Source organism: Lineus longissimus, chromosome 15, assembly GCF_910592395.1.
Source record: "Lineus longissimus chromosome 15, tnLinLong1.2, whole genome shotgun sequence".
NCBI classification, from domain to species: Eukaryota; Metazoa; Nemertea; class Pilidiophora; order Heteronemertea; family Lineidae; genus Lineus; species Lineus longissimus.
Window position 1 is genome coordinate 5544689 of NC_088322.1, and position 263813 is coordinate 5808501.

General features: G+C 41.1%; 3 protein-coding genes and 1 long non-coding RNA gene across 6 annotated transcripts; 2 read left to right on the forward strand and 2 right to left on the reverse strand.

Moving 5' to 3' along the window:
• Positions 1-4064: 4064 nt before the first annotated feature.
• On the forward strand, positions 4065-23545 carry LOC135499493 (uncharacterized). Of its 3 annotated transcripts, none has more exons than XM_064790264.1 (5): positions 4065-5155; positions 10946-11116; positions 11343-11531; positions 15557-15701; positions 17659-23545. In XM_064790264.1, the coding sequence occupies exons 1-5, from the start codon at positions 5004-5006 to the stop codon at positions 17767-17769; spliced, it is 768 nt and encodes a 255-aa protein (XP_064646334.1). In that variant the 5' UTR covers positions 4065-5003; the 3' UTR covers positions 17770-23545. The 3 variants fall into 3 exon arrangements, with proteins under 3 accessions (XP_064646334.1, XP_064646336.1, XP_064646335.1); XM_064790266.1 differs by having other exon boundaries at positions 4065-4645; XM_064790265.1 differs by having other exon boundaries at positions 4065-4502.
• Positions 23546-27661: 4116 nt separating this feature from the next.
• LOC135499494 (uncharacterized) lies at positions 27662-173095 on the reverse strand. The gene is made up of 5 exons (XM_064790267.1): positions 173000-173095; positions 56824-56851; positions 44286-44477; positions 43603-43694; positions 27662-29767 (listed from the first exon to the last, which is right to left on the reverse strand). Exons 3-5 carry the CDS (start codon positions 44468-44470, stop codon positions 29715-29717), a joined length of 330 nt encoding a protein of 109 aa, XP_064646337.1. The 5' UTR covers positions 44471-44477; positions 56824-56851; positions 173000-173095; the 3' UTR covers positions 27662-29714.
• On the reverse strand, positions 32505-33431 carry LOC135499899 (uncharacterized). The gene is made up of 2 exons (XM_064790934.1): positions 33056-33431; positions 32505-32867 (listed from the first exon to the last, which is right to left on the reverse strand). Exons 1-2 carry the CDS (start codon positions 33429-33431, stop codon positions 32530-32532), a joined length of 714 nt encoding a protein of 237 aa, XP_064647004.1. The 3' UTR covers positions 32505-32529.
• Positions 91581-103386, forward strand: LOC135499772 (uncharacterized). The gene is made up of 3 exons (XR_010449337.1): positions 91581-92591; positions 98399-98474; positions 101597-103386. It is a non-coding gene; the product is annotated as an uncharacterized LOC135499772 (long non-coding RNA).
• Positions 173096-263813: the final 90718 nt, after the last annotated feature.

The window sequence follows — 263813 nt, forward strand, 5'->3', positions numbered from 1 at the left end:
CCCAAAATACCGCCGCGAGGATAATCACGCGTACTGCGAAATTCGCCCACATATCGCCAGTCTTACGTGAACTGCATTGGCTGCCCATTGTCAGTCGGGTAAATTTTAAGATACTTCTGCTAGCTTTCAAAGCCATGCGAGGACAGGCCCCCAAGTACCTGTCTGACTTTTTAGAGATCCGTCAGTCACGGCGAGTACTTCGATCAGCAGATACCATCTCGCTAGTGCTCCCGCGCACAAAGACTAGATTTGGCGAGCGTACATTCCAGTGTGCCGCAGCAGCACTCTGGAATGACCTCCCTAGTAATATTCGAAATGCGGACTCCATCACAACTTTTAAGACACTCCTGAAGACCCACCTTTTTCAACAACATTACGAACATTAGAATTGTTTATTGTTGTCAAAGACTATATACTTCTTATAGAGACTCTGTTTTTGTTAAGCGCCTTTGAACGGCCCAATATAGGACTGATAAGGGCGCTATATAAATGTGATACATAGATAGATAGATAGAATTAGTTGTCTGTGAATCGCTGGCAGCATTGGTATGACCTGGTTTGGGTGACACTGACTGACAGAGTTGCACTTGCAGCCTGATGCGGATGGCCGGTGAATTCTGAAGTCAACGTATACGTATAGGCCGGACATCCTAAACAGCGTCCACCAGCGTCCACCAGGTTTCAAAGTTATCAAAATTATATTTTCTTGACATATATCAATAAAATAGGTTATTTAAAACATATTTTGCAAGTTTTATTGCAATATATTGAAAAATAAGTGAATTATCTGTGCTAGAAGGCTGTAGGAAAAACCCGGAGGAAAGGCTGGCGGTATGTTTCTTCTGGATTAGGCCTACCCACAAGTATGTCTGTGAATAATTTAACAATCTGTAATGAAAAAGGTGAATTCACTGATGACGGCTCATCCAAGGCAACCAATTTGGCCCCAGGCTTTGGCCAGGCTTCTTTGCCTTCTCTTCCCAACAGCGATGGATATGAAAACTCCCTGCACTCCTTCGTGTACGAGGTGAAGTCTTTTCAATGTATTTCACTATTTTTAAACACAGATTAGATTGCTTATGTAAACTCATTCTTATCATGTACATGTATTTTGCAATTAACGTAGCGAGAAGTCACCACTATAACAGATAAAACTTACATCAATACGCCTGCATATTTCACTGGTAGAGTAACCTGGCCCACTAGCACTGGCTTCACCATGTCCACTTGCACTGGAACGACTACATCAATCGTTCGTGCCAACCAACAAAAAAATGTCCGAAAACGAAGACCATCTAATCCGCCGACATTTTTCTAACAAGCCGGCAGTTTCATAACCCTGGTATGCAAAAGTTTTATGGCTCTTGAACGAACTCCCCAACGCCTCATTATCCACGTACTTCAAAATTGATGCGGAAAAAATTGCAGTACGCTTCTCATTCTCCGACACTCCCGCCATTTTGGTTTTTTTCTTCCATGACCTCGGCGGACTAATTCCACATCGCCCGCGGAATGCCGAAGACATTAGAAACCTGCACACCAAACGTCGTCGGCTAACTGTACACCTTACGACTTTGCCTCCAGACGTAATATTATAGTAGGAGGAGTACACAGCTTCACACCACAAGTTTGTTGTGGCAATCTACATCATGTCTTTAGTGGCCGCATCAGGGACACCATGCTAAGTCACATAAAGTGTGTCGTGGAGGTGTGTCCGCCAGACTACCGCGTGATTGGTTGACCTAGTTGATATCTGTGTCAATTCGTTGTTTTTGCGACGACCAATAATGACGAATCATCAGCAAGAGTATTGACTTGTCGTAGTGGCCGGTAAGGGCGATGGGACGAGGCCTTATCACTAAGTCCGTAGTGTAACTAGTTGTAACAACCCTTCTTGGTTTATGCACATTTTGCAGTATTTATACCCTTAAAGAAGCAAATGCTTTCAACACATATAATCTGTGCCTCTTAATGATTCAGCGATATCTAGAAATCATCACTTGCGTGTTTCCAGGGAATGTGAAGATTTTTTTCATATTTTTGCATTTTTCTCCAAATATAGGGTTTATATGTGCCTTAGCCTGATTATACTTCTAAGCTCTTCAATTAGTACTCGCATTTTAGTCTGGTGGTCCGCCATCTTGGATTCAGTAAGTGAACCAATTGGTCCAGTCCCTGTACACATTGACAATATTATAGCAATCATTTCTCACAGTGAGCCATTATCGCCGAAGGGCTTGTTGTACATGTATTTTACACGAAAAAATTAAATTAAATTAAATTAAGTACGAGTAAGAGACCGCATTGTAGCCAGATTGATATTAGAGTAGAGGGTGATGTAAGAGACGGCAACATGCCTCATGTCACAATCTAGAGACTGCATTGTAGCCTTATGGGAGAGAATAGGGCAGTGTCACAAGAACTAAACTAAACTCAAGGGAATGAAGGTGAGATTTGTACTGACCTACTTTATGACCTTCCGCCCTACTTTAAGACTGTTATAGCTAAAGTAGTCGGGTTTGGTATCGAACGAAAGATAATGAACAGTCGGTTTGTGCTAACGCATTTTCATTACCAACTGACCTATTGGAGACAGTTAAAGCCAAATGTGTCATCCGTTTTTGATATCCAACAAAAAGTGTTTAAGAGTAGGTTAACCCTGATCTACTTTTATGACTTACTATACATCTTGAACACCGTTAGTGGAAGGCAGTCGCGTTAATGGTATCAAACTAAAGGTATTGAAAGAGCAGTTTTGCGCTGGCGTGCTTAAACACAGTTGGAGCAAAGGCACTGAAGGTATTGAAGAGCAGATGTGACAAAAGAACCCCTCAACTACTTCATTCACTGCAGTTCAAATAAAACCTTCACAACTGTCATCCACCCTAGGGGCCAAATTCATAAAGGGCGTGTAAGGGTTAGACGTGCGTAACTTCTCCCTGATTTGTTATAGGGCCTATTCATATTCTGTGAAGATTTACATGATGGAACTGAATCTGTCTATTCAGTAGTTAAACGCTGTTTTAAGCTGAACGCCCTTCATGAATTTGGCCCCATTTGTCTAAGCTTGATTCCATCTAGTCTATCCACATCTCCCTTTCTACCATAAACATACATTCTGGTACTCGCTTATACTACTTTCTATATTTTCTTGTCATTCATCACATTTTTTGCAATTCAATTCCGCCAGCGTAGCTATTCAGGCCACCAGGCCTCTAGTTAAAATGAAAGCCTCAGCAATACAGTGCGGAGGCCAGAAATTGAATCGAGTTCAGACTTTTTCGTCTAAATATTTTATGCATAGATATCTGGACGCTCTCACACGATGTGCATCCTGCGGTGTCTGCGGAGAATGCCTCGCTTTTGATTCGTGCTCCGGGGGTATTTTATGGGTATATTCAGAAGATGCACCGCCAACATTGCCAAGAGCTCGGCTTCGGCCTTACCCAGGAGTGTATATTTGGCCGTCAGCTTCAAACTCTCTTCTTGCATTGAATTGAACAAAATCTAGTCCTCTTCTGATTTCCCGGGGCGACCACTTATTGCAATTTTTACTGAGTATGAACTGAGATAGAAGATTGAAGTGTCCTTGGAAAGAATGTCCAAGCAAAAAAAGGATTCTACTATGCGCTTTAATCTATATTGACCGTTATGGCCTCTATTGAATCATATACAATAATCCAGAAGAATACAATATGACCAGGCTCTCTTTCAAGGGGGAAATTTTCTACTTTTACAACAGTATGAAATACCTTACCCCTGGAGGTCCAGGATATATAATCACCTTAAAATGTTATGGAGAATAAATCGTTATTTCATATCAATCCCAGTCGCGAGTCCATACTATCATACACAATGCTTTTTTATTACGGAAGGCTTGAACTTAAACTTCAAGTATGAAAAGGCCTACACCGCTACGTTGAAGAGATTAAACTTGGTCACGGAACAAAGGCGAAATAGAAAGCAATGTTGTTAAGCATGTTAAGTCAACGGTCCATTTGAATCACTAAGCGTTAAGTACACAGAAATAAAGGTATTAAGGCCTTAGTTTTGACGACAGAGGTATACGGCTTGTGGTCTGTACGATAAAGTCGAATGTTAGAAATTCTTTTGGTCAGGGTGGTGAGGACTTGACAAAAGCACTGTGGAGTTCCTTGTATACTACTACGACACATAATGCGTTGAGATGTAATGAAATATGTGATAGGATGTCATATTCATTAACGCAAGTCAATCATGCCAATTCTCGATAAGGTCTGCAAGTTTTGATTTGGTGCCTACAAAAGTTTGGTTTCTTCTGCATTCGATATTAACAATATTTGTTGATGTTCATCATTCGATATGGAATAACGACGTGGAACATTTTGAAACGGATAGTTCATCAATTTCGACAATCGCATACACCTGCCTTTGTGGTCGGTCCTGATCTGGAGTTCAATGTTTGGATCAATCACAATGACTGAAAGCGAGTGCTCTACTGAAACCAAGCATTTTGGATATTTGTAAGAAAATTTGACGTAGCCTGTTTGTTGTCCGCTGAAGGTATTTTAAAATGTTCTAAAACACGCCACAGTTAACAACAATTAGCAATGCAATTCTCTCGACGTGACCAGCGTTCTTCTAGAGTAAATAAACCACTTGAAAGGTAAGGAAAGAGGTCTGCCTGTTTAGTTATAATGCCAAGAACTGAAATAAAGATAGCCTTTCCAATGTTATCTCCCGGAAGCACAACGGGAATGCAAATACTCATGGAGCCAGAGATATAGGCGTAACCATATCCAAGACTTGCTCAAGAAATATCACCAGATACACAGCGGCCCCAATGCCAATCTTGGTTCATTATAGATTTCACAACTCCCTATGAAATGTTGTAGATGACTGTGGTTGCAATAGTTCTACAGGAGATTCAGAATTGATAAAGCCTGAGCCAAATGATAATCTATAATTAATTCACTGAGAGAACACTTTTAGTTAACGGTGAATTTAACAGAACTGGGTGAATTATGTGCATGCGACTGACAATGCAGAAGCCAGTGCTTTCCGACAAAGAGGACACGCCGATTGAGACTGTCATAAATGATGTGGTGGAAGACTGTGTTGGCAATAAATTCTTTCGAAAGCTAAATGTAGGATTTGTAGACCACGACTTGGAAAGGTAAGTTACCGCGCGGGGAAGGGGCAATTTGCAAGCAATTGCACATGCACATTCAGTTTGTTGTACAGCACGTACAGCAGTAAGTCACGCAAAAGTGACGCAATATGGGGGGGGGGGCTAGGGTTCTTATAAATATATTTTGCCATATTTGGCTTCAATTACCTCTTTAGTTCCGTGACAATAAATAATTTACAAGTGAAATTATCGACTATCCGGTGACCGCAAAAAAGTACAAAGTTGCAAGCACGACTCGCTCTCCATGCGCAGTAGACTTCTGTGTTCCGTATTTGGAGCTTTGCGCGCTCATACCCTAAATTAGGCGCCTCCAAATCCAATACGTTTACACACCGACCAAAAAAATAACCCTGTGCATTTTAAATAAACCTGAACCACAACTGGAATCTCAGTGCAGTCGTTAAGCATAACACAAAGAAAGGGTTAAAGCCTGAACATAAAGTGAATCTAAGTAAACGCAGCTTTAACACTAGTAGGAACATTTTTCTGACTTATTACCGGTTTCTCTAACTTTTTCCTGATTTATCTGACATTTCTCCGACATTGTTCGACTTTTCTCCGACTTTGTCCAATATGTCGGATTTCCAGAAAACCGGTGAAAATACTGGGGCTTCCCAAAATAGGCCATTAAAGATCAAAGGCCTTCGCTGAATGGGGTCTCTCCTTAGACCCTTTGCATGTCACATATGAATGCATCAGTCTCGAATAAATGTGTTTTCCTTTGCTGGCCTTTTAATCAAATTATCAGATGAATGTATATGAAGGCCAAGTTTACATAAAACCAAAATCTGAAGGTGAGATGATTTACTGGCACACCACCTTGCCCCATGCTCGCAGCAAACACACACTTTGCCTTGTGCGATAGGACAGTTCAATGGCCGGCTCCTCGACTGGAAATATTTGCTCTGGGCCAAGTCTTATACATGTACTATCTCTAAAATCAACACCAGTTTGTGAATTGGTCTATCAAGATACGACACTGATTTTACCGATTTTTTCCGTCTTTCGTGAGCGTCGGATCGGCGAGTGCCAGCTTGGCTGTCCTCACATGACTGTATTGGTCATGTTTGACTTCTACGACACGGCCTAGTCGCCAAAGATAACGTACATCATTGGCGTTTTTGGGTTATTCAACTTTTTGCGGGGTTGAAGGTTTGGCAAATAAGTTCAAGAATTCAGTCGCCAAGAGCTGAACTTTACCTCATGCCAACATTTGCGAAGAAGAGATCCTGGCCTTGTGAAGTTGCATGGCGGTGGTAAAATCACATTTGAATTCATTGTCAGTATGTAATTTGGCGTTATTGGCATCTTTCAAGTTGTCCATGGAATGGACCTTCATCCGTGTTCTGGCGATCAACGAATTGACAAGATGACGATAAGATAACTATGCCAGAGGTTAATTACTTTTTGAAGAGGACTGTATATTTATATGGTACAAGCTATCATAAAATACCTACAATTCACTACAGCTGTAAATGCTTCAGCCTAGAGCCAGCGGCTCCGTACTAGTTTTTTACACACGATTGCGGTGTCTCTTCTCCGGCATCTACAACAGGCTATCCTCCGTCTCGTGTTCGGTTGCAGACTTCGGTCTTCTAGCCCGGAACGTCAGTAGAAGGGCGTAGTAGATTATATATATATATCAAATTATCTTCCCGCCAAGGGGAATATATCAATACAAGTTTTTTCCGCTAAGGGATATATACTAAAATGCTTCTCACAACTCAAAACGTGCTACAACACAAACAGTCTGTAACATTGACTCAGGCTGACTGTAGCAACCTGACCGCTAGCTAGGACTATATAAATGACTTCGACTCTACCGGTTCTGCCCAGATGGCAACAGACTAGTCCTAACTAGCCGGCAGGTCGTAACAATAAACTAGCCAGTAAATTAAGAATACTATACCGCCACGTGTATTCTATAAACGGGGAGGGACGTCAACAGCAAGGCCTCGTCCTTCTCGATCTCAGCAGGGCGGATTCGTCCAACTCATCAACACGGCTTCCGGCGTAAGCGGAGAGACAGTGATGGAATCACACCCACTGGCTTCTAACTATATAGCTATCAAACAGTCACCTGAAGTCAACATACACAGATTAAAACCGTGGGTTAACACAACATCTTTTTAGTCCCAAAATACAACTGGGTTTTTATATAATGGTTTTCCAGAAATCCGTTCGCACGGTCTATAATTATTAAAGTCTATATAACAGGTTCGAGTATGTCCAATAACACCAATGGACTAAAATACTAAACGATAACGATTCATTCTAACCGAGAATCAACAACATTACTATTAGCCCATTCATCGAAAATAGGCCTAAAAGAGTCGAATGGAAAGTTGCTCAGGTCGACCTGATCTACGCGAGCCTATTCAAAGCACCTGGTCCGCAAAGACCAGAATGCACCTTCAAACATTAATACACCCCCCTTTTAGACCCCTTCTCAAACTATAGAAAAACCATGTCACTTCTATTAAATGCACAGATAGCTATACATTAGCGAGAGGAAGACACAAACTGGTGATACGTTACAAACACAGCACGATACACACGGTTAGTGCATCGGCCGTATACAAATGTACGTAAAGCGTGAAAGGCTTCACACCGGTAAAATTATGGCATTTTCCATTCTATCAGTAAAGTACGGCGTGAATCAATCATAAAAACGTTACCACCATTTTCAACTCTGCTTCAAACCATTTTCAACCATCTCGCTACGAACTTCTGGGCGTTTTCATCTATCGAATAGTACAGAACCGGCGGCGATCCTCACTCAATCGCGGACGGAGTCGAAGTGCTGTCTTGAACACACATGCCCATGGGTGTTACCTAAGTCTCGCCAACATCTCGCAAAATCTCGGTAAACAATTTTTTGGCGCGGAAATAATAATACAATAACGGGGTCAAACCGGGTCAAGGGAGAAGTCAGCTGATCGCAATAACAAACGATCACTGATCGTCACAACAATCCGCAGTCCTTCACTTCTGATCAGTCTCCACTGAGATGGTTGACTTTGTTCTCGGATTTGTTTCACCCGGTTAGCAACGAAAACGTTGAAGCGCCTGACGTCGTTTCAACATTTACCTACTACCATAAATTGTTCCTGTTGCTGACAGGATGCCACGTCGTGTTGTCCGGCGGTCATTTGATACGAATTTGAACTGCAGAGTGTCTCTGCACCAATGCTCCACTACAGTCCCAGCTAGGGCTCTCTAAATCACATGTTGACCATGGTTGTTTTGATCGGACACACTGTTCTTTCAATCGCGTCTGCGTCCCCTTCTGAGATGGTATTTAAGACTTCTTCGGAATAGGAAGCAAATTTGTGTAGCCTGAGAATTCCTTTGCTGCGAAGTGACTTTGTTTGCTTGACAAGCTGGATGACTTGTGTTTGGCAGAGAAGACAGCCCATCATTGGCGTAAAAGTTTATCGTTTACAAAGTTTGCCGATGCAGCTCCACATTCTAACTTGTGGTCTGTAGCAATCTGCTCAAACCCGAAGTTAAAGCAAGATGGAGATGATTTTGCTTCAACTTCATGGACTGTCATGTGGTATGCAACCGGTTTTTGATCGCAATCTCCGTTAGGCCACCACCTCAGATAATTTCTATGCTGTGCATTCGCTTTGAAGCCATGGTGCAGTCGTTCAACGTCAAAAGTTACGGCTATAGTTTCTTGTTGAAATCTACACAGTGCAACAAGAAGTGAGTTCATCATGGGCCGTACAAGACGTGATCGTTAAGAGAGCATCCATTGTATCGGGCCGCATAATCGAACACGACACGGGTTTTACTAGATTTTTGGGGATGGTGCACTCCGAAGTGTGGCAGGAACCATGCATGACCTCTCTCATGACTTTCCTCCTCCGCTATTTTAGCTTCCCATTTGGGATTAGACTTGAACTTGGTTTTGAGCGAATTTGAACGTTTCAAGACAAGGGAACTATTGTCTTTCCGGATAGGGTCATCTCCTTTGAACGGCAACGGCATTTCAGAGTGCCCATCATCTAACTGGTGCATCCCTTGCTGCATTTTGCAAAGGAACTCGGCGTATTCAATTGTCAGGTGCACGTTTGACGTATGGTCTTGTGGGTCTGCTTCCATTACTTTCACTTCTTCTTTGATTTGACTTTGGAAGACAGTTATCGCTTTGAAAGTTTTCCTGAAGCTGTGTATGCGACAATATGGTGACTTTACCTGATCTTGTCATCAAGATTATTCCTAGGCTTCACGAGACCAACTATTCCCCAACCGAGCTTTGTTTTCTTCGCACAAGGGTCGTCCTAATCACCACTAACAGTCTACTTTGACGTCAGTGTGCGCAGACAGTAAGCCCACTTCACAATCTTGGATTGGCCTGATGTTCGATGCCTAGTATTGCAAGTGTGGCCACCTGTTGGCCATGGTTCTGGTTGGGATATGATACTTATCAGCGGTGCTCTTCCTATTTACCCCGACTTGAAATACCATGACTTCTTCCACCCAATTGTCACATTGTTTCAAGATCCCTTGCAGTCATAGCCATAGACACGTCGAAAGCTTCTCTTTAGCTGGATTTGCATAGGACTTGGCTGGAGGGAGGGAGTCTTTGGAGTGCAAACGGAGGAGAAAACATCTTTTTAAGAGTTCAGCTCCAAAGGGGCATTTTCACTTGACTGGGCCGGGGGGGGGGGCAATTGTATGTTTCTTATTTTAATGGGGGCGGCTATTTTCGGGGTGGGACAATTGTCGGGCGGCTATTGACCGGGAGGGGGGGGGTTGTCCAGATTAGCCAGATTAGCAAGGATAAACAAAATTGTTATTTGCTTCATCATATAAAATGTATCCATATCCCGGCGAGAGGAATGGCAAGTTGCCATTGAAATAATGCATCTGCCTTCCCTTTATTTACGCAGCAACATTTCATTCGTAAGCATTCAACGGTTGCAATGCACTACCCACTTCTAAGGGCAGCTTTAATTTTGCGTTATTTATGGCGGTCATGAATAGTCCACTAGCTCAATGTTCTGAAGCTTTGACAACACATGTACAATGTAATATGTTTCAAGATTGTTCGCAAACGCCAGGTAACCTCCAGGACTGACATAACTGAGTATCCCGTAACGCGCAGGTCGCTTAATGGTTCGTGTCATCAATATCAATGTTGGAGTAAAATGGACATTACAAAAAAATGGCGAGCAATGCGAGAAACTGCTGTATATCCCTTGGGTAACCCGATCATTCACTAGGAAACCACCTCAGCTCCAATTCGATGGTACAGGGTTTGGCTCCAGATCACTCCAGCAAATTATGTCTGCGTTGGAGAGTGCCTGACACCGTAAATTACCATGTCCACACATGCTCGACATTCGTATTTCCCACGTTTGAGGAACTTATAAACTATAGGTGGGGTCACTTATAATTACTCTAAGAACTTTCTCCGATATCACTCGCTGTGTATGTCGAGGATGTTACAAACGCACAATATGTGTTGTGTGCATGATAAACTCAGTTGGCCAATATTTCCGGGGCGTCGTTTCGTACTTCGCCAAAACATCCACAAAAAGTTCCACGATCACCTGAAGATCGCCGCCACTGTCATTCCGATAATCCCAAGCCATCGGCAATTTTTCATCATATCGTTTAAAAGTGCTCGCAAAAAAACCAAATCGGTGTCAATTATCCGAAAATATCAGCCATCGCCGTGAATTTGTCGATAACGCAACAGTATCTGAACGGGGGACAGAGCTCACATTTACCGCTTCATTTGCTTTGCTGCTTTTACTTCAGCCGCCAAAGACCGAAAGGCCTACCAGAACTTGGTCAGCAACATGCTATGGCAGATGGTCCCCCGCTAGGCCAGCCCGTTCCTTATCGACTGCCAAAAGTTCCAAGTTTACGAAATGTGGGCGATACACCGAGGCAGCTTTATAGTCGTCAGGCGTTTCCTACTGCTAGGAGGTAGGTGTACAGGCATATCGCCCGCACACTACATTATGTGTCTTTTTTGTGTCGCCCAGTATATAAGTCTGTACCATCGTTTCGGTACTACAAGAAAATGTCATCTTGAGCGTCTGTTGTGAACATGTTTTAGTAGCCCCAAAATGAAGAAACTCTTCCAAAATTTTAGTTGTTTGGCGAAGTAACACCCTGGGAATTTTTCCTCATATATTTCCATTCCTTTCAGTTTAAACGAGCTGAGTGTCGACTCAATCAGCCTTCCACCGCCAAAAACATATGTGCAGGAGCGTCGGCGGGCAAACCTGGCGGTACCAAAATTCAAGCGAGCCATGATCGCACCTATCAACGACAGGACATGTGGCGCTCATTTTGCTAATAATCTTCAACGTGACCATGAATCTAGTTGGTATCAAAGGTTAGTAGGTGTCATTGGATTTCGCCTCGATAAAAGAAGGTTTTTACTGAATTCCATGTGCAATTTTGCTGCCATCGCATAGCGCATGAAATATTGCAAAGCAAAAGCGTTGGTACGGTTCGGATGCAGCTAGGCATGCAATGGGTAGGTTTCGCAGCTCCTGCGGACGAAATGATTAGTTCGAAGGTATGACTTGTCATCAAGTCCTGTGCTACGTGACACTCGTAAATAATCTTCTAATATACAGGCCATTGCTGATAAGGAGGAGGCGTCATCGAACTGCTGATAATGTATATTATGAAGGATATTTTCGCTCGGTTGTTGGGGGAAGGTGATTTTATAACTCATGAACAGCGAGAAGTTGATGATCACGTTTACTTTGTTTTCAAGTATCTTCACCTTCGCCTACATTTGATAGCACGCATTATATATTTCTTTTTATATATGCTTTTTGACTTCGCATATAAGGAGTTATCTGTCATCTGATTTTATCATCCGAATCATAGTCACGCTACAAATTATTTCGTAAGAACGATGTAACAACTCTTACGAATTTTTGCTCACAATATTTAGTTTATCTCTATATTGCCACATTATATACTCGAGTTTCGCACTCCTAACGTCCAGCCAGATCTTAACCTAGTGCACATTTCTATTCAAGCTACTCTTGCCATTGACGCTGCTGGTCAAACAAGACAGAAACGTACTCCCGTCGTGGGCCTACTAACATGAACACATACACTGGCTTACTGCAGTGGACCTTAGGCGTGCGATACTCCAGTATATTCAGAGGTGACCTGAAACGCTTTTATCAAAATGTTAACTTGGGGTATAAATGATAGGGCATAAGATAAGAAACGCAAGTGTTAAAACCGCATGAACATCAAATTATTCGACATCTTAAAGTTATAGCAGTATGTACTTCAAACATTCCAGGTGGTGCCGGAAGAACAAATTGATGATGTACATTGTGATGTACTGAAATAAAGTTTTGATAGTTTCATGCTTATAAATGCTTATATAGTTTTATGCTTACAATATACATCATCAGTTTGTCCTTCCTACAACACCTGGAATGTTTGAATCTCATACCTGTCATAACTTGAAGATAGGTAGTTCGATATCTATGCGGTTTTGACCACTTTGTTCGTTATCTTCGTTTCCAAAACCGTCTCCAATGTGTATTGAAGTAAAAACCAAGGGATTCTGTGACGTTGTCCCATCTTCGGTGGAGCAGGACATTACCGCCGCTGGGATTCCATCCGTAGATGCGCCTCTGCCAGAATTGTGTGAGCACTATGATACCCACTCTTAAGAAGGTCCTAGATGCCCATGCTTCATCACAAACTAAGTCTGTAACGCTGAGGCGAACTCACCCGTGGCTTAGCCCTAAACTGTACCAGGTAAAGATAGACAAACGAGCAGTAGAGCGTCGTTGAAGGCGCACAAAACTATCTGTGCATCCAGAAATGTTCCGCGATTCCAAAATTCATTATAACAGTCTGATTCGGGACACCAAAGCAAAATACTTCAATGAGAAGATTAACAATGTTGATTCTGATGCAAAAGCCCTGCAGAGGGACTTTAAAGAAGTTTTACTGAAGGACAATGTGGTAAAACTACCACAGCATGGAAGTGCTGGTGAACTTGCAGAAATATTTGCAGACTTTCTCGAGGATAAAGTGAAAACCATCCGAAATGGACTTCTGCTGCCAAGTGAACCAGTCGAATTGCCGGAAACTCAAAACTGTCCAACAGGTGATATGCATAAATTCACTCCGGTTACTGACGAGGAATTACTCAACGTCATGATGCGCTCACCAACAAAATCGTATGACCTTGACCTTGACCCAATGCCAACATGGCTGTCGAAGCCTGTAATCTCTGCGATTGTTCCCTTAGTCCGAGGAATCATCATTAAGTCACTCGAAACGGGAATCGTACCAGATCTATGAAATGCGCATTAGTCTCTCCACTGATCAAGAAACCATCACTGGATGCGTAGATTCTGAAGAACTACTGGCCTGTCAGCACCCCTATCAGCTGCATGATGTTTTCCAATCCGCCTACAGGGTTTGTCACATCACGGAGACAGCTGTACTTAAGGTCCAGAATGACATCAGGTGTATGGTGGATCAACATAGATGTGCGGTGCTAGTTCATTTAGACTTAAAGAGTAAGTAGATTAAAGCCACACTGCTTTTCATTACTGTAAGCCACAGCGAGCATTTAAAACGACCCAGAAACTTCTGAGCAGATATCAGGTCGTGTAAGACTTCTATGGGCCCATTTACGTTTGGCTAGCCATTCCCGCCAAAACAACCGCACTGGTCCATGGAGGCCGTCATTTACATCGTATAATGTCGCAAAATTGTATGTTACGTCATATCGACCTCTATTGCGCCGATGTGCGTAAATATGAGTTCAAGTGCGGCTTTCGGACCAAACGATTCTTTTAACCGAATGAGAGATTTGCTTCGAATACAGGGCACCGCACTTTCATGGTATAAAAACTCCGGTAGTACACAACAGGTGACAATTAACGGCAGCAGGTCAAGTACCAAGGTGTTGCAATACAGTCTTCCCCAAGGCTCTGCCATTGGACCGCTGTTGTATCTCATTTACTTTCTGCCACTTGGTCAATTGTTGGAGAGCACCAGCATTCACCGACACGGGTGTGCTGATGATAAGCAAGTATACTGAGCTCTAAGTGTCCTACGCAGAGCACAGGACATTGGTAGCCAGCTTAGTGAATTCGGAAGGATGTTAACCATGATTCATCAATGACTATTTGAAAAAAAAACTGAAGGGTAACCCGGAAAACACTTAAGCTACGGTGTTTGGCACAACAGTCCCTGCAATCATTGACCGTGAGTTTAATCAGTGTCACGGGAGTGGAATTTCGATTCTCCATCGTACCAATCAGGGACCGGTTTCATAAAGCCTTGGAACTTAGGAGTCATGTTCGACTCTGCTCTTTCAATGGACAGTCATATCAAAAATACTGTACGTTTAGCGTCTTACCATCTTCGATGCATTGGAATTGACGACTGTGACGACTGATACTACAAAGACACTGATCCAATCTCTAGTGAGTTCTAGTCTTGACTATTGCAATAGCTCACTAGCTGGTGCAAGTGAATCATCTTTAGGAAAGCTACGCCTATGCAAAATAGGGCGGCAAGGACCGTTACTCGGGCTAAATCAAGGGATCACATTACGCCTGTGTGACTGAGGTTGCATTGGTTGCCAGTGCGTGAGCGAATTAAATTCAAGGTTCTGCTGATGGTATGCAAAGCGCTAAATGGGTTGCCCCCAGTATATATCTGATCTAGTAACGCTGTATTCCCCAACTAGATCACTGCGTTCACAATCTGCATACGAGTTGTCAGTTCCAAGGTTCAGGCTGGAGACGTTCGGGGGAAGGGCATTTGTGACATTGGCCTCGAGAATGTGGAATACTCTACCGATAAACATCAGAACTGCCAATACCATCGACAGTTTTAGGACGATGCTCAAGACTTTCCTCTTCAAACGGTACTTTAACATGTGACAATTTTGCAAGTGACATATTTCTGACTTTTTTGAGCGCCTTTGAAAATTGTTTCAGTGAAAAATGGCGCTATATTATGTGGTATTTATTATCATTATTACTATCTTATGCCCTAGTATTTTAAAAAATGTTGCAGGTGACCTTTAACCAACACCTACCGCTTAGGCCGGAGTTATATAGGGTTCACGTTTTCACCTGTCATGATTCAGTTGTCAAGAGCTAAACTGAATTATACTTGATAACACGACTGGAGGGTTAAAAGTGACCTCGTGCGTGGTATGTAGGCCGCTCCTTGGAAATGACTTGTTCGTTCTTCATATCACCATTTGAAGTTTGGATTAAAGACTTTATACTTGATATCTCATGCACGAAAAGTAAACAGTGTCACGATACATGTGAAACCGTAAAATCCATATCCTTAGTAATCGCAGCCTCAGGCGATCTGACTTTAATGTGCTCATTTTGTTATCAGGTATGAACGACTGCGCCTTTCAGTTGAGGGTGACGATGAACCGGAGGTTTACGGGCCTCTGCCAACTCCACACCGATCTCCATCGCCGACAAAATCAGTGAATTGGACATTATCTCCTCACAGAAATGCTAGTTTCGATAGGAAGGTAAGTGCCGCAGAGTCGAACAGTATTTGTAATTTCGAGTGAGATATCTTCAAAAACAACGAACTTCGACGATGTAAGGTCTTGTATAATGAAACACGCCTTTTAATTCCTTCTCAGATCCTTCACTTCAAATACAAGAATAATGCATATATTGACTGGCGACATCAACGGTTGTACATGGTGAATTCAATGGCGGCGATTCAATCTGTAAAATAATCATTGAAATAAGCCTAATGCTAATTCACTACCTAAAGATATTAAAGGACCATTGGGTATTTAGGGCAATATTACCCAGCTATCGGCTGCCCAGTCACCTCCTGTTCTAAATACATGTAAGTAGTTCCCTTCAACAAATTGCACAAAAAAATGAAAAATTCAAAACTGATGACTGAATTATCGCGCTCTAGATCTTCCGATGTCGGCTCCGATTTGACCCGAGTTAGCTATCCACGCATCAACAGTTAATTCCTAAAATTCTCAGCACCATCCGAAGCTGAATAAACAAAATATGGTTTTATGTTTCCCAAATCAATGAGCAGAGCATGCTCCCACTCGTTATCTGACGTCGTCTTTCGTATGCAAATTCCAAGGAAATGCATTGTTGTGAGCCAAAAGACGTCACGTGACCTAAAATGTTCAATACAGCCATGAAAATGTCTTGCTTTTCGTCAATGTTCTCAATAAATGAAGGATTGGTCAACCTTGAATAAGTTTTTAAAACTTAATTTCATATTTTTTTGAATTACTGGATCCCATCTGTCCATTACACTCAAAATATTTTAGAACATTTATGGTATTAGAAGACTTTAGGGGCTCTTTCGTTGGCATCTTAGGAATTCTGTGATTTGTCCGCTATCAACGGGCCATGTCTGTAGTAAAGGCCCCTACACACCAAAAACACGTGTTGGACGCCGCGGAAAACGCTTTGGTTTCCGCCCAGATACATGGGTCATACAGGGGTCACACCAATGCGCGAAACGCTGCGAGAAGCGCGCATTTCACGCGGGAAATTAGTTCATATTGTCAACAAAATGGAGTCACAAGTGGACATCTTTGATATTTTGGCATTTTATGCCTATCTAAAGCATAGAAATAGCAAAGGCCAACGTTCGATTTGGGTGCATGATATATTCCAAAAAAGAAAGAAGCTTGGCGAATATCATCACTTGGTGAAATGTCGGTTCTCCTACGAAGACAAATTCTTTGAGTACATGTACTTCAAAATGACCCCAAGGACATTTCATTCTGCTATCTAAGAGCAGAAACAAAATTGGAAAAGCATCAAACACGTTCAGAAAAATAGCTTACTTGTCTGATGAATCAACAGTGGAACAAACATACTGCAACAATAATCCCAATGGCCCTTTAGCATGAGAAATTGATACAAATCGGGAACCGGAATCATACTTACAAATCCAAATCCAAAGTGACGCAGCATAAAATGGCGACTGAACATGTAGGCCGTTTGGCAGAGTGATTGAAAGGCCTGGCGCAAGATTTATGGGCCAGGTTAGAATCTGAACGGGTTGTTGAAATAGACGACGACACCATTTCATTCCGGCTTGAGAGTATTGTTATGCTGCGTCTCTTACAGCAATAACAAAAATACGGTACGCGAGCGCCATTTGTTGTCTTCGTGTTGTGTTGATGTCTTCGTGTCGTGTTGATGTCCTTATTTTGACATGTTTGAAAGATACGATGTCATGTAGGTCTTAAGCACGGTGTATGGATGTCCTGTCCTTGTTTTTAAAGATACAATGTCTTCGTTTCACTTTTCAACATCTTTGTTTTAGTACATAATGTCTTCGTTTTACTTCATAACGTCTTCGTTATGGTCTGTCCTTGTTTTCGTCTGCTCGTCCTTTTTTGTGGTAATAACCGCACATAAATTTGTTTTTCAAACATTTTACGCATTAAATTTGACGAAGTTCTGTACAAATTGATATTCCATTTTCAGGGTAAAAGCCACGTGCAAGGACCTTTTTCAAGGGAGTTCACCGTCACATGTTCGGCACCGACCAATTGGCTGAGGATGAAACTTGGAAGGTCAAAAACGACACTTGTGTGACGTTATACTGATGATAACGTCACTACTTTGTTTTTCGATGTGCCAAAGAATAATTTGTGATGTTTGATAACTCAAAATACCATTATTTTGTGGTTGTAACTTTCTCGGAACAAAAAGAAACTGAACATTACATGTGGGAGAGTACGACTTCCTAAACGCGGCCATGAACGGCTTCAAAATGCCAGCCAACGACTCGAACAATCCTCCGGAATTTCCCGACTCCGCTAGTGTCACAATGGATCCGCACGATTTAAAGGCTAGTTCATAAATGGCCAATATTCAAAATATGCAGAATAAATGGTCAATATTCGAAAGTGCTTTATGTAACCACCAAGCCAAATAGAAAAAAACACACAGTTGATTCATTTACGCGGAACTGACTATTTTGGTCGCATTGACTGACAGACAAGGACCGCTCTTGGGAGCGTTTAGGGGAGAGCGGGTTGGGGTTTTGAACAATATTTGTCAATAAAAGTCTCTTCAGTGTGGTTTGTTCGATACAAACAATGTTGATATCGATACGGTTCAAGCACAAAATGTCATGCATCTAGTTTTTATTTTTGGCTAACCGTTAGGGGAGTCTATACAATAGCTCGGTGTCCGTCGTCCGTCGTCGTCCGTCGTCGTATCCTATTTCAAAAACAGTGGCACGTTTCTTAACCGCTAGTGCTATGAACTTGAAACTTTGTACACATGACCCCAAGGTCAGAGGTACTCTGACACTGAATTTCGGTCCGGTCTGGTTCATGACTTGGCCACCAGGGGGCCAAACAGAAAACATAACAAGTATGATATGTCTCTTATTAATGATCCGTTTTCAATAAAAAAAATTATGGTAGGTACTCCTAGCAAGGATACATCACATATCATACGGGTTTTTGATTTGACCTACTTTTCAAGGTCACAGAGGTCAAATGGCGTAAATTGGCCGTTAGGATGTAACTATGGCACGTTTCTAAACTGCAATGACATATTATCTCAACGACAAGTTCACACACATGATGTCACTAAAAATCGATTTGATAACAAAGGTATTAGGCCTGGTTGTTAAAAACAAGTTTTGTCACGGACGCAAGAAATAACTTAACCTGGCGTTAGGTTTAACGGACTTAACTGTAGGAGACAACGCCAAGGTTACACCAGCGTTAGAGACAAAACTTGATTGGAATAACCAGGCCCAGATTGTTTCCTGCAAAAATACGCAGTTATGCGCCAGTGACTAGTCCAGTAATTTAATCTATAACGAAATGAATAAATGATATGCCTGTCGAATTCTTTGCAGGTTCGCGTTGAAATCCTGTCGCACTGCCGCCGTACTAACTACATTAGTTGTTGCAACCAGGGTTTTCCATTCCGCCCCCGAATTCCGCCGCACAGATGTGCTCATTTCACCCTGGTGGGGCTTTCAGTTCTCCAGTATCACTCGGGAACGGCAATTCAGATGGAAAAAAAACATTGATATTTTCCGCATTGGCTAAAAATCTTTGGCCATACGTCAGATGTGCATGATTACGGTGGTCAACGTACACGATTTATCCAGTGCGTCGCAATGGTCTATCATTTTTCTCTAGCAGACAGGTGAACATCATTTTTCATTAACTCTGCACAATCAAATCAATTTTGCGCTGTGGAAACTACCGTAATTGTGACAATAATTCCTTTTTCAAGTGTTTCACACACGTAACGTTCTTGCGTAATTTGAAATAGGTGAATTATTAGCTCATTGCCGCAATTCACTTGGTAAATCATGTATTTGCACGCAAGAAATCGTCCCAAAGGTCGATAATATCTGACCATGAACTAAGGTTCAAGCAAGGTATGTCCATTAGGATGATATTAGAATATCAAACTGGCACATCACATCAACACGTACACTGGTCAACCTTTTGCAGTACTATAGTGTCGTTAATCAGCTTAATCGTAGTGATGACCTGAGTGCAGCAGCGAGGCTTTTCTACTGAAGTCAGTTACGTTGTGTTTAGCGTGCTCCCATTTAATCACGGCCTTTTTGGTTGAGTCTTTTTCATCCTGAGATTCAGTGTCAGTTTTCACTCCTACGTAATCTAGAGGCGGAGTATATTGAAAACCACTTGTTATACCAGGATGAGTAATATCAAAATACCATTGGTATTATTAAGGACATTATTACCACGCTGTCTGCTGTCTAGTTACCTTCAATTCCACAGTTGCAGTTATTGAATAACACATAAAATGGAAAAATAAAAAAAAGTGACTCCGACTTGACCCAAGTGAGGCCTCCATGCAGATTTTTTGTTGTTGAGCAGATCGATGCACAGTGACGCGCTGCGCGGAGATGATGTTGCGTCGTAATGGCGGGGTGGCGTGAACTCCGATCGAGACGTCCACTCAAGTGGCGGGAAAGGTTTTTTCGCGCCAGGACTTGAGCTTACTAAAAATAACGAACTCGTTTGTCTACTATCTACGAGCTGAAACAAAATTGGAAAAGCATCAGACACGTTCCGAAAAATAGTTTACTGACGAACAAGACGAAGAATATTATGAATATCAATATGAAATATGAATATAATATGAAACCGAAGTTTAAACCATTTTACTGCAGCGTACCTAAGCTTTCGCCTCTGTAGCCTTCATCAGAGTGACGTCAGTTATCTTTCGGACATGCCTTACGCATGCCCGAAAGTAGATTATCCAGGTTTCCGGAAGTTCGTATCGCCCCACATAACTGTTGAGGGAGGGTTTGAGAGTCCTAATCTGCATAGCTTCTTTCTCGCCACGTTTAAACCAGTCCGGATCCTGATCCAATATTTTCACAGTGTCCAGGTTAATGTTGTGTCCCGTATGATGATTATGAATATGTTGCGAAACCTCGGAAGACGTGCAGCTGGGCCTGCGATGCACCATGAATCTAGCTTTCAAAGTCCGCTCGGTTACCCTCACATAAGATGCCTCACAGGGGTAATTGTCACTGCCCTCACATTTGATCAGATACACCAGTCCACACCGCCCCTTGAGGGGAGTGGGGTCCTCAGGCCGCACCAACAACTGACGCGAACTGTTGGTGGGCTTGAAGTGCACCTGTACACCATACAACCTCGGTTGCTGACCACTTTAACTACAATGGACACAATCATGTCGATTACATGAAAGTCTACCGACTTGAAAAACTCCCCACGGCGCAATGCAACGAAAATCGTCTGCTTGAATGCGAGTCTTACTGGATCTATACACGTCGATCCGCCAGACCCCTTGGTCTAAATATAATGAACCAACTGGTCTCTGTAATTGAACACTGTCGCGTTTTTACGCGGCGTTCGACGTTGCGTTAAAACGCCGCGATTAGCGCCACAAATGGTATCCATTGAATTCCATAGATGTGTTCCCACTTGGGCGAAGCGACAAAATACCTTGTTTTTGACGCGGCGTTCCACGCGCTCGGGCAAAATTACGTTGCAAAATTAACAACCAAAGCGTATAATCGCCGCGAATCGTGGGGTCTCGTGATAAAAATTGTAAGGTTGACAGAGGTTTAAATTGTGGTATTAAGATAGGCATTTGTCACTGCAGTGCCGGTACATGTGTGCAGTTAGGAATTGTCTCCCAAACCCATTGGCACCATGTCTTCAGACCTGATAGAGAGATTGATAATTCAAATCGAAAAACATCCTTCGATTTATGACAAATCCTTGTCAGAATATAAAGATGCTGACAAGAAGGAAGGTATCTGAAGAAAAAAATTGCCTGCGCTTTCTTCGTTTTCTTTTCGCATACAGGTACGATACCATGATTTCGGCAAAATCCGAATCCGAGTCAGACATTGTTGCAACACGTCTGTGCCAGCTGTTTGGTATGGAAAGTCTATACTCTTGTCTGCACCCTTTCACCGCCAGCGATTATAAGCTTCAGTGAGAACAGGTTACGAAATATCTGTCGCATCGTTTTCCCGTCGCGTGAAATCACAGCGTTTTTTTTCAAGGCGTTAAAGCTTGCAGCACACTGGGCGCCAACTCCGGCGGCAAGGCGCGTTTTTTGCCGCAAGAGTCCTGAACGCCTGAAAAATCCGTAGTGTGCTACGGACGGCGTCAGGCAAACGCCACTTGCCGCCACTTGCCGCCACTTGCCGCCAGATATCTAGCATGTTTGATTTTTGACGCCTGTAGCGGCGTCTGAACGCCAGTGAACGCAAGAAGAATCCAGGTGTGCTACGGATCGCCGCCAGAGTTGGCGTCAACCAGCGTCAACGGCGAGGCTTTGGCCAATCAGCTTGCGTCTTGACGTCACATGATATCAAAATGGCAGCCCCGAGGATTCTTGGAAGTGGCGGAAAAGACGCTACTGGACGCCAATTCTGAGTAGGTGTGCTATGAGCGCGATCCACCGCCGCCAACTCTGGCGTCGAGCGGCGTTCAGTCGCGTTCAGTCTGACGCGCCTTGCCGCCGAAGTTGGCGTCCAGTGTGCTGCAAGCTTAAAAGGCGACAGTGAGTTCAGGCCTTCCGTAGTCGTTCTGATGGCGTTGATCGCACTATTTCCCTTAAATTCATGATTTTATCATCGTTTTTATATGCACTTCTGTATCATTTACTTGGTACCTGATCCGCCATTTTGTCAACAACATCACGTGACTTCGGCCTCGGAGATCGACCGGAAACTCCCAAAGCTGAAACTCAACAGTACCTTCCCCTTTGACCCCTGTCCTCCGGCCAATCAATGACTTTTTTATTCTAGATGTCAACAAATGGACACGTGGACAGGGTGTCCCGGTTTTTAATTACGTTCATCACCACCTTACGTCTTCTGTTGTAATTATATATATACTTTAAAATCATTCTGTCTGTACATTGACTTTGAAAAAGGATCCAAACATCCGAAAGTTGTAGTGTTGTTTTTTCTATCAATCTCGGTTTGCTCTTAGTCGCCGCGTCACCAGAGTAAATCTTGGGTCTGGCTTTGGACCTCGGCTTGTTGAGGGTCCAGCCAGGGTTGCCACAGGCCACCAACGCTCGTTTAACATGTGCTACCTCCTTGTTTGTCTCCTCTGGTTCCATCACAGCAATTTCGGTGAAGAAGAGTTCTTACCACACAAAGCCTCTGGTCGAGGGGGTGGTTGGATGAAAAAGCTAGGTATTGGTCCGTGTGAGTGGCCTTACGAGAATAATTTTTTTTCAAGTGTTCAAAAACAATCGGTGGCGTGCGTCGTTTGCTTAGTATGTGTTTCATCCACGTACCTAAACCACCGTGGTTGGGAGGCCGAGGATTGGACCTTTTGTTCAAAGTCTTCCATGTTGCACAGAACAGGCGACACTGGCGAGCCCATGGCGGCGGCATGTATCTGTTGGTAAAACGTCCCTGAACTTACCAACTTCCGGAAACCTGGGACAATCTACTTTCGGGCATATGTAACACTCCTAAACTATTTTATGCATTAAAATTGTTTAAATTTTGGTTTCATAATTATTTACTAGCTGCATACATGAAACTTTTAAAAAAAACAAACATAATGAAGTAAACAACCGCCCATAAATATACTACTTACTTCCAGACAATTTTTCAACTTCCTAAAAAATTTTTTCGGCCGACAGTTAATTGATGAAGAAACTTGACCTAAAATCTATCATTCCAGTAACTCGTCATTGACATCCTGCAGATGAAAATTATAGAACTGCTTTATAACTCGCCACTGACACCCTGTAGAGTGTTATAGAATACATCATTTAATATGATAATTATTTGCATTTTAAACATCATTCTGTAAAACATTGGTAGACAAATCGGACTTTGTATTGAAAGAGGTAGTCGATCCTCATGCACCCATTCACTTTCGAGCTTTATGCATAGATCAGCGTACACTAATGCGGATAGACCTGCGTACACTTTCGTTACTTCAGATGCTGAAGGTGATACCTCATTAACAAGATGCTTGATCACCAATGAGGAACCCGCACAACAAAACCTGCCAATAGGGGGCCCTGCAGGCAAGTTGACCATTTCCCGGGTCAATGGTTATTGAATATTTTATCCCTTAATTACTCTACATGGGGAAAAAGCACCAAAAATGTTGTTTTATTGGTCCTTAAATCTATTTTGATGAGTTTTAAGGAGAAAATCAACAAATACACTGGAAGTGTACCTTTTAGTACTACTACTGGTGCTGCCATCTGGATTTTTAGTTCTGCAGGTTCCTCATAAGTGATACAACGCAGCATGCGCAAATGTTAACGGATATGCACTCTCCAATATACGCAGGAAAATATAATCAAAATGCAGAGAGAACGAGAAATGTACATAAACTTGAGCACTATCGCAATGCTAGCGCACACTAGATCTATCAGGAAGATGAAAGACCGTTGCCACGCAGGGGATAAATCGTGTACGTTGACCACCGTGTTGATAAGGCAAGACTTTGAAAAAGAAAGTAATATAACCGGACGCCAAAAGCAAAGTGAAATTTGTATTGCCTGACAAAAACAACGCCACCAAAATTGAATTATATAAAACGTATATGGGCTTCAATTTTTGCCACATTCGGTAAGGTAATTGTCAGGTATTGACAGGTATCATCAACGAAGAAACACTTTCAAAATCTTAAGTGACTAAGTGCGGAGGCCAAAACTAATTGGACCTTTAGTTGTCCATGGTCGACGTTTGCCTCTCTTATAATAAAATGTAAAGTTGCCTCATCAAAGTAGTTGTCGTGTTTATTACCTGCTCAGCCGAGGCAGGCCCGAATACAACCGATGTAATCGAGTAACACTCCGTCTTCAATAGTACTTTCACGTCATTTTCAGAGCTCACCAACCATCTGACAGTGTACTTTTGGCATCAAATTTTGAAACAACTGATATTTCACAGTTATTTCTGATTTTCACAGTATTTGATTATGGACCTGAGAATGTGGCGAAAATCCATATAATAATGTGTCTGTAAATAATGTGTCTGTCAAGTTGAGCCACCGTACTATTTGTATAATTCCACACTTGGTAGTGAACTCGCTTCGTGTGGTTCGGTAGGTTCTAAACCTTGGAACCACTCGTGAAACTACCCAAAATATACATCACAATCAATCATGTTTGATTTAATGGCATGTCTTTTTGCTGTTTAGCTGTTTCTTAATTGTGAGCGTGGCTCTGGATACACTTTTATCCTTGCTTTTTTATCCCTGCGTATTTACCCCGCCATGTCCACATGTCCACATTTCCTTTCTCCCACGTTGTTATCTGAGAACTTATCTGAGAACCAGTACGCCACTGATCTTCCCTTTTGTTTCTTTTTGGTCACCTCGGCTGCAGTAGATTGATTCCCTCTTGCTAGGTAGGCAAGAGATAAGAGCTGTAAGATAGCGGGATGGGAGCACCAGTGGGAGCCAAGCGGCAAATATCTACTGCATCCACTGTTTTGTAATAATAATGTGAGACTTATATAATATAATAATAATCGTGAGACTTATATAGCACTAAATCGAACTGGTTACAGTCGCTCAAAGCGCTTCATATTATTACCCTTGTATATCAGTGTTCCAAGCTCTACTCTCTGGGAGTATCACAGGTCCCCTCAGGACTAACACTCATAGCTTGCCATCTCTGCCATTTTCTCCTGGGTGAAGAGAAGCAAGTAGGGTAAAATGCCTTGCACAAAGACGAAACGGCGGTGACCCTTCCGAGAATCGAACCCACGACCTCCTGATTATGAGACCGGTGATTCAACCACTACGCCACTGATCTTCCTTTTTGTTGTGTTATAAAAACTGGACGCTAATGTTGGCCACATATCTTAAAGCTTTAGCGAATTTCTGCAAATGCGTGGGCTCGGCGACTGTTTAATGCGTAGAAATAATTTAATTTACATCAAATGTATATAAACTAGCATCAACCTACATTAAAACAAGAATTTTATTAGCTAAGCTGACGAAGTCAGCGAGCTGGTAGAATAGTTATTCAGATTCTGTCCGTCAGTTAGTCAGTCCGGACGTCCGTCCATCTGTCAACATGACACTCGCGTTTTGTAATCGTATAACCTACATATTTCAACTTAATATCTAATTTTAGGGAATATTTTTCTCTGATAAGAAACCAAAAATCAGCGCGATTTGACCAAGATTCAGCGTGCGAGGCAGCTTTGTTTAAAAAAGGCTATCTCGCTTACTGGAGCAGAAAAGTGTTCAATTTGGCTCTAAAAATTAGCTAGATTTATAAAATTTCAGGGAAAAATATGCATAAGTTAAATATTTTTCCGCCAGGGGGTGTTATATACCCCAGAAAATTAAGAAATTAAAAAAAACGCACTTTGACGTCATAGTTGCGTAGTCATATTCTGCTCTCTTGATTCAACCTTAAGCTGCTACATGTAAACGAAACATGTAGAGCACAGCGATTTTGTTGTACTTGAAGTGTAAAATCACCTCAAATCAATGGTATAAGTCGATCATCCGCTCAAAACACCATTAGTTAAGATGTCTAGATTAATTATTATTTTCTTCTCATTGCCGATAGTTACACAAAATTTTGACATTGGTTTGAATATGAAACATTCAAAAGTCTGTCTCACTTCTCGGTCTTACTCCAAAAATAAGTCCAGCCTGTTTCAATTATTCACAACTGTAAATGCAAATGTTTTCTTAGAAAAATAGAATGAACATGTTGATTGCGTCCCGTTTTTGATTGTGTAGCCTAATCGTCAAATATATATCCTGAATTCTATCTGTGAATTATGAGAGGCGTACATTTACATTGTTAGAGCGCATGGGCGGTTAGAATAAACTTAGACTGGAGTACCGTAGCTAAAAAGTGAGTGTTTGATGACCCGAGATCCAATGCCTGAGCGCAGGCTTTATGTCGTTTGAAATATCGAGAGGCGGGGTATATTGCAAACAACTGGTGCCAGGAAGTCAGGGGAGAGGCAAGTCCTTCTCAAAAGCCTATGGGCAGTACGACTTTCAGATAACTCTTGAGACTTGACTGATCTAGTATTTCTGGTTGAGCATAACCATGATCATCATCACGCCAGGAGTTGCTTCCTCATAATCCTGATGAAAAATGGCTCTGCTTGTAAAAATCATCCGATAAACAGATGTGAGAGCAGCATATCATGATCAGGATTGAAAAAAAGGTAGGTGGATTTATATATATCTGCCTGATGAGGGTTCTATTCCCTCTAAAGGCGCTGAATCTACTACGTCAAGAAATCGAAACCGTAATCTCATTTTGTGCGGGAGGCGCTGTCAATTTTTTCCCCGGACAGATCTATTTCGGACAAGCCGGTTCGCAAAGGTATGCGTGTTTGTAAATGAAAAACAAAAACAGAAGGATCACCAAATGAATAAATTGATTGATTTTGAAGGTCGTTTGTTTTATTTCATGAACGAATTGGAGCTGACGACTGGACCACTTGTCCATACCATATTAAAGACCTTCATTGGATTGCCACAAATGGTCGACACAGAAGGCTGATGGACTTAAGGTTCAGTCTGTGAAACTTCTCCCTAATTTGCATTTGGTATCATTCCAAACCAGTCATGTTATAGGCTGATCTGTATTGATACTGTGCTTGGGGAAGTGTCTCAATGGAATCATTGAATGTTCTTCAGATTTGTTTCTGGATTAGTACAGATTGTATCCGGTGGACCTTGCGCTATAGGCTACATCATCATCATTCGTCATCCTTCTGTGTGGCATTACTTTATATCAGAATAACCCTTATATGAACATGTTGAAAATGCCTTCGATGCCTTGTTCTGGCTATCATTAGCCTGTTCAAGCAATGCAAACTGTAGCAGGTGGTTATTGTAAAAACAAAGGCAGGTGATTGTACATGCTGTGGAATTTGGCACTTTCTCATCATCATCTTGGATCCTTTGGGTATGATGATAACCACAACGAGAGGTAAAGTACAAAAATTTCAGAAACAACGACTCACCAGTAATCTAATTAGTCGATTTGAATTTTTTTTTCAGGTGCAACATTCTGTTAACTTTATGAATATTGACAGCAGTGTACGGTCATACACTACTGCTAGTGATCATGACATTCCATCCAATGACCATTGAGCAAATTAGAGTTATCTGCTGTTTGATATCTTGGCTTGTAAGATGAATAGATATATCGCAGGTGATTTAGTAACTTAAAGGGAACTGACACCGCCCAGCGATTTAGCCAACTTTTCGACTTTCACGGCCCGAGAAAGTCAAACTTCCAACTTCCTGTTCGAGTTCAGATTTGTAGCTCCGCTCCAAGTGCCCGAGCATGCGCAGTTCAATTTGTTATTATTGAGAATCATATCGAAAGTTCGCGTAATGGGGCGACCAAAAAAGGTCTCAAAAGCCGATCAGCGGCTATGGATTCCGCGTGAGACGCTGGCGATATGGAAAGTAATACGGAAAGAGTTGAATTTGAAGACAAATGATGAAGTTGCCCAACCTTTGGCCGACTTGTACTCCGAGAAAACAGCCGTGAGTCATGCGATCTTTCATTCATGAGTTTTCGTAGCAAATTCCATAGTAGTGACGTCACTCAATGATTGACAGCTAGGCGCCGTGTTTCATTCATGCCTCGTTCTGATCACCCGATACGCGGGAAATGAAAACGAGGTCATACGAACTGGCTGGTTGGTGTCAGTTCCCTTTAAAAGCAATGTTTCAGCTACATGTGGTGCAATAAACCTTATGATCATGTTACTTTCACATCCAAATGCCTCCGATGGGGTTGTTTTTTGCACGTTGCACTCCTCTAGGCCTATAGTTTGACCACCATCTTGTATTATACTGGTACCATATCTGGTATGGACAAAATATCAACTGAGCGCCAGGCCTTTGGGCCTCTTGCTGTAAAATGTGGTTAGTTTCATGGGTGGTTTCATGGTTTTGGAACGTTCCAAGGTTTAGAACCTCCCATTATGGTTCGGCGCTCAAAGTGATTATGATGGCTGACACCGTTTGAATTATGTTACCGGGTGTTTTCAATTGGTTTTTGTGGAATTCAGCTCAAGATTTAAACACATAATCTGTGAAAAGTATGCAGTGATCACTCGTTTAGATTTATTTGACAATCAAATTGTTTTCAACACGCAGAATGAACCGGTGAATACCTGTGGATGTATTTTGAAGACCATGTAAACAAGTAAAGAAACCCCAGCATTATTGGGAGGGGTTTCGTTATTTGTTTCCACTTAGTCAGCGTCCAGGGCCGTGTAATGGCCTTGGGGGCTGCGTTAAAATTCTGTGACGTTCTGGGGTAAAAACTGTAAAAACAAAATGTCGCATCCTGACCCTCCAAATATTTCTAAGCATCGACTTTGCGTCGATTGCCTGACCAGGTGGTGTCAGGGTTTCACTGACCGCTGCAAACAAGGACAGTGAGAACTTAGAAAGCCGCATGCCCACGTAAAGAAATATATAAACTAGAGAAAAGTCAAAACTAAGGTCTGCAGGCAAAATATGCAAATGTCGGGCAGACATCTTTCGAAATTCTCATGCCGGTCCGACGTCAACTTGACATTAGGTCGACATCAACCAGCTGATAATAGTGAGGTTTCGCTATCCCGTCCCGAGAAACAATTGTCTTTTGGCTGGGTATCGTACTTGTTTGTGGACATGTTTTTGAGTAGACTATAACGAATCTGTTTTTGATAAAGCAATGTGTCATGAAAATTATTCCTTGAAAACGCTCTGATCAACGGGTTTCGTTTTTTGCATGAGCATGGCGCTTTAAACACAAGCATGGCGAGTTCGATTATTACGAAGTAGTATCCCATGATGCGACGCTCCATAAACAAATCCAAATACTTAGAGATGAACGCCAGCACGGAAGTGTTATGAATAATGTACTTGCTTCAAAGAATGGCGTCTATTACATGCAGTTGTCACTGTCAAAAGAGAATGAGTGTTTGTTTGCCGAGTTGTTGCCGTCTCCTTTTCCCAAGATACGATGACCATGAGCCACAGAATGGTGATGATGTCAACATCTTATATATAACATCAGAGGTTGACTCCTTCCGGGAAAAGCTCTTTCTTGCTAACGTATCCATCACCTAAAGAATAAGAAAGACCGCCAATTAGCTTAACAATAGCACATGGATGACTCACTTCAGCGGCTTTGGTAAATAAAGCAATTAGCCAAAGCAGACATGATATTAGTGAGGTTTCGCAACGACGACGTTTATCTATTGTTCGGGTGAACTCACACAATAGATAAACGTCGTCGTAGGGCCTAACCGGGTGGTTGCGAAACCTCACTATTTAAGCATTATTGGCCTTCATTGTGTGTTACGTGCCTGATATACACCAATGTAACCATCACGAATGCTTGAACAAAGTGCCGCAACCGAGGCGATTAACAAAAAACAATATTCGAGTCTTTTGCAATTTAACCCTGTTGAATACTCATCCTGTTTTGAACCGATAAAAACTGCTTAAGGGTCTTAAAATCACATCACGTTTAAAATCGTCTGCATGAAGAAACCCTTATCAAACAGAACTTTCCATACTTACGCTACCAAAATAGCCACCGAAATCACGCCGCCTCATCACAGTATCATCACTGTGCAGGAGTATCTGGTAATGTTTGTTATCGGTGTGGCCACAACCAACACGTTCCTGGGCGATGACAGGTGAAAGGCGTGATGCTGGTACAAACAGTGTGGGATTGGAACAGTGTCAGGAAGGCACTGTCCACTAATGTTACCATAGCGACAGCAGACGACAACACTCGAACACAGGCAAATTAAACAGCGAATATCTTGTGTTCGTCGCCACTCGACGCGAGTTTGCAATTATATATGATAACTTGGTTTATATTTATGTAGCTGTTATGAATAAGCTAGAAAAACCAGTGTTTTTGTAGACCTATGCCTAATTAGGGACCATACCCATTGCAACTATTTCTATCACATCGGCCGAAGTTGTGAAGATTATTAGAAGTGTTGTTTAGCATGTACACAAGGACAGGCCTATGTGGTGACAAGCACTTTGCTGAACAAGCAATGTGCCAACAGGACTGAATGAGATGATTATTGCGAGAGTGTGGTTTTGGCGCAGTCCTGTCATTGCCCGTTGGCTCAAAGTGTTCTTATAAGTGACTTAAAATGCAATAATAGACGAGGCAGACTGTTCGCTATTAATTACCAGCGTGCATTGCCATGACTGTCTGCGAGTAGTGAATGAGATGATTATTGCACGAGTGTGATTTTGGCTTCCAATTATTTCCGACAGTATCAGTGTCTTGTGGAGACCATGGTTACCATAGTGGACAGTGCTATCCTGACACTGTCCGAATCTCCACACTGAGTTAGGTGAGACCGTCGTTGGTGTTGTGTTTGGAATACCCTCTAGACAATGGGTGATATGAATAAAAACTAGTAAATGCTTTTACATCAGTTTTTGAAGTATTTACTGGCGACTATATGAATAAACCAGGAGTATTAACTACAAGTACTTACTTTTACTTTTTACTAATAAGTACTAGTTAATACTAGTGCAGTACATTGTACTTACTCCAAAAAAAGTAAATACTGCCCAGGATATGAATAATCAGCAGTATTTGCTAGGACTTTCCAAGTCTTTACTTGAAATTTTGAAGGTAGCTCCAGACCTACCTTAGACACAAACGCGAACAGACGTTCATGAAAGCATGGCAACCTTCATGAACATACCAAGGAAAACTAAGGTATATGAGCCAAGGAGGACATGCCCGGCACATCTTTACAGAGAACTTTATAGATTTGATGAGGAAAACGTGGATTGGTTGGCTCGGAACTTTCTTGTTGATAGTGGGGAAAATCGAGGAGGAGCATTGAGTGTCAATCAGCAGATGAAGGTATTTCTCAGGCATATCGGTGATCCTGGATTTCAGACAGGTGTCGGGGTGGATTTTGGAATCCATCAAACAACTGTATGTAAAACATTTTTCAATGTTTTAAACCAGATTGTCGAAAAAGCTGATTTGTGGATTAGGTTCCCGACAAGTGCTGCCGATATTCAATCAGCAAAGGATTCTTGGTTCCAAAAGGAGTATACCTTTCCCTCTGCGATAGGGGCAGTGGACTGCACCCACATCAAGGTCCAGAAACCGAAGAACCACGGTGATGAATATACTAATCGGAAGGCAGTTGCATCCATTAATGTCCAAGCCATGTGTGACGCAATGGAGAGGTTTACAAGTGTAAATTGTCAGTGGCCAGGGTCGGTTCATGATTCGCGCATATGGAAGAACTCGGACGTTGGTATCTTCATGAAGAATTCCGGGACTGACGCACTTTTGTTGGGTGATAATGGGTACGGGATAGCCCCGTGGCTGATGACGCCTTTTAAAGATCCGCATGAACCTACCGAAAACTCCTACAATCGTCTCTTCACCAAGGAGAGAGTGATTATCGAGCGGTGTTTCGGTCAGCTGAAAAGGCGGTTCCCTATTCTACAGGAACGTGTCAGGCTCAGGCTCGGGAAGGTTCCAAGCCTTGTTGTGGCTTGTGTTATTTTGCACAACGTAGCTAAGTACATTCAGGATCCTGATGATTTTCCGGAGGTGGTGAACAATAACAATGTTGACCTTGATGATGGAGAGGACTACAATGATATCCGGATTCGGCAACGGGGACAAGGGAGAAGGCGGCAAATAGCGAATATCATCCATGAAATGAACTAGGTCTCTATCACTTGTAATGATTATTACATTGTTTGGAGATGAATGGTGTCTTGAGTAGTGAAGCAATCACCACTGTGCTTTTGAAAGACTAACAATGCATTTTTTAACCATAGACACTAATTCTGTAATTGACTGTACATGTAAATTTGACTACATATAGTTTGGAGCGGAGATTTGGTTTTGCTGCATTCTTGCCAGTTTAAGTTGTTCCAGGAGAACGAGGCGCTGCAGCTCCATCATTGAGAGGTTTTCAGTGTCTTCTGTTTCCGGAAGGACCTTTTTTTTCTTCGGTGGAGGAGGAGGAGGGGGCAGTTTGCCTTCTTTCGCTTGAGTAGTTGAGCTAGTGTTACGACGGTGACCAGAAGTGGCTAGAGTAACGGTACTTGAGCTCTGGCGGTGGCGGTTAGTAGGGACTTCCACGTCTGGGGTAGTCCTGGACAGCATAACCGATGATGAACGCCTCGTTCCAAGCCCAACACTCATGCCACCTGAAATGAGAGAATCAGAGAAGGGTTTAAATTCTATGGCCTTGTGTTGTTTTTGTTTCTGTTTTGCCGCGGAAAGGTGTAAAATAAACCATTTTTGTCTATGATAAAACAATAAAATATGAATTATTGAATGAAATATGAAACAAGCCCTGTTGGCTTGGAAAGTTCGCGGAGCTTGAAATACCCACCTGGGTTACCGCTCAGGGTAGGATTGGACTCTGCATCAATTAGATCAAGAAGATCTGCCTCCCACTTCTTAAGTTCAATTGGCTTATTCCCAGTAGCGGTTCTGTCTGCCTTGGTCCGCAAATCTGTTTTCATGTTGTTCAACTTTTTCTTGACCTGCTTCTCCGTCATCTGGATGCCACTTCGTTGTTGATATTCAGCGATCAACTTTTTCATGGCTGCGGCCTTCTGTTTCTTCACGACATGAGTTTGGGACTTGCTCAGAAGAATCGGATAGTCCTTCACAATTCTGACAAAAGTCGTCTGTTTACATTCGGACGTTTCGGCAATTTCTTCATCATTAAAGTCCGAAAGAGAGAGGCTTTCAGTGTCCGACATGACTGATAGAATGACCAGTTCAAAATGACTGAATCACCTCTGTGGTGCACCTATGCACTACAAAACAAGGCCTATCGTTACTGTCCCCAGGAATAAAAGAACTATTTTAAAAACACCCTTGTTACCTCATCACATTCACGTGGAGGATCAATTTGAGTACGGTAACCCAGGCCTCAGACTAGTAAATACTAGTACATGTAGTTCAGAAGTATTTACTTTTCAGTAAAAGCAAATGTTTATTCATATGGATTTAAGTATTTACTTATACTTTTAGTAACTACTAGCTAGTATTTACTTTTACTTTTACTTTATACTAGCTAGTACTGTTTTTTATTCATATCACCCAAAGACCCGTTTCTGAATATGCACGCCAAGCCCCCTGTAGATGTAATACGCATTGGGCCATATGAATAAAAAGAAGTACTTAGTTTTACTTCACATTTTTAAGTATTTACTATCATCTATGAATAAAAATGTAGTAAACAGTTTTAGTAAATACTAATGCTAATAGCAAAAAGTTTGTACTATTTACTAGTACAGTAGTTACTCCAAAAATAGTAAGTACTACAGTCAGTATGAATAAAGTTGAGTAATAACTAATGTTTTTCAAGTAGATACTACAGAATTTGAAGGTAGCTTCAGACCTACCTTGGAAGTCGGAGTTACAATACGCATTTTCTGTGATGGCAGCATTTTTGCAATTTCCACGCAAGAGAAAGGTGTATGCCCCAAGGCGAACTTGCGAGGAGAAGAAATATAGAATTTTGTTCCGTTTTGATGAGGAAAATGTACTCTGGATGGCTTAACACTTTATGGATGATGCGACAGGAGAAACTAGAGGTGGCGCCCTATCAGCAAAACAACAAATGGATGTATTTCTTCGTTGTGTGGGCGACCCTGGCTTTCAAGAAGGTGTTGGTGAGGATATCGGGATTACTCAGTCAACAGTTTCAAAAACATTTTCTGAAGTTTTGAATGGGATTGTGCAAAAAGTTGATTTATGGCTAAACTTATGGCAAAATCAGGCAAACAATGATGATGGTTACGTTGATGATGATGATGGGGAGGATTATGATGGTCCACGAATTCGCCAGCGTGGACAAGAGAGAAGGCGAATGATTGCGCAAATAATCCATGAAATGGATGACTAGTTTGAATATTAAAGGACAGAAAACCAGAAGCTGGTGTAGCATTAGTGTCATTTGTGGTCGGGGTATAATTCATGGAGGCAAACTTTACATAGAATTTCACTTCCTGTTCATAAACATGAAAGTGTAATCACAATTTAGGGTTCCTGCATATTCGAACTGTTCTTTTAAGTTGCAAATGGCTAACGCATCACGTCTGCTTCATAACGCAAAGAAAACTGAAAACAATCTCTCATGACAAGCCACTTTAATTTTATTCAAAAATTTAGGCCACATAGAATCTGAAATAGAAGCTTTTACTTGTTATTGCTGCAGCCGTATTAACTTCAGTTGTTCAAGAAGAACGAAGTGTTGGAGATCCTGAGTTGACATATTTGTTGTTTCTCCAGTCTCTGGGAAGTCCACCTTCTTACTTTTCCGTTGCGGAGGTGATGGAATTCCGGCTTTCCACCGAGTTCGAGGTGTTGTTGAGACACTTTCCTTTGGTGAACTTGGCGCATCTGCAGTTTCTATAGGTGTTGTAGAAAGAGCCAGAGATGCTGAGCACTTAGTTCCAAAGCCCACACTTAGGCCACCTGAAATCAGAAAAAAAATCATCTAATCAAGCAAATCAACATATATTTAATTTACCTACCACTAAGTATCTGCCCCCCCCCCCCATAACTGACTAAAACCCCAACTACACGACGTATGTTAACAGAGGGTTATTCAAATATAACTGACGAATATTTACCTGGTGTACAACTAAGAGATGGATTGGTCTCTGCCTCAAAAAGTTCCAGAAGATCCTTCTCCCTGTTCTTCAGATTTATTGTCCGATTGCCGGTTCTTGTGACGTCCGCCTTCCCTTTTACATCGTTTTTTATGTTGTTCTGTTTTTTTTATATTTGCTTGTCAGTCATTTTGATCCCAGTTTTCCTCTGGTAGTCGGTGATAAGATTTGCCATCGCTTCTGCCTTTTTTTTTTACACTGTGTATCTGCGACTTGCTCAAGAGAATAGAATTATCTTTAAGAATTTTGGCAAATATCTGTTGTTTGTCAGAAACAGCATTTGCAGGTACGCCAGAATCCAAATAATCATCTGTGTCCGTCATTTCTTTATCACAGTGATCCCAAACCATACACAGATACGGAATATAAAATGAACTGTGTATGCCTGAGACCACAGAGGGACGTATCAATACAAAGCATACCGTTTGTGACTCTAGGCGGAACAAAAGAAAGTTTGAGCAGAAGAACCCGATTACCAAACTTGTGTAATGGATCTGATTACTATGAGTGCGGCGAGCTCAGGATATAAACAAGTTGATACTACTTTAGTACAAGTAGGTGCTTTGAAGTAAAAGTAAAAGTTTATTCATATGAAATGAAGTATTTACTTTTACTTTCAGTATATTCCAACCAGTAGCTACTTTTACTACTTATTTCTACTAGCAAGTAAACACTCTTTTTTCTATTCACATGGCCCATTGTCGTTCGATGCCATTCAGCATTGTTCAATCCAGAAGGACAATGGGTCGGCGACACCTTTGCATCAATTTTATAATAAGAGTTCAGAATGGCAGGTCAATAAGGATTTCACTTTATCATCAATGCGATTTATTTTATTGAATACTCGTTGCCACATATCTATAGGCCAATAGATATTGAAATTGATCAACGACACTCCAACCACTGAAAAAAGTCAAGTGGTTATGGCACTAGTGACCAGTTCATTCCTAATGCCAACCACTGTCAATCAACTTACCACAACTTGAAGACCAATACATTTGAGGTAATCAGGGTGAAGGGACATTGGGTGGTGTGCATAAACAAGAAGTAAATACTACTAGTAAAAGCATTTACTGCCTTAGCTTTTACAGAGTTCTTCATGTTATTTATCTTCTTGATGACTTGGCCTTTGGTCAGTTTTATACCACACTGTCTCTCGTATATACTTATCAAAGTATCAGTTGCCACAGCCTTTTTAACTTTCACATACGGCAGCTGCGATTTTCTGAGCAAAATTGAAACACCACGAGGAATTTTCATCAATCTCTTCTGCATGTTACAGCCAACCGCAAGGTCTTCAGATTCTTCATGATACATGTTTGCTCTTCCACCATCAAACAGAGAGTGTTAATGCATGATGGTGAAGAACTGGGCCACGACAAGATTTTGTTTAATAGCTGAATGATTCCAACGTGCAGTTTCTGTTGGTTCACTCTTGTTTATTTCGAATAAGAGCCCTTTTCACTTCCTGTAGTTTACTGTCATGTACCACAGGGACCTGTGTCACTTGTTGGAATAGGCCCGTTCTGTTGAATAATCCCCTGCAGCGGAATACACATAATAACGCCCCCAAAATCAACAAAGTTAGCTTTTATTTCAGATCAAACTCAGCCCATCATTGGACCATTTGAATAGGGAACCCTCCCCGTACTCCATTGCCAATAATATTTCTAAACGCACTTCTTCCTTTTTCTTGACATGGGGAATTAGTGTGGGCATTCCTAAGAAGCACTGGTTCTATTAGAAAAGCTTAAGTTGTTGAAAATGCAACATAATCAAATAAAAGAGTAGTAGGCTACATGTATTTGCCTCTATCAAACGATTTCGTATTCTGTTATGCCATTTAAAGTCCAACGCAAGAGTTTTATATCAGATTCACACTTTAGGTTCCAACGAACGAAAACGTCCCCGAAAATTACTTTGCTGAATGATAGGAATTCAAGCTCATAGTTTAGCCCTCGCAGTCGCACCTTTAGAAAATTCTAAATTATGGCTGCATGAATAATGTTTGCTATCTGCTGTCGTCTCTGTTGTCCCCTTCACCGAGTCCTATCGTAATTGTCTGCATCACCATTGACACATCCAAGTGTTTCTGTATACACCAGGAAGTCGTCGGGGTCTTGAAGATATTTGGCGACATTGTGCAAAATGAAGCATGCAACAATTACACAGGAAACTTTGTTCAGCTGTAACCTAACACGTCCTTGCAATGCAAGATAGATAATGATAATAGATACTGTTCAAAACACCGTTCAATTATGGCACTTGTTGTATGATCTTTGCTCTGCTAGATTTACCGGGTCCTTGAAAGGGGTCATTAGCCAGGGGGCAATACCGTATCCATCATCCCCTAACAAAAAAGCATCCGTCTCTGATTTGGCCATAAAAAGTCCCAGGTCCGAGTTTTTCTAGATTCTTCTGTCGTGGACAGATCCTGGCCAATTGGCAGCGACACTAGTGAACCGCTCTCCGGCATCACACGTTGCTTGTACTTTCAAAGTGGCCACGCCCTTTCGACAATGTACTCATATCTCCGTTGTTTTGTGGTTTGAGAACCTGCACATGCGTACAATCCAGTGCTCAAATGGCACAAGGAAATTGATATTTCGCTTGCCACTAATCCTTAGCAGTCTGAATATTTGCTGTTTCAGTTGGAAACGGTATCTAAATATCGGCTTTCTCTACAATCAAGTCAACCATGGCAGCAAAGGTCCTTGATACTGTGCACTGATGTATCCCAATGTCTTTGCCAACGCCAAACTGAAAATCTGGATGCTCAACATGTCTCAAGAAAACCTCCATTTGCTGCTTGGATGAAAGAGCGCCACCCCTAGTCTCATTTCGTTCTCCAAGAAAATGTTCGGCATCCAAACGACGTTTTCTTCATTAAAGCTGAACTGCATGCACAAAAACAGAGCACCCCATGCAGCAATAGTAAGAAATTCAAATGACCGAAAGGCCCTTCTGAATACGGCCTGAAACATGATAGACCGCCTCAGCGCCACCACGCGGGGCCTAATGGTATTAGGCTAAGTAACTTCACGCGATATGCACCATTCTGGGAAAACTCAATGAGGAAGTATGCTCATTAGCATAATCTATTCTTAGCTCCAGCTCGAGGTAATCTTGTGCAGTGTTTCTTCGGCCCAGATACATTGTGGTGGAGAACATCTAGCACAAAGAACACCTGGCTTGCGCCAGACTAATAAGTGAAGAAGGACTGGCTGCGCGGGACTACTGTGATAAAAATGGCCATTGCAGAGACTCTGTGACGTGGGCATATACTTTTTACAACTAAAAATTCTTTCAAAAGACGATAAGGAATGGTAATTTATTAACATTTCCTGTACTATATACCTTCTGATTATCACTTTACATAAATAGGTTGGCGTTAGGTCGCGTGCTTTTCTTTCCTCGTGACAATATACAGCAAAATAGTTACAACCCCATGATAGCGCTGTAAGTCCATAATGAGATCAAGGTGACCCGTTATAAATGTTTCGTCAGCTTCGCTATTTTGCCGCCTTGCGTCAAGGTGATTTTTTAATATTCCATAAATGTTTTTTTGAATCGTTGTTATCAATGAATTATCACGAGTTGATCTTAGGCAGTTTTGCGCCACGCATGGGTATAGATCGACCTGTCAAATATTACTCTACAATCTTAGCAAACCATCCAAGTAACAATAACTGAACATGGCTTTTAAGATCTTGCGGCATCACTTTCCATCCCAAACACATCACCTCTGTGCGGGCAAAGGCAATGGCATCGTGCTGGGTATCTGGCTGGCTCCTCACAACAGCGGGTCGTAGCCTTGGTTTTAACGCCCCTCACGAACATGGTCATGCGTTCCTCTGCGTTCACGTGAGCACAAGCAGTATTAAAAGCGTCTAGAAATTGGTCCAATGGTTGGTTAGGACCCTGCCTGAAATCACGAAATCTCATCCTCTGCACATACTGTGCTTGAACGTTGTTTAACCTTTCCAGGAAGACACGTCTGATTTCATCAAAATTTCCGTCGCCTCTCAAGTCTTCGCGTTATTCCCTGTACCACTTAAGTTCAAGTGATGAGGTAGACAAGTATTACAATGATTTTGCAATAAACTTCCAGCAAGTATTCAATGCATTGGTCATTTTGCGCATATGCATAGCTACCAGCAACATGGAAGCAAGCAAAGAGTGGAGTCGGAACGACACGTTCCAACTGATGGCTGCAACTGATAGCTGTGTTTGAGGGCAACCCGTGCCTATGGGATGTGCAATCTAATCTCTACAGAGACAGGGGAAAGAAGGCGTTGGCGTGGAAAGAAATTGGGGCAGTTGTGGAGAGAGATGTTATAGAATCCCAACCAGTATTGCCAACTCTTCGAAATCAGCTGCTGTCATGCGCAGGAAATTTCGAAGATGCTTCGGATCTTCAAGGAGTAACTCCTGCTGAAGAGCATGATAGGCCCCATAGGTTTCTCTTCTCATCAGCCACTTGTGAGCCCAGATCTTGTGTTTCCTCTTCGGTTTCCTCTTCTTTTGTAGAATAATGTACACCGCAGCCGCGGCTGCTACCTCCGCGGCTGCTACGCTCTCTTCGAAGGCAGCATACTAAATGACCTTTCCCAATATGCCTAACTCGCACGTGGAGGGATCAATGACCGTCCGATGGCTGTTTTCTGACAGTTTTACTCTCACGTGGAAGAAGCTACGAAAACATTCTCTCGAGAGAAACTCGCGATAGCTAGAAATCATCTCTCCGATAGGAACTGTCAGTACGATTTTCTCGCACGTGGATGGATCAACTATATTTATGTCGACAGTCACTGAGAGAAAATGTCGACACTTTCTCTCACGTGGAATGTCGCCTTTATAGTTATTGCTCAAACACAATTGAACTGTTGTACATAGCATTATTTTTTCGTGTTTTATTAATGTCCCTGTACTTTTTTTTACTTTCACTGTAAGTGCTAGAATCTTCTATAAGGAGGAATAAACAGATATATATATAAACGCTGGACCACGCAAATATATGCAAAACTGCTGGCACCATTTAGCCGACCTTATTTGGGCGGCAATAATAAAATCCTGGAATTTAGTTGGAAATTCCACCGGGTTTTCAGAGCTATGTCGATAGAAAAACCAGGGGCGTAAACGTTCTACCCCTCCCCGTATGGCAGCGATTAATGCGTCATCCTTTCTGTCTCTCATTTGATCAAGTTGCACTTGTATTTCATCCATTTTAAAAGAAAGCAATGTCAATATTTACCAAGTCCTGTTTAGATTTAGACGCTCATTTCCTCTCACTCCACTATGTCGCGGGTCGCAAAGTGTGTGGCCAGGGCATGTCCCCCTGTCCTCCGTAAGCTGTTGTTTGGGACTGCAGCAAATGATAGGGACACTCGAATGGCTAATCGAGAGGTCGGGAATCAGGTACGCCGAGACGAGAGGAAGTCGTTGGATGCAACACCACAAACAAGGAACAAATTGTTAGATCATGCCGGCCAGTCACTGATGTCCACACAAGAATATTCGGTTTCGTAGATTTTATAACATATGATATCACAATACTGGTGTGAGCTTACTTCCAAGACGAATTGATAAAATCCTTAGCCCTGAAGCTAGAAGATAGCCACTGCTCGGAAGAAGACTGACAGTTACGCTCGGGAGCGGAGTTGAAACTATAGCCCTGAGGCTAGATGATAAGCTCTGCTTGGAAGCTGACTGTTACGCTCAAGCGCGGAGTTAAGACTATTTCTTCTACTTCGTTGAGAGCTGTTCGTTCTAAAAACGTACCCTTATTTAGGTTTCAAAATCAAGAAATACCGAACGAACGGATCTTCCAACCCGTAGAGTGTGCGTCATTGCACTTTTCTGCAATTCTATAATCAGGGTTTCCCAAGGTTATTGTGGTCTGGAAGTTCAAGCTCGAGATGTTATCTACTTTCTACTATCATCTTACATAGGTGTTAACGATATTTTAGAGAAAGCGTGGGCTATGTTAGCTCCGACAAATGCAATACGAACTATCTGACTGTAGCAAGATGACTAGGTTTTGGCATTGGCTTTTGGCTAAAATCAGGAATGGTTTGGAGATAGAATTTGTTGGCTATAACGCTTACAAGTTATACAAGTTTGTCCGATAGGGAGTTATTGTGATTTAGTAGCTATATATTGTATTTTGCTAATTTGATTGTGTACATGAAGTACCTGAGGCTGATGAAGCAGATAACACTTTAATTTGTTATTAAAGGAATTATATTACAGTGGAGTCATAGCGTAGAGAATGCGATTGTTTTACTATTTGGGATGACCCCGTAACAACTATAGATCGACCTTAAATCGAAATTCCGATCGATACGTTAGACCTGATGTTGAACTTCGGACGTTATACTCATTCCTCTTCCTCGGTACACCCAGCCATTTAAAAAAAATACGTCCCTCCCGTTTGACTTGCAAGGTTGGTCTGGAGCTACCTTGGAATTTTGAAGTATTTACTAGAGGATTGGTAGTAATAACTTCGTTTTATACATACCAATGAAGCATCTACTACTTTTTGAGTAAAGACTAGAGAAGTAAATACTTCTTGCTTCTACTAGTAGTGAACGCTTTTAAGTAAAATGTTTTATTTCATCTTTATGCAAACAGATGGCGGAAAATACTAGAAATTTCAAGTTAAAAGTATTTACTAGTTTTTATGCATACCACCCATTGGGCCATGTAAGTAAAAAAAAGAATTTACCTGCTAGTAGAAGTAAGTAGTAAAAGTATCTACTGGTTAGTATCATACTGAAAGTAAAAGTAAGTACTTAATTTCATATGAATAAACTTTTACTCTTACTTCACAGCACCTACTTCTGCTAAACTAGTTTCTGCATGTTTATATCCTGAGCTCGCCGCACTCATAGCGAGCAGATCCATCACACAAGTTTGGTAATCGGGTTCTTCTGCTCAAACTTTCTTTTGTTCCACAGAGTGCTTGGAGAATAGGGAACCGCCGTTTCAGTCGGCCAAAACATCTCTCAATTATCACTGTTCCTTGGTAAACACGCGGTTGAATGATTGTTCAACAGGTTCTTTTGGATCTTTGACAGGTGTCATTAACCAAGGTGCAGTTCCGTTACCTTCATCCCCAAACAGGAGCGCATCAGTCCTGGAACTCATCATGAACTTGCCAACAACGGAGTTCGTCCATGTGCGGCTGTCATGAACAGACCCTGGCCATTCAGTAACCACTCTGGTAAACCTCTCACCAGCATCACATGTAGCTGGAACGTTGATCGATGCTGCACCTCTCCAATTAATGTATTCATCCCCGTGGCGCTTTGGTTTTTGTATCCGGACACGGGTACAATCAAGTGCCCCAATTGTGCAAGGGATCTTGTTTTTATCCTTCCAAGAATCCTTTGCGCGTTGAATGTCACCCTGGTCCTTGGGAAAGTTTAGCCATTAATCAACTTTTTGCACAATTCCATTCAAAACTTTAGAAAATGTTTTTGAAACTGTTGACTGAGTCATACCGATATCCTCACCAACACCTTCTTGAAAGCCAGGGTCGCCCACACAACGAAGAAATACATCCATTTGTTGTTTTGCTGATAGGGCGCCACCTCTAGTTTCTCCTGTCGCATCATCCATAAAGTGTTAAGCCATCCAGAGTACATTTTCCTCATCAAAACGGAACAAAATTCTACATTTCTTCTCTTCGCAAATTCGCCTCGGGGCATACAACTTGTTTGGCGCGGAATTTGTACAAATGCTGCTATCATAGAAAGTTCCAAGGTTGGTCTGAAGCTACCTTCAAAATTTGTAGTATCTACTTGAAAAACTTTAGTCAATAGTCAACTTTATTTATACTGTCTAGTATTTACTATTTTCGGAGTAACTACTGTACTTGTAAATAGTACAAACTTTTACTATTAGCAAGTAGTATCTACTAAAACTGTTTACAACATTTTTATTCATACAGAAGGAAGTAAATACTTAAAATGTGAAGTAAAAGTTAGTACTTCTTTTTCTTCATAAGGCCCATTGGCCTATTCAATGCATAACATACTGGGGGTGGTCATGCATCAAATTTTAATGAAACAGTCTTAGATCGGTGAGTCAAGAGTATATCACTTGTATCGGGATTCGGAAATCTCGTATTCAAGCGTATTGCCTCACAAGGCCTTTTCACGTCACTAATCCAAAAGTAATCAAGATTAAATTACGTTGTGTTTTGTATTGGCCAACCGTACTGCGAATTTTGCGAAAACACACTTACCGTTTATATCCACAAACTTTGCAACCAGCGCTTCCGATAATTCTCGAGATTCTGCTATTACTTTTGCTAACTCTGAATTTGATAACAAAGGCCTGAAAAGTGATATGAATTGACTTGATAATGGAAAACAGTCACGAGGGTACCCTGTTTGTGGTTGGTGATGGTTAAATATTAAGTCAATGAAACTGACTGCTACCGTGCACTTGTACAAGGAGTCCAGGATATTCACTCTATGTTTTAAAGAATGGATTCCAGATTGTTTTATGTGGATGCTTAAAGGGGATTTCGTACAACAAGCAATTCAATCTACTTTTTACCTTTGGTGAAAATGAACCGTCTTATTTCTAGTCTAAAAGTGCGGCGCAGATCCATTAGCCTAGGTTCGGCCTGTTGGACATGTGGACAATGGGACTCGCAAAGGGTTCCATTCAGAAATTAGCGTATGACTTGATGATGCATCAATTGCTTTGATACCGAATGTGCAATGTGAGGGGTAGTTTCGTGTAAAAAAACCAGGAAGGAGGCAAAAGGGTTTCGGGATAGGGGCAAAGTGACACTTATTGAAATATTTCGGCCAAAATCTCGGGCAAAAACACATTTGTTGGTGACTTCTAGGGGGCCACCTGCCCTCCTGCCCTTGCCCCCCCCCCCCCGCGAGCTACGCCGTTGGAAGTGATACCTACCGATCTGATGTGTCTGACAGTGTATGGTGTTTCAATAAGTTTCCTAAATGATCAGTTCGTTTGCCGAAGCCGTGTCCAAAATCGATTTCGTCCTTAAAACTCCTTTTTGATCTCCGCAAGCTCGGCGAGGCCCGTATTGTGACCACCACAAACGCCATACAGAATATATAAAGCGTAATCTTCATTCTCGCCCTGAAATATAAAACACATAGAGATTGGTTGGTAAGTGTGTGCTACTTCAATGAGGCTTCATGTCCGCCCGTCACGTGACTGATTAAAGGGTAGACCAGAGGGGCTCGTGTCCCCCACTGTAGTAGTGTAAGTGCAGTGTCTTTATATGCCACAGACTGAATAACTAGGACGGCAGTGGTATTGCGTCACAAAGAATCGTCATGTAACTTGCGTGATCTTCTTGTCACATCGCCCACCATTGCACTCAAATCAAATTCGCAAACGCCATGAATAAGTCATACAGTTATGTAACATCACCAAGTTCTACCAAGAGTAGAGTAGGAGTGTCACGTGGTGTTCATAATTACGTCATATTTTATATGAACATGTCGTGTGGGATTTACTGCCCTGATTGTCGCACCTGGCGTTTGCGAGCAATGTTGAAACATGTTACATGTGTTGTCAAAGCTCATAACATTGGGCTATTTAGTCAGTATAGTGGACTCCAGTCACTGACTATCGATGTTCGCCTAAAATCTTGTAGTACTCACAAACGCAAAATCAAAGCTGCCCTTAGAAATAGGTAAACACCGGGATATGTATACATTTTATCTGATGAAGCAAATAACAATTTGTTTTATTCTTGATAATCTGGCTCTTCATCTAAAATCTGTATCATCTTCCTTGTCACTCTGTTCAATTTCAGCTAGTAATTGTCCAAGTTCTACTTGTTGACCTTCATTGTAGTCAATAATTGAGCAGACGGCTATATCGCCAACTCCAAAAGCAGTGCGCACAGCATTAGCACTGATCCTCTCCCAAGACAAGCTGATCATTTCACGACCTCTCGAAGTTCGATTTGGGTACTTTCCCCTTCATCCTCGGTGTCACCCAAAACTAGGCTGCTTGAATTATAAGCAGTCAATTGTGACAATTACCCCCAAGGCAGGTTCAGTTTCATGAGATCAAAAGGAAGCGGTTCGTAGGAAAGACATTATGGGTAAATCCCCTAGCTATTGAATGACAATTGGACAACAATTCCATCTAGAAGTCATGTCCTTTTCATATTGGTATAACAGGAGACATTGTGTTTTCCTTGAAATTTTCAGCAGCCTGATACTGGTAATTCCTGAATGACTGTCCCGCTGCTGTTAGGGTAAGAATTGACAACTTCGCTGGATTTTTTTTTCTTCAAATCAGGCCTGGGTCTGTCCCTGAAGTACATGTAGTCATGACGTACCGCAGTGAAGTGTACATAATTCTCGGTATATGGTACACTGTTATTGAATTAGCGCATCAATGTCATCAAACGTATTTAGTCGTCTCCACGAATAAGGTGATGACCGCCGGCTACGTCTCCCCGGTTTTCGACGTCACGAGATTCTGTTACTGCGCAGAAATTATCTGCATGTAGGCCTAAATTTTTACGTACGGAATTTCTTTCTCGGTGGATTTAAACCCTTTCGCATGAATACATGAACATGAAATGTTCACATATTGAGAAATGATGCATGAACTGTTTGACTTAATGACAAAAACATTCTATACGGCTTCATAAATGAGTGGGCTCGTAATACATTGCTTACATTCGAGCATTGTAGTAATCTGAGGTGTCACTAGCCAGTGGTGATTAGGTCGGCCAAAAAACTAGTTCTTCAATCTCGAGTGCTTACCATGGATACAGATGGGCCTACTCTATCCCTATTGCTGCTTGTTCAAATGTCCGAGGTATTTTGTGAAGGGGTAGCTCTGACGATCATTTGAGGAAAATACCAGTTTCTTCTGTGCACTTACGCGGTGAGCAGGCCCCGCATGCTGTTCATAGCTTATCAGGATGTTGACAGCGACTGGTTCCTGTGAGATTGCACATGTTCTCAAGGTAAAATTTCGAGGGCCAAAAACTCGAACAAAAGCCGCAACGAAAGCCAATTTTATATAAAAGTTTGAAATAGTTGTCAGTTGGCTTTCTCAAGGTGATAGGTAGATGTGTATGACATTTTTTCACCATTCTTGTTAATCTTGAAGTTATAAGGCAAAAAGGTGAAATTTTTCAAATTTGCGTTAACATACAGGGTGTCAATTGCATTGTGCTGCATCAGTCTATGCATGACTGTATGCCTAGACGACGTTAAAACTTGGCTAGATGTATTCTAGAAGTGACAAGCTATTCAGAAATGTATAGGTTTGTGTGAGAGTAAGGTACTGCCAAGTCTACAGCCGCTGGAACAGGGGTATGCATGAAATGACGTCGCGTAATTTGTTAAGGCAGGAAGGCCTGGCCTCCGCACTGGCTAATGAGACCTAATAGGGTATACCTGGGAACGGAAAAAAGAGGTCGGTGACGTAATCGACGTTCACCACCTGTTCTCGAATTTGCCATGATAAAAGTCAATGATGTACTCATGATGACGTCATTAAGTCGGTCAAATGCTAAGTATCCTTGTTTCCTGAAAATACTCATCCGAGAATAATCAACCGAAAAGAGAAAAAAGTTACTCTCCAAGCGCTTCGATTGCCTTGCTCACCAGTTGCACAGAATCTCTGAACAGGGTATACACCAAAATATAAAGACAGTCACTAAGGATTTTACTTATCTCTGTGCAATTTAGCAATCTCGCAGACGCTTTTATTTAATCCTGTCATCAATTATTTAAAGGAGAGTCCTTTTTCTCCCCACATGATTTTTGTCCATGGCAAGACAGAAAGTTTTGCTCGGAAAAATATCTCAGTTGGGTTAATTTTTTTTTGCACAAGTCACGAAGGCTGATAAAACAAGCAGTCTTTAAAAAAGACTGAAGGGGTGGTTCGAATTGTGGGCAGGGCAGGGACTGAGGTTTTTGCGCATATGATGGGGGAAATCTGGGCAGGAGTTGTTGAAATGTGATGTGGTATCATCAGAGGAACCTGTCAAAGATGTTTTCATTATAAATCTATATAGGTAGCAGCGTTCAGGAGAAATTACCGACACACATACTGTATGCATTGAATTAGCTGGCCACGACCAGGAGGTCAAAATAAGCCTTTATTCATCATTATACATGTTCTAGGATGACTGGGGAAATAGACGCATGATCAATTTTAAGACAATTTAAGAGAATATACACCAATGAAGTCAATGAATGACGTTATGTATGACATCAATGTATAACAGACTACATTGTGAGGAAAAAAAATTGGAAGCCTTGAAACTTACTAATTTCATATGCCGAGTAAACGGAATTAATGACTGCAGTAGCTCCGAAAGTGTTTCTCTGCTGCAGAGCATAGTAAACGGAGGATCATTGCATCGTGCAAGAAACGCTGCGAGAGATTGGAACCCCTTTCTTTGATGCGAGCCCTTATATACCCTATGCGAGGCTTTTCTGTCTTGATACCGCCCCACTCCGACTGCGAGCACGGGGTGATTCCCTTTTTGCGTTCTACGTCATCAACCACGCGGTTTTTTCTTATGCAGAAGTTCATTCATATTCGCTCGTAAAACACATATAGTACCGCATCTACTTGGCAAAAAATACAATTTGAGCTTACGGGATGTGATTTTATTGACGAACTGCATACATTATACACACAAAAACTTCACCCAAAGCTGCTGTGCCGGTGATTATTATAGTATAGACTGCTCCTTCATGATTATCTGGTCTGGAACGAGTTGCCACGTTGGAACGGGAAATACATCGTCTCCAATGTTGGGTGGAAGGGGCAGGTTGTCCTTCTTTGGCCCGCGGCTTCATAAAACGTGCCTATAACTGCCAACGAGGTATCAGGCCTAATAAATGGACGAGTCCACTTGATGGGGAGAAGGGGCAACAGGTTTGACTGTGACATATCCCCTCCTTAAAGCAAATTTTGGTTCACATCAAATACTTTATTAATATTTGATATTTATTCTCCAACAAAAGAAGCTGTGCACAGTAAAAGTTGTTATATTTTTTCAGCCATAACAGTTAACGTGTCAGGCTCTGGACTGACTGTAGTCGACTCGACCTAACACGAACAAACACGGAGGCAAGCTGACCTTTCAGGTGCCATTTAATACACAACAAAAGAACAACGGTTAGGTATAGAATTAGGAATCACAACCATGACATCTCCCTTTCTTTAAAGTCCATGACCTAAACATAGATCCCCAAGCAAAAGTATAGTTTCAAACAACATTGACAGATGCAATAACCTGATCGAAAACTGTCCAGTCCTGAGTCTTTCATTGTCATTGTCTTTAACTACATCCATTAAAACAAATCAACCTTTGTTTAGCACAACTACACATTAACGCAACTAACGATATTATTGTAGTAGTAACAAACTGGAACACAGTGCCACCTGTATATACGCATTAAAAAAAATAGCACTAACTAATAAACCTGAAACACTAACTGAATTCCTTAGTAAGTCACACCCGGACAACATGCGCGCGGTGGTTGTCCCAACTTGAACTTCACAACACATAGTCACGATAGCGAGCAGGTAGACGAACCTGTCTTCCGCTTACGGTACAACTGGGCAAGCGGTGCGGTGTTACACTAGAGGCTCCCTCTGCGCTCGGACAAATATGCGCTGGCTGATCGCCCGGATCAGAATTGTTATTGTCCACAATCGGCTCTAAGTCATCATCGTCTCCGGATTCCTGAATTACTGGAGCAGGTTCTGCAGTCTTCCTGAGATGTCTCCTATTTCGCCTTTATTGACGACCATCTGCGGTTGCGACGACATAAGACCTAGGGGTCGTATGTTTCTCTAGAACTACCGCCGACCTCCACACTTTGTCGTTTGAGCCACGGACACGTTCCGAATCATTTGGTGAGAGTTCTGGAAGCGGTTTTGCTCGGTTGTCATAGAACACTTTCTGCTTGTCCTGACGTTTCTGCAATTGTTCCCGTGCATCCACTACCACCTTTGGCTTAAGCAGTTCCTATGTAGCTGGTACTTTGGTGCGCAACCGCCTACTCATGAGCAACTATGCAGGGGAGTACCCCATACCTGATACTGGAGTACTCCTATAAGGGCTATGTATGGATCCTCACGACCCTCCTCGATGGCCTTCTTAATCAATGTCTTGACAGTTCCGACAGTCCTCTCCACCATGCCGTTAGATTGAGGGTAACCCGGACTACTTGTCACAATTTCAAACCCCCACTCCTTGGCAAATTGCTTACACTTGAAACTGTTGAAAGGCATATTATCAGCGACTAGTGTTTTAGGAATCCCATGGCGAGCGAAGGCAGACTTCATTGAAGTTATAACCGTCCCGGCTGTTTTGTCCTTGAGAAGACTGATTTCGGGATATTTTGAAAAGTAATCCACGATCACCAAGTAATCCACCGATCCTACTGTAAAGATATCAGACGCTAACGTTTCCCACGGACGCTATGGTATTGCATGGGGTTGCAATAGCTCACGTTGGTTTTTCTTACAAAACTTGGCACAAATTGAGCCTTTGGCTACAAGATCCTCAATGTCCTTCGTCATTCCTGGCCTGTACAGCACAGGCCTAGCTCTTTTTTGCACTTTTCCCCTCCTAGGTGTCCTTCGTGAATGAGGACCAACATGTCCTTTCTAAGCACAGTTGGCACTAAGAGTCTCTCGCTATGAAACAACAACCCATCGGTTTCGTAAATCTCATGACGGACACGCCAATAGCGACGCAGCATGATCGGTACTGACGACTTGTGATCTGGCCAGCCCTTCCGCACCATTTCCGATAGGGACTTGAGCTCCTCGTCTTCCTTGGTCACTTTCTGAAATTGTTCCTTCTTCTCCGCCGATATGGGCAGGTTTCTAACTAAGGCCTCCTAGTGATGCATCTGATTGTATGGTGGCGGGCTTCTTAACGTCAAAGAATGCCAGCACCGGCTTTCTCGTGAGGGCAGCTTTCAAGTCATGAAGCGCCTTGTCCTGTTCCGGTCCCCAAACCCAACACGTCTCCTTTCTGAGGAGTACCCTTAACTGTTCTGTGATTGACGACATTATTTGGAATATACGCGGACAAATAAGTGACCATCCCTAACAGCCTTTGCAGATCCTTGCAGATCCTTGCGATTTTCTGGCTTCGGCCTTTGAACTATAGCCTCTATTTTCTTGTCATCCGGCTTAAGGCCATGTTCTGTGACAATGTTACCAACGTATTTGGCTTCACTTTGTCGTAGCTGAATCTTCTGCACATTGAACCTCACATGACTTTCCACAGCTCGCTCCATCACTTTCCTCAAGACAACATCATGATCATCGTCGTTGTCACCGCCAATAATGAGGTCATCAAAGATAACCTCCACCACATCAATGTCCCAAAACACCTTTTCCAGGATTTTCTGGAAAACTTCCGGCGCTGAGGATATGCCAAATGGCAGTCGTTTGAAACGAAATCTTCCAAACGGGATGTTAAATGTGCACAGTAACGAACTCTCCGCATCCAACTCTATGTGCCAAAATCCATCCTTAAGATCCAAGATGGAAAAAAACTGTTTTTCCAGTGAACTTGTTTGTTATGTCCTGCAGTGTTGGAATCATCTGGTGTTCGCGCTTTACTGCCTTATTGAGCCTTTTTGGATCCAAGCACAGACGTAGGCTCCCATTAGACTTTTCCACGACAACTAAACTATTTACCCACTCCGTTGGCTGGTCCACTCGTTCAATGATATCATCTTTTTCCAGTTGCTCAAGAGTTTCTTTCAGTTTCTCGCGAAGACTAAACGGAACGCGACGTGGTGCATCAATGTGCGGCGGGCACGATTTGTCAATTACAATGTGGTGCTTCCCTGGCAGGTGCCCTCGACCTGAGAAAGCACCCGGGTATTCCTTGACTAAATCCTCCTTCGTTAACAGTTTCGATACCGACGCAACACGTTTCACCAGGCTTAACGATCGACAGGCCGATAATCATAATATGGGTGGCGATTTCGTATCAACCACGTAGAACAGCAGTGTCTGACGCTGGGCTGTCGGTTTGCCCCAACAGGTAAGGAAAAACTTTACCTTCCGGACGAATCTTCGAATCACCATAGGCTGTAAGCACAGTTGACGTGCCGTCCAACTGTGGTCTGTCACGCAATTTATTGTAAAATGACAAGGGGAGGATATTTGCCTGAGCACCTGTGTCCAATTTAAAGTTAATCTTGTTTTTGGTATTTATTACATGTACATCCAAACTACACATCCACGTGTCATCCTTATCGGTCTGCACCATATGTGCACCAAGCTCACCCACGAAGAGTTCTTCGAATTCCTCGACGGCGGAACTGCAACTGCGGCCACCTGTGGTGCCACTGGTTTTGGATTGGGACAACATTTCCCAAAGTGATTATATGAGTGGCATCGGTAGCACTCCTTACCATATGCTGGGCACGACCTTGGAGCATGGTTGCTGCCACATTTGGTACAGACAAATTTACGAGGGGCCCTATTACTGCTAGCTTCTTTTGGTTTCGATTGAAGTGCATGTGCAGACTCGTGCTCAGAAGCTGATTTACCAGCAAATGCCTTCACTTGTTTCTGGCTGGCTTCGGCAGCCCTGCATGTATCTAATGCCGACTGCAAGGTTAAAACTGGGCTGGACTGGCGCAGCAAACGCTCTCTTAAACGGTTGTCCAGTATGCCAAATACCAGTCTGTCCCTTATCATGCTCTCATTTTGATCGCCAAACTCACAACTTCTAGCAAGTGTCCTTAACTCCGTCACAAACTGATCGATGGTGGCGCCATCTGTCTGAACACAGTTCCAAAACTTATACCGTTCAAAAATCGTATTTTTCCTTTGGTTACAGTGTTCGCCAAACTTTTTAACTATTACCTCATATTCCGTCTTATCTTCGTCCGTTCCGTAGACGAAGTTATTGTACATTTCAAGGAGTTCTTCACCGAGACAGTGCAGCAGCGTAGCTATTTTGATCGGGTCCCCTTTTGCATTGATGCCGATCGCCACCAAATACAACTCAAGCCTTTGTTTTCACCGGCGCCAGTTCTCGCCGAGGGTTCCTTCTAGTTGCAGGGGTTCGGGAGCTTTTAGTTGCTCCATTCTGACACCATGTCAGGCTCTGGACTGACTGTGGTCGACTCGACTTCAGTCGTAAAAAAGACGGAGGCAAGCTGACCTTTCAGGTGCCATTTAATACACAACAAAAGAAAAACGGTTAGGTATAGAATTAGGAATCACAACGATGACATAACTCGCCGGAATAAGCTGTTAATGAAAGTCCAAGAAACCGGTCAAATGGTTAACTGAACGCGAACACTTCAGGAGTCTTCTTCTTGTTATCAGAGGTTGCTGAATATTGACCTGCCACTATTGACGTCACAAAGATAGCATCTTCGCCTCGTGGAGCCAATGACACGCGCGCTATCGGTTGAATGATCTCGTCTCGACATCTCAGACCCGTGAGGTTCCCATTCACAATAACACAAACGCTGCGATGTTGAGAAGTAATGCCACCCCTAATCATCACGGATCCCCCGCCATGTCGACCATGTTCAACTAGGCAACAATCTACGTAACGTTCATTTCTGCATCGGTACACCCATATTCGGCCGTCACTGCGAGACAACTGGAACCTTGATTCATCTGTGAACACAACGAATCGCCACAATCGAAACTGTGTTCGCAACTTAATTTTGTCTTTAAATTCAGTTTCCTAAAATCAAAACTGAACCTCAGCGAATTGTCCGACTTCCTAACCAGAACAATGAACGCATTGTAGGCAGGGTTTGAAGATTCAATAACGCCCAAACGTCTCATATCATTCACTTCATTCTATATCATCATCAGGAAAACTGGCTTCAAGAGATATTCAATCCATAGTTGGGTTGTCTTGCTCTCCGTCGACAAAGTTTCTAGTGTAAAACATGAAATCATTCCTGTTATTCTGCTTAGCTTATGCATACCTGCCATCTATAATTTTTGGATTACATCGTAGTGCCACCTACATTTAATTGCCATAACAATGTACAACATGCATCAAAATGATTGCATCATGCTGAGTTTATCTAAAGCCAAGAATACCATGTATACCGGTTGCTTATTTCTCATTGGGTGATTGAGCGACAAAGTAGTAATTGTTGACAAACTTACCTCATCCTTTTCGTTAGTATTTTGTATCATATCTATGAATCATATCTATGGAACACATATTTTAAGACTATAAAGCATCATAAATACAATCATTTCAGAGTATCACGGTAAATGTTTAACCAAAAGTGTAATTTCTACCACAAAAACCAGGTATATACTTACGCCTTTTGGTAAATAGAGACAAAAAAGTAAATTACTTAATTACGTAATGGCGGCACCGAATTCAGTATGTGTGAATCTCATCACCTAATATTTTATGGGCTTATTGTGTTCGTTGACCACGAAAACATAGGTATAGACACCAAATTTGTTATGATATCATGCATATTAATTAAGTTATAGCCAATAAACTGACTTTCGGTAATGGCGGACCTAATTTGCATATGCAGCATTTGGTAGTCACATGACATCATATTTTATGGGCTTATTGTGTTCATTGACCATGAAAACAGAAGTATAGTCACCAAATTAGTTGTGATATCATGCATATTAATTAAGTTATAGCCAATAAAATGAATTACGGTAATGGCGGACTTAATTTGCATATTTTGGAAAAGCCTCAAGGGTGCCCGCGGGGCATCACGATGTTTCTGGTTCTACACATCTCAAAGATATAGAAACTGCAAAAAAAACGGGACGCAACTGCAAGGTTCACATCAAAATCGGCCTTTCACTGCCGGACTATTCCGTTTACCCCCGGATAAGGCTTCACGTGAACGGGCTCATCATCAGTCAGATCAAATATGTGCTCGACAAGATCAGTTGCCCCGGGTACACCAGTGAATATTTCCTAGAATTCTTCCAATATTTCACAAACTTCGCGCCTTTGTTCTGCTGATAACCCATCATACACCCTGAGTTTTTTGTAACTTTCTTTCGCCTTCACCAGCCTAAGATCTACAAATGATTTAATACCACCCTCGTCAATGTCGCTATCAGACTCAATCACAGTTATGCCTGCCGTATGTTTAGGGTCACTATCTACCAACACGAAACCTGCAACACCGTTTGTACAACAATGATATTTCTTATCAGCAGATTAATATGGCCCACGTTATGGTTACGATTCACTTCGACTCGACTTCACTTCTGACCCACCTTGCCTACAACAAGAAATAGTCCCTTCCATTGCATCAGGTGTTTATTCCGGTCAGTCAGGAACAAGACCAGATCCTTATCACCTACATCTAGATTACACGTGGGCGTTAGTAGTGTTTTGCTCTAGCTTGTGAACATTGGATGGTATGGAGAAGTAGAGAGAGATTTGATCGGCAACAACCCGTTTACCTCAGCCATAATATCTGACATGGACTGTGAACCTTGATCAGTCAAAAATTTCTAACGGAAAACCTAAACGTTTAAACATACTATAGACCCTCTGAAACCCTTTCAGTCTCGATGCTGGGGAAGGGGAGCCTCTGGGAACCTCGTTGCATAATCCATCAGAGTTAAAATGCACCGGTTTCAATACTCATTAGGCGGGTGAATCGGTCCGACTAAGTCAGCACCGACCGTACCAAACGCTTCTGAAATCCCTGGCATCGACTGGAGTGGAACTTTTTGAACCCTGCCTTTGGGAAAAGTCTTGACAAACATCACGAGATTGACAAAATCTGGTAACATTACCGGTCATACCAGGCCAAAAGAAACAGTTTCCAATACGGTCAATAGTTCCGCGAATAGCAAAGTGACCGGCTATCATCCTTGAGTCGTATGCAACATGCACCACTTTGACTTTCAGCTTACTTGGAACTACCAACTGAAAACCTTTCCCAATTTCATACCGTTCATGGTAACGCCCCCTAACATTATCTTTCTTCCCCGCCCTGGCTTTCTCAAACAATTTGATCAGCGATGCGTCATCTTTTTGTTCTTTCCGAAACTCATCACACTATCACGAATTCCCAATTGATCAGTAGGCCTATCCCTTGATCTAACTTACCAACAGAATTGCCCCTTTCAAGTTCATACTTACTATCACAAGACGGCACCTCCATCGTGTCAACAACCGGATAAGCGACCGGTGGGTCTACACGTACACTTAATTCTGTAATACCATGGTGTACAAACGAACATGTTATACTAGCGTAGCTATTGCTATACTGCACTTCCGATTAAGCTTCATAATCGGCAGGTAGGTAAAATAGATACTTTCCAACTTTACCGTACGTGATTTCTACGCAGTTCTGAGTTCAGAAATTTGCTAACACGTGATGATTTTGAGGTCCCTTGAACTAAACATGTGGCGGTTCTGTACAATAACAATGCTACTTTGTTAAGTTTGCATAAAATGTGAGGTCAAATGCTATTTATGTATGTGTAAAGTTTCGAGGATTTGGCAACTCCAAGTTGGCTACTATCTTCTCTGAAAAAAGCGTTGTCTATTTTGACATGCGCTATACTACAATCCACGGTAGTTCCGAAGCTGCCAGGCTTAAGATGGCAGCACTGGTTCTCGGTCGGAAATGCGAAAACCATTTCTATCCGATAACAAGAAAGAACAACCATTCCCGCCGGTGAAAATGTTCTCGGAACGGGGAAGAGACTGTTGTTTGCTCGCACGGAAAAACAATCGGATATTCACGATAATTTTCGCATATTTTAAGTTTTTTGCTTTTACTATATTAGGTCAGCTACACTTTGGGTGCAATGGATTTGCCTCGTCCCATCCATTTAGGATAGTGGTGAGATATTGTGTGGTTTGAACTATATCGGCGGCCGACGATCACAACGATTACAATAGTGAGGTAGTTCTGGTGAAGAGAACGCTGCAGTCAGAATCAGATTCAATAAGTTGAGGCTCATGAGCACGCATGAACTGAAAGGTGGTTGTATTCCTAGATAGCTTAATGTAACTTGTGAGCATATCGAAAACAAGGATGTTTGTATATAATCATTCTGCTTGTTATTTATTCACATGTATGTTAACTCATAATAGTACACACCAGCTACGTTTTATTCCAATGAAACAGAATACAATGCATAAATACAAGATGCAATACGGTTCATCATGCCGCAGCGGTATATTTCGAGCCTTCTGAATCGGTGTCGGAAAATATCCTTGGAGTTTCGTTACAATAACGTTCATTGGCTGGTCATTCAGTTCCTACTAACTAGATTCCTGGACAGTCGTGTAACTCCGTTGTTACGTCACTGCCAACACAAACCGCCATTTTGGACCCGCCACTCCAGTATTCGTGGAGTAGATCACAAGTGCGTGTAGATACAATTGAGATGCTGCCGAAGTTTGTTATGTTTTTGACTTGATATTTAAGTCTACACCAATAAAAAACAACAATTTTTTACTCACCGATTTGAAGCGGAATGCTCTGTGTTATCTGTAAAATAAGACAATTTTATCGTTGCGCGGAGTACAGATAGCATGAAAAAATTACGGTTAGAAGTAACCCTGCTCTCGTCATCACTAGATAATGTTACTTTTTCTGCAGTAGATTACGCAGCGACTAGTCTTTATCAATTCTTGGCAGCAGTGATACTTTGATATTATTACCCAAGAAGTTAGGTTTCCGAAGGAATCACCGCATCTGAATCCAATTTCACTACCGGAGTGTATCATGGAAAGGGAGAGAGGTTCACTCTGATGAAACTGAGTGCCTGGGCAGGAAGATGATTTTCAGAAATGCACATCCCGTCGAAAAAAAAGGCGGTTTCGGGTAATGAACAAGCCATTGTGTTGTAGATTGTTATCAGGGAGAGTTTTCTAATTCTGCAATTCGAAATCATTTGGGCGTTATTTTCTCCTGTGCAGTGCTTTTTTTAGATCGATTCAGCTCTTCATGATTACCGCGATTAATATGTTATTGTTATGCACTTGCTGTTGTTTTGAACATGTTACATTCATGAAGGCCGATACGGGTTGGTTTCCTCTGCATGCGATCGTAATAATTCAGGCGTTCCGGTTGTGTTATTTTATGCCCAACTGCACACCTAACCTGACTAAACAGAGGACTCTCTTTTGACCTGGCGATCACGCATACACTGGTAACCGCCAAAATCGAGGAAAGTGGACATACTTCCGAGATTTTTCTGGATTGTCCGTGAAAATCTGAAATACCCGTGATTTACCCGTGATTTTCCTGATTTTACTGCACAGGGCCATCAGAGGAACAAAGGAATTGCTAATGTGGCATAAACATTTAAGTGATTAGGCATTAATATTGCCAAACTCTTGAGTCATGCTAGAATGCTCTCAATTGGATAATGGGAAAAACTGCTATGGTGAACGAAGGGGCTTATTGGCATAGAACTATAGGCCTTTGCCATAGAATACACAGACACTAAAATAAATATAGCATAATTAATTAAATTAAAAATAATTTTCACGGACAATATAATTGTCTGTCGTCAGCAATTCAGTGTATGGCAAGATTTGTGAGAATTCTTTTGGCAGGAATTGCATGAAAAGTAACATCGGTTTGTTCTAAGAGACAATTTGTATTTTGGTTGTCCCAGACTGCAATTAGGAACTGCACAAATAACAATAATCAATAGTTCAATTGGCATTTTTCTTTCATTTGCCCTGATAAATTGGTTTTTTACATGTTCAATTATCCTGATCAATATGCCCAGTAAGGACCAAAAAAATACTGTCCACTTAATAGCTTCCCTTTGATTAGCAGTTCATTGGTGCCTCTGATGGCCCTGTGCAGTGGAGATCATATTATTCTAGATGGTTTCCTTTTTTAGAAAATTCACGGGTAAATCACGGGTATTTCAGATATTTCACGGACAATCCAGAAAAATCACGGAAGAATGTGTCCTTTCCTAGATTTTTGTGGTAATTACCAGTGATAGCCTGTGCAACTCAAACATAATCGCGTTGACTGGAAACGTTCCCTTTCCACGACATTCGGACCATTCGCGATATCGCCATCATATATCGAATATTCTTTTTATCATACCTCATTAGTATGACCAATCTCGAAGCGCCATTCGCAGCCACGTGCCGGGCGATAACATTTACTATTCTATGGCTATTTCGCTATTTCGCTGATGACGTCATCGATATGACGCAATATTGTAAATGGCGGCCACGAGTAAGCAGAAAATCAGCGATGAAAAACGACAGTTCCAAGGCGTTTTGCACATTACGCCCGGTGTAATGTTGTATATAGACATGTATAAAGTACTCTTGGCAACAGCCAATAGGAACACCCTGTGCCATACATGCCAGGCTGTGACAGATAACCAGCCAAGAGGTACCAAAGGATAGATTTGTAGTGAGGGGGATTAGCCTTGGCTCTGGTCGAGTATAGACTACAGCAATTAAAAGAAGCAAGATGAATGAAAGAATATAAAGTAACATACCGTCGTCACTGAGTTTGAACCTGGAGGGCGAAAGCCCGTACATTACAGTAATACGGGCGGTAATAACTAGCGAAGTATAATGCAAGACAGGGACATTGTGTCTTGTCGCTTTGCAATCTTATTATATTATTGTAATTAAAAAAGTTATTCGGTACAATGACATAAATATTGTGCCGGTGAATTTTTTTACAGGGCAAATTATTTTGACTCTACTATGATTTGACGTGAAATATCTAGTTAGTAATCTTCCTAAAACGCGAACAATTATAATCAATCAAAAATGGCGTTTGCTGTTTTGCTTTTAGCTTGACTCTGACCAACTACACTCCATTTAAGAAGTTGAAAAAGTTGGCCCAGATATGACGAAGGTACGGTTTTAGACCATGATAAACTGCTAAACTGTGGAATCGGGAATAATTGCCAACTGGCAAAGTGAGGATGCAATCATTCCCGATTTCACATTTTAGCAGTCTCCCATTGTCTAAAACCGTACCATCGTCATATCCAGGCCAACTTGTTCAACTTCTTATGTGTCGTATTGGCCGACTCTTGGGGCAAAACTATGAATGTGTAGGTTACTAGTACTAGTATCAAAGTCAGACAGTTTCTCTAGTTAGCTCTAGCAAGGTTCGTGCCGTTTCCCAAAATGAGTATGATATTTCTTCGAGGGAAAGCATTATTCCTTCGAGTTGTTCGTGTTGGCAAAGTACATATCGCCACTTTGCCTGTAGTCAATAGCACTAACCCATGCCGAGAACAATATCACTGTCTCATTGCAAACGTGCCTTGAAAAATACGTTGGTAATCATAAAACAAATGTAATGAAGGTAACCCAATATTGACTGTTTCCACATGAGAGGAATTAACTTTAATTAGTACTGCTGCGACTGGTATGAATCAGAAAGCAATACCACCGATCTTCGCTCCGTCCAGTATAAATTTCGGCGGATATGTCCAACTGCTGCGGGGATAGCTTCTTTTAATGTACAGAACAGATGGAATTGAACACGCTTTTGTCGCTGGGTTCTGTGTCGACCAACGTTATTTAATTGTGTTTTATTGATGCATGTTTTACGTCTTTTAAAGAGCACTTAAATTATAGGCTTTAGCCTAGTTGTTGCTCCTACTTTGCCATGTTTGCAGTATCTGTATATGTTTTATGTATTTATGTAGATACATTAGTTCCTCGCATACTTCGTCGTCTGACCCAGGCCTCATTTGAAAAATTGTCTAAACCCAGCGAAGTTGGCAATTTTTACTCTAGAAATAGCGGGTTCAAGAGACGGGGCATAAATCACCCTCCGACTGGGATTATAGCCGAAATTTGATCATAATTGGCCTAACTTTTCCCGCACAATAGTAGCAGGATAATGATGACTCAATAGTACCGATAATTGACTGAGACTTGTGTGAAGCGATTTTGATAACTTGTTTCATGTGAAGTATTGGGGAATGTGAAATTATCGTTCTTGTGTTCAGTAGTTGCTGTTCCTGAGCCATTGTACATGTGCAGACCTTCCAGAAAGTAAATGTCCACAGTTTTAAAAAATATCACAGAGATAAAATAAGATTTGTGAATGCGGTTTTCAGCAGAGTATGGTATATTTAGTTGGTCATACATCTGTTGTATTTGGATGCACCTAATTCCATCCCTTCATTATGTAACAAACATTTCAAAAAAGGTCCGAAACTCACTTATTTATTTCATGTGCCTTTTCCAAAATTCACATGAGCCTATAAACTGTGCTTTGTGACCATCATTTTTTGGCACTTGCAATTCCATAGAGTGTGTTCGATATTCATGACAAATGCACATTTTTGCTTAGTATTTTTATGTTATTTTTTTTTAATCTCTTCAATAACCTTTGATAATGACCCCCAGTCCTTCAAGTATGAGCTGAGTTGGCCATAGAGACCCTGACTGACTGCATTGCTGACTATGAGGGGTATTCTCAAAGGTCACTAGCTGTCTAAAAAAACAGTCACCTGTAGCGAGCTAAAACTAATCTTCAAAATGAAAGAATTTAGCAGGAATTTTCTATTAATGAAAGCAAAAAAACCCTTTGTTTTTCATATTTCACCCATACATTGTGAAAAAGAACGAAAATAAAATAAAATAAAACAGTTACTTTTTGGAGATTTTTAAAATTGCCTTTGACATAAAGAAGAGACAGGATTAGCTGGGTCCAAATACAACAGGTACATGACCAACTAGATATACCATTCTCTGCCGAAAACCGCATTCAATTATCTTATTCTATCTCTGTGATATTTAAAAAGACATGTTGTAATTTACTTTCTGGAATGACTGTACATGTATGGCCACGATGACAGATGATGAAGATGGCGACAGTGGTACTGCTGACATCGATTTGTTCTCCAATCGTCATGAATGGAGGATTACTCATAATGCATTTCCTACGAACCACTTTGCTCCTTTTGATATCATGAAAATGGTCATGCCTGAGGACATCGTTCATGGGACTAATTGTCAAAATAATTGACTGGTTATAATTCAAGCAGCCAATAGTTTTGGGTGAAAATATGAACAATTTTGATATCACAAAACCTCATAGTTGCACTGTTCCTGAAGGAAATGTGTAATTATTTGTTCACCATCTTGAGAATGGTGAACAAATGCAAATTCTCAATAATTCTCCTAAGTTGGGAGGTTTGAATGTCAGTAAGTTGTTTCACTAAGATTTATGACTTGGGCCATAGTGCCATCCATGCAAGTTTCATAAAATTCGCCCTCTGGCCGTTTTCATGAAATAACAATCCAAGGGATGGTTCCTTAAGCACCCTGCCCCTTTTGTTATAGGCTGATTTTCCTTCACTGTCACAAAAAGTTTGTCGAATTAAATTGGCATTTATGGGGACCATCCGTCTGAAGAGGGTCAATATATGAATTACTTCATAGATAAAACACCGTCACCACGTCAAGCTATAATACGGCATGACAATGACCCGCTGACCTTCGACCAGGACTGGCGTCAGGGCCCAGTAACTTCATAACTTTATGCCATACAACAAACAAATTTGATTCACAAAAAAATTCCAATTTCAATAAAACTGCGGACAACAAGTAAAATGTCAATAAATGAAATAATCTAACCTTTAGAAAATAAAATCTAAAAAACGAAAAAAAAACACGCCAGAATCTTCCTGTTCTTGCGTTGCCAGCACAAATTTAATGATAAATGAAAAGAAGTTGACAGAGTATGTACTGGTTTGGCCTATAAGTTGGGCCTCTTGTAACAAATGTGTCCAACGCAGTGAACCGCGAGCGGTGCGTTACGTCAGGTAGTTCCGCGTGGGCAGTAATTCTATGCCTAGGAAAGGGTAGTTGATAAAGTATGGAATTAGTGAAACCTTGGAAACACTGATAAACCTTGGAATATTCAATGTAAACCATGGAATCACTGTGCAAATAGCGCGGGAAATCGGGTGCGTTCCTTCCACGATTTATACCCTCCCAACTGACAGTCTCGTCCCAGCTGACTTTATTGATAGCAATTTGCCAGTTAGTTCAGAAGCCAACATTTTTAATGTGGAGGATGACGTCATCAATTGGCAATGCGCTGTGGTCGTTAAAATATTTTATTTCTCTTCAATGGAAGCAAAAATTAGTTTTTATGATTGTTTTGTATTCCATAGACGATAAAGTATTATGCTCGGTACTAGATGCACGAGATCATAGGACAAACACACACGTGAATAAAAAAAACCGCTTAGAACTGGTGACGTCACAAAGATCTCTGCATCCCTCGATGCGTACTGGAAGATGTAAGAAATCGCTCACGGCGAAGGAAATTTTCATCCGCAAACTTCGGTAATAAACATACATGACTAGGCTTCTTTTATTCATCGTTTGTTATAAAATATCAGTCAATCATAGACAATTAGGCCTAGACATAGTCGTCAACCTTATCCATGCATAATGCATGACAGGCCCCCAATTTTCTCTGTATCACCCTGTATGAACAGACCGATCCGTAGTTCAAATAGGCCCCGCGTGGTGGTGGCGTATTTATAAGAGGAGCGCTATTGGTCCATATTATGGGTGTGTGGTGGGCGTGTCTTCCCATATTTGGGAGATCAGTACTGTACACTGGAGGCGAGGTACAACTGGGTTGTTCTAAAATATAGACTATTGAATCGGATATGCGACAGATTTCTAAATTACCATAAAATTCCAATCTGATCATGTAAGAATAAGCTCCAAATGTTGATTCGTAACCACGTTAGGTTCGAATGGCATTATTTCACGTTTTTATGCATTTTTAGGACTGATTCCAAGGTTTATCACTGGTTCCAAGGTTTCACTGATTCCAAGCTTTATCAACTACCCTAGGAAAGACCCTATTATATATTACGCTGCAGGTTGAATTGACAAGTTAGCTGTTTGATAAGACCTTATGTCAACCCAATAGCTGCAATGTACTGTCACTTTAATTAAATTTGACAAACTTTCTTGGACACACTGTACAGCAATGTATAAGACATTGTTAAGATCGCTAACAGTTGATAATAAAACGAAAATCTTTTCACATGTTACTGGTAACCAGAGAGGATGGGTCAGAGAACGGAGACGCTGATGAATTGGTTTCTAGCAAATACTGCTACCATTCGTAGATGAGGAACCGTTTTTGTTGATCCTCGACCAGTACCCACCGCATAGGAATCGGGAATTTCGAAACATGCCTGAAGAGGTAGGAGGTCATCTCGATTTCATTCCAGGAAAGGGTACAAGCCTGCTCCAACTTTTAGAAATTAGCATCTGGAAAGCCTGGAAAGTGGGTCACATCGGGGATGATGGGGAATGTCCCCAAATCGAACTTCGAAAAGTCGTGCGAATGATCAACATGTCTTCGGAGAGGATCAGCGCTGATAATGTGCGCACTGCTTTTGGAGATAGCCACATCCCCATGCATTATTGACGACAATGTCGGTCAACAAGTAGAACCTGGACAATTAGTTGAAATTGAACAAAGTGACAAGGAAGATGATTTAGAGTTTTTTTATGAAGAGCTATGATATCAAGAATATAAAAAAAATTTTGTTTCTTCTCTCTCGATATAATTGTATGTGTCCATATCCCTGTGAGAAGAATGGCAAGTTGCCTTTAAAATAATGCACCTGCCTTCCTTTCAGTTACGCAGCAACATTTCATCTGTCATCTAATCAAGCATTCAACGGTTGCAACGCACTACCCATTTCTGAGGGCAGCTTTGGTTTTGTGTTAGTGCGTGCTGCAAGATTTTAGGCGAACATGGATAGTCCACTTAATGCTGACTAAATATAGCCAGTGTTCTGAATAAGCTTTGACGACACATGTAACATGTTTGAACGTTGCTTGCAAACCCAGGACTGACATAACTGAACACCCGTAACGCCGGCTGTTATAAAACGCGGATTCCGCGGAAATCCTCGGAAAAATCACAAAGCCGCCAGTAAATACGCGCATGATATTTAATGATAATTATATTATACAAATAACAACATAAATCATAAATCGGAGGCAAGAACTACCAGTTATCTGCACATTTCATCGGTCAGATTTTAATCCTCTGGAGCGCCATTCATGCCATTCCGATCGACTCTTCCCTCTTTTTTTCTTGGTGTTGATAAATTTTGCATGTTATCTTCGACACCACCGTGGTTCCTTCCCTAACGGAACACATTACGAGGCTGCTTTCAAGTGTGATTGATGCCCGGATTGATGTACGTTACGGTATATGCCTCCTTCAAATATAAGTCGATGACGAACTGAATTCTGGTCTACGAAAATGTTTTAGGACAATCTCCTTGCAGCTCGAACCTAACCAACCATATGCGACTGCACATCGGAGTCTATTTTAAGCAATCACAAAAACTTACTTCGCGGCCCGTCTAGAGTATAAGTTTATTTCAAACTATAAGGTGCTTGTGATTTACGGCGCATACAGCGCACCATATAACGGGGATTCCCAAAGACCTTGTCACCAGGAGTACTTCATGCCCACAACAATGCACACTACTAATATGAAAAACTCTCACCTGCGGTTCAGGTAGCCACCCTGTAGCCAAGTTAGATTTTTCCGCGGATTTCCGCGGAATCCGCGTTTTATAACAGCCGCCGTAACGCGCAGGTCGGTTAATAGGTCGGGTTATCAATGTCGATTGTTGGAGTGAAATGGGCATCATCGCTTTTGTTGGGGTAAAAATTGACAACTTCGCTGGATTTGAATATTCAAACCAAGGCCTGGTCGGGAGCATACCTATGATCCCCAGTACCTATGTTCCCCGGTACCTATGTTCCTCGAAGAGGTACCTATAGGTCTGTCTCATGATAGAACGTTAGGGACAGACGGGAACCTAAGAAGTACCTAATTCAACGTACCATGCTTGTTAACTTTGATGCTATTGGTTACACGAGCATTACCACCAGGGCTGTGCTGCTGTGATGAACACATATGTAAGGTCCTTCTTCTGATTGGTGGTCACCAAAGCACATTAGGAACGCCCACCTATACATACAATAGCTTTTTGACAACGTGCGTTGGTTAACGTTCAATGAAGGGAAATCGATGTTACCGATGTTACCGAATAGGCCTTGTTATAGACAAGCGGTCAATTATTGATAAAAGCCTGGTTGGCTCGTATTAACCAAATTGAGTGTCTTTTTATTATCTAAGCAGTTACTATGCAAAATAAACCGGTCCATTGTTGGACAGTGGCTGAGTAACAGTAACAAGTTATGACTATGATATGGGTCTAGTTTTAGCGCGATTTTTAGTACAGTGTTGTCGAAGTGAACGAACAGTCATGTGTGATAGAGTGCTTGTTGGCATGGAGGAGATGGCCCTTCTCCGGGAAGGGTACCAGCGACATAGAAATAATTATGTTCGCATTCTAGGCCACATCCGGCAACATGTCAACCGTTTGCCGGAACGCACAAGGGCATTGTACGCTAGGCAAACCGCAAAACAACTCCGACGAAGGATAAGATAAATTATTGCAAGAGAAATTGCTGAGTTAGTACATGTATCGTATACCCCCCTCCACAAACGCACCTGCACCCCACACAACAGTAGCACAGTAACAAAGGGGCCACTTCCATATACCGATTATTCAAGGGGAGCACAACTTGTCGATAATGACCTGAGTGCTGATACAATATTTGTGGACATGGCCACTGTAGAACAGGTGGGGATCCTCAGTCTCTAGGATCTCGATTGCGTGTACCGTTCCATCTATCGCCCCAACAGCATCTGAAATAGTATCCCAGTTGCCCCGCAGTTGTTCCCACTCTTCATCGGTCGGCCATGTTATACCGTCTTGAAAATAAGTCCACAAAACATCTGTCATAAAATAAAGTTCCCTGCAAACAGATTGCTTGCTGATATCAAACATTGCACTCATCGCAGCAATGTCCGGATATTTCTTGATCCAATAGAAAAAAAGTAGTGAACGGTTCTCCACCGACAGCAAATGATCTCGGTACCGTCCTGGCCTGTTTTCCAGAAGGGGCGTAATGTCCTCTACGAGGTGCTGGAAAGAGGCCACTGTCTCACCTGATAGACACCAAAAGTCCATCTGGTGGTTTCTAATCCTGGTAAAGACGTCGTTACCACCGTATGGACCATTTGGTTGATTGGTGAGAACTTCATCAAGTCTTTGAGGCAACGGAGGCGGACGCACTTATAAATTATGAAATGCTGGTGCAAGCAAAACTGGTGGCGGTGGTATGGGCGGTGGTATGGGCGGCGGAGCAGCGAACAAAAACATCCTAATTCTCTCTATGGTGAAAGTAGCGTGAGGCCAAGCGACTGCTGGCCAACACAAACCATGGCAATTAAATGTTATCAATAATCAATTCAATTTCGGACAAAGGAATGATATTTTATTGACCATTTTCAATGCGTGTCTAATCATGTCACCACAGGGATAAAGCTAGATGCATGATGAAGGAAAATTACATGAACCTTCCCATATGGGCGGTCTATTGCCATTGAATGCAATTATCCAGTGCAAAGATCATTGTTACATGGCCGGCCTCCATTCAGAACTTGGAACGCAAACGTGCATCACGTGACATGTGAAGGCCTATTAGATTAATCCTACTACGCGTCCATGGACGTTGATTTTGGTTCCCGTCCGTCCCTAACGTTCTGTTATGAGACAGACCTAATGTTCCCCGGTACCTATGTTCCCCAGGTACCTATGTTCCCAGTACCTATGTCCGCAAAGAAAAGTGTGTTTTTTGTGATACGGTTTGTTTCCACAAATTCCTGGAAAGACCTCACAGAATGAAGTCACTGAATTCCAGGAAATTGCAATTCCCAAAAATCCCCCAAAAAGCAGAGTTTCAGTATTTTTTGTTTGTATTAAATGACATTTTTACTCAGCATAGATTGATTGTTTCGTGACTTAAAGGCCAAGGTGCACGCGCCTTTGCTTTAAATTGGTACATACACTGTATCATAAAAACTATATGGGGGAACATAGGTACCGGGGAACATAGGTACCACTTGGGGGAAGATAGGTACCTCTTGGGGGAAGATGGGTACCGGGGAACATAGGTACCTCTTGGGGGAAGATAGGTACCGGGGAACATATGTACCGGGGAACATAGGGATGACCCCGCCTGGTCTGATGGCGAGGTATGCGGGGAACTGCTGCATTTTATATGGTTGTGTGAATTTGAATAAATAAATAGAGTTAAACTCGCCGAATTGGGAAGGCAGTGTCTTTCGAGAAATCCTGGACGTACTCCAACGATTACAATCCAACATTATGAACATTGTGAAACTGGTGATCACTTTAATAACATTTGTATTTTCATAATTTGTGTAATTGTAATGGCATACCCTAGGTCATATTTAAGACACATTAGCACCAAACCTAATAGTTTGGAAAATGTTGCATATCGCCTTGGCAAAACTCGGAAATCTAACAGCCTTTCCGTGCGAAATTAGTTTTGAGTTTTTAACAAAAAAGGTTTTAAAAAGATTTAAAAAAACTTTAAAAAATTGTCATCAACGCATGCGCATCCATCATACATGTACATCACATGGATATGGTATAAATGCATTGGCGCCACTTTAGGCTGTGCAAGTACTGAATTCGTAAACGCAGGATGGAGGTATAGGTTGGGCAAAGCATGTTCACCTGCTGCGTGGATAAGGTTTCAAATGAATAGTACCGAGGGAACTGTCATCAAATGGGGCAACAAAGGACAGTTGAGAATGGATGAATGCTCCTATCCTAACGATCACCATATCAAGGAATTCCGGCTGCTAAGTATTGTTCACTTAGTAAGTTACTATAGAGGACTGTTGTAAACTACAGTGACGGTATCCAGTTTTACTTCTACTATTCTGATTTTTTTGTCTGGTCCGTGTGTATCATCGGTTGATCCTGTACTTCTCAACATGTTCCATTGTCGCAACAAAGTCAATAACGTCACAACGTCATTGAGAAACCAACCCTGAGTCATGATGTCATTCAAACTGTGAACTTCGAACAAGCCAGATGCAAGTCAACCCCAGCCACCCTGATGAAGCCTAGAGGGGCAGAAACGCGCGTCGGTGACGCAACACAACAGCCCAACAATAGGGACCGATGGACATTGTTGTAAACTACAGTGACGGTATCCAGGTTTACTTCTACTATTCTTACTATAGAGGACTACACATTTTAACCAATTTAACACTGCAAAGTAAGCCAAGATCAATTTTTATCACACAATGATGAACCGCTTAAACTGAATCCGACGACCACTCCCACTGTAGATTTTCCTTGAGCTATGACCCACGGAAGGTTTTAGGCCATGGCCTAGATCCGATCATCCTGAAGAAATCAGGGGTTAATGTTCGCTTCCCCGGCTACACACCAACCCCTGCGACATTTGGCCTCATTTGGTGAAGTGCCAGCGCAGAAGTAAGTGCGCCCAATCAGAGCGTTGCTTACATTTGTGTCTAGGAATTTCAAAAATGTAGCGGCAACGATATCCAAACTCGCATTTCCACTGGTTGTTTGAACATGCCGATAAATAGAGAGCTCTGTCTCCTTCGAGTCGAGCACAGCAACCTCGATTTTTTAAGATTTCTGAATGCGGTTTCCATTCATAAAAATAATCAGAAGTACACGGTACTAGAACCGAGGTTGATAGATACATCTCGATGCTGTGCGTCTGTACTTCACCAGATGAGGGTGAATTAGGGGTTTGTATGCAGGGCCGGAGAAGCGAACATCAACCCCTGATTTCCTCAGGATGTGATCCAATAAGTAGGCCACATTCACCTTGATATCTAATAAACTGTATGGATAGTAAACATGGCAAATGTAAGGGTCCTAAAAATAACAGTGATATACATTGAACCTCTCTTAGCGGACACCTCTCTATTTAGGCATACCTCTCTATCAAGGGCACTAGTTTTGGTCCCAAATTGGTTGTTTCCATTCAATTTGACCTATGTAATTAGGGCACCTCTCTATTAAGGACAGCTCTTGTAAGTCCCGAGGGTGTCCTTAATAGAGGTTCTACTGTACATGAAATGTTTGTTGCAACAAGTTTATGACGAAAATCAAAGTAAAGTGATGAATCTAATAATAATAATAATAATAATGAGTCTTTTATATAGCGCAATTCCGTGACACTATAGTTCTCGCTCAAAGCGCTTTGGGATATCATATTATTACCCCGGTCTCCACAGAAATCAATCAGGGGTTTCAAGGAGCAACCCCAGAAGGTGCTCGACCAGTAGGGGAACTAAGCAGTGACTCGGCCGGGAGTCGAACCCACGACCTTCTGATCATGAGGCCGACTCTCTTCCACTGCGCTACCGCTGCCCCTACCGCTGCCCCCTAGTCAGAAACGACCCAATCTGGATTTGATGAGACATGATATGCAGGTAGCAGAGGTGAAAATTACATGATTCTGGCTGTCAACTTTCATGAGTTATCGACAAAGATATGAAGATGGTATGGAATGACTATCCGAATCCCAGTACAATCTGTCTTGGCAACAACATTTTAGTATTGCATCATCAACAGTTTAATCAAATCAAACACGTTAATTCTCCACATCAGTTGCACATGCAGATGCCGTTCATTCCCCATATGAGCTGCACATGCAGATGCCGTTCATTCCCCACACCAGCTGCACATGCAGAGGCTGGTCGCTTGAGAGTTTTTGTCTTGCTCTGACGCTGTAAACGAGCTACGCCAGCGCTTTTTTTGATGATCTATTATGGGATACTTTCCATTCGCTTATCCGATACACCTGTTTATTTGTTGGTAACTGAAATAGCAAATTGGACACAGCATTACAATTGAATATCATGGTTCTATTAGCTTGTCCGATAGTTAGGTATTGACAATCAACGAGAATTAGCGCAAGCATAGCGGAAAATCCTTAAACCAAAATACGTTTCCTTTTTCATAATGTTTTGATAGACGTGATTTCCCTAATGGCTGTACACGTTCAGCTATGTTTGGATCAGGTAATCTCGAGCAACCAATCATTCCTAAAAGTAACGGTAGTCTGATGTTAAATTGTTGTTTTAGTCTAGCTCATACGAGAGTCTGAGTTAGGGCTCGCTTGGCACGATAATTTAGAGGATGCTCTCGAGGTTTAGTTTTTAGAAGATTTTGAAGATTAATGGGCTCCAAAAAAATAACGTAAATAAATGCATACCTAAATTTTAGTACTTGTGTTCATAAGAAAAAACTAACTATTTGGAGTAAGCCTTCTCCGTGTGTTCAAGTCGTTACACCTTAGAATACTCTAAGGTTTCACAGAGCGCGAATTGCAGTGGAGGAGATATTAATGTGTTTTACAAGTAAAGGTTACTTAAGAGAGAACACACTATACATAATCATACGAACACGCCACAAAAGCACTAACAACATGAACGAGGGGGTGTTGTTATATGTTGTTAGCCTCTGATAAAAATTGAGCTGCTGATGAAGAGGAGGCATAAACTGGTGAGGTTTTTACTGAGGACGAGCAGGTGTTGGTGTTAGTGGTTGACGAACGACTAATTGACAAGAGTATGACCAGCACGGTAGTTGGCGAAGTGAATGTAATTTAAAATGCGGTAATTGTAGCCCCCTTTTCACCTATAACTATAAAGGTTACACAAGAGATTTTCCAGCAGTTTCACAAAAACCGGACTGGGTCTTGTAGTGGCCCCTCTGCCAATAATATTGCCTATAATTCGTAGCATTTTATTTAAAACAATTCTTCTGAGAGACAATACAAGACTTGTGGTCAGGGGCTACAACTACCCCGTGGCTTTGGGGTAATTGTAGCCCCTGACTGAAATTTCAAATTACTTGTTTTTTAGGCATTAAAACACTTTTTCACAGGTTTATAGTCTTTATTGGTAATAAAACATTTAGTATTATTACAATCTAGGTTAACGACGTGGTTTTGCTGGTATCCAACGATATTTATTGAACATATTAAGTGATGTTCGATGCTATCACTTACCAACAATTTAAACAATATCGTCGCAAATCAGACTGATTTTAAACTGGTGTGAAAATATCACCTCTGTTGTACATTACACCTTGTGACAGACGACAGCTTGTGATATTCTGAATTGACTGACGGTCTTGTCGTGCGCCGTTAAAAATGTTGGTGTCAGGGATGGGTCATGTATCAACCCCAATTATAGTTGGCATCACAATGTTAATGCAATGTACATAAACCATGAGAAATGATGTCCAGTCAAAGGTGTGGCTTTATCTAGAGAGACAAGTAACTTTGAAAATATTTTATTTCGAAAGAATGTTAGATAAACTATGAAACCTCAAATGTATCATTATTGGTACATAAAGGGTTACCATTGTATCTATTGTATCTAAATCAGATAAATTTATGATCGAGTAATACAATTCAGGTATAAAAGTAAAGAAACCTGACATCTTCATGATTCATGACATGATGAGATATCAATAGGGGCTACATAACCCCGAACCAACGGGCTACATATACCTCGAGGGTACCTTGGTCAGAAAAGTGTCTCTGAAAAATTTACTTGTAAGGATGACATCAAATGCCGCATACAACATTCTTTACACTCAATACTGATCACCTGAACCAAGTTTCAAATATATCAATGCTCTGTAAGTGTGGAAAATTTATACCTGCAAAATGTTCGATCCCAACTTTTTTTGTGCATGTGTCTGATTTGTTTACTTCTCATAGCCAAAGCTCTCACATAACCTGTTGCATAATCAAAAACTATTTATGTTGTGATATTCAAGCGTCACCTCTTTCATATCCATGCTTGCGTTGGCTGAATAATTCCATGGTTACTGGAATATGAATCAAAAACATTGCCAGGGGCTACAATTAGACCGAGGCTACGAATACCCCATTTTACCTTATAACTGACGAGATTAGCGCATGGCCCAATTGTAACAATAAGTAAATGTAGGTAGGCTAATCATTGGTTGGAAGACGAGACAACAATAACACCATGCCGGTTCACTGAAAAAACGACTTGAAGCATTTTAAAGTCTGTTGGACCCTAAAGTCAGTTTCATCATTCATGCCTTTTAATTTTCAACGACAATCTCCGCTGTTGCTGAATAATAATGCGCAAATATCGCGGGACAACCTGGATGGTCAGGAAAGGTGGACTAACGGTTATTATTCTATCAAAGAAGATTTCACCGCTGGGGTCCAAAAGACCCTCGGTACCCTGTTAATCGATAGTAGGTTGAGAAGAAACCAACACGATCTGAATTAAATTGGTTAAACACGTTTTTCGATAATGCCACCTACAGAATTGTCGCCAGTGGCATTAGATTAGTATCGCATTATCTTATCAAGACAATAGCTTGGAGATGAGAAAAATGATTTAAAGACCACGACAAAGATGATACATTAACGGTGCATTAACCGATATATCAATTCCACAAGAGGTCGCAGTCGTCCCTGCACAACGAAAGTAGAAAATGCACACGAGCAGGGTCCTAAGGTGATTTTTACAGAAGAACAAAAGCTGTGTCCATTGTGCTCACCTGTGTTACCGGTCCGTTTGAATTCCTCAAAGCTGCCGATTAATGTAATCAATCGAAAGCGATGCCGATATCTATGTGAGAACCTTCAGAGAAGCAATCTGAAATAAATGCATAAAATTCCCGTCCGGCAAATGACAGAAAGCGACTCTTCACTGACACGTCGTCTTGCCTGTATGACCAAGGGGTGTGCAAAGAAACACTCACACAAATATTTTCATTTTTTAAAGTGTTCAACGTGAAATTATTACTATACCTTCGGTTTATTATCGATTTTTTATCGCTATACGATACGTCAATTAGAACATTGTTTAAAACAAAAATGGCAAAATCAGCGCGCATAATTTGCTTTGGCTTTCTGATTAGTAAGAACTCAGTAAGTCAGTAAGTACTATAGAATAACAAGGGCCGTTCACACAAACTGAATCACATCGCTCACGACATCATGGATGACGCAAATCTCATAACAACGTAAGTACATGTACGTACATCGAACCAGACCAGACCAGATCACATTCGTGCGCGTTTACACAGCAGGCAAATCTAGACCGATCAGGATCGACCTGGATCGGTTTCGTCCAGCGTAAACCGCCCTGAGGCACTGAGGTGTACGAAACAGTTGGGTTCACCCTTTAAGAAATGTCTTCCTTTGCCAGCTTGAAAATGACTGTACCCAAAATAACAACCTACATTTTTCATAACTCATAAGTATTGGGGAGATTATATCTAATCGCAAACGAGTACAGAAAAAAATGTGGCTGCAAACTTAGGGCGGGGGAGAGCAAATATTCCCATAATCCTGTGTAATACATGTTTGTTCTTCCTTCATCCAGTCCCCGTCCATCAATCAATGAAATTTTCTTCGGTGACGTCACTCATCACGTGGATTGTCACTTGGTAACAACCCACCTCATTCGTTAGATATAAGTATTGGGGAGGATTACATCTACTCATTGGGCTATCTCGCAAACTCAATGCAACTAACCATCCAAACAACCCCAATACAACCCAACACTACCCAACACTAAGAAAATAACTAACGTTGATTTATTGCATATACATGTACACGTAAATGAGCACTTTAAAAATATATCGACCCATTTTATGTGCGTGCTGGAGGGCTGGATGCCTTTCGAATCGAAGAATCTCCAATGCGTAATTCTTTTTATACACTGCGCTTCTCTAAAGGGATTAAATGTCACATTCCGTTCCCAATCAGGAACACGAAGCACCAGTTTCCTGAAACACACACAGAATTGATGGGAAAGACTTCCAACCCTCCGACCACAGGATGAAAATTCCTATGGCTAAGTGAACCCTTGGTAGAGGGCGAAAGATGATATTCTACACCAGATGATTTTATAACAAGTTCAGAAAAAAATATTTAAAGCGAATTATTGCTTCTGCTTCACAGACCAAACTTTTGCGACATAAATACACGCATGCCTCAAACGCCGACCAAGCTAACCTATCAGAAGGCCAACGGCCATTGCCGGGCAACGTCTAAGCCTATTGAAAGTCAACTCCGGGCCGATTATGCCACCATTTACCTATCATGTAGTCATCATTCACCATCTTTCAAATACTCCCGCACGAAACATACGTGTACGTAAGCGAAGGAAATAATGCAAATTTGCGTTCAACACAAGACAGTACGCCTCTTGTACCCAGTGTTTTATATCCATAGACAGAGAACGAAAATTGTATATACTCCTATATAAGATCATATTATCTATAATCATGAAACCCATGAAACAATAAATCAGCTTTCCACCATACCCTGGCACTCACACGGACAATTTCTCCAACCAATCCTTCCGAAGGAAAGTGCAATCCCATATGCCAATCTATACAGCTATGGACAAGCAATCTACTGGGATCCAACGCCAAATGGGATCCAACACCCAGAAGTATCGATGTCTGGATCCCACACCAGGATTAACCAATGCTTCTAAACCTAGAACAATCCCACATGTTCTAATTTAAATACAACATCAAGGAAAGCGAGGAAAATGGACATTAAATTCGGAAAACCGTACCAAACTTGAAGAGTTCAAACAAATCCAAGCTCACCCGGTCGCCATCAATCAAATTGTCTACGGTGACGTCAATCATCACATGGATTGTCACCTGGGATGCTGAAAAGACAGTCCTCCATCCGCCGAAGCGTGAACACAGTGACAGGCGGGGCATGTACGATATCTTCTTCTCTTCCAAAGCGCTTAGTGAGTCCAATGCAGCTTGGTAAACGTCACCATTAAATATCATTCCTTAAATAGTCTGTTCTGCAATCCCTGCAACTGCTGACTGCAAGTGTGTGATATTTTTGGTGTTTGTCAGCGAGGGTTGGCTGTCGATGTGTGCTTTGAACAACTCGAACCATCTTGGCCGTTCAGCACTATTACCAGAGAATTTTGGAAGCGGGGGCTTTGGAAGCAATTTTGGAAATGGTGCCAGGGTAGGGGCAGGTCTACGCTTGTGGTCTTGAAAAATGGGTTTTTGAAATTGCAGTCTGCAATCGATTTCTCAACATCGTCAAAATCGTCATCTCTATCGTCATCATACTTGTCATTTTCACCCAAGGGCAGAACTAAATCATGTTGAACTTCAAGGCTGGCTGGTTCCTGCAGCTTCAACAACATCTGTTGCAATCGTGAGTCTTATTTGGTTAAATCTAAGAACATTGACGATGAGCAAGTTTTGGTTGAACCAGCGTCAGATGATTCAGAACGAGCTGATAGGGTACCAGTTTCAGTAGTTCTCATCAAGTACTCATTGAGCTTTTCAAATACTTGAGCGTGCAGTGCCCCCAACCAGCAGACGAAAAATCCAATATCCTATTTTAAGAATCAATCAATTTAACATTTAACATAGGCTGATCCGTCTGTGATGAGTATCGAACCGACGACCTCCCGGCACTCTAACGACTCTCCCGTTTCTTGGAGTGTGCCAGAATACAACCCAAACAAAACTTACTCGGGTTATTACATTAATAATTCAAAAATTAATTTCTTCCTGATACAAGTTCATGAAAATAGAATGCCATGAATGTTTGAGGCAGACAGGGATGCTGGGATGACCAATTTCAAATATCCAGATACCTTCGTTAAGTGCAATGTTAATCACCACAAACATGTTTTTGAATTTAGTTGTAAGAAAGTGCGGGGGGAGACGCAGTTTCCCCACGTATATTTCAACAACAAAAATATTGGTATCCTTGGTGCAATATCAGACTTGTTTCACTCAATTAAGGTAGGGCGTTTTATTTTTGAGCCGAGGGAAGTTAAAATGAACCGTAGTGTGTGATGAGATGAAATCCAAATTTCACAGAAATAATAAGAAACCAAGCCGCAATCTAACTTCATTATGGCAATAGCAATGAACATCGAAAGAAGTACATCTGTTAAGAGGTAATTTTGAAATAAAACGATTTCCTCAGAAATTTACGAAAAATAAACTCCCTAAGGTTACCGCATCAATTTGCCATCGATTTTCTAATTAATTTTTTCTGACATATTGCAGATGAGTCAATACGTACAATGGATTGTGAAGGATTAGTTGGATAATGGCTCGTTTCACTGATTTTGAAATTTAAGCAACCTTTCAACAGCTTCACCAATTTCGACAATAACTTCCTAAATACTGATGTTGTTCCCGTCGGATCTCGCAACACATGATGACTCATGGTATCGTCCACACAACTATTCAAGTCCCACGAGCAGGACAGGTTTTAGGTCACCACCTCAATTAGGGGAAGGCTGGATTCACGTAACTCTTAGATCACCTCGCGTCACTCTCTCTCTAACTCACTCTGAAGCCACCTCTCCTGTTTGTCGGAGATCTACACATTCTTGGTTTCAAATCATTTTCACGTTATCGGCAGGCGAGAACGGACTGCCGTGGGAGTCAAATCCACCAGCTACACGGCGATGGCTCATATGCTTGTGCAAGGACTGCTGCAGAGAAGCGCAGCCGAGGGCAGTATCACTTTTTCCATGGCCAGAAACACAATATCGCTCGGAGATTGGTTCATACATGTTTTTGACTGCAGGCTGCAACGATGACGAACTGACACTTGTCCGATCACTGCTAGCATGGACAAAGCTCAGGGTCCGGGTAAAAAAACACACGCTGTCTGACTCCTTCGATACCAAAATCGGCTCCCCTCAAAGTGAGAGCCTATCACCTGTCCTTTTCACCTCTACCTTGCTGCTGCTCTCTCGTCCGTCCGAGAAAGGTCCACAAGACCTAACCCTCCGGTCTCTAGTCTGGGTATGCCACTCAAAAAGGAGTATGCCGATGATGTTGACTTCCTGGACGAAGGAAAGGAACCCCTGCACCAACTCAAGTCAGTAGCAGCAGAAATACAACAATCTGCTTATGAACGAGACAAAGACGGAGTTCAGCCATCTACACAATGCGGAACCCACTGAACAAGATCCACACGGGAAGACTCTCCGCGGCAATGAGAGCTGGCGCAAGAGTAAGACCCTGGACTCCTTACTGTGCAGCACAGCATACATCACATCTGGCTGCATAAAAGGCAACACCGCATTACAAACACTGCGGAAATTGTGGAACAGGTGAACTAAGATCCCGATGAAGACAAGACTCCGCCTCTACAAAGCCTACACTCGTATCCATCATGCTCTACAACTGCAGTAACTGAGCCATACCTAATGTCATGCTAGATAAGCTGGATGCTTGCCACCGCAGACACCTTCGCACCATCACAGGTCACTAGGCGTGAACACGTACTCTCTGCCAGATCGAATGGAAACCTCTCAAACAGACAGTTCCAACCCACTTGTTTGCAACGCACAACCACATCAACGAGTTGACACGCCCTCAGTTGATACTCCTAAAGACACGGGATTGCCGTTCACTCTTGACGACTTGAACTCCTCTTACCCGGCCCCTAACGTGTCTGCAAACGCTGCTGAGGATGATCCCACTACTTTGCCGTTTCAGCCACCCTCCGAAGCGGAAAACACTAGCCCACTTGTTGGCCACTATCATCCAGACCAGGGTGCTGCAAATATTCTGCCATCTCAGCTACGCTCTGATGTGGACATAATCAACCAACGTGTTGGCAACGATCTTCCTTATCAGGATGTTCCAAACATTCTGCCGCTTTCGGCCGCGGAGAGCGTGACTAAACCAGATGGATGTGTTTTAAATACCCAGCTTCTTTCTGGCGAGGATAGCACGAACCCACTTGTAGGAAACGGTCAACCGAACCAGGACGGCACCATGTCTTACCAGGAACCGGAGTCTGTGCTTAAGATGATTTTGATCGAGTCTCAGTAGCCTCGACTGAATTTGATGATAATTCGGGGAAGCTAGAATATTTCACCAATACACAATGTGTCACCATCCTCAAAAAGTTAAGAAATGTTCGGAAAGTTTACGATCGAGCCCTTGAACTCACGTCTCACGTTCCAAAGCTTGCTAAGTCCCTGAACAGGTATCGAAAGGCAGTCAAACAGTCTCAGAATGATCAAATAAGAGTCAAACGTGTTATTAGTCATCTCCATTCTCCACCGGCCGAGTAACGCTTTTCCTGTTCCCGCGTTGATGTTTACAAGTCTCATTTGCTTTTCGCTTTACTTAATCGTATTCTCGTTTCTGTCATACAATGTAAATGGCTGCGATGATCAAGGAAAAAGAGATGAAGTGATCCAGTATTTGAAGAGTACATAGTCCCATATACTGCTACTATCGGAAACACACGCCACTCCCCTGGATGAAGACGGATGGAGTCTTCTCTGGGAAGGCCGCTGCTTTTTCTCCCATGGCACTGCTGCCTCTGGCGGACAGGCACTTCTCTTCTCGCCAAGGATAAATCCAAAGAATATCACATCCAATGTTTTACCAAATGGCAGGTGCTCTTATTTTATGCTCCAGTTCGAGGAAGTTAATGTGCACTTAGTCAACGTTCATGTCCAAGCGAAGGGGAAGACCGCATTTCTTTTATAAGAAAGCTGGACGCCTTTCTGTCGACTTTAGACTAAACTGATTTGATTCTGCTCGGTGGAGATTTTGATTCAACCATAAATCCTATGCTGGATAGAAAGAGTAAAAAGGATACCGACCTGCCCTCCAGTGTGGCTCTTCGGACCCTTCTTGACAAACATGAATTCATCGACGCCTGGCGCGAAAATCCCAATCTAGTTCAGTACACTTGGAAGAGGAGTGATGCGCCTGATTCTTCGGCGGCAAGGCTTGACAGAGTCTACATAAATGAACCGTTCATTCCTTTCGCCCGGCATTCGTCCATACTTCCATCCGTTAGGTCTGATCACAACTCAGTCAAACTGCCTTTTGTATTGTTCGTATCGCAGCCGTTTGATCCGGATGCTGAATGCAGTCTGAAAAGTTCTATTGAGAGGTTAGAAAACCGGCCGTCACTTTCGGAAGAGGAGGTTACGCTCTTGGCTTTGGAAAGGCAATAGCTCGAAGAAATAGCGTCGAGAAAAGTCCGGGATGCGTGTATCAGAACCAAGTTTCACACAGCATCACCTCAATACACCCACAGTTTTTCTTTAACTTGGAGCGCAGAAATGGCAGAAAGAGAGCCCTATCCTCCTTAGAAATTGAAAATGGTGAATTAAAAACTGATCCTTTGGAGATCAAGAAAACTGCCAAAGCTTTCTACCAGCAGCTCTATACAAAATCTCCTACGGATGAAAAGGCACAAGATGTGCTTTTGAAGGATTTGCCTCGTCTCTGCGAACTATCCAAGGATAACCTTGATGCAGATTTTGACCTTTACGAATTCACTCGAGCAGTAAAAGATCGTCCACGGAACAAAACGCCTGGAATAGATGGCCTTCCATTTGAGTTCTGGGACACCCTGGGCAGAGACATGTACAAGGTCTTCTGCTACTCGGTTGAAAATAATGAACTCCCGAAGTCTTGTAGTAGATCTGTCATTACCCTCTTGCCCCAATCTGGCAACCTTGGTCTCATCAAAATCTGGCGCACAGTCTCTCTCTGCTGTGTTCAGATTACAAACTCTTCATTAAAATGCTTTCAAATAGATTAAGGCAATCATTAGCTGAAGTAATCCATCCGGACCAGACGTAAACGATTCCAAATCGAACCATATATATTAATCTCTCTTTAATTTGGAACTCTATTAACCTCGCTAATGATAAGGACATTCCTTTTGCAATAATAGCCCCTTGATCAGGAGAAAGCTTTCGACCGTGTCGATCACGATTGGCTTCTCAGGTGTCCTCTCAGCGCTAGGGTACGGCAAGAAGTTTATAACTTTCGTCAAGTTTATCTATAGCCATCCTGAGTGTCTTCTCAAACTGAATGGGGAGCACACCTGTCCTTTCAAATTCGGGAGGGGTAATCGTCAGGGTTGCCCTTGTTCAGGTTCACTCTATGCTATATGTAAAGAGCCGCTTCTTCATTACATAAGGGTTAATCCTAATATATGTTTTTTTCCGTTGTAGGGAAAAGCTTTCAAAAGCTGTCTGGCTACGTTGATGATATTAATGCTTTCATAGTCAGAAACTCTGAGTTCACCGCCCTGTCACGTTGCCTTGATCTCTTTGAGCTTGCATCATCCGCAAAAATCAATATGGTAAAATCAAAGGGTCTGTGGTGTGGGGCCTTGAAGGATAGAATGGACACGCCACTCAACCTCTCGTGGACTAGTGATGGTTTAAAAATGTCTTCGTATCCGCCTTGGGAATAGTGCGACATTTGAAAACCAGAGCTGAGAGAATACCTTGCAATCTGTCATGCGCATAATTATCTTCCTGTTCCTTTCTCTGAAGGGCAGAGTCCTAGCCATCAATTGTCTGGCAGCTGCAAGGCTGTGGCATAAGTTTCATATTTTTTCACCTCCCAAAAACTCGTCTCTGACATTCAGGCTGTTTTCACCAACTCATTTAGGCATGGTAAGCGTCACTGGGTCAAACAAAGCCTTCTATCACTGCACACATATGATGGTGGCCTCGGCCAGGTTGGTGTAGCGTCCAAAATGGCGTCGTTCCGACTAGCTTTCTTCAAACACATGTTTTCGGGGAGGCAGACTATCCTGCTTTTGGATTGTACCGATACATTTTCAGAGACTATCGGGCGTTGAACTACGACATTCAGTGGTTCATGTGTGATCTACCGATGGAGTGTTGGCCTCCGTCCACCAAACTGTATCAGTACATGAGGGATTGCATCACTTCCCAAGCCGTTTTAACCATCCTTAGCACTGTTGACACAGGGTATCAAGTTCTGTCAGAAATAATCTTTTTCAACCCGACCCTCCTGTCAGGTTACACCCCCACAAATTCTATCCTAAGTCTCACTCACATTTCCACCACTGCTGGTCTTTTCAAACCAGATGGTTCCCTCAAAGCCGTGGAAGAAATCCATCAACTTGCAAGCAACCACTCTCTTCGCCTATTGGAAAAGGAGCACCACGTACTACTCAGTGCTATTCCCGAAACTTGGCTCGAAGAAATTTGGTCCCCGGAGTCCTCTCCATTGGGCCAGTAAACCTGCACGCCCCTCAGTGTCCTTCATCCACTCGATACATAAAAGTGCTTTCGGATTCAGGACCTGGCCACCAAAAAATTCTACAACACTTTTTGTAGGACCCACTGCTCCAAAACACACGCCAACCCTCCTGGATGCAAGTGGAAGAATTCTCTCTTGTCGGCAAATTATCAGAGGTTTTCGGCTTTTTACACTTCTCCCATTCAAAAAGAACATAGGGACGTGCAATGGCGAATTTCTCATGGTGCCACAGCCAACCAAGTATTCCGCTACGATACTGGCTTTGCCCGAACTCTAGACTATCGTTTCTGCTCTGCTTCCGATGATCCAAAGCACACATTCTTGGAGTGCCCCTCCACCAGTAATCTTTGTGCACTTGTGATTCGACCCGCTAGTGGTCTTGACACAGACTATGCATTTTTTCCAGAAGATTACGTATTTCTATTGTCACCAAACACAACTGTTAGGAAGCAGCTAAATCTCATCTTTGTTTTGTCCAAATCAGCAACCCACAAAGCCCTTTCGAATAAAAGCGTTGGCTCCGGCCCACTGACTCCCTGTTACTATTCAAATCATATCTCAGAAAGATCATCCAAACTGACTTTAAGTTCTACCGTCTCACAAATAATTTAAACACGTTTCTAATATTTTGGTGTCACACCGATGCCTTCTGAGACATCGATGGAGAAGACAGTCTTTAAAGTCATAACGTAGTTTCAAACTAGTGAGCTAGTCTTCCGCTTAGAAGCAGGGTAGGTCCCAGCTTCCAGCCAGGAAGGGCGACACCTTTGTATCTCTCGTTTTCCCGACATACATTAAAAGATTCGCCTTCCATCGTAAGATTCATTTCTCATTACTTAGTATCAGGCCAACCGCTGGTGACCTAGCATTTTTATTGGGTTGGTGTCATTCTCATTTTCACTTTCCCTTAGAGTTGCTTAGCTGCTCAATAATTTTGTCCCTAATCTACAGTAAACTCGCATATACCCCGCCGTCAAAGCCAACGCGATTCCGAAATTTTCTCAGTCCAGCAAAATTGTCAATTTTTACTCCAACAATAGCGGGTTCGAGACGGGGCAGCAATCACCGTTCGACTGGGAAAATAGACGTAATTTGGTCAAAATTGTGACCCGTTCTAGCAAAATCAGTCGCATGTCGCACATAGGATGAGCCGAGATGACACCAGGAGATAATAGAAGAAATTGATGTCCTCAGATTTCACATAAGGCAGACAATAGTGAAATGAACAAACAGTCCATCTCAATCTGCCAAGCTCAGAGCGACATGTGACTGGTTTTGCTGGAACGGGTCACATTTGTTCTAACTATTCCCGCACAATAGTAGCAGGATAATGATGACTCAATAGTACCTAAAATTGACTGAGTCTTGTATCAAGCGTTTGTCCGATCAGAATTTTATATCTTGTTTCATGTGAAGTATTGGTAAATATGAAATTTTCGCTCTTGTGCTCAGTATTATTTTGCTGTTCCTGAGCCGTTGTTCATATACATGTATGGCCACGATGACAGATGATGAAGATGGTGAAGGTGGTAATGCTGACATCGATTTGCATTCCGAGCCCAAAAGATTTGATATTTAGATGATTAAGCCCGTAGCACACTGGCCACCAACTTGCGGCGTTCACAGGCGTTTTTTGCCGCAAGAGTCCTGAACGCCTGAAAAATCCCTAGTCTGCTACGAACGGCGTCGGCGAACGCAACTTGCCGCCACTTGCCGCAACTAAACGCCAAATATCTAACATGTTTGATTTTTGACGCGTGTCGCCGCGTTTGAACGCAAGAAGAAGCCAGGTGTGCTACGGATTGCCGCCTGAATTGGCGTCGGCGTCGACTGGAACAGCCTACCTGAAGCCACAGTGACGGCCGAGAACACCGACGCCTTCAGGAAGATGCTCACCACTTAGACCAGCGCTGATTTTAACTATTTTACCTTGCACGACCTTACATTTTTATCAACTTTTACCATTCACCAACCAAGCTTTTATCTGTTCAACATACGCCTGGGACTAATGGTCTGCTTAGACTGAAACCCAGTATTGGAAGAAGAAGAAGAAGAAGGCGGCGAGGCTATGGCCAATCAGTATGCGTCTTGATGTCACATGATTTCAAAATGGCAGCCTAAAGTGGCGGAAAAGACGCTGCTGGACGCCGATTCTGGGCAGGTGTGCTCTGACCGGGATCCACTGGCCGCCAACTTCGGCGTCGAGAGGCGTCAGCTGAACGCTTCTTGTCGCCAAAGTTGGCGGCTAGTGTGCTGCGGGCTTTAGGCCTACATTCAGGCCCACCTTTTAGGACATGCGTATGCGAGGACACCGTCACAAAACGCGCGCCAATATCGAATCCATCCACGGGCATTTTGCGATTGGTCAGCAAATGAAGAAGACTTCAGAAATACGTATGAGGAGCTCCCAACCTTGAATGGGCGACGGTCTGATGCAGACGGACCAGTCATTCAGGGAATACAAGTATCGTCAGGGAAAACACAATGTTTCCTGTTATAGGCCTACCAATATGAAAAGGACATGACTTCTCGATATTGCAAAGTGGCTCACAACAATCCCCTGTCATTGTTGTCCAATTGTCATGAATAGGGGATTACCCATGTATTTCCTATAAACCACTTCCTTCTGATCTCATGAAACTGATCCTGCCTGAGGACATCGTTCATTTGGATAATTGACACAATCGACTGCTTATAATTCAAGCAGCCTAGTTTTGGGTGACGGAAAACATGAACAACTTTGATGTCATAAAACCCCATATGTGACCCGTCACAGCAAAATCAGGCGCATGTCGCTCTGAGCTTGGCAGGTTGAGACGATCTGTTTGTTCATTTCTCTATTGTCTGCCTTTTGTGAAATATGAGCTCATCAATTTCTTCCATTATCTCCTGGTGTCATTTAGACTCATCTTCTGTGCGACGTGCGCCTGGTTTTGCTGTGAAGGGTCACATATAAAGTCGCCGCTTCGCTTCGCTTCATGCATGCCTTTGTCTATTATGTCACACAAAATGCACACCCACTTTAAAAGAAACAAGAAACATTTTTGGTTAATGGTTTTATAATTCTGGCTCTTCGTTAAAAAAATGCAAATTCTCATGGTCACTAACCTGATGATCTTCAACCCAATTGTCACATTGTTTCAAGAACCTTTGTAGTCACAGTCATAGACAATTTTGAAAAATTGAGTTCGCTACAAAGCGTCGAAAGCTTCTCATTAGCTGGGTTTGCATAGGACTTGGTTGGAGGGAGGGAGTCTTGGGGAAAACACCTTTGTAAAGAAAGAGTTCAGCTCAAAGGGGCATTTTTACGTGACGGGGGGGGGGGGGAGGGTTATTTTACTTTGGGCGGCAATTTTCTGGGGGGCAATTGTCGGGCGGCAATTGACCGGGGGCGGGGGGGGGGGGGTTGTCAGGGGGAAATTTGTCATAGAACCCCTCTGGATATTAGCATCATGAAAGCTTTTAAATGCCAACAAGCCTGGAAAATCGGTCACACCGAGGATGATTGGGAAAGTCCCCAAATCGAACTTCGAGAGGTCGAGAAAATGATCAGCTTGTCTTGGGAGAGGAGATGATCAGTTGAGGATCAGTAATTATGCTGTGCGTTCTTTTGGAGCAGGAGGTAGCCGTCTGCTCAATTATTGACGACAATGAAGGTTAACAAGTAGAACTTGGACAATTACCTGAAATTGAACAGAGTGACAAGGAAGGTAATTTACAGCTTTTACATGAAGAGCCAGATTATCAAGAATAAACAAGATTGTCCTTTGCTTCATCAGACAAAATGTATCCGTATCCCGGTGAAAGGAATGGCAAGTTGCCATTGAAATAATGCATCTGTCTTCCCTTCATTTAACGCAGCAACATTTCATCCATCGTAAGCATTCAACGGTTGCAACGCACTACTCACTTCTAAGGGCAGCTTTGATTTTGCGTTTTGAGTGTTGCAGGATTTTAGACAAACATGGATAGTCCAATAACCCAATGTTCTGAAGCTTTGACAACACATGTACAATGTAATATGTTTCAAGATTGTTCGCAAACGCCAGGTAACCTCCAGGACTGACATAACTGAGTATCCCGTAACGCGTAGGTCGCTTAATGGTTCGTGTCATCAATGTCAATGTTGGAGTAAAATAGACATCGTCGCTATTGTTAGAGTAAAAACTGACAACTTCGCTGGACTTAAAACATTTCCGAATCGCGTTGGCTTTGACGGCGGGGTACTGTATGTTGCAATTCTATCAGTACTCACTTATATAATGCATCATCTCGCTTTCTATTTTTCAGGAAAGAAGACGGTCTCTCGGGCTGCTTGTCTTTTAACCGGCCGTGACCCCAATTGAATCCATCCTAACAATAGCAATAACATTTTCAGGTCCCACAGTTCTTTCACATTTTTCTCTTTTTCATTGATGGCTTTTTGCCACTGCCCTGATTGGATCAGATCTACCTGATCGGCACTCTTTCATTTTCTAACAACTTTAACTCACCCATATAATACCGGAAGGGGTGAGTAGTACACACCAACTAAATTTTTATTTCACCCTTGAACTATCCAGATCAAATACCTATTAATATTATCAGTGCAGTGCCCTGGTAAGCGCGCAGCGCCTTTAAGTTGGGGGGAAACCCCCCAAACCCCCTGGTTGGGAACCTGCTATAGTTCCTTCCGCCAATTTTTTGTTTTGATAGACAGTTTTCTCCGTGTATCTCTTTAGCAGTAACTCAACTCCATCATCATCAATAGCCGGCAATGAAATGGAAAATGTCCCCCCCCCCGAAAGGTGTCCGGACTAGATAGTCTGGCACTCTGGCAGATTCTAATGTAAAGTGCAAGCTCTATTGAACTCGCCCAACTGTCGACATGGAGAGCCCCCCCCCACCCCCATCCTTCTGACATGTTTTAGCTGGTGCATTGGGGGAAAGGCCCCTCAACCCCCCTATTGGCCTCTCAATAAGTCCTTCTGAGCTGCTTACCCCGGGGGCTTGAGTGTAACCTCCAAACCTTCATGATAGTGGTGCAGTCATTTGACACGTTTAACCCAGAGCGAGGAAGAGGTACTCCTTTGATGGTACCCTAACTGCAACCCTCAACCACCATTACCCTTCCTTTTCACTGGCATGATATTGGCAAGACTGCCAAGAGGTGGTACTGGTGGCTTCCTTGAGACAATTGCATGTGGTTGTACCTGGGCAACCAATTCAAGGGGCCAGGGATCAGGTTTTTCCCCCACCAACGTGTTGCCGAATGGTTAATGCATAAAAAATTGGTTGGAAAGGGTTTTTGCAGGCCAAGAGACTGGAAGACCCTTGACTCTTGAGGAACACCAGACTGATGAACAAAGAACCTGAGGAACATAGAACCCTCTTCATACCTGGGATCATAAAAAGCCTGCTAGCGAATATTAATTATTCTTTAGAAAAAACACAGAAGATCTGCAAAACCAATGGTAGGCCTTCCCCATAAAAGCATACATTCCTCCTTGAGGTGTCTTCGGATCCAACCACGGCCCATTTGGTATTCGTTCAAAAGGTTTATTGAAATCTCAAAATAATTTTTTTTTCTCGAAACGCCTGCCCGTCTTTTGCTTCATTATTTCGGGATTATATCCATTTTAAGCATCTTTTGGATATTATTACTGAAGTATCAAAAATCAAAACACATATGTTGGGGGGTAAACCCCCTGAAATTGAAGTGTGATTAAAAAACAGTGTGAATATTCATGTGGTTCTCTCTCGGAGCTCAGAATAGTCGAGTTGTTTCATTCGCGCGCGTTTATCTCTTCTGGCGGCCATTTTAAGTCAAATTTAAGCCATTTGAAACGAATCCGTGGACTTGAGAAAAATTGTTTACATTGGATACGTCGTATGCACGTTAACCATAGTAGCGCTTCGAAGGCTTTTCTGCTGCGCGCTTATTATTATTTTTGTTGTTGTTGTTGTTGTTGTTGTTGTTGTTGTTGTTGTTGTTGTTGTTGTTGTTGTTGTTGTTGTTGTTGTTGTTGTTGTTGTTGTTGTTGTTGTTGTTGTTGTTGTTGTTGTTGTTGTTGTTGTTGTTGTTGTTGTTGTTGTTGTTGTTGTTGTTGTTGTTGTTGTTGTTGTATTGATTGGCTAACCAACGATATCGACGGCGAGGTATCAAGTTCTATTATACAAGATCTAAAACAACTCGAACTGAATTGACATTTGATGGCTACTGCCTTTTTACTACTTATTTTATTCCAACCCAATAAAAACGGAGCGCAATGTATTTACACCACTGCCTTGCAAACAAGGTGTTAGAGTACATTTTGAAAATGGAATTTCTGATTTGATAATACCACTAAGAAATAAGATAGCACTGCTCACAAAATATCGCCGATATTGCTTCTGCATGAGCCTCTGTAAATATTTAAATTTCCGCGGCTACCGGAAGCAACCAGAGATGTAACCATAGACGTTGTCCATAATGTAGATGCCACATGCAGTTTTGGAGACGCTTATATTTCTTTTATTGTGCTAGTGAGTTATGCCTACATAACTACAGTACAATAATAAGTTTTCGACTGAGAAGGCCAGGGTCCATCTCTGTTTGACATATCGAGCATACTCAAGGTGTTTCCTTTGCAAATCTAAATGAAGACGAGGGCTTTTTGATGACATTCTCAACGCATATTTTTTGAGAACTGGATAACCTTATGCTTAGGTTTGCAACACGAGCATAGAAGAGAAGCTGTTTTTCTCTTGTAAAACGAATACCATTACAACTTGGTTAGGAATCGGATTACTAAAGCTAAATCAATATTTCTTTCTTGGCTTCTTGTTCCACTTTCGAGGTTTCATGGCCGGAATCTTCGCAACATTGGACTTGATTTGTCGCTGAATACAATTGACATATTGACCTGTGCTCAGTAATTGTGCTCTTCAACTTGGCCGAGTAGGAAAGGTTTTAAAACAGAACAAATGTATCTTATTCAAGATCCAGCTGAAGGATCTGTCGTGTCTTTTTCTAACAGAAAAACCTCTTGCCCTTCATGAATTGCGCATAAGAGAGCAAAAATAAATCCGTCTCATCCGTCGACTACGATATGCATGCGCAATTGTGGTACGGTAATTTGAAAAACGACTTCGTGATCTAACTGAGTTGTGTCTTACAAAAAACTGCGCCGTCTTCAAAGCTGCATCTCAATGAACTCTTTTCTCAAGAGTCAATAAAATTTAGGTTATTGTCTTAAGGGACCATCTCAGCAGTTGTTTTGTGATTTGATTTGACGAAAACTAAGGGATTTATTTCAGCGATATTGATGAATAGATATATATTTTATGCCCATCACCACCAGTCCTCTTCAAATCAAGAGGTTGCAACAGGTTGATATTTCAAAAATGAAGTTGTGTGCCTAACTATGGTAATGAAGTGGTTCATCTGCTATGTTAGTTTGATATAGTATGTAGATTCGTTTATCAATAGCGTTCGAAGAAAGAGGAATAAAATGGAATTTTCAAAATTTTCGTCGGCGACTCTCTGACATATTCACGGATGTGAGACACAACCTCAAAACGAGGCAGGGTCAATACCTTGAATGCGGCGGCAGATCTCCCGCGTCCTCACACCGTCCGTAGTTGCGGTAGATATATGTCCGGAAGTTGGTATTAATTGGTACGATTAAGTTTGGCTCCCTTTGTTCTTATGTGGACCGCCTCCTTAACCTTTCTGTGCGCGTTGCGCGGCTCATGATCGATTATCCCTCTGAGTTTGGGGAACTGCTGAAAATGGTGGTCGACAACACCTTCATTCAATTTAATGAGGTCATCTATGAACAGACATTTGGTATGGCTATGGGCTACCCCCTTTCACCGGTACTCGCTAACCTCTTCATGTAGGAGTTCGAAAGGAAAACTTTAGCTACTGCCCCTCACCCCCCCCCCCCTAAATGCTGGAGTACATGCGTAGATGATACTGGCGTCGTCAACAAGCAAGTTAACGAAGATGAACTGTTCGCTCACATCAACCAACAGCATGACAGCATAGCCTTCACTATCGAAAAGGAGCAGAACGGTGTGTTCCCTATGTTGGACGTGCAGGTGTGTAGGGAACAGGAGGGAATTACCACCGATATCAATATGAAACCGACACATACAGACCACTACTTGCAATGGTCTTCAAATCACCCAGTGCAAAACTCTCATGCATAGGGCTGACGCCCTCATTGAAAAAGAGCAACTCAGAAACGCGGAGAAGTCAAGGATCAGGGACGCTTCAAAGACCTGTGGCTATCCGGAGTGGGCTCTTAAGGAGGTTGAGCTGCCAGGTCGCAAGAAGCGCCAATGTTAAGAACCCGATGACAGAACAAAAAAAACCCGCTGGGTTTGTAGTGTTGCCTTACATACAGGGCACGACGGAGAGACTGAAACGTGTGTACGCGAAACATAACGCGACGTGTGGCGAGGAGTATGTGGGAGAGACCGAATACTCGTTGAGTCAACGGACTGAGGAACATCAGAAGTCACTTGACTCTAATGATATGAAATCGGCCCTTAGCTGACACAAAGTCCAAATGGGAAACATGGTGTGTAGGGGCCCCCTCATTGACAATATCGAGATAATCGATCACGAGCCGCGCAACGCGCACAGAAAGGTTAAGGAGGCGGTCCACATAAGAACAAAGGAGCCAAACTTAATCGTACCGATGGATATCAACGTCCGGACATATATCTGCCGCAACTACGCTTGAACCTATACTCAGCTCTGGAATTTTCAATTATAGTCAAGCTGCAGTTACCAATGGTTATACAACATTATACACAACACTGATTTGCCTCCTGGTCACTAAATACGGATAGCGTTGATAAGAGGATCTCACCAAACTAAACTGTGAGAACATTTCAATGTATCTTGACACACAATGTTCCGAGATAGCAAATAAACAACTGATGACCGTCAAACAGATTGGAATATGATCATTGAAGGATTCTGAGGGAGTGTTAGAAATCATAAGACATACTGTGGTATCATGTTCAGTTGCCCGGTCATACTCATCCTCTAAACTCCAGAGTGAGTCTATTTACACCTGCAAATGGCTATCTGAGATGATCCACAGGTAATTCCGACTATTATTGTATGATAATGAATGAATGATAATATTAGTTATTCGTGGTGTTCAGTTACCTAAGACCTGAGACAGGTAACATGGGTTATACTGGATGACTTACATCAATCTTACCGACTGGTATCTGCTTTCGGCAAGGCTTGCCAGAGAAATGATGTTAAAACCTGACTCGTTATTTGTTACACTCAGTTTGATTCGCCCAAAGTCTTTGCTCTGAACGACTGCTGAATGTGGTTGGTTCGAGTGAGAACAGGTCGGACTCCTCCTGGGCTTTGGCAATCATTGTCAAGAGGCACTATTTCTGTCTGCCGGTCCAGCAAGTCAACTGCAAGGAAACTTGAATCCAGAGAGACAGATGAACATGACTCCAGAGAGACAGACCTATTTTTCACAAATGGGGGAGTAGCAGAACGCCTCCTGTAAAGGATTTGCAGTGAACCAGCAACAAGATAGACTTTGTGTTTGGTTCATACGCAGTACACTATCAATAAAGGATGGCGATGCAGGAAGAGAGGTACTGGTGAACTGGACATCATCATTTAACTGGCCCTATCCAGAAATGTCCAAAGGATCTCTCTTATCGAGAAAATATCTAAGAAGATGAGGAATATGCTATTATAATAATGATGTATCCCTATGAAAAGCTGTGAGTGTATGCAATGATGCTGGTGTGCTTTCTATCTTATGTCATCGAATCCCATGAAGAGGCTGTCAGCACAAGTATACATTAACACAAGATGGATTGGAGGCTCTAGTAAGAGCACTAGAAAGTACACTTTCACCAAGTCGAGTCAGGGGACATGGTAAAGTTTATATGCAGCACACATTTTGTCGATCCTGCATGATTTTTGTAATCGTATTGTATTTAGGTATAGTGTACCCTTAACCTATCCCTGTTAAGGCACAGGTAGACTGTATGCAGGACCAAGATGGGTACAGGTACGGTGCTGCATTGCCCGGGGCAATGCCTACGCACTGCGGTGGGCTACTGGCCTCCTGATTGGAGGCGTATTTGGTGCAGTAGCGCAATGCGCATGTTTTCTTGCTGCAGTGGCGCAATGCAGTCCATTCTCTGCAAACTGATTGGTTGGTTCCTGTGTATAGACTGTGACTCCCTTGACGGAGTGGGAGACAAGAGAGTTTCAGTGTAACCCCGTCAGGAGTAAACAATGTAAGGTACCGATTACGTATCCCATTCTCGTGTGGAGGTTTTTCCCTACAGATCCCGGAGTTAGTTCCCCCAGGACCGTAACCCCCATGGTAAGCTGCAGGGTCAACACAAGTTAACACTGGTGGAGATTGCAGCGGTTAGAGGAGGAACGGAAGCACGAGAAGGACCTTGAATGTTTGGTTTTGGAGTGAGGACTCGAAAAACGTTACAACGAAATTTTGACGCTGTTTCAACGATTATCAGTCCAAGCATGACTACTTCGACCGAAGCTGCGGACAGAGCGGAACTATTGATCGGTGAACTGGAAGAACTTCGAGTAGCTTCTGAATTGCAACGTGTTTCATTTGACAAATACCGGGAATCTGCCGAAGCACAGTCTCGAGATGAAGCGGATTCACTCGAAGGCATAAAAAACAATCTCACTAAAATCGAGCTAGGAAGTGGTTATAATTAACAAATTAAGAGACTTCTGGAAGACGTCGAAGTTCGCAGCTGAAGACTTTCGAGCGATCTCACGCACACCAAGGGGATTAAGGATAACCTTTTCAAACTTAAATGACTATGGTCTCTGAAACCAGACCATTTCAATGGCACAGGCGATGCAACTGCCTGCATAGAGAATTTCGAGCAATTCACGGCGCTGCTCAATTGGACTGACAAGGAACGGATAACTGGTTTTCCTCTGTTCTTGCGGGCAGTGGCTCTCTCTTGGTACCAGGGCTTTCCAACGGAAATGAAGGGCATTTGGGCGCATCTTACAGATGTGTTTGCAATACGTTACGAAAGGAAAAGGCCACAAATTGGTCAAGGCGCGAGAACTACAGAATAGGAAACTCCTTCCGAGTTAGATAGCTAGAAAAATTACCCCGTGGGGATCGGTCAAATTGCACATCTCTTTATTCGATAAAAACATCACCCAACGGGTCGAAATTCTAAAAGGTAATGTAAAATGGGGTATTTGTAGTCCCTTTTTCACCTATAACTTTGCTTACGCATGAGATTTCCAGGCAGATTCACTAAAACCGGCACCTCTTCCACTTTTACAGCCTGTAATTCAGGACACTTAATCTAAAACAATGCCTCTGAGTCACAATACTCGTGGTCAGGGGCTACAAATACCCCGTGGCCTTGGGGTATTTGTAGCCCTAGACTAAAATTTAAAATTGCATGTTTTTTTATGTATGAGAACTTTTTTTTTCGTTATTGTCGTTATTGGTAATAAAGCTTTCAATATTATTCCAATCTAGGTTGACGACGAGATTTTGCTGGTATCAAACGATATTTATTGAATACATTAAGTGATGTTCGATGTAATCAATTACCAACAATTTCAACAAAATCGTCGCAAATCAGACTGATTTTAAACTGGTGTAAAAACACAAAGTTCTATCTATCACCTCTGTGTAAGACAACAGCTTGTGATATTCTGAATTGACTGAAGGTCTTGTCGTGCGCCATTAAAAACTTTAGTTTCAGTTAATGGGTCATGTATCAACCCCAACTATAGCTGGCACCACTTAATGAAATTTACTTTGTTAGCTGCAATTTTGTACATTACTACACGTTATTTCATAAATGATGGCTGGCGTTTTTTTTGGACGGCGTTTGTTTCGCCAAATTTCTGTTTCAGGTCTCGTCGCGAGAAGGATCGCTGAGTTTTCACCTAAAATTGATTCACCAGATAGGCGTGATTACATTCTTCTCAGTCTGGGTAAGGTTCCTTGCACAGGTTGGGCTATTGCGGTGACAAATCTGTATCGTATGCTTGTTGCTTTAAAGAGAAGTTTTGGAGTAGTACGTATCAACATCGAATATCCACCGGAGGTTCCATTCCAACAATATCTTCTGGCAAGAGTTTACCTGCTTACGCGGTCGCATATTGTTTTTCCACATTTTTTCTAAGACCGCTCTTTTGATCAACAACACCAATATATTTGGGTTTTTTTGGGTAGAACAGTGAGACCTTCGGTAAGAGACATTTGGGCTGAGACAGATAACTCTTTTTCGCCAAACATGCAACATGCAGGAAAGTTACTATGAACGTGGTCTCATTTAAATATGTCCTGACTTACTCAGTGAATGTTACCTCTCGGACAGGGTGGCTTTTACGACCCCAACCCATACATTATGAATTCGGTTTTGCCTTCCGTAATAATGCAAGGAAAGTAGAGGAACTTAGGCATCGCCATTTTATTTGTAATCAATGTATTTCTTATAAATTTGAATCCCAAAGGAATGGTCTTGGCCATGTGCCTTACAAATCGGCAGGTGAACAGCAATCGTTTAGATTTTTTTGGGGTGAAGTCATGGCTCCACGTTAAAGGCAAATCATCAGTTGCGCCCCAAAAATGATTGCATCATGAATGTACTTAGTTGGAGAATCTCATTTTTCAATTCTTGCAACCAAAACTTCGGGATTCGCTTTCCGGCGGATTCTGAGTTCTGAGTCGCGCAATGAAAGAATTCATTGGTTCATTTTCACTTTTTTCATTTTTTTAAGGCCAATCTCCTCACTTTTGCGAATGTTCATTTGACTTCTTGAAAGCAGATCGACCATGTTACATTTGCATGGGCGATTTATTCTGTTTCGATTATAAAATTACAATTTGGAAAACTGATGATAATACGAACTAGCTTTCTCCACTGCGTACGACGTTCTATCCAGCGTTTTCTGTATTCGGAATCAGGTTAAATTCCTTCTCTTCAGAAAACGAGTAACTTACAAGGTTATCGCGCCTTTGTTTGTTCCTTCATGTCAGCGGTAAATAGTAAGCCATTCATCAACAGAAGCATATATATTCGTTTAGAAGATCGTGTTAATGCTTATTGTAAGTAATTACTTGTCCTGGAAAACGGATGGTATCAGGATGAAGTTGTTTTGTGCTTTTGTATGTTTATGTTATAATATCTTAGTCTTGTAAGTGTGTCTATCAGGGCCAAGTTATACAAGTATAGTGTTTCTGTGATTGTACCCCCTCCATTGTCTCATGAATGCTTAATTTTTAGGAACATCGTGACTCGTTCAGTGTAGTTTCAGTTTAGTGTAAGTTAATCGTTTAGTCTCCATCGAGATTTGGTGCTTCAATGGAGAAACATTGCACCGGTCCACGCTCATTTATATCATTATTACATTATCATAACTGTCATTATCATTTGTTTACCATTCAGCGCTTTGTTCTTAATTATGTTTTGTTTTTACTAGTACAGAATGCTTCTCTGCTTGCTAATCCAGGGCTTTTCAGGCCAACATATTCATCACATTCTTATAATTAGTTATATTTAGGCTGGTGCGCAAATTTTTAGTAGTAGAACCTTTTAGTGACCTTTTGACCTCCTGATACGTAACAGCAATGCTAATTTGCATATTCATGGCTTTATATGGTAGAGAAATTCACTAAATAATTTTGAGTGGTAGATCATTGTTTTATGTTGGATTGCTTCTGAATTATGTCCAATTTTGTTTCCCCTACTCCAAAATTTTGCACCAAAAAAATCACGTCTTCCAGTCAAAAACATGCAATTTCCATATGATCATGAACGCACAGGCTGGTGCTTGCCATTCTTGGATTCTACAGACAATTTCCACTTCAGAAACACCTAGCCAAAATTGCGCACCCCAAATCATTAATGAAGTGGTCTTATCTCCAGGACTAATATGGCCGACAGGTGTCTGCAAACAAAATAAAAAAGTTGTCGGGCATATAATGACGAAGCACTGTGTTATATACATCTCTATAGTAACGTATAGGCTACTGACAACATGTAGGCACATCTTATTGCAATGCCTTCCAGCCAAACATTCGATTTATTGCACTGTAGTTAGTGTTTTTTTAAATTGTTATGATAAGGGTAGAGTTAACTTCCACTGATCATGTTGATGAAACAATTCTTATGAATGGTTCCAACTGATGCCATGAATGTTATGGTTGACCTTGGCCATCATACATGGATGTTTATATCGGTTGTATACCTATTCTATGTATCACTTTATATTTTACTTGCGTTCGGAGTATCAACTGAGAATGAGCATTGTTACCTTTTAGTTTATGAAATAAATCGACACATACTCAGTATTGGTGTAGGAAGTGTTTATAATTAAAAGCCCAGGGCCAATAATAATGATAGTTATTCAGTCTTGGGATTGTTTCCAACTCGTGAAAAATTTATTTGAAGCTATGCATTTTCCGCTAAACAAATTGCAAAACAATAACGCCACTGTGTAATCAAAAGTATTTTGATTTCAGCCCATTTATTTATTACAAGTATCATAGACTATATTCGATCACCCGGTGCTATTCACAGTTATCACAAGGTTGACATCCCCCCGGAAAATCAAAATCCTGAACTCCGGGCATTAAGTGCCAAGTCCAGGTTCCTTGTCATCTGGTATTCCTGAATTCAGAGTCCTTCAATCGTTTCCTCGCAATAATGGCTCTCCCATGGCATACCCGAATTGGGCAATATTCAACGGACGCTTACATTCGATTTAGAGATACTGGGCCTGCAACGGGCTGATTTCAAACAACACATCTCTGCTTGGGCGACGTGATGAAGCAAAAGATCGTAATCAAGCATGAACATCAAAAGCTTTTCACCTATTGCAGCCTATCGGACGGAACCTTTAATGTGAAACTTCAGCTATCATGTTCCCAAGATCCCTCCAAGACACTCTATCGAGGGACTCGGAATTCAGGAATACCGGACGACTCGGAACCTGGCACTTATTACTCGGAGTTCAGGATTTTGATTCTTCAGGGTGGACAATGGGCCACATGAATAAAAACTAGCATTTTCTTGAAAGCAGATCCTTCAAGTCGAGGCAGTATTTGCTATAAGTAGAAGATTATGCTTGTTTTCGTATAAATGATGTGGACCTTTCACTGCAAATGCTTTGCTCATAATCTTCTAGCACATGCTTGAAGGTCAGTCCCGATGTCATATTTCTTATGAATAGTCGGTGCTGGTCATCTATGTTATCTTGTTGTTATGGTATTGTCAGAAAGGAGTAAAGCATCCTGAACTTCAGGGCTTTTCACTTGGCACCTATAAATGACCAAGTTTTTTGTGTAATGTGTGTGGGAGAGGAGCACACGACTGACGCTGGTATTCGAGGATAGGGCGTCAAGAGGTCTCCTGATGAAATGATGTTGGCGAAAGTGTGGCGAACGTGTTAGTTGACACACTCTCTCGCGTCATCATCCGCCGACTCATCTGTCATCTAATTTGGAAAATCCGGCACCGTTTAATAATTTGCCACGTTATACATTATAGAGCTTCTACTGCTAAGGGAGAGCCCCTTTGCAATTGTTTTGGAATTATTACTTTGATAGAAAAAGTTGTCCTCCGTCTCGCCAGACCGAAACCTAAGTTCTCACAGATTATGAAGTAACACTTAACATTTGGTCTTTCGTGCTCAGAGACCCATCTCGAGTGTCCTCCGAATAAATTGTCAAATGCTATGACCTCCGCTACACGTGGCCCAATAAAATCGATGCAGTGAATGATATGTATCTATACACGACATGGCTTTAATGGCAAATACAATTTTCGTGACCAGGCATAAAATCAGCCATTCGGAAGATGAAAAATCTCTTACTTCAACTTTCTAGCCACCTCAGGAGCAACCTTGAAGAATCAAAGCATTTCCTATCAAGTAAAAAGCATATGCTATGCTTTGTTCATATGAAGACAAGCATTCACTCCTTTTAAAGCAAAGTCGCACTGCTAAAAAGCGTTTGCTTTGACTTGCAGCAAAAACTTCAATTTCCGAGCATTTTCTAAGGTTTTATTTATACGAGTACCAGCAAATCCTTCAAAATCGGTAGAGAAAGCAAATGCCAGTTTTTATTCATATGGCCCATTGTTTTTGAAAAAAAAACTTCCGTAGACAGCAGTAGAAGATTTAGGGGTAGGGAGGCGGGCTTCAGCTAAAAACAAGTAATTATCAAATAGAAGATACACACTATATGTTATTTGATTGGTTATCATCTAATTTCTCTGGCGATGTCGTCACCCACCACAGGGATATGTGTAAATTACCATTTTTGGGGGACCGTTCAATACTTTCAATAAGGACTTTCGGCACAATGATTTATCAGGCCCGTATCACATATCCCTATCGATTTTGCTGTGACGTCATCATTTTTGCGCTCTTGGCGTACGTTGATGGTGGAGGCTAATTCCCCAAAGCGCCAGAGACCTTCATTAATATTCATGTATGACGTCATATTAACTTTTACGCTTTCAATGAGATCACGTGCCATTTGTTTAAATGTTTTTGAAAATTTCTTGTGAAAAGATTGACAGGTCAACTTAGTACTTTGTAGTTCGCAGGGTAAAATATGGGTTTAATTCTTATATCATTGGATAGTTTGGGGAGTTTGAGTCTCCCCAACCACAGGGAATAATATTTGACTCATGATCTGGATGTGGCCCAGTGGTAAGGTATCCTGAACTCAAGGCCTTGTAACTGGGAGGTGAAAGGTGTTAGGGACCTTAATTTTGATAACCATTTTCACATCGGGGTTACTGAAGGCCAGTTGGGGTACAGGACTTGTTGTAACTTGAAAAAAAAAGTTAGTAAATTATATCATTGAATGCAATGTATTCCAACAGTTCAACATTCATTACTGTGGTCACTTTTTATAGTTTGATCATGTCGGCAGTATTCTGAGATGCAAATATAGATACATAATATAAATCTGATTACCAGCAAATAATGTCCACAAAGTTCTCATGACTTTTAGAAACCATGCAAACCCCTCCGAAAAGCAGACCTAGACCCTTCAGAACAGGATTGGACTTCAGCAAGCTGCCTCTAGTGTAAGTATCAAATCCCCCTCCCCTTATTAAGGGTCTGAAATCCACACCTCGTCACTAAAATGCCAAAACAGTTCGTCAGAGCAGCGACACCTGAAAACCATGCAACATGTACAAAGTAACCAGTACACATGATTTCGAAATACTATCACCACGTATTGGAAAGCTTGTCAGAGTCACCAACCAATCATGAGGAGTGTAAAGATTAAAGACAGACGTTGATACTTGCATATGCATGTAGGATTCAACAGATAGACAGATCCTGAAGAATCCATTAATCATTGCTTGGATTAGAATATTTACACAATATTGATGATACAGAGAATCACATCTGTCACACGCTCTAACTCCTTTGTCGCTGTCCTTAGGAGCTGTCGAACTGGTAGTGTCAGCCATGTTGAAATTCCCGCCGGTGACGTCGAATCACATGATCTATGATTAATACATGAATACTAATGAAGGTCCCTGGCGCTTTGGGGAATTAGCTTCTACCATACGTTAATACCTGCAATGTACGTCAAAAAAGTATCCTGGCTGGGACTTGCAAAATCGACGATTGATATTCAGCTGAATTTGTTTTAAACAAAATAGTGAAATGTAGCTTTTTAGTGTCAACCAATACATACATATATTATCCAATGATTTTTTTGATCAGTGAGGACTTATAAAGCCATGCCATGAATGGTAGATGCGCCACATTGGCAGGTGTCGGGGGATGATAATCCCAGCATTCTGCAGCATACGATCACTGCAAGATGTGCTGGTGCGTCTCAACGCAGGCGTTTATCAACCTGAGATTAACGGGGAAATTTAATTTTTATGAAAACAATATGTTATTTCAAACAGCCCGTGTCAACCAAAAGCGTTTTTAACGGACGATTATAATGGTGTCTGAAATGTTGGTATCAATTTGTGCATTGAAAATATGATGATAATGAAATTGCTAGGTCTCTGCCATTCAGAGGGAGTTTCAATGTATTCATGCGCGATGTCCCTGGTAGGATAGTTCCTAAAAAAATCGATCGTTATTTCTTGCTCCTCAGGGTATGATTGATGACCCTAGATTTTTTTGAATTTTCTTGCAGCTTTAGCAACTGTCATTTACGGGAGAATGTTCACTGTATCCAGGAAGAAGTGGAGAATTTTCATTACGTTTCTCTGCGCTTCATGATTTTTCCGTAAGGACCCCCCGTTTTAGCCCCTTTGGTAGGTCCATTACATCAAGATTGGCCTTTATTCATATGAAGACATGCATTTGCTCCCTTTCGAAGCAAACTCTAGAGGCTAAAAAGCGTTTGCTTTGACTTGTAGCAAGAACGTAAACTTCCGAGCATTTGCTACGGTGTTATTCATACGAAAACTAGCAAATGCTTTGAAATCGGTAGAGAAAGCAAATGCTAGATTTTATTCTTCTGGGCCCGGTTGTTCAAAAGAAGTTAAATTTCATTGATGTTAAGTTAAATATCAACGTTAAATTCCTTAACTTGGCGTTAGCTAACTTGGCGTTAAATTTGGGTTGTTCAAAACAACGTTAGGGTAAACTAACGCTAATGTTAGTAAATATTGCATCTTGGTTCACTGATGTTAGTTGCCATGGTAGGTATAGGTAATCAAGTTAAAGATAACGTTAGATTTAACTTAGGGTTTTAGGTAAGTTAAATCTAACGTTAAAGATAACGCCAATGTTAGGCTAATATTGTTTGAACAACTCAAAATAAAACTTGACGTTATCTTAACGCCAAGTCAGGAATTTTAACGTTAAGTTATCTTTAAAAATGTACTTCTTCTTTTGAACAAACGGGCCCTGGCCCAATGGCACGATATCACATCCAGTAAAATCAGACTTGTCACCAGAACAGGTCGAGGAATTTATAGGTTTCATTTCTCACTCCATCAGTATGACAATCTCGCTTCCTGGTCACAAGAAAGACTGATTGGCAAACATGTGTCAAAAACTGTTGCGAAAGCAATTAATCACAATTAGAATGCTGGCTGAAGTAAATGGAGCATTGGTGTCTAGCTTTCCAGGGGTCATGTATGGGCCAATGTTCTATAGAAAGTCAGGCTTTAAAATCACACTACGGTGACTATAGCCCAAAAACTTTACCGACTGTTCCGAGACAGAATTATAATGGTATATAATTATAATCTTATTTCTCATGGCCAGCCTGACATCATCCTAGTCTCCGATGCATCTTGGTTAGGTCAAACAGCGTCAATTATCAGGTGGCGTGAAATAGACACAGGATGAGTGCAAACATCAGGTCAACTGCCTGGTGTTACTTGGGGTTTTCTTTGGTCTGAGGGCCCTGTGTCTCAATGAACACCACTGCAGTCTGTCATACTCGTGCGATGGGCGGCTCAAAGTCACTGCCGTGTAGGATAGCCCATGACACATGGGAAAGGGCAATCTTGACACTAAGAGGCGCTGATTTTGTTCCTTACAACGCATCTAGAACTAGTAAGTTGCCGCCATCTTGAAAAGCAGTCGTGGATGTAAAGCAAGAAAGAATCTTTCTCATTACTGTGAGGCTATCGCATCACCACAAGCCCGCGATGCCCTACGCTGCGTTTATTTGTAGTTCTCCAAACAATCATCTTAAAATGTAGAAAGATCATAGTTTGTTATTTATTAATAAAATGAAACGTTTTATGAGAGAAAGTAGCACTAATTCGGCCTGAATAAGATTTACACTATGAACTGGCAACGCAGTTTATGACGTTGGATTGTCAAAACCCTGAATCTCAGGATGCTGACATTCAAGATTGCGGCAATTGATTAATTCCAGTGTCTGACATTTTTCAATTTCGGCACTGGGGCGAGTTTGGGGAAAGGGCTATGGAAAGAAATATGTTGTTATTAGCCCAGCACGTTGCTGGGGTAAAAAATGTTGAAGCAGACTTTAAAAGTCGGCATTTCAAAGAAAAATCATCAATGGATGCTGAATTCGAATGTATCTGATAGCAGTTTGTTTGTGTTCAATGTCAAAATCGACCAATTTGCACCTAGGTTGAATGCTCAAACAAAGAGATATGCGGCCTGGGAGCGAGATCCTGGGGCTTGGGCCATTGATGCCATGCGCCTTAACTGGTCAAATCTAAGTTTCTACACCTTTCCCTTTCAGCCTTCTGGCGAGGTGTCTCTGCAGAATATACTTTTCGAGAGGGAAACGTGTATCATCATTGCGCCAAACTGGCCCACGCAGCCCTGGTATCCTGTCCTAAAGAGCTGGTGCACTCGGAGCCCAAAGGTCATCAACAGGGGAGTAGACATTCTAGTCTTGCCGTCGCATCCACGGAAAAAAACACCCTCTACATCAGAAGCCGGACCTACTGGCTTGTCTGCTATCAGGAAGGAAGACGTGAACATTTTTTGTCAGAGTCATGGACTCTTCTTATCTAAGCCGTCACCTCGTGATCTGCTGCATTTTCGCACTGGATTGTTCCAAGCAGGTGCCGGACATAGCACCCTAAATACCGCTAGGTCGGCCTTGTCATCAGTTATAACGCAGGCCATGTGGTGAACATAAGCTATGTCGGTTTGTGAGGGGAGTCTTCAACCTCAGGGTCCACCTCGGTATGTCGCCACTGTGGATGTTGATACCCCATTCTCGTATCCTAGGTCAACAGGTCAGGTACTGCATGGAGTTGATTTTGAGGACAGTGTGCCTGGCAGCTATCCGATCGGGGCAAAGAGTAGCGACCTTGCACCATATTAATAGAATACTTGTGATGATTGTTAGATTTTATATCTTCAGTTACGTGATCTGTGGGAATGCTGATGGCGAATAAATAGTTATAAAGGACACAACTGACTTTGTCAACTTACTGGGCTAACGCCGCCACAGCCTGTGAGCATTAAGACTGCGTTTATTGGCAAATGTAGCCTATATATTTGTGTAGATTGTTCATTTCATAATATAGAATTTTGATCATGCATGATTAGTTGTGCAATTATATTCGTTATGGAGAATATTTGGCTTTGTTGTGATATCTTCGGCCTAAGGGTGCTGAAGTCTCATGTGACTCAGTGAAGTGATTGATAGGAGATAGAATTGAAAAATGACACGAGACTTACCTGTGTAAGTTGAAGTGTGATTGTGATTCTATCAAACTATCAATCACGAATTGAATGTATAAGGCAGGAGGGCGGGAGTTTAGCGGCAAAGATTGAAACCAATCAACTGCATCCACTGTTTTGTAGGAACGAGGTTGAAACAGTTATAAAAACTGAAATCTAATGCGACCCGCATATTTTGAACAATTTTAGCAGTTTACAATATTGAAGGTGCCTAATGGACTATCTGGGGTATATAAGGCTTCATTGGTTATAATCTAATGGTATATTCATATCTTATCAATTTTGACCGACTAAAACGTTTTTTATAACATGTTTAATTTCGCGTTCGTGGTAAAAACTCAAACAAGTCTGAAAAACTGCAAAATTTCTCGACTTTTGTTGTCAAGCGTTTAAGTTTAGAAATCAGATTTTACTTCTATTAAACGTTTTCTTATTTAATGTAACTGTTATTTAGTGGGATATTTAACAGTGTTGTGAGTTTGAAGCCCTTATCATTGGTGTTTAGGATTAGAAAATGGTTTCCCCATTGATTAGCTTGTTTCGGCTTACTACATTTAAGAGCAGAGTGTTGTGAAGTATATATACCTTACCTACCTGAAAATGTTCATTGAATTTAAGTCATCTCATAAGCTACGATTGTACAAGTGCCCGACACAAGTTTGAATGAATGAATGAATGAATGAATGAATGAATGAATGAATGAATGCATGAATGAAATTTTCACTTGTATACCGTAAAATCCAAAAATTTGCTCTTACTCGGTATTTTTTGCAACAAAATTGCAAACCGATCATTGAGTGAAGGCTGCTTTACTGCGGCTTGAATATTGTTTTGTTGGGCAATAAGCCGCTAATAAAGATTTACTCACACAACTGTCTAAATTGTTGGCTCATTTATGCATTTGTTTCCTGATTAATTTAGCAAGTATGTGTACCGCATGTGTAGAATACATTTTTTTCGTCGAATTTTTGGTCGTTCTATTATTGTTTTGCACCTCAGCTCAGTTTGTAGCTTACTTAAAATGGGCTTCATCATGGCTTCCAGTAAATTACTCGAGAGTGGGATCAAAGAAGACTTGCCGTGACCTGACTCTTTATATTGAAAGACTCTGGTATTACAGCATATTGCTGTGTATATTATATATTGTATTGTGATGGGAACACCGCAAGACATTGGGAGGGGGGGGGGCAACCCCAAGAAGAATGTTCACTCCTGGTGGGAGTCACGTGCGGAGTAGTGGTGATAGTAGATTAGCTGAATCATCATTAGCACAAGGTGGCGTTGACCCTATGGCAGAATTCTTGGCGTCATTTACGAACTAAATGAAGATTCGGCTATCCACATAGCTAGCAGGTTCATCGGCAAGTGTCGCTACTAGTAGTAGTAGGCAAGAGACCAACAGCAATGCAAAGCTGCCAGCTCCCAAGCCATTCAATATCAACCCGAATTTCCGGATTTGGCTGGAAAGGTTCAATACGTTGGCAACATGTGAATCATTTTCGGATGCATTGCAAAAACTGGCGTTGAATGCTTTTCCGAATAGTGGCGTTGAGGTAAATGAGGTTCCCTGAGAGCAAGAGTGAAGCTATTCGTCAAGTCAGACAGTTAGAGGCAGCACAGTTGGTCATGCGACAAGGGGCTACTGAGGGGCAAATTAGCAAGAGCAGACTAGCAGACAAGGCCTAAAGCCCAAGGTAGCAAGTGCTATGCTAAAAGGCGACATTAAGGAAACTTCAACTGCGTCTGGCAATGTTCTTGAGGTTTTGATTAAAATAAACGAAAGGATTTTAAGACCTTGGAACGGGGTAACCAACAGCCACCTGGAGGTGGTGGTGGTGGAGATAACTGTAAGCAATGCGGTGACCCTGCTCACCTGGCTCGTAATTACCCAGTTGTAAAATGTTATTAATGCCATCAGAAGGGTCACATTGCCCAAAATTGTCCTAAGGTGGGAAACGCGAAGGAGGGATTGGCGAGGGGCAGCACAATCCCCAACCAGCAGTAGAAGTTCCACGTTTTTCACTAAGAAGTTGTGAATAGCAAGCCTGTATTAGAACCAAAGCTCAACCCTAATTCGAAAGAGTTTGTTTAAACATCAAAGCAGCCAGTTTCAATTGGGAATGTTCAATTGACAGACAGCAGTCTTTTTTCTGAGTGGGAAGGTGGATGGGATACATAATAAAGCTTTTAGATACAGGGGCTGCGTGACAATCATCAGCCATGACATCTGGAAAACTTGTGATTCATTGGGTAAAAACCTCAATTGTACAGATGGTTCTCTCCAGTCAGCTATAGGAGAAACGTTGCAGATAGTGGGAGTAGTTGAAGTTTGCTTACAGATCAGTTCCCTCAGCTTTGACCATCCTGTTGGTGTGGTTGATAGTTTATCGCACTCTTGTCTGCTTGGAAGTGACCTTTTCACTAAACATCAATGTGCCATTCGCTATGACAATGCCACTTTGAAAGCCGTGAGTGATCAAAATATTCCCTTGCGTCGCCAGATGAAGGAGCCCAAACCTTGCCGCATGATCCTTGGGAAATCTGTAAACGTACCAGCCCAGACTGAAATGATTGTACCGAGAAAGTTTGCTAAGGGATTTAAGTCAATCCACTTGACACATGGCATGATTGCAAGCAAGGCGAGGTTCATGTTCGTTTACCACCAGATGGTACTTTGGTTCAATCAAACTGTGCGTGTGGCCAACTTCACAGGCAAACCAATCAGGATAAGAAACATTCAAACATTAGGATGGTTTTATCCTGTTCCGGAGGTAAATGTGAGTTGTGACGAATCAACACCTCAAAATAAGGAGAAGGGCAACAGGCATGTGGAGGCTAGTGACATTGGGAAAAAGGAGCACTCAGTTGGAACTGTAGCCGCCACCTGTGTTGGGGAGCCTTGTACGCCAAGTTATTTCGCCATGGATGTCAAAACGATTTAGTCAACTTTTTTGGGAAGCTGAACCTTTTCGATGAGTGACATTTACCTTCGTCATACCACGGTGGTCGAACACAGCATAGAAACAGGGAATGCCAAGCCTGTGAAACAAAGACCCCGAAGAGAATCACCACACAGACAACATTTTGTTGATATGAAACAACCCTGGAGAAGAAGTTGATCAGAGAAGCTGGTTGGCCTTGGAGTTCACAGATAGTACTGGCTCAGAAGAATGATGGAAGCTTTCGTCTGTGTGTAGGCTATCGAAAACTCAATGAATGTTCGGTGAAGTCAGCCCAACCTTTGCCACGAATAGATGATACTCTAGGTAAATTAGCAGGTTCGTATTGGTTCAGTTGCATTGACTGTGGCAGTGGCTATTGGAAATGGGGCGTGGCCTCAGAAGATCGTGCTTTTGTCTCCGGGGTCAAACAATACAAATGGTTGGACATGCCATTTGGGCTGACTGGTGCCCCAGCCACGTTCACCAGACTACTGAACATCGTTCTTGGTGGGTTAGAGTATTGCCTGGTGTATCTTGATGATATTATCGTACATTCACAGTCATTTGAACAGCACATCGTACAACTCCTAGTAGTGTTTGAACGACTCTGACAAGCTTATATCATGAAGTTGAAGCCCTCTAAGTGTATATTGCTTCGTCATAGCCTCAAGTGGCTTGGATATGAATCAACAAAGGATCTTTGGAACTGAGATGCCGTTTCTGTTGGATCTAATGATTGGAACTTCTAACACTACTACCACTGAAGCCACCACGTATATTACAGACCTTCGCAAACGCATCGAATCCATACCAGATTGTAAGGGACAAGTTGAAGGTTGCTCTGAAGAGACAGCGGCTCCATTATGACCGAAAGTTGACGAATACTTCGTTTAAGGAAGTTGATTTGGTGCTCCTAAGTTCCATCAGCCATGGAATGGGCCATGCCAGATCAAGCACAAACTGTCTGTAGTAAACTACAAGATCATTCCTCTTGAAGGGAAGAACCCTCGACCTAAGGTAGTCCACTTAAATAACATGAGGCGATTTGAGGAAGGAAGAGACATACCTAACCAAGCTTCAGATGGCACACCTCCTGAGGATAGCGATGTTTATTATCCGCAATAAGAGATGACGGAAACACGTATCAGCTCAGATCGCGAAATAATATTCAGGTTCGTTTCCGCCTTTCTTTGGTAGCGCTCGATCATGCGGGTGACACAAACCAACGCAAGGCGGCCCAATAGGTCTGTCTCATAACAGAACGTAAGGGACGGACGGGAACCAAAATCAACGTCCATGGACGCGTAGTAGGATTAATCTAATAGGCCTTCACATGTCACGTGGAGTACGTTTGCGTTCCAAGTTCTGAATGGAGGCCGGCCATATAACAATGATCTTTGCACTAAATAATTGCATTCAATGGCAATAGACCGCCCATATGGGAAGGTTCATGTAATTTTCCTTTATTATGCGTCTAGCCTTATCCCTGTGGTGACATGATTAGACACGCATTGAAAATGGTCAATAAAATATCATTCCTTTGTCCGAAATTGAATTGATTATTGATAACATTTTATTGCCATGGTTTGTGTTGGCCAGCAGTCGCTTGGCCTCACGCTACTTTTACCATGGAGAGAATTAGGATGTTTTTGTTCGCTGCTCCGCCGCCCATACCACCGCCACCAGTTTTGCTTACACCAGCATTTCATAATTTAGAAGTGCGTCCGCCTCCGTTGCCTCCAAGACTTGATGAAGTTCTCACCAATCAACCAAATGGTCCATACGGTGGTAACGACGTCTTTACCAGGATAAGAAACCACCAGATGGACTTTTGGTATCTATCAGGTGAGACAGTGGCCTCTTTCCAGCACCTCGTAGAGGACATTACGCCCCTTCTGGAAAACAGGCCAGGACGGTACCGAGATCATTTGCTGTCGGTGGAGAACCGTTTACTACTTTTTTTCTATTGGATCAAGAAATATCCGGACATTGTTGCGATGAGTGCAATGTTTGATATCAGCAAGCAATCTGTTTGCAGGGAATTTTATTTTATGACAGATGTTTTGTGGACTTATTTTCAAGACGGTATAACATGGCCGACCGATGAAGAGTGGGAACAACTGCGGGGCAACTGGGATACTATTCCAGATGCTGTTGGGGCGATAGATGGAACGGTACACGCAATCGAGATCCCAAAGACTGAGGATCCCCACCTTATCATAGTCATAACTTGTTACTGTTACTCAGCCACAGTCCAACAATGAACCGCTTTCTTTTGCATAGTAACTACTTAGATAAAAAAGACACTCAATTTGGTTAATACGAGCCAACCAGGCTTTTGTCAATAATTGACCGCTTGTCTATAACAAGGCCTATTCGGTAACATCGGTAACATCGATTTCCCTTCATTGACAGTTAACCAACGCACGTTGTCAAAAAGCTATTGTATGTATAGGTGGGCGTTCCTAATGTGCTTTGGTGACCACCAATCAGAAGAAGGACCTTACATATGTATTCATCACAGCAGCGCAGCCCTGGTGGTAATGCTCGTGTAACCAATAGCATCAAAGTTAACAAGCATGGTACGTTGAATTAGGTACTTCTTCGGTTCCCGTCTGTCCCTAACGTTCTATAATGAGACAGACCTAATGGCACGCCTTCGTGAAAACTAAAGCCGCTGGCTTCAGCGCGGAAATGATTTGATGTCAAAATGTCGCGGTATTCAATAAATGTTTTATACTCAGAAATTCTATAATATGTATTAAATTTTAAGAAATACTTTTTGGTTACAGTTAAAATGGAAGAGCTAGCGCTAGATCTAATGCCAGATGAAGTCCGAGGAAAGAAGACCGCTGCAAAAATGGAGATCTATAAGTTCCTTAAAGATACGTTTCGTCACAAGAAGAAGGGGGTAAACCAAAGAGACTAAAGTATTAGAGGTGCTAAGCAGGTCAGTGAGGATAACATTATGGATGCCGCACGGATGGTTGCATCAACAGTTATACATGTTGTGAAGCTGTGTACATTCCACTACAAGAAGTCCTGGCGAGTACGGATAATGGATTTGGCTATCGTTAAGGATAAGCTAATGGAGGTCGTGACAACACATGGTTCGAGCGGAGACAGTATACGTAATGTTCTGCTTACATGCATGACTATTTTGGACGTCAATCGTATCAAGATGCAAGATGCCATGAAAACAGATGTAAATGACTGTTGAGTTATGTAAATGACTTTTGAGTTAACCATCTTGGCACAGGGTAGGAAGGCAGTGGGGAGAGGGGGGGGGGGGGGGCATTGATTACCAGAAAAGATGCAATTTATCATTAAATTAATGTAAAGGTAGCTACTTATTACAAACTGGAGTTTCTGAAGTAAAGGCAAAAATGGTAAAAAATATTGTTAACCCTTTGGAACAGTTATTTTATGGGTTGAAGCAATGCGATAACAAAGGGAAACATTTGTAGCACTCCATGAAGCCTCTCTTCCAGGATGACTCAATCAACTATCAACTTGACGGTGATCACTCCGGTTAATCAGATCTGCCTTTGGACGGGCAACTGCCATACCGACGATCTGCCAGAGCAATGATTTATATACACCCCATGGAAAATGTTCTATGCAGGCTCATAAAATCATCTTGAACTGCAAAAAACCATTTTATCTTGTAATTTGAATGCTTGTATTCGGATCTAGGGAAGATTTGGAATGCATGCTAAATTAGAGTCATCCAAATGATCGTGGATTGTGCCGATTAAAAAGTAAACAAAGCAGTCTTATCCATCTTTGAATGCGAGCATGCTTTTTGCCGAAATTTACCTTATTACTGAATCAAATGCTATGTGTAAGATGTCAATATCTTGGTTAATATTCGGACATCCGAAAGGAGGCATTAATTTTTCGTGGTCAGGCGATTACTTTACGTACATGTAAAAAGGGATTTTCTGGTGCTCTATTGAAAAATCATCGCTGGGTGCATATAAACTCTGGCATCGGCAGCTCGTCAGAATGGGAATTGCCCGTCAGTTTGGAGGTCTGAAAAGCCGGGGTGGTGATGTATGCATGCCCACATTTGGGTATCGTAACTAATCGAATATGCAGTAATTTCATCGAGAAACATAGCATAGTACGTACGTGGGATTTTTGAACGGAAAACGACTCCCGAACACGTTTTCGTGTGTTCGACTCGTTCGAGAACACTGTTCTTGGTTCGAGAACGGGGAGTCGAATACACCCCTCTAGTTCAAAGTAAATGTTCACATTAGAATCGGATTTGACATCATTTTACCAAAGGCTACACCGAGGGTGGAACATTCTGAAACATCTTGATTTATAATGAGCCGCAGTTACAGTGCAAATGCACTATGCGCCAACGAAGCTTCGTTTTGAATTCAGCGGTTATAGTTATCCAACCACAATCGCTTGGATTGGTGCAAAAGTACGGAAGCAGTGAAAACGCATAATTAAAACCACTTTCTTCGGTAGCTAACTTGAAATGTTTTAGAATAGAAATAGATACCTCACCGTCAGTATTGATTGTCTCACCAAAACCGCTTGTGTGGAGCTAACATTTTGGTTCACGTCCTATCTTAGTGGCAGGTGTCAGGAGGTGTGCGTTGAGGGTAAACTTTCAAAGCCAAGTATGATCAAGTGTGGGGTACCTCAGGGTTCCATACTTGGTCCCCTGTTATTTTCCATCTATACTACACCTATCGGTGCTATCATCATGGCACATAGCATTTCTTACCACTTTTATGCCGATGACAGTCAGTTATACCTGGTTTTCACACTGCCTGAGCTCGGCCCCACATGTGACTTGATGTCTACCGGTGTTTTCGACCTCAACAAATGGTTGGTAAGAAACTTTCTCAAGTGTAATGGTGAAAAGACAGATCTATTGTTCATTGGTCCCAAGAAGCACATCGACTTGCTTAGGCTGCAATCAGTCCGCATCATTGACGCTGATGTGTATGCTTCTCTTTCAGCGAGAAACCTTGGTGTAGTTTTTGACAGTGAATTCACTTTCAAACAGCACATCAGTGCTTGTGTTAGGGCCTCATACTTTCATATCCGCAATCGTGGAAAGATCCGCAGATATCTATCGGTCAACACCACCAGGCTCTATATTCTAGCCCTCATCACTTCTAGACTTGACTTCTGCAATTCCCTTCTTCTTGGCTTGCCTAAATCTACTGTCCGTCCACTGCAGTTAGTGCAAAACAACGCGGCTCGTCTTATTACCAAGTCTCGAAAGAGGTCACATATTACCCCAGTCCTCAAGTCTCTACATTGGCTCCCTGTTGAACAGCGTATCGCTTACAAGGTCCTCCTCCTTACTTTCAAATGTCTCCATGGTCTGGCCCCATCCTATCTCTCCGAGCTTATATCAATCTACACACCTAACCGTCCCCTTCGCTCCTCAGCTGAAACTCTCCTTCAACCTCCCAGAGCAAAGGTGCAATCAATAGGAACTAGAGCTTTTTCTATTGGTGCACCAAAAATGTGGAATAAACTTCCAGCAACTATCAGAAACATCCAAGACATTGTTCCTTTCAAACGTTCCTTGAAACATTTCCTCTTTTCTGAAGCCTTCATGAGCAGTGATGCAACGCTTTGAGCGATCCTAATGGATCGGATACTGCGCTATACAAGACTCGTTATATATAATATATATATTTTGGCTGCCTCGGTTTTAATCTACATTTTTAGCTCCACTCTCGCGGTGTTTGGTGAGACAACCAATACCTCCAGTGAGGTATCAATTCCTTATATTGAATTAAAGAACAGTGAATTTAACTCGGCTCAAGAACTTAACTTTACCCGGCATTCTATGTTATCTCGTTCTATCTAGAGTGCTGTTGGGCAGACAGCTTCCAAACCTTGACTTCAGGCTCGTGTTTCAGCGCACAGACATGTTTTAATCGTAAATGATCTATGATTGGCGATTAGCGCTATGCTAAACTGGGTAACAGTATTACAATGTGCACAGAATGAAATGACTGGTCGTATTATTCATGCTCAGTTCAAGGGCTTTTCAATGAGGGCAGTTAATGAATTAAAGTAGCTCTAATTCATTCAACTTATCGGATTACTCATGCATGAATTATTCAATTACAACCCCGTACAAATATTCACCCGCAAACAAAATGTGTTGATATTGCCAATAAAGACAGGATGAGTGCAGATTTATCTGATCAGAATATCGATTTGCACAGCATTTCCTCAAAAAAATTCAGTTATTATAGTGAGCATGAAGATAAGAGAGGTATCATTTGTTTTCACTGGTCTTGCCTTAGAGCAATTCTTGCAAATATCTAGGGGTCAATTGTAATTGAGCATCGTGCAATTAAAAAATACATATTTATAAAGTTATTTGAGTATTTAATTCTTATCTGATCTATACTTTCTAAACTGAACACAAAAAGCATTATTTTTATTTAAATGTGTCCTCCTCACAGAAGGTTACATCGTTCAATGCCATCTGACAAGTGTATCCTTTTGTGGAGTCAAGATAAACTATGGCTTTCTATACTCAAACTTAATATGCATACCTTTTTGGATGCTTTGAAATGCCGCAAAGAACACTCAGATAAAGTTGATTTGTTATCGCAAATCAATATGGTGGTCGACTCAATTTATTATATCGGTATCAAACGTAAATCTCACGTAGCACTTAATTCTGAAGACGCACACGGCTTACCAATATCCGATAATGCTTCAACAAGTTGCATTTACCGACCTTCTTACAAACAAATGTGCTAGTGCCAAGAAGTTCACCGCATTGTCTATTCTATCCGAATATTCGCCTCCTCATTTAATGAAACAATTCGATCGCGGCACAACCTCGTGTTCAGTATTGATTGAAAACATGTTTTTGTCGATAAACTTCCATATTGGCCATGATCATCATGATCATGGGAAATTTGGAGAACAGTCTGACCCCAACAAGCTTGGGGAAGACTAGATTTTACTCCTGACCACTAAAGATACACTTCTTCTTCCTCTTCTTCTTCTCATCAATTTCACCTCTGGAGCCCAAACGGTTGGAGATTTTCAATGAAATTTGACACACATAATTATAAGTTGGGGGATATGACGAAAATGGCATTGTTTTTTTTATCATTATTTACGTAATTTGCATGAAATCTATTGTTATATAGCTGAATTTGGCCAATGTTTGAGAAAAAAACCGTTTCCGGAAAAAGCTGCTCTGTAACCGCTTGGCGGAGAGCACTAAAAGTTTCAGGGACGATATGTGATAACGTTTAAGTTGCGGACGGGGGTTTGATTGTTTCAGTTAAGTAACTAATTTTAATTTGCATGCAAATTATTATATAACTGAAAAAATCAAACCGTTATTTTTTTACCTCGTTAGCTCGAAGTTCGCTTATTGTTAATGCTATCGTCAGACAATTTTCAAAGAAGGTACATCAGATGGTTGACAACATTTTTTATTCGAGGCAATATATTGCTATTTGCTTCATTCAAGAGATATTGAGCTATTTTATTTTAGGTAATTATCAAATTTCGAGACAACTCCTCCGTAAGGCTTTGCGGAGAGCACTGCTACTTTCACAGATGACAGGTGATACAACAAATAAGAAAAAAACACGATATTTGTTAATCTTCGCCCTCAAAGGGTCAATTAATTATTAGGGTATGCTGGCTACTGAGTGTACATACTGTGTCCTGTGTATGTTTTCAGTGCATTCTGCACAGTTGGCGCTGTGTAGTGCAGTGACATTAGATGCCAACATATCCACTCAAAGCGAAGCGGTTTGGAATGAGGAAGTGGTCGTAGAAATAGGACTGGCAGCAGAGGTGCTGAGGGTGAGGAGTTGGAAGCAGAGAAAGAGAAACTTCGGGCACTGATAAAAGCAGATGCAGTTGGTACAGGCCAAGAGAAAGACCGCTGCATATGAAAATGCGCTTTTACTATAACAGCAATTTAAGGAGCTTGATGCTGCATAGCGGAAGAGCTCTAGTTCGGTGCTTCAAGATTCAGAGTCAGATTCCAAAGCCCTGCATAAACTGTTAAAACGCAAGTTCGAAATACAGGGTCAGATCGCCAAGCCTTGGTAGAAGGACAAACTGTCTTTCTCAAGTTTGAATCACCAGATCGAGGCCGGTATGCTGAAAAAGAAGTTGCGGCTGCAGTCATCAAGTCTATTTCGTCAGGTTAAACTTCTAGATAGTACCTTGAAGATAAAAGGGTCACTTTACTCTGCTGTTGTAAGGAAATTACTCCACGTAAATTGCCTCCAGTGAAATCGGATCAGCTTGAAACGCACATATTTGTATCATTCTAATAGTTTGGATGAATTTGATTGTAATAGTTTTTTTTTTCATTTGGAATATTCTATTTTTTGTATTAAAATGTTATGTTGGTGTCAATTAATACAGGTATTATTGTTCTTGTTGAAAATAAAATAACGTTTTTCTTCCAATGGCTCTGAGATCTCCCTTACTATCTATCGCTTCCTAAAGTATCTGTCCTATTTGGCCATGATGTTGTAAACATCAGCCTGTTGGGAATGAATAATGGGCCCCTTATTGATTTTGAGGAATCCCTTCCCGATTGAGAATACATTGATATTCAAAAGCCCAAGTGGACGAAGCATTTCTTGTGCATTTCATCCTATATTGATGAAAAAAGAAAATGGTTCCATTTTTATCTGCCTGTGGACAGGGGGTTATCCAGGGACTATTTTACTGGGGGGGGGGGGGGCAATTTTATTGGAAGAATAGTTTGGGGGGAGGGCAATTGACCGGGGGCAATTGTCGTAGAACCAGTGTTTGAAGCCACACAGATCAGGAGTAGATGAGCCAGGCCTAGTATATGGTAATAGCTAAACTGCCCCAGTCAAGTGCTCAGGGATCCACACCAACAAGAAGCAGTCGGATTTCATGCACTTGAATTTCAGTGGACTGCAAACCACTTTGGAATGCATCCTTCGGCCAGTGTCAGTCCCACTGCCAGCGCCAGGTATTCAACCAATCCGGTTAGAATTGACCCTTTTTCGTGACTCACTAACCGTTTTAAATGCCATTAGAGCTAACGTAGTCTTCTTTGGTATCAAACTTTACCGTATGATAAGAAAGTTAGTGCTTACCCACTTTCGTGACCTACTGACCTACTTTAAGACCAAAAGCGCTTAGATAGTTGTATTTTGTATCTAACAATACCTATGAGGAGTAGAGTTAAACTACAATCTGAGTTGCAATCTTGAATGTGGTGAATTCCCTCATCCACGGAACTGCAAGACTTTATGTAGCTTTTTTATTCCAACAATTCTAAAAAACCTCGTCATGTTGCATTTCAAGTCTTTGTCCGAAAAAAGTGCTCCTAAAACATTTTGACGGGGTTTATGCCCACTAATTCGGTAGCGTATAGAAAATTGCTGTGTGATCAGGTTTGTTTTCACGCAGGCGATGATTTGAAACCAGGTGAAATTGGCCCTTAAAAAGTTTTAATCGGCTCGAAATCGAAATCGAAATGAATATTTACTTTAGTAATATCAAACAAAGTTTCATTACGGCAGACTCGAAGATCTTTAGTAAATCGCCATATTTACGGCATTTTGTTCGAGCATTCTTGCCCCGTACATTTGTGTACATGCAATACACGTGCAATGGAAGCCAATACTGGGAGATAATATCCTTGAATATTATCGCTGCTTAGGAGAATGTTCCCTCGCCTACATGACAGCCAGGTGCTTGGTAGCAGTCGGTTTTAGTTTGGAATGTTAAGTTTTAGTAAAGAGAACTATATGCACACTGCAACGTGTCAGCCACGTGAACGATTGCCCGACTTTACTCTACAGCCTCCCGTCGACCTGTCTGCGAATATTGAACCTTCTTCGCCTAAAGGCTTGTTTCTATAATGCATCAATAAAGGCGCGTACGGTGGCATGCTTAGAACTACTGCAAATAACATACACGCGAATCTATCTCAGTCCAACAGCGGAAGTGTTCGGCCATGTGATAGCTGGCATGAGTAAAACTTAAAACAGACGTCGTTTAAAAACCACTCCCCTCGCTACAACTTCGCTACCAGCATAAACGTGGAGAACCAGCACCACATTTCCCGAGGGCATGCCTCGGTTCGGCTCATTATTCTAGATTTCCTGGAAATGTCATCCTTCTTCCCGAGGTCATCTAGCGAACCGACAGAAAATACCAACATTTTACATCAAAATCACACTCAGATGGCTCGACTATATTTCTTTTGGTGGTCGAATTATATCTGCAGTTGGAGATGTCAGACGCGAGAAATAGCGACGACAAAATCTGCATTTTTGGTTTTTGAGTGCAGGCATGGTTCAGTGTCATTATTACGATGTACTCACATACATGGATATTGGTAGTTCTCACTAATTACTAGCTTACAAAGGTTGCTTCAAATCTGTAAAACTTGCACTCCCTGCTGGTGTTATCAGAACACCTCAGGTAATCCTACCTCGAATCGAGCCGAACCGAGGCATACCGTCGGGAAATGTGGTGCTTATTCTCCAGGCAGAACACACTTGTTCTGGTGAGTTTTTGATACAGAACTGATGTACTAAGTGTGATTCACTTTATGTTCAACGAGCACCTGCATACATGAAAGCTGATATTTCGTTTCATTGGAATTCATACCCTAGATTTATTGGGTTTATCGTCAATGCATATATTTTTGAAATTTAGAATAAAACGCAAAATGAGGATGGCGCATAATCGATTTTATGCTGTTCAGATGCCAAGGTGCATCTGTTCAATTTCCGATGTGTGAAACAGATCCGATCGTCTAAAACTCTCAAACAGCCTGGTTGATATCACTGAACAACAAACATGGGCTGTTAGTTGTGTCTTAAGGCACTCATAGTAGCTGAAGTGACGACCTCGGCAAGAGCGCATGCCAGGTCAAAAATCTAGATAACACTATAAGATTAGATCGTACTCAGTTTTGTGTGCAATGTGTATGTAATGTACATTAGCTAAAATATGTACATAGAGTATGAGGCCTAAATTACTACCAGACCTGTAGACCTACTTTGTACATATAATTAAAAAATTTAGGAATATCATTTTCAGAAAGAAGTACAAGAGTATTGCAGTTGCTAAGCAATAATATTCATCACTTTAGTCACCACAGTGCCGAGGTACACCAATGCAAGGACGCCACTGTGTTACTCCTGTGTCATAACTTCATCGAGTCTCTGATGAAAGATTTGAAGGAAGTTTTATTGTGTAATAGACTGTGACACTTACATTTAGCAGAGTTCTGCCCATTTCTCCGATCACATCATCAGCAGTACCTTGTGTTGAAGGGCAAGACCAGCGAAGTTAATTCTTCGCAGCCCGGCTTTGCACCCTTGTGGCAGCCAGGTACTGTGAAGACGCTATAGCCGATTGAAGAGCACCTGCACTGAAGGATTGAATTACGTACAATAGGCCTATGTGAAAGGGACACGCGAAAATAGACTAAATAGTGGCGACACTATTTACATGTATAGAATGGAACGAGGCGAAGGATAATCTCAACCTGTTGCAACTGGTTTGACAGTATGAATGACGTAGAGTCAACATTTGGTTGTCTTCTGCAAGTACATGTATTGTTGGAGTGCGTCCATTCTCCAAACGTAGTCAATGGTGCCAAGTGTCACTCGACCTACCGACTCTGCCACAGTTGGCTCACCAGTCACCTCTCAACAATGAGAAAAATGGATGACCAGGGGCGTATCTAAGGTTGGATAGCAAGCGCGCAATATCATTGCTCGTTCTTCTAAATGGTGGACGAGGGATCGCGAAACGGCTTTTTTCCCTCAAATTTTGCCAGAAGACGATCCATTCATAAAACTAAAAACAAATCAAAAAGGGGTTTTTCATTGCCTGAGCGACGCCGAGGAAGGTCACATGCCTGAGATAATAGATCGATGCGAAAAACCTGCATAAATACAAAAATCCTGTTTGAAGTGAGGCGAAATGGCGCCGAGATCAGTCGTGCTGTCACCTGATCACGGATCACGGCAACACTGAACACCCGTGACTGCGCCATTCATTGTTGACATCTATATCTTTATTACGCATCTGCTTGACACAAATACACTTCACAGTGTTATGAAAAAAAACTATCACAACATCCTTAAAATGTTTTTTTATCGAAACGTAACAAAAAGGTTTTCAACCCATGTTACAAGCAGCGCACTATACACACTGGATCAGTGTGTGTGGACAATCAAACTTTGGCAGAGGGGCTATGACATAATTTCAACGGGTGTACTTAAAAAAACACATTGTCTGACAACCAGAAGATTGGAGTGCATCACGTCGTGTGACGGCTGGAGTCTCGTTTGCGCTGTGACGTCATTGGTGATTAGATGACGTCATCAGCTGTTGGTTGGTCCCGCCAAAATATGGGCGGGTGAGGAAATACCGCAATGTATTTAATGGCGGGATTCTCGGAGACTTGTACGGTTTCGTTGATAGTTTAACTCATCAGAAACCAATGTAGGGTTTTAACGGTTGCTCACGCGTGCGTGCATGTAGCTGGTTCCCTGGGACAAAATGTTGAACCAGAGCCTGATCGTTGAAGAGTGACAAGCCCAGGCTTACCTGAATGATTCTGTTGGTTAAAAGCCATAGGCCATTATGGGGGTGGATTAAAAACTCCACTCGCAAGGGCGATATAATTGAAGCTCAATGTAGGTCTTCTAGCTGAAAAGCCTTTGTTGTGGAAAGATGAAGAAGCGACCTCCCCTGTTCGGCAGGTGGAGGCTGGACAGTTGTGAAACATCCGAAAAGACATACTATATTATCATGTAATTGAAATGAGGTAATGGATGAGCCTGCCACTCGAAGACGGTTAGTCTATTGAATTGAGTCCTAGTGAAGCTGCGGAACGAGGTCTGTGGATCAAGTTATTTTCAATGGTTGACCTGGGGTGACGATAGATGGAATCAAGTACGTGGATTTCAATGGGGTCGAGGCCGTGGAGTTTTTGCTTGGTAACTTCTGTTCGTGACTGTGCTGACGATATGTCCAGAGCAGTTGACTCAAGGACAAGAGCGACGCTTTGGCCCGTTTTGCGCAGGCTGTGTGATTTTTGTGTATTTGCCCTAGTGAGGTTTGGTGTAATGGCCGCCCGGACGAGGAGATCTTGGAGTTTGGGTTGTTTACGATGGCCGAGTGGAGGTACAGGCTGAAGCCGTGCCCAGGTCAGCCATGGTGGTGGTCTGATCTGACTCTCAGTCATTGGATTTGGATCTGCACGACATGAAACTTAGCATTGAAATCTTGAATGTGGGGGCATGGCTACAACGGAACGGTCTATTGGTGGAAATATCCGTACTCGACTCAGTAAAAGTAAGTCTACCGCTGATTTGGACGATCGGTGGAGTTGAGGCCACCGTGGGTGGAGCTGTGACAAATGAATCTGCTGCCACGGGTGAAGGAGTGTCTGGCCGTCCGCCTCACGGTGAGGCTGGCTGGTTGTTTCGCTCCATGGATGTGTCCAAGGTTGAGAGTCCGAAAGAATACTACATGTACCTGGTTTTGATTTAAGGTGAAGAGATACTGGGCGTTGGACATTTTGAAAAAAAATCGAATATAGAGAATATTGAAAGGGGACATCTCCATACTGTATCGCAAAAGTTTCCATAAATAGATCAGGACATGCATCTTACATACGTTATCATGGACTCATTACTAAGAACAATTGGTTTTCTTGGTGCAATGAATAAGCATTCATTAACCACCTACTGCCAATCTATTGCCTGGAAAATGTAGAGAGTAGCCCGATGCAGGGCATGCTAGCAATATGACTCCTGTACACTGAACACGTTATGCATAAACATACACTGAAATAACACGTCAGATGAACTTTGGTCGGCCATTGCTGGTTTGGATGCCGAAAACCAGCGTTCTATAAAACCGATCAGAATCACTTTGATTATGATCAACTAAATTATTCATGACCTCTGACATATGATCTTTTGCGTATCGAAATAGTACTATTCTTAAAATCAGTTATCTATCAAGTGATGAATAACATACATTTGATTAAACAAAAATTCTTAGTAAATCAAAATAAGAGCACACAGGTTTGAACTATTTTCGATGAAAATGTTTTCCCCATTCAGGTCAAAGCAACAATTTACCGGAACTGGAAATGTTACGTGAACAGTCAAAATGGTACCCTAATATCATTAGGCCCCGCGTGGTGGCTATGAGGCGCCCACTGCGCGCAGGGGCCTCATTCTAAACGATTTTATTTTTGTAATCCTTTACCAAAATTTGGTAATGTCAGGATCTTCGGCTAAGAATAAGTTTTAGTGTTTTAACGACGCAAAACTGTTTCCAACAGTTGTTTTTTCATATAAGTTGTCTGTTTCAGCAATACATTACACAAATTGGATTGTTAGTATGGATAAGCAGATTTTATTCTCAATAAAATGTGCCATGTTTGAATATCGACGACCAACCTCTGTAATATACGTTGTCCCTACGTATTTAAGCTTCCGATAGGTGGCCAGTGTGTAACCATTTTTGGGCAATTACCGGCCACTCTCTGTATGCAATCAAGAGAGTGGTTGAGTCACTCTATCAAAATGCTATTGGCTACACACCGCTGATAGAGTTTAAGCCATTTTCCTTCAGACATCAACTGCCATAACTTTTTCCCAATATCTCACCCGAACCTAGTATTTGCAGAAAAGAAAGACCTCACCTAGGGTATAAATCACTAGAATTTTTGACAGCTCATGACCATGATAATTTAAGGTTTTGGGGGTCTAAAGTCTTTAGGGTCGTTTTTGTCGTAATTTCGCACGTCCACCACGTTTCAGGGCTCAGCGGGTTAATTGGATCCCCAAATCCACGGCGGTGAACATATGAGGCTAAAGTACATCAAAATGATCGCCAGAAACAGCTTTAATTCATGATATCAGAGGAACTACATTCCGATTGCATTGATCGCATCCTTACTGGACAGTGATACCACGCATTGATTTCTTAAAGTATTACTTTCCTCTGCGATCCACGCTGATTCGTCGATTAGTGATCATGCGGAGCCTAGTTTCGAACGAAAATAGCGCAAAAGTCATAGTAATGTTATCAATATGATATTAATATCTGATCAAAGTGGTGAGTTGTTGCAATAAATATTGTAGATTACGAAGGTGCTCTTTGATCATCGATCCGTGATTTGGGGTTAATTTTTAGTGTAATCATTGGCTTGCTGACAGAGCGCACCCCACGTGGGATTGGACAATTGGTGCATTGCTCTTACCCCTCTGACCCCCAATGCCTTATTTTAACCATTTCCAACCTAGTTGTTGTTATGTGTAAATATTTCTGTATGCCTTTTGAGTTGTCTAACCAAGTGTAATTTACGACAGGATGAACTTATTTGAATTTAGTATAGAAAAACAAATCAAAGAATTGGTGCTTGTGGGCCCTATTTGTTGTTGTGGTCACTTGATGAATGATGATTGTACATTGTGCATGGCATGTTAAGGGTGAATTCTATCTAGGTCACAAAAAGGAGTTATGGCTGGCCTTCAATATTGGTTACAATAGGCCTAGCAATTTAACTTGCCCTGAATAGGATACTTTTCTATATTCTAGAAGCATTAATAGCATAAATGCTTATTCCTTGCACCAAAAAAAACTGTTGTTCTTGGTGATGAGTGCATGAACATATTATTAAGCTACACATCATTACCTATGTGGTGTACAGGTATAGGCACTTTTGAACTACAGTTTGGTGAACACATCCTTTTTCCACCGATTAATTTGAGAGTTTTGATTTTTATTCAAGGTCAAATTTCCAGTATTTCTTCACCTTAATGAACTAAAACATTACATATGAGTTGAGTAATATTGAATAAATAATGTCATATTTTCTTGGTCTTTTTGCGTCTTCTTAAAGGAATGGGCGGCTTTTTACTGCAGTATATTTGTTCTTTTCTGGTTCATCAAATAGTTTGGTAAAATTCATCTTTGCAATACCTATGAAAGCCTTAGCAATGCAGTGCGGAGGTCAATGGCTGAATCGCGTTTAGACTGTGTCGTCCGAATCGTTGGGTGTGGCGGTGAACGAAGAAGCAGGACGATTTTGATTTGTGATAAAGGTTTCGGAATAAAGTTTAATTATGTTTATGATATATTCGGACCTAAGATTTCAGTGAAACATAAAATGGTCACTCCGACCGGATAATTTCTTGACATTGCCTCTACGTCGGAACTGTGTATATCAAGTACGCTGTACATTTTTGAATATGAATATGAATATGAGTATGAAAATTCTGACTGACTTTGATGTTGATTTAGCGGACATTGTCGAGCATTCTGCTGAAGCTTAAGAGAGTGAGCCGGAGTGTTAGTCCTAGTCCGATGGTCGATGGTCGATGGTAATCTGTAACCTGTTATTAATATTGATTGGCGGCGGTGATTAAGCATTGCTTATTGTTATTGAACCACGCATGATGAGTCCAGCCTGACGTCACAGAAGATTGCCGACTGCCCCATCTCCCTGACGCCTTTGCCTGTCGAGCTCAGAAGTCACCTGCAATGTTTGAGTAAACATTGATACATGGTCTTTCACACATGCCTAGTGTCGTATTGACTGATCCATTTCGTTCGTTGGTCGTATTATCGTCCAGTCACGTCATTGCACTTGCAGTTCGTTAAATCAGTATTATGATCACATGCATATCGTGTGAACGTCATGAGTGTTGAGATGGCAGACTTTTTATTTGTTTGAGGACGAAATGGCGGGAGTTGGAGTCGCAGATTCTGCAAGGCCATTGCAAGCGATGCCTTTCCCACATTCTTGGGGATAGAAGTAGTGAACAGAGAAAGCCACCATCCTTTTCAGGGCTTCATCTGCTCAGCGATGTGGCAGCTGCTGACCGTGCTGACTATGGCGATTTTATGGACAGGATGCAATCAGAGTTAGAGACGAGTCGACGGGAGGTGGCCATGCTTACGGCCAAATTGCGACATTGCACACCTGAACGGGCGCCTGTAGCCACCGACCGACTTACAGGATATGACCTTATCGGGTCATAGCCGGCCCACAGAAGATAGACATTTTTCATTTTTAAATCCACAAGAGAGGTCCTTGAAGACGTTATCGCCAACTCAGCAGTTCCAATACAGGAGGACAGCATTACAGCAGTCACCTAATGCATCGAGCACCCCACGAGTACTCCCACCAACGATGAACATGAGCAATATCTCGCCCCATCCCAAGTCGCCTTCACCAACTGTGGCTGAAGATTTACCAGAATTTATGTCCAGGAGAGAGCAAAAATCTCCTCAGCAGTTCATGACTGACACCCAGGTCAGTAACGTCAGTGATTGGCAAAGAAGATTGGTGGACACAATGGCTTTGCCAAGACGTCGATGATGACATTTTCGGGCGATCCAAGAGAGTTTTGGATGTTTATGCGACATTTCAATAGTTGTATTTGGGACACGGCCGTTGATGATAGCGCCAAGTTAAATTGCCTTTTTTGAGTTTTGTAAATGTAAAGCCGCAGCTGTGATTCGACCATGTGCCATTATGGATCCTGGTAAGTTTTAGAAAATTTGAATACAGTAGTTAGAATCTTCGCAGCTATCGGGGTCCAAGCCAGAATAATGCTTCCCAATTGTTGGGTGTACACCGTGCGCTGCCCAGGCTGAGTTTCTCAACTGTTTGAATTTTCATGTACTCTTATATATCTTGTGTTACCAGTTAATTTGGACTTTATTTAGTTTCAAACTGTGCACTAGTATTCTCATCACCGCGATGTATTACTCTAGCATATAAGTTACTTCGGGATATTCGGCAGATCCAGCATTCGTTGTGTCCATGACATTTGGACGTTTATCTTTAGAATCGGTTCTGAGTTGAACCAGTTGTGAGCGCTCACCGGGTCCAGACGACAGACTCGTGTTATTCTTCGGTCCAAAGTGGGACAACTTTGTTCTTGTTACTTTCGGTCCTCGAATGAGACACTTATTTAAATGTGTCTGCAGAGAATGCCTTGCTTTCGATTTGTGCATTGGGGGTAATGGGTATATCGTGGAGAAGATCCAAATGCACATCAAAATACATTCCCGAGAGCTCGGCTTTGGCTTACTTGGGAATGTATATTCGACCCGTCCGCTTTAAGCGGCACTTCCCGGAATGTGTTTGCTTAACAACGCCAGCGCTATACCTATGGAAGTCTGCCGTAAGTCTTATCCTAACCTTTGAAATGAATTGTTCAGGATATTCGTTTGCTGGAGAAGTGCCGAAGCGACAATATAAAACGTGTTTTTTGTTTTGCTAAGAGGTGTCGCAACTTCAAGTTACCTTTTGCCCTAGATTGACAAACACTTGGATTTTATCAATGAGCAATATGTCTATTACATAACACCATTTTTACATTTTTAAATATAATACTCCTGTCAGGAACTTGAATACGTTGCTTCTGGAATGGTATATACAGTGTACGTACCTGCAATATTAACACCGGCACTCTGATTAGCAATACTATTCGTGGTTTCTCCCCATCACATACAGCCTTGACCATAAATCAAATTGCCATACAGCAGAAAGAGTGCATCTTTGCGTACGGTGCTGTGGATAATCTGAGGGCCCTATTACACTCAGATGTCAGAGAATAATAATACTTCAAGGGAAAAACAAGTTGCTAATCTCTTACTGAACTCATGTTGATACATGTTGTATACTGCTTGCCCACGAGCCATGGTTGTGTATGATATGTTCTTGTCAAGTGTAAGTTTTAAACTGCTGTAAAAAAGTAAAGTTTGTTTATTATAGTGTCACCCCTAATGAATGGGCCAGCCAGCTTTTTGGCTTATGAGACACTCTTTACTTCCAAACTCCTATCTCTAATGCCAGGCGCCTGGCCAGAAGGCAGTCCGTACCCTATATATGCTGTATTAGGCTGCAATCTTTTATCCAGTCTTTGTATAATTGTGAACGTTCGTTGTTTGTATCCTTTTGTCTGAATTCTTCTGCGAAGGGGTGGTTAATAAGTTACTCTTTTATTATTATTAGTATTGTAATAATTATAATTATACAGCCCTGGCTGTATGTGTATGCCAATTATTTCCGGTCACATTGGATATATTTTTCTCGGGGCGCACTCTCATGTACCGTATCTGTTATCTGAAGCTAAATCGCCAGGTTGTGTTCCGTGTCAGGCTTCAAAGACATTTCATTGCGATAGCAGGTAGGAGGCAAGTAGTGTAGTCGTATTCATATATTTATCGAACTATTTCACCATCAAGTGTAGGCTGATCCAGGAAGAAAGACATGTACTTATCATTGGCGGATATTATATCGGGTTGTTCAGAAGAAAACAGACCAAGTTTTAGAAAGGCCAATTTTCCTGCTTTTTTGTTTGCACGACATTATCAAATCCTCAAAGACTGTTAGGATCGTTGTTATTATTAGTAAACACTATTACTCAGCTGTTGGCTGCCAAGTCACCTCCTATTCTACATGAGTAGTTTCCATCAACAAATTTTCAGACGTCACGCTGATGGCACTTTATTTAAGGAATTGATACCGAACTGGAGGTATTGGTTGTCTCATCCAAACCGCGAGGGTGGAGCTAAAATGTAGACCTAAACCAGGCGTAGCCGAGGTGGGTGAGACAATGAATACTGACAGTGAGGTATCACTTTCTATTCTAAAACATCTCAAATTAGATATCGAATAATGTGGTTTTAAATGCTTTTGAAATGCTTCCACATTTTGCAACAACCCAAGCGGTTTGGGTTGTCTCACCCAACCCTCTGTGGTGAAAACAAGGCTGTATACATTATCCATTATGAAAATGAAATATTCTCACTCTGGTGTTTTAGAATACCCCACTACTGCGACAATAATGCAAATGACGGTGCGTCGTAATAGCGGGATGACGCAAACATGGCTCTCGACGTGCACTCACGTGACGAGTAAGGCCTTTTGCGCCAGGACTTGTGCGTACTGAAAATAAGGAATAACTCGTTTTTCGACTATCTAAGAGCGGCAACAAAATTCGAAAAGCATCGAATACGCTCAGAAAAATAGTTTACTAATGAACCAGAAGAACAAACATAATGCAGTAAATTGGTTTATTCTTCTAATTTTTCATAAGCACACTATACTTCTAAAATGTTTTTTGACTATTTCGTTCTTACTCTTAGGTATAAGAAAAACACCGTTCCTGTTAATCTTTCCTTTGAAGGGTCGATGAATTCCCAGCGAGCGAAATTTTTTCCCGGTCTCAGAAGCCGGCGGAATTCCATGACACCATTACGTTTTCACTTCGTTAGCAGGGTCAATGAGGGCAGTGAAGCAGTGTTCTTTACCGAGAGTTGGGGGTGGGGGAGCCTTGCACGTTACGCATTTTCTTTACCATCCTTCCTATCTTTCGAAGCCGCGTTAGGAAAAGAAGACAAATGAAAGCAGTGTATTTTCATGTGGTCAAACAATAACAAGTAACGTCATCTGCCACCGATGTTGATCGGGCCCTCCCCAATTCGCTAAGCTACAATGACAAATCGATTTCTACATCAAGGTGTCACAGTGTTGATTCATGGCCCAGGCAGCGACTTACTACATTGATCCATGTGGAGAGGATCGACGCATGGAGGGCAAACTCGGGTCAAATCGTGAAATTTGTTGATGGGAAACTACTTTAAGTGTAAGCACAATGAAAATGTTAAGTTTTAGTTTATTCTTCATCTAAAACGACCAAAACAATGGGTTTTATATGCTTTTTATTTCATGAAAATATCTCAAAAATTGGAAAAGTTATGAGCGGTCAAAGTTAGAGATCCTGCAATGCTGCTAGATAGAGATATGATATGATGTCATAACATGTACTCCAATTTAATGAGATATGTAACTCTTGAAAATTACGAAATGTGTAGAGTACACCAGTAAGAAGAAGTATCTCTTATCAAAAACGGCATAACTTGATTACAGCATGAATTATCATGTTTTATGATAACAGGGAACATAAATAAATGTTGATACATGTATGACAAACTTGATCAAACTTCAAAACAAACACTTCGGATTTTGATTTGAAACTTGATGACGACAACATTCTGGAAAAATCCCTGATAACCATCATATGGGCATTATGGAATGTGGTAAGCATCTGGTTACACAACAATTAACCTGACGAACCTGATTAACTAAATTTTAACAATTTAATAGTAATCATCATCAATATACATAAATTTCATTGTGTTTTGATGAGAAATTCAAAAGATAATTAAATATGAAAAACCTCACTAAGACATCACTAAATCTAATCAGTATCTCATTTTCCGTATAGACTCGTTTTTCAGTGGTGCCAGATGGATCCCTGAATGATATCTTTGAATATTATTTGAATTCTCTCTTTTTCTATTCATAACTTCAATTTTATTTGTTGCGTAGGCATTGCATAGGCCTTAGAAATACGTATATCAAATTTCCAGTATACCGTTATGGTTTTCAATGGTCAAAACACGGCTATCAAGATCATGCTGATTGTAAAGATTCTAGGACAATTCCCTCTGCAAAAGGTTCAAGTTAATAGAGACCTAGTAGTTATGAAATGTTCCCCGCCAAAAGACGACAAACACTTCGCCACAGCAAAAGCTTAGGTTCATTTGGAATGTGTCGAGCTCGTTAATTACGAATTGTCCGTTTGCACGTATTAGCCTGTGGTAGGAAAGCTTGTGCGTTATGTCTCGGCAAGTATCTGTGCCGGTTTCGTATCTGTCATAGCAGCAAGTTGTTTCATAGTTGCTCTATCTGGCTTTCGTTATTTCCACAACCGTACGGTCTGCATCATGGTTATGCTGCGATACCACCAACAGGTTATCTCTGTTGATAGTAAGGGACGATTTCAGCCTGCCTCTGCATCCTGCATTAAACTGCGAACATTGCCAATATATAGCTGTTGCAGTCTGCCTATGCTTGTTGTACGTAAAGCCATCAAAACAAAGCTTTTGGACCCCTTTAATGCATCAATCGTGTTATGATAGCTATTTGACCCTTCCTAATATTCATATGCTTCCCCAAAATCATTTTAATTACCTTTAATTGAGTAATCAGTATAAAAGTAGTCCAATTGGAATCTCTTTTTCCAATAATGTGGTGAAGACACTGTCAACTAAGAGAATAGCAACCCCTGCACGTAAATCTGAATATGATTAAACTCATTCAATTTTGTTTTGCATTAAACTCATTAAATTGCAATTAATCAATTAATATTCATCATAGAGCTGTACCCAATTAACAATGTGCCTGGGCAATTAGGTCTTAACAGACAAATTATTAGATTCAAGACCAAACACAAGCTATTTAGGGAAAATGGCGAGAATCGTAATGTGAAATGCCAGGCAGGATGCAAGGTGCCCCCCCCCCCTTTCCCAAGATCCTGGATCCACCCCTGATAAGAATGCGACACAGTATTTTAAATTTGAAAGAACATGAATATAGTTATTACCAAAAAAATGTCAGCTCCCCTGTCGGGCAACTTAATTCTTCCATGAATTTTCCTCAAATTCATTCCGTAACAAAATTGTCCGCAATGTATTAAATTATTTTAAGGCACCACCTTAGTCACAGAAGAAGAAAAATGGGGAAAAAAAGATTAAGACATTGGCAGAGTAAAAGGAAATAAAAGTACTGGAAATAAAGGTGTTTTTCCGGTATCTCTATTTCCGTACTTTTTTTTCCTGTACCTTTTTTACCGTACACCCAATTAGGACTTTCTCCATAAGACATTCTAAACAAAAAGACAGGTGTAAATTAGTGTTCTTTACACCTAGACCACTCAACAAGTCTGAATGTTTGGAGTAATTAAGCCTGTAGCACACAAAGATGAGCAGTAATTAGACAAAAGTAATTGAAAAGGTATGGAATTTGTGTTTGTTAGGTGTATGATACGAGCTAATTCAAATGGTATACGTGATCACTTTAATCACCTTATGGTTTACTAGCCGAGATCGACATCGGGCCTGTGGATGCAATGCCTCTGTGGAAATAATGACACAGATTTCTTGCTGACAGGCAAAATATTTTCGCGGCCGAATATTTTCGCGAGCAAGACCTACTCGCGAAACTTGGGAAATCCTGCAAATACCCTTTCTGTTCTACAGTATATATATACATTTACAACTTTAATGTCGAGCCGTTTAATATCTTCTGAATTATTCGATATCGTAATGTTAATTTCGTTTGAACAGCTATAAAGATTAGATGTATCTATTATCGGGTTAGATGAGGAACCTTGGAATGATGTACATGATACATTGGTAATCCACCAGATCAACTGAATGTGACATACAAGGATAATAAGTGCTCAAAGAACAAAGGAACTGTTTTTAGCATACTTCGCAGTAACCTTTAGTTTTATGTAATTCAGGACACTCATGTAGGATGTAAGGTACACTACTACATAAGGAGGAATGAAAGGAAGACTTCATCGTTGGAACTATGCCCCCTTTGATATGGAGAAGCCTAATCATCCATATTGGCATCGCAGAACAAAGGCGAAATCAAATTATATGACGGGAATTTACTAACGAGTAGCCTGCCTTGGAAAAAAATTAACACATTGGTCCCGTGCTACACCATTTATAAATGCAATACATGCAGTGCAGTACAGGAGATTTGATTAGATTAAATAAAATGCTTAGTTCTTTCGTAAAATGTGGGGAGAAAAGTTTGATTACAAAGATTCTCTGGACGCAAGGGCCCAACGCGCCGCGTAGCGGCAAAAAAGCGAAGCTGGCGAAACATTTATAACGGGTCACCGTCACTTATCATTGGACTTATAGCGCATTTACGGGGTTGCAACTATTTTGCTTTATAGTGTCACCAGGAAAGAAAAACATGCGACCTAACGCCGATCTATTTGTATAAAGTGATAATTGGAAGGTATATAGTAGGAAATATCAATAAAATAATCATTCCATGTCGTCTTTTGAGGGCATTTTTGATTGTAAAAAATATATGTGTACGTCACCGTAGTCTCTGCAATGATAATTTTATCAGAGCAGTCTCGCGCAAGTAGAAGTTCTTTACCGATTAGTTCTTCACTTATTAGTCTCAACGTCTGGCGCAAAGCCAGACGTTTTCCATTACGATTTCACTACGATGTTTGACAAGAAGGAGCAGTGCGCGAGATATGCTAATGAGCAGACTTCCCTCGCTTGAGTTTCTGAAGAATGTTCCATATCGCGCTAAGCTCATCACTGCTGATTATGACAGGCGTGGAACGGTAGGTATCTGCTCCCCAACTTCCACCCTAATACGGTACAATAAGTTACCATTTGATGGGAATGGGACAATGCCCTCACTGTGTATGGAGTCATAGGGATAAGAAGACATTATTCATTAGTGTTGGTACAAGTGATTTTGCCCAAAAAGCATGCGCATTCAAAAAACAAAATATGCAAGGTATCACGTAGGCGACGACGTGCAGAAAGTGCACTGGCCAGTGCATACCCTATGGCAATGTACTAGTAAACATGGTAAACATGAACAACATCATTATTCATCGGCAGTTCATTTTACTCCGAGCTTTTCCTGAAACATATAGCCATGATGATTAGGCCTACCATGTACCATGACCAATAACAGCACTAGATCATGTAGATGTCAACAAGTTCACATGAACCGTATAATCCCGCATGGCGCATGTGGGGCATCCGTCTAAACCAAAGCCCCAAAATCACTTGTTTTGGTCTATTTCACTTTTGTTTCCCCCGTCTCCCAGTCCATAATACATTTACAGTTTACAATCCCCGATCATGGCCCAACAAAAGGTCATTGGTTGACTGAAGGAACACAACTGTTCAATGGATTTATAGTTGAATGCGATCAAACTACGTCTTTTCAATCGTGGATTGTAAATTTAACCCCATGGGCCTAGGGAAGGCCCTATAACAATACTTTCGACACAGTTATTATCTCCGCTGCCTCCACCATGTTACACACAGTGCTCACTGCTGATTCTAAAATGCGCCACCTAGTCAAAACAGGACATATGTTCTTCTAGGAATAGATCTCTTTCCAATATTTCGTCATTCCACTATCGTCATCACCTCATCATACTTTCATTGACATTACAGGCACACATCCACAGAGCACTCTTCAAATCATCTACACAGTGGTTATCCAACTAGGATTATAAAGGTAATTTCTTAGCCCCGCACAGTGGGTTTCAGTGTTGATAAAGGGGCACTATTGCTAGCAGCTAGGTAGGCAAGATAAAGTTAGCCGAAGTAGCCGATAGGGGTCTCTCACCCCTCAAAGTCCGTCACAACTATTCAAGCTTGTACAAGGAATACATGCAGCGCTGACTCTAACAAGACCCAATGGGAATGTCGCACAGTCATCTGTCAAAAACAAGGCCTATGTTGTAGTATGATCTCTTGCCAATATTTAATAATTGCACTATCGTCATCACCTCATCATACTTCATTGACATTACAGGCACACATTGACATAGACCACTGTTGCAATCAACGACACAGTCGCTATCCAAGTAGCATTATAGAGGTAATTATCATTATCATTCATACCTCATTAGTAGGTATCTGCTCCCCAACTTCCACCCTAATACGGTACAATAAGTTACCATTTGATGGGAATGGGACAATGCCCTCACTGTGTATGGAGTCATAGGGATAAGAAGACATTATTCATTAGTGTTAATCAACGACACAGTCGCTATCCAAGTAGCATTATAGAGGTAATTATCATTATCATTCATACCTCATTAGCATGTGAACCAATCGCGTCGCGTCCTTTGCGATCACGGCAAAGCCTCATGGAATAATGTCTTTCACCGTTGAATAATTTTTCATATTCCATGCCTTCAACTTCAATTTCTTCATATTCCATGGCTAGAAGTTCAATACTAATATAATATCCAAGATAAAGTTACAAGAAGTAGTCAATAGGGGTCTCTCACCTCTCACTGTATGTCCACACTATTCACGCTTGTATGAGGAATACATTCAATGCTGAATCTAACAACACCCAGTGCCCTTACTCTGTATATTAGTCACTGGAAGATGGCCCATTTCACTCCTTGCTTCTTCACCTATAGTCTCATTGCAAACGCCTCAGTTCTATGATATCACATTCACTTTCAGCTGTCATGCAACGCAACAACTGTGCTATCTGCCATCGCACATCAACGAAGAAGTGCAGCCGCCCACATTCCACCTCACGTCTGTCCGACCAGCTGCAATCCTCGAGGACGCCCCACTGTACCACGATTTCACTACGATGTTTGACAAGAAGGAGCAGTGCGCGAGATAGGCTAATGAGCAGACTTCCCTCGCTTGAGTTTCGGAAGAATGTTCCATATCGCGCTAAGCTGACCACTGCTGACCATGACAGGCGTGCATTGGACTGGTACAGGTTGGAACTGAACATTGAATATGCTGTTGGTGACGCTTTCTGATGAGAAGTTGGTCGTGACTGATGCAGTATCCTTGGACTTGTCCACAGCATCGTTCAATCATTGCTCTCTGAGCTGCCTTGATTCGGTACTTACCCAAATACTAAGACCAAATGCCTGTTGACTGTGCTTTAAGAGAGACTGGCGCCATGCCTAGAGATATGACTGACCCCTATTGGCAAATTTGTATGACTTTATCTTGCCTACCTAGCTGCTGCCTATAGTCTCCCTTTAACTGCGGAACACTTCAAAGTCGATAAAATGCCATGTTCCATCTTTTAATGTGTTCAGACCGCCATTTTCAAAATAATCAAGTCAGGACACTGCCTTCTAGTCTCATAATAAATTTTGCTTTCCTCAATAATTACATTTCTTCTTCTTCAATGCTTTCATCATTCCAAACTTCTCCTCCTCTAACTTTTACAGGGGTACAGTCATGGCAATCAAAACCCAAATACTGAGACCAAATGCCTGTTGACTGTGCTTTAAGAGAGACTGGCGCCATGCCTAGTCTCTCTTAAAGCACAGTCAACAGACACCAACCCCCTCAGACTCAGAAACCACAAACGCCCAACCCTTCCTGCTACCTTAATACTTCTGGATTGATCATATTGAGGACTGTCAACACATCATGAGATTGACAAACGGGTTTGGAACGTTGGAACCTGGACACTATTGGTTTTGAGTTGGTGATAGCTTATTTTCAACGTTTTAGTAAAGAGCTTTTACCTTTTTACCTGTTTAACAACATCAAGATATTCGTCAAACTTTCAATCATATTTAAACGAACGGTGTTGGCTTTGTGTATATCTACATGTATAATATGGGAAGGCTCAGGCCTTGATAGGGAGCTCTTCGTTAATACTAATAGGGCTGGTGAGCAAGAAGACTCGGGTGGTGGGGGGGGGGGGGGGGGGGTATATAGTTAGGATGATGCCATCATGGCAGTTGACCGAAGAAGCAGTTGGCTAGCACACAATGTCGATGATGGCGAGTAGTCCGTGGTAAGGAGAGGGGGGGGTATAGTTAGGATGATGCCATCATGGCAGTTGACCCAATAGATGCTGTCGCAGTATAGAAAATAGGTGGGGAGAATGTGGGAAACTAAACACAACAGGAGAAGGATATGTATTTTTGCCGGAGATAAGCATAATGATCCCAAGACCCAAGTGTAAGATTTATACAGGGTGTCTCATGCATTGCGCTACATCAGTCTATGCATGACTTCATGTCTAGGCGACGTTGAAACTTGGTCAGATGTATTCTACAAGAGACAAGCTATTCAGAAATGTATAGGTTTGTGTGAGAGTAAGGTACTGCAAAGTCTTCAGCCGCTGGAACAGGGTCAGGGGTATGCATGAAATGACCTCACGTCATTTTTGGAGGCAGGTAGGCCTGGCCTCCGCACCGGCTAGTGAGACCTGAGGGTAGCGCGTGCGTTTGAGTTAGTGCGCATGCGCTTTCTACGGAAACTAGAAATGGCCTGTGTTGTGGACGAGTGGTTTCAGGTTTCACGGTAGGATTTTGTCATGGAAACGGGGAAATAGACATTGAGACCAATGTACTTTCAATATTATTGCATTATTAATGGGACCAGACCGTCGACAGCTTCCGACACCCCATGATATTGACGAAATCGTCGTCGAAACGGACAGCCCCGGACCGATCATGTTGGTGCGCATGCGTACTACGGAAAAGTTAGCAGACGGAAAATCTTTTGCGGAATTTTGGCAATTCAAAGCACGATTTCTTCGCGGAAAGAGAAAAATAATCTCTGGCAGCGATGCAGATTGTTGTTTAATGCATTTCGATTCGCCCCAGGGTATCGTCACACTTTGATTCGGCCCTGTTTTGACGAAATCTTCAAACGAACAGCGGCTTCTCTGCGTAAACATCGTAGCGTCCCGCTGAATTGTTTGGAAAAAGAAAATCTCTCCCCAGGTAAATTGCTGTGCATTAGCGTATACGATTCGCGTGCAAAATGTCACCTGGGTGCAGAGGTTTTCTGGTTCCGGTCAACCGGGTCAAGTTTTTTTCGTTGACGGTATACACACACACATTCGACCCTTAACCATAAAGCTCGCTCAAGAGCTCCCTATATTATTGCAAAAAGGTCACACATTTTGATTTGTTATATCTTAATTTTTAAACGACGACTTCTTAGATATTCATTAGGGAATTTAGAATATAGCGAGCAAGTACTAAAAATTTCAAAGCAATCCGCAAGTACTGCTCTATGCAGGAACGCATGTCCAAAATACGATATCAGGACAAGTTACCTATTTCAACCATTGTTTGATTTGTACTCTATCCTCGTATCAGTTTTTCGTCCTCATATGCTCTTTGTGGATTTTGTGTCAAAGACATTTCAATTCCAACCCAGAACCGACATTCCTGTCGTGTGACTAATGCCCCTAAAATTGTTTTTCAAGAAATCGCAGATCTAATACGCCTTAAAGGATTACAGTTAAAACTGGGAGGAAGCCACTCGATGACATGTTTCCTGATTAACACGAAGAGAAGGCTTCTTCATTGACCTTTTCTTTTCACCTGTTTGTGACACCTGCATTGTATGTGAATGGGTGCCATCTTGTTCGTGAACGTTCTGAGGATAAGACCTTACATTAAAGTTCGCCCAACATTGATTTTTTGGAGCAATTTCTCGTCGATGCTAATCTCTCAATTCAATACTTAAAAAATAAACTTTTAAGACAGTCAGTTACTCTTGTTGAAAGACTCCGCGATTACTTAAAAGTAAAATTCAGTAAATTGCTTTGATCTCTTCCAGGGCTTGCTCGCAGTATTCCATAGAACACCCAGTCTGAGAGCATTTTAGGAGAACCTGATGTTTCGTATTTTTTAGGTTCTATTGTTTGTTTTCAAGGCACTTGAGGGTTGTGCGTACACCACAGCTAGTACCTTGCTGATACGGCGAACGTGCAGCAGCTAATTTTATATCGCTTACATTTTGACTCAAAACGAAACCCTTACTGACTGATTTCTCCTTATACTTTCTTTTGTAATTCATCGATACTCGATATAGATACTTACTCTAATCTACACTTGCTGGTAACTGAAGAATGAAATGCTCTACCGTTTGGCGCGGCGTAAGTGAATGGCATTTATATTCATTTTTTAACTATGCCCAGATTTTTGAGTCCACTCAATGTCACCACCTCTGTCGGAGTTTTTACACCCCTGGCAATAACACTTAAAAGCGAGTGACAAATAATTTACTCTCATCCCCTAGACTGTTATGTATTGTTTTCATGGGTGCAGGGGCATCCCCTACCCCCCCCCCCCCTTCTAATCCATACTCGAGCTTGATAGAGACTAGTACCAAGGCCCAACATGATCCCTGTCATTTTAAGAGCCGATGCCTCTTCACAAACCATAAAGTTGGTGTTTTAAGATGGTAGGGGAACATAGGGCCCGAGGAACAAAGAACCCGGGGAACAAAGAAATCCGAGGAACATGGAACGCGGGAACATAGACCCGAGGAACATAGAACACAAAGAACATAGAAACCCGGGGAATGTAGCACCAAAAGAACATATAGGACCGGAGAAAAAAAGAAACCCGAGAAACATAAGGATGGTAAAGGACCCATAACCCCATCCTGAGAGTATCAGGTGTTCTTAGCGCTAGATCCTACATCCCGCACACAAACCCCTGAGGTCATTCGCGGCGATTGGTGGAGTGCCCAGCGCAGCAGCGAAAGCGCCCAATCAGAAGTCAGCTCACAAGTCGAGTTAGAGAATATGTCAACAAAAATGTGTCAAAACAGCTGATAAGGAAAACAACCGGGACTTTCCTCGGCATCGGCCTTGTAACGCGCATTTCTATTGGTCGGCTATCTATATCTACCTTGGTGTTCCCCGAGAAATTCCGGCTGTTCTCGCAAGTGATCTTTTCCCTCGGCAAATTTAGAAACTGTCATTATATACGCTCTAAACAGCGTTTATCAACTGTTTCTTACTTACTTCCCAATGAGATAACAATAACGGAGTAACAGAAAACCAATACATTTTATTTTTTTTGCAAAAATCGTGAATAATTAATCAAGAAGAATATCTTATACCGTTGGTATGCAAAACTGATATACCAGCCTTCTTACTTCCCTGAACGCCGCGAATGACCTCAGGGGTTTTTGTGGTGATAGGGCAACGAATCCTAAAATTTCTGATATTCTCAGGATGCATAACCCGGGCAGCGTGATGACATGGGACCCGCGGAACATGGGGGATAGGTAGAGTAAAACACTAGAATCCGGGGAACATAAGGACCAGGAATATTATAACTCGGGAACACAGAAACCAGGGAAAATAAAACGGCATAGAATCCGGTGATGAACAGAGCGATGGTTATGTGTGAACCAAGTAGGCCATGGGCCAAGTATGAACAATTTGAAATGTTATTTAACAAATAAGTGGGCAAAGGGAAAACAGTTGTTTTTGGATAATATGCAGGTGCTCATGTTTTCAAAAATGATTTTTTTCCCGCATGTAAAGTTTCACATTTCCTTAGAAATATGACTCTTAAAAGTCCTAACGGTCCGAAAGTAGGCGGCAAAAAAAATATTCATCGAGTCATGTCAATATAGGTATCAAAATGAAGGTTTCTAAGAGTAATAATTAAACATGGTGGTTTTGGCCCCCTTGACGAACCAATGGGACCACAAAGAAGGTCAATGTGGCGCCTTTGACCCCCTCTTTTGAGTTTCATGGGTTGTACACTGTCAAGTGGGTAAAAAAAAAGTTGAGTGCAAATTACGCTTACTTTTCAGATCAGCGCCCCAAAATCACCTCAAAACATTTGCTTTCCTTGGCCGCTCATTTGTCAAACGGAACACATTTTCTAGCAATATTTCACGACTTGGGCAATGGCGTAAATTTGAAGGATATATGTATGATATGTGCGCGCATGCGTGTGTGTGTATGTAAGTTCAGTGCATGATGTATTACTGAATCTCAATACAACAGAAGATCCATGGCATTCAACATGTTATACATGTTACAGTACACTGCAAATTATACCATATTACCTGACGTGGCAATGCCTGAACAAGACAGGTAGGTTGGAAACAATTCGCATTCTCCATTTTCACCATGGAATCGGGTTGGATTATGTTTAAGGCATTATTCGCCCAGAATGTCATGTTTCTCATGACTCAAGGGAGTTGGATGAGGTGAAACTAGAACAACCTTTCATCCTCAGGTATTTATAGGGCTGTTTTGAAACAAGATAATCCCAATGATGCTGTTGAAACGCTTTCATATTGCTGATCTCACCTCGTTTAATAAGGTCTTGTTCGATTAAAAACTTTGCAGTAGACGCCGACAACTACAACATTCAAAGTGTGTTTTAGCTGTGGAAAATTCTATAACTGGCTAGATTTCCCTGCACTTACGTTGGCATAGACCATGCGGAAATATAAAAGTTAAAAGTAACTCCAGACTCAAAAAGTGTTAACACTTTTTGAGTACTAATATAAGAGTTTACTTAAATTTAACGTGAGCACTAGGAGGTATTCAGGTCAATTCGTATCAGGATTTGCATTATATTAACACATACTCCTAGAGGTTAACTCCTCATCCAATAGGTCAAGCGTCAAAGTTAGTTTTATATTGCCAATGGCCTATTTCGGCTGAAATGTTATTTTTTATGGGATATGAACAGTGATGCTACGCTTGCTAGGTAAGAGTCGGTTTTCGAATAATGTTCACTCTCAAAATATGGCGTTCAAATGTTTAATGCATGTCGAGGCACTAGCATTCATTGCTCTGTGGCATGATTCCCATATTCCACATGATAGAATGTTTCTTGTGATTGTTCTGCCCCCCCCCCCACATGAGTCCTGTTTTATCACATTGGCGTGATAATCCTACATTGGACCTTTAAAAAGGCAATGATCCTACACTACTTCTACGATTCAAAACAGAAACAACCAATTTCTGCTATCTGCGCAGACACTGTGTCGACGACTAAGTAACAACTGTATACTGTATTTCTTGTATGATTTCCAGACCATTAAATCCGTATCATCAATGAATGAACACAATTATACGTTGCACTTATTTATTACGATTTAGCATTCTATAACTAATGCATCGTCACCCTGCTAAGATAATTGCCGAAATAACCTTTCTTCTAAAACTGATATTTATCGAGCGTAGTATTATAGAATTGCATGTATAAGTCATTGAGGATAGGTTATGGGGTATGAAACACTTTGTGTAGCTGGGATTGATGTAAGTGTATTTTTATGTGTTCAAACAATAACAAGAAACCAGAGGTCTGTCCTTTAAAGCTGACAGTCGGGTGAAAATGAATAAGGTTAGGGTTCACCTATGACACATATTGTGTGCGCTTCCAACACAAATATCTATACATATTACTCACAAAAGGGTATCTATTTATTTCAATGTATGTTTCAGTTCCAAACTTTACCTTCCCATTAATTTGCATAAAGAATGTCAATTATGACCGATTAGAATAGAGTTAATTAGCTTTTAATTAAATATCATAATTTGTGTTTTGAATAATCCTGCAGACTTCACGATGCGACATATCCGTTTCAGATTTGGACTCGCACATCGAGGCACTGTGGGTGCAGGTGCTAATGATTCGTTTTTTCTAAAAATACATTCCCATAATTGATATAAACCAATTAATGTCCTAAAAGGCATCGGTTTACAATTTTCCCCTAGAGTATATCTGCGCGTCGAAGGGAATTAAATCTGCATCTAAATGGTGTGAAGTAAGCTTTAGTTCAGAGGATCGCCGCTTGTCAAAAATGCTGGTTGTATATGAACCCAAGCCTTAACTAAAGAAGCAAAATGATCGAGTAAGACGAAACCCTCTCCCCTGGGTAGTGTTCGACGCCAATGTTCGATGTCGTGTCAAAACCTGATTTTTTTTATGTAAGACAGATCAAAATATGCCGAATTAAAAACAAAAATCATGCCAAATCGCTACTAAACACCTAAAAAAAAGTAAGTCCCCCTCTAAACAATTGGTTATCATTTCTAAAGTATCCACGACGATGCAATGAAAATTGCAGGACATCATCAAACTGTCATTAGGCACAATGACTGAAAAGGACAGAAGCATACCGATTGTAGTGCATGAATCATCTTCAATTGAATGAAAAAAGTGCAAATTCAAAAATAACAACTTTCGTGGCATGTTTCAGTGAATATTAAACCACAACTGATTGCATGGCCCACACTGCCAGTCAATTTCAGCCTGGCGGATCAGTTCGGCACGTTTTTCATTCAATCGAAGATCATTCATGCGTAACAACAGGCAGGACCTTGTCCTTTTCACCCAATATGCCTTATGTTTGTACGATAATGTCCTGCCCTTTTCATTGCATTGTCGTGGATACCAATTGTTTAGGGGGGACTTACTTTTGTTGAGGTGTATAATTGGCAGGAACGTGTCGAAAGCCAATAGAACTGTCGCACTGCTTAGCTGTTGCAACCAGGACATCTCCAATCCGCCTCACCATTTTTGCCAATTACAGAGTCTGATGTTGCTTTAACGATGTATTGGTCGCTGAGCGCTTAGATCAGCGAATCCGGGGAAGTGTCTGGGGACGAAAAAGATGTGTACATGGTTCGGCACTTAAATTGATTATGATGATGAGACCATATGAAAAGGCAAGGAAAGTCCGGAGTCTAATTTGCTGACCACGACGCTTTCACAAAGAGTATCATGTCACACAAACTGTCGAACTTGCCAAACTGTCGTTTTGAAATTTGTCAACGCCAACACTTTAATATCTTCAATGTATTATCAAGGCGGTCTTGAAAAAACTTGTGGCCTTGTGAACGAGACGTTGTAGGTTCGAATCTCGGCACGTTTACAACAATTTTGATGCTGTAAATTATTTATCCGAAATTGAGATTTCAATGCCAATCCAATTGAAATCAAGTAGAAGATCCAAAAGTTGGGTATGGAACATTTCCGAGTGTTGGGTTCGGCTTTCCACAAGAGTGTATTTTATCTGATCCATCAGCTTTGAATACAGAATTGGACCGAAGTCATGGCGTGACCGGTCGCAGATTGCAGCCAGCATCTGAAACCGCCGTTATGGATCAATGTTTATGTAAGTTAATTGCTCGTCGATTGTAATTGTAGTTAATTGTATATCTTGATATCGAACAACGTCATACTGTTTTCCGTTGTGTGTGAATAGGAGAAAATATTGTACACGGCAGTTCAAGAATTCACTGTGTTCTTACTGAGTTAGATTATGATAGCACTTCCGGTCGATGTGAATCCTATCACTCTCTTGTATGAGTTGATCAATTTCCGTTATAGTTTCAATATTGGTGATTTGCCAAAATATGAGCGAACGTACCTATCAAAATGCTTTTTTTTCGGGGGCAGTGATGCTCCAGCCTATTGTCCTTCCTAATTGTATGCTAGAGTAGTAGGTAATTTATAGATCAACTATCATCATTGTCATTTAAGTATATGGTATGTTCGCCTCCAAATGCAGTGACACACCAGTTAAGGTAAAATAGGGGTAATTGTAGCCCGGTCTAATTGCAGCCCCTGATTATGTTTTTGATTTATATTCCGGTAACCATGGAATTATTCAGCCAACCCAAGCATGGATATGAAAGAGGTGACTCTTGAGTATCATAACATAAATAGTTTTGGATTATGCAACATGTTATGTAAGAGCTTTGTAAACAAATCAGACACATTCACACAAAAAGTTGGGATCGAACTTTTTGCAGTTACGAACTTTTCACACTTACAGAGCATTGATCGGGATGTATTTGAAACTTGGTTCAGGTGATCAGTATTGAGTGTAGAGACTGTTGTATGCGGCATTTGATGCCATTATCAAAAGTCAATTTTTCAGAGACACTTTTCTGACCAAGGTACCCTCGGGGTATTTGTAGCCCCTATATAACGCTCAATATATCCTGTCATGAATCATGAAGATGCTAGGTTTCTTTATTCTTATACCTAAATTATATCATTTGATCATAAATTTATCTGATTTAGATACAATAGATACAATGGTAACCCTTTATGTACCAACAATGATACATTTGAGGTTTCATACTAGTTTATCTAACATTATTTCGAAAAAAAATATTTTCAAAGTTACTGGTGTCTCTAGTTAAAGCCACACCTTGACCATATAGCAGCATTTCTCAAGGCACATGTACATTGCATTACCATCAAGTGATGCCAACTATAATTGGGGTTGATACATGACCCATTTCTGAAACTAAAGTTTTTAACGGCGCACGACAAGACCATCAGTCAATTCAGAATATCACAAGCTGTTGCCTGACACAAAGTGTAGTGTACAACAGAGGTGATAAATAGGTCTTTGTGTTTTTACACCAATTTAAAATCAGTCTGATTTGCAACGATATTGTTTCAATTGTTGGTAAGTGATTGCATCGAACATCACTTAATGTGTTCAATAAATATCGTTGGATACCAGCAAAACCACGTCGTTAACCTAGATTGTAATAATACTAAATGTTTTATTACCAATAAAGACCATAAACCTGTGAAAAAAGTGTTCTTATGCATAAAAAAAACAAGTAATTTGAAATTTCAGTCAGGGGCTACAATTACCCCAAAGTCACGGGGGTAATTGTAGCTTATACAGGTCTTGTATTGTCTCTCAGAAGCATTGTTTTTTGATAAAGTGCTCTGAATTACAGGCAATATTATTGGAAGAGGTGCCACTACAAGATCCAGGCCAGTTTTTGTGTCTCTTGCGTAACCTGCGTTATAGCTAAAAAAGGGGCTACAATTACCCCATTTTATCTTATATGGTACTCTGTTAGCCATAAATCTGTATTTTAGATCTCACATTCTAGTTAGGCAAATGAAGTCAGCGGTTTTGATAATTTGGCACTGTTAATTTTCGGACATCTTCGGACATCTTCGAACACAGAAAAGCGCCCATGCTATACATAATCTCGCCACATTTAAATGTTACCAGTTTGGGGGTTGTGGCGGAGTAGTTTTAACCATTGTAGCACTTTAGATCGAAATACGAAATGTTTCACATGGCGCTATTGGTGTCGCAGTGATTTTTTTGAAAGTACATGTAATAAATGATGTAATGAGCAGATGATGATTGGTTGATCGATTGATGATGGTGATTGATGATGATATATCATTCTTATCAATAACAACTTCATTACGCATTATTAAGGCCATCGGTCTCTGAGGCTAAGTTCATTTACGGGTGGCTGACGAGAAAACACTTCTAATTATACTGTTCTTATTCTACCATATCGATGTACTGATAATTACATTTATGTAAGCTTACACTAGGAAAACGATACCTTATAGCAATGCATGTAATCCCAACAAACGCTAATCCGATACATCTCGTTATATTATGTCTATCCATTGAATGGTATGGTACGACCATGTTGATCTCCCGCTTCATGAATATTCATTAACTGTCGTAGATCGGTGAAACTAGAGTACGTAAGACGAACAAATAACAATGATGATAAATTCATAAAAATACGCCCCCCCCCCCCCCCCCCCCCCCCCCCCCCCCCCCCCAATGATATGCATGAATGTTGAGTCTTGCCTACCTACCTGATATTTGGTTGATATGATCCCAGGGATCCGCGTCCCTGTCCTGGGTATAATCCGTGTTCTTTTAATCTAGCCGTACTCTTAAGTGATTCCGTAATCCTAAAATGACACACTTCGTTTCCGACGAAGACCAGACAAGTGGGCTGATTTTTTCTCTGCTCGTTACAATATCTGCAACAATATCATTAACAACTTTTTACTTCAATATCGCGTTATGTGAATCTTCCGACTAACTACAACTACTTTGTCGGACTTGGCTGCTACCACCAAACTGCGCGCAGCAAAGCTATATCAACCTTGTCAAGAATGCAAGTTCACAATGAATGAATCGCGATCAACAAAAATCGATCGTTCACGTGTTCTTAGCTGGGCAAGGCGTGGTAGATTTTATTCGCAATCATTTGGCGACAACCGAGAAATCATGTGGGCGTGTGGGTGTGTGGGTGTAGCTGATGTTTCATTACAATGCGTATTTAAAATGTCTCATTCATTTTGTTTGTTCATTATCGCTAACACAGGTAGAGACGCATTCCGAAATACATATTTTATTCTTTCAGTCCATTCCCTACCCTCCCACGGCTTCATATGAGCATCATTATCGCGGTTGTCAATAAATCGACTGCTTATCACCAACCAATCAAATCGAACACATCAGCAGGATGGATTTAGACACGACACTTATACTCTAGTTTCACTTTTCTAAGACCAATCTGAATATTAAGATAAACTTGTCAGACCTATATTCATTTATTAAATGAATAAAAACTGGCATTTGCTTTTTCTACCGATTATGAAGCATTTGCTTGTACTCGTATGAATAATATCGTAGCAAATGCTCGGAAATTTAAATCTTTGCGAGGTGGAGGACAAATTTTTCTATCAAAGTAATCATTCAAAAACAATTGCAAAGGGGCTCTCCCTTAGCAGTAAAGGCTCTATGATGTATAACGCGGCAAATTATTAAACGGATGCAGGACTTTCCCAATTAGATGACAGATGAGTCGGTTGATGATGACGCAAGAGAGTGTGTCAACGAGGACAGCACACTTAGCACTTTCGCCAACATCATTTCATCAGGAGACCTCTTGACTCCCCTATCCTCGAATACCAGGGTCATTCGTGTGCACCTCTCCCACACACATAACTCAAAAAACGTGTTCGTATATAGGTGCTGACACTTGTCAGACTGCAAATGGTCGTGCTATTCAGAATGTTCAGTTTATCCGGATAGGCAAAGGATTAGAAATATGGTCATGGCGTCATGTTCCGGCTTGGCATTTTTGTCGATTTCGTAAATTAATGAAGCGGTCATAGATCGATGAAACTGGAGAATACAATATCAGAGTCGTCGTCTCCGAATGAATGACAACTTCTGCAGCAAGCAATTGTCTTCAATAAAATATTGCCATGCAAACCTGGTTGCGTAATATGTCATTGTTTTGGAGAAATGGAAAATCTCGTTTCACGCAACATTTTCTTAGGCAAAGATTGTTGATCTAAGGAACAAAATCATCGAGCAAAGAGTTCTAGTCAGACGGAAAAGAAGTACACAAACTAGAGCCAAGCAAGACACAAGCAGATCTGGAAGTCACATATTACAACAGTCAGAGACTGTACCCTGGAATAACGCTAGAACTTCCCTTAGCGTTTGTGAAGATAGACAGATTGTTGAACTATTATTGCCCATTCACAATGGTTGTACATCATGTAAGATACATGATTGCATATGCATGCATCTTCATGTCCATCCCTGGCTTCATGTCACAACTTCATTTGATAATTTTCAATATGGTATGAACAAAAAAGAATTATTATTATTATTAAAAACATTTTTATAGCGCTTAACGTTGTTAAAACTTCTAAGCACTTTACAATTTATAATAAAACAATAAAACATACATTAATACATGATAGAATAAAAGCCATTACTGAAGAAAACGTGCAAGTTGGATTTTAAAAAAGGATTCAAACGAATTTCTTAAAAATATGAGTTTTTAGTCCAGTTTTAAAACGACCCAGGGTACTCTGGCCACGAACACCATTTGGCAGCTAATTCCATAGCTTTAGTCCCGCCACTTCGAATGCAGAGGAGCCTATCACCCGGTTTGTATAAATAACAGAATAACACTGACTTGAAAAAAAAACGTTCAGATTTGATATTCAAACTGTAGTCGTTCACCGTGTGTAACACAGGCAAAAACGTCAATCGATGGATCTATGACTGGGATTAACCATCAATGTTCTATCCAAGAGCCATCCATGGGAAAAAGACTGTTACACTAATTGGTTTGTACTTGCTGATTACGTGCATTTCTAAGGGATCTACCGTCATTAATAAAATGTTTTTACTTCAGTGTGGTACAGAAAAATTTATATGTTTATTTTCAGTGACCCCCCCCCCCCAAAAAAAAACCCCACTAGATACTATTTGTGCGTGTTAGCTCACTTATCGGATTATACTATAAGCCATATGATTCATAAAAGCTAATGTTTCAAACCTTGAACTGTAATATCATCATTTAATGATGAGACTATCAGTTACATTAAAGTGTCAGAAAGCATTGACCTTTTTGATTGAATGAAAGTCTCGCCCTTTTTCATCAGCTAGTTTGAATGAATAACCAAGAAGTCACATCATTTTGATTTTCGGTGTCTTCTTGATTATTTATACAAACTAGCTGAAGACATACCTTGATTGGAAGACACACCAATACTGGAGGCTGCTACCGATTCTGGAGGCTGCGTGAGACAATGGCAAAAATCGACACGACGAGGTTTGACAGCACGCCGCAAAAAGTTGTGTATCGAAAGTTTACAGATACTAAGTAAGTGATTGTGACAATGTTGGTAGAAATACCGAATTTCCGGTAAAATAATGATTTACTCAGAGTTTGAAGTAATCATGTTACAGAGCAACATGCGCCTGGTTTTGCTGTGAGGGGTCACAGATGTTCAAATACCTGCAGGCAATGATGCCAGAGGTCAGATGATTACTTCCAAATCCATACCACACGTTAGTGGTCTCACACTCGGGTTCAATTGAAATACGTTCACTGGACGACAAATATGGCTTTCAGAAATGTACTGAATGACAGTAACCATATCAACAGCAAAGAGTAGTTGATAGTCAAACAATAATTGCGTATGATTGACCAGTGATAACGTGTAATCGAAAGAATTAATTGATGGCAATTTGCGAGCTCTCCATTACGAGTGTATCATTATTATCAAAGTTGTCATCTCGAGTAGTAGTTACTCCATACCATTCACAAGAGATTGCCTACAGTCATGATGTGCGACCAGGTATACATGCTATATCGGATAGGTACAAATAATACGTTCCGAATTCTTCGTCGGTAGCACCACAAAATCATGCACATATTGCTATACATTTTCGCAGAAAGCCGAAATGAAATCGATATATCAAAAAAAAATTAATACCATTTTCGATGAAGGCAAGAATAAAATTGATTCGTGAATGTTCTAATTAAGGAAATTCTACCAATCTGCCAAAATAATGTCAACTGTATTTTTCCCGCCGTATAAGTCATTTTGCTTGGCCTTCTGCTTTCTTTAGTAAAAGACCTAAACATGAATATTTCGCGCCTAGAATTAGTTGTCTTTATTTCCACTGACCACCTAATTAAAATTCAATCACTACAAATTAAAGATCTGATTGGCTTTTTGGGAGCCATTTTAAACAATTGAAAAACGAGGCTCTTGGTACTGAAGCCCGGATGTGTTTTAACTATACAACTTGAGGATTGTATTTTGCTGGTGATGAGCTTCCATCAGCAACCTCGTCGGATCAATTGCTGAACGAATCAATGAATTTCTGAACTATTGTTATATGATATCATCTGAATTGACTAAATGGTTAGTGGCAATATTCAAATAGAGGGCAAAAGGACCATAGCCTTTCGTTATACAGGAGGTCAATTGATTGTCCATGAATAATGGATAATGCAAAATAAAAATTGCTGTTTCTCAAAGATGCGCAGCGGATATGGAAAGTAGACGTTCAACCAAATTTGTTGTTTTATCTATCAGTCGTGAAAATCTGTATCGTAAAAGCCTTACACTGGTGAAAAAGAGGTGTTGTTTCTAAACAGGGCCACGTTGAGCTTCAATCGTTTCACTTGATTAACAGTATTAAAATAAACAGATTGTCAACTACAGTAATTTCAAGATTTATGGATGAAATAAATTTTTTTAGAACAGACGCACTTCACGTACGGCGTCATGACCTTTATACGTTTAATTCAAACGATTTGGCCAAACCACATTAGACAAGTTCTGTGCTCATAACCGAAGCCTTGTAACTAACATTTTATAGGCAATCTCAATCATCGGATTGCTAATTAACCCAATGTAGAATTGTTACAAGTGCTTGACAATGTTTTCATCACTCTATAGATAAAATACAATGGATAATTGTCATATCGATTGTTACAACTGGTACTAATTATATCAGGGAAAAATCTACAACAAACTGCTGTATAACTAACAATAAAGAAGTTTAACTTTTCATAAATAGGCAGATATCTTGCCACGTGAAATATCCCCCCAGTGTGTTCTGCTGGGAACAACTGCTGTTGGAAGGTCTAGAAGGTAATTGAATGCCCTACTCACCTTCCCTACACGAATTAAGCTCCCGCAGAGCACTATGAATAATTACTTTGATATTCGAAGACGAAGCTTGCATGTGAGGGGTTTGGCGGAACTATCATATATGTTATCCGAGTCTGTACCTCCTGGCCGGAGAAGGAATGGATCAGCAGGGTTTAGCAGATGTTCAGAAGCGGCTGTTCCCGGGGACAGCCAATCTGGGGAAGTCAAACCGACATTTAATATTGCATGACACGAGGGTTTATGTGAGAATCGTTCCTTCGTTCCTTCGGCCGTGGGTCCGTCGGTCGGTCCGTCCGTCCGTGTGTCACACTCTTGTGACATCTCTATATTCTGAACCAGTTCACATAGACATTTCATAATTGGCGTGCATGTGTATGGGGGTAAATATCAAGGCCAAGTTCTATAACGGTTTATCTCGCATTCAAGAAGGCCGACTGGCGGTCATTTTCTTTTGAATCTCAGAAATGCCTTGTGACCACTCTATATTTTGAACGAGTTCACCTAGACATTTTATATTCAGCGTTCATGTGTCAATATCAATATAAAGACCATCAACAATGGTTTAATGAGCAAACCATTTGTTTGAGCTATTTTTTACCATACCTCAAAGACATTGACACCCATCAAAGTCGATGCTTTAGCTAAACAATGACATCATTCGAAACAAAAATCTTGCTTTCGAAGTCCAAAAATGATTTTGTGTCTTGAAAAAGTGTCAAATTCAAATATTTATGACTGTAATCAACATTGGTTGTATCTAGAGTGCGCTTCATAATGCTACTGTACAGCTGAAACACACATAATTACACTCAGCAAAAACCCTTCTCAAAATGTTTTTCGTCCGCCATTGCTTGGATCCCATTCCGGTAGGTGCGGTCCAATTACCGGAATTCTTTGCTGTTCGAAGGGGATAAAGCTTCAATATCTTTGGTTTTCGCGAGCAGACGACAAAAAATGCCTCGATTTGACTGAACTTGGCTCGTTTTCGTGGAATGTTCGGTCTCATGTCCTCCAACCCCTGAAAATACACTGCGTACATTCGTCATCTTTTTTCTAACCTGGCATCGTCATCTTTACATAACGTGGCTTCCAACAATAAAAAAATGGGAAAGAGAAGGCGTAATTTGCAAGGCTTCACCCCCCCCCCCCCATCTCAGCAAAACAATACTGCCTTCACTGCCCTCAGTGACCCAGTTGACGAGGTGAAGCCAAATGAGGTTGCGGAATCAGTGTGGAGATTCGGAGTGTCAGCAAGTCACTGTCAACTATAGTTACATCAGCGCTAGCAGACGACAATAACAAATTTGAAAATTCCGGCAGATTCAAAAGCGTATAATTCCTGTTCAATGGCACTCGACGCGGATTTGCTGGTAGAGATTTCTAGATGATAAGTTAAAGACATCTGTAAGTAGGTTTATATTGATGTAGATTTAGCTGTCTTGAATAAGTAGAAAAAGCAGTATATATGTAGACCTATGCCTAATTCAGGGTACAAAAATACGTTTATTTCTCCCATATCTGCCTATGTTGTGAAGATTATTGCATGTACTGTGTTGTGAAGCATATACACCAGCATAGGGAGATATTATGACAAGCACTTGGCTCAAAGCGTTCTATACATGTATAGTGTCGTAAAATGCAATATAAGGGAGTTTTTTGTATTCATGCCGTAGTTCCTAAACAAATATTGATTGCTTGGTCCTCACTGTATTCCAGTTTTGATTTAGCAGTTGTTTTGGCAAATACAAGTTTTTTTTGAGTTTCTGAAACCTGGAAACCTGGAGCGCTACTCAATAGGCGCGCAGATAACAAGAAATCACGCATTTTACTGTTGTTGCCGGCGTATGTGTACACTGAACTTGGGATGTGCGTCGGCCCTGTGTTGAAATGCCGTCCAGTGCCAGTTGGTGCGTTTTTCGTTGATGTGTGCAAAATTCAACATATCTCAAAAGTTCAATGGTTGACCCTCGATTATTTAAATTTTTTGTGTAGCGTAAGCAACTGTCTTTCACGGGAGAATGGTCACTGTAAGAATTATTCAGGAAGAAATGTATAATATTTGGGGTTTTCCGTGATTGTCCGACCCAATTGGCAATATTGCCATTTGGGATGGTGAACAGAGCTAGGAACAAATACGACGCTTATGATTTATTTAACGAAATAAAATGCCCGATTTAACATCCTGCAGAATCAAGGGAATCTGGCGTGTCCAGTTATATACGACACAAATGGGTTGTCCTCATGCAATCACTTTGGAAACGCATTTTAGAATAGATGTTACGTCCTGGGGCACGTCATCATCGCGTACATTCGGGAAAAACTCCCTAACGAGACCGAAGAAGGCAGACTGTCGGCCATGATTACTTGTGTCACTTGCATGACTATACAAGGGTAACCATAGCGGGCAGTCATGGCAGTGCATGTAGGTAACCATAGGGATAATCTGCCGTCTTATATTGCATTTTAAGTCAGTTTATAGAACACTTTAAGCCAAGTGCTTCTGATCATATCTGCCTATTCTGGTGTACAAGCTACACAACATAGCACCTGCAATAATCTTCACAACTCATACAGTTTTGGTAGAAATAAATGTAAGCACAACTTGTACTTAGACATGAGACTACAAAAACACTATTTTCTCTATTTATTCAGGACCGCTACACCGCTACAAATCTATCAACAGATGTGTTAAAGTTATCATCTATAAATATCTACCAAGAAATCTACGTCGAGTGCCATAGAACAGGAATTAGTCGCCGTTGAATCGGCCTGAGTTTTCAAATTTGTTGTTGTCGTCAGCTATAGCGCTCTGGTAACCATAGTTGACAGTAACTTCTGACCCTGTCCGAATTCCAACACTGGGCTTCGAGTAACGGGAAAGAAATTCGCGCGCTAGGAATTTATTGACCCTTCGAGGGTGAATAGTAATGAAAATCGAAGTTGCTTAAAACAAAATCTGAAAATCGGCAAAAACTTTCAGAAGTACATATAAAGAGTGCTAAATAAACAGGAGAAGAATAAACCTATTTAAGTAAAAAGCGTCCCATTCCTTTAACATTATGTTCTTTTTGACATGTCATAGCACCAGTGGGTTCTGATAATGAACATGGTGAAGTCACTTTAGTTAGACTTCCACTTAGTCTCATAACGATTATCTACTTGTTTCTCCCTTGGCGCAGGCGTTAGCCCAAGATGTACCCATGAGGACCAAGAGCACACTGAAATTGACGCTCGATCTAACCTCCCGAGCACATTCCCGAGTAAGGCCGAAGCCAAGCTCTCGGGAATGTTCGTGATATGCATTTGGATCTTCTACAGAATATTCCATTTACCACCAGTGCAGATATCGAAAAAAGAGGCATTATCTGCGAACACCGCAGGGTGCACACCGAGTGAGAGCGTCAAGAGATTTGAAAAAGTCTGACCACGATTCAGGCACGTGACTACGCACTGTATTGGTATGGTTTTCATTTAAAACATGGGATTGCAAAGATGAATAGACAAAAATAGTTGTATCTTTTAAAATAATCAACGCCAACATATCACTCTAACTTCTTCGGTTTATGAAAAATATATTTGCATTTCTAGCATGCATTTAATTTGATACCTTGAATTTGAGATTTCATTGATATTGATATTGTAATATCAACTTTGAATAAATCAGATACAGCATCAAAAATAGAGAGGATAAGAGATCCTTCCGTTAACACTAACGTTAACGATAACATTATTTTTAACGTTATCGTATCAAATAACGTATTTCAGGTAAAGAAAACGTATGCTATTTTACCGCTAACGTTTGATTCAAATTACAATACGTCACAACACAACCATCAAAAAGGGACCTTATTTGCGGGCATACAATGCGGGTTGGACAATGTGTTTGGTATACCAGTTTCGGATCACAATAAACCTGGCAGAACCATTTCCCAAAAGTGTTATCCTTTCACAATGATCACCTTCAATTTTATCTACCGTAAGAAAGATTAGGACAGGTCTATTGTCGTTGAGAGAGTCTTCGCAATTTCAGGCCGAATTCGAGTAAGCCAGTTCTTTTTCTTTCCTCCTTGGGCGAGAGGCTTAACCGCAAGTGCCTCGCACAGCAGTGATATGCCTTGGGTGATCGAGAAAGCGGAATCGCTTGCTTGCTTGCATTTTAATTATGTGCTACTTCGAAAGGACGAATAAACAACTAAATTGAACTCAAACAACACTCTGGTAAAATATGTTGCAATGCCAAGGTGGAGCTGATTTCACCCACACCAACCTCTGAACAGTGATCGATCTGACTGACGAGCTTCTTCACTTCATTAAACTTAGTACGGTAAGCAAGCCGAATCATCAGCAAGGATCAGTGTTAGTGTTAGCGGGACGATCTCTTATCCACTCTACGTTAAAATGTATTTCGAGACCAACTTGATGATTAACCGAAGAAATTAGATTGATACACTGGCGTAGATTGTTTTTAAAGCTGCAAACAGTTTGGTCAATTCATCTTTGCATGGACATGTTTTTAATGAAAGCCTCGCCAATACAGTTTGGAGGCCAGTCATTGAAACGAGTTTAGACGTTATCGTTATCGAATATTTGATATTGTGAGCCCTGGACGCACTCTAATCTCGCGAGATCCATACCAAACGAAACAATGACCTATAGCACATTTTACGGCCATTGCGGTTTAAAATGTGTTCCATAACACGCTTTATAACTCCGACACGGCCTTTTGTATCGGCCCGTTTAAATACTTAACATGTTCTGCCCTTTTGTTTTGAACTTTAACGTAATTTTTTAAAATGCATTAAGATCATTTTCACGCCATGGAAACCATGAAAATCTGAAAAAAATATGTATTTCATATGAACGACAGCGATCCTACCTTCCTCATGCGGAAAGACAATTATGTGGAGAACAACGTGAACAACATTGAGGCCCATGCACTTGTTGTGACTGTTTCTGTGCTGAGCTACGTCATAACATAGAAGTTGGTCGTCAATTTTCAAACATGAACTTTTTTATTGAATTAAATCTGCTAGTGCATACTAACAGTCGAAGTCGTGTAATTTATGATTAAAACAGATAACTGATATGAAAAAGGAACAGTTAGCAATTTTTCGCGCCGTTAAAACATTAAAAAGATCGTGCCACGACCAAATTCTGTCGCTGATAACGCAAACACAATCGTTTAAAATTGGACCCCGGCAGTGGCCATTCAGCGCCACCCATGGTGTTTAAAGGCCATATATCAAGGTTTTTTGCCATTTTCTGCTGTAAGACGATTTCAAAAGTGTACCTAACACTTTATACAATACAGAAAACCCAATGCAATTAGCTCCATCCATTTTGAAGATATAGCCAATTATGTGTTTGACAACTTGATTACCTAATCAGGCTAGCAACTGGCTTGTTAGAGCCAGGCGGCGGGTTCAGCAAAAGTTGTGATGTAGATCAGGTTATCTGTACATGTCATGCAATCATAAAAGCAGGAGGGCCTTAATTAATTATGCACACCTGGAAGTAATGTGTTTCATTCACTATGGTGTATTGTGTGGCTTCGAATTGTGTCAAGGATAGCACAAAGAACAATCGAATGACGGATGGGACCCATTTTCATGAATTTCCAAAGCCAGTTGAACGAGAGAGGAGGAAGCTGTGGATTCGGAAGTGCAAACGTTTGGAGTGTTGGAAGCCTGGGCCTTCGGCCAAACTTTGCAGTGATCACTTTATCGATACGGATTATCACATGAAGCCGGATATCTGCATCCAACTGAATATTAAATGCCACTTGTTAAAAACAGCTGTTCCAACCATGTCAATTGCATTTAATGCCCGAGGCTGCTGAGGTCGGTTGTTATACATAATGTGTAGGCCCTATTGGGGCCTGTGATACCGCATAGTGTCTTCTTGTGTTCCAGCCATAGCAAGGTGACAGCGACACAGGTCAGTGTCAGTGACAGCCACTGTCAATGACAGATTATTGTCATCTGACATCTAGGCCTATCTAACGTTGCACGGCATTATATCGTCACGTCAAGATGATTGTGCATAATACCGTCACTTTTCAATAGTAGTTCAGCGTCATGACATAACTGGCGATACAACACAGACGAGGCGAAACAATATTGTGCAACATCAGTCTGTTCAAAAATAATACATGTTATGCATCTGCAACCGTCTATCAATGTCTTCTTTGCTATATCGGCAGGTCTGCCATGCAAATTGATTAACCACAAATTCTAATCACTTTCGTCCGAATGATCACTCTCATTATGATCTAGTGATATTAATGGCTCGAACATGTACGGCTCAACGTTTAAATATCCTTCTGTATCGACCAAAACATCCTCAAATTCACTGCTCTCACTCTCTGAACTGTATGCGGAAGCCATCTTGCTTTGTTCTGACTGACCTGATCTACGTCATAAAAAAATCCCTAGCGGCCACATGTGGAACTAATCTAAAGTTGTGTGTGGTGGGAAATTCAAATAGTTTAAAATTGAAAATTGAAATAACTAAATAATGACTTTATTATTAGAATTTTTTTAATGTCTGGGATCTTGTTTTTTTAACCCTCAACATATTTCATGAGTATCAAGCATGTTTTCAAACCTTGATATATGGCCTTTAATGGTATTAGGCTATCTGAGGACTTCAACTCGAAGCAGCATTTTTTTACATGTCATAGCCAAAGGACCAGTCTCTTGATTGGATGGCTTCAAATTGAAATTGTAACATGCAATGTGATTGATCAGATTCATTCTCGCATTTTGCATCTCACATCTTGCATCTCGCATTTCGAAGGAGCCTCGTGGGCTTTCGTATTTACCAGATTATATTTCAATATCTTATTACGTCCATGAGAAATTTTGTTTTATTACCAAACTTTCTGACCACTGGGTTGACGCCATTGCCGCTGTCGGGTCATGATATACGTCGCGTATATATGTGACGTTATGCAGCGGTCAATTACAACTCTGAACCCCCCATTTCAGGGGTCGACACTGATGCGACGCCGCATCTGCGTCGCATCCTGAGGTTTCCAAAAAATCCCTAGCGTTGAATTCCTGACGAACTGAGTAAAAATCAGCGTCGAATATCGTCGAATGTCTGAAAATAACAAAGATGATCTTTGGTGAATTCCTGCGTACGGGACCGCCGAACATGCCGAAATACCGTGGCATGTCTGGCGACCGCGGTCAGTCATCACCCATGCACGTTAAGTTTACGGTTGCTTTTATACATACACAGTGGACTGCTCTTAGGCCTATAACAGCATCGTTATCCTGTAGATTATGTTGTTTGTTCAGTTGTGTGAATTAGTTAATTTGTGTGGCATTCCTGACGTTCACTGTTCTGACAAGTGAAAAACAGGTGATGCTCTGAAGCTCCAAAAGAGAAGAAGCCGTGAATTCCTGGAGCAAGGATCTTGTGCTCTGGGTGAGAAACTGTCGATTCGTGGACGAACCCTTTTTTCCCAGGTATCGAATAAATGTCGGGGGGGGGCAGAGCTGCCGCAATCAGTCCTTTGCGATTGTCCTCGGCCACTTGAGTTGTTTTCCGTAGGGAGGAGTCTGTTTTATGTCAGCACATATTGTGCTCAGTAAGTTGGCGAAGTGCCGTCCTTGTCTTGGTTTGTAAGTTTACGAATCAATAGCGGTAAAGTCTAGTGTCATCTGAGCAGGTGTGACCCAAAATTGACCATCTTTGTTTGGTGACCTTTGTAGTGAGTGTTGCTCCTTGCGCCGCTCGAAATCTCTTCGGCCAGCAGTGACCACTGGTGTCTGCGGTGGCATGCATCTAGCTTGTCAAGCATGAGTCTTGTTACTGCCCATTCCAGCCGTTGCTGTTGTAGAGCATATGGATACGCAGTATAGGCATTGTAGAGATGGAGTGGTAGAGAGCCTTGCCAACGAGATCTAGTACGGTTGCTTCGGCGCGGTATACATGGTTAAGCTCTGTCTTCGTCTCATTCATGAACCAACTTTTAAGTATCTCTGCTGCTACTGGCTTGAGCTGGTCCAGATGTTTCCGTTCTTCATCAAGGAAATCAACGCCATCAGCATATTTCATTTCTAATGGCAGTTCGATCCAGGCTTGAGACCAGTGGGTTGTGTCTAATGAAGCTTTGAATTATGAGAGTGCAGCAGCTAATAGCAGGTGAAAAGGACTGGTGAAAGGCTTTTGCCCTGGGGTGAGCCTATTGTAGTATCAAAAGAGTCGGACAGTTCGTTTTTAACGCGGACACTTAGCTTCGTCCCTACCAGGAGAGACCATACGAGTCTCAGTCCATTATCATTGCAGCCTGCTTGCAATAGGACACCTAAGATGCGTTTCATCTTGGTGGTATCGAAGGCTCAAGACATATCAATGCCAATCTTGTGAAAGTCTCATTTCCCTGTCATCACTACTGAGGTCAGCATTCGTTAAGCCCATACTATATCTGCACAGCTCCTACCTCTTTTAAAACCACTTTGATAAGGTCCTGCAAAGCAGGGTAAGGTAATGATGGACAGGATCTTTCTTATACTTTTTAGCAGTGCAATTGGCCGAAGGTTGGCTGGTGGTCCTCGGCGTAGGGTAATAAGTGTGCCTTCTGGCCGAATGTTGGCTGGTGGGCCTGGGAGTAGGGTGATAAGAGTGCCTTCTCCAAGTGTCTCTAGCTCGGTGTGGTGTTCAAATGACAAATTGATGGCTTGGGCCGATGAGTAGGGGACAATGTTCTTTGAGCACTTGAAAAGATATCATCTGGACCGGCGGCACAGTCATTTTGGATTGAGATGATGCTAGTCCTCACTTCATCCTCTGTTATGGGGGTATGTAATAGTCGTGGGCCTCCACAAATTGTTGCAGTGGTTCATCCTGTTGGTCGGTGAACTGCCCCCCTTTAAACGCTTAGTAATGATCGAATCGCAGGATCTTGTACCACTCCTTTCGGAGGGTTTGCAGATTTTAAGCTTCAGTGTTTTTTTTGTTGTTCTAACAGCTTGGTGACAATTGGATTTGCTGTGTAGTGTGTGCTGTTCCCGTCCCTTTTTTCATCTCGTTAGCTGTATTTACTGCTGAGGTCGTCATGCAGTCCAGCAAGGGGTTCAGTGCTTCATTTGGGTCCGAGCTAAGGTGTTGTTTGGTCATTGTGTTCTGCAGCTGCACCTGGTACGACTGTTTCACATGGAGGTGTTTGCAGAGCTTTTCGATGTCAATGCGTGCCACATTGAGTCCATAGGCATTTACCACTCGGAATTTCAATATTGTGGTCCTCTTCTTATGTGGAGAATGAGGTCTAGTGTGGAGCCTTGATCACTAACGTACTTGTATGAGTTGATGTGGTTGAGAAAAGTTGGGCTGATGGCAAAGCTTAGACCTCGGTCAGCGGATGTCACCCACAAACATGATAGCACTTGGTTTCGCAGCGTGGCTGCTACTTACAGAGAAGGCCGAGTGATTGTTCACATTGTAGCTGCTGTCATATTCCCATCTTTTATCTAATGAATAGTAGTGGTTACATAATTCAGTCTGTGATCATGAGTGCTTTCCACGGAAACCGCTTGATCTCAAGATGAAAGTCTATATATATTCTATATCTTTTAAACTTTTTATCTATTCATGTCTACTATAATTTCGTGTTCCTAGATTTCATCAAAAAAGAATGTGAAGTGACGTGCAGAGATGTGAAACAATGTGCATGAATGTGAATCAAATGTGAAGAGATGTGACGACATGTAAAGTTGTGCTCAAGCCCTCTCCAATGTTTACTGTTGTGTTCTGGCTGTAACATTAAGTTGAAATCACAATTTATATGAAATCACTATTTATATTACAATTTATTGTCATAACAATTTTTAAAAGCAGGACTGGAAAAAATTAACGAGTGCGGTCTGGTGACGAGGATCAGACACGAAGGCAGTATTATATTCATCAGATACCACATAATTCCAAAAAATACAACAAAGGGTTGATTAAAAGGCAACGTTTTTACTTTTTTGGCTAAAAATCTCATTGACGTGAATGCATCATTGAAGACGCCACGATGAGAGCCAACAGTGGGGGAAATCCAACTTAATGACGTAACAAACAGTACGAGACAACAATAAATATGACATTAAGTTCATCTGAAATCCGGATATGGCAGATTGACTCCTTGCTCGTGCGGCAATTTTTTCAAACTTTCTCCAACATTAAAACACCCGCTAATTTGAAGCAAAAGCGTTCATTGAGAACACTTTCCATGATTTTGGAGAAGTTTGCGCGTACTTTGGTGGCAAATGTTGATGTTTTTCATAGCATGTCTGACGGATCAGCGCATTTAGGGTATAATATGGTAAAAGTGCAGGATGCACGGTTTGACTCGGACAAAGTCATCATCCTCTAGGTCTTTCACGTTCCTCATAACTGACTTGTAGTTCCTTTATCGTAATGTCTTGCTTTCGCATCCCTTCCACAACCATTTTTGGGATGAGTTCCTCGCTCGCCCTTTTTTCTCAATTTATTTCAATCCTTCACCGACACCTTTAGCCAACATATCTTCCTTCTGATACTTATCTGTAGAATAGGTATCATTGTAATCATGTTAAACATGTTGCATTTTCATCCGTTGAGGTATTCAATGAAGTGTTGTCACTTTCATTTTCACTCGGGCTATTCTCAGACATGCTATTGTTTCGTCCTCCTCGACACCAAAGCTTGGGACCTCATGCTGTACCTCATGGTGACGTCCAAGACTACAAAAAGAGGAGAGTAATCTTGGCTGCCCTATTCACAACGTACATACATATCCTTACTATTTGAAAGCCAAACCACAAATGACCAAACTAAGAAAGTGTGAACCGTATTTACATTTTAAGAAGACCAATTTAATCAAAAACTTTTACATTCTTTTAAATTCTGCACATCACTCCACAAAATATCTTTACATTTCCTTGACACCCGTGCGTGTGTACCGATTCATATCCCAGCACATCTCTTCACATTCGCGTCATATCCCAACATATCCCAGCATAGCCTATCTGTTCATATTCGATACGTTTGGCACATCTAGCTTCAGTTTTGGGTACGCTATTTAGATGTCCTATTTGGCCAATTTAGGTCAAATCAGGTTTTAAAAAGTCGTGATATCTAAATATATCTGGTTGCCAGAGAGTTAAGGATGTTTATATTGTCCAATGGAACCAACTGCTCCGAAAGCCAACTGAGCAGCTTTTGTTAGAGAAAAGGATATTTAAGATAGCAGAAGTTTCACCATATTCTGACTCCTTTGGTCAAGACTCTATAGCTTGACGGAATATTCTCTTTCTTTTGCACTTACATTAACCCTCCATTATCAAGAGTGTTATAGAAGAAGAAAAAAACAATGAAACCAAATTGTCATTGACTGGGGACTTGCGTAACCAAGAACATGACAATGGTATAATAATGTGCGATAAAGTACGACTGGTAGCCCGATACTCGTTCATCGTTAACAATGCAGCTCGAGCATATTACTCAATATCATGCCTCAGGTCAAAATCCGTAAATGTAGGTAGGAAGTTGACCTGGATTTGCGAGTATCACCACAAAACGTTACGTGCATTTTGTATGCGTTTTCCTGTACATTTGAAACTTCATATTTTCTTCGATTTCTGTTTTTTCTCCATGCATTCTTTTGACAAGTTTGAGAATGCCCATGGAGCTAAGCCTGAATTTCATGACTAAATTATTTACATCATTGAACAGAATTTGGGCGAATCAACGGCACCGACACCCGCCCAACATTGACCAACTGTATTCGCAGTTCGATTTTCTTTGATGCCCAGAGCGGCCTCGGTCAACAATGTTCCTCGGGGTGACATTCGCTATATCGCCCTCCACGACGGGCACCATTTTATATTTATAATGTCCTGGAGCAAGTGGCGTCCACAGACAAAAATAGTACATTTGGAACACAATTTTAAAATATCATTTGCCCAATCTCTAGAAAAACTACTGGCGTTGGATTCGAGTGTCTCAAAATTCACGTTTCAATAGCGCTCCGAACGTTTCTTTAGACAACTCGTGGTTTGTCAACGGTGAGCCTTGCAGCAATATGAAATGCTTTGTTACTAAATCCGAATGTCCATATCATATAGCGTTATTATTTGAGAAGACAGTGTGAGCAACTGCCTTGTCATTAAGTTATACGAATGAATACCAAAAAAGTAAAATCGGTTAACAGGGAATATTAGCTTTTCTATGGGAACTGCTTGAGGGGAAAGATGATGTGAAGGAATCGTTTTTTCAGAAACCTTCTAAATACATTTCGAGATCTGAAAAAATAGAAATTTCTATCATGTTGAACATGTGTTCATGGTGTGCCTTCTATTTGTGATGGTAACAGCTGATAGCTATTATTCCAATACAAACAAAGATATTCTGATTTCTATAGAAACCAGACTTTAGTTGTTCTTACTCTCAACATGGTTGATAGCTTGCCAACGACAGAATACTGAAAACATAAGTTGGTCTATTTGACTGATTTACGTTGGTCCAGGACATGTTGTTTGACTGTGTAATTAATCAACTGACAAATTGGCTTGATCAACCTAACTTGAACCGCATTATAGCAATTTCCTGGGATTTCTCGGTTATTGATGTGAAGTTCACTTATTATTCACCTACTCAGGTCATTCACAAGTCAAACCGTTTTCAAACAAGGTTCGTTTCGTCTAAAGTAATTTCTGCTTTTGAAACATGAAGTCTAAGGTGAAGTTGATTACTCGAACGCAATCAAGTTTCTGTAGGCGTTCGCAATGACACGATCACGACGTTAGCGTAAGACAACAAACACTTGTCAATGTTTGCACCTACAGTATTAAACACGTGACATCATTAGACTGGTTTAGCTTATGAACAAAGATTAATTGATACTTATTCATTTTCTGATAATTAATGATGCGTCTAAATCAAAATAAATTAAAAGGTTTTGTTATGCATGTATGATAAATTTTCGTATCAGATGATTTTTTTTTAGGAAGTGACTACTTGGCAAGCCCGGCTTACCAAACAGCGACTTTTTCTTGTCCAGAATGGAGAGCCGAGCTCATTAATAAAGTAAAGTCTCCAGCTCGCCAAACAGGGTAGATTTTTTACCTGTTTGGCAAACCCGGCTGGCCGAACAGGGTGGCTTTTTAGTGCTGTTTGGCAAGCGGCTCTCCAAACAGGACAAAAAAAGATGCCTGTTCGGCGAGCGGCTTGCTAAATAGACCCGGCCTAATTTTTAATCGTCACTATGTTCTTCGGCCCTTCCCTCCCAGAAAATAGAATTCAGGCCTCGCCCAATACACATTATACACGGCAAGTTCTCTTTAAATAGAACCTGCTCGAACCGAGGCTTAATTTCACATTGTTCTACAGTCTAATCAAAGGGTCATCAGAGCAAATCTTGATTAAATTGAGCCCAACGAAACAGCTTTTACAGGATAAATAACTTATGATGAATACAAAATTCTACCCGGTGCCGATGATTTGGAGGTTCATGCCCATTTCGCCTTGTCTTTTTTCGCCTTTTCCCATTTTGCCTTTAAAAAATATACATTTCGCCTTCTCCTATTTCGCCTTTTCCAATTTTGCCTCTTCCCAATCCGCCTTATTCTATCTCGCCTTTGTCTTTTTTCGCCTTTTCATTTTTCGCCTTATGCTATTTTGCCTCTGTTTTATCTTGCCTTATCACAAGTTGCCTTATCCATTCTTGCCTTCGTCTCAGTTTGCCATTGTCTTAATCTGCCTTCTCCTATTTCACCTTGTCCTAATTTACCTTTGTCCTAATTCGCCTTCATCCTATCTCGCCTTTACCCGCCCCGCCTTTGTATTATTTCGGCTTCTTCCCATTTCGCCTTCTTCCTACTTTGCAACAAACTTGGTGTCTTTACCCATGTTTGTTGAGTCAATCTTTCATATGAAAGTGTCTTCAACAGTGTTGAAGGGCTTCTAGGGTCCATTCGGGGGTACCCGCAACCAAAACCCGGTGGACATTGCCAAAATTACAAGTGTAGATAACTTCTCAGCCATTATAGTCATATTACATTACATACCATATTACAAAATACTTTTGTCTCTTTTACCCATGTTTTACCCATGTTTGTGGGGCCAATCTTATATATATAAGAGTGTTTCCACGAATTATGTTTTGGTACCCTACCCAAGGCTGTTGCTTAATTACCAATATTTTCAAATCTTCATAACTTCTGAACCATCTACATGTAAGCTTACATGTATCTCCAAAACCAACTTTTGGATTGATAAAAGGCGAGGTGAGATATGGCGAAACGGGAGAAGGCAAAATGGGAAGAAGGCGAATTGACATAAAGGTCAATCAAGAAAAGGCAAGATGAGATAAGGCAGGATGGAACCAAGGCAGAATAGGACAAAGGCGAAATAAGAAAAGGCAAACTAGGATGAGGCAAGATGAGAGGAAGGCGAGTTAGGAAGAAGGCCAATTGGAACAAAGGCGAGATAAGACGATGGCGAAATCGTAGAAGGCGAATTGAGAAAAGGCAAGTTAGGAGAAGGCTAAATGGGAGAAGGCAAAATTGGATCAGGCGAATAAGGTTAAGGCGGAATGGGCAGATACAGATTTGGATAGCATGTGAAGGATTCATCCTCCGTCACTGATAACCGAGTCGCCAAATTAGCATCAGACCTCGGCTTTTGATGAAAGATGCCCGGACGCCCGATCACGCCCGACGCCCACGCCCGGCCTCACCAAGTTGGGGTCTGCAGACTATTTACCAAAATGAAATAGATCAAACCCAAAAATGAGTTGTAATGAAATACTTTCACTTCCTAAAATCGTAAGGTCGCTCAATTATGTTTTAGTCATTAGTAAAGCATGAAGTTTAGATGTTTTTTTCACACGTTTCTTAAACTTGTTGATGTTTGTGAAACATTTTTTTAATTACATCTCAACTTTGGATTTAATCTGTTACGCGGCCTCTTTCCGCCCCTCATGGTGAATGTTATTTTCAATCCACGATTGCAGGTCACCTGATCGTTGATATTTCGTGGGGAATGAAATTGTTAACAACCGCACGTGCGTAGTTCAAATGTCAACAAAAATGCACGTGAGTGGTTGCTGGAATTGTTGGGTTTCCCGGTGTTTTGAAAAGGGTTGCTTAAAGAGGGAACTATACGTAGGGGCTAGAGGGTCAAATTGGTGGTCTTTATTTTACTAACATGTACATTTAGGGGATGGGGACTGTGTTGACCGTGTGTGTGCACACTCATGCATCAGAGAATAACATTGATGGCGGATTGGGGGGCAATTTTGAGTGCACTGTACATCTTTATGATTATTTGCATGGGGGGTGTGGGGGGGGGGGTCTGTTGGAACGTACTTAAAAAAGAAGGCCCCTTAGTATATCCATATCCGTATTTGGTATTGAAATGCGAAGTGTGGACCACGTGCGTTTATTTACATTATGTGACCTGCAATCGTGGATTGAATATGACATTTGCAAAGGTAAGACCTCGTTCGGGGTCAGAAGTATTTTCGGTGAGTGGTCCCTCCCTTTGGAACCAGCTGCCGGCCCATATCAGGCTGACAGAGAGTATAATTTCATTCAAGCGGTCACTAAAACGTGGCTGTTTAAGATACATTTTGAGGGATGGGCGCCTTGATCACGTTTACACGGTGGAAAGGCGCCCTATAAAAATCTGTATATGTATGCATGTAATCTGCAGACCGGGCGTCGGTGGGCGTCGGGCGTGATCGGGCGTCTGTCATCATAAGCCTTTAACCTTTGTAGAATGCAAACAAATCCACGAGTCAGAGCGAACGTAACACGATCGAACTCCGGTTTGTATTTGCTAGCTTCGTGCAGCGGCACGGTGGATAATCTCAGTGGTTCAGCACATATTTTTTACAATTTTCGGTAAGTTCCTGTTGTTTATTCCGTTCTGCTTTTTATGCATACATCATCGGTCGTTGTATTTTACATCGGTATGCTCATGTGGATGTAACTTCGAGAAACGGAGCAAATATTCACTTGGAAAGGTGAACATTTTATGATGTTCAGAGACATCATTTTATCTCGGGGGCCTCTCGAATTGACGCCATTCTTTCAGGGATATCTTGTACTGCAATGTCCGCAGAAAAGACTGACGAAGTAGCAAGTAATATGCATTTCGCATTGCGGAGATACAGCCCAAAATATCTTGACTTCATGTGAGTGTACGGTGTTTAGCGATATTACTGTTTTGTATGTACACTGGTTTGGCAATATAGCATACTGAAAGTGTATAGTTTGTATCGTCCAACGATTAAAAAAAATTATCGCATTTCACTAGACAGACAGTCATAATTCTGAATCTAAAATGTAACTTTACTACCAATAGTTGATGGTTTTTGCCTTCGAGGCGCAGGAATTGCCTTCAATCGTGTCGATTAGCCAAATATCAATTTTACTCTATTTCAGGAGCAATTTTTCTTCACAACTTTTGTGAGAAAACGTCGACGAAAATGCTCGGTATCGTCGCGCAGTATCTCATACACCATCCCGGAGAGTGCAGACTTGTAAAGATTCTCGCCAGTACTATCTTTGAGTTGTCTTGTGCTGATTGAGCGTCCATTTTACACACATGTCGCACACCAGTGCTTTGAACCTTACGAGCTTATTACGAAACGTTGCTCGGAGAACAACTTGTTTAGTGAAAGTTTAAGTAAAATTCTATCAGTCAAATTGTTGTTTGCTTATACCTTTTTGTTCTGTTTCATATGAACCTTGATGATTATTGATAGAATATTCATGGAGACGAGAAGAACTGGGATCACCATGCCGGTGTAATGTTTTTGAGTGTTTCCCCTCATTGTTTGGGAACGCTCAAAAATAGATTGACAAGTTTTTCTGTGTATCCCCCCTGTTGAAAAGTCGTGGTCTCTCTAGCTGCCTATTGTTTGGAAACACTGACACATGGGGAACAACCACAGATGTTACACCGGTGTAAAAGGAATGGACGTCCTAGGAATTCAGGACCCCATACAATAGCTTTGTATTGTCAACGAATGTGTATATTATTGTCCAGTGTAGCTAGGACTACTCTGACTGGAAGCCTGGTTGATTTTTTAAAAATAGTGACTTTGATGAACAGAAATTTTACAAAGATTATGAAAGTTATTTTGTTTTTAGGACTCTTTATGTTTGGGTCAATTTTGTTAGAACTTTGACAAACTGATTATTAAGTCTGTGGGATCATGAATATATAAGCAGTTTTTGCAGTGAAATGTCTCATCTTACAAAAATAGAGGATTTGTAAGCACTCTCATTGTATTAATCTACAAATTATAGTGTTTCAATATTGGTCGAAGTCTTGCCTAAATTTTGTTGAAACCACTGTCAGATTGATAACTTTGATTGCCTGAACAAGAATATATATGCTTTTTTGCCTAGATATAATTCATCTTTGTAGAAAAAATGGTTTCACAAACCCCACTTTCACAAAATAAACCTCGAAAACTAGTGCAATGTTACAAACGTTATTCTGAGGACGCTTTGTGTTTAGGCTAATTTTGTTCAAACTTTGACTGACTGATGATTGAGTTTTGGTGAACACGAATATAATGTGCAATTATAGTAGTGAAATGTCTCATTTTATCAATAAGGAGGATTTGCGAACACTCTCTTTGCAAATGGAGAGCTAGATAAGTAAAGAGGACATTCCCTTTCAGCCTTTTCAGTAAAATCCACTATTCCAGAACACTTGAAATTCCATTTAAAGCATAAATACTGTATATTTTACAAATAATTTTAATTTTGCAGTTCCAAAATATTGTGCACTATAATTGCAGACCGGAAAAAGTTGTCGTGCAGAATGTTTTCGCGAGTAGGTCAGGCTCGCGAAAATGTTCTGCCGCGAAAATCTCTTGCTTTTAGCTTGAAATCCACGTCATTGTTGCCATGTTTCTACAGAGGCACGGCATACAGCTTGGCCCAACGAAGGCCTACGTGTATACACCGCGCAATTAGCCCCCGTTCATAATTGCACCTAACTTAAACAACTTTTACTGAACTATTGCTCAGATTATGCTAAGTGGAAGACATTTTACACTACAGTCCCCACACATTAAGAGCTTAGAGTCAAAATACACAGTTTAATTTTTCTTGGAAAAAATTCTTCACTCGCGAAAATAATCTACCGCGAATATATCCATCGTGAGGCATTCGCAAAAATTTTATTCCGCGGATATTTTCAGTTCTACAGTAACAACTGCGCACAGCAACTGAACACGTTTGAGTGATCAGTCTGCGACTTGCGACTTGCTCCAGGCGGGGGTACGCTAACTGATCGGCAAAACCGCGGCGCTTTTTCAAACGATGAGAACCACGCGAGATCGACAAAAATGCCTTACTTTCATAGCTTTAAAATCATTATTCTTCAGTCAATTTCAAAATTTGAAAGAGCTATTTGTGATAGAGATTTATTTGCTGGCGAACTGTCTCATTCCCAAAAGCTACGCTGTACAATATTTCATCTTTTATTTCTTTAGTGGGGAGGTAATATTCCCGAGATACACAAACTGAACGGCTAATCCCTCATCGTCGCTATATAGGCAATCTTGATAAAAAGGACCCACCAAAAGGGCTAAAACGGGGGTCCTTACGGAAAAATCATCAAGGGGACGACGTGTTCGTGCAAATAAAATATTTGTTGATGTGGTGAAATAGGTTGCCTATGCCCAAAGCATACAGTACTATGAAAGACAATAATTTATGTATAATATTCAAATGTAAATGCTTGTTTAAACTAAGTGTTATAATCGATTATACATTTATCATGTATGGAATGCAAAGATAATCACACCTTTTGTTAACCCCAATAGCTACAAAGGGTATTTTTATCATTGTAGATATTGGAGGGTTGCGGTGCGGGGTTATTAATGTGTCTGACAAACGTGGGTATTAATTCTTATTCTTATTTGAAGCGAGGCTATTATTGCAATATATCGACACCCACGAATTCCTCTATGATATCTTGTGTTCGGATTTCTCACTTTAAATTGAGGAATCGGGTTTGAGTTTAAAATTGCCTTGAGTTTGCCCGTTCTGCCTGGCGAGCATTAAAATGCTGTGAAATCATTATGACCCCCACAAATTCAAAGCGGCCTCTGAGGATGGATTCTGCCCCCGTCTAGTCACGTAGTTTGACGCGAACCCGATGGTCTCTGTTTTGAAGGCAGTCGAGGCTTAATTACCACTAGACCAGGACATTCTTTTGATAAAAACACACGGAGTCTTAACTCAATATCTGTTAATTAGGCTGAAAGGGTGGATGTCGTCCTGGGTGCCGACAAGTGGTACCCAGGTTCGAGATCGACTGGACAATAAGCACCCTGGGTGCCATTACACTAGACAAACAGCATCCAGCAAACAGCACCTACTACCGAGGTTGGCCCCACGCTCACGGAGGTCACGTGTCACGATAACCATCATTTTGCAAGATGGCGACCGTCCCTGTTTCCAACCGCGCTCTAAAAACCTTTCTTTCATCAATTCCGTCTTATTCAAACGGGGTATTTGTCTCTAAGGGGAGAGAGATAAAGAACCTATAGGCCTAAACGCGTTTTTTTCTGATTATCTGTTCTTTTTATTTCGCGCACTTATTTACCGAACAAAACTTAAAAATCGTTAAAAGCTTTTAGAAGTATAGTTTGCTTAATGAACAAGAGAAGAAGGAACATATTTAAGTAAAAAGTCGCCTTTAAGGAGATAGAGTCTGTTGTAGTCTGGTACCGCGCAAACGGACAATACTCTTTGTCTAACTCGTTAACTTAATCACAACATTCCCTAGAAATGTTTATCTTTCCATTTTCTGTTCTAGTTGATGAAAGAAAGCACTTGTTTTAGGCAATATATCGTCAGTTGACACTTTGGTAATACTCTGATAATGCCCTCGTATCTAATATATGAATGCATTACACTTGCTACTCTATGAGATAGAGGGTTGCACCTGAATTTCAGGTAAGGATGTTGACAGGGTTACTTTAGATAAAAAATAAGAATGATATTGAGTTTTTATATAGCGCTTTTCCATGTTTCCCTGTTCAAAGCGCTTTTTGGATACCAATAATTTTATCACCCCCGTCTCCACAGCAATCTGTCGGGGGTTTCAAGGCGCTCACTTAAACTCGACTAGTAGAGGAACCAAGCAGTGGCTACGCCGGGAGTCGAGGGAAGAAAATAACAGCCTCAAATGCACCACTCAACAATGCTCAAGACAAAATGACCAATTTAACAATTTTTTGGCTAAAAATGCCATATTTGGTAAATACTTGTGGTTTTAACACGATTTTTAGGTAAGACGGTTTTGACAGGCCTATTTCATGTAAAATGGGGCGCTGATTCCATAATTGGCAGTCTCGTTTGCACCATTCAAGAGAAAGTTGCCAATTTGTACCAAATATTTTGATAAATATGACCATATTTGGTCATAACTAGGTTTTTAATCCAGGTTTTAGGTAAGATTGATTCGACAAGCCTCTTTTATGCTAATAAGGATGCTGATTCCAAAACGAGGTCTTCGATCAAGTATTCAAATCAAGATCATGACATTATGCAGTTAGAGTCTTCAGTACACAGCCAGTCAGTCTGTCAGAAAATGGTGAGCACAAAGAGGCACGAATTCCCACACATGGATATGGATGACAGCCTGGCATACTTTAAAGGGGCAAAATACTGCCAGGCATTAGGCCAGCCCAGAACAGGGTGTTTTTGTCTTGCAGCTGAAGACTCCTGTACCAAGCACCCCAACTCAAGGGCAATATTTGGATGGACCTTGACCCACAGTCCAGTGTGATTGATCTCCCTAGCCATGAATCTGACCATTAACATAATTTTACTCTACGTGCGAGTAAAACATGAAGAGGGATATTGAGCAAAAGCAGCACTATCAACATGTAATGCAGTGCTAGAGACTGACACTCATTTCAGACAGGGACTGTGGTCAGACCTTTACAGCCAACCACCGATCCACCATTTAAGTTGTCTGCTAGGCAATATATTATAATGCTCTGACGGGACGAGATTTGACTGCACGCGGCCATTTTTAGGGTCGAAGGGATTAGCTATTGCTAGGAAAGCTCCAGCGGGTGCTCCCAAAGGCTTACTTATGGTTTGAGAGAGCACCTTGTTGATCAGTGTGTTCGCTCTATAGTCAGGTAGCATTATCAACCGTAAATTGAGGCCAGATTGGACGCCTGCCAAAACAAATCCGGCCGGTCCAGAAAGTCCATTGGAGAAATTAAATGGACCTAATGATGTCATGCTTCCATCCTGCAAACATTTTCTGATGCAAACATATTTCTGCACGGTGCATTTATATGGCATACCTTGGAACACATATTTAGATATTCCTTGTAGTATGTAGAAAAGACATTCATGAGTTTAACCGCGATTTCATGCCACCAAGAGTTCAAATATCGCATGACCTGAACGTGCATAAAAATAATTCAATAAAAGTTAATTTCGGTTATTTTAAAATAAAATCATGGTAAACAAACGCACGTGTGTAGTTCAAATGTCAGCAAATGCACGTAGGTGGTTGCTGGACTCGGGTTTCCCGGTGTTTTCAAAAGGGGTTCGTAAAAGTTGACTGTAAGCAGGAGCTGGGAGGGGGACATTTTTCGACTACCCTAGGCAATGGACGCATTTCAGGGACGTTGGTAATTCATAACGTAAATCCAAGTTTCCGCTTATTCTTCAGCCTGTGATATTGAATGCCCAATAGTTGGGATCCAGTCATGTAATTCATGTTCCCGTTCCTGATATGGCCCCATAGCCAAGGTGGGTCATATCCCGTCTTCTCTTCTGTTTACTCTAAGGTGTAATCAGTATTCTTATTTCTATTGGTATTTCCCAAGATTGTAATTTGTCCTAATAATCAATTTGAAACATATATCAAGCCTTTGCGTGGTTCTTTCATATCTCTCTGTTGAATGACTGACAGTCTCTATTGTATCTAAACTGCAAGGTCAAGATCTACAACCTCTGGAGGGGCAAACGTACGTTAACCTGGGTATTGGCTGATGGTTTTATTCTATGATATTTATAACCAGCACCCAGTATCCAGCGCCCCGTAATAGCATAAAGGGAAATAAATTCATAATCTTGGGTTCATCATCTTTGCTACTTTTTTACTGACTATCTCTGTTATGTTGTCCTTTGGACCTCACTCGGGCCTGCGGCCCTCGATATTACCTAAACGTTTCAGTGGCCTGTGGCCTAACCAATCTCTTGTGAACCTAACGCCGATAGGCTTCTCATGTTTTATTGTTATAACATAGAATTTGAAGAAAATAAACCGGTGTTATATTGATCTCACGTACGTAACATTGATCTCCTATTAGGTATCTGCGAAAAAAGACCATTGGATTGTTTTGAAGTCGATTTCATTCATGTTTGGAGATCTTCTACTTCTACAGAATGGCCGCGGACGTTCGGCTTATTTGTAGCGCTATCTCCTCAAAATCGGTGACATATGCCTAGTATTGTTTTTTGGAATAAGATTTCTCGCATAGCGCCATTTTTAATGTTTTCATACATTTTCAGGAAATGGCTGATCTTGTAACCGAAAAGGCTTTTTTTACTTGTTTTTGACGGTCAAATATATAAGCTGAGTCGCACTACGTTTGTGGTTCTTTGTACATAATTAACCTGACCTTCTCCATTAATTTTGTCTTTGAATATGGTCAATATGTGCCAATTGACCAAACAATTTTTCTTTGACTCTCGCGTTATCGGGCGTGGACGATAACAATTTCAAAATCTTCAAAAATATCAAAATTCTCCTTGCAATTCCCTTAATCAATCGACATTAAATATACTTGAGAGGAGAATTTATCTAAAGAAAACATCTAAAGAAAAAAGCTGTTTATCAAGCAAGTCGTACTCCATGCGAGAAAAGATAGATAGTAAATACGCATGCGCCAGATAATGTCAAAATTACAATATACTACCCTATAATGTTGAAAATGCGGTGGCATATGTGGTAGTGCGTCGGTCTCATGATCAACAGGTCATGGGTTCGATTCCCGGCTTGAAACAGTAGCTGTATGCCAAATCACTAGTCAAGTGCTTCATCCCTGATGTTGCTCATAGATAATCATACTAAAAATAAAAGTTTGAGTTGTCCCAAGATTTTGGAGTGAGAAGATATCGGCCATTATGTGTGATACATTTATGTAATTCCACTAAGAGGCAAAGAGGCAAAAACAGAAATCGGCGACATCGCCTGACATCAGACAAGTCAAATTACCTCATGAAATTCCTGGGAAAACCCATATCCATATATTGTATTGAAACGCAAAGAGTGGACCACGTGCCATTATTTACATCACATAACCTGCAATCGTGCATTGAAAATGACATCAACCTTGAAAGACCGTCCCCATTTTCAATCTCCCGGCCTTCGGTCCGTAATGTCGAATTTTACATCTACCCGTTGAAATTCTCACATAGTCCCTCTGCCACAGTTTGATTGTCCACACACTGATCCAGTGTGTATAGTGCACTGCTTGTAACATGGATTGAAAAGCCTGCTTGTGATGTTTCGAAAAAAAAAACATTTTAAGGATTTCGTTATAGTCTTTTTTCATAACACAGTGAAGTGTATTTGTGTCAAGCAGATGCGTAATAAAGATATAGATGTCAACAATGAATGGCGCAGTCACGGGTGTTCAGTGTTGCCGTGATCCGTGATCAGTTAACAGCACGACTGATCTCGGCGCCATTTCGCCTCACTTCAAACAGGATTTTCGTATATATGCAGGTTTCTCGCATGAATCTATTATCTCAGGCATGTGGCACAGTTAATGAAAAACCTCTTTTTGATTTGTTTAGTTTTACGAATGGATCGTATTCTCACAAAATTCAAGGAAAAATAGCCGTGTTACGATCCGTCCTCAATTTTCAAAAAGTAGAACGATATTGCGCGAATGCGTATCCAATCTTAGATACGTCCCATTATAACCGTTGTTGGCCGTCGATTGTTCCCATGGTTGAAAGAATGCTGGGGAACCAACTGTGGCAGAGACAGTTGGTCGAGTGAGACTTGGCAACGATGATCATCATTGAAGATGCCTGGAGAATGCCCTCGTTTACGTCATTTTCATTTTCGTCCTGCATTGGAATTTAGCCATGTCGCGAATTCACAACGATTTCGTGAGGTCGGACGTCGTCACCTCAAACGTCTTTCTTGACGTTTTAACGCCATGAAAGAAAAATGGGTCAAAAATTACAGAACTTGGCTTTTTATCTTCATTCTCTTGGCATTTCTCGGAATATTGCGCTCTCGCGCTTTCAGGCCATAGAAAATCATCTCGTGCAATTTGGATACGAGTGCAGTTTTCTTAAAATCTCTTATTGTTTGTGTCCCTCATACATCATGCAAATACTGGGATGAAGACATCGACAAGTCCGTATCAAAGAATTATTCGCAGTTCCATGGCCAAGTTCCTTATTCCTGACCAAATGTATATTACTACTATATTGTGCATGCGACGTAGAATTCCCCGAGACCAATTGTTGTACCAAAGAGGCTTGAAAGGGGAATCATAGAGATAATGTATTCAGTGATACGTGTCGACTGTTGATTCGTTACCTGATGGTCGACACACTATATAGCACTTGCCACACCTTGTAAAAATTGCTAAGCGGGTTCGTTTCGACGGCGGCTGGTTTGGTAACAACGTGAAGCTTCCTGCTTAGCCCGGCATTGACCTTGCAAGACTCTCACATTCCTCTTAAGTTAGGAAAAATCGCAATTTCCTTATTTCTGGGTTTGCGTTCCTCTCTCGTCTTTTGGCATGTATTTATTAAAATCATGTCTCTATGGAGTCCCATGGATACGGAAACGGTCTATTCAGAATGGAATCTGCTGGGGACTCTATCATATATATGTGAACATACATTGTATATAGTAATAAACCAAAACCCTGCGGCGAACTACACCAGTTAATACCGTATTTTAGTTACACCGATCTAAGAATGTTTCGGTTATTACTAATCCAGACCGGAACATGACGTGGCCATTTGACAACTTGGTGTAAAGGAAACATTTGGAGTGGTATCAAGTGACCATGTGTAAAATGGGAGCATACTTATGTTCCCCGGTACCTATGTTCCCCGATGAGGTACCTATGTTCCCCGATGAGGTACCTATGTTCCCCGATGAGATACCTATGTTCCTCGGTACCTATGTTCCCCGAAGAGGAACCTATGTTCCCCGATGAGATACCTTTGTTCTCCATGTACCCCAGAATCCCCCAAAAAGCAGAGTTTCAGTATTTTTCGTTTGTATTAAAGACATTTTTACTCAGCATAGATTCATTGTTTCGTGACTTAAAGGCCAAGGTGCACGCGCCTTTGCTTTAAATTGGTACATACACTGTATCATAAAAACTATATGGGGGAACATAGGTACCGGGGAACATAGGTACCTCTTGGGGGAACATAGGTACCGGGGAACATAGGTACCTCTTGGGGGAAGAAAGGTACCTCTTGGGGGAACATAGATACCGGGGAACATAGGTACCTCTTGGGGGAAGAAAGGTACCTCTTGGGGGAACATAGGTACCGGGGAACATAGGTACCTCTTGGGAGAACATAGGTACCGGGGAACATAAGTACCTCTTGAGGGAACATAGGTACCTCTTGGGGGAACATAGGTACCGGGGAACATAGGGGTGACCCCGTGTAAAATATCGCCTTTTTGGAATATAGAAATTTGTATCAGGTCGATTTAACGAGAGTAATTTATATTAAGATATTATCATAAAAATACTAATATTGCACGTGCTCATTATAGTGAATATGAATGCCTACTCACCGAATTCCTGTCTAAACAAACTCGCTGAGTAATCCAAGTTAGATGTCAGTAAATAGCAAACTAAATGGATCAATTTTGAAATGAGCCATACTATATAGTATGCACACCTATTTCTCTAACAATTGAAATAGGACATTCCTACGATGGGTTGAAAATATCTGAATACCTTTGCATCCATCCATGCATGGAATTAGACCTATTTAGCGAACAATTCTCTATCGAAGAGGTATTTTGAGAAATGGGGATTGTGATATAGGATTTTGAAATTGTCGGCAAATATGACGAGAGGAGTTATTATTGAATTACATGTGAGGGTGTGTTTTGTCTTGGTTTTGTAATTGCTTTCTCCTCAAGACCGTTAATAATGCCAAATAATTATATGTATGTAACAAATGTATGATGTTAATCGGACTGATGTGATCTGCGTGATGTCTAATTTCATGACATTTACAAAACATTTTTGGAAGCTAATTTTTGTGCAAGTCTTTCGATGTTTTAGTATGTGTCACTGTAGATTTCAGCCAGCCGACGACAGAGGGACCACGGGCGCTTTGGATAAAAATCTTTGCTGCAACAACGAATCCAATTTGAGAGACACTTCGACATTACAATACAAAAAGCTCAATTTACTTATGATCGAAACAGTTTTAAAGAGGCCCAAGTCCGAAGCTTGCAGTAGTGACATCTGTAGCGGAATTATCAACCACTGTGTGACATCACCAGTTTCATATAAGGAAGCTTATTTGCATAACCTTACAGCTAAGATGAGCATTCTAGTATGAGTTGAACACATGAACATAGTAATCGAAGTGATGTTTTAGCAAAGAAAAGATGGAGAATGCAAATAATATTTACTTAGTATGGAGTTTCGTGGAAACTATGTCTGCAGAATTAACAGGGAATTAAGTAAATAAGCTTAGAAACTGGACTGAACACAATATAAACACGATGTATGACTATACCAGACAAAACGCTGTGTATATTTTGTACAGTGTTGTCCGTGCTGTAGGCTTTCATGTGTATACATACCTGGGGGCGCCGAATGAAGCATCCTCCTCCGATTCCAACAATCTAAAGAAACGGCAGTGAACCTAATTTTTATTCGCGAAGAAACTGGACCAGGCAATTTTTCCAAGTGCGCAGTACCTTACTGATAATATTGGGAAATGAATGTAAAAATTTATCGCATTGATCGTAGATATTGTCTCATTTTTCGAGATGAGAGCGTGGAAATGACACGAAAACGTAAACCAATGAAAGACCAGTATAGCTTGAACCTTGCAAGTGATTTATATTTAGCAAAGAAAGCGTATTTCAGTCGTAAGTTTTTACCGGGACAATAAAAACCAAGAGTTTCCAAGCGACCGTCCCTTATACAAGTACCAGATAAAGACTATTAAATCAAGAGAATTTTTATTCGAGCGTAAGACATTGCATCAAGCATGGAAAAGCAAACATAAAATCCGAAAGTTGCAGCCAGTCCGGAAAATAAACGGTGAGTTAAAACTGATGATCTATTCGTTACATGCATGCATACAAATACACAGACGTCGCTACAGCAGGATCGGGACGGTGTAACAGGAGAAATTGTCCGTAGGAAAGAGGATCATGAATCTATTGAAGCATTGCTACAGATGGGTAGGCCTGAATGGACATCGATCGACCTTCCAAGTAATGCTAGCAATTGGGGTAGGCATCGTGGTAGTACCAGCAGTAGAACGTCCAGTAGTTTCAGAAGGCAGAAGATGGAGGCAGAAGTGAGTAAAACAAACCTTCTTGCGCAACAGCTATTAGAACAGGCAAAAATTCAGCAGAATTGGCGCAAAAGCAGTTGAGAGTGAATTCAGAAATGTGTAGTCGTGTCGTTGTCTTGGAGTTGGAAAGCAAAGCATTCGATCAAGACGAGGACCTTGAATCTAGGATGAATGAGGGTTAAACTTATCATAATGCACAAGTTGAGATGGCACCGAATGCTTCAGGGATGAATGCACCAGGACCGACGACACTGATGGGTTCAGAGATGAATGCACCAGGTCAGGTGGCACTCATGGCTTCAGGGATGAGTACAACAGGTCAGATGGCACCCATGGCTTCAGAGATGAATGTCCCAGGTCAGGTGGCACTCATGGCTTCAGGGATGAGTACAACAGGTCAGATGGCACCCATGGCTTCAGAGATGAATGTCCCAGGTCAGGTGGCACTCATGGCTTCAGGGATGAGTACAACAGGTCAGATGGCACCCATGGCTTCAGAGATGAATGTCCCAGGTCAGGTGGCACTCATGGCTTCAGGGATGAGTACAACAGGTCAGATGGCACACATGGCTTCAGAGATGAATGTCCCAGGTCAGGTGGCACTCATGGCTTCAGAGATGAATGTACCAAGTCAGATGATACTGATGGTTCAGAGATGATAGAACAAGGTCAGATGGCTCCCAAGGCTTCAGGGATGAATGCACCAGCACAAATGGCACCCTTGGCTTCAGGGATGAATACACCTGGTCAGATGGCACTCATGGCTTTAGAGATGATTACATCTGGTCAGATGGCACCCATGTCTTCAGGGATAAATGCAGGTCAGATGGCACCCATGGCTGAGATGAATGCACCAGGCCAGATAGCACATATGGCATCAGGGATTAATGCACCTGGTCGAAGTCATCAAGACAGCATCCACCAGGCGTTCCTACCCATTGCTAACCATCTGAGGTCTCTTACAAACAAGTCTTGAACTAACAAAACCCGAGATAAAGGGATAATCAGGTGACCATTAAGATTACGCAAGGTTTGTAACATCATTTGACCCAAATGTGGAAAATGTAGGCTGGGATTGACACCTTTTTTTTAGTGACTGCTAGTGTGAAGAGGGCGTCTTGACAGGACTAGGAATCGATCAGGATGATAAACCAGTGTAAAAGAAATGCAAGTCCCCCCCCCCCGGAATCTAAGTCCGGTCCTTTTGGTAAAGTGCAAAGAGTCGCCGAGTTCCTTTGTTGAAGATTATGTAGCTAACCCTAACCAAACCATTAACCACATTCGTTGACAATACACAGCTATTGTATGGGGTCCTGCATTCCTAGAACGTCCATTCCTTTTACACCGGTGGAGCTGAAAACACTAACATGACTAAACGGAGATAAGGTTGGAAGGAGAACAGCGATCATCCTGACCATCTCAGCAGTAAGTGGTGAAAACACTACTGAAATTTATTCCAGGGAAAGGCTGCCCATAGAAAACAAACATATGCCATCAAATGAGATATGGTCGAGCAGTTATGATCATCTGAAGGACTTGCACTTACATCAGGATCCTGATTGTAGGCATCATCCCTGCTGCTCATAAACAGATGGAATGGAGAGGAAGTTCAAGCCGTAAAGAGCCAATTGGTGCTTCATACCCATGGTATCCCATTGGACATTGGTAGGATGCGCTCCACTTGAATGTCACTTCATCTCAATCAAAGAGAAAGACATGAGCGAACAGAACTAGCCGAATTTGACAGGGACAAAATATAACTTCAATGAAAAAGCCAGGGGCCATTGTGCTTTCAGTACGAACTGTACGTACTCATATACCGATCTCGATAGCCTAGTAGTTAAGGCGTCCGCCTCATAAACGGAAGGTCGAAGTTTCGAGGCCCGCTGGTAACCTCTTTTCTATGCGGCCGGTTGGGTAGCCCCCAGCTAGTTAAATATAGGGTACAGACTGCCTTCTCGCCAGGCGCCTGGCATTAGAAATAGGAGTTTGTAAGTAAAGTGTGTCTCACAAGCCGAAAGCTGGCTGACCCATTCATTATGGGTGACACTATAATAAACAAACGTCTTTTCTGGCTCACCGTAGGGGAAACAACACCGCTGTATCCGTCGTCGTCGTCGTGGTCTGTGTCCTGTTTCAAAAACATTGGCACGTGTCTCAACCGCTAAAGCTATTATTTTGAAACTTTGTACACATGACCTCTCAGGCCAGGTGACCTCTGACAATGAATTTCGGTCTGATCTAATTTTTGACTTGGTCACCAGGGGGCCAGAAGTTTAAACCTAAAAAGTGTGATATTTCTCTTATGAGCGACTGGTTTTCGATAACATTTTTATGGTAGGTTCTCCTAGCAAGGATACATCACATGTCATACGGGTTTTGATTTGATTGAATTTTCAAGGTCACAGAGGTAAAATAGCGTAAATTGGCCGTTAGAGTGTAACTATGGCACGTTTCTTAACCTCTAAAGCTATAAACTTGAAATTTGATACACATGACTCCCTACGTCATATAACCTCTGACACTAAAATTTCAAACTGATCTGATTTTCGAATTCGCCACCGGGGGACCAAAAGTAAAAAAGGTAAAAAGTGCAATATCTCGCTTATCAGTGACTTGTTTTCGATGATATTTTTATGGTAGGTACACCAGACAAGGATACATTTTAGATCTTACGGGTTTTTGATTTGATCTAATTTTCTAAGATAGTGAGATTTCACACGTTTTCGGTTTTCACCGGACCGGTCCGTGATTCAGTGTCGGAAGTCACCTGGCCCAGGGGGTCCTGTGTACAAAGTTTCAAGTGCAAAGCCCTTGCGGTGAAGAAACGTGCCACTGTTTTTGAAACAGGATGCAGACGACGACGGAAGCCGGACACTGCAGTACTGTATAGACTCCCTACGGCGAGCCAAGCTCTTCAGATGATGTAAGGGCCAAAGAAATTCACGAACATGGAACCTACTTCTGGGATGGTCATTACTACATGCCTGCCCCGTTTAAAGATTTAGTTCAGCACATACCGAACAATAGGGATCTTGCAGTGAATAGACTCATGGGAGTTAGGACAAAGCTGAAGAAGGAGAAGCTGGTCAAGGAAGATGTAACAGAGTATGATACCTACTGTGAGGTGTTTAGGAAATATCGGGAATGTGGCTACGTACGTAGCATTCCTAATAATGAGAACAAGACAGATGGGCCAGTAAACTACATACCCTTTCATCATGTATATCATCTAAAACATCGTCGTGCAAAGATAAATTGACCAAACAATTTGAATCTTTAAACATATTCAATGCCAAAATATCGCTCTAATTTCTTCAGTTTATATGTGGTCTAAAAAATATATTCTTACACGGTTGGCTTGTTAATTGTGATGCTGTAACTAATTTATCCAAATCTGATTTTTCAATATCAATCTCATTCAAATCTCAAATTCGAAATCTCAAATTAGAATGCATTTTGAAAAATTTAAGAGTGTATTTTGATACCAACCTGATGTGATAAACTAGAATTAGGAATTAGAGTGATACGTTGGCATTGATTATTTTTAAATATACAAATAGTTTGGTCTCACTAATGTTTATCTTTGCAGAACCTTACCAATACAGTACGGAGGCCAGTGGTTGAATCGTATACATTCCTTTTCGTCCGAATATTTTATATACTTCTATCTGGAGGCTTTCACACGGTGTTTGCAGAGAATGCCTCGCTTTCGAGTGGGTATATTCAGTAGAAAATCCAAATGGACATCACGGACATTCCCGAGTGCTCGGCTTCGGCCTTACTCGGAAATGTATATTTGACCCGTCAGCTTTCGCTATTTTCAAAATTGTGTTTCATTCATAACTATCTAGAAAATATTTTCAAGAGAGATGTTTGACGATTTTGATGATAAGAAATCAGACAATTTGTTTTTAATTATCATAGTAAGGTTTCGCTATCCCGTTCCTAGAACCAATTCACCGAGAACGTTTCTCGCTCTCTTTCCCGTATTCGGATGCACATGTATAGAAATGGGTTTCGCATTCCGACTGAGATCCAGCAGTGACTGACGCTTTATCAAGTTTTTCAGCCATTATTTACTCGCGACCAGGCCGGGTTCTACGGCATGACTCACGATATCCGCTTTCGAGGTTGGGAAGACCTGCACTGAAACCAAGTACAGATTAGAGTATAAAGACGCTTTAATCCCTACTTACTAAAACAAATGAATTAAAATTGTCATACACAAAAACTTCTCATTCTTGCTGAATTATTTCTCGGTACGGGATAGCGAAACTTCACCAAGGTGCTACGAGTATTTTCAATATCTTGAAATACATTTTTGAATGTCTTTTGATTATTCTTTACAGTGTGTTTTGTCAGGAACATTTCGGTGGCCAAGTCTTGAGAAACACCCCAGGGCAACATGTGGCTCGTAGCAGGGAATTCCGACACGAGGGCTATTTTCGTCAATGGGAAACACCTTTTGCAACAAACTCGTCAAAATAACCAGTTTTGCAAATCTGAAGAAGCCAGAAAACTATAGGGTTCTTGCCGAGGTACTTTTCTACCAATCCTGACATTTTGAAAGCTTTACCTATTGTCTTTCGTGAGTTATCGCCTAACGCAGGTTAGAGCGGTAGTCATCAGGTAGTCAGAGAAAGAAAGAGAGAATTCAGTAAAACCAATAAACTACCGTCAGAGTAGTTGGTAGTTTATATATGGGATATCAAATCCAAAGAAAACAATGTTCTGGAGAGAAATCAATAGATTTGCGTTACAAGCTCAAAACACTTACTTGAAAATTGATAAATGGCAGTAGGGCATCGAATTTTCATTTTTTAGCTACCATGTACATGTATATAGATGATAACACGATAAAGCTATATCGATAGCATAATGCTGAGCCATATCGAACTAAAACAATGGTATATATCAATTAAACCAACATCGATTTAGTTATTACAAGGTCGTATATTATAAAACTCGATCTACATTTTTTTGAAATATCACACCCTGGGATTGAACCCACTGAATGAGTTAAGTTTAGATTTCGACAGCATGACGCACGAGATGAACGTTCATCGTCGACGTATTACCCTGAGGCATCCGAATGCAATAATGTTACGAACATGACGAAGACAATAACATTTATATTATTTACAATTCTTCGGAAATTGAATTTCGGACATTGTAGTGGTATTGAGAACATCCCAGATTACGAACGATACTACTGAATTGTAAAAGAAAATAGAACTGCACCTCCCGCGTATAATCAGATCGAGTAACTGCTGCTAACCTTGGAAGAGCATGTAAACATCTGATCACACAAAACGAGACGTTTGGCATTTTTTCATGTTTTTTTTTACCGCGAACGCGAAATTAAACCTGCTATATAACTAGCTGTAGTCGGTCAAGTTAGTAAGATATCAATATCCCATTAGACGACAACAAATGTGACCATGTTATACCCTTAGATGGTCCATTTAGCACCGACAACATACTGAACAGTTACTGCTAACCACAAAAATATGTGATGATGTGGAGTAGAAAAACGCTTTTCGAAAATTGTTCTCAAACCAGTGCCATCACTTCTCCCCAAAACTCTCGAAAAGCAAAATGCGAAACATATCCGTTTTCGAAGAAATGTTATCTTTGACATTACATCCAAATAGTTTTATAGAGATCAGTGACTTTGAAGCAGGCGTTTGCTTAAAAATGGGTTGTTTGTAACGGCCATGTTCAGCGGATCGAAGAATTGTTCATAGTCCAGTTATGCGGAATTGGCTTGGGTGTACCTCGTGACCCGAGAGATCTCTGTTCCAACGCGCGTCTTCCGAAATGGGCGGCGGCTTTGATATTAGTTACCTGACGCTTTATTTGAAAAACTCTGGTTTTGGCCAATTCAAAAACAGCCTCCTGTGTCTGTCACCCCTGGCCCTGGGCCTGGGACCACCAGGTAAACCCACGCCCTCGGCCCTGCCACGGAGGCTAGGCCCTCCCTAAACAACCTGCAGCGCACTATGGTTGTGTTTTCCGGTGGATATGCCTGTGTTCTTCGCCGTTCGGAAGCTGAGCCAATCGAAACACAGGAAGGCGACAATCAAACCCCCGCCAAGCGAACCTCGAGGCAGTGTCACTAGTCCACGGTACTTATACTTAAAGTGAAAGCTGATGTGCTGTTCGTTGCATTCAATTTGGCAATCAGGTGTGGAGATAGTAGGCCTACTTGAAAGTGAGTACGTAGTACAAAAGGCTGTGTGCATGCTCGGACTGCAGCTGGGAGTGCAGTGTTCACCGTGCCACAAGTCACTAATTCAGTGAGACTACACCATTGTCCAAAAAGATGCCAGCACTTTTCAACAACAAGGAAGGATGATTTAGTAATTGCACTAGTTAGCGGTGTGAGACGATGTGCCTCCCACTCTTGATGCTGATGGGACACCGTTAATAAAAATCCTTTTAGCCAAACCTTATCACTATATCAGTTCACAAAACTTGAAAAGAAAATCCCTTGATATGGCACCATTTGAGATTAAATATAGACGCAACATGGAAGGTATCTAAAAGTTTGAGTCATGGATGACATGCAACATTTTCAGCTCGTATGGCATGAACAGTTCTATACCGGTGTAGAAGTTTAAAATGTCCTAGGATAAAATGTCCGGGAACAAAGGATTCTGTTATGCGCTTCAATCTCTGAGCTATTGACTGTCAGGGTCTCTATAGAACCATATTGCAGAATACAATAGGGCCGGACACTTTTTCCAGGGGGGACACTTTTTACTTTTACACCGGTACCAATTGTTGGCTCACCCGTGAGCCTATCTCATAGCGTATCGTCTTCCGTCGTCCAGCAGTCGTAAGACATTGGTGACACGTTTCATAACTGCTAAAGCTGCTGTACTGAAACTTGTTACACATGTACCCCTGGCGCTACTCAGTAACCAAATTGCCGCCAGATATCATTCCTCGTTTGACCACCAGGGGCGTTATGCGAAAAAGTGAAAACATGTACCTCTTGCTCCTGAACCTCTTAACCTTACTTTCCACTACCTTGGTGCCAGAGTGCAGTCTTCAAATTGACTGGCATGTCAATTTCTAGTCATGATAATGCTACTGGTATCCTCTTACGGTAGTTCGGTAGTTTTCAAATTGACTGACAAGTCAATTGTATTAGTAATAAGTATTAGCAATAAATTTACTAAATATTGGCCACAGGTGGTTTATATTGTGCTTCAAGCTTGTTGAATCTCACTACCTGCATTATTTATTGCGAAATAGCTAGGCATTTACACTTTTCGATCCATCTGCGGGCTGACCAGAGATCCGTTGTAGAAGTAGAAATGATGGGTTATGATATTTGTATCTATAGAGGTAATGACCGACAAACGCTAAGAGAGAGAGCTCAATGTAATCCGTACCCCGCATATTCTATCCTCGCTAGAATATTTTAAACTTCGTCTTCCCCCCCCCCCCCCCCTCCAAAATCCTCTGTGGCTTAGTGCAACAACACCCATCTGGTGCTGATGTACTATCCTGTCGTGACCTCTCAGCTTACTTTTTCGCCGTATTTCAATCTCCTTTTGCAAAGGCATTATGTAACTAGTGCTGTTGCTGGTTTGTCTTTTCGTCTTCACTTAGTGCAGCCGTTTCAAACACGTGGTCCCGATGGGCTTTGCCTTTCCCACCACAGCCAGTCTGCTTCGCGTTAAAGGATAATTCACAGCCTCCAGGGATACAGACGCTCTTAACGTAACCATTCGCTTTATTTTACACCATGTGTTTTACACGTCCCATTCGGATTTTCCTGATTCAGCTCTATGAATGAGTGCGAAGAAATTTACTGCCCTGGCGTTACTGTTTGCGCAAGCTATATCAAGTCATCCTCGAAGACCCGGTCTTGATCATGAAAAACGAGAGTCTCCCGTTTCTTTCTGTTGACCGTTCGTAGATCACCCTACCCCTATTACCCATGCCACCCAGCCTAGATTCCTTCCCTTGCAACTATATGAGCATTATGTCGGATTGGATGTTGGATGGAACAATCAACCCGCTCACGTCAATGCCTATCAATAGCATTGCGCGAAGTTACTATTTATAGCTCACAAGGTCATTTGCATAAGATATTGATGACGTTTTAGTCACGTGACAGTCGGACATCGACACTTATTTCTACGCATTTGAGCTTATTTCAAAGTCAATTATCTTTGACCCTGCATTGTTTTTAGCATGAATGATACCATAGAGTCAGAGAGAAATATTCAGAACAATTATGTAGTATTTCACATTCGGACATGTGCCAGATTGAATCTAACTGCCCTAGTTAGAAAGCCTGAATCCATTACGAAACCGCATGTTTGTCCGACATTGCCTGTAATTCAGCGATGGGGAAATAGAGGGCAGCAGCTGCAGAGACGTCATCTTCGCGGAATGCTATGACGTCGTTTGACCATACCAGTTACCCTTTTCCATCTAATGGTTAAGGTATTCGTAAACAGATGTCTGGCTGGGACAGTCCATGAATGAACTTTTCTTCATTTATTATAGTTGCTTGCTCGTCCTCTCATTTCATGAAATGTTCATAGAGGGCTGAGTGGTGGTCGTTATCGCTTTGAGAAAGCCTTCAGCTGTAATTTGTCTATCTTCTCAGAGCTTTCGCTGAATGGAAAATGCTCAAGTTAACAGACGGTGCTGCCATCTAAGCCAGTACCCTCGGAACCAGTCCTGAGGTCTTTATATTACACAACAAAAGAAAAAAAGGTACATGACTTTTAGGCCAGAGTCCTCTATTAAAACATGTGTACATTACGTGTACATTGTTGTGCATAAGTTTTGGTAAAAAAAGTACTCATTGGACCAATCAATCTGCACAAAATTTTATATGTGTCAAGAAGAACCCTTTGCCAATAGCATAATAACGTTTAAAAATATTCCAATACCGATTGCCTGAGAAAAAGAGATTTCCGTACACCATATCCATCAAAACGTCACTGGCGCATTGATATGGCCCTGTCAAAGTACAAGTTCTTAACTGACCAGTGAGACCACATTTTCTTAAATATATTATTAAAAAGCATATTTCTGTGATGGCCTGACTCTGTAGATTAAGAATCAACCACAGATTGAGAATTAATTCCACTTTGGTCCATCCCAGCCATGTATTTACCACAACTTGACATTTTGATAAGCTCTATGTGACTGTGCCACACTTCCGGTCGTGGATGAATACATGTCTCTGCCCTTCATGTTCCTGTTGGATGTTGATTTCATCCGTCCATTCATGATTTGATCCATGATTTTATCCAATAGATAGGGCTTAATACGATGGAATGCGGTGCCTCACAATACACGGGGGAAAGCACAGTTCACACAAGTGAGGTAAACAACGCACTTCCAGATTCATACCCCGAATTAAACTAGCCCCATCTGACGCCAAGCTCACCTTCACCCTACAAATTCTCAATACGGATTGCCTATTCTATGACAATTAACAAGGCGCAGTGACAACAATTTGATAAACTCGGCATTTACCTCTCGGCCCATATTTTCTCACATGGCCATGGCCTAATAGTTTTGTCAAAGTAGACACCAATAACACCCAAGGCCAAATACAGGAAAAAAAACATAACTCAGAACTCGGTATTCAAAGAAATTCTGTAACTTTCATTTCTACCACATTACCACAGGCCATGACACACTGACTGGTAACTGTACGGCCTATAGCTCTTCGCAGCTCCGTGCGGATCACGGTTATTTGCCAGTATTACCTATCACCAGTTAGATATCTCTAGCTTTCTCAGGCACTTGCTACTAGAGGTACTCAATAATTCGTTATGTACTTGCTAGCTTTTGTCATAACATCTTAAAGAACCATTGGTATTATTAAGGGCAATATTACCCAGCTGTCGGCTGCCCAGTCACCTATTCTACATAAGTAGTTTCAATCGCGGATCACGCGAATCCGCTCCAAGCAATGACCGTGCGCTTAACCTCACAGCCGCGGTCATCGTTTTCCCAAGCCACCGTATTTTTTAACATTTTTGCTGACATACTCTTTCATATTGATGATCGGTGAAACTGCCATGTTGTCCGCTGGGCAACGGTCGGAGACGTTATCTAATGTAACAAAAGTATGAACTTTTTTATGATATTTCCTAGCGGAAAGCAATTAAACCTCAGGCGTTCCTCATATTGGGATTTAATGACATCGATACGGTCACTATAGATGGGGTCCACACAGTTGTAGGTTATGCAAAAATATCGCTAAAGCTGTACACTCTCATTACGATTGATTGGTCATGTTGGCCGCCGTGTTGTCACCTTTGGCCGTCTTGGGCGATATATACTGGATAAGCAAAAATCTATACACTGGCCATTAGGTTCGACAGGGAGTTAAGTTATTTTGTGTGTATGGTGATATAACACATAACACACAGTTGCAAGGTCGAATACATTTTGTTCAAGATTGATTATAGAAACAAACACCGCAGTGGCAGGTCTCTGTTTTAAAATCGAGAACTTGAGGGTGGAGCTAAGATGTCTGCTGGAACCTGAGACGCGTTCGCCGGAGGTTTGGCCACGAAATTCCTTAAAGGAACGGCGGCTTTTTATTGCAGTATTTTTATTCCTTTTCTGTTTCATCAGTAAAAATTCTGAACGTGTTCAATGCTTTTTCAATTTTGTTTCAGCTCTTAGATAGAAGAAGAACATGTTATTCGTTATTTTCAGAACGCGTTCCCGCCACGTGAGTGCACGCCGATATCCGAGTTCACGTCACCCCGCTATTAAAACGCAACGTCATTTCAATTTATCGTCGCAGTTGCGGGGTAATCAAGCGGCATCAGCGTGACGTCGGAAAAATCGATATCATCACCATGACGTCAACGGGTAGATCCTAAAACAACTTACTATGCGCCAGTCCGATCTTAAATTTTTCCTTTTTTTTCGGCAATTTGTTAATGGAAACTACTTATATAGAAAAGGAGGTGACTGGGCAGCGGACAGCAGGGTAAGATTGCCCTTAATAATGCCGACTCGAGGGATTTTAAGTTCATATTTTTTATTTGAAAGACTCTGTATGGTCAACTACCCCTCGGCGTGTTACCTGTGCGATTGAAATGATAGGAATTGAAAACATAATCTGAGCATATTCGGAATTACGAAACTATTGAACCTGAATCGTCTCTTTATACCCCGACCTTTCTTTTCATAAACCCTGCTCACGCCCCAGCGTCCAAAAGGACCCTGCCCCCCCCCCCCCTCGACTCTCACGCACGCACACGCCTGCACAAAGGAATACGCAAGTGGCTTATTTTATATGATGCTTGTTCGCCAAAGAGTGGACTTTTAGCTGGGCTGAATACGAATTATTTTGGGCTATATCGACAAATACATATACATATATATATCGGGTTATTCAAAAAAGAAAGCTAAGTGGTGGCCAAAAAATGTATATTTCTTTGATGACGTGTTATTACATATATCTGGTGAAGATTTCAGCACAATGGCGATTGAACAGTAACGACATTTGTAGGACGAATCAAAAATTACTCACTATCAGTTGTTCACCAATTTCTTTAAAAAATGTGCCATTAATAGATTTAGGATCAAGCCTTGGAACCTCAATACATTGACATTTAGTATCAGAGAATATCATGCCAACATCTGTTAGATTGTTTTATAGCCGAATTGGCAAGTAATGTAATCAGATACATAGTTGGCTGCCGTCGATGTGACTTCATAACTGAGAACGGTCAGTATTTTCTCTACTTATCATTAGTGCATTTGTGACAGATAATACAGTAGAATGATCTTCAAACATTTCGTAACATCTACTTTCTCTTTGACTGATAGCCTTTTTGAAAATTAATCATTGTTATTTATGGACATTTTGGGAATGATGACGTCATTAGAGCGATAACTAATCACAAGTTAACCTTAATGTCGGTTGATAAATAGCAAGTGTGTCACCTTGAACATCTTACTTAACACTAAACATCAAAGATGAGTCCAAGTAACCACCGAGGTTTTTCATATTGCATGCCTGCTCATGACGAAGTTTTAATATTTTGATGATATGAACATTTTTCCAAGCGTCGTGTAAGTTTCATGGTCGTGTCAGTTATTTCTATGAGTGCATAGAATTTATATGATTTCTTCGCGTCCATCCCTCAGATTTACAATTTTAAAAGACAGGCAGGGTAAAGGCCATTGTTCACAGTGTTTCAAGAATCGTATCAGCCTCGCTTCGATACCAATCATAATGATCATCTCCAATACAGAGCATCCTGGAGAATCAGTTCTCAAACTGACCGAGAGCCTTATCTTTATCTTGTGTATTTAAAACATGGTTTCAAAGTTACCAAGCAACCTGTCCTCGATGTGACCTGAGGAAATATGCAGATCACAAGTAAAATAGCCAAAACAGCTCAAATGTGCGCTCAATTTGCTATTTGCCTGTGTCCATTCTGATAACACGGACAATGACATTATGTGCACTAAATTTTGAGGTAAATTGACAACCATGCCGTTTCCCAGCAGTACACGAACAAAATCAGTTCCCCAATCTCGCCCTGGGTTAAACATGTCAGAAGGACTAATGGACTGATGGTTTGGGGGTTCCATTCCATCATGCATCGAAAAGACTTATTGTGAGTCCAGTGGGGGGGGGGATTGGGGGTGGGGTGGCTCCACCATGATGTCAACAGTTGTGTGAGTTCAGTAGAGCTTGCACTTTACATAGTACTTGACTACTGTTAATGTTGATTGGAAGAGACAAACAAGTGAAACGCCTTTTCGGTTACAAGATAAACCATTTTCCTGAAAATGTATGAAAGAAATCAAAATGGCGGATAGCGAGAAATTTTAATCTAAAATAAAATCACGCATAATAATTATTAAATAATCAATTCAAGAACTTTATGGCTTAGTATATACAGCAAAGCAGTATAGATTTATACATAGAAAAGTTTACTGATGGGTCAACCGAAGAACAAACATACTGCATTAATAATCCCAATGGTCTTTTAAACTGCATTTAAACTGGAAGTTGACCGCGGCGTGTGACCAGACCATATGGCGTCATATTGCGCATATTGCGCGTCCAATCATCTTTGTGGCTGTAATCAATTTCGGCACGGTAGAAATAATTATCGCTGTGGCGGAAATAATTATTGCCAAGCGGCGGAAATTAAAAATACACTTTAATTCCAAAAAATAATATTAATCCAAAAAAACCAGTATTCCGGAAAAAAAATGATGAAACTTTCCAGCCACCGTATGTTTCTCTAGGTACGATCACTCCTAATGTATAAACCGTAATGTGGACTTAGAAAAATTACTAGGCCTAACTTATACAACTAGTACCTAGTTGTATAAGTTAGGCCTAGTAATTTGGGAAAGGACATCGAAAAAAAAAATTCTCGGCGGGACGACTTATTATCTCGGGGGGACGACTTATTATGTCGGGGGGACGACTTATTATCTCGGGGGACGACTTATTATCTCGGGGGGACGACTTAGTAAGTCGGGGGGATGACTTATTATCTCGGGGGGACGACATATTAAGTCGGGGGGACGACTTATTAAGTCGGGGGGACGACTTATGAAAGCGAGGGCGAGGCCTGGCTGTGACTGTCTCATCTCTCTCATCATGTTGTCAACACGGTGGAGCAGCCAGGACTGATTTGGCCTGGCTGTGACTTCCTCATCTCTCTCATCATGTTGACAACTTAATAATAATATTGCCCTACTGCCTTTTTCATGAATCAATTTTGAGCATTATGTTTGCAACGTAGTTGACAATAATTATAGTGGGAGAGATGAGACAGTCACAGCCAGGCCAAATCAATCTTGGCTGCTCTGCCAAGTTGTCAACATGGTGAGAGAGATGAGGAAGTCACAGCCAGGCCAAATCAGTCCTGGCTGCTCCACCGTGTTGACAACATGATGAGAGTCCTGGCTGCTCTGCCAAGTTGTCTACATGGTGAGAGAGATGAGGAAGTCACAGCCAGGCCTCGCCCTCGCTTTCATAAGTCGTCTCCCCGACTTAATAAGTCGTCCCCCCGAGATAATAAGTCGTCTCCCCGACTTAATAAGTCGTCCCCCCGAGATAATAAGTCGTTCCCCCCGACTTACTAAGTCGTCCCTCCGAGATAATAAGTCGTCCCCCGAGATAATAAGTCGTCCCCCCGACATAACAAGTCGTCCCCCCGAGATAATAAGTCGTTCCCCCGACTTAATAAGTCGTCCCCCCGACTTAATAAGTCGTCCCCACCGACATTATGAAAATCAATTTTTCTTTTCTTTTTTTTTCGTAAGTCGTCCCCCCGACTTACTAAGTCGTCCCCCCGAGATAATAAGTCGTCCCCCCGAGATAATAAGTCGTCCCGCCGAGATTTTTTTTTTTCGATGTCCTTTTCCAGCCACCGTAATACCTATGTACTGTATGTATCCTACGTTTTCGGTTGTAGACGATTTTAAGCAGATTATATTACAGGTAAACAATACATCCGCGGCCATTTTGTAGATGCAGACGTTATCCAAACATGAATAAACATAAACTTTTCCCAAATCTAATGGTCTTTCGGCGCAGATACCTACGGTGGCTTGGAAAGGACATCACATGAAAAGTCACACAAAGACTGACACTCCTGCCTGTACTCCCCCTTTAAATCGAGTGATTCATGTTGTAGTCTCAGTTTGAATGTTGAATGGCCGCGATTTCGTAACTCGATCGCCCGAGACAATATCTCGATCGCTCGAGATATTATCTCGAGCGCTCGAGATAAGTAAGTCCATCGATCAAGATATTTCCTGAAAAAATGATGTCCTTTCAAGATCAAGATCAAGATATTTCCTGAAAAAAAGATGTCCTTTCCCAGCCACCGTAGATACCTAATAGGAGTTAGGTAAATTTAATGTTATACGGGCTATTTATCAAATACTGGCGTTATAACAATAAAACGTGTTCGAGATGAGTTCGATCGTTGTCCGCTGATGATGACGTCATAGCCTGTAATAGTCGCTTATCTCTTTGCTCCACACCCGTGCTAGTACAATCTGTTAGCTATCCACAGGACAAGCCCGCGGCACACATTACGGCAAATCTGCCCCAAAGAAATTTTCAGCAATAAGAAGTCGTCTCCAAGGTCCTCCATGCAGTGTTTTGTTTATTATCCTGATTACCTTGATTGCTGGAGGAAGCCCTGTAGCAATCTTACGTAATCAACATTTGGTCTGGATGCCTGCTGTGCTGGAACTGCCAAGATGATATTATCTACCTGAATCAACAGACCACTGCTGTCAACTGGTAGAAAGAGGCTAGAATTATTTCCTGAGTCACAGAATACGAGGAAATGTGAAAGATCGGACGTGGTAATAAGTTTCACCTCTCCAGCGCAGACTTGCGGTAATGTTTTTTTCTCTATAAGTGAAGCAGGTCGAGTACCAGAGAATGGCAGATTTTATTTTTTTGGGGGGGGGGGAGGGGGTTAACCTCCATAAATAGATTAGTGTCTCTAATTAGTCATTATGTTTTTTGTTCAGCATTTCTCAGTTATATTCCCGACAAAGTAATAATTATAAGTGCATGCATACGCCATAATATGTAAGAAAGGAACATCCACATACGGCAATGATGTTTTATGTGGAGAGAGAATCTGAAATCGTGTTTTACCTAAATTTCGAGAGGTCGTCGCAAGGAGTTGTTTCCGGTCCGCATGCAAAAATTTACCGACACTTCTTTATTTTCAGTATATATTGTCAGTATAAGGGAAATCACGTTATTGAATTTCTTTTCACGAGAGAACGTGCCAAATGAAACTGCCAGAGGTCACTGCGCTAGTCTTTTATCAGTCCTGATTGTTGGTCAAATTGGTTGACATTTTTATCAACAAAGGTGAAGTATTCTTCTTCTGAAGTGAATGACCACGTCATTTTGGAAAGGCCTGTAGACGAGTAGCATGTGTCTACTTAATATCAACATTTTTGTTCAAAGACAAGTATTGACACAACGATACAACCTCAGAGATTTAAATATAGCACAATATAACCTTGTGAACCTTGTATGAAATATTGGTGATGATGATAATCATCACCGCAGCTAAACTCTACACAAACAGAGCAAATGCATTACATGTACGTGACACGATTGAATACGTGTGACATTGCTTCTTATTTCGTTTGCTTTGCAAATCACCATTTCCGAGGCAGTATGAACCTCGTGTGGGCAGGAGACCCGTTGTCCACTGACTATAAGATACAAACACCAATCACTTTAAGCTAGTACTGCCTAATGAAGCGACTAATTAAAACATTGTGCGCGGAATACAATGCCAATGTCCATGAGCGCTTGAAATTAGACGTTGATAAAGTGAACAGAGATCAAGTGCCACGTGTATAGCAGTCAATCATGAGTGTAACACCAGTGAAAAATCGTTTTTGAATTCACGGAGGTACTCTCCATGAGAGGTGTTTGTGTATGAACACTGAAAGTAGATGCATTGAGACAAAAAGTAACATTGGTAGTCGCAATAAAAAGATAATAGACAAATGTACTCTATATATCATATGATCTACGCTAGTGACATAATGTACAAATATCGAGTGGACTGGGAAAAAAGCCTCATAGGTCCTAATCAAATCTCAAGAAAAAGTTCTTACACGCCATGAAGACTTAGGTAAGAAAAACTAGTAACTATTAAAACGTTGTTATTCAATTTTGAAGACCGCCCTAGGAGAATTTGGCAAGTTAAAGGGAAGGGCCCGCCAAAAAATGGGGAGTTTTGGACGGCCCGGTCAAAACCTTAGGCGGGAATAAGGTTTCATTGATAAATATAAGGAGTTTCAAGGACCCCAAAACACTTGCAAGGTTTAAGAAATACTGGTCTGTCATTGGTTTACGTTTTCTTATCATCAACATACTCTCATCTTGAAAAATAAGACAATATTTACGACCGATGCGACCAATTTTTACATTCATTTTGCAACATTATCGTTAACGCGCCCCTTGCAGATTCGTAAGGTACTACATGTATTTGGATGTTTTGCGACAAACTGCCTAGTCTAGTTTCTTCGCTTGCGGATAAACGAATAAGTTACACTGCCGTTCCTTACTGTTGGAATCGAAGGAGAGGGGTATATTCATCTGATGTTGCTAAGTTCTTTTTTGGAGTTTTCAAGGCCTAGCCTTCCACTGTCAAATACAGTAAGCTATCCCGATGAAAACTGATGCGCCCAGGTATGTGTAACGTTACTCATGAAAGCATACATCACATACACGGCGTTTTGTCTGGTATCGCTATATATATCATGTTCGTATCGTAATCAGTCCTCTTTCTAAGGTTATTTGGTTTCCATGGTTTCCACGTCCCCACCCGACTCAAAGTCCATATATATGTACTACTATTCTTTGCATTCTCCATCTTTTCTTTGCTAAAACATCACTTCTATTACAATTGACGATGTAACATGTCCTAACTGCATTCCACTATCATCGCCGACTTTATTTATATACCAGAAGACTGGCCTCTGTGTAGCCGATTATGTAACTCATAGTGGAAACAGCTAGTGACAGCACCCAGGGGATCCACGTGCTGCTCGCGAATTTTCAACTCGTAGTAAACAAAAAGTTGTAAAGTTATGTAAATAAGCTTCCTTATATGGAACTAGTGACGTCACACAGTAGTTTGTAATTTCGCTACAGATGTCACTACTGCTTTCGGTTGTAAGACGATTTAATCTCTTTAAATAAGTCACAATGATGTTTATCCAAGTACCATATCGAATAGCAACCATTCTGTTTTGAACCCAAATAGCAACAAACAACAAAATATAAGCGAAAACAAATATAATCGAAATGATAGCACTGCTACAAGAAGTCTGGGTTCGCTGGAAAATGAAAATTCAAAATGTTTCCCAAAGAACATTCCTTATTTGTTTAGCCATTTGGTGATTAATAGGCAGACGATCATTACCTCAAATATGATGCACTTCCAATATTCACCACCTACATTGCTAGCGAACATCAAGCATGTATAAATGTACATAAAAAAGATCGGTAGTGACATTCAATATTTAAAATTCAAAATTCAACAAATATTGAAGTTTGAGTTTTGAACTATGCTCTTCTTTGACTTCAAAATTCAAAATTTAACAAATTGCACTTTAAATGTTGAACTATGCTCTTCATTGACTTCAAAATTCAAAACTCAGCAAATTTTTAACTTTGAATTTTGAAGTCAACAAATTTGCGACTTCAAAATTCAAAATATTCGAAATTTCAAATATTGAATTTTGAATTGAACCAATTATGCGACTTATAAATTCAAAATTCGAGAATTTCAAATATTGTAATTTGAATTTTGAAGTCAACCAATTGTGCAACTTCAAAATTCAAAATTCAAAATTGTACAATATTGATCTCATGAGGTACCACTAGATGGAGTATAGGGGCGTTACTCTGAGCCTCATCAGCAGCATAAAATGGCAGAAACCGAGATAACTGTGTACAGTGGTGAAGTCATTCGTGCTGTTTTATAAAAGATGGTGAATTTTCATTGGAAGAACTCTGTAAATTCAATATTTGAAATTTCGAATTTTGAATTTTGAAGAGCATAGATCAAAATTCAAACTTCAATATTCGGTGGATATTTTGAATTTTGAATATTGAATGAGCCTTCTGGGCTTTCGTAGACAGGCGATCCTTCCAACCAAAACAACCAAACGGGCAGGCGCCTACTTATAAAGACTAATATTGTTTCGCAATGATATCTTGATGATGTTAATATTCAACTAAGGCCTTTGATCTTTAACAGTCTATTTTGGGAAGCCCTAGTATTTTTCACAGATTTTCTGAAAATCTGACCTTTCGGACGAAGTGGGAGAAAAATCGGACAATGTCGGAGAAATTTCGGGTAAATCAGGAAAAAGCTAGAGAAACCGTTAATAAGTCGGAAATGAAAAGCCTCCTACTCGTGCAAGTAATAAGCCAACAGAATAATGATGGATCTATATACATGTAGTTTCACCATTGACACACTAGGACATGCACGAAGAACATTATTATGCTCACAAAATCAGGATAACTTCGTTTGATTCGCTTTTTTAATTCTTTTTTTCTGTGCCAGCAAACTACACAGTGCATGTATGTTGATCAAAGTTGGTCAATTGTAATTGGTTGATAAAAACTGATGGTTTGCATTTCTATATAACAAAATAATAACTGTTTGCTGTGACTGCAGTTGTCATAGTGACATCCTGCAACTACAATCAGACCTTCACTTGAGTCTCGGCCAGTTTGTCTTGTCATGGGCACGTTGCCGTAGGCAATGGAGTTGTCTCGCATTGCGTAGTTGGCCCAGTCCGGTTTGTTTGAGGTCTGCGCCTGTGGTACCCGGTAGGTTTGTGCAATGTTGTCCTTGTCGCGGTTTGTAGGTCTTGGAACCTGTGACAGCAAAGAACATAGCCCAGCATGGACCATCTTTGCCTTGCAATCTTGGCAGATAGAGGTTCCTCGTTGCACAGTTCGTGCAGTGCCTTGTTGCTGATGAGGCTTTTCGGCCAGCAGTGACCTGTGATGGTGCGAAGGTGTCTGCGGTGGCAAGCATCCAGCTTATCTAGCATGGCTTTAGGTATGGCTCAGTTACTGCAGTTGTAGAGCATGATGGATACGAGTGTAGGCTTTGTAGAGGCGGAGTCTTGTCTTCATCGGGATCTTAGTTCGTCTGTTCCGCAGTTTCCGCAGTGTATGGAATGCGGTGCTGCCTTGTATGCAACGGTATGTGATGTCTACTGTGCTGCACAGTAATGAGCCCAGGGTCTTGTTCCTGGGCCAGCTCCCATTGCCGCAGAGAGTCTTCCCGTGTGGATCTTGTTCAGCATTTCTATAAATAATAATAAGGACTCATAGCCACCGTCGGTCCCTTGCTGGCCCTTGCTTATCTCAGACGGGATTGAAAGCAGGTCGTTTTGATTACCACGAAGTATAAAAATGTCTGTCACCGAAATTCCGTCTAAGATTTTTCATGTGTCGGTTGTTTCGGTTAAAACTAACAGAGGGTAGTAACTTCAGGGCTGAATAACGTGGCATACTGGTACATATGTCAAGTGTCCCTACGCTTGCTATATTTTGCTTTACAGCCAGATTGATCGTAACCATTCGTTTCTGTATTGGGAAAGCTGTCGCATGGTGCCAACAATAGTTCATTCGTTTTCCTACCACCAGATGCAATAATAACGGTACAACCACACAATCTCATCCCGCGTTTGAAAAGATCTTTATGCGTGTTCATTACGGTACAACTGAATCGAAGGGCTCTTCAAGTCAATGGAATGACACGATGAAAGCGCTACATGAAAGTGTTTGAGGTGCCGGATTATGTTACCAAAATAGGCGGGGCATCGTGACATAAACATTCAATTACTGCCAGGTATAACGAAGTTTCGACTCCGTCCGAATAGCTAGATGTATGTTTGATTTATATAAGTAAGAAGCACAAACGATTTTAAAAGATGCCTCTTAATTTGGCTAATTGCTAATACGAATGCACTGCTGATGAAATTCAACTTCCTACTGCCCTTTTTTTGAACATTGCATTCGGAAGTTGATAGTTGCATTCACATCGGATGCACTTTGGCTATCACGTAACAGAGAGTTTTTTCAATTTTCAAAAGGTAACTTGAAAAAACCCCGAAACTTTGAGATTTCGCGCGTTTTAGACGACTAATTAGCAATTAATTTATTAACGTGACCTGAATTGCAAAAAGGGCTCTGTTACGAGATGCAGAGAGTTATGCTGCGTTGATTTCAAGTGTCAATTGGTGTATCTGACAACGGAGCTCGGCGTGATTAGGCCGGTTTATGTTGAAAATGTCCTTATTAAACGCCATTAAATTTTTTTTTGCTATTATCATACGCAAACTTCCTTCAGTATTCCAAATGTCTTCATTAAGAGTCGGTAATCCATCATGGCTAGGAGCAATTCAGTGTTAAAGTCGACATGGTCCGCAAATTTGGATAACATAACCCTGCACATTATTGTGGTGGCATTATCGTAGACTTAAATTCTTCCATTGAAGTACCATAATGGAACCTCAGTAAATTATGATACCGACGCCAGGGCTATTGTGCTCATCAGATCAAATTTTGGTTTAAAAGTGGCCTATAGTTACTAGTGCATCCAATTCATAAATATGCATGACCTTCGTGAAAATCATTCACATTTGAACAAGACCCAGCGTATTAAAAATATATTATACAATGATAATATGGTCAATAGTTTCGGACATATTTTGGACACTTTTGTGTAATCGGTTTTATTTATTTTGGTTCCTTGGAACTAAATACGATCGGGCCATAAATAACTTTGGGTAAAACGATCAAAACCCAAAAAATGGTTTTACCGCTAAAAGACCTCTAAGGGTTTTTTCACCGCCAAAAGACCTCTACGGTTTGCATATTTGTTTTGGCTGAAATACCATTTATGGTTTTCAAAAGCTCAAAAGCTTTAATTTTAGCAAAGTGTCTCTGCCCTCTTAGTTTAGCCGTGGACCACAACAATACTAATACTAAAAAGATCCACTGCATTTGCCAGAATGTGCCACGACGTAATTTTGGCCGCAGGAGGCACAGGTTCAACAAACATCGCACTGCTGATAGCAGCTAAATAGCAATCACACTTCTCCATTAGATAGCACACGTATTCTATACACCGGCAAACTAGTTGATAATAGAGTAGATAGCGTAACAAGCACCAGGGTGAATCAATTAGGCAAATAATGTATATAGTCAATCTGGGCATTTTGTGACAATGATTGGGCAAATGAAGGCGCATTCAGCTCATTGGAGAGGCGCCTGGGGACCTAGCAGTACGGCTAAGAACCAGTCGATTACTCGATTGGATATGAGATAATAACGGTAATAGGAACAGGTTGGGCTGCAAGGTTGATTTGCTGTGAGTGGCTAGCTTTCACGTACGGATCATGACTCGCAATGCTTTGACATCGCTATACCCTTACTCGTTAAAGGATGGACCGGACCGTATGCTGTTTATACAACATCAACAACTCAATTAGGAGGTGATAGCCACCATTTGTTACATGATAGTGATGTCATAATTACTAGTAAGATAAAGAAAGTACACTTACTATCACAGGAGACTGGTTATCATTTTTTGAATAGGAGTCAAGGGAATTTAGAGAAGATAATTCTTACATGTACATGTATAGGCCTACGAAATCGTATTAGATCTTAAATTAGAATAAGAAAACAACCTCGTAGCAACATGAGCTATCGTTTTACGATACATTTTGCAAACCTTGCTGTTAGTGTAGATGTGCAAGTCACAACGTTTAACCTCTGTGAGAGATCACATGACCACGAGGACAAGCACACTTGCGGCAGGCACTCAAGGCGTTAATGACGGAAATCATCAATGCCGATTCAAAAGACGTTGGTCGTCCTTTCACGGCTCGCTCTCAAGCGACATTAATCACTGGTGCAATTACTATGACAGCCACCTCTAGCTCGAATCAGCCGGAAAATATCTGGTGTAAGCTGTTAAACATTAGAGATCCGCATGAGGGATAGATCAAGTAGTTTTACATTACGAAGATGAAATTTTGCATGGAAAATAAAGGTTGACAGTTCGCACCGACCGCTTAGCACATAATGATCATGATTGCCTCTTTCATGTGCAAACAACTTCTCAACTTCCACTCAAAATTATAATCACTATCATTAGTAGGCATTATTTACACTCATATTCTATAGACTCACCGATCTAAGACAGTTTCTAGTTGAAGCAGTATTTTCTAAAAGTAAAGGATTACGCTTGTTTTCGTATGAATAATGTGGACCTTTCACTGCAAATTCTTTGCTAAAAATCTTCAAGCGAATGCTTGAAGGTCAGTCCCGATGTCATATTTCTTATGAATGGTCGGTGCTGGTAATCTATTTCATTTTGTGGTTTTGGTATTGTTATAGAAGGGGGGTCAAGTACCCTGAACTTCAGGGCCTTTCACTTGGCACCTATGACCATGTTTTTTTAGTTATGTGTGTGGGAGAGATGCACACGACTGACCCTGGTATTGGAAGATAGGGGGTCAAGAGGTCTCCTGATGAAAAGATGCTGGCGAAAGTGCTAGTGTTCTGTCCTCGTTGACACATTCTCGCGTCATCATCGTCCGATTCATCTGTCATCCAACTGGGGAAGTCCTGCATCCGTTAAATAATTTACCACGTTTTACATCATAGACCTAGGTTAAGGAATGACCTCTACTGCTAAGGGAGAGCACCTTTGCAATTTTTTTGGAATGATTGCTTTGATAGAAAAATTTGTACTGCACCTGAGTTCTCGCAGATTATGAAGAAACACTTAACATTTGGTCTTTCGTGCTCAAAGACCCATCTCGAGTGTCTTCCGAATAAAAATAATAATAATGTAAAACAAAATACAGCGTATTATAGTGCCATGTCCAAGCTCTAGCCTTGCTCCAGGGCACTGTACAGAGATTATAACATTTTAAAATGTCCGTTGCGAAAATAAATTTAAAAAGATGAATATCTTAACAAGTAAAAAGTAAAAAGTGTCCAAGTAAAAGTATCCAAAAGAGTTATAGGTCAAAAGCTAATTTAAAAAGGTGGGTTTTCAAGGCACACCAGAAAGATTTGGAGTCATTTATCAAAACTATATCCTCGGGCAAAGAGTTCCACAAGTATGGTCCACTAAGCTGAAATGACCGCTCTCCATTTTTGTTTTTTGTCCTAGGAACAATTAATTTATGTTTAAATTCAGAGCGCAGTGGCCTAGTTGGCTGGTAACGATTGACTAGATCCGATAAATATGATGGTGCTGTTCTGTGAAGTGCGCGGAAAACATGTGATAAGACCTTGAATAAAATTCTATATTTGACCGGCAGCCAATGGAGTGTTTTTAGAACTGGAGTGATGTGTTCATTTCGTTTGGTTCTGGTAATAATCCTGGCTGCCATGTTTTGAACCCGTTGGAGTCGGCTAATTGTGGTGTCAGGAACACCATCCAGCAAGGCATTGCAATAATCCAGCCGTGATGTGACAAGTCCATGAATAAGAAACTTTGTTGCACTTGGAGTTAGTGATTTGCGAATTCTGCCAATATTCCTTAGGTACATATAGCACGCTATACTAACATTGTTCACGTGTTTTTTATCGATAATGACGATCGTAAACAACACCGAGATTTCTTACTGATTCGGCTGGACAAATAAACAATCCGTCAATGTTTACATTCACGGCGATCGGTTCACCACGGGAAAATTTGGAAGTATACAGCATAACTTCAATTTTATCACCGTTTAGTTTCAAAATGTTGCTCTCCATCCACGTACCAATCTCACTAAGGCACGCTTCAAGTCGCTGAATCTGAATGGTTTGACTCATCTCATTGGTCTTCTCCAGAAAAATCCGTACAGCTGCGTGTAGTCCGCATAGAAATGATAGTTAAGTCCATGTCGTCTGATTAAATCTCCGAAAGGCTTGGTGTACATTGTATACAGTTTCGGGCCGAGGACCGACCCCTGAGGTACTCCGAAATGAAGTAATCTCGGACACGAAAATTCATCGTCAATCTTGACAGACTGGTAGCGGTCGTTCAGATATGAGCTGAACCACTGGAGGGCCACACTCTTGATATTGAAATGCACACGTAACCGTTCCAAAATGATATTATGTTCAAGCGTGTCAAAGGCGGCTGAAAGGTCTAACATTACTAGAACAGCTGCATTTCCTTTGTTGAGGGCGTCAAGAATGTCCGAATGAACACGAAGCAGAGCAGTTTCCGTAGAATGGAACGGGGTGTAAGCACTTTGGTATTGCTCGCCCAGAGAGTTAGCTTGCAGGTGATTGTCCAATCTTTTGGCCACAACCTTTTCAAGAACTTTCGAAACAAAACTAGGTAGTTCTTTAGAGTGTCCTTATCTAAGCCTGCCTTCTTTAGAAATGGTCGAATATGTGCATGTTTAAAGTCCTTGGGAACTACGCCATCTGCCATGGACGGATTTACAATTTTGGTGATTATGGGAACAAATTCATCAACTGAGTCCTTAAGAAGCCATGTTGGTAAAGGATCAAGGGCACAGAACTTTGACGCACTGGACATGATGGACTTTTTAAACAAATTGTAAAATGCTATGACCTCCCCTATACGATGCAGTGAATGATATGTATCTACACGACATAGCTTTTATGGCAAATACAATTTTCGTGACCAAAACGCATACAGCCATTCGGAGATGACAAACCTTTTACTTCAACTTTCTAGTCACCTCAGCAACCTTGAAAAATCGAAGCATTTCCTATCAAGTTAAAGGCCTATGCTACACTTTATTCATATGAAGACAAGCATTTGCTCCCTTTCGAAGCAAACTCTCGATGCTAAAAAGCGTTTGCTTTGACTTGTAACAAGAACTTAAATTTCCGAGCATTTGTTACGGTTTTATTCATACGGGTACTAGCAAATGCTTCAAAATCGGTAGAGAAAGCAAATGCTAGTTTTTATTCATATGGCCCAATGGGCGGACGACACAAATTTGTCTTATGCTTATGCCATTCGCCTCTGCATCAATTTTTATATGATAGTAAGAGTTCAGAATGGCAGGCCTATAATGATTTCACTTTATCACCAATGCGGATTCTTTCATTATAGACCAATGCTCATCGACAGGGAAATTGATCGACCACAACATAACAAATGATAGAAGTAAATTGGTTAGGTAACAAGTGGTCAGTTCGTTCCCAATGCCAACCAATGACAATCAACTTACCACAACCTGAAGCACAACAAGTTTGAGTCAATCCGTATAAAGTGACATCGGCCAGTTTGATGTTTGCGGTCATGCCTCATCTTATTGAACCGGTGTGAAAGCGGATAAAGTCCCCCTGGTCTCCCTGGTGATAATAGTCTTTACCGGACATCTATCCCTGGCCCCATATACGGACATGCGGACTTTAGCAACTTGGGACATTGATCGCTTTTACAGCAGTAACAGCGCATAAAGTCCCACGCACAGAATGTCCATTCCTTATAAATAGTTGTGACATGCTCTTTGATTGTAGGAATAGGTAGGCTAAAAATCAGGTAATTTTCCGTCGGCTCTCATGGCGGTTCATGGTTGAGAGTCTTGTGGATCGAATACGCCGTGGCGATTTTCTTTTTCAATTACTGTAATAATATAATACAATGGTTAGTATCGGCGCGATTGACTCTCTTTTTTTCTTTACTTCATAAGACAATTTCGTCATCTTAATAACAATTTTTATTGCGTAAGTACTATCAAAAGTGGCTATAAAATGCTCCGCCTAGCCAATGCTCTGCCATTCGAAATGGAGAGGACACGCGCAAAACGGCCGAGAAACATCAGTTCTCTAGCGGAGGTTTTTCGGTATTTGTCGTTTAGAAAATACCCCGCTAAAGCAAATGCAAACCAGAAGCAAGTTCTTCGGCGTGTTGCCGCTAAATACTACAAGGTAGGCGTTTTACTTTATAGTGCATGTGATTGAGTTATCCAGGTTCTCCCTTTTAATGAATTAGATTTGGAAAAAATCGGAATCTCAGCCAACAGAGTGGTTAAAATCTTCTGAGTTCAATCGTCCGGACCTTTAACTCTAGGAATAGGAGTCCTTTGGACCATAATACCTAGGATTTAATGTCCCCGGATATTGAACGCGGGATTCAATGTCCATCGGACTCTCGTAGCTAGGAATAGAAGTTCATTGGACACTTATCTCTAGTTATGAATGTGTCCGGACTGTGAACACGGTCACTAATGTCCAATGGACTGTCTAACCTAGGGATATGTGTCTCATGAGACATTAGTTGCTAGGTGTGGTAGTCTATGGGACAGTAATACCTAGGAATGGTGGTCTCTGAGACATACACTTCACATTATTTCCAATATATCACATTAAAATTGAGGGCCGTCAGGACTATATTATAATTTAAGTTAGGAGTGTTGACTTCATGGAGTAAAACATGCTCAGTCACATGTGTCTGTTCATTAACGAATCGGATACCGTATATTATCTAGTCTTCCTATTTCCTATTTCCTATTTTAAAGCTACCATTGTTCGTTTCAGGCTTTTTCCGTTGGGTCCCTCGTGTTGAAGAGAAACCTAAGAAGATCCGATCGAAAGGGAGAGAAGAAGGAGGAGCCATGGCTCGGACCGTACTTAATTGAAGAAATAAATGAAAAAAGCGGTACCTACGTTATTTCCAACAGAGGAAAAAAACTCGCAAAAGCAGTCAATGCCAATAATTTAAAACCATATCATCTGCCAAAGATTAAATCTATGTACAGATTGTATGGATCATATTATTGGGTTTCAAATCCATGTAACTCCATATTAGCAAGTGACTAGGCCAGCCAGTCCTCCCAGACGGCGTGATGTAAATCATTATCGAAATAAATCACACAGTCAAATTGAAAATATGTTATTTTGTTCACTTCTTCTTTCTATATCGCCCACAGAAAAAGGGGACTTTAACTCCTAAGGAATCAGTGTCCACATTGGACTTTAGTCCCTGTTCAGTGGACAATAACAACTAGAGGTCAATGTCCGACGGACTTTCATACCTAGTACTAGGAGATCCCCGGACTTTCACCTCTAGCTGTTAGTATCCGGGGACAATTTCAACTGGGGATATTTTCCACTGGGACACCGGTCTTGGATCGGTGAGTCTGGAGTGTATTTATTGGTTGTACAACCGAGTTTTGTGTTTGGCATCTGAAGTAGTTTTGTTGAAAAGCGAGTAATAGTAAAATTTAAATTGTTTAAGTAACATAAGCATCATCACTATCATCACCATCAATACCAACAAGCCATGGCAGGGAATAGTTTGATTAAAATTGAAGAAAAATATGAATATGAGGTAATGCATCTATGGATATATATTTAGAAAACTGCAGGGGTGGCTAATCCGAGTATTCAGATTATATGAGAGGAATTTCTCCGGCCTGAAAGCTCGAGACCACTGGTTGTATGCTTTCAGGCCGAAAATATTATCATGTGAGATCTGGATGACGAGGATCATACACGAGTGCAGTTTCTTTACTTAACCTTTACCATATTTTAGATTAAACTAAAAGTAATAATGCATAAAAATCTTCGAATTCGAACTCGAAGCCGGTCGCATCCGTTCTAACCGTTCTCACTGATAAATGTGTAATCCCCAACATGGCAGTTAACAACAACTTGTACAAAGTCGGATGGAATTGAGCAGCTCAGGCATGTTAACCAGATATTATTGTAAACGCGAACTGCATTGCACACACTTTCAACACCTCAACACGCACATTTTATTTTATTTTTATGGCATCTCACCTATTTCGGACATGTCGGACCCATTTTTGTGCGTTTAGTATCTTACTGATATTTTTAAGATCGTGCGTCTTGATGGAAAAATAGCCCGTCATCCTACCCTGAGAGGGTTACCTATGAAGTAGCATGCACTATCTGCACCATTGATTTCTCTTGATGATTAAAAAAACAATTAATTATTCAGGCATATTCGTGGCGCTCTGCAAAATAATAGTATTCCAACGAGAGGAAACAATATTCATCCCACTATTGCTTACAAGCTTACAATCATCATCTGCCATTGGCATGACTGGCAGTAACTCTTGCGATATGCCTCACCCTGTCATTCCTGCTAATGATATGGACATTTTGTTCACATAATTGTGGAAAAAAACATTGATCCTGCTATAGATGATTTGTTCGGCTGCGGGGCGGCCGTTACTAAATTTGCGTCAAAGCGTTGAGGTTATGCGCAACGAGCCACGTGCCGTCGCTGATTACCATGCTTGCTAGGGATTACTCGTACACGAGCGTCTCGTTGTGCAAGCCTTTCTTTAAAATACAAGCAGCATTAACTTTGTTGATACCGATTTGTTAAGACCAACACATGCTATGGCCAACAGGATGCTAATCCCTTGCTCGACAACCAAGAACGGAACACAAAATTAATCTGATAATCGTCCTTTATAACCACAAAGCAAAAGGTATTTTGTTTACAAAGCACGGTTTGCCCCAATACCTGTTTTCAGATAAGCACTTGTGTCAACAAAAACTTCAACCTGACAAGATGGATTGATTAGGACCCCTCAGTGCAGACCAACTATATAAAGACTTTGCATTGACTCCTCGATTTCCTTTTTTTGCTAGGCAATATATATCACATGAGCAAATAGAAATGTGGTGGTCAGTGTGTGTGGATAATGATCTTGCTTTTATCGCAAAAGTTTAAATTGATCACAGATTTTGAAATATTTGAGCATCATATCCACCTTTTTATAAAGTTGGTCTGCTGGGAAATTGCGACGGCTTTTTAACTGCTTAGTTTACGAGTAGTTGAAACTTGAGGGAAGATTGACACAAAATAATTTGTCGCAAAATTGCAAATAAAAGTCATTGGATTATCATAAAAGTCTGGTATAATAATATCGCGAATTTGATAAAAGAATTGGAACCACCACTAGCGGTCCCTTCACAGTAAGATCACAGTGAAGGTTCTCGCCATCGCGCAGCGCGATTTTAATGCATCGACCCGTGCAAAAAGCCTATTGGTTGGCGCATTGCTGAAGAACACTTTTGGACACAGCATTTGGCACCTTGTTTGAGAGAAGTGGCCACAATCTGTTGTTTATTGGCAAGGAATATTTGGCAAGCATGCTTGCTACGCAGCAATTATTTTTAACTTGGGTGGCAAGCATACTTGCCGTCTAAAGTGAAGAACTAATCACAAGGTAGCAAGCAGAATACGCCCCTCTAATGAATATTAATTGGAAGTGGCTATTTGGCAAGCACATGCTTGCTACGCAGTCCGTTATTTTTGTCACTGGATCATTAATTATATAAATATTCATGACTCTCCTAATTTTGGCGCCACACCGAGTAGACAATGGCGGGTACTGAGGCTGTGGAAGCGGTGAATGTCGGTTCAAAACTGCAGTTAGGTGCCACTTATCGATCGTACGGCGACTTTAACATAGCTCTAAAAGAGTATCAAGAGAAGACTTTGTGTATTTTTGTCCAGAAATACACAAGGACGGTGGAAAATGCCAATTAATATTCATTAGAGGGGCGTATTCTGCTTGCTACCTTGTGATCAGATCTTCACTTAAGACGGCAAGCATGCTTGCCACCCAAGTTAGAAATAATTGCTGCGTAGCAAGCATGTGCTTGCCAAATAGCCACTTCCTTTTTTATCAGGCATTTCCAGCATGTATGTCGGCTTCAGAGAGTTAATCACCAATGTATCAATTGTTCATATGATTTAGTGTGATGAGGGAATTACCTCCGTCACCAAATACAATACTCACTTTCTGTTTAATTGGGCGTGCATAAGTAGTCACTGGTCTAAAATGCTTTGCTGTTTTTTAGAAATCTCCTGCATTTGTCCGTCACCTGTTCAGCAAGCACTAGTGACAGGTTGATAAGTTGTACCACAGCTAAAGGAATGTGCAGGTGCATGAGGTGGTGGATTGTATAGATTCCCGGGTTCTATGTCTCCCCCAAATAAGTGTAGCAAGCGTCTCGGGTTCTGAAGGTGTCACATATACACCTTACCAGAAATGGGGCGTTGAGTGTCCGAAATAGTGATGTCATAAGGGGGAACTAGGCCTTATGGTGGAGGGACAAAGGAGATAGTCATGGTTGACCAACACACTTGAATGCCTTTAATGACGGACAAGGGGGAAAAAGTCAGTTCCAATGCAAGCCACCAATTTCGGGAAGCATGTATAGAAACCAGGATACACTAAACCCAGAACACATAATATGTCCTAACCCTTTTGACTTCGGGAAACATACAACCCGGATGCATAGGAATGCGGTTACTTTGCGGTAGTATTCCGCGAAGGGTGAATTAAACGTCGTCAGATACTTGAGCGATATGTGTTGTGATAAACGTCTGCTGTGATATACGTCATCATCCCCATCAAGAGTACAGGTGCTGATATCAACCATGATGAATGGTTCTTATTCATGAAATCATAATTGACGAGGCTGCTTTCATCGACCTATCACTAATGAGTTCTGAGCAATATGCTTCGTGAAACACCCAAATTATGCAAAATGATCGGTGTCATTTTCACAGATTAGTTTGACGCCGCGTTATTAATCACTCCAATATGGAAACTACCTGTCGGATAAACTAAGAGATAGTCTTCGCGGTCCTCAAAAATACTATCACATTGAAGTCAGAACTCACTCGATCATTTGTAAAAGGTTTTATGTTGTGTATTAGTATTTCATTCATTTTAAGATTGCCGTCGCGATAGTCAGAATGTTGCTCGGAGAAGTTCGGTAAGGCCAATTAGATATCCTCGCGCGCCTGTGTAGAAGAATATAGAAAACGTTTATCTACAAAATGTGCCGAGAATTATTCTGGCGGATAACCGTATATGGTTCTATAAAGGCCATTGCTGTCAATAGCTCATAGATTAAAACGCATAATAGCATCCTTTGTTTCCCGGACATTCTATCCTAGGACATTTAATCTTCTACACCGGCACGGACTCATGCACTGCATAGCTTCCTAGGCAGTGTCATTCATTGCAGGGTATACGAGACAAACCACCGCTAAAGTATCATCACGACATGTAGTTTTGTCTCTAAAAAGTAGTTATTTGGATCTGTTCTTTGCTTCCATAAACACATTAATTGCGCATTTCATGGCCTGTATCTCGACACCCGAATGCCGACACTCAGGCGGTTTTAATCGGTTGTCATTGGTCGCCACTTTAACTTACACCACACAAGTGTATTTCAAATAAAGAGTCAGGCAACTAGGGAACATTATGGTTTCAACATCAAAGCCACCGCCTATTCCGAAAGATGAACGTTGGGGCAGAGCTCTCTCGGGTCACGCGTTGACCCAAGCCAATTCCGCACAACTCGGACTTGAACAATTCTTCGATCAGCTGAACATAGCAATTACAAACGCTCCGGTTTAAAGCAATCGCCAGCTTCAAATTTACTTATTTCTACAAAACTATTTAGATATACATGTAGTGTCAAAGACAACATTGATATGAAAAGCGATATGTTTCGTCTTTTACTTTTCGGCGGTTTTGAGAAGTAGTGATGACACTGATTTAAGAATAATTTTCGAAATGCGTTCTTCTACTCTACATCGTCACATCTTTTTGTGGTTAGCAGTTTGACATGTTGCCGGTTCTGAATGGACCATCTAAGGGTATCATACGGTTCCATTTGTTGTAATCTAATATGATATTCATATCTTATCAATTTTGAACCACTACAACACGTTTTATAGCAGGTTTAATATCGCGTTCGCGGTACAAAACTAAAAAAGTGTGAAAAAATGCAAAATGTCTTGACCTTTATGGTTAAACTTTGATATGTTTAGTAATCACATTTTTGTTTTATTTTTTTTAATTTAATGTCACTGTCATCTAATGGCATACATGTATTTGATAGTTTTGTGATTTCGAAGCCCAGTTTCTTGGTTTTCAAGATTAGAAAACGGTTGATTTTCCCATCGATGAGTTTGTTTTAGCGAAATGGTGTGAGGCCATTTGGCATAAACCTTACATACTGTACATTATAATGTGTATATTTTGAGTCATCTCATAAGATACAACATCATATGTGTGCCTGTCACAAGTTTGCCATTGATTGCAACCTAATTATGGATTTGTTTTATAACAAATTGCAAACCGGTGAGTGAGTGAGTGCATACAGCTTAATTGTGGTTTGATTATGTGTTTTGTTTTGCTAATCAAAACTAACACATCCGCCGAAGTTGTTCACATCAATAGTAGGTCAATAATTTATGAAGTATGCATTTGTTATTCGATAAATAATATTTCATGTACAGAGAATATTTTTTCGTTGAATTTTTGGTTGTTATATTATTGTTTTGCACCTCAGGTCAGTTTGTAGCTGAATTAGTAGTTGAATTTGCTTCATCATGGCTTCCAGTTAATTTTTCCGAGAGAGCTGTGGGATCAAAGGAAACTTGTCGTGACTCTTTATTTGAAAGAATCTGGTTTCATTGAGTCATAGTGTGCACAATTGTGTATAAGCTCAAGTTATGATGTTCACAATTAAGCACATTGCCTAATTAGCTTAATTAATTACCAAATCAAATAATCGTAATTTTCTGAGATGAAATATCCAGTTTGGTTATAAAGATAAAGAAAAATAATTTCATCTCAACTTTTACTATGTCGTGACCGAAGGGGATGCTTGGATGCTCGAAGTTGATCGAATAGATCGAATAGACTGGGTATGTTCATGAATGCAGAATATAGACCTCCGAAAATTGTTATTTCATCAATCAGGTTGTCTTTTTTGTTGCCTCATCTGCTGCATCTTTATTCCGTTGTCTTCTTTCACTGGTTTGTTTTCTTTTTCAATGTTTATTACTAATTTTCCCCGCCGATACCAGGATTCACCCATTCTTTATGATCACCGCTGCCATGCAAATGTTGACGCAAATTATATTCTCACTGTGTACAAGTAAGTCATAAGCAGAGCCTGCTATACTAACAGGAAGTACATTCCAATGGTCCAATTCTTTGTTGTATAGGGTAGACAAGTGCACATATTTATGCTGACGGGGTAAAGCTCAATGAAAAAAAGCCGATTCGCATTGAAATACCGTTTCGTATCAAAAGAATGTGATCAATGGATTCTACTTCCGGCAGATATAACATGCTCGTTTGTACACTGTGATTCTTTAGCCTGTACGATTTCGACGCAAAGATCCGTTTCGAACGATTGATAAACATTTAGAATTAAAATTCGTTTTTAATCCAGTTATTAAGATAGTAAAGCTGTTTTTACAATTCATGTAGTAGTGGCATCATTCCTACTGTCCCATGTATGAGGAGAATTTCCACTTAAGTGATGGCCTTCCTTGCCAGAGGTCCCGGGCTCAATCCCCGACAGGGTCTTGGTTTTTTTCCGCTGTTACGTTCACATCAGGTGGTAGTCAGTATCAGGGCTATTTAAAATCATAATAATTACCTAAACAAATACTTTGAAAACCGGACCTATCGACAGGGAGTTGCCTATTTCATCAAGTGTAACGTCACGCCAATCACAGTGTTCTCATACATCTTTATCCATGACCAATGGTCACTTGAACATGCCGAAACTGACGCTTTGCGGTATGGAGTTCGTCACTGTTGAAGAACAGCGGGTTCATTACTATTCCACTTTCTCAAATCAAACCCACCCCTGTCAAGTAGTTCGTGGAGTTCGGATGTAACAGAGATGGCGCTCTCAGTTTCATCAGCGCCAGAGATCAAATCATCCACGGCATATAAAAATCCTCTTCAAGGTCGATCGGTGCGACTAATGGAAAGTTGTCTTTCTTATCTTCAGCAAATTGTTTCAAATCGCTTTGATCACACAATGATGCGGCATCAAGTAAAACTTATTCTTTAGTTCACTCTCGGGGACCTTTTCCGCATGATGCAACTCAAAATATTCCGCCACAACATTGCTATAGTGCTTTTTTTGATCAGAGTTTCGAGCAGGCTTCGCTCAATCTGCTTCAGTCGCGTTATCGCCCTATCACGACTTTGACCTAACTCTGGGCCATCCTTGAAAGGAAGTGATACAGCATAGCAGTCATCACTGTCCCAAACACATGTTTTCTCAAAATGTTTTTCGCAATCTTTTTCTTCTAAAGACTATGCGTTCCTAGGTTGCACTGTCTCAACTTCCCAAAAGCGCCTCAAAATATCATCAGTGTTTGTCTCGGTAACCACCAAGTTACTCAATTCCACTTTGCCAGACACCATCCAGCCAAACGCTGTTTGTTGTGCGATCAATTTCCCATTCGGGCTCTTGATCATTCCATTCAATAAATTCACTGGGTAAGAATCTGCACCAATGAGCATGTCAAAAGGACCAGGTGTATCACAATGTTTATCAGCTCATGCAAACCTCGAAGCATGGGACAATCACCAATGTTCACCTTATCATGGGGCAAGTTTCCGCTAGTAACCTTGTCCATTTGATATGGCCTTAATGTTACACTGGGCTGATCACTGCACTTGCTAACAAAAGATAATTCACATTCAACTATGTTCGACACAGCACCTTTAGAACAGCCGCCAATACCTCTAACTTGAATGTCACATTTTGCCCGGATGTTGTCCTAAATGGAACATGCAAAATGTGAATAATTGTTAGGAAGTGACTACTTGGCAAGCCCGGCTTACCAAACAGCGACTTTTTCTTGTCCTGAATGGAGAGCCGAACTCATTAATATTAAAGTAAAGTCTCCAGCTCGCCAAACAGGGTAGATTTTTTACCTGTTTGGCAAGCACGGCTGGCCGAACAGCTAGGGTGGCTTTTTAGTGCTGTTTGGCAAGCGGCTCTCCAAACAGGACAAAAAAAGCCTGTTCGGCGAGCGGCTTGCCAAATAGACCCGGCTTAATTGTTAACACTTCCATTTCCACTAGAATTAAAATGTAACGTTGGGTGATGCTTTATGTTACACTGACTGCAACTGGCTGGTCTCGGACAAATTGCTATGAAAAGTTTTCGAGAAAAGCAATATATTGAGGCACAAACATAAATCGTAAACTTTACTTTCCTATTTCGACAGCGCTGGAAACTCCTCGCATTGCGGCAATCGGTGTACCTCACCACACAGAAAACACCGATCGTTTTGATTAACGCTAGATAATGATGCATGCATGCTCGTATTTCCACTAGAACGGGACATAGTTTCCACACCATTTGAGGACTTGTTTTTGGAAAATTCCATAGCGTTAGCGAACTCGTTTAGAAAGTTCACCTTTTCAGAAAACCTCGGAATATCGTTGGTAGAGATATGCCGTTCCCACTCTAGACGTGTGTCTTGGTCCAATTTTGTTTTTAAAACGTAAATTAGCCAAAAATCCCAGGATTGAGTCGGTTCCTTCACATTCTGCAACGACTGTACGTTCTCAAACAACTTGGCAGCAAATTTCCAAATACCGGCCGCTGTTTGTGTCTGCAAGGCTCCTATGTTAAATATAATCTTGAAATGAATCGTTTTAAAATTTTCATATCGCATTATTAATTGTCGAACAGCGAGCTCGTTGTTCTCACCTATCAAAATCAAATGTTTTACTGTGTGTAGAGCCTCACCTTTCAAACACGATTTGAGATATTGCAGTTTTTGTATGGGCACTAAATTCTTCCGCTCATGCACTGCACACAGGAAAATGTCGAAGAATTCATGCCATTTGGAGTATCCGCCATTAAATGTCTTCTAATCCAAATTCGGAAGTCTTGCAAAATTTTCGACGTCGGATTACTTTGGTTTGCTTGCAGCTATTTCATTAAAAGAAGTAAGGAACTTCCTCTGCCATTCACAAAGTTCCTTTACCACTTGCCTATCCATACTCTGTGATTCACAAAGTTCCTCTACCATTTGCCTATCCTTACTCTGCGATTCACAAAGTTCCTATACTGTCTCAAAACGCATCTTTTCTGACTATGGTTGTCATTTGTTTCAGTATAAGTGTTGGTGTGAATGGGTTAATGTTTGGTTTGGCAGGAAGTTGCTGAGTGGTTTTCTGAGCACTTCCTGTCGGATGTGAATGAGTATGAAGAAGGAGTAAATTTGCTTGGGCTAAGTGTGCCAAACCTTTTGATATACTTGGTAGATACTGCTATGTCCAGCGAAACCAGTTTCAAAGTAGTTACACGTACTCAGTTGGGTTGCTTTGTTTAGTTTGGCGTAGTGAGCCGGTTTTGTATTAGTTTGGTAGTACAGAGCCAGCTTTGTATATGTCTTTGTGTGTAGAAGTGTGTAAGTGTACAGTGGTAATGTACATGTGGTAGGACAGTGTGTAGTCCTGTATGGCTGTCTTGTATATGTGTGGGCGGGTCAAAGTACGGTGTTGTTTATGGGAGCTTCAAGACCATGTGTGATAGTGAAAGGTGGGTGAGTTATTGATCATTGGTTGAGTTAGGCTAATGGCATGCTACTCGTTATATCACTGCACATAACCACCTCAAGAAAAGTAAGTCCCCCTGATCAATTGGTCATAATCCTAAAGTATTCTCGACAATGCAATCAAAATGGCAGGACATCATCATACCATCATTAGGCATAATTGGTGAAAAGGACAAGGGCCTACCTATTGCCACGCATGAATGATCTTCGATAAAATGGAAAACGTGCCGTTTAAAAAATAACCGAAATTACTGATCCACCAAGGCCTCAACACTGAAATTTGTTTTAAAAAGTTTTAATTCTAGGGCAGTTTTAAGTGGTCAAATTTAGATCGAGAGTTGATTATAAACCGAGATAAACTTGGTTTTAACTCGGTTTTGTCTTAAACCCAATACTTGACCTCACACAGTGAACCCACACGGGGTCGATATAGTGAACCCATACGGGGAAGACTCCCACCCTTGAAATTGGCATTCATTTTGTTTTGAAAAGGTTCTAATTGCTTTAGGATTACAAGTTCTAGCCAAAATGGTGGTGCCTATGGTCAACCCTTAACAAAAACACAGTTGTTTACCAGTAAAAGAGGAGGCGAAACAACGGCCTCCATCTCCATTTGTAGCCCGCCGATCTGCCATCGTTGTGCGTATATCCATCTTCCACCGCAAAAAACTCCCCTCTGATCGGCCGACAGAACGGCTGTTACTATATTTGGTAGTCTCCAAGCATTCCCTTCCTTTCCCACACGTCCATGTCACGACAACACTTACATTGCACTCGTGGTTGCCGCACGAGACACGCACTGAAAACTATCGTAGTGTTCAATGAGTAACGGTTCCGGGGATGCTGACCTGAAACAAATGCACTGTGCATGTCGTATAGAAGAAAGGTAACCTGATCATAAAGCAAGGTTGGCAATATCAATTCAGCCGTCATTCAATTACTTTGTGTCGAGGAATTTCTTTGGCCACCCGTTTGTGAGTGTGCGTCTGACAGCGTCCCCTCCGTATTGGCTCGGCGGTGAAAGGAGGAGATTTTAGGATTGACATTCAGTGCCGGTAAGTCGGCATGCATTTTGTAGATTCTCTCGACCACCTTATTAACAAAGGGCGCAAAGAGCTCCAGGACTGCCTTAGTTTTGACCAACATTTTAGAGCTCCACCCGAGCGGTTTTAGTGAGAGAAATGTGGTGACAGTGAGGTAACAATTTCTATTCTAAAACACGTCAAATTAAACAATGATTTTAAATGCTTTTTGACTGCTTTGATATTTTTGCACCAACCTAATTAACATAACCGCTGAATTCAAATCGAGGCTTCGCACGTGCATACCGTAATTACACTGTAAACTGCGGTTCATTGCAGGCAATGTATTTCACTGGTTGTTGATGTACACTATTTGCGTCACTCAAAGTCTCTGTGTCATAGTAGTATTGAGACATTGAGATATTATTGAGATATTTCAAAATGGATACTTTGCGATATATCAATATTTAGTGCAGTTAACAGTGTTCTGAAATTATATTCACTTTATTATCAATTTAATTTAAGCGTTCTTTCACCCTGGTATTTCTTTATTTCATTTAATTTGCGCGCGCGCAGTCCGACTCGCGCCAACTTTCGGTGACGCCACGATGTTTTGCATTTGTCGCCATTTGAATATCATTTCGTAAGGAGGTCCCTCGTTGATCCTTCCTTTTTCGTGAAGGGTTAATCCCTTCTCTATCTATGAAGCTGGATGAAAACAACTCCAGGTACAAGAGACAATACACAGAATTCCCCTTTCCTTCTTCATGTCTGTTAATCTTGACGGAAGGGCCCAACGTGCCGCGTAGCGGCAAAAAAGCGAAGCTCGCGAAACATTTATAACGGGTCACCGTCACTTATTATTGGACTTATAGCGCATTTACGGGGTTGCAACTATTTTGCTTTATAGTGTGAGCAGGAAAGAAAAGCATGCGACCTTACGCCGATCTATTTGTATAAAGTGATAATTGGAAGGTATAAAGTAGGAAATATCAATAAAATAATCATCCCATGTCGTCTTTTGAGGGCATTTTTGATTGAAAAAATATATGTGTACGTCACCGGAGTCTCTGCAATGATCATTTTATCACAGCAGTCTGGCGCAAGTAGAAGTTCTTTACCTATTAGTTCTTCACTTATTAGTCTGGCGTAAAGCCAGACGTTTTCCATTACGATTTCACTACGATGTTTGACCAGAAGGAGCAGTGCGCGAGATATGCTAATGAGCAGACTTCCCTCGCTTGAGTTTCGGAAGAATGTTCCATATTGCGCTAAGCTGACCACTGCTGACCATGACAGGCGCGCATTGGACTGGTACAGGTTGGAACTGAACATTGAATATGCTGGTGGTGACGCTTTCTGATGAGAAGTTGGTCGTGACTGATGCAGTATCCTTGGACTTGTCCACAGCATCGTTCAATCATTCCTCTCTGAGCTGGCTTGATTCTGTACTTACCCAAATACTGAGACCAAATGCCTGTTGACTGTGCTTTAAGAGAGACTGGCGCCATGCCTAGTCTCTCTTAAAGCACAGTCAACAGACACCAACCCCCTCAGACTCAGAAACCACCAACGCCCAACCCTTCCTGCTACCTTATTACTTCCGGGTTGGGAACACAGTGGACAACGGTACCTCATTAACGTGACCGTATTTACCATTAACAATGTTTCCGCGTTAAAATTTTTGAGACTTTTCATGTATGGTGGATAATATGTCCGTGAACAGAATCTGATGAACATTGATAATTCGGCATTTTCGATACCCGTTTTAAAAGCTTGAATATTACAGTGTCCATAGTACATTACGGACCTCTTTAGTAATCGGAGGAATCGTCAGGCCTTCGGCTTCTCTTATGTTGGTAATAGTTGTCAAACATGTCTTCGATTCATGAGATAATTAGGTACAAATCTCTATACATGTGCATGCAAAGAGTACGGCCATTAACAACGGCTCGGTGCACTCCATTAATAACCGACCACAACGAAAGCGTATCTCCTACTTGGCAACAAAAATAGAAAATAGAAAATCCGTTAATGTTATTTCTCCCTGAAATGTACAATAGATGGTCGTTTCCGGTATCATGTTGCATTCCGAGAAATGAGAACGAATCTGTCGTGGTTGGAATGGCGATTATGATTCAATGTATATTTCATGTTGATGTCCGTGAGGGAAAAGCATGTTATCTCAAAGAAGGTATCAACATGAAAACACCCAAGATAGACTTAGTTCTTGCTGTACTATGAGGCTGGCGATATTTTGTGATATTTTTCTCGAAACAAAAAAGGTACCGTTCACCTTACGGTTCGATAATATAATGAACACAATGACGTATTGCGCAATTGCATTGTAATAACAATGCTCATTTAGACAATAACATTTGAGAGAGAGACCAATTGTTAAACAGAAGATGTGTTTCTTTACAATTCTTAAAGGATCTGAAAACATGGGTTTTAATGTTCTGAATTATACCCCCGATGAGTTAACTGGATCACTTTTATAATTTGTTTCATAATGAGGATTAGCCTGGACAAATAGCTAAGTGGGAATCGCTGTGAAGGATTAGCCAGAAGCAAGAGCTCGTTTACTAGCGGAACAAGCTCTCATTGTATCGTTGGTAGAGCGTGATCACTTCTTAAATAGCATTGACTGAAGATGATACTGATGGATTGGATGCTGGACAACGCGGGAGGAGGCAGATAATAGCCTCGCTGTATCTGGACACGGTTGTCTGTATCGGACAACCCTTAAAGGGTGGTTGGCGTATTACTTCAGTAATAATCTTCTCCTCTGCCATTAATTTTTTTTCTAAAAGATTTCGACCAATATTCTTTCAGCTCTTAGTCAGTAATGCATCGATCCGCACAAAACCTATCTCTGCGAGGAGGCTTTCTTCGGGTCCAGTCGGGACTAAAATCGAAATCGAGTGATAATTCAGTCAGTTTTGAATTTTTCCACTTTTGTGATATCTAATGATGGGAACTTCAACTGTAGAATGGAAGATGACTGCACAACCGACGGCTTGGCAATAATGCCCTTAATGGTGTCATTGGTCCTGTAGAAGCTCAATTCGATTTGAATTTCCCAGACTCCTTGTTTTCAGACGTTTAGCTCAATGTTCTTAAGACAGGGGGGAGTAGATGTCGTTACCAGCACATGTCTTTGAGGAAACTGGATTCCTCTCGGAATTTAGTGCTTGTAACCACGTTTTCTCTTCATAACTAAGGTCTTTATATAGCATTAACTGAAAGATAATCTGTAGGGAGCTCTGGAGATTTGGTTGGGACAATCTGGTAAGATTGTAGTATGAAAAATATATAAAATAAGGTGTTTTAATTCACCTCCATGAGATATCTTATCTTCTCCGCCCAAATGGCTTTCATTTGCATTGAAGTAGTACATAAAAGTATGACCCAAGGGTATAAACTGCAGAGATGTGCAGTGATGTCACATGTCTTACATTTTCCTCTTTAATGACCTGTCCTTATGCCATTGTTGGCTTTTCGTCGTCCAAAATGTAAGAGTTTGTGTACCAGTAATGTTTTGTCATGTCGTTTGATTATTTTGTGTGATATTCGTGTGTTATGATCGAAATATCAGTATATGGTTTATTTCAGTAAATCTGCTATTAAGAGAGCTGAATTGATGCCCTGTCGTTGATCATTTTCCGGCCCTTACAGGTCCTTTAATCTTCCCCCGTGCAGCAATGGGGTGAAATCGGTGTCCTTGCAGTTGGTAGTGAGCGTGTCTTTCTTCCAGCTAGCATAGTCAACCACTCCGACTAAATGAGCATACATGTACTGTGTGCATTAATCACGGCCAGCGAGACATGTTTATATGCCTGGTATATGAACAAATGATCTATAATGATTAAAGGTGAACTGACAATTTCAACGTTTTGTAATTTGGTATCAAAATAATATTAAACAAAACATTGGCCATATGAATAAAAACTAGCATCACCTTGGAGGCAAATCCTTCATGTAGAGGTAGTATTTCCTAAAAGTAGAAGATTATGCTTGTTTTCGTATGAATAATGTGGACCTTTCACTGCAGATGCTTTGCTCAAAATATTCAAGCAAATCTTTGAAGGTCAGTCCCGATGTCATGTTTCTTATGAATAATGGTAGGTGCTGGTAATGTATTTCATCTTGTGGTTTTGGTATTGTTAGAAGGGGGTAAAGCATCCTGAACTTCAGGGCTTGTCACTTGGCACCTATAAATGACCAAGTTTTCTTTAGTTATGTGTGTGGGAAAGGAGCACACGACTGACCCTGGTATTCGAGGATAGGGGAGTCAAGAGGTCTCCTGATGAAAAGATGTTGGCGAAAGTGTTCTGTCCTCGTTGACACACTCTCTCGCGTCATCATCATCCGACTCATCTGTCATCTAATTGGGAAAGTCCTGCACCCGTTTAATAATTTGCCGCGTTATACATCATAGAGCCTCTACTGCTAAGGGAGAGCCCCTTTGCAATTGTTTTGGAATGATTACTTTGATAGAAAAAGTTGTCCTCCACCTCGCCAGACCGAAACCTGAGTTCTCACAGATTATGAAGAAACCCTTAACATTTGGTATTCGGTGCTCAAAGACCCATCTCGAGTGTTCTCCGAATAAATTGTAGAATGCTATGACCTCCGCTACACGTGGCCTCATAAAATCGATGCAGGGGATAATATGTATCTACACGACATGGCTTTAATGGCAAATACAATTTTTGTGACCAAAACGCATAAAATCAGCCATTCTGAAGATGATAAACCTCTTACTTCAATTTTCTAGCCACCTCAGGAGCAACCTTAAAAAAATCGAAGCATTTCCTGTCAAGTGAAAAGCATATGCTATGCGTTATTCATATGAAGACAAGCATTTCCTCCCTTTAGAAGCAAACTCTAGAGGCTAAAAAGCGTTTGCTTTGACTTGCAGCAAAGACTTAAATTTCAGTACAAGTACAAGCAAATGCTTCAAGATCGGTAGAGAAAGCAAATGCTAGTTTTTATTCAAATGGCCCAATAACAATTTTGATAACAATCTTAATTCGGAAAATCGATATATACAGCTGAATAGTGAAAAATATAATCTATGCTAAAATCAAATCCCAATAATCACTATCATTCCAAACTTCGAATAATTTATATTATTTTGTTTACATACGGTTGATAACCGTATCGGCTTTGCGACCAAATGAACCTCTAGCAGACGACGTAAGTTGTAATCAATATATGATATAAAATATGGAAGATATGAATGAATTTTTGCCATATAGCCTGGGCTCTTGCTAGATATAATGACTGTGTGATACTGTGATATTATATACTTATATGTCTTGTACTTGTAAATTTTATTCTCCCTTATGGGAGGTTAATAAATAAATAATAAATGATAATAATAATAATCGTTCCATTCGAAATTCTGCCCTTTTCTTTTTTTGTGATTTTCACGGATTTCAGCGATGACCGTACATGTTTAGCGAACCCTAGAGTACGGTTTAGCGACTTCACCAGGTACGGCTTAACAAAGGATATCTGTACGTCGAAATGCAGTTTCCGATGTTTACTGCAGCATTCCATAGCACGATACCGGCATGGTGATCCCAGTTCTTTTCGTCTACCTGAACATCCTACCCAGAATCGCCAATAAGGTTATATTTCATATCAAACAGAACAAAGAGGTAGGCAAAATAAATTTTGACTGATAGAATCTTACGTAATTTTTCAGCAAACAAGTTGTTCCCCGAGCAACGGTTCGTAATAAGGGTGAACCACTCGTGTGCGTTCAGTACGGATAGACGTCTATTTCAAAATGGACGCTAAAACTGCCCAAGGCACTCAAACATTGCACCGGCGAGAACCTTTACAAGTGTGCGGTGTGCGACCAGACCGACAGGCATAAAGTGCACGCTGCGGGATGGTGTATGAGACAGTGCTCGACGAGACCTTGCATTTTTGTCGACGTTTTCTCACAATAATTACAAAGAAACATTGCTTCTGAAATAGAGTAAAATGTTGGGCTAATTAAAGGAAATTCCTGGGCCACGAAGGTATCAAAGATCAACTACTGGTAGTAAGATTACATTTTAGATTGGGAAATATGACTGCCAGGGCCAAATTGCGAGTGAAATGCGATAAATAATTTATAATCATTGAATCATACAACCCGTACACTTTCAATGCGTTGCATTGCTAAGCCAGTGTATAGTAGTATCGCTAAACACTGTACATTTTCATGAAGTCAAGATATTTTGCGCTGTCTCTCAACAATGCGAATTGCATATCACTTGCCGCTACGTCAGTCTTTACTGTTTGCATTGTAGTACAAAGACAGCTCTGCTAGAATGGCGCCAATTTTAGCGGCTTCGCCACAAAATGATGTCTTTGAAGATCATCCAATGTTCACCTTTCAACGTGAATATTAGCTCTGTTTCTCTTAGTTACATCCACATATGCATACTGATGTAAACTACAACGACCGATGATGCCTACATAATAAGTAGAACCGGACTCAACCATAGGAACTTATCGAAAACTGTGAAAATATGCGCTACCTGGAAAATCATGGCTAATCGGGAGTTCGTTGAACCGTCGCTAAGCCGATACAGTTATCGACCGAGATTCTACACCGCTTATTTCAAGCTAATGCCGAATGAAAAATTGTTTTCTAGGTACTACATACGACATCAAATTAGTGGGGCTTGAAGGATTACGCAGGAAGACATTGTTTCTATTTATTGCCCATGATTACGAGGAGATTGAATATAAAAGTCACCATCGCCCTTCCAAAAATTCGGAGTAATAATGATTATATTTAGGCCGGGTCTATTTGGCAAGCCGCTCGCCGAACAGGCATCTTTTTTGTCCTGTTTGGAGAGCCGCTTGCCAAACAGCACTAAAAAGCCACCCAGTTCGGCCAGCCGGGCTTGCCAAACAGGTAAAAAGTCTACCCTTTTTGGCGAGCTGGAGACTTTACTTTAATATTAATGAGTTCGGCTCTCCATTCAGGACAAGAAAAAGTCGCTGTTCGGTAAGCCGGGCTTGCCAAATAGTCACTTCCTTATATTTAATAATAATTTAATGAGTTCTTATATAGCGCTTTGCACTGTAATATCTACTGTCTCGATGCGCTTGTTCTTTTACCAAGCCATTCCAGAAACCTTTCTGGAGAACCAAGGGCAGCCACAATCTAGCGCACGCAGGGACATTTCAGGACATTTCATTTCAGTTGAGAGTTACAAAGCGGCCGGGTATCGAACCGTGTCCGTAGTGTGGAGGTATTCCCCGGCCTAGTAAACCACGAACCTCACTACGAGATCTCGTGATATGCGGGTGGTCGATCGCTCCGTTCACTGCCTCTGTTCAATGCTGTTCAATACCAAATGGGACACGGCATACGGAAAACTTAGTATTGGCATTGATCTCCAAGTCCAACATGGTAGGACTTCCCAATGGCGCGTCCTTTTGAAAATCGCAAACGCTTTTTGAAGGTAACGATTTTGCAGTTTAAAATTGGCGATACATGTATTTCGTTTTTTTCAAAAAGTATTTTTTTATTCATTCATCGGGAAAAAAAGCCGTTTCCTTTATGCATTTAACTTCAGTTTGATGCCGCTGATACTTCTGATGCCACATTGCGCATCCCTATGTACCTACAAGCGTCCAACACAAAGATACCGGGGTTTTTTTCATGATGACCGCCATGACACCGGCACAAAACCACGCTGTTTACATCAAGAAGACGTCAAAGCGTCATGAAGATGAAACATTTCCTTTGTTGAATTGGTGCGTGTGTGGGACAATAGAAACTATGCTGCGAAGTAATTATTTCATTATTTACCCGTTAATAAGCGATATGCAGTATGAAGAACCCTTGACTCTTATGATTCTGTCATTTTAACTGTAATGCAGCTTTTGACAGAGGAGGACAAAGTATCCAAAAACTTGATAGCCGTAAAAACCTCTAAAAAAATCATTTTGAAGATGCAAGAAGTGTGATGACGAACGCAAAATTGAAAAATATTTGAAAGTCAAGTTGTCTGTACCAAGAACAGGGTGTTAAGAAATATTTATACTATCTAAAATCTAATAACTTTTTTATCAATTATTGTATGGAGAAATCAACATCAGATATGGAAAGTAGAGGTTATGAGAATATTTTGGGGGATATAATGTGTATTGTTGTGATAAGTGGTTGTTACGCAAAGGACCTCTGAAAAGAAAGGCAATTTCTGAAACAACAGATTTTCAACTCGCAGTTTAAAATCGATAGCTTTCCACCTGGCGACCTCCGACCGATCGCAATATTCTGCTGAGCAACAAATTCGTTGCTCAGCAGAATATTGCATCTTGTCACCTCAATACCAAAGATATCCTTTGCCGTGTTGCAAGACTTTTGGTGAAGTACTGCATTAATAATGGGTGACTTATTCAATATCTACCCTTCATATTGCATGGCACTGTCCATTTGTTGTTAACTGACAATCCTGCCCTGGTTAAATAAAATGACATGTTAATTGGATGGCTTATTACGTGATAACTATTTCATGCAGATTTTTTTCTAACAAAGTTTTCAAAGCCTCTATTATCCATATCCAAAAGCACCCTGTACTTGGCACAGACAACTTGACTTTCAAACAATTTTTAATTACTTATTATCAATTTTCAAAACCTTTCCGTTTTGAATGACACGCAAAATCCAAAAATCAACCTTTCCAAAAAATGCTATACAACAATTCCCATACAATGAGATGTGTAGGTGCGATGACAGGAACGAGGCTGTTGTTCACCTGGTAGAGGTGTCCGCAGGCTGAGGTTCTGCTGTATTAACTTTCCACAGTGTTTCCAAGAAGATTTGTCGATTTCCTGTGATCGCCTCAAACGTTTGAAACATTACAACCATTTAGCGATCGATAGTATTTTTGATAATCTAAGATGAGATTATGGAATCGTTTTTTCTCGAATTGTTTATCATCACTAATTGTAGCCTAATACCATTAGGCCTCGCCTGGTGGCGCTGAGGCGGCCACTGCCGGGTCCTAATTCTAAACGATTTTATTTTTGTAATCCTTGACCAGAATTTTGGAATGGCAAGATCTTCGGCTAGGAATAAATATTAGTGTTTTGACGACGCCAACAAATTTATAACATTTGGTTTTTCATGAGTTGTCAATTTCAGTCATAAATTACACAAATTTGATTGTTAGTATGGACAAGCAGGTTTAATTCAATAAAATATTCCATGTTTGAAAATCGACGGCCAACTTCTGTTATATACGTTGTCCGAACGTATAAGCTCCCGCCAGGTGGCCAGTGTGTAACCACTTTTGGCCAGCTCCAGGCCACTCTCTGCAATGTAATCATAAGAGTGGTTGAGTCACTCTACACTAATCGTCTTTCTGAATAAAACGTCGCCTAAGATCGAATCTATTAATTAGGTCGATCATTGTCGCGGTATCTTGAAAGGTTTGCCTTGTAGAGTCCAAATAATATCTAAACAGGGGGATATACTTCGTATACAGCAAACCTGCAGCCTCGGACAGTGTATGCTACAGTAATTATTTTTAAAATTTCTGGCCATTGCGATAGAAATTGGACACGTTCAGAGGGCGTCGCAGATGCGTACGAACCCGTTCCGGTGAAAAATCGTTGATATGTTATATTGAAGACTTTGTAAACGGAAGTCAGTTTGATGAAAATGGCAATATCGATGTTTCCTACCTCGCGATACCATAGACATCTACATGTATTGTTAGTTCAGTTACCAGGACTGCTAAGAGTTAAAATAATTATTCATATTCTGAAGAGTCTAATACAGCAGCATATTGGTGATTTACTCGCTGAATGTGATTTTCTCGATTTTGATTACTTTGAGGCCGAGTTCCATCTCTACAAATATTGAATCATATTCCTTATTTCACAAATCAATATTGCGTTTGAAATGTGCATCGCGTAACAACGAAGCGTGTTACCATTTAAAACGTTATTGCCACAAATTGCAAATGGACGTCCCCTTGAGAAATACAATTGATTCACCCGAGTCGGGAGACGCGTTAAACATTTAATTTAGCGTAATGAGAGGCAACATTGGGGAATACTGTTTCCACAGATTTTATCTTCCAAGTAATTAATTGCTTTCTTTCGATGTTCATTTATTTTCCCACTTTAAGAGCTGTTAATGATTCTGTGGGTATTGCCGAATCCCGGGAGTGACGTCTTCGAGAAGCGTGTTCTGCATTATAAACAAGTCAGAGGTGATTCGTTGAGGTGATTTGATTCGGAATACTGGGACAGGTAAAACCGGACGAACGTTTCGCAGATTTCACCACATAATTATCACATTTTCACTGCACCAGTGCTCATTGATAGAAAGGTGAATTTCTGCATTTAGATACCACACCAAGAAAACCGGTAACGCATAGACTACGCACATACATGTATCTCCGCACCAAATTTGAAATTCACAGCAGTATCCTTCTTGGGGTAAAAATGATCATATTATATTTCCCAAATTATGCTGAAACCATGTTCTTAGGGTAGGACGTAACTCTGACGTCATTTTGAGAAGGTAAATCATTGTTGCGAGTAAGAAAAGACCGGTCCGTAACTCAATGTTTTGCGGCTTTCCAAAGGAATTTCTGGCGTTTATTGCTATTGTCATTGATATATCGAGGGGTGCACAAACGAAAACGTCAAGTACACAGTGAAACACCTACCAGTACAAATTGAGGGAACTGCAAGTCATATTTTTCTCACCCACATGATATTTTGCCACAATGCCTACAAATCTGAGGCCAATACGGCATGTACATGTATAGCGAGAAAACAAAAAGAAAGTAAAATAACGTTGCGCAAAAACCAAAGGGAACTTTGTGTTGACAAGAAAGTCATCAATCATTTACGTGTTTTTTTTGGTGTGTGGACAGACGATGATTTGATGCGAGGTAAGTTTTGGCCCTTGAACAGTTTTCAATTGGTGGATTAAAAGCAGGAATAAATAGTTACACTAGTATTATTAAACTGGGTAAACTCAGAGCAGACTCGGAACATTTTTTTAGGAAATCGTGACATGTATATAGCATTTTGCAAAAATTGCACAACAATTAAGCGGAAACCATCAAGTCAAATACGATGAGGGTTGAACCATGCGCAGCTTGCTAGAGGAAGACTTGCGTGTCATGATTACGGCCAAGCGGATATGCACTGCTTATCACGTAGTATCATCAACATATAATTAGATATCATCACAACCAGCCATTTCCCTCATAAATGACTAAGGGGATATTGAAGAATGCTTATATATCGAAGGTTTAAACTGTACGTTTACCTCAGTCTATACCTTCATGTGGTCAAGCAGAGCATCATCTTGCGGCTTGTCGCCGCCAAAGTATTTCTTGATACGGTTGGTCAAACAGGATGGTTTTTTCCGGATCATATCACCCCAGTATTTGGATGATGATAAGGCTATGCAACTGCAAGTATGCCCTCTGATCGACTAGATTATAGAAATGACCGGATCATCGCAAACCGCCGGTGATCCAATCCAATTTTTGTAAAGGAATTATGACACTATTTTAGGTGTTATAAATAGAGTGTTGTAAGTTGAAGTATAGTTCCAAGAGTATTTTTTTCTTGATGACTTCTTTTAGTCAAATGCTTGGGGAAATGATACGAAGTATTAGGTGAAGTTCCTACATTCGATCAACCACGACATTTCAAAAATCTCAAAATTCATATCCTAGTATTCAATTCATATATTGAATTATTTAGGATAAAGTACCTGCCTTTAAAGTTGTATATCTTGAATGTTGTCGATATTCTTTATTATATCTGCTGGATCGGAGACGACCAGATGGTGTGGTGGTGTTCTGACACTTCGAACTTATGATCTGAGGAGTGGTTTGAGGTACTGATCGGTATAGGTGGCTGAAGACCATAGCTTGATACTACCATCATCATGGCGCATAGTGCCGGTCTCTAGGAAGGCGAGGTCTTTGTTTACTCCGCGTTCTGGCTGTCTATATCTACATTATCCATTCAAGATGTTATGAGAACTCCAGGACACGTTCATGTTTGGTGTTATGAGATGGATTGTGATGGTGTGTGCATCAAGGAAATGGAATGAACTATTACGACTAGATTCCAGAGCACAACGCCTCCCCCAAGGTGCCTCAACCATAGCAATAGACAGTCCATACTTACCTGAATCTCACCAGGACGATATATGGTTTAAACGAATTGTTTCAAGGTATGTGATAACATTTTTCGAAGAAATTGGGTTTACTAAGAAGTGTTATATGATGTTTTTAAAAACAATGATTGTTACTGCCGTCGAAGGCATTTTCCAATTTGCCGATAAAAATCCTCCCACTCAATTTTGTTCTTGCTCAATCTATAGACCGCGATTCGTCTTTCGACAGCTTTCACGCGAAAGTTTCCACGGCAGACCATATGGTCTTATTTTCGGGACTGGGGTTGTAGAGGTCTTCTATGGACAAGCTCACGTTTGACCAATGACCGCACAACCCATACCCATTGAAGCGGTGGTTGCACTGCCATGCCAAGCGTTTCCCGTAATCGACGATAAAAGGCTTAGGTTGCTATTTCATTTCGCCAGGCGTTAATATTTAATTCGTGAAACTTTCAAGAGACAAATGCTTCACATTCAAGCAACCCTAGAATTCTAATATTGCCTATAAATAAAAAGACATCGAATAGAATAGCATTTGTCACGCAGCACATGTCCGGTATTAAGAAATATATTTTATAAGCACTTTCTTATGCAAGTGTCATGGTTGCAACTATTTTAAAGCGTCGATCTTTGCGTTGACCAAGACTTGTGTCTTAACGAGTTGTAAAACAACTTTCACTTCTTCTTTCTCCGCCTTGGCACTGTTAGATGACCATTTTTGTCTAAAGCCAAATATTCATAACTGAAACGATCGATCGATTGTGAAAGGGACACGTTGACTGTGGAAGAGGATGGAATTGTTCCAGGACCATGATGGAGACAGTAGTAGATCAAATGCATGACGTAAAGGCGGATTGTTAAAATCTGACGAGGTCGCTAATAGGTCGTCGTTAAGTGGCACTGACTGTCACTAGATTATTGCATTGATGTCCCAACAATTTTTTCCGAGATTCGACGTTATTTTAAAGAATATCCTAGTGAAAATCAGCGTCGCCTATTTGGATGCCGATAGGGGGCTTTTATTTTTAGCGGGGACTGTTTTATTTTTTACTCGTGTTAAAAGATATTCCACCTGGTGGCATATCCTGAGATAAATCTGAATTGTTTAGTGGGAAAAGTTCAGAAATAATACACTAGTCTGCAGCTAGGAGCCCGGGTATCAGCATCTTGGCATAACAAATGTTTTCAATATACATGTACTCTGCCCGTCGATATTTCAAACCCCAGATGAAATCCATACCCTTCAGACGGATTGTGATGGTAGAAAAAAAGCGCCAAATCAGAGCGTCCCAATCAAATGTTGCAGCATCGTTGTCCAAACACGCATTTTAATTGGTTGCTATACCCGACTGCCGACCGAGAAGAAAGCACACCATTGCTTTGTGTCTGCAATGAGATCGGCGATTTCCGAGATACCAATAGCATTCCGCGAAGTTACTATTTATAGCTCACAAGGTCATTTGCATAAGATATTGATGACGTTTTAGTCACGTGACAGTCGGACATCGACACTTATTTCTACGCATTTGAGCTTATTTCAAAGTCAATTATCTTTGACCCTGCATTGTTTTTAGCATGAATGATACCATAGAGTCAGAGAGAGAAATATTCAGAACAATTATGTAGTATTTCCAACACTCGGACATGTGCCAGATTGAATCTAACTGCCCTAGTTGGAGAAAGCCTGAATCCATTACGAAACCGCATGTTTGTCCGACATTGCCTGTAATTCAGCGATGAGGAAATAGAGGGCAGCAGCTGCAGTGACGTCATCTTCGCGGAATGCTATACACCTGATATACCAGGGAGGACGACACAAGTAATGAAGCAGTTGATGATGATGAAAACAGTGCTGGCGTTTGAATCTACAAACATTATAATCGTGATTAATATGTTGATTATATCAAGCAAAGACCGACCTCCTGTCTCTCCTTCTTGACATACTTGATCCAAAACATTCAAGCGCCTATGACTTTTGCCTTATTTTAGGCCAGACACCACTCGGATGGTGCATGGTGAATGCCAGCAATATTCAAAATGTTTTTACTAGAATTACGCATATACTTTTCTATGTTGTACATGGTCACGACGACGTGAGGTTGACGTCATGAAAATGCTGTGACCTCACGTTCTTGATACCTAACGCCGCTTTAAATGTTTCTGTTATGAATTCTAAATGTACGATATCTGAAAATTGAAATATCAATAAAAATACCCTTATCAGCGCCAAACCCATCATCTGGCGACGGGATAAATACGAACTTTGTGAATTTTTTCTTCCAGAAGTCGGAATCTTCATTTGACCTTGACCTTACCCAATGACCTTGACCTTGAACAATTTTCTTATCATGCCTAAACGATAGCCGATCCAAAAAAAATGAATGGACAGGTGTATTTCCGATAACAAAGTTGGAAGAATACGGCCTTTACAAAAATTGACGTTTTTTTATGACTGGTTGCCATGGTAACGGCCATAACTGCTGTCAAAAGTAATTGTCACATTGCCGACAATCTTTTTCGAGTTCCCGAAGCAATTCTCTATCGATCGAGACCGGTCGGCAGATTTCATACCAAAATTTCCGCGGGATTCCGTTTTGGTCGATTTGGCCCCTGACTACACCTTATATTCACTTTTTGAACAAACTACGGCGCCTCTTGTATCTTTTGGTTAATTGTGAACCAAGTCAGTGTGAAAGCATTCGTGCGTAGTTCAGTCCATCTCAAACAAAGCCTGATATGAATTCAAGAAATAGTTGATATTTATAAGATATATACAGTATTTACATGCATAATACAAACCAATACCAATGTGTGACATGCCAAGGGTCCAAGGAAGAGGAGCTCATTAGTATTCGCACTTAGAGTCACACCTCATTAACCCTATTCAACTAAGGCCTCTGATTTTTAATGGCCTATTTTGGGAAGGCCTTGCATTTTACACAGGATTTCTTGAAATCCGACCTTTTGGTTCGGACAAAGTCGGAGAAAAGTCTGGCAATGTCAGAGAAATGTCGGATTAATCAGGAAAAAGTTAGAGAAACCGTTGATAAGCCGGGAAAGCCCCCTACTAGTGCTATGTGGGATAACATCCTTAATCATGATCTGTATACAAATGTGGACGCTCTATTTTTCTTAAAGCTGACGGGTCAAATATACATCACGAGTAAGGCCGGTGCCGAGCTCTCGGGAATGCTCGTGTTGTCCTTTATTGTTCGAGTTTCCAACCTCTCTAATCAAAGAGATTATATGAAGTGTAGGTTTTATTATGGTGTTATTCACACATGGCGCTGATTTCAGTTGTTCTTCCTTATGTCTGAGGCGGAGCGCTTTTCCCTTGAAAACACGTTGGAACCAATGTAAACACTGCAGTGGATTACAAATACTGCGCTCCTCCTGAAATTGACCACATCTAGTTCATTCTATGCTCATGCATAAACACCAATTAAAAACCCAAGTCAGTCCAGCAATCTAATATGTAAAACGCTTATTCCCAACGAAACTCGTTAAGATGAATACGTCGGCCCAGTGCCTAACTTGATCAGCGAGTTGCGCCAGTAACGACTCCGTTACCTCAAGAGCGAGCTGATTACTTATCCCTATAGATCACTGTTTAGGATTCCCATTAGGCGCTTTTATCAATTGGTTTCGGTTAGGTATCAGGAAGGGCTGATAAATGGCTAAGTGTATATAGCCGGGTACGCCGCGATTAGAAGCCCGGTCATTGTAACGTTCATGCGAAAATTGCATTTTTGAGAACGGATTTTTCTTGACCGGTCTGAAACCTCGTCACCTATCTTATGGACCGATTCCGAAGGCGGTGGTTATTTTTTCTTCTCCTTGGAGGGAAAGAAAATATAGACAACAGTAAACCCGATGCTGTAGGGGGTGTAAATATGAAAAACTGTCCAAAACCTCGTCTCTTTGATATTCGGGGTTTTCTAGGTGGTAAGATGTCGTCCTCTCTGCTGCACGGTGCAGATTTCGATACTTTTTATTCACTCGATGCATTGACCACTATTATTTCAACTGTTTTTCGTTCAGGCCTGGCAATGTGTTCTTCTTGGAGAAAAGGGCATTTGTCGGGTCAGATTTTCAGAAGTATCCAGATTATTGGCCATCAAACATGTTGACGTTGGCCCGTCCCCAGGTCGAATATCCAGATAATATTCTCATAGTTTATTGGACCTTAGGCCAGGCTTTTTTTATTCCCTGTTTCGCGGATCCGCCGACGATAATATTTTGGAAACCGATAAAAAAAGATATATACTTAGCATTTTCGCGGATCCGCCGATGCTTAAAAGACCCTTTTTTTAAATACATTTTTATTCTTTATTTTTTCCCGCCCTCCGATAAGGACGATGACAACTGCGCACTTTAATTTTACTTTTTTCTGCCCTCCGCTCGCTCCGCCATCGCAGAGTTTACGTGCCTAGACTCGGCACCCAGACGCTACCGTACAATCTCTTTATACCATTGTTTGTTTATCTTCGAATGCTGAGTATAAACTAGTGTAGTTAGAACGTCTAGGCTAATATGGCCATTACAGATGTCCATGTATATTAAACATGGCTTGACAAACGATTTAGGCCGGGTCTATTTGGCAAGCCGCTCGCCGAACAGGCATCTTTTTTTGTCCTGTTTGGAGAGCCGCTTGCCAAACAGCACTAAAAAGCCACCCTGTTCGGCCAGCCGGGCTTGCCAAACAGGTAAAAAATCTACCCTGTTTGGCGAGCTGGAGACTTTACTTTAATATTAATGAGTTCGGCTCTCCATCCAGGACAAGAAAAAGTCGCTGTTTGGTAAGCCGGGCTTGCCAAGTAGTCACTTTCAAAGATTTAATGCTGTGCAGTAAACGATATGTTTGAATTGATAACCCATGATGAAGTCCGTGTAAAAAGGTTGAAATGTTCATCGTTGATGGTGAAATGTTCTTGAAGATTCTCTCATGGACGAAAGGGCGTCGTAACCCCGACGGAGAGAGGCGTCCATTCACTATACTTGGCCTGAGAGTAAAGGATAGCGGACAATAGCTGAGTGTTTATTGATCTGATACGTATAACCCGATAATTTTATCCCTGGCGTGGGTGGACTGCTGCAGTGCGCTTGGCCCGCTGTTTTGGATTGTTCGGAGGTGCTGTATCATCGTTTCCCTCTAGCATCCCCACATTTAGTTCGGCTGAAAGGGTGGATGTCGTCCTGGGTGCCGACAAATGGTACCCAGGTTCGAGATCGACTTGACAATAAGCACCCTGGGTGCCATTACACTAGACAAATAGCTTCTTTTTGCCTGGCTTACGGATCTTAGGGACGACGTTTCTTGCAATCTCGTTCTATCTTGCGCCGTGGTACTTGTGGCATTTGCAGTGCTCGAAATAAAAAGAACAGAAAAACAGAAAAAAATGCGTTTAGCCTATAGGTCTTTGAAAGCATATTTCGGATATATCCCTCCTATATACCTTTTCTGAATAAATCATCCGCAATGTGCTTTGCAATTGCGCGATTGGAATGTCCGGTTGCTGTGCGTACTTATTGGTATGACTGCTGAAAGTTTGACACCACTGGAAAGTCCTGGAATCATCCTGACAGAAACGCTTGTGTTGGTTAGTTGAAATTAAATCTAGTATGTTTCTGTGCGTGTGGGAAGAATAACTGCGTTAACAAGAAATCGTGCACACTGTAACAGAACTCCCTGATTACGCGACAACCGGCGACACTTGTCACTGATCCAAGTTGTGTTGGATATCAAAGTCACAATAGAGACAATATGACCGAATGGTCTATCACTATTCGTGAGAACACGCCTGAGATCACAGGAATGCCATCTGCTAATCAACTAGGTCCGGCGGATTATAGCACACGATCTAGCAAATGATTCTTTAGCATCAGGTTAAACCTCGCACACAATGATCTATGAGTTCTCATTTTCCAAGTCAGGTCTACGATACGGGGGCATGTCAGTGCTCCGCCTCGAGGTTCATGATCAACCAACTATGGTTGCTCTCATGGATGGTGTACACCGGCGGTAGAATCTCACTGTCTCAGTGCCACGTCCCCGTTTAGACATGCACCGTTTAGAAACACACACGACATCAAACTAGTTGCAGATCACTTTTGATAGGTTAATCGTAGAAAACTGGACGTCAGCGACTCCTCTTGACGAAATTTTTCAAATTTCCAAATAGGCCCTAGCCATTCTAGCAATTAATGGAAGATATGTGATATGTGAAAATGAACGGTGGGGGAGAGCGTAGCTTACGCGGAGAAGAAGGGGGTCAGATCGGGGGAAATCTGAGCTCCCCAGGCTAACACCACGATGCGCCCCTGAGTTTATTTTTGGATGCGTTTTTTATTGCACACCCAATATATATGTGTCACTTCGAATAGGTATCTCCGATATTCACTGACCTGGAAGCATTTTATATCAGCTCAAGAGCTGTCAGAATACGACTCAATCACTAAGTCTATTACTGGTATTACCAAGGGTTTCATCCGCCATTATAGTAGTGATTAAGGTTTCATCCGCCATGTAGTGTGATTTGGGTTTGTTCCGCCTAGTCAGTGATTTTCAGACTTTGAATCGACCCTCGAAAACGTTGAAGGTGGCCCCAAGTTCCACACAGTTCCGTGACATGATAATGAGGACGCACCGTTTTCACGTTAGGTAGCTTTAAAGAGTCCATGGATTCATCAACCTTGCAACCCCTAACCGTAGTGCATAAATGAAATGTCCTTGGGACATTGTGCTTGCCTGGGGATGATTTAGTGCTAGATGAAATGAGGTGTGGACGTTTTGATCATAATTTATTGTTAACAGTGATAGTGGCTGGATGGAAAGTGAAGGCATATGAAATGTCAAGTTTAAAGGACTGGATCTAGGAGGTGATGCTGATCCACAGGCCTATTATATCTACAAACCAAATTTCTAAAGACTTCAAAAATAAAACAAAACGCGGCACTAGAGATGGCACAATATAGGACTGATATCAAGGGCGCTATAAATGTAGTTTATAGATATATAGACAGACACTTTTAGAGTTTGACCTCTGTGAAAATGTAAAAGTTAAGTTTCAGCATACATAGTGCTTTGCAGAAGCACGTGATATGGCAAAATAGGTTTTCATTCTTGAGTTATCTTGGCTGTACATACTGATTGGGAAATCATGCCGGTATGATTTTGGCTGTTCTACCAGTGGGGGTTTATTCCTGGCACTGGATTGAATTGATATTGTATGTAGGCAGGCTGCTGCTTACTGTTGAAGTATAGTATAATTTAGTTATAGTCTACAATTAGAGAGCAGCAAGTAGACAGATAGAAATCAAGTCATGTGTAACCTTAGGCAACACAACTTTCTTTCAATAATCTCTTAGGATTTTACAAACTTGACCTACTTATAACTGAAAAGTAGGTCACATCGATATATTTTTAGTCAACATGTAGAGATGGCTACAGAGGTGTCTACAGACCATGATTTGAAGAGTCTACAATAAGTTATGACAAAACGTGCCACCTTCGATGATTTTTTTAGAGTTTGGTCTCTATGACCTTGAAAAGTAGGTCAAACCCGTGTATCATATCATGAAGTCTTATCAGAGGTATCCACAGTAAAAATTTCATGATCCTAGCTGTCAGCTTTAAATAAAAAAAGATGGCCGCCTAGAGCCCAGAAAGTCGTCCACACATGCACCAAGTTTAATTTTTTTAGACTAATTAAGTGAGCAAACGTGCCACCATTGTTGATGGGGTGACAGACGGACAGACGACGGACGACAAGACGTGATGACATAAACTCGCCCAGGTGAGCAAAAAATGTTGGATTTCCTGCTGCTTATTATATCTAGCCCGAGGTCAGTGAAATCCAGGGTACAAACTCATAATCTGGCCGCTTCGAAAGAAAATATCCCATAAAACCAGCCAAATTTGTCGCAGATATAGCTTATTGTTTCATAGTATAACTGGTGATTTACGATGATCAACGCGTTCTTGATTGCATGTTTAAAGGAAAAAATGACGAGGGGAATCCGGTTTAAGCGGTGGTCAATCCAGCCATGAGATAAAAGTGAGAAAAAGCACAGGTGCGAATCCGGCCTTCCATTGTTGAAGCAGTGTTGAAGGATAAGCCGGACTGCTTTCTTTTATTAGCATATTTTTTTAGTGAGGGGGGGGGGCGTAGTTTGCCACATTTGGACTGCAAACTTATTCCCGGGTTCCCCTAAAACTTTCGCCGTCTTGCCGAAGAACTTCACGAAAAAAATTCAAATGTGGGCATGAATTAAACTATGTTTTTAATAAATGTATTCCTTTGTTGTTTTGTCATGGTTATTAACAGTACTTATTGGTAAAAAGTACTAATTTACACCCAAATGAGCCGATTTTCGAAAAGTTCGTCGCCGTCTGCTCTGAATTTCGCCGATTCGACCGTCGCGGACTCTCGGCGACAGCAAGATCGAAGATCAAGCGGATTAACACAATTATTATGAATTTTGATATTAAACAAGAAGTTTGTGCCAGTATAGCCAGTCCGCCTTCCACCAGTACCAGTGCTAGTACCAGTACTATGTCCTCAGGCTAGGCACCAGCGCCGTACTGGACATTGAAAAGGATCCCCAATAATCAGATGAGTGGAATGAATCAGCACTCAAGGTAATGTTTGACACAAAAAATTACAAAAAGAAGCCTAACCCTAATTCAACTAAATCCCCCCCCCCCCGCAGAGGTAACTGAAATGACTGATTTTAATGGCCAAATTGGCATATTTTGTTTTCCCCCTCCCCCACCCCCCCCCCTTCCCCACCACCACGAATCCAGAAGTCCTTCCAATGGCCGTTTGCCTATGACTATGCCTAGAAGTAGTCTCATACACTACTGATGTCAGCCGTGATTTTTGATTCATTGACTAGTATCTAAATGATCAGGGAAATCAGGACAAAACTATTCTAGAATTTCCCTCAAATCAGCCCTCAGCACATTTTAGTGAGTCAATGGAACATGTATAATTCATTTTGATAGTGTGGGATTAACCATCCGGAGGTTACAAGTTTGTAATGCGCAGAACTACCCGCGAGATGAGGAGTGGTCATTTTGATTAGTTATGTTTAGGCCTGTTACTGTTAGATTAATTATGGGGCGAAACCATGCTGGATAGTGCAAGGCGAAACAGTTTGCCACAACATTACTGTACTCACCTGGCTTAGAGGAGAAAAGACAGTACACGTATATTCAGGAAAATTTACGGGCGGCTAGAACAGAAATCGACCGATATTGAACAAGAACCACCATTCCTTCCACAGATTGATTCTCACATTTCAGAGTGCAACTTGATACCGGAAGCGATCATCTGGTGGATATTTTAGGTAGAAATAGCATTATTTTTCCAAAGAATAAACCCTTAAAACGGATTTTTTATTTTTGTTGTTAACGCCAAGAGGATATACGCTTTCGTTGTGGTCGGTTATTAATGGAGTGCACCGAGCCATTGTTAATGGCCGTACTCTTTGCATGTATCTAGATTTGTACATAATTATCTCACGATTCGAAGACATGTTTAACAGCTACTACTAACATAAGAAAAGCCGAAGGCCTGACGATTCCTTCGATTATTAAAGAGGTCCTCAATGTACTCTGTAGACTGTTATATTCAAGCTATTCGAAGTGGTATCGAATGTTGAATTATCAATGTTTATTAGATCATTGCAACTTGTTCGCAATCCTAGGCATGTCGAATCTGTTCACGGACATATTATCTCACTCACAGGTTAAAAAATTTGTCTCAATCAATTAGAATCACCCTTACCTCATACTTCTGGGCAATTGATAATTACCTCAAGAGGAGAGAGAAAAGAAAAAGTTGGTTAAATTCCAAAGAATTTGAGATGGTCCGGGACATTGTTTTGGACGGGAAACGAAAGGAACTAAAACGAAAAGGGCTCAGAAGTCGCCCCAACAGGGCTGATTCATTATTACCCGAAGAAGAGGACCAGCCTGTGGTAGATTGGCTCCGACAATCCTCAATCGCTACCCAACACAGTTTGCTGCAAACTCTTAGGATTTCGCTGATGCGACGAAAGTAGGAAACTGGAATAGGGAGACATTGTTCTAAAAAAGACGAAAATAATTATGTGGGTGGCAGAAAGGGACACGAAAACTCGCGATGGAACAACCAACCACGTTCGGCATTTTAACCCCAAAATCTTCCAGAGTGGCAACGAAAAGAGGTGTTCTGTTAGACGATACAAATTATTTGCGGCGAAGGGCCAAAAAAACGAAAACCCGGGATTCACCTTTCTGCCTGGCCATTAACTATTCTTACAAACTTAACAAACCAGGACCAATGTGGTCTAAAAATCTGCCTCTTGGCAAAACACCGTGGCCAAACTTATCCCCAACAAGGATCTTCTCCTTTCTCCAATTTAACGTATTATTCACAAACTTAAGAACATGAATTAAAACCAAGTTATCATTATTTCCAAGTATTTTATCAAAAAAAATCATCACAGATGTACTTTGGTGAAGTCCCATACAGGAAGAGCACGTACCCATTCTTCAGAAAAGCATTCCGCAATGCTTTAAATTCAGGACATATAAAAAGAAAATGATGTTCATCTTCAACTAAGTTACAATCAAATGGACATAGTATTTTATATAGTTCAAGACGCATAGGCCTACCTTTTTCTATCATCAGATGATGATTACTCAATCTGAGTTCAGCAAAAATTGATCTAATGCTTCTACTTCGTATGATACACAAATATTTTTCAATACCATAAGTTTTTTAAACATTTCTGTATACTCCTGAGCTGTTTTTTTTTGTTTAGCATTGACACGTACATCATCAAATAATGATTTGAAAAAGAAAAGTTCGTATTTACTTTTTAACAACCCATCTGAAACCGAGACATCATCATTAGCTTGTTTTGTAAAACAATGTTTTGTACATGTTTTACAGATGCACATAAGCTTTGTTGTACTCAAAGTTTCATCAACAGCCAACGCCTTCATTAATACAGGGTGGTTACATTTCCTCAACTGAGTAATTACTAATAACTATGCTTAATAATGTACATTAATATAGGCTGAACACCTAGCTCTGCAAGTGAACCCTTATAAGAGGTGTCCCTGTTGTCACCCAATACCCATTTACTAAATTTTCTCAACGTTTGCTCGAAAGGGAGTTTTTCCAATATACTGAAAAAAATTCCAAAAATTAACACAAAGAGAGGATTTTTAAAAAGGGGTCTTCATTTGCAAAATTTTCGAAAGAAAATCGTTTAAATTGCATATTGTGGCACAGGCTAAATACAAAACCCCACTCCTGTGATTTCTTAGGTGTCGGACGCCACCCGAGTGATGATCTTTGGCTTGAAAACCCCCGACCTCAGAAATCCCACTCGAGTGGTTCAGTGTATGATTTAGCCCCTGTACGAGTTGGGACATGTCATGCAGAGTTTTTGAAACCGGGAGCACTGTTCAATAGATTGGTAAAAAGAATGGACACATTAGAATGGTTAAAGAGTAATTTGAAAGCATTTAAAATCGTTCGAAATACAGTTTACCCGTGAGACATTAACTCGATATATCACAACTGACCAAATTTCTGTACCGAAATATTGCCAAAAGACCTATATCGGAGATTTAAATCGGCCGTTCAAGGTGCAAATAATTATCTTGGCGCCAAAAACAGACGTCGGCCATGTTTTGGAAAATGATGTCATACCACTTAAAATCCAAGAAGGATGTCCTCGTGTCGCCGACGGGTCGGGTACTTGCGAAATGTACGCACCTCCGCGCAATAGAAGTCGATATGACGTAACATACAATTTCGTGACGTCATACGGCGTAAATGGCGGCCTCCATGGACCAGTGCATTTTGGAGACAAGACCACTAATGAATATTCATAGGTTGGAGGGTCGAGGCCTATCAATTAGACGAGTGCATGTTTTTAACTCTCAAGTACATATTTGGAGAGGTATTGAAAAAATATTTGTTGTGGCAATAAAGAAATTATTTGATGAAAAAATTAATTTTGAATTTTGCTTATTTGGTAATAGGGGGCGTGTTTTGATATTTTTCTGCAAGTTGGCTGAAAAGAGTGGAAATATCAATGTCTGTCTAATTTGTCGATAATATCAAAAACTTTCCGTGGTCAACTACCAGTTTACTTTTCACCATTTACCTGCCCGACTGTCCGGAATATCATATCAAAATTTCAGATTCACAACCCCACGCAGTATTTGATGCGTCGCGGTCAAACATTGACAATTCAACTGCTAAAAGGCTTAAACAATCAATGGTGGTCTTGTCTCGTTTTTTTGGCGGTAATGGCCAGCGAAACGTAAATGGGCCCATAGACGTCATATTATACGACCTGATGTCCGCTCAGGAATTTCTGGGTCGTTTTAAATGCTCGCTGTGACTAAAATAATAAAAAGCAGTGTGGCTCTCATCTACTTACTCGTTTAGATGCACTCCTAGATGCAATCTCGAGACCGGGAGCGAGGTGAGTCTGTTTTCGCATGCTACGTCATCAGTTCACGGTGGCGGGATGTGAAATCGCTGGTGAAAACGTCCAGAAACCTCTGAAGTCGTAATATTTTCATAAGCAGACATAACTGACTCACTTGGCTAATTGATCTATTAAATCTGTGCGGGCTATTTTTTTATAGACCCGATTTCTCGACGATGTCATAAACAATATTCGTGCACGAGGTATCAATGCACTTGCGGTTACAGACAGGTCGTCATCATTGTATTTACGCATGCGCGAGTAACCGGATGTAAACAAATCCACGTGTTTTACGAATGAAGCATTTGCAGTAATAAAGTCATTTTACTCTAAGGTTGAATTAAAATAATTCAGGCATAAATGCCCATAATGGGGGAGTTGTTTTTATTTATATTTTCTACTAATTAATTAGGGAAGGAAAATCCAAATTGTTTTAAAAAGTGTGGCTCAACTAAATAACTGTAGATTGTATGATGACAAGCCAGGAGAAATCCATTTATTTCATGGAATACCCATTCTGTAAATAAAAGCACGTGGAGAGTTATAAATATCTTCAATCAAATGCACGTGACCTAATTTGTTTACATCCGGTTACTCGCGCATGCGTAAATTCAATGATGACGACCTGTCTGTAACCGCTGTCATCAATGCGTTTGTGGTGATGTCTAGTTGCCTCGTTGAATCAGAAATCAACTTCATTGTCCACAAATATGTGTTTTCTTACTTTTGGAATTCGAACCTAGAAGCAGGGTGCAGTTGTCTACAATGCTCGTGTACATGCCTTATACAAAGAGATAATAAAATAGCCGCCTGTGGCGAGCATGAAATTTTGTGGCGCAGATTCACTGACTGTGGTGAGTTATGCATTGGATGTGTACCCGCAGAAAGGTGTCTATTGAGATTGAGGGTATCAACAGCAAGCATGTCTATAAATAGCATGCACATTTATAATGTATCGCGCTCGTTGCATTGTTCATAGGGTATTATGCAGTGGATCATAGTCAGGCGGTGGTGATCTAATACTGACCTTTATTAGCATAACCGACTACAAATACCAGCAATCCGTCCTCAAAATACGTAACATACTCACTAGCTTCTGCAGGCCTTTTCAGCATCAGGGATTGCATTTGGACAATGTCCTGTGGTTACCAGAGTACTAGCAGACGACAACAAATGGAGTAGTAACATTAGAATGGGTGGGGCTTTAGACGAGACAATACCACCACTGATTGTTCAGCCTTTTGGCAGTTAAATTGTCAAGGTTTGACCGCGTCGCATCAAATACTGCGTTGGGTTGTGAATCTGAAATTTTGATATGATATTCCGGACAGTCGGGCAAGTAAATGGTGAAAAGTAAACTGGTAGTTGACCACGAAATCGACAAATTGGACAAACGTTGATATTTCCACTCTTTTCATCCAACCGGCCGAAAAATCTCAAAACACGCCCCTATTGCTAAATTAGCAAAATTCAAATTTAATTTTTTCATCAAATAATTTCTTTATATCTGTAGTCTTGCCACACCAAATATCTTGACAGTTAAAAACAGTTAAAAACATACTCGCGTCTAATTGATAGGTCTGGAACCTCCAACATATTATGAATATTCATTGGTGGTATTGTCTCAGGGGTTTGGATCAGTGAAGGTGCCATCTTGGAAACAGGTTGGTACGAGGGCCCTGACCAAGAAATAATTTGATTCATAAGTGTAAAATATGTGGTTTTCCGGCCATCTCTAGGACCAGCTAAATTTGGACTGAAGCACTTTATATCATTGCTCGGGGGGGGGGGGGACTAGTACTTAATGCTCAACCCTCAAAACGACTCACCACTGCTTGATATTGAGCATGACAAATCGACAATATTTTCTAGATCTCCCATACTACACAAACAATATTGGCCTTGATCATTCCTAGCCACAGAAAGCAGGCGACTAAATACCAGTGTTGTCAAGGTCACCATCTGGAGCAACATTGAACTATCCAACCAAGTGAGTCAATGTCGCCAAAAGGCTTGTATTCAATTAAATTCTGTCTGCTAGTTTTAAACTCATGTTTGTACATTACATTTTTTTAAATTTATTTATTTATTATTTATTATAGTGACTAGTGTACACAAATTATATATACAATTAATTAAACAAATACAAATAAATAGAACACCCAGCCCTCTTGGGCTTATTAGTCACTTTAAACAATTAAGATAATACTGTGCGGTACATGATAGGTAAACAGAACGCTGTGCTTGGGACAAGTGCGGTGCATTAAGCATAATTAACTGAAAATAATGCCTTTTTTCTGACTCCCCGATGCGATAAACATATTTTACTGTGCGTATTTGGTGCTCTGTGCATAAAGCAATAAATTTATCTAACTCTGACATATTTACAAATAATGGATCTAACTTAATGATTTCAGAATAAAAATGTTGACGCATTTCGTCATATTTTGTGCAAGAACATAAAAAGTGCAACTCATCTTCACATACAGTGTTACATAATTTACAAATTCTGAGATGAGGAGGTAATCCAGTAAATCTTCCTATCTCAATATGTAGGGGCAAAACCCCGCATCTCATTTGCGCAAATACTGCGCGCTGGGCTTTGTCGATAGCGGACAAAACGTACGGTTCCATACCGAAATAACTTTTAAGTTTAATATAGGTCCTCAGTTTGGGTTTGCTAGCAACAAGCGCCGGCCATTCTGTTTGCTGGAGACTCTTTAAGTTTCTCTTGAAAACGGCCACGTCGCACGGAGTGGCAGGCAAAAACAGTTCGCCACACAAAAACGAAAATATTTTTGAGGAAATCAATAAAAAGGCTTCCCTGCTCGTTTCGAGCAGTGTCTAAACTTATGCGGGGGGGGGGGGGTACACAGTCCTCGCTATCAATTACGTCACGTTGCGATTGCGCAGAGTAATTGAACTGAAAATGGCCGTGGCCACCGATTCGTATCCACTTTGGGGACAAAATTACACGAACTTATGCTGTCTATAATGAAATAGTTCTTTAAAAGGTTTGATTGAACTATTCTAACCATGTCTCAAAGTCTCGAATCAAGGTGTGCATTGAATGTCTTTGTGTGTGAGAGCACACTAGGAAAACTAAAAAAGAAATCGTAAAGTTGCTTATTTGCACAAAATGGCGTACAAGCAGTGTACACGCGAGTGCATGCAATGCACTAAATTAAGAGCAGGCCAAAATGGTGACGTTGGAGTGAAGAAAAGTTGCAAAAAACAGGGAGAAACTTACATTAAATAACGTTCTTATACGGAGCGTTTGTACAACGGGTCACATTCCACTTCGCCAGGTTGTGAACAAAATTCCGGTTTGTGGGATTTTATGATAAATTTGAGGAGAAATAGAAAAATGTGAAGTGTCTTCGTCCAAGACCAGAGAGTGCAACTGATTTTATAGTGCTAAATTTACCTACATGGCTGTAATTGATTTTGATTATGACAGGGGGAACAAAAAGACGGTGTAGAAGGAAATATAAACGAGAGTTTTAGAAAAAAGCAAAAAACATTTTGGTCTCTATCAACAGTCTTGCAATAACGAAATGAGCGGATCCTGCAAATTCCGAGATAGTGGCAGCCAATTCAAGCAGGGGCGGAACGACGTCGGATATAATTAGAGTTCCGGTCATGCGCAAGGAGGATGAAGACTAGTCGTAAGTGAATTCCGTGGTAATTTGATCTTATATTTCTCACAATAATACCGAGACATATCCCTTTCAAATATACCAGCCTTTGTTGGACACTGTTTGACTGGACGAATAAAAGCGATATAACTGAACGAATCGACTCTTTCCAACAGTACACTTTTTGCTCGATTCAATGCATGTAGCCTATGCCTGACCATCGTGTTTTGTCAAAAATAAAGATTTTTTGAACCGTGACAGTGCGTCAAGCCTTCCGAGAAAGACGACGACTTCACCTTGTTCTCGTTCTCTTTCTCGGAGCGCATGTGAACCTCGCTATCATGGTTATGATGGGCGGCCTAGGCTTGCACTTTATTGGAGTATCTGTCGGCCGAGTAATCAGCTGTTTTATTGTCAAGTGTTTTTTTTTTTTTTTGTTTTGGGTCAAAATAAAAATATTTCGAAAATATGCTGACCAAACCGCATTTTTTGCTAGCAGTAGCAATGGTCCATCACGTGAAAATCTTAATTTTGGATTTACCTATAAGAAAATTTTAAAAAATACGCAGCTTTAGTAGATTTGGGGACAGGTTTGAAATTTTCAGTTTGGGGTGACTTCAAGTGCTTGGAGCGAATCCTGCGCTAATTACTGACCTGTTTTCAGTAAATAAATGTGGCGAGTTCCTGTATAAAGAAGATATAACGGCTTTTTCAGTGGTATCAAGCACCAATTGATCAATCTTTGAAAAACGCTTTCAAAACACATTTTGAATAGGTGTCATTTGCAATTGAGAGAACATCCTGACGTCACGCACAAAAACTGTTATGCGTCTCTCTCGCTTTTCTCGAACTTATGACAGTCTGTATGAAGGGAAATTTGATAGCAACTTAGTATTTTTCATAGAAATGTATTCTTTCTCAGATTATGACAGACTTGAGGTTTTGAAACCTATGGTGAAATAATCTATTGTACAAAATATGTCATTTCTGATATTTGTGAAGCGCGTAAGGGTTAATCCTATGCGATCAATACAAGCCAAATTACATTATGTGCATTTAATGAAAGGGTCATAAAGGTTTCAATTTATAATGGAAATGAAATGCCTAGGGGATAGTATGCTCGCCTTGGAAGGTATTAATGGCATTTGGAAAGCGATGGATGATGAATTATGAAGCGGACCACTAAATGGGCTTTAATAAATCAAGAGGTACATTTTGCAAGTTGTAGGAAATTTTGCTGTCGATGTAAGTTCTGCTCTCCAAAGGTATTCATGTAAAATGCAAGGACAACATTGGCCGATTTGGTAATGAGAATAAGGAGGAAATTGAAAAACCGAAAGGAACTGGAAGCCAGCTATCAAATAGATATACTCAGGGGCGTAGCCAGCTTTTTGGTCGGGGGACAAAAGGCTCTCTGATGGGGCGAGGGGGGTAGGTAAAATGATACTGGAAATTCCCCCCCCCCCGCCGTCCGCTAGCTACGCCCATGATACTGTGAAATCCTTTCTAACAGGTCAGGCCTGTAAATTGCATACGAAATCATAGGCCTGATCACTGAAAATTTCCATAAAAGGGGATTTCGCACGACCAACGTTTCGGTCTAATTTTTACATTTTCTCGGCGGTGAAATGAACCTTCTTATTTCCTGTTTGTAAGTCTGGCAACGATCAGTTAGCGAGATACGGCCTGATAAACATGCGGATAATAAGGCCTGTAATAGGGTTCCATTCAGTACTTGAGTTTGACTTGATGATACATCAATTGCTTTCATACCGACTGAGGCGCGGTATTGCTCGTACGAAGATCGCTTTAAATATTTCGTTGTACCCCTTACATCACATTCTGACATCACACCACCACAAAATAAATGTGCTTTATCGAAGAAATTTTTCTTTCCGGATTTCGCAAACAAATAAGTATATGTACATGTATATAATGCGACATGTGAGTGTCGCGTAAATGAAATTGCACAGAACTTGACGACAAGACGTACGTTTGTAGTTCGTAGTTCGTCGATCGTTGGGATTGAGAAAACTGCTTTCAATTATTCCCTTGCTTCTATTGTCTAACAGGCCCTGTACAAAAACGTCGAATGCGATCTTCAAAACAATATGGTGATTTTCTCCGAAGATCTCTACTAGCACATACTGGCTACTGCGAGAGTGATGAAGAAAGAGAGATTAAAATGGCTGCATGAACCGTGAATGAGACCCGCAAGATCCCATACGGCATTCGAATGCCTGTTGGAAAGATGGATGGAGTTGAACAGACTGGGCGTCTATTGTGGCACAATAAATCAGAAAACCAACAGATTGAAAACGCCCAGGTGAGGAAACTGTACTTCAGAAGATATAAAGACGATAGACATGTGAAACAATGTAAACATGTTATCGCTACTATCAAAGTTGAATAACGTTTGTTTGTTTTTTGTTGTTGTTTTTTTTCGCCGTAAAAGAGATATAAGAAATAAATAAAGTAAGGCAATAATAAATATATGTGAACGAACGGCGTAGCCCTTAAATTAATCATTGTGAGTTGCCTTGTCAAATATTGTCTTCATTCTAATCAGAGCTAAAATAGGGTTTGGCCGAAATATACTATATTTTATTTAGTGCCATATTAAGGGTTTAAACATTAAGTGAGTTTCGATCAAGAGCAATTATTCTAAATTCAATCCTACTATTTGTCATACCTTGAAGCCATTCTTGAAACAACCAGACGATATCATTATAATATTCTTAGTAAGGATGTTAATGTCCTGAACATGTGCATGCATGTACAGTCCTTCAAAAAAGTAAATGGACACATAAAAATCAAATTTTCTTGAAAACGGCTGGTGATAAATCGATTTGGTTTGCTGCATTTGATAGGACATTTAGTTGTGCATCATGGTATCTACCACATAAAAATTAGCCATTTCATCTAATACCGACTTTTATTGATTTACAAAAGGCCCCAAAATCAACTTTTTCGTTTCCGATTTTTTTCGTACTTTTTCTTGATAGGATGAATCACCATGATGAAAAACCCACGTCCCCATCAAGGTTATGAAAATATCTTGTGTTAATTGGTGGGAAAACAGCATTTTATGTCAAAATTTTGCACCTTGTTTATTGACTTTGGAATTACTTTGGAGAAGTCGCCCATAGCCAATTATGTCAGTTTCAACATGCAGCCCGAGTGTTAATTCCTTATTGGCTGAGGTTTTGAATGGGGGTGGAAATGTTGTTAACATTGATGTATGGTAAACGCGAGGGTAAAGTAATATTGGTGAACCCATTGTCCAGCTGCCAAATCCAGGCCTGGGAGAGCTATTCATAGGCATATTAAACAAGGCCATTGAAATGGTGACATGATTCCGGTTGTCTGGGCCAGGTGAATAATATCAAGGGGGCATCTCCGCAGTAGAAGACCGGGTAACAAAACCCTTTTGCACAAATGGGTTAATAAGTTGCAGATTCAAGTGAAAACTGTGGAATTTCTTAGATATTCACTCATAACTCAACAGAAGCTTCCAGTCAATATAAAATTTGCCCCCAAAAAATGCGTGATAAAAAAGTTGATTTTGGGACCTTTCATAAATCGAAAAAATTGACTTATAGGTAAAATAGCAAATTTCCAAGTGGTAGATGTCATGATGCACAACTAAATGCCCTATCAAATGCAGCAAACCGCATCGATTTATCAACAGCCGTTTTCAAGAAAATGTGATTTTTGTGTGTCCATTTACTTTTTTGAAGGACTGTACCTTCGTTTTAAGATTTTTTTAAGGGGTGACTTTTGTCAAAAAGCACTTCCATGCCGAGCGAAGGCATGACCAAACAGGTTTTCCCAAAGACGCCAATATAGATAGCATACCGACGAATATTGTTTCCATGTGGATTCACATGTGAGTCTACTTACAAGCGTTTTATCGTATTATTACATTATCTATGGGCCTCTACGTTTCTCTTAAAGGACCATTGACATCATTAAGGGAAATATTACCTAGTTGTCGGCTGCCAAGTTACCTCCTATTCTACATAAGTAGTTTCCATCAACAGATTGAAAAAAAAACCGGAAAAATTCAAAATCTGACTGAATTATCACGCTTTTCCGATGTTGACTCCGATTTGATCCGAGTTAGCTCTCCATGCATCGATCCTTTCCATGTGGAACGATGCGCTAGTAAGGCGCTTCCTGGAGCTATAGATCTACCCTTTGACGTCTTGGTGCGAATATCGATTTTTTCCGACGTCACGTTGAAGGCGCTTGATTACCCCAGTACTGCGACGATAATGGAAATGATGTTGCGTCGTAATAGCGGGGTGACGTGAACTCGAATCTTGGCCTACACTCGCGTGACGGGGAAGGTCTTTCGCACCAGGACATGCGCGTACTGAAAATTACGAACAACGTGCTGAACCAAAATTGGAAATGCATCGAATACGTTCCGAAAAATGGCTTACTGATAAACAAGAAGAAGAACAAATATACTGCAGTAAAACATCGTCCGTTCTATTAAACCTTAATTATCTGGTGAGTATGAAGTATGGCATTCTCATGGCGCTAAGGCTCATGATTAATGGCCATCTTTGCCATCTAGGTATTTATTATTCCTTGATGGAGAGAAGTAAGGATGGTTAAGTGCTTTGCTAAAGGACACGAAGACGGAACAGAGTGGATTTTCCGAGAACAAAAACCGCTTGGGTTGGTGCAAAAAGCGGAAACAGGTAAAAAGCATTGAAAGTCACATTATTCTTTTTAGATTTGAGATGTTTCAGAAGAGATATTGATGCATCCTATCACTGTCGGTATTGATTGTCTCGCTAAAACTGCTCGGGTGGAGCTATGTTGGTAAAAACTTCGGATCCGCCTCGGTTTTGGTCTACATTTTAGACCCACCCGAGCAGTTTTGGCGAGACAATCAATACCTGCAGTTCCGTATCAATTCCTCAAACCGAAGGATGGTAAGTTCGCTTGAGATAAATGTGCGATTTGGGCAAGCCCTCCGACAATACATCGTATTATAAGTAAGGTAAAATGGGGTAATTTTCGCCCCGGTCTAATTGTAGCCCCTTGCAATGTTTTTGATTCATATTCCGGTAACCATGGAATTATTCAGCCAACCCAAGCATGGATATGAAAGAGGTGACTCTTGTGTATCACAACATAAATAGTTTTGGATTATGCAACATATATTATAAGAGTTTTGGCTATAAGAAGTAAACAAATCAGACACATGCACAAAATAAGTTGGGAACGAACTTTTTACAGGTCTGAATTTTCCACACTTGCAGAGCATTGATATATTTGAAACTTGGTTCAGGTGATCAGTATTGAGTGTGGAGAATGTTGTATACGGCATTTGATGTCATTATTAAAAGTAAATTTTTCAGAGACACTTTTCTGACCATGGTACCCTCGGGGTATTTTCAGCCCGTTGGTTCGGGGTATTTGTAGCCCTATAAATAGCTCAATATATCCTGTCATAAATCATGAAAATGCTAGGTTTCTTTATTCTGAAACCCGAATTATATTATTTGATCATAAATCTATCCGATTTGGATACAATGTTTATGTACCCTTTATGTACGAACAATGATACATTTGAGGTTTCATACTAGTTTATCTGAAATTATTTCGAAAAATGTTTAATATTTTCAAGGTTACTGGTATCTAGTTAAAGTCACACCGTTGACTAGAAAGCACCATTTCTCATGGTACATCGCATTACCATTAAGTGGTGTGAGCTATAGTTGGGGTTGATTACATGACCCCTAACTGAAACTACGGTTTTTAATGGCGCACGACAAGACAGTCAGTCAATTCAGAATACCACAAGCTGTTGTCTGACACAAGGTGTAGTGTAAAACAGAGGCGATAAATGGAACTTTGTGTTTTTACACCCGTTTAAAATCGGTCTGATTTGCAACGATATTGTTTATGTTGTTGGTAAGTGATAGCTTCAAACATCACTTAATGTGTTCAATAAATATCGTTTGATACCAGCAAAATCTCGTCGTCAACCTAGATTGGAATAATGAAAGATTTAGTACCAATAAAGACCATAAACCTGTGAAAAAAAAAAATTCATACATAAAAAAACATGCAATTTTAAATTTTAGTCAGGGGCTACAAATACGCCAAGGCCACGGGGAATTTGTAGCCCCTGACCACAAGTCTTGTATTGTCTCTCAGAGGCATTGTTTTAGATTAAATGCCCTGAAATGCAAGCTGTAAATTTGGAAGAGGTGCCACTACAAGATGCAGGCCATTTTTTGTGAATCGGAAACCTCTTGCGTAACCAAAGTTATAGATGAAAAAGGGGCTACAATTACCCCATTTTACCTTATATTCGCCGGAAAAACTAATAACAACGTTATAAATCGAAAAGTCAAAGAACTTCAGCGCCAAGAAACATAGCAAACGGGTACCAAGGCGAGTGTCCGGCTTCTCGAAACAGCACATTGGCCACTAAGGAAGAGGCATGAATAAGTAGTTAATGGAAAATACGAGTATATTGATAATATTATGACGAGAATGTTATTCGTGATGTCCATGCAAATTGCACTGTCCAAAACGTATAATTCTAATCCATTACGGCAGCTAATACTAGTCGACGATAATACATGTAGTAGAAATCGCATGTTTTTTTATGTCACTCGACGAGAGTTTGGCGAAATATGGATGGTTTTTTAAACCTCAATTGAATTCAACAGCAAGACATATACAATTCTATATAGCCATGCATGCTTAAACGTTTTGAAGTGCAGGGTCACGAATATGCATGTGCCTAAATTTGCAACAAATGCCACGCTTCAAATGTCTGTGAAAGTTATAGTCCAATTCCGCCTGCTTTAGTCTACTAGGTACCTTTCTGCACGAGGTTCTAGCCATTTTGTCACCAGAAGACTGTTTTCACTTTTGACACAGTAGATTTCGAAAGGATTCAAATAAAGAAATTTGCATCCTCCCTCCAATTTCAATTATGCAAATCTGACAATATATTTCTGCCGTTCCGTAGCCCGAGACGCTACATTCTGCGTTGTGTTTTCCTGGGAGGCAAACATTATTGTTCGAAGAAAATTCTCTCATTTTTTCTCATTTCAGAATTGATTGCCGTATCTAAAGGGCCTATAACTCGAGTCTTGCGCTTCTCAAAATCAGGGAAAAGTCTTCAGAGTGAATTCTCCGCTTTCAGCGCGAGTTTGTACGTATTTCCGTAGCCATTTTAGTACCAGTAGGAAAGTTTTACTTTTGCCAAAGTCCTAAAGTTTGATCAGTTTGAATGTGAGGTGGAGCTTCCTCAATACCATCGTACATAAAAAGGGTTGAGGGATTTACTGAATTGGTTAACTATATAAGTTAGTTAAGCCTTCACAATGAGGCGCGCGTAGAATTGGAAACCTGCATACATGTAGCTTTCTTGAGGAGGAGCAGAACTATTTTTCAAACCAATAGTTGCAGACATCTACAACAATACACTGTCAGCGGTCTTGTTACTTTGTACAGAGTAAAAACAATAAAACAGTGAGTTAATCTCCCCAACAACTGATAGAAAATGTAAAAGATAGAAATACATAAATGATGCCTACCTAAAGATAGCCAACGTATCCAAAGGAGAGTGAACACTTGTCTATTTCCAAAAAATTGCAGTCGCTTCTCGGCTGACGGAATCGATCGTCAGTTATTGTAGGGCAACCTATCGGCGGATATCTCGCTGTATCCTACTGAGTACTATGGTATGATGATAGCGTAGTGTCAAACCGCAGACATGGGGAGGCCAATATAGATCGGTATAATGCGGTGAAGCGTCCAAGCTACAAAGGAAGTTGTGGTATTGTTGGTCCCACCAGCTGCCGAGGAATGAAGCAATGTCAATGGGTGAGGTCAAGTTTCATAGTTAACCCTGACACCAAGTTAACCCATAGTTAACCCCGGAGAAAATAGTTAACCTTAACCCTTGACTCTCACCTCAGGTTTACTCTCGAGTTAAATCTGAGTTAACCCATAGTTAACCAGAAGTTTACTATAGGGTAAACATTTCCTGCAAATGGTTTCAGTGAATCTGTTCTGTGCACTGGAATGCACAGGGAAGTATGGTTCTGTAGGCTCTGTATACTAGTATCACAGGTATTTCCCCATTTCCTTGATGATTTCTGTTCTCCACACATAAAAATAGTCCACAAGGTGATCAAACTGCTTGGTTCAGGCGCATGTGTCTTTCAATAGACCCTCCACTGACAGCAGCAGTAATATGAAAGATGGTGTACGACAATTAACGACTTTTTTAAAACGACCCCAAAAAACATGGTCTTTGACCTTAATTTTAGTAAAAACGTCATTTCTAGAAATACCACCTTTCCTATATACTAAGGTAAAGGATGTGTTACTAGTAGTTACGTTAATAAGTAAACAAGGGGTTTAATACCAAATAAATGATTTATTACCAATTAGCAACACACCATAGGGATGTTTACACATGACTTCTTTAACTTTGATGTTTATGTTACTCCTAATAGTTTTTTCACGGTAAAAGAATTTAACATAACACCAGGGTTAATAAGTTTGAACAATAGAAAATACTTAATAAACTTGGACAGTTACTTAGTGAGTATAAATTAAATAATGAATATGACTTCTAAGTTTTTGAAAGTAATGAAGGTTGGGCTTCTTTTGGTGAACCGGTTACTGGTGTACCGATTCAGAGCATGCTCCGCACAAAACAGTGAACTCTTCACTGTCTCCATTTTCCGCTTACACAGTAGACAGTTCACAGTTACCAGATTGTGACTCGTGGCTGTGAATGATAGGACCCCGACCCCTGATCACTGCCAAACTTTATATATGTGAGACAAAAAGTTACCTGATTGTGACTTACGGCTGGGAATGATGGGACCCCGACCCATGACCACTGCCAAACTTTATATGTGAAACAAAAAGTTACCAGATTGTGACTCGTGGCTGTGAATGATAGGACCCCGACCCATGATCACTGCCAAACTTTATATACGAGACAAAAAGTTACCAGATTGTGACTCGTGGCTGGGAATGATGGGACCCCGACCCATGATCACTGCCAAACTTCATAAGTGAGACAAAAAGTTACCAGATTGTGACTCGTGGCTGGGAATGATAGGACCCCGACCCATGATCACTGCCAAACTTCATACGTGAGACAAAAAGTTACCAGATTGTGACTCGTGGCTGGGAATGATAGGACCCCGACCCATGATCACTGCCAAACTTTATATGTGAGACAAAAAGTTACCAGATTGTGACTCGCGGCTAGAAATGATAGGACCCCGACCCATGATCACTGCCAAACTTTATATGTGAGACAAAAAGTTACCAGATTGTGACTCGTGGCTGTGAATGATAGGACCCCGACCCATGATTATTGCTAAAATTCATACTTGAGACAAAATATACCAGATTGTGACTGGCGGCTGGGAATGAGAGGACCTAATCGCCCCAACCCCTCATACTCCTGGCACATAGGGCAAAAAGGTATCTTTTGTGCATGTGACATGTTGTTGGAAATGATACCGCCTGTAGCCGCCCATCCTCACTGCTAAAATGAAATAAATGAGTCAAAATTTCAAATTCAAATTGATTTATTGATTGATTATCTATTCGGCTACAGTCAAAAACTATGTATATAGTACAAATTAAAAACACGTGGTCATTCAACTATATTCCAGAATATTCAATGGTATTCTTCGTTGCGCAGAGAATGTGCGCAAAAGCAAACACACAGTAGAATGTTCACTGTTTAATGCGATATCGACAACAGTGAAATGCTCTACTGTTGTATAGTAGAGAGTACGTTGACCGATTACAACCCAACGATAACAGATCCTGGGTATTACTTAAACAGTGGAAACATCAATTGGAGGTTGGCAAAAGTTTATGTGGTTAGAGTACCACCGATGTTTAGATCAGACTGGGATGCAGGAATGGCTAATTTCAAACACCCTGATTTCTGGATTAAGTATCATCTTAATCAACGTAAAATTGTATTTGATGTCTTAAAACAGTGTTCGTATGAACAGAACAAAATTGTCAAACATACCAACAGTTCATGATATTGAAGTCTAATGGTTTCTCTAATCCTGGTATACAAAGATTGAATGATTCTATCAGAACTTACGTTTATTGTTTACTGGGTGCACATGCACTCACCAGATCTCCAATTACAGGGCGAGGAGGAACGCAATTAGATGCGCAGAAAGAATTTAGTAAACTTTTACAAGATTCTATCAGTAAACATCCTGATATTCCAACTTCAATTGCCAGGTACCAGCAATCATTATCTGATACACATACAAGACTGGACGGCTTGTGGTATTCGACTCGATGACTCGACGACGCGATGACTCGATGACGCGATCAAGTTGGAATCTTTTTAAAGAATATCACTGCTTGGACTGTAATTTATACATAGAATCATAAGTGGAGGAAAATAAAAAAGAACCGATCATTACCAACCCCTTTCCAGCTGTTTTCACCGTATCTAATCCGACCATTTTTCGTTTCCTACAAGTTCGCATTTTTGATAAAACCATGCTCCATGTTGCTATGCAAGCCACTGGTATCTTACCGTCAATACAGCTAAATACACCTAAATATGGCTGGTTCAGATCAACCTCCTACCCAGGTTCTTTACGAGCAGAAATTCCAATGTTAAAATGACACGCCAGTTCCTGGAGACAAGGTTGGCTCTGGATATCCGTTCAGCACGGCAATATTAAATGTCCTATACACCTTTCCAGAAATGGGGCGCTGAGTGTCCGAAATAGTGATGTCATAAGGGGAAACTAGGCCTATGGTGGAGGGACAAAGGAGATAGTCATGGTTGACCAACACACTTGAATGCCTTTAATGACGGACAAGGGGGAAAAAGTTAGTTCCAATGCAAGCCACCAATTTCGGAAAGCATGTATAGGGGCTGATGTATTGGGGGGGGGGGGGGGCAAATTTCAAGGGACGGAAGAGGGACTGAGTGACTGAGTCTAAAAAACTGCACATATGCGAAATTCCGATTGTTGACAGACTACCACATGACATCTGACATTGGCCACTAGAAGCTTGTTTGTCAATTAAATCTCCGGTCATTTTGCATGCTATGAAACTTTCGCGAGTCCTTTAAATATCAAAATCAATCGCGGGGACCAATCTTCAGTGGCCATGGCGGGGGGGGGGGGGGCACATCCTTCCACATACCGAAGCTGGGTATGGAAAGGCCGAGCTAAAACCACTGTTGTTGCAGCGGTAGCCCGGAGACCAGGATCATGGGATTCCGTATTTTAGCAAAATCCATAGCAACGATCGCGTCATCGAGCCATCGCGTCGTCGAGTCATCGAGTCGAATACCACAAGCCAGACTTGGACTATGTAATATCACCAGGACATTACATCGTTGGATCTTACACTTACTTAAAATAGGTAAGATAGTTAATTACAATTATGATATCTTAATTGCACCCAGAGTTTTCGGAACAAGCTGGGTTTGGTTATTTGAGCTTATTTAGTAAGGAGCAGTGAGTTTGGCCATATGGAGGGTGTTCTCGACGTGTAGGGTTGTATTTGTGGGTTTGGGGTGGCAATGGTGGATGGTTTTTCTCCTGTGGTGATCATAGGGCTTTAATGATGTGGAAGCTCTCACACGATACTGCACATGTAAAGTGATTTAAGGTTATATGAGTCGATTAGGAGCTGTTTATACTGACATTCAGTTTTGTTGTAGAGTTTGTAAAAAGGGAAAGTTTTTATTTGGACAGTTTGAGATTTGGAGGTGAGAGGTGAGAGGATGCATTGCTTATGAAGGCAATGCGTCCTCTCACATTGTGCTGCAGATGTTAAATGGATGAAGCGGATACAAGTTGATTGGTTCTGTTTGTACTCACATTCAGATAGAAATGTCGTGGAATATCGGACAGTTGTGGTTGACGAGAAGAAGGATGCATTGATGTGATTTTGTCCCTGCTGCATTTGGGCACTGGAATGTGCTGTATGCACTGACGTCATAATTGCAAGAAGTTTGGTGCATGTCATGTTGTGGAACTTTCTGGCATGAAACATTGCACTTGTTAATGTTTTTGGGTATGATACGGCTGCTTCAAATCGTTGACCAAATCATGAAATCAGCAGAGTGCATGGATGCCGGTCGGGCCTAGGCCCACACTAGTACTACTTACTTGACTTCAAGCTCGGTGTCATTAAGCCGCCCAAAGAATACACACGCATTCCTAATGGCTTATGTCACTTGAAACATGGCTCTTTCCACAAACTTACCAGTTACAAGGCGCAAACACCGAAAGTACCGGCAGCCGTGGCTGTCATATTTTACCGCACGATGACATGAGCATACACGTGCATACACGAGGTGTACAACGTCATAAAATCGTGTGTGGTGCAACGTCACAAAATTGTGCAATGTCTGCGTCGTCATCGGATCTTGCTAAAAATTATCAGTTCACAATTTCGTACGCGTCATCAGTTTTGATATTCACCGATAAAATCCTTTTTTTCTTCTAAGTCAAATTTCGTCCGCGCTCCTTTTCACCGTAAACTACCTTGAAAATTATTTTGCTAACTATTCCATGCGGTTAAACCGATTGGAGCGGGTTCTATCATAGATAACTGGAGGTCGAAATTCACAACCAGGAATATGACTTATGAAACCATTTGAAGCGGTCCGCAAAAGCCTTCGTCGTGAGGTGGTGTCGCCTGTCGGCGGTTCCGGGACCATTGCGTCTAGTAATGCTAAACTTGGTAAAATTGATGTTGATAATAAAACGACCTTAACACCACCAATGATCGAAGGACAAAGTGTTGATACAATAAGGGTGGAAACTATGATTCGTCAAAAGAACAAATTTCGACTAATGGTGTCATTGTGAAACCTGATAGTAAAATTAGGAAACCTATTAGTAAGATTGATGGTAAGATAAATAAAACGGACCACAGTCATGTTGATCACAGTCATGTTGTTGATCACAGTACTGAGCTTGACGCAAGGGCCCAAAGCACCTAGTAGCGGCAAAAAAGCAAAGCTGGCGAAACATTTATAACGGGTCACCGTCACTTATTATTGGACTTATAGCGCATTTACGGGGTTGCAACTATTTTGCTTTATAGTGTCACCAGGAAAGAAAAGCATGCGACCTAACGCCGATCTATTTGTATAAAGTGATAATTGGAAGTTATATAGTAGGAAATATCAATAAAATAATCATTCCATGTCGTCTTTTGAGGGCATTTTTGATTGTAAAAAATATATGTGTACGCCACCGGAGTCTCTGCAATGATAATTTTATCACAGCAGTCTCGCGCAAGTAGAAGTTCTTTACCTATTAGTTCTTCACTTATTAGTCTCAATGTCTGGCGCAAAGCCAGACGTTTTCCATTACGATTTCACTACGATGTTTGAAAAGAAGGAGCAGGGCGCGAGATATGCTAATGAGCAGACTTCCCTCGCTTGAGTTTTGGAAGAATGTTCCATATCGCGCTAAGCTGACCACTGCTGACCATGACAGGCGTGCATTGGACTGGTACAGGTTGGAACTGAACATTGAATATGCTGGTGGTGACGCTTTCTGATGAGAAGTTGGTCGTGACTGATGCAGTATCCTTGGACTTGTCCGCAGCATCGTTCAATCATTGCTCTCTGAGCTGGCTTGATTCTGTACTTACCCAAATACTGAGACCAAATGCCTGTTGACTGTGCTTTAAGAGAGACTGGCGCCATGCCTAGTCTCTCTTAAAGCACAGTCAACAGACACCAACCCCCTCAGACTCAGAAACCACAAACGCCCAACCCTTCCTGCTACCTTATTACTTCTGGGTAAGCCTCCTATTGCTAACAGTTATGCTACTGATAAATCTGATGACTCACATGATACCATTAGTTCCTATTGTACACGGTGGTTGGTAGTTTGGTTGTTTTACTTGTTATTTAAATATGTATGAAGGAGTAGGAGAAATGGAAATTGATCCATTAGGTGATTTCAGTGGTTATGATTTTAGAGGTAATACTGATGATCCTATTGATACCAATAACATTTTTGATGATAATGGAACACAATACAACACAGGGAATAGGGGTAATTTAACTGCAGAAAGTAACTTTTTAAAGACAATAAAACAAAAAACTGGTCTTACTTTTCTTCCAAAAATACAAACAATTATTGAGCCTGATACACCAGCACCTTATCTACCAAAACCTATGGAATGTTCAACAGCAGTAAGACCACGACGACATCATTTTGTAACTAGTGAAACACAGTGTAGGTAGAAGTAAACAAATGCAACGATCTCCAGTCTAAGTCTATTAAAACAAATTTGATCAACCAGGTTATATACTGCTGTGAACAGAGATTGTAGTTTACGCTACATCTTAACAGAAGCCAGCCGCGACTCCCCATCGTGTTCTGGTTTGTTGTTGTTTATCTGTTATTTCATTGGCTGAGGTTCGACGGAGGCGTAGCTTCCTAGAAATTTAGTGCCTGATAACGGCCGGTAGGTGGCTCTATAGATGTGCATTCCAGAAAGCAAAATGGCGGTTGAAGTGAATGATGCTGCGAGTTACCAGGGGCGTGTACAGGAATTCGCATTAGGAGAAATGGAGCAAGTCCGCTATCCGTAAGGTGGCAGCACCGTTCACATCGCCAGCAAATCAGAGGCCCGCAATCGCTACCATGGATCCCGCAACAACAAGTTTGGAATTGTCACGCACTCGCAGCGTTAATCCCGATTATTGTCAAGTAATGTAAAGTGTGCTCCTGTTGCATTTGTGAAGAAGATTCAGTGGGTTTTTGCTCGATTTGGACTCTGACGAAATTACAACATTCTGAAAATGGACCTCCAAGGAGTAACGACCCCCCCCCCCCCCCGGCCAGGCCACACCCCACACCCTGCTAACAGGACCACACATGGGAGTAATCAGGCCAGGGTCACACCACATCCATGCACCACCGAATCATCTTCACGAAATTACAACATTCTGAAAATGGTCTTCCAAGGAATAACGACCCCGCCCCCCCCCCCCCGGCCAGGCCACACCCGGCCCACACCCTGCTAACAGGACCACACATTGGAGTAATCAGGCCAGGTCCACACCACACCCATACACAACCGAAACATCCTCAAGGTTATGTAAAGTGTGCTCCTGTTGCATTTTAAGGAAGAAGAATCAATGGGTTTTTCTTGATTTGGACTCTGACGAAATTACAACATTCTGAAAATAGTAGATTTTGAGGACCCCAATGTTCAACGGTGAAGTTTCTTCAAATACGCTCAAACTTGGTGGAGGTTCTCTATACGGTATCGCCATCTGCACTTGCTATCGGCAACTAAAATCCATGCAACGCGCGCGAAGTTACAAGCCTTCAAAGTCACTACATTCTCTAATTTTGCCATTTTTCAAAGCAATTCTAGGCTTGGAAAATCGGGCAAATTTGTGTTCAACTTAAAATTTTCTTCAAATTACTTGAAATTTGGCCAGGGGATAGATATATATTATATCCTTCATGTCTGCTATCGGCAACTTGCCCCCAGTTCCCCTGGAAGCCGTGATATGGCAATACCTACGTGCTCAATGTATTTTCTATTGACCGGCTGGTCTGCCAATTAGGTCAGATCGGGTCACGTCTGCGCATGCGCGGGGTTGAGTTTATGCTTTTCTCGTAATGGACCGGGGGGGAGGGGTCAAAATGGCGAGCGCCTATGTCTTTCGAAACATAGATGCCCTGAGATGCGATTTCAGACCATTTCCGACATTAAAAATCACTGTTACTGACCCTTTAATAGTAGGAAATGTTAGAAATGTAGATGCGATTTCAGGTCATTCCTGACGATAAATTATGTCAGAAAGCATCGAAAATAGGTTGAAATATTTTAATAGCATTAAAAAATCGTTGGTCGTCACTAGGAGCAAGAGCGGGGGGGGGCTGGACACGCCCCTGGAACGTTTACCAGTCTTTATTCATATCACCCATTGTCTTCAACGTTGATGTTTACTATTCTGTATGTATTGAGTAACACAAGGGCACTCAGGCGTTCCTCTTGCATTGTTGATCGCAAAGTCGTCTTTATGCGACGAACAGCAGAAAATGATCGTGCCGCTTCACAGCTGGTGACCGGTATCAAACAACCAAGTTGGAGTTAAGTATGAAGATTTGGAAACAGGTCCTTCGGGCAACATTTATAGAAGTGAGGAGAGAATCTGGTGTGTTTTCCGAATCAATTCACCTCCCACGCCAGATCTCTAGCTCGGTCTGTAAACTAGCAAGACGATCATTATCCGGCTCATAGTCAGAAAGTTTGTCCACAACTGTTGGGATCTCCTTCAGGTCCATCTTCCCTATGACTGACGGTATCAAGGACATAAATCCTAAAACAACGGAGACGGACTGATCAGAGAATCTATCAGCAAGTTGGGTATTGACATCATCGATGACAGGTATCACTATCGCCCGTTTGAAATATTCCTTTGGATCATCAGCTGGGTGTGTTGCTCTGAAGACATTTGATCTTGCCAAGCGACGCGTTCGTTCCTCTGCCTCTAGTTTCCGGCTATTTTCTTTATCTCTACATACCACCCATCGAATCTATAATCAACTTCTTCTCTCATTCTACCCACGTCCACCTTTACGGACGATAGCAACGAATACGCGGTACGGACGTACAGATCTCGCTTCTGCAACTTAATGGTAATTTCCCTAAGTGGTGCCAAAAATTTCCTCAAAACAATGAGTGATACAATGGTCTCGAATTCCCTGAAGTTTGCAAGTATGCATTGAGCCTTTGTCTTTGTTTCTCCATCCCAGCTCCATTTCTCTTCGATTAGGACACTGATCTCTGCATCGTCTCCGTAGAGATGAGGGTTGAAAATAATGTCGCACGTGGTAATGAACAGGGGGGCCATGTCAATGAAATTGCCAAAGGCCTCAAACCTTTCCACCCATCTTGTCTTACACGGACCTTTAAGTTTTTTCTGTCTTTGAGGATTTTGAACTTCTTCCCTGTGAAGAATCTTCATGACTTTCTCGACAAATCCCTGGCGTTTGTGGGACAAATTAAAAAATGAAACGGCCAGGGGCCATTGTGCTCACCGTATACATCTTTTAGTAGGCAGGATCATGCTTAGTTTAGAGGTGACTATGGTGAACACAATCAGGCATGAAGACTTTTTTTAGATGTGTATTGATGTCAAGTAATAAGACAGGGCAGTATATATAAGTTTATGATCCAACCAATAATTGTCTATGACATCAACAAGATCAATATCGTGTGATTGCTAAGAGTCCCTGCAATAAAAAATTCATCGAAGAAAAGTCATTAATAAGCGAGATATTGCACGTCCTACTTTTTCAGTTTTGACCCCCTGGTGGCCAAATCAAGAATCAGATCAGGCATAAATTCTGTGTCAGAGATTATCTGATGTAGGGGGTTACAGGTACCCACTTTCAAGTTCATAGCTTCAGCTGTTAAGAAACGTGCCATAGTTACACTCTAATGGCCAATTTACGCCATTTGACCTCTGTGACCTAGAAAAGGAGGTCAAATCCAAAAATCGTAGGACATGTGGTGTATCCTTGCTAGAAGTCCCTACCATAAACATTTTATCGAAAACAATTCACTCAAATAAGCAAGATATTGCACTTCTTCCTTTTTCCATTATGGCCCCCTGGTGGCCGAATAAAGAATCAGATCAGGCCAAAATTCGACATCAAAGGTTATCTGATGTAGGGGGTTATATGCACCAAGTTTCAAGTTCATAGCTTTACTGGTTAAGAAACGTGCCATAGTTTACACTCTAACGGCCAATTTACGCCATATGACTTCTGTGACCTTGAAAAGTAGGTCAAATTGAAAACCCGTAAGACATGTGATGTATTCTTCCTAAGAGTACCTACCATAAAAATTTTATCGAAAACAAGTCACTTATAAGCAAGATATCACATTTTTTAGATATCCACTTTTGGCCCCCTGGTGGCAAAGTTGAGAATCAGATCAAACTGAAATTCAGCACCAGAGGCTATGTGATATAGGGGGTTATATGTACTAAGTTTCAAGTTCATAGCTTTTGTAGTTAAGAAACGTGCCATAGTTTACACTCTAACGGCCAATTTACGCCATATGACCTCTGTGACCTTAAAAAGTAGGTCAAATTAAAAACCCGTAAGATATGTGATGTATTCTTCCTAAGAGTACCTACCATAAAATTTTTATCGAAAACAAGTCACTTATAAGCGAGATATCACACTTTTTAGATTTCCACTTTTGGCCCCCTGGTGGCAAAGTTGAGGACCAGATCAAACTGAAATTTAGCACCAGAGGCTATGTGATATAGGGGGTTATATGTACTTAGTTTCAAGTTCATAGCTTTAGTGGTAAAGAAACGTGCCATAGTTTACATTCTAACGGCCAATTTACGCCACATGACCTCTGTGAACTTGAAAAGTAGGTCAAATTAAAAACCCGTATGATATAAGATGTATATTTGCTATGAGTACCTACAACACAAGTTTCATCGAAAACAAGTCACTAATAAGCGAATTATCACACTTTTTAGATATCGACATTTGGCCCCCTGGTGGCCAAGTTGAGAATCAAATCGGACCGAAATTCAATGTCAGAGGTCACCTGACCTACGGGGTGCTGTGTACAAAGTTTTAAGTTCATAGCCCTAGCGGTTAAGAAACGTGCCACTGTTTTTGAAATAGGATACGACGACGGACGACGACGACGGACGACGACGACGGACGACGGACACTGCGGTATTACATAGACCCCCCTACGGTGAGCCAAAAATCAAGAAAATGTAAGATACAAGTCAGAAAAGACAAAAGGGAAAAGATAAAAAATAATAAAATAAAAAAAATATTTTTGGCCGTCCCTGACCGGGGTTTGAACTCACGACCTTTGGATTGCCACAACACGAAAAACACAAAACATGCAATTTCGGCCATATCTGTGTCTGCGTTGTGACTTCTGTGACCTCGACAAGTAGGTCAAATTAAAAACCCATATGATATATGATGTAACCTTGCTATGAGTACCTACCACAAAAGTTTTATCGAAAACAAGTCATCAATAAGCGAGATATCACACTTTTTAGATATCCACATTCGACCCCCTGGTGGCCAAATTGAGAATCAGATCGGACCGATATTCAGCACAAGAGGTTATCTGATATAGGGGGTTATATGTACCAAGTTTCAAGTTCATAGCTGTGGCGGTTGAGAAACGTGCCATAGTTACACTGAAACAGCCAATTTATGCCATTTGACCTCTGCAACCTTGAAAAGTAGGTCAAATTAAAAACCCGTACGATATATGATGTATCCTTGCTATGAGTACCCACCACGAAAGTTTTATTGAAAACAAGTTATTGATAAGCGAATTATCACACTTTTTAGGTATCCACATTCGGCCCCCTGGTGGCCAAGTTGAGAATCAGATCAGACCGAAATTCAGCACCAGAGGTAATTCGGTATAGGGGGTTATATGTACTAAGTTTCAAGTTCATAGCTGTGGAGGTTGAAAAACGTGCCATAGTTACACTGAAACAGCCAATTTAGGCCATTTGACCTCTGTGACCTTGAAAAGTAGGTCAAATTAAAAACCCGTATTATATATGATGTATCCTTGCTATGAGTACCTACCACAAAAATTTCATTTTAAACAAGTCATTAATAAGCGAGATATCACACTTTTTAGATATCTACATTCGGCCCCCTGGTGGCCAAATTAAGAATCAGATCGGACCGAAATTTAGTGTCACAGGTCATCTGACCAAGGGAGTCCTGTGTACAAAGTAACAAGTTCATAGGCTTAGCGGTTAAGAAACGTGCCACTGTTTTTTAAACAGGATACGACGACGACGGACGACGGACGACGGACGACGACGACGACAGACGACGACGGACGACGGACACTGCGGTATTGTATAGACTCCCCTACGGTGAGCCAACAAGAACGCATCGTTAACAGTTGTTACGCAGTTGCGAATCTGGGGCAATTTTGAAGCTGACGCAATAACCAAGTTCAACTTATAACTGTTGCATCGCGTATAAACTGCTCTTCTGACTTCCCTGCGGAGTATGCCCTGAACTCCCTGATTGTCCGAAGACTGGAAGCCGCTCATCACCAGCAGTCGTCAAGGGAACCTGCTCACCAGCAGTTGGAGTTGTCACTGGAACCTGCTCATCACCTGCAGTCGTCAAGGGAACCTGCTCACCATGTTTGAACAGTCGTCATTGTGACCCGCTCATCACCACTCGAAGTAGGCCTAGTTGTGGGGATGGGAACATCAGCTGTTAGTGTTATTAACTGCGACGTACTCGGTGTCGGCTGTGAATGAACAGGACCACTGTTGTTGAAGCATGATCATCATCTTCAGTGGCTCTTGGTCTCTTGGTGAAAATATTCATAATAGACAGGATTAGCAGACGCCCGACTCCGACTCCGAGTACGAGGTGATTCCCTTTTTGCGCTTTACGTCATCAACAGTGCGGGGGTTTCCCAAGTGGTCACTCGTACTCGCTCGTAAACTCCGAGTTGGACGTCCTCTATTCGTAAGTGCGCTCCCAGTGCAAATTTCTCTGTTATCATCGTAGATTCGGAGTATTTCCTGATCGTTTTTGAATGTAAATGCTTTCAAGGATATGTCAATTCCCAGCAATGTAGTTCTGGTGGAAAAAGGGTGCTCTGTATGGGCATCTTTGTTGGGTGGCATTCTCGCGATTTTTTTGCACATCGATGCGCATGCGATGCGTGTACACCATGTGTACATGACATGCATCATCTGCATGGTAGTAGTTATCAATGGTTATACCAAGTGAGGAAGCATGCAATTGCCCTTGGGTTATTTTTTGCTCCCAAGTCCAAGATGTAGGCCTAGTAAAATCTGCCATTTCTCTATAACTGGTTTAATTCACGATCAAAGGAAAATCACTGCCGATCAGCTGATTGTTTCCGTCGTCTGCTATGTTTACGTTTCGCAGCGCCATCTAACGTAAAACACCTGGAACTGAGATTAACTCTGACCGGGAGTCGTGACGTTGCTAATCGATCAAACTGAACATTCGCGCGCGGATCCGACTCTGACTCGTACCCGTACTCGGAGTCGGAGTCGGGCGGCTGCTAATCCTGGCTAATATCTGTATGCGAAGCTTTTCTCTTTTCCATTTCCTGAACTATATAAATGTATAGCCTACCTGTGTGTAAGTCTATTAGAATGCTATATGCAGGCAAGGTAATCAGTAGGCCTATTCACGGGGTAGTCTGGAGCAGATTTAGCGGGAGATTTAGGCCTAGGCCTAGTAGAGTTAAGACCTCCCCGACCCGGATCAAATTTTTTTTTAATCCCCTGTATTCTATCTATTGTTACACTTACCTTATCGTAATCTGTCAACAATATAAACTGTCAGAAGATGTAAGCCTAAAGCCTAACAATCATGTCATAGCCTGTGCACGACTATGTGATGAAGATATTGCCAAACACAGCAGCCTGGGAATCCCCATGACGTCAGGCACGAAAATAAGTCAGCGGGAGCCTACCTAACCAATCATGCGGAATGGGATGTTTGAGCGAATTTTGAAATTCTATGAGCTAAAAATTCGGTTTCCAGTCATCTTGAGTGATGTACTTGAAGGGAAAAAAATGTATGTTCTGCGCGAGCGGGGGGGGGGGCGGTCCAGACCCCCTGGACATGCCCCTGGTTACAAAGAGATAATTTTAAGAATTACATAAAATACGAGCTGAAAGTAACTCCACACCATTTGAAAAGGTGGGTAACGAAGTCAGGCATCCGAAAAATGTTCATTCGATGACTGATACCAGTTGGTCCATGACATTTAGACCAAGGGGACGAGCGGTTCGCAAAGTATAAGTCCAGTATGATTCTTTGGCTAGCAGACGATTTTCTAGTAGGTCTACATAAGTTCTCTCATTTTTCGTTTGAGGTAACTTTTCAAGTCCATAGATACAGAGGTCTTTAATAGAGTGATTACTACTATTAAAGTGTGAGCCAATCAATGTGGGTTTTTGTTGTTTATGCCAGAGCGATGTTCATTCAGTCTGGTTTTGAGTGTCCTTTTTGTCTGGCCCACATATTGATAGTTACATTTGGCACATTCAATGAGGTAGATGACCCTTTCTGAGTTACACTTTATGTTTTGTTTAACATAATGTTTTTTTGCCTGTGACTCTACTGGTTACTGAGTTTGATTTCTGCATATACATTGTATTTGCATTTGGCGCATTTGCTGTTGTTGCATTTGTTGCTGCCTTTAGTTGGTCGGTGGGGGTGCAAACAGTAGGAGGGTTTGTCTTCCTATATCATTGATTGTGCCAGTGTTGGGTCTATAAATTTTATTTTCTTTGATATCGGCTCCTGTCAGAATGTCTCTCATGTTTTTACATCTACGGTAGCTGATAAGTGGTTTGGCTGCATTGAGGACAGTCCTGAGTTTATCAGAGCTTTCTAGGACATCCCAGTGTTTATTCACTATTTCTCGTAGATTCGGAAGTGATGGATTGTACGTTGTAACTAGAGAAATTAATTGATGATGTAATCAGTTCAAACCAACCAATTGATAGATTGATAGATGTTGATGAAGAAGCACTTAAATCATTAGGTTAAACAGATAATACGACACAGTTACAAGCTAATAGCCAGTCAGCTCAGTAACAAGTACAATTCTGGCTTCTCAATCTATGATGATTGGATAGATCATTTCAAGACTGTTAGTGTTAAAGTTAATGAGACACTAA

Excerpts from the sequence above, each read along its gene's own strand:
- LOC135499494 (XM_064790267.1), bottom strand. The coding sequence starts at position 44,470 with ATGAAGATTACGCTTTATATATTCTGTATGGCGTTTGTGGTGGTCACA. Across the intron at positions 43,695-44,285 it reads CTGTCAGACACATCAGATCG|GCCTTTGTTATCAAATTCAG; the intron begins GTAGGTATCACT and ends ATCACTTTTCAG. Across the intron at positions 29,768-43,602 it reads AAAGTTTGTGGATATAAACG|GTGATGGATACGTTAGCAAG; the intron begins GTAAGTGTGTTT and ends CTTATTCTTTAG.
- LOC135499493 (XM_064790264.1), top strand. The coding sequence starts at position 5,004 with ATGTGCATGCGACTGACAATGCAGAAGCCAGTGCTTTCCGACAAAGAG. Across the intron at positions 5,156-10,945 it reads GTAGACCACGACTTGGAAAG|CCGCCAAAGACCGAAAGGCC; the intron begins GTAAGTTACCGC and ends CTTTTACTTCAG. Across the intron at positions 11,532-15,556 it reads GAATCTAGTTGGTATCAAAG|GTATGAACGACTGCGCCTTT; the intron begins GTTAGTAGGTGT and ends TTTTGTTATCAG.
- LOC135499899 (XM_064790934.1), bottom strand. The coding sequence starts at position 33,431 with ATGTCGGACACTGAAAGCCTCTCTCTTTCGGACTTTAATGATGAAGAA. Across the intron at positions 32,868-33,055 it reads TACCCTGAGCGGTAACCCAG|GTGGCATGAGTGTTGGGCTT; the intron begins GTGGGTATTTCA and ends CTCTCATTTCAG.